The 288,358-nt window shown below is 41.6% G+C and overlaps 3 protein-coding genes, 2 long non-coding RNA genes and 2 other non-coding genes across 19 annotated transcripts; 4 read left to right on the top strand and 3 right to left on the bottom strand.

Annotated features, from left to right (window-relative positions):
• Positions 1-40,052: 40,052 nt before the first annotated feature.
• Positions 40,053-45,028, bottom strand: LOC140616420 (uncharacterized). Its single transcript, XR_012016911.1, has 3 exons — positions 43,473-45,028; positions 40,909-41,060; positions 40,053-40,489 (listed from the first exon to the last, which is right to left on the bottom strand). It is a non-coding gene; the product is annotated as an uncharacterized lncRNA (long non-coding RNA).
• A 14,803-nt stretch (positions 45,029-59,831) lies between these two features.
• Positions 59,832-205,760, bottom strand: USP12 (ubiquitin specific peptidase 12). 8 transcript variants are annotated; one of them, XM_072795684.1, is made up of 9 exons: positions 205,437-205,760; positions 100,296-100,376; positions 90,511-90,724; positions 81,883-82,112; positions 78,235-78,311; positions 78,044-78,127; positions 67,963-68,160; positions 64,298-64,376; positions 59,832-63,017 (listed from the first exon to the last, which is right to left on the bottom strand). In XM_072795684.1, the coding sequence occupies exons 1-9, from the start codon at positions 205,719-205,721 to the stop codon at positions 62,916-62,918; spliced, it is 1,350 nt and encodes a 449-aa protein (XP_072651785.1). In that variant the 5' UTR covers positions 205,722-205,760; the 3' UTR covers positions 59,832-62,915. The 8 variants fall into 8 exon arrangements, with proteins under 8 accessions (XP_072651785.1, XP_072651786.1, XP_072651790.1 ...); XM_072795685.1 differs by lacking the exon at positions 205,437-205,760 and adding an exon at positions 147,904-148,076; XM_072795689.1 differs by lacking the exon at positions 205,437-205,760 and adding an exon at positions 147,034-147,152.
• LOC140615789 (uncharacterized) lies at positions 194,073-200,424 on the bottom strand. The gene is made up of 2 exons (XR_012016265.1): positions 200,233-200,424; positions 194,073-198,494 (listed from the first exon to the last, which is right to left on the bottom strand). It is a non-coding gene; the product is annotated as an uncharacterized lncRNA (long non-coding RNA).
• Positions 205,487-210,112, top strand: RPL21 (ribosomal protein L21). Of its 6 annotated transcripts, none has more exons than XM_072795693.1 (6): positions 205,487-205,817; positions 207,665-207,743; positions 208,011-208,072; positions 208,660-208,772; positions 209,660-209,810; positions 210,003-210,112. In XM_072795693.1, the coding sequence occupies exons 2-6, from the start codon at positions 207,677-207,679 to the stop codon at positions 210,090-210,092; spliced, it is 483 nt and encodes a 160-aa protein (XP_072651794.1). In that variant the 5' UTR covers positions 205,487-205,817; positions 207,665-207,676; the 3' UTR covers positions 210,093-210,112. The 6 variants fall into 6 exon arrangements, with proteins under 6 accessions (XP_072651794.1, XP_072651797.1, XP_072651798.1 ...); XM_072795696.1 differs by having other exon boundaries at positions 205,542-205,875; XM_072795697.1 differs by having other exon boundaries at positions 205,809-206,150.
• LOC140616693 (small nucleolar RNA SNORD102) lies at positions 208,477-208,547 on the top strand. The gene has a single exon (XR_012017093.1). It is a non-coding gene; the product is annotated as a small nucleolar RNA SNORD102 (small nucleolar RNA).
• Positions 208,821-208,947, top strand: LOC140616698 (small nucleolar RNA SNORA27). Its single transcript, XR_012017098.1, has one exon. It is a non-coding gene; the product is annotated as a small nucleolar RNA SNORA27 (small nucleolar RNA).
• An 8,356-nt stretch (positions 210,113-218,468) lies between the features above and the next one.
• Positions 218,469-221,180, top strand: RASL11A (RAS like family 11 member A). The gene is made up of 4 exons (XM_072795682.1): positions 218,469-218,689; positions 219,055-219,111; positions 219,217-219,296; positions 220,464-221,180. Exons 1-4 carry the CDS (start codon positions 218,566-218,568, stop codon positions 220,929-220,931), a joined length of 729 nt encoding a protein of 242 aa, XP_072651783.1. The 5' UTR covers positions 218,469-218,565; the 3' UTR covers positions 220,932-221,180.
• The last annotated feature ends 67,178 nt before the right edge of the window (positions 221,181-288,358 follow it).

Raw genomic sequence — 288,358 nt, 5'->3', positions numbered from 1 at the left:
GAAATTCCAAGTGAATTAAGCCTAAGTGACAGAGCAATGTTTGCCAAGCATGCTCCAACTGTGTTCAGGACCTCGCTCCAGGTGCAAATTGACTGGGAAAGTGCTCACCTCCCTGCCACAGGGCTGGGCACAAGGAGGACTGCAGAGTGATCCAGGACATGGGCCAGCAGACAAGTTTCTCCCATCTGCTGCTCAGTCACTAGACAAGGAAAATACCATCATAATGTTTTAGTAAGAACTCAAAATCAGGGTCAGGCTCAAAGTCCTTGTGTGTCCTTGTCACCTGCTCTACTTAAGTCTTTTTTTTTTAAGATGTATTTATTTATTTATTCATGATAGACAGAGAGAGAGGCAGAGACACAGGAGGAGGGAGAAGCAGGCTCCATGCCGGGAGCCTGACGTGGGACTCGATCCCGGGACCCCAGGATCACGCCCTGGACCAAAGGCAGGCGCCAAGCAGCCAAGCCACCCAGGGATCCCCCTCTACTTAAGTCTTTATCTGTGTGAAATAATGTGCAGTTCCTCCTCTGGGAAATGCATCTTCTGATTCTGACATAAAAGGACATGTCTGGTGCCTTGCTTAGTTTCAGAGGTGAAGCCAATAAACATGGATGATGCATGCATCATGTACAGAAATAATGCTCCCCAAAGCCTCTTTGTCCTAATTGCTGGCTGTTAAACTTTGTACTATAGTCTGAAAAAAGGTGAACAGAATTTCTCTGTTAAATTGATGAAAAACTAAGTATGAGGTAATTGATAGATTATATAATATTTTAATACAAGGTAATTAAATCATTAAAAAAAAAGAAACTTCAAATTGCAGGTTTACTCTCCACAAAGATTCCAGCTGATGGAAGCTGATGTACTTGTTTACCTTGAATGTGGTAGGATTCATCATTCCCTGGGAATGTAACACTGGGTCTTCTTCCCAGCAAAGCCCTTACTCAGAGAAAATGCTGGAAAACAGAGCAGGGTAGAGTTCATTCAGAAAATCAGTCTTGAAACTGGAGCTTCATGTTATTCCAAATTTGTGAGGAAAAAGCTATTTACAGACTACAGTAACCTCTATTTTTAAAGAAAATTTATTTTATTTTATTTTTTTAGAAGAAAATTTAGTTTAGAGAGAGAAAGTGGGAGGGGCAGAGAAGAGGGAAAGAGAATCTTAAGCAGACTTCCCTTTCATGCTTAGTGAGGAGCCCATCTCACAACTCCAAGACCGTGACCTGAGCCAAAATCAAGAGTCCAATGATCAACTGAGCCACCCAGGTGCCCTCTATACTTTCCGTTAGATATCTCCAAATATAATTCTAATGTTTCAGATATATTGATAAATCAATATGCTTAAAGTTATAATTTCTTATTTACCAAACAGAAAAAAACAATGTTTATAACTCATCCAGAAATTTTGAGGACATGTGAGGACTGTGGGTTTACCACAAAATGTGGAGGCTAAAATTTACTAAATTGTTAGGAAAACACACAGACACATAGATACATGTGCGCACGTGCACACACATGCACACACACACACACACATACACACACACATACACAGCCCCCACGCCATACCACGACACCACTTAAAAGATACTTAATCTGTATTCTTAGCTATACTACAGTTTCACATACCGGTCATGGTTCTGAATAACGGTGAAATAACTCCTCTAATCTTTGGAAGCTCTAGAGAATTCTGCAAAGTGGTAGGATTTTTAACTCCAACAGGCAGACAGCCCTGGTTCTGTTCTGTTGCTACTTATGTAGCAGCTTCCACCCAAAGAACTCCACATACGATTCACCATCACACCAGCGCGTGTGGATAGTGAACATGGTCTCCATGGCCAGGAAAAGCAACAAGCAGCAGACTATGAGCCAATCTGGGCACCTCTACCCTGACCATTCAGCCCTTGGAAAGATGACCAGTCACCTTTCTGTACAAGACAAGACTTCCTGTACCTTGGTTCTTTTTCTCAGGCCCTAAGTGTCTAAGTCTGAGACCCTCCTGTATAAAAAGAACCAGAGAGGAGCATAGAAACTGATGTAAAATGGTGGCCAAGAAATGTTTTAAAAGTGAAAAAGCAATTTGCAGACCATCATACAGTGGGGGTTCCTTTCTGCACGTTGCTTGTGTGCTGTTAATGTATGTATGCATATGTGCATATTTAGAGTAAACTCTGGAAGAATATTCCCATGATTACAATACAAGGATTATTGCTTTGAAGCAAAATTTTGGAATACTTTAAATTCTGTTACTTTGATATTTAATTTTTTATAATAAGCACGTATTAGTTCTGAAATCAGAAAAAATTGGTTTGTTTTTTTTGTTTTTTTTTTTAATTTTAAAGGACAAATGTGTAAAATAAGTTCAAGTCTATCATTTCTACATACAATCAGATATTGTTTTATTAATGGTAGAATGAGAGACTAAAAATAAGATTATCTTAGCCCAGAGAAGTACCATCAAGGCCCTTTTTATTTCCTCATGTCCCCGTTTTTTATGCCCCAAAGAATACAGGATAGTTAATAGGATCCAAATAATTTTTTTACTTTGACAGGAAGACACTGAGCAAATGAATCAGATTTGTTGAAAAAATTCAGTGTGGAAAATCACAAACTTGACTCGAGTTTTTATCAGGGTTTCCAGTTACTGTGAGGGTCAACGCTGTACTCTACCTCATTTTCCTCTTCTTTTTTCAAATAATATTGCATAAACAGTTATATACTATTATGTCATTCAGTGACAAATAATAAGCATTTCCCTACATTATTAAAAATCCTTCAGCAACAACAGGTATTGGTGAGGATGTGGAGGAAAAAAAACCCTCGTGTACTGTTTCCGGGAATGCAAACTGGTGCAGGCACTGTGGCAAACAGTGTGGAGGTTCCCCAAAAAGTTAAAAATAGAACTACCATATGATCCAGTGACTCTACCACTGGGTATTTATCCAAAGAATATGATGATACTGCTTTGAAAACATGCATCGCTATGTTTATTGCAGCATCATTTACAATAACCAAGATAGGGAAGCAATCCAAGTGTCCATCTATAGATGAATGGATAAAGATGTGGTATGAATATACAATGGAATGTTATTCAGCCACAGAAAAGAATGAAATCTTGCCATCTGCAACAACATGGATGGACCTACAGAGTATTATGCTAGGTAAAATAAGCCAGTCAGAAAAAGACAAATACCACATGATTTCACTCCTACATGCAACTTAAGAAACAAAACAAACAAAGAAAAAAAGAGACAAAAAACCCTTAAATATAGAGGACAAACTGATGGTTACTGGGGTGGGGGGGGGTAGAAAAAAGCCTTCAGAAACACACTTTAATAGCCATGCAATAAATAACTATAAAAGCTATGTAATAAACAGCTATGTCTTGGTTGATTTGGCCATTTACCTTTTATTGGCCTTTTAGGTCTTTCATTAGCTATTAGAGATAATCATTATTTATCAATTCATTAGTTTCCTAATATAATGAATTCTTTTTGGTCACTTGCTAAGCACCAGTCACTGTGCAAAGCACTGGAGGATGCAGCAGCCAACAAAGTAGACACAGTCTCCCCAGCCATAGAGTTTATGGTCTGGTCGCAAGATCATTTGCAAGAATTTGGAAATAAGGTCATTGCAGATGAGGTCATTTGGGTTGGGCCCTAATACAATATGACTAGTGTGCTTATTAAAAGGGGAAATTCAAACACCGAGACATACACAGGGAGAACACCATGTGAACATGAAGACAATCATTTATTAACCAAAGAGAGAGCCAAAGCAGATTCTCCCTCATAGTCTTCAGATGGAACCAATTCTGCTGGTACCTTGACTGCAGACTTCTGGCCTCTAAAACTTAAGACAACACATTTCTTAAGTTTTACAGGCTGTTTAAGCCACCCTGTCTGTGGCATTTGGTTATGGCAGCCCTAGAGGGAGGTTTCTCTGAAAAAGTGACGTGAAGCTGGGACCTGGCAGATGGAGATAGAGGAAAAGAGAATGTACTGTAATTAAGATGAGGAGCCCTAAAGGCATCAAATGTTGGGGTTTGTTTTCTGGTCAGTGAGCAGGGAAATGATATGATCAGGGTGGTCCTTTTATATTCTGAGGTCCACAGGAGATCACAGAAACAGTCTCACTGTTTTGAGAAGAAGGGAATCTAACACAGGGAGTTACTTGCTTGCAGATTATTGGAAGGGCTGGAGGGGCAGGCTGTGGACTAGGTGTTGAGGAGGGGTTCTAGAACATCACCACAGACCTCATCTGCCAGAGAAGCTATTACCTCTATTGCAGTCAGGAAGCAGAGAAATTAGGAAAGTGAGGCTGAACCTGCTGCCTCCACACCATGGAGGTAGCAATCCTGTGTCCACAAGCCACAACTTCAGCTGTGGCTTCAGAGTCACACTGCACCTGCTACTGCTACACCTGCGAGATCCACCTATGAAAGCCACACCTGGGAGACCCACACCTGCAAAAATGATGCCTTTGGCATGCGTCTCTCTCCCTGCCTGTCTCCGCACTAACTCCCATGGTCCACCACCACATCAGACTTAAGCTGAATCTAAGCTACTTCTGGAAGGCAAGATGCATGAAGTCTGGGAAATAGGGTCTTCAGTTGTTCAGCTTCTGCAGGACAGAAAGGTACAGTGGGAGGAGGTTGGGACAGACTTCGAATATGCCAAAGTACTGCATCCTCTTTAAAATAGCACTTTGGCTCTTAGGTGGAAAACAGATCGGTGGAGGCAAAGGTGGAGGAGGAAGACCAAGAAGAAGGCAAACTCAGCAGTCAGGTGAGAGGTGATGGTTGGTCAGGTTACAAGGGCAGAGGTGGAATGGAGGCAAGAGGTTTAAGCTTCCTGATGATAACATCCACAGTCCTTACTCTGGTCTACTAGGTCCTACCTTCTCTGGCCTCATCTCTCTCTTGCCCTTGATCTCTCTGCTCTTTTAGTTCCCTGAGCAGCATAAGCTCATCCCTACTGTAAGGCCTTTGTTCAAGCTGTTTCCCCCAGTTGGGTTGCATCACCTTGAGACTTTCAAGGTGATGACTCTTTCTTATCAAATACAGATTAAATCCTATACCTTCAGAGGGGCCTCCTCTGACCACCCATTCCCCAGCCAGTCTACACATCACATTTCCTGGGTGTTTTGTTTTGTTTTTTAAGAGCATTGATAGCTAAGTAATATTTTCTTATATGTTCATTCTCTGAGCAGAGGTCCCATATGTCCCCTCTTCTCTGTGTTTTGTGCCCACAACAGTGCCTTATTCACAGGTAACATTCACAGATGGCAACAGCATGTGGGAGATGAGAGGGAAGAGCCAGGGTTGACACTCAGGTTGCTGGGCTGGACAACTGTGAGATGATGATGGCACACAGATTTCAGGCGAAACAGAGTCAGTGTGTTGGGAGAAAAAGAGGAACACAGAATTGAAGTTTCTGACATTTTAAGTTGAAATGCCTGTGTGGTAGACAGAACAATGCCTTCTCAGTGGTGTCCACACCATAGTCACCAATCTGTACCTGTGACCTTATATGGCAAAGAGACTTTGCAGGTGTGATTAAATTAACGGTCTAGAGATGGGGACATCACCCAGGTGGGCTGGGCTCACTGTAACCCAAGGGTTCTTACAAGAGAGAGGGAGGACACTCAGAGATAAAGAAGGAAATGTGGCCATAGAGGCAGAAGTCAGAGTAACAAGTGGAAGTGGGAGGAGCCAAGGAACACAGGCAGCTTCTAGAAGCTGGAAAGGCAAGGAAACAGATCCTCCCCAGGAGCCACCAGAAGAAACACAGCTCTGCCAACACCTTGATTTTAGACTTCTGACCTCCAGAACTAAGATAATAAAGTTGTATTATTTTAAGCCACTAAGTTTGTGATAATTTGTTACAGCAGCAATAGAAAATTAAAATAGCCCATAAAACATTCTACGTGGAGCTGTCAGGTAGACAGCTAACAAATCTTTGTTTCAATCTCTGATGATTTTCAACAGTAGACTAGCGAATCAAAGAGGAAGAACTTTTATATCCTCATATATATCATTAAACTCCTTTACAGACACATCGTGCCAATTAGCTCTCTCATCAGGTATGGACAAGGGAGCCATCCCACCAAACGTACATCGTTATGTTCTCAAATTTGATAATCAAGTAATAATAACGTCATTCTGGTGTGCATTTCCTTTAACTGTTAGGGAGGCAAAACATTATTCATATCTTTATTAGCTGATTGTAATTTCCTCCTCTGAAAATGATCTACTTCATCTTTGATTAGTTAGGATGACTTCACCCAAGTAACAGAACATTTAACCTAAAAGCGGCTGAACAACATTTAGTTATTTAAAAATCTCACATTTGTCAGAGCCTTGGTTCAGAACACCAGTGATTTCAGGGCTGTGGTCAAATTTTCTGTGGTTTTCTTTGGGATACCCTCGTGGTCAAGACCTGCTATGACCCTCCAAGCAGCAGACGAACCCCCGATACGAGCCCTCTTCACAGGCAGAAAGGAGAGAGGTAGGGATTTCCCCTTGTACCACTCTCTCCTGTACTTTCCCCAAAGCCTGAGTCCATGTCATGTCTTATTAGTCAGAGCTGGACACGCACCCATATCACACCTGCAAGGCAAGCTGGACATGTGGCTTCTTGGCATTTCTCTGTCTCTGCCTCAGGAGTGGGCTTCCCTAGCAGGATAAAGGTGTCCCCACGCATCCTGTGCACATAGCCCTGTTGCAGTCTTGTTATTTTTCTTAGTATTTGCATGAGCTTTATAGAGCAAGGACGTTAACCCTTCATCTGTCATCGTGTGGCCAGTATTGTTCCATACTTTGCCTTTCATTTTGTTTATGGTAACTTCTGTCTTTCTGTTTTTCAGGTACTAAGCGAACTCAGTGATTTCTTAGGGGAATGAACAGAGTTAGTGTGCCTCCCTTCTCCTCTCAGAAGGCAGCAAACAAAATCCATTTCAACTAACCAAGGCACAGGTGCCTGTGATGTACTGTGCGGTACTGCATGGTACTCTACTGTGCTCTGCAGGTGCATGCGCTTATAGTAACCGTAACGACTGCTCAGGCTCTCAGGGACCCAGGCCTATCGGAGGCAAGAGACCTAACCAGCAGGTTGAAAATGGCTCAGTTAGTCTCTGAAAAGGACATGAGAGTAATAAAGATGTTGTGCTCTGCTTTGAATTCCATCATTTTCCATAGCCTCCTCTGGACCATCTGTGGGAATCTGCCCTCACTTCAGATTGCTTTGGCCTTTACAGCTACAGAACAGATCCTTCACACTCGTATTTATTATACCTTGGAAATGTCTGAAGGTTCTTCACATAGGGCTGGTCATATCCACTAGCCTCACCGAATGTTTCAGAGGCTTTTCCACTGTGACACCTTTTGTTATTGCGATAAAATTACATTAGCACTTCCTTCCCCCCACAACACATGCTAACACACACGTCTTTCAATCTGTCAAGTCTATGTGAAGCTCCCTCCAAGGTATCAGGGCCTAGAGGTAGGTCCCCAGGTTCCCACATCACACCTGGTCCCAATACCAGGGCTGGAAGATTCCTACATTCCTTTGGGAGCTGGTGTAGAACAGGAACCCAGCTGTGAGTGTCCGTCGCTGCTCCTTCATCCCCAACCAGCACACAGATGTTTCTCCTCTTCATCAGTCATTTTTGCCCTACCTGACCTTTGAGTGTTTGTGATTCCAGAACGTTGGATGCCTGCCCAATCAACCTCAGATTACAAATCAGAATTCTCTGCCTCATTGCAGTTGTTCCACTGCTACACATAAGCTTTCCCAGGTCCTTTGACATGGTGGTGGCAGTTTTTTAAGGGATGGCAGATAAAGAGCATCTTTGAGTTCTTTACGTAGAACTGTAGTAGTTCCCTAACAAAAACATATCAAAAAAAAATATATCAAAAAAAAACATATCAAAAATATTTCTTTGTCATGTGGTTATTAGCAGTTCTGAGGATCAGTATGTGATGATATATAAAGCCCCTTCGATTAGATTTTCTGTTAAATTTTTGTGAGAAATGTTTAACAATAACCAATTACAAAAGATAGAGGAGTTTAACACTGTTATTTGAAAAGGAAAGCCTCAGACATAATTTGAATCTTCTGGTTTAATCTGCTCCCCCGAGTTCTGAATCCAGAAGCCCAGTAGTCTTGGCTCCCACCAACTGGATGTTCAAGGCGGTGGACTCAGCGGTTCCAATCCTGGTAAGGAGCCACCACTGATGAATTTCTCTGTCAACACTCACGTCCTCCCTTTCTTTCCACCTCCTCACCAAACCAGTCACCAAGCTTTGGCCATTGTGTTCTCTTCCATGGCTCCCACATCTGTCCTCTCCACTCCATTCTACCAACATGGCCCCAGTTAAAACTCCCTTCTTGGGATTACTACACAGTGTCCTCATTTCTCTCTCTTTCTCCCCTGATCATTCTCATGACTGCTGAGGTAGGGATTGTGACATAGCACAGTCTGTCTCCCAACCTCAATGCCACCCTCTGCACCTCTGGGTTCAAGTCTGACTTCTCAGCATGGCTACGGCCTCCGTTCACTGATCAGAGCAGGTGGATAGGGGGCCTGGAGTGTGGGAACCAATAAAAGAGGTAGTGGCCTGTGGGTTCTGGATTGCTGGTTTGCATATGAATGACAAGCTCCCTGGCCAGTCTTCTGCTTTCTCTGGGAATCAGCTAACCCTGGGAGGGTGGGTCCCTCTCTGGTCAGCAAGGCTCTGGATGTCAAAACATCCAGTACAGAAACTAGAAAATGTGGTAAATACAGCCCGGAAGGCCCTTCCTTTCATCCCTGGCATCACTGATGCGTGTCACAGCATAAGGCTCCGGAGGTTCCCTTGTGGCCTCAAGCAGGCCACGGAGCCTCCCGGAGTCATGGTTCCCCATCTGTGGAGTCACGGGACAAGATGTGGGTGACATGGGTGATGTGGCCAGGACTGTGCCGGCTACGTAATCGGCTCCGAGTGGACATCAGTTTCCTCCTGTCCAGCCTTGTCTTTTCAAGAAACAGCTCCATGTTCCTTCCTCAGGACATTCTCTGACCCCTCGGCCTGGGTTACTGGCTCCCCTCAAGCCCTCTGGTCACCTGTATCTCGGCACTTATCCCACCAGGTTGGATGTGTCTGTCTGTCTGTCGGTCTGCCTGTCTCCCCCGCTGGACGGATTCCGCTTTCAGGGCAGGAACATGTCTTCCAGACCTGAATCCGGGTGACCCACCAGAGACCCTGGCTCCTGGTCACAAGGGCTTGCTCAACAAGCATCTAGAAAGTCAGTGAATTCATCACGGCTTTGCCACGTCCCCTGCCCCCTCAAGGAATGTCCCTCTGGGGTCAGACGCTCATGCTTCCTCCTCCCGAGGCCTCTCTGCTTTCCGCTGGGGAGGTCAGGCCAGGCCATTAGCACGTCGCACGTCAGGCCAGGCCTGCAGCAGCTGGAGGGGCGCAGCTCAGCTCCGGAGCTGGTTTCCCACGCACACCCCGCCGGGGAGGAAGGGGCGCCAGCGCCGCCGGCGGGGAGATGAGCCGCACACCTGCCCTCGGCCTTGCCACGAGGGGCCCTGGGCTCCAGCCCGGACTCGGCCCCCCCCGCCCCCCAGCCTGCCCCCAGCCAAGGCCCCGTGCTCATCCCGGCTTTTACTCAAAGCCTCGGCACAGAAAAATGGATGCACTACAGCTAGCAACGGGAGAAATACCACATTTTTAATCATTTCTTAATAAGAAAGTGCCATTAAACGCACTTAGGCTCTCCCGGCGTAACTAGCAGAATGCCGCCACGGCCGGCCTCGTTAAGTTTTATGACCACTCCGCTCCGCTTCTAGAAGGACAGCCAGAGCCTGAGCAGCTCGGTGGCATTCACAGGCTCCGGTCCAGGGAGCAGCCAGGAGAAGCACGTCCAGCTCCAGGAACTCATATTTGTGGGGGCTTCCTTTGGCTCAGCTGTCACTGGGTTGCCTCGTGACATTTGTTCCTGGGAAAGAGAGCAGCTGCCTCTGATGTGTGCAGTCCCTGGAGGGCGAGGGGGCAGGAGGGGAAGGAGGGGGAGGATAGCTGCTGGGCCAGCAGGCCCCCTAATTCTCTAATCCTGCCTGGGCTGCCTGCCCTGGCAGCGCCTCGGATGCCTGGAGCCCTTGTGGAGCAGGACATGGCAGCAAGCAGCAGGTCAGCAAATCACACTTCATTCAGGCTTCCAGAAACACTCATCCAGCTGTGAGGATGTGCCAGACAGTAGATAGGAAGATATTTACAAAGAGTCAAGAAAGATTTTCCTCAAGGTGCTCGGATCCTAACTGAAGAGTCAAATAAGTAGCGATGCAAAGAAAACATGACACTGTACCTGCGATCAGAAGTGCTCCTGATTCAACCTGCAAGGGGTCAGTGGGCTTACTGGTGGAGGTGATGCCTTGGCTGAGTCTTGAAGGACATATGTTAGCACATGAATAAGTGGAAGGGAGAGAGAGACGGGACCGATCAAAGGAACAAGCAAAAGAGAAGGGGCATCACATGGCCAGAAAACCACATTAGCCAAACAGTCACAAAATTTCGTCTGTAGATCCAAATGAGGTCACATCAATTTTGTTAGGGCTCAGATGTGAGAAAAATAACACCCAGCTAAAAGTCACTCTAACCAGGGTTTTCCAGACTTTAGTGTGCACACAAATCACCAGGGAGCTTGTTAAAATGGAGACACTGATTGAGAAGATCTGGGGTGAGGCCAAGCTCATTAGAAACGCAGAAAGTCATTGATAACATTGTCAATATGAGCTGTGGATCACACTTGGTAACAAGAATTAAACCTCAAGGGGAAATCTTATCACATCCAGCAAGATACCGGGATCAGGTGGTTCCATGATGGGTTTGGTTGCTCAAAAATGTCACCAAAGGCTCAGGCTTTTCTTTCTTTCCTATTGTCCTCTCTCCTCATCTTATGTTCTTATAATCAAAAGATGGCTGTTACAGCTCTAGACATCCCATCCTCCCACAACTGAATCAAAGACAACAACAAGGGTATTTCTCCTCACAGTGCTCTTTCTTTTCACCAGTGAGAAAAGTCTCTCCCAGAATATTTATTATATTAATTATATTATCTTCTCTCAGAATATATGTATTTATATGTATGTATAGATAGGTAGATATACATATTTACCTCTCTACCTATCTAGAGAGAGAGAGATTATAAGGAATTGACTCAGATAGTCACAGAGGCTGAAAGTGTCAACATCTGTAGGATGAGTCAGAAGCTGGAGACCCCGGAGAGCCAATGGTGTCGTTTCAGTTCAAGTCCATAGGACTGAACCAGAAAAGTCAATGGTGTAAGTTTTGGGTTGAAGGCAAGTAGGCTTTCAAATCCAGGAAGAGCCAATGTTCTGGTTCAAGACTGAAAGAAAGAAAAAGACAATGTTCCAGTCTGAAGGCTGTGAGTCAGCTTTTTGTTTCTATTCTGGCCCTCAGTTGATGGGATGAGGTTCACCCACATTAGGGAATACAATCTGCTTTACTTAGTCTACTGATTTAAATGTTAGTCTCATTAAAAAAAAAGAAAAAAACAAAAAACCCCCACCATTTTAGAAACACCCAGAATAATGTTTGGCCCAATTTGCGGGCACTCATGGTCCAGGCAAGTTGGCACATAAAATTAACCATCACACCCCCTGGCAGTCCCTCTCTTGGTTTCATTGTCCAGAATAGAGTCACGTGGCCACTCATGAACCAGTTTATGAACCATGAACCACAGGAAAATTGGGTGCCTTGATGCCTCAAGCAATCATGACTAATCTCCTGGGTTGAACCCAACTTCTATGTATATACTCCTCCTTCCATGCTCCCATTCATTTCTGGGAGTCCCAAAGTAGTGTCTGTTGCTTCCTCCTATGCAGTCTAGTGTGCTGCTCACAATCTATACTCTCCTTGAGCCCAGCTTTGCTGGATAGCCTCCACTGTTCCACACCGTAGATCTCTGTTGATAGACCTTGGACTTCATGTGACTCAACATCTATGCAGACCCTGAGAATCGATAATGAGAATGGCTTTCTATCAGGTTTGCTTGGCTGGAAAGTGCTGAGGTTCAGGAGTTCTTCTACAGGTTAGTATCCATGGTCTTTTCCTCCTCAGAGTTCATACCTCATCATTAGAGCTGGTTCTATGTGCCAGCATCAGGCTGTTCCTAAACACACTACCTGCCCCCCTCCCCATCTGTTCTGTACAGATCTACTGATGAATTTTCTCAAATGCTTCAGAGCCCTTCCTTGCACTGTGACTCCCTTCCACCAGCATGTGCTCCATGCCCTGGTCTCAGACTCATGACAGTATTCCTGAATTGTGTGGTGCTCTGTTTCAGATATATTTTGAGTGTTTTTCACAAGGATCTTCTCTGTCCTCATTTAAATCAGTAGTCATAGATATTTGGGGTGGGTGGGGAGAGATATCACTCATTCTGTGCACCAGACATACCAAATCTCAGCTGTCTCAAGATGATGTGTTCAGTTATATGTGACTAGGTAGTAATTTTTAGTGTAGTTAAAAGTGGAGTGGGAGCTACATTAAGAAATGAAGTTGAGTGATATGCAGGGGTTAGATATAGTGTATTTATATATATAAGTATATCAATAATTCAACAAACATTTACTGAGCACTAACTATATGCCAGGTGCTTTATTGGATACCGAATACAATGAGACAACCATGTTGCCTATCCTTATGCAGTTTACAATACAGATCATAGAGTTATCCTAGATACATTCTGAAGAATTCAAAGCCATCCAAAAAGTCACAGGAAGCCAAGTGATATAGGATTTAATCACATAAAGGTATCATTAATTAATGGCATTATATGACTTGCATTTGTAATGGTTCCCTCTGGAACCCATGTGGAGGATGAACTAGAGGAAACTATAACTAAAAGCAAGATGATCATGGTCCATGTAGTAACTTAGGTGAAAAATGATCAAGGTCTGACCCAAAGCAGTGGTCACAGGGTTTGGGAGAAGGAGATAAGTATAACATTAAGAAGGGTGAGTTTATAGGATTTCTGATCAAGGTCTGACCCAAAGCAATGGTCACAGGGTTTGGGAGAAGGAGATAAGTATAACATTAAGAAGGGTGAGTTTATAGGATTTCATGGCTCACAAAAGACATGAGATGGGAGTGGTGACAGAGTGGGAAGAGTCCATGGAGATCCCTCCAAATAGAAATGGCAGGATGGATACCAGTTTCAGGGAACTATTTGTTATTTTGGTTTTGATCATATTGAATTTGGATTATCGGTGGGACATTAGCCACTCTCATTATTATTAGATTACAGTCTTAGATTCAAGAAAGAAATTTAGTCTGCACAAATTCCAGAATCAGGAATCATCATCATGTACTTTATGTTATTTATATGGATGAGATTATGAGAAAAAGAAAACAGATGTAGTTTGAGAACAGAAATAATTCAGGGCATGTAGAGAGGAAGGAGTCTGAGAAGGACCCTGAGAAGGAGTAAAAAAATCAAGACAACAGAGACTTTCCAGAAGGAAATAGGCAACTCATTTGGGACATTTTTATTGAATATCTCCTATGTAACAGGCACTATTCTAGGGCCCAGAAGTGAGGAACAAGGCTAACCTTCATGAACCCAACAGTCTACAAGAGAAGACAGGCATGAACCAAGAAAGTAGGGGTCCTGACAAGATGGTGAACCAGTGTAGGCTGCTAATCCCTTCACCAAGTGCAACTCTGGAGATGCCAAAGATCGACAAGAAAAATGTATAAATTTGAAGAATAAAGTAAAGACAGTGACTAGTTCTTAGCGAAGAGAGAGGGGATGTTCTTCTGGTATGGAGTGGCCTGGGGAGAGGTGGGCATAGTACCACCACTGGCGAAGTGGCTAACTTGTGTTCCTTTCCCCTCCATAAGACCTGGATTCTTGATGCCTGCCATATAGCCCCTGTGATGAGGAAACACCATAGTAAATTTGTGGCAACAATAGCAGACAGTGGGATGAATGGTGAACAGAAAACAATCAAGGAAAACTGATTAGCCCCTGAGATTTCCCTCCCCCCTTGGCCCTGAACCCCCACACTTCAAAGACTGGGTAACTATAACAAGGAAGATAGTTGCTCAGAAGGCCAAGAGAGAGTACAGTGAAGATCCCTCTGAGAAAGAGCATCTTGTGAGGGACACTAAATGAATATTCTCAGGAACTAAGCATGGTATCATGTGGTCTCTGTCCTAAGGCACACATTACCATTGTAAGCCAGGAGGTTTATCACCAGAAGCATATGAACTGGGAACAGTTACTAAAACAACATCAACAACCATCATATTATCTACAATGCTTAGCTTTCAATAAAAAAAATGTTCGTAATTACATGCAAAAACCAGGAAATCCCAGCCTGTACTCAAGGAAAAAAATACAGTCAACAGAAGCTGACTCTGAGCAGAATCAGATGTTGGATTTAATAAACAAAATTTTCAAAGTGGCAAATATGAGTATGTTCAAAGAAATAAACTATGATTGTCAAATAATTGACAGGAAATATTGTGTCAATGACTATTATGGGCTGAATGTTTGTGTCTCCCCCAAAATGCCTATGTTGAAGCTCTAACCCTCAATATGACTGTATTTGGACATAGTGATAGTGAGGAGTCATGTCATCAAAATTAAACGAGATCATAAGGTTGGGCTGGTGCCCTTAGAAGAAGAGAAAAAGATACTTGTTCTTTCTCTACACCAATGTGAGGACACAGCAAGAAAGAAGCATTTTACAAGCCAGGAAGCGAGTCCTCACCAGAAATCAATCTTTCAGGACCTCGATCTGGAACATCTAGACTTCAAACTGAGAAGAAAAATGTTTGTTGTTTAAGCCACCTACTCTGTGGTATTCTGTTCTGGCAGCCTGAAGAGATAAATATAATGACTTCACAAAATCTAATAGAGAAGTAGAAACTATTAAAAAGATTCAAATGGAAATTTTATAGTTAAAAATACAATAACTGAAATTTAAAATTCACTACATAGGTTCAGTGGAAGATTAGAGATGGCAGAAGAATCAGTGACATTGAAGACTGATCAATAGAAATGATCTAATCTGAAGAACAGAAAGAAACAAAGGATTGAAGAAAAATGAACAGAGACTCAGAGACACATTGGGTATGCCAACATAAATGCAGTGGGACTCTAAGAAAAACAGGAGAGAAAGACTAGAGAAATTATTTGAAAAAGTAATGGCCAAAGTCTTTGCAACTATGATGAAAAAGCCATCAGGGAGATCTAACAGTGAAAAGTGTTTGCACATGACAACAGAGTCCCAAAATACAAAAAGTAAAAATTGACAGGACTGAAAGGAAATATAGGTAATTCAACAACTATAGCCAGATAATTCAATACTCCTTTCTCAGAAATTGTTAGAATAGACAGAAAATTAATAAGGATATAAAGACTTGAACAACATTCCTCCTCAAAACAGCAGAATTACACATTCAAGTACACATTAGACGTTCTCCAGAATAAGCAGTATGCTAGACTTTTAAACATGTCTCAGTGAATGTAAGAAGAATTAAATAATAGTACATATGTTTTCTTTTTTTTTTTTTTTTTTGTACATATGTTTTCTAACCACCACAGAATTAATCAGATGTCAAAGATGGAAAGAAAATTGGGAAATGACCAACAATTTGGAAGTTAAACAATACACTTCTAAATAATCCCTGGGTCAAAGCAGAAATCACAAGAGAAATTTAAAAATATCTTGAGGTGAAGATGCCTAGATGGCTCAGTAAGTTAAGCAGCTGACTCTTGATTTCCACTCAGGTCATGATCTCAGGGTCTTAGGATGAAGCTCCATGTGGGGCTCTCTGCTCAGCTGTGAGTCTGCCTGAAGATTCTCCCTCTCTCTCCCTCTACCCCTGCCCAACTCATGCACTTGTTCTCTCACTCTCTAAAATAAAAATTAAATCTTAAAAATATCTTGAACTGGGTGAAAGTGAAAACATAATGTAAAATTTATGAAATGCAGAGAAAGCAATACCTAGAGAAAAAATTATAGCTTTAAATAAATACTTACATTAGAAAAATTACATATCTAAAACCAATAATTTAAGTTTCTGCCTAAAGAAACTAGTAAAAGAAAAGCAAATCATGCCCAAAGTAGGTATAAGGAAATAATAAATATCAGAGAACAAATCAGTGAAATAGAAAACAGAAACACAAAAGAGTAAATCAAGAGACCAAAGCTGATTCTTTAAAAATGTCAACAAAATTGATAAACCTTTTGTCAGACTAACCAAGAAAAAAGGAAAGGAGACAGAATTACAAGTCATGAATGAAAAAGGAAGCATTACTACAGAGTCTACAGAAATTAAAAGGTGATAAGAGAAAATCATGAATAACTTTATGCCAACTCTAGTATACGTTTTCTCCCCTCATGCCACCAAGCAATTCTCTACCACCAGCTGAGGAGCTCACAAATTCAACTCAATTCTGACACTACCCACCTGAATATAGCATCAGATCCCACAGGTTAAGGCTCCAGTCTTTTAGGCCTTGCTTAGTTTCAGAACTTCACACACCAATTCCAAGTCCAAGTGGTTAACTGCACTTCAGAATGACTGACTATAAATCAGAGGTTCCCAGGCCCCATTTCAGGTTTGATTAATTTGCAAGAGTGGCTTCCAGAATTCAGAGAAACATGTTACTTATTTGATCACTGATTTATTATAAAATGCTATAATTCAGGAACAGCCAGATGTAAAAGATATAGAGGGTTAAGTGTCATGAGCACTCTATGAAGGCACACACATGAATTGTGTCTTTCTACAATGTCAGCTTTATTCAATCATAAAGCAAAGTTAAATCACAAATAAAAAGCAGGTTCAGGATGCTAAACTCAATGACATTTCACATGATTAAAGTTTGCTTCTTACACAGCACACAAAGCAGGACAGAAGACAAATCACACAACAAACAAAGATAATAGAAGGGTGTAGGAAGTTAGTGAACCAAACACAAGGTCAGTCTGTGGGCACACAGTTGAGATAAGGCCTCAGTCTGATCCAGGTCTGGTCTCGGCACTTACTGCTTCTTATGTTCAAGCAGTGAAGGATCTCAGTTCTGTTCGGAGATCAACTGGGCAGTCTTCAACAGCAGTTGCCTTTTTTAAGTGGTCAGACATGGAGGGGTCAGGTCTGAAGTCTGAGAGTTTGCTGCCAAAATCTTCCCCTTTTTAAAGGGATTTAATCAGTTTCAGGTTTCTGTAGACCTCCTCTGTTTCTGCTCATTATCAGTTCTGAGGTATCAGTTGACATTGGTCCAGTAATATCTCCTAGCTGCAGTACCTTAACTGCTTGGCAGCTTGACACAGGTCCTTGCTTGACAAAGGCTCCTGATTGACATGAGAGACTCCATTTTGCTCTCTACAGTAAGGTATGGGTAAGATGCAGAGCTTCCTTGGCCTCTCTGAGCTCCACTCTCCCATGCCACTCTCCAATTGTTCATTCCTTTGGGTTTTATGGAGGCTTCTTGCACATAAACACTGTTGATTGGCCTTTGGTTGAAATCAATCTCCAGCTCCTTTTCCCTTGCCTGAGGTGGGTGAGGGGCGGGACTAAAATTTCTAATCCTTTAATCATATGGTTGGTTCCCTTGGCAACCAGTCCCATCATTAGGTTGTCTAGGGGCTTTCCACAAATCACCCTATCAACATAACAAAAGATATCTTTATCACTCTCATCACTTAGAAAATCCCAAGGGTTTTAGGAATTCTGTGCCAGGCCAAAGACCAAATAGAGATTTCTTATTATACACCAAAATATGACACCAACATATGATGCAACTGAGATAAAATGGAAAAATACCTAGGAAGACACAAGTTACCACGACTGACTCAAGAACAAATAGAAATTCCTGAAAGACCTGTAAAAAGTAAAGAAATTGAATTGATAACTTAAAATATCACCACAAAGAAAACCACAGTCCAAAGGTGGTCAATTCTGGTAGTAAATTTGATAATTTCTATAAAATATTTAAGGAAAAAGTAATACATGTTTATACAAACTCTCCCAGAAAATCGAAAAAAAGAAAACATTTCCTATCTCATTCTATGAGGTCAGCGTTATCTAATACTAAAACCAAAAAAATTATAAGAGAAGAAAGGTGCAAACCAGTATATGGAATTTTAAACAAAATATTAACAAATAGAATCCAACAATATAGCAAATGGATAATGCATCATAGCCTAGTGAGAGTATGCCAGGGGTGCAAAGTTGGTTTACCATGAGAAAATTAAGCAGTGTAATTCACCATATTGGTGAAATAGAGGACAAAAACCACACGATCATCCCAACAGATGCAGCAAATTTTTCAACAAAGTTCAACATCCATTTCTCATTGAAAAAAAACGAAAAAAAGAAAAATCAATCAGGAACAGAAGGGAACTTCCTCAACCTGATAATAGGCATCTACAAAAATCTCTAAACTACTATCATAATTAAAAGTGAAAAGTGAGATACCTTTCCTTAAGATCAGGAACAAGACAAAAGATGTCCTCTTTTACCACTTCTGTCCAACACTGAACTGAAAGGTCTAGCCAGAGCATTAAGACAAGAGAAATAAATTAAAGGCATGCTGATTTGAAGGGACAAAATAACATTTTTATTTCTCACATTATTCTATACGTAGATCCTATACAGGAAATTTTTTTTTTCTATTATCCTATATGTAGAAAATCCTAAGAAATCTATAAAAAACTACTAGAACAAATAAATATAGCAGGGCTGCAGAATCCAAGATCAACATATAAAAATCTATTTATTTCCATATTCTAGCTAATGAAATTAAGAAAACAAGTTCATAGACATCTTTAGCTGTTATGAAATACGAAATAGGGATAAATCTGACAAAAGATTTTTCAAGGCCTGTGGATTAGTTTTGCTAGTGCTGTGCTGCAAACTATCATAACCTTAGCAGCTTAGAAATACACTCAGTTTTTGTGGGTCAGAAATCTGGGCACAGCATATCTGAATCCTCTGCTCAGGTCAATCAAGCCATGAGCAAGGTGTCAGCTGGGGTTGTGGTCTACTCTGATGCTTTGGGGACCTCCTAGAACTCAATCAGCTTGCAGGCAGAATTCAGTTCACTGTGGCTCTCATGGAAGCTTTTTTTCTTGAGGCCAACAGGAGTCTCTCCAGGGCTTCATGTCCTTCATCCTCTTTTAAGAATTCCCCTAATAAAGTCAGACCCATGTAAGATTATAGCCTTTTTTATTAACTCAAAAACCAACCATTTGTAACCTCATTACAGGCATGAAATCTCATTATGCACAATACTCCTGGGTTGGGCCCACACTCAAGGCGAAGAGATTACACACGGTGCCTAACCCAGGAGGCAGGAATCTTGGGGGCATCTTTGAACTCCACCAATCACAACCTGCACTCTGAAGACTACAAAACATGGCTGGGAGGACTTATAGAAGACCCAAGTGAACGAAGAGGTATACCATGTTCATGAGTTGGAAGACTCAATATTTGTGAGATATGAATTCTTTCCAAATTGATTTATAGATTCAGTGCAATCAAAATTAAAATCCCAACAGGCTTTTTTGTAGATATTGACCAACTGGTTCTAAAAACTATACGGACATGTGAAGAATAGCCAAAGAAACTGGACTAGCCAAAACTACTTTTAAAAAGAAGATCAGGGCAGCCTGGGTGGCTCATCGGTTTAGCGCTGTCTTCAGCCCAGGGCCTGATCCTGGGGAACAGGGATCGAGTCTCATGTCGGGCTCCCTGAATGGAGCCTGCTTCTCCCTCTGCCTGTGTCTCTGCCTCTGTCTCTCTCTCTCTGTGTCTCTCATGAATAAATAAATAAAATCTTAAAATAAATAAATAAAAAGATGATCAAAGTCGGAGTATTAATACTACTCAATTTCAAGACTTACCATAAGGCTATACAAGCGAATGCACAGATCAGTGAAACAGAATAGAGATTCAAGAAACAGAGTCACACACATACATGGACAACTGATTTTTTTTTTTTTTTTTTTGACAACTGATTTTTTACAAAGATCTTGACCCTGGGGCACCTGGGTGGCTTAGCGGTTGAGCATCTGCTTCGGCTCAGGTCGTGATCCCAGGGTCCTGGGATCAAGTCCTACATTGGGCTCCCGCAGGGAACCTGCTTCTCCATCTGCCCATGTCTCTGCCTCTCTCTGTGTGTCTCATGAATAAATAAATGAAATCTTTTTTAAAAAATAAAAATGAAAAATAAACACGTTTAACAAGAATACTTCTGAGATGACACAAGGACTTCATATTGCTTCATGGCAGCAGGTACAGAGGGTCAAGTTGTTCCTCTATTACTGATGCTAAGTGTTGATGACTTGGTAAGGTGGTGACTGCCAGATCTTTCCATTATAAAGTGCGCGTTTCCTTTTGCAATTAATGAATGATTTATAGAATGATACGTTAGCACCATGCAAACACCTTCTTCCTCAATTCCCTTCCTACAAATATTTGCGGCATGAGTCAGCCAAGTGTTTCTGTCAAGTTCCAGATACTAAATAATTAAGGCTTTGTGGACCACATTGTCTCTCTCTCAATTACACGAATCTACCACTGTAGCGCAAATGCAGGCGTTGGCAACACGTAGATGAATGAGCATGGCTGTGTCCAATAAAACCTTTCTTATGAACTCTGAAATTTCAACTGATATAAATTTCATATGTCTAGAAATACTGTTCTCCTTTGGATTTTGTCAAATATCTAAATTATGAAAAAACATTCTCAACTCACAGTATATACATCAGTGAGATGGTAGACTGGATTTGGCTGGTGGATGGTAGTTCCCTGACCCTTGGTTAATAGAATGCATTTATTGCCCAAGCCAATTATTTCATTAGCATTCACAAAATGATAATTTTCTAATTCAATTATTTTTCTACCTATATCAACTCACTCTTCTGTAAAGAACTGCTTTTCATCAATGAGGAATGCAACACACTTTTTCCTCAAAAGGCAGGGTAAGTGTTTAATTCTTCCCTTTAATTACAAATATTCAGAGAAAGAAATTAGTATAACCATCATAACCCGTGGTGGTAAATGATTTCTCTCTCTTTCTTTGTCTATAAAACTATGGTGCCATGGATTTTTATTATTCAACCATTAATAAAACATTTAATTATTTATAATAGTCTTGGTCCTTTTTCCTCCTGATGCTCAGATTGTCAAATTGTTCCAAACTTGGGTATTAGGAGACCCCTAATGGACTATAGGGTCCATATATTTTTGGTACAATTCCATTAACCTTTGACACTTCCTTACTTTTTGGCACATGATACATCAAGGTCATCTTATCCTTCTTCTGCCTAGATCTGGAATCAGCCATTTCTCCAGAACCCCTCATTCCTTTAGTGAAGGTCAGTGTTACACTTAACTAATACTATCCTAATCTATACAGGCAATTTCCCAGATTTCAGCCTAATACTAAGAAACTGGAGTCTGGCCCCAAATGTGCTCATTGCTGCTATGTGTCATAGTTTCAATGCCTTTCAGTGGACAAAGGTAGGAAATACTTTTTAGTTTTAATTGTGAATTCACACCAATATTATCAGTTCAAAATTAACACAAAAATGTTCTTTTGTAACTTTAATTTTGTATTTGTATGTCTTTCTTCTGGCCATGAAAATCTGGACTCATTTCATCAATATATTTACCTGTTTTATCCTACAATATACATGAGTTTCAAAATTACCATGCCAACATTTCTACAGACAATAAAACTGAATGCAATTTAAAATTTCTCTGCTATTCCTTTTGACCCAAGAATATATCTCACAGTCACAGATATGCCACATTTCTAGAGAATCAATCATGTCACAAGGTCTTAATAGTAAAAACATGGTAGTCATGACATGGGACACACAGTAACTTCGCAGAAGGTCCACGTATGTAAGTTTGTAAACAAAGACATCTTTCATTGTCTTGGTGTTTCACTGGAGGCCCCATAGCTGAGAATAACAGATGACAAGTACTTATATATTCTAGAGATGTTGGACCATCTATGTTGGTGTTGCTCAGTTATGCCCCCAGACACACTGTCCATCTGAGAGAGCAGTTGGGGTAGGAAGGTGTTGAAAGGAGAATGGATGAAGGTGGCTAGTGGAAAGGAAGGATTTCCTGGCTGAGAGAGTTGTCGGGGTAGTGCTGTTACCCCTCACCCTCATGGAAGAAGAGAGGTGGTGCATCCCCCTTATACTTCCAGACAAGTGAAGGGACTCCAGACCTCAAGCCCAGAGCAGGAAGCAATACCAGAGGTTGAAGTGGGCCCCTGAGGAAAGTGAGGAAGATTTGACAGAGTAGCTGAGAAGGAATTGCTCTGTCTGCTTCTACACAATCCCCAGCGGCTGAACAACGGAATGAGCAATGTGAGAGACCTGAGCAGAGCTTTCCTGGCTCAGATCCCTTCCTGGCCCCTCAGTCACTACTGTGGGATAAGCCTAGGCAGGGAGGTCGGTCATCAACATCCCACCCCATTCCCACCCACCTTCTGCCCTTCCTGCCTTGCACACGGTCTCTCCTATTCTTAAAATTGAGTATGTAGTGAAGCAAGGAGGACCATGAGGTGAGTGATGCTCCCTCTGCTCCCTTCAGGGATGGATTGGGTGGCCTTTCCTGGGGCCGTTCTCACAAATGCTGATGCATTCCCTCTGGCTGCATAGACCAAGGAGAGCAGCTGTATGGTTCCAAACTGCTTATTGACTGAGACCTTGAAGCCATGAGGGCATCATCCACTGAGCCAAAGACTGGGTGGCGGGAGCCCAGAGGAGTCACTGGTCTTGTACAGATGTGGTACCTGGTCACCTCCTTCTCGCACCCCGGACTTCAAATGTATTGTTTCTCTAGCTTAGAATCCCCACCTCCCTCCGCTCCCCCCACACCCCTGCAGCCCCCACCCCCGTGTCTCCAGAACACCCTCCCCACCAGCCCACACTTTGAGCTCACAGTTCTGACCCCGCTGTGCTTATGGAGAGTCTGCCCAGATCACAGACCACTCTCAGGTGTTTTCTCTATCTTCGGTAGGTGTCATAGGGGGTACATCCCATGTCCCTAGCTGTGCTGCTTTGGCAGTGCTTGCTCTGGTGTCTTTTTCTAACTCTGCCAGTTCCAGGATCTTTTACAGTAAAAGCTCCAGATCGATATTTTTCAACATTTAAAAAAGAGGTACCTTTGTGTATGTTTAGATAACCATATAATAAAATGTAAATAAATGTGAGGTCCTCAGAATACTAACACTGGCTCCGACTCCCCCGCCCCTCATGAGTCACTCACGGCCATGTGGCAAGATCACTAAGTCTAATTAAGTAATGCAACTGACAAGCCACTTCCAAATACAGTCCGTTGTGCTTTCGTGTGACGTGTATGTTCCTAAAAATCACCAGACGACTCAAAATCACTCAGTAAACAGCACAGGACTAACAAGAGTAAATGTGGTTGCGGAACAGCTTTAAATGTCATCAGTGACCTGTTCCAAGAAAGAAGATAGGACCCGAATAAAAACAGGAGCAGTTTGAACATGTGAAGTGGTTAATAAATACAAAAATATTAGAGCAAATATGGCACATTTCCTTGAAAATGACCTGAGGGGTGCTAGTGGAGGGGGCTGGGGAGGGGTGGGGCTCATGTGTGTGATCCTGAACGGTGGAAAGAGCATTATCTGAAATTGAACAGAAGGTGGTAGCACCCATGTTGGTGGGTGGGGTTTATTGTCCTAGTTTTCCCTTGGCACCAAGTATCAGAGTGTAAGCAATCTCTTAGGACCTTAAATCCTGAGGCAGGTTTTTCTCCCTTTGAGATATAGATCCTTTGTGGCATGTGTTTATTATAAATACCTGTTTCATCAAAATTGAAAATCTAATCCAACATTATAGACTTCTTTTGCAATTCTGTATCACTGCTGGAAATTTGTTTTCAACTTTCTAATTTTTCTCATCTGAACTCAGCACTTCGGAAATTGTAGCAATGCTTGAAACCACGAAACCAGGCATTACTGGCATTAGATGGAGTCACTTCTGCAGAACTTAGCAATTTCCATTAAGAGCTTCGTATATAAATAATGCTTTCCTCATCCCACATACTCTTTGGGGTTTGGAGCCAGTGAGCTTAGACATGTTTGGGATGTTGGATGAATGTTTGTTTGTGTCAATATAGAGAAGCTCACATGTGCAAGAACATAGCAAAGCACAACCTTTTGGGATAATGCATGCAGTGAACTGAAGTAGCTCATAGATGCGGTGTGTGTGAGGGTGTGCATGCATGTGTGCATGCGTTTTGTTTTTTCATACCCAGCTCAGTTCAGTTGAGTGTAGTTCAGTGTTCATAGGCAAACGCAGAATGTATGTTATGTTCCAATTGTTCCCTAATCTATCAATTGCTTTGGAACGAAATCACAAGAGTTAATAGCAGAAGTAACTGTTAAGTGAAAACGACTGTTTCCACAGAGGTAGGCGTTCTACTGAACACCACTGTGTCTCTCTGCACTAGGGTATTTATTGATTTTCGTCTACTTTATTTCATAAGCACATATAATACTCCTGAATACCAAATTTCATTAACTAGAAAAAATAGATATTAAAAAAACTTTAAAAAATAGGGGCACCTGGCTGGCTCAGTTGGTAGAGCATGAGATTCTTTTTTTGTTTCTTGTTTTTTGGGTTTGTTTGTTTGTTCGTTTGTTTGTTTTGAGAGAGAGAGAATACTGGCAGGTGAGGGGCAGAGGGGGAAGGAGAGAGAATCCTCAAGCTGACTATCCGCTGAGCATGGAGCCCAATGTAAGGCTTGATCCCAGGACCCTGAGATCATGACCTGAGAGAAAAATCTAGAGTTGGATGCTTAACCCACTGAGCCACTGACATGTTCCATAGAGCATGCGATTCTTGATCTTGGGGTCATGAGTTGAAGCCCCATGTCTAGCATAGACCTTACTGAAAAAAAAAAAAAACTTTAGAAAATAGAAAATAGGGGCACCTTGGTGGCTCAGTGGTTAAGCGTCTGCCTTTGGCTCAGGTCATGACCCTGGGATCCTGGGATTGAGCTCTGCCTCGGGCTCCCCACAAGGAGCCTGCTTCCCCCTCTGCCTGTGTCTCTGCCTCTCTCTGTGTGTCTCTCATGAATAAATAAATAAATCCTTTTTAAAAAAAAATTGAAAAGAGCACAAGAAGAGGAGGAGGAGGAGGAAAAGGAGGAGAAACAGCAAGAGGAGGGGCTGCATCTTCTTCTGGAAGCTGGTACATGTTTGAGGATATGTGCGTTTATACTTATGTACTTTTCTTAACATACGTAGGCATATTTCCAGGGAGTTGATAGGAGTTTGAAAAATATTCTTCATATCGATAGGACACACATAAAATGTATTAAAGGCTGCATTAGTGGTGTCTGGATCACATTCTTTTATATCACTCTAAGAATTCTTTTAAAGTCATATTTGATTTCAGCCTTCAATTTACCAACTCAATGATGTAGGGAGTCAAGACAGAATCTAAATGGCTCCAGATAAAAACCACGCACCCAGAACAGACTACAGCACTTCAGAAACACTGGCTTACTCATACGGAGGGCACACGTGGGAACCCATGGCCCAGAACCACATGACCCACCCACACGCCCGCCTTCTAGTTGCCAAGCACACAGATGTGGCCGCGCTCAGTGACTCTCTTCTTGGGGCACTTTCTATCTCAGAGAACAACACCAGCTGCTCTCAGAGTGGAAGAGGGTGCCAGGCTGTGCACGTCTAGATGAGCATTTCCATTAGATGCCTCCCCTCTGCTGTCTCAGTTTTCAGAACCAGCTCCTCTCATAAACTGCTTCCATGTTGTCATTCTAAGTAGGCCAGTTCAACACTCAGCCCGCTCATTGAGGATGGAGGGAAAGAAATGCAGCAGGCTCAGTTGGTGGAGTTTGCGACTCTTGATCTCAAGGTGGTGGGTTCGGGTACCACACTGGGTGTAGAGATTATTTAAAAATAAAATCTTAAAAGAAAAATGCGCTCAGATGAATTGGTTTTCAGAAACCCCACAGCAGTCCCAACAGCAAGGGACAGAGAGAGGGACTGGGCATGAAGGAAAAAGGGTAGCACTGGCATAATGAGAGAATCAGAGACAGTGTAGGAGGTAGACACGTGGTGGAGAGCCACAGAGAGGGAGAGCAGACAGCTACTGAGTGCCTACCGCATGTCCACGCATAATGTCAAGCAGTGGGGATCCAATAGAGAGCCCCCTAGACTCAGTCCCCGTCAGGACACCCAGCACTGGCCAAGGCTGGCCCTGGGAAAACACAGGTGAGGAGGCATTGGGTGCAGCGAGGCAGATTCCCGTAGGAATCAGGTCAAGGGGGCTAAGTGGGAATTGAGTGAGAATCCCCCTCTTGGTTGAGGCCACCTGCCCAGCAAGACTGCCTAGAAAAGGCCTGCCATGGAGAAATGAGGGTGGGCCTTCCTTCCCCATCTGTGCAACTCTGCCTTTCAATTCCCAGAATTCACAGACTGTCTGCCTCTTGTCAGGTCACTGGGGAGCATCCTGTCGGTCACCACAGAACTTCTGGATGGTGAGGCAGCCTGAGAGCCACCAGGATGGGCTGGGGAGAACCAGGGAGAGCCCGGCAGGTGAAGAGTCTTGGGGTGGGGGCAGATGGGAGGCTCTCAACAGTGAAGGATGGCTAACAGTCCCACATGGCAAGCCCCATGTTTCCATATTGTGCAATGGTTTAAAAAAAGATGCTCTGAGAGTTTTTATAGTGGGGAAAAACTTTATGATATGATATTAAGACTTAGATCAAGAAATAAAAATTGTATTATAGTCACACAAGTTTACACATAAAGCGTTATATTAAGGCTACTTATTACTGTGAATTATTTTCTTTTCTTTACATTTGAGCCATTCGTTCATTCATTCATTCATTCATTCATTATTGTGTATCTATTAGGTACGAAGTTCTGGGGACAAAAGAACCCCCCCTCCCAGGCCCTCAAGGAGCTCCCATCTTTCTGGGAAAGATAGGAAAGATGACAGGTGATTATAATAAAGTCGGTCCGCCACTGACAGGTGTAAGAGGAGGATGCGTTCTTTAATTTTAGATTTATAAAAAAACCCAGGTGCTTCCTTTTGCCAAACTCCATTTCCTACTTTGCACTTGAGGGTGCTCCTCCCAGTTCTGACATCCGACGGCGGTCACCTTGGGCCGGGTGGGCCGAAGGTTTGGGCATCCAGAGGCTAAGAGGAAGGCCCCATCATCGCTGCCAACAGCACACGTGGCGGTGAATCAAGAGCCTTCTCCCCAGAGCCCTGCGTGGGCCGCGGGGCCGTGCACACGAGCGGCGAGCGGCAGCCAGAGACCCGGCTGCCGAGGAGCCCACAGGTGCAGAGTGACGAGCAGATGCTCCAAAGTCGGGTCCTGTTCCCACTCACTGTCCCGCTTACGTTGTGCCGAACTGAGCTCAGCTGCGCGGGGCAGGACAGTCCAGGGGCAGGGCCACCCACAGACACGTGTCCTGTTTCTCCTCCCGCAGGGACAGCTTCTGTGTTTTGCCCAACCCCCTGCGTTGACAGGACTAACTATACAAATGTTGCTTTCAAAGGGCTTATTATTCCTGGTAATTATGCTAATAATAGTGACAGCCATCGAGTTTGGAGCACACCCTATGTGTTAGGGTCAGAGATACAGGTTTTCTGCTCAGGATCACTTTTATTTAAACCACAATCCCAAGAGCCAAGGATACTATTATCCCAATTCAACAGATGAGCAAACTCAGATTAATTCACTTGCCCAAAGACACAGAGTTAATAGGTGGTACAGCTGGGTTTTGAACTTGAGTCTGATGCCATAACTAGTGGGTTTAACTCACCTTCTATGTCAAAGCCAGACTAAGTCCTTTATGAGCTAAATAGTCCACCAAGGACACCTCCACTCCTTGCTGTTCCCTCTGCCCTCTGCCGGTATCCACAGAACTCCCTCCAGCTTTCTGTCTGGAATGGCATCTCTTCCTCCATCTTTCCTTATCCCTTCCTCTGCTTGCTTGCTTGCTTGATTTTGGAGCATTCTTTTATTGAGATATAACTGGCATATAACACTGTATTAGTTTCAGGTGTACACATAATGATGTGATACCCGTATATATTGCAAAATGGTCAGAGCAGAAAGTCTGCTTAACATCCGTCACCAGACATAGTTACAAATTCTTTTTCTTGTGATGAGAAATTTTAAGATCTACTCTCTTAGCAACTTTCCAATATCCAATGTTTTGATAACTATAGTCACCAGGCTGAACATTCCCCACGACTTCTCTATTTTATAACTAAAAGTTTGTGCCTTTTGACCACCTTCGCACATTTCTGCTTTATTTTTGTCCATGAACTTACCTTTCCTGACATCATATCATATGTCTCTTATTTGTGTATTATCAATCTCCCTATTAGACTAAGAAGTCCTCAGGGGTGGGGACTTTGTTTTGTTTACTGCTGAATCTCTGACACCTAGAAGAGAGTCTGGTCCAAAGAAGATATTCCAAAAAGATTTGTTGAATGATTGAATAGATTTCATGCTAATTAAGATTATGCAAAATTGAAAGGGTACCATGTAACATATTAATAAACACTCACTTTGTGGGGGTGGCCTGGAAGGCTCAGTTCGTTAAGCATCTCCTTCAGCTCAGGACATAATCTCAGCGTCCTGGGATCCTGGGATTGAACCCCAAGTCTGGCTCCCTGCTCAGTGGAGAGTCTGCTTCTCCCTCTGCTTCTCTCTCTCTCTTTCTCAAATAAATAAGTAAAATCTTAAAAAAAAAATAAATAAAGACTCACTTTGTTGGCAAAATTTGAAGTGATTCAAATGTTTCCGAATTTTAAGAATTCATCAAGAGTCACTGGACTTCAAAGCTGGCAGGGCAGGGACATGATAAGCCCTGTTTCTGCTGTTAACTTTGGTTAAAAGAAAAACCTCTGTTTCTGTACTCCTAACACTCTGACACTAAATGTATGTGTTTTTCCACACCAAGTAATTTTCCAATTCTTAGAGGACACTGACCGGGTGTCTTACAATCTAACTCAATTCTGGCTCTAACTGCCCAGTGAGTCCAGACCCCACAGGCTGAGGGCTCGATCCTACAAGACTGCCTCCCAACTTCAGCCACCCATCACAAGTAAGGTGTCCCCAGATTCCACAACTTCTGTCCAACTTGGCTGCAAATCAAAGGCTCCCATAACAACCCCCTGCGGCCCCCTCAGGTTCACTCATTTGTTAGAACAGCTCACAGAACCCAGACAAACAGTTTAATTGCTATTACTAATTTATTATAAAGGATTCAGCTTGGGAGTGGCCAGATGGAAGAGATGCATCAGGCAAGGTGTGTGGGAGTGGGCGCGGAGCTTCCACATGCTCTCCAGGTGTGCCACCCTCCCGGCACCACCCCCCTGTCACCTACCTGGAAGCTCTCCAACCCGTTCAGTTAGAGTCTTTGTGAAGGCTTCATTACACAGATCGCATTGCAGCCACTGGTGATTGAAGTCAATCTCCAGCCTCTCTTCTCTCCCCAGAAATCGAAGGGTGAGGCTGAAAGTTCCAACCCTTTAATCATTCATAGTTGGTTCTTTGCAACCAGCCCCCCTCCTCCTGGAGTCTTGACAGGAACAGAAACCCAGGTGTGGTTGTGAGGGGCTTGGTTATAAATAACAAAAGAAGCTCCTCTTGCTCCTATCTTTCGGGAAATTCCAAGGGCCCAAGAAACTCTGTGCCAAGAACCTGAGAGGAAAAATTATATTCATTTATTGTATTCTGTTAGGAGCTCTGTGCCAGGGACAAGGACAAAGATCCAATATACATTTTTTATAATGTACAGTGTCACAACAGTGGCACCATTTTACCTGCAAACTGGGTTTGGGTTTGGTATCTCCTGAGCCAGGCTGATCTTAGACACTGCAAATCCTGTGAGTGATTTTGATGACTAGAGTGCTCTTATTTTATCATTTGCTAACATTATAATTTAAAGTATTTTTGGTGCCTATAAAAATGTCATCCAAGTATTCACTATGTGCAGGTGGTGAAAAATTTGCCTGAAATTCATTAACTTCGGAGCAGAAGTTAAATGTGACAAAACATGCTGTAGATAAGTCCAAACTACACCGTCAATTCCCCATCCTGTTAATTTAGGAGAGAGAACATTGCAAAATATTAAAAAGCCAACAATTGAGAAGATTTAAAGCAACTCTCAGCCAAAAAAAAATAAATAAATAAACGATAATAGTTAAAAACGTGCTTTAAGAAGTCGCTGGTTTCCTGCTTTGTATGTATTTCTGTGGCCACACAGATCTTAAATTATTCGAGTCAAAAGTCACTTTCTGCTTGACCCTTAGCCACCCCTTACTACAAGGTCCTAAGTCTTGCCTTGTCTGCAGCTCTCCACCTAGAGTTACTCGGAGCCTCACCTCTCCACCCAGGGGAGGGGGTTTGCTGCAGGGGCGCAGAGCCCACAGAGACCGGTCTGTCCAGCCAGGAGGGTGCTCCATCCCCTGTGGGCGGACCCCAAACGGCCATGGGCAGTCCTTTAGCTTGACTCCTCACCTTGATTGCAGGAGCTTGCATCAGGTCCCCAGACTGACAGGCTTCTCAAGCCGAGGCCTTTGCCTTGGCAAATAAATGACTGCCCTATGCAAGGAAACCAGCCATGGGGCCCGACTAATGAGTGAGCAGACCAACAAAGGAAGAAATTCCTTTGTTCTGAAACTGCCTTTCACCAACTCATGGTAACTTTAGCTTCTTCTCTCAAACTCAGAAGAGTCAACTAAGATGTAACAGAAGCTACGGGGTGCTAACTCCTCACACCACCTGGGGCCTCGGCACAGCTCTGCTTTGAAGAGACCGGAGTCCTGTTTGCAGCCTGGAGGTGGATCAGTCCCACCCGGCCCCCTAGATCTCACTTGACCCTCCCCATAGTGCCTGGGCTTCTGTCCCCTGACCTAAGCTCCCCCAGCTCCTGCTCATCTCAGGCCTGTGTATTTATCTATTTATCGTGCCTCTGAACTGTCCTTTCCTTCTTGTTTTTTTAGGATTTTATTTATTTATTTATTCATGAGAAACACAGAGGGAGAGGCAGAGGCACAGGCAGAGGGAGAAGCAGGCTCCATGCAGAAAGCCCAATGTGGGACTCGATCCCAGGGTCCCGGGATCACGCCCTGAACCGAAGGCAGATGCTAAACTGCTGAGCCACCCAGGCATCCAGGCATCGCTAGATCTCTCCTTTCATTGTAAAGTCCCCTACATCCTCAATCTCATCAAGGAAAGCTACATTTACTTCCTGACCCCTGAGCCCATTGTTCCTCCCCTATAAGTCCCGCTGTGACCAGGCAAGTCTCATCCACCCCCGGCTGGTGCATCCAGCAGGCTGGTCCCAGAGCTCCCTCCCTCCCCTGCTCCCCTGCATCTCAGCCACTGGCTTCTCTCCATATACCTAGGAGCTTGTACCTGCATCATCCCAAACTTTGAACTCTGCTTAGTTAGCAATTTTTGGAAGCTTTAAACACTTCTTCCAGCAAAAGGCACCACACTTGCTCTTTGACAGCATCAAGCTAGCCAGTCTTTCTGTCCATCTGTGCTCTTCTCAGTGACCCTTCCTTCCTGGGTGAGCCAGACTTGCACCAGTACTGCCAATGCCATGCTCCCCGTCCTTGCAAACCTCCCCAGCCAAAGACATGGTGAGCTCTCTGTGCCATATTCTCCTAATCTCTCTCTCTCTCTCTCTCTCTCTCTCACACACACACACACACACACACACACAGACACACACACACAGAGGCTGCTTAAACTATCAGAGAATGTTCTCCAGGCAGGAGTTTGGTGCCACTACAAATCTATGGCCCACAGCCCCAAACAATCTCAAGTGCTGCTGGCAGTTCTTCTCTGGGTCGCCAACCACTTTTTGAATTCTCTCAGAAGTTATTTCTCACCTTCTCTAATCTCCCTGTGAGCACCTTCCTACCACCTGCCCCCACTCTTCACCTCTGATTCCTTTTCTGCACTTGCCTGGATCCCAGCACCCCACTTCTTCCTCCTCCAACATGGTAGGATCCCTGCTGCCGCCCACCTCAATACCCCCACTTGCACTTCTGATCCCTCCCCCCTCATTCTTAAAATGCTGGGGTGGCTGAATAATGGCCCCCAAAGATAGCAAGTCCTGATCCCTGGAAATTGTAAGCATGACCTAGCTGGAAGAAGATCTTTGCAGAAGTGATTACGGTTAAGGATTCTGAGAGGAGGAGATTACTCTGGAGTACCTGGTGGACAGTAAATGTCATCATGTGTCCTTAAGAGACAGGCCAACAGGAGCTCACAGAAGAGGAGGCCATGTGACCGGGGTGGTGGAGTTTGGAGATACCTGACCCCAAGCCAAGGGACACCTGGAGTTTCCAGGAACTAGAAGAGGCAAAAACCAGATTCTCCTCTAGAGCCTTCAGAGGGAGCATGGCCCCACCAACATCTTGATTCAGACTTCTAGCTTCCAGACCTGGGAGAGAATACACTTTTTTGTGGTTTTAAAGCCTCCCGTTTGTGGTAATTTGCCCCAACAGCCAGAGTGCAGGGTGCTGGAGAAGGCCAGGTACGTGGCTGGAGTGGGAAATCAGGACACTGGGACATGGGGGCAAGGGCCAGCAGGACACGTGGGACGCGAGGAAGGAGGGAGGCTCTGTCTGCACCGAGCATGTACCATGTTCCAGTTGGGGTCCAGCCCTGGAGTCCAAACATGAACAAGACCCAGGCATGCTGACCAGCACCCCCACAGCCTGGGGCACGATCCCTGTGCGTGGAAGCAAACAGGGAGGGATCACAGGTGCCTAATAGGGATCTCTAAGGACAAAGACATTTGACAGGCATTTGGGCTTTCCGGGACTGCCAGAAGTGTCCCTCTCGGCAAGCAAGAGCCTCTTCTCCATAGCTTCTTTGGAAAGCAGGAAAAAGAACAGAATGAAAACAGAGGCATAGGCAGAGAGAGAAGCAGGCTCCCTGCGGGAAGCCCGATGCAGGACCCAATCCCAGGACCCCGGGATCACAACCTGAGCCAAATGCAGATGCTCAACCACTGAGCCACCCAGGCATCCCGGCATTTTTGCCTTTATCCTGAGAGTTCCTTTCAAAATTAAGGAAGAATTTCAGCTTTATACAAACTCCAGGGAGTTGAGTCAGTCTGATCAACATCAGTATGCACCAGCCACTTTCAATGAACGTTTAACTGTAGGCAGTGCCCTTAATGATGTGTCATAAACATGTTGGGGGAGAGGAGCATAACTTCACACACTATATTTAGGAAGCTGATGGATGCTGGAGGTAGTGCTCCTAACATCTATTCAAAGAAGGAGTTGCCGCAGCCCCATCTAAGATTATACCACAGGCTGACCATCCTGGAAGCAAGTGCTGGAACCTCCTATCTGTCATTTCATGCCCCACCTTGGGTCCCAGGTGTGACACATGACCTGTGGAGAAGAAACTAGTTCTGTGTGCTGGGAAAAACACAGAAGGAACACGATGGAATGTTCTACTTAATTGCCCTATGAACCCTCACAACCTGTTTTTCTGCCCTTTTCTGTTTTATAGGCTTCTGTCAAAACTCTCTCCTGCTGTCACCACCCACAGCCCTCAGGCCCAGACATGCCTTCTAACATTTACACCACCCTGTTTGTACAGGTCCTGGCACACTGGTCTTGGCTCATCCAAAACAAAAGCCAAAGCAGGTTCTTGTTGTTCTATGTCAGCCTGAGGAGTTTAGGTACTTCATCTATGAATTCAAGACAGAGAATAAAGCCTAGGGCTAGCTGTTAACCTGCCAAATAATTTCTAACTATAGAAAAAAGGAATGTAGACTTTCTCTTCTCCAGTAACTCCACCCTGGAAATATGATTGACAGCAAGAGGAGAGGTGGAGAGAGAAAGTGACATAGTGAGAGGGAATCTAGGGCCTTGGGTAGAGGTGAGATCTTGAAATCGTGTCTGAGGAATCAGAAAGATAATATACATTTACTCTTTTGTTTCCCAAAGATCATTTACTGAACTGATATGAACTCCTGACCATGAAGACCAAAGTACATAAGACCTGACTGAAGTAGTGCATTTGGGGGGTTTTTGGCTCTAAATTAGATTTAAGGTGTATAACAATTACTTACCCTAGACTGTGATCCCCACTGTCAACATGAGGATCATGTGAACTTTAAATGAGCCTCACCCATGCTTATACACATTGTGGTTAGTTCTTTGTGCATCCAAGTTTATAGCTCGTTCATTCATTCAACAAACATTTCTGAGCACTTAATATGGATTAGGTAGATGAATAAGATGCAGTCAGTGTCCTTAAGGAGCTTATAAGGCTATGATAATGTGAAACCAATTCTATTATTACAGATGTAATGTTATGTGGGCAAGGAGTGAAGTGTTCAGGGGCTCCAGCTCTTTGGTCACAGTGCTCCAGAGAAATGGAACCGATAAGAGATTCTATGTATCATGGTAGCAATGGGTAGATAGAGATGTAGATAGAGATAGAGAGATAGGTTGGTTATAAGGCATCGGCTCACGTGTGATTATGGAGGCTGAGAGTTACCCGGATCTACAGTGGACAAGGTGGAGAGCAGACAGTATAGTTTCCAGTCTGAGTCTGAGTCCAAAGGCAGAAGAAGACCAATGACCCATCTCTAAGACAGGCAGAGAGACCAAATTCTCCCTCTCTCAGCCTCTTTGTCTATTTAGGCCTTTGATGGATGGGATGAGGACTATCACCCTGAGGAGGGCAATGCACTTTATTCAACCCTCTGATTCGCATGTTAATCTCATCCTCAAAGTCCCTCAGTAATGCTCAGAATGATGTTTAACCTAATATCTGGGCATCCCATGGCCCAGTCAAGTTGACATATCAAATTAACCATCTCGCAGATGGGCAGAAAGCCTAGAGCCTATAAAGCCAACAGAGGGGCAGCTAGAGGAACAGGAAGAAATGAATAGAAGGCGGTAGGGGGGAAGCTACAGGGAGCGAGCACTTCAACAAGGAAGGAATGGTCAACAGGGATGGAGTCTTCAAGAAGGCAAGACGTAGGGACAGAGATGGACACTGGGTTGGTGTAAGGTTATTGGCGGAGAGGCGATAGGGAATGGGGTGGAATGCAGGTTACAGCAGGTTGAGGAGGAAAAAGAAAGGAAATGGACACAGAGAACCCAGACGAAGTCTTCTAGAGGCTTAGCGGTAAGAGAAGAAAAAGGAGGTGGAGGGGAGTGGGCTCTAAGAAGAGGATTTAGTTTCTGGTTCTTTTTCTTTTTAATTTTTATTTATTTATGATAGTCACAGAGAGAGAGAGAGAGGCAGAGACACAGGCAGAGGGAGAAGCAGGCTCCATGCACCGGGAGCCCGACGTGGGATTCGATCCCGGGTCTCCAGGATCGCGCTCTGGGCCAAAGGCAGGCGCCAAACCACTGCGCCACCCAGGGATCCCCATCTGGTTCTTTTTCATGAGAGACTTGTGCATATTTCCTTGTGATGGGAAGGACCTTTGGGGAGGGAGAGGCTGAAGACAGCGGCGGGAGGACAGTCTCTTGGACAGGTAAGCCCTATGCAGGCAGAGCTGCCTCTTTCTCACTAGTCAGAAAGGGGGAAGCCTAGGGAGAAGCAGAGGGGAAGTTGTGAGGTTTGATGGTGGGAGCCCAAGGACCCTCCCACGTGACCCACTGCCATTGCCCTCATGTTCTGTGTGCCATGGAGGCTGTGGTCTAACTGGTGGCACTTCCAACAGGCCAGCGACATAGCCTCTCTCTGCCTGATTCCCCATCTGAACCACGGGATAATGATACCAGCCTCAGAGGGTTGCCGTGAGGTTTCATTAAAACCCTGCATTTAAGCACGTTCAGTAAATGTTTGCTACTGTGCCTAGCAATTATTACCATTAGCACTATTATTAGCATAGCTATCTTTAGTTGTAAGAATCAATTATCAAGTCTATTCTCTTGGTCTCCCTGAGTTTTCTTTTTTAGTTTTTAGAAACAAAAAAGGCAGGTCAAATCTTTCCGTGGTGCCATCCCCGAGCCTAGAGGATCGGTCGGCAGCGCTACCCTCTCCCGCCGGGAGCAGCACGCTGGATCGCACGTGTGCAGGACTTACAGAAGACAGGACACTTGCTGGCTATGTGGACAGCTGAGCACATCTGGAAGGTTTTCACTCATGAAGCGCACACACCCATGTGGTCTGCCGACACTCGCACACAGAAGGGAGCTGAGACACGCCAGATGGGCCCCATCCCAGCCCCACGGGTAAATCCAGATTCTAGAGGTCATCCCCACCTCCTCTGCCCGGGAGCCTGAGAGGGCTCGGTTCCCGCCCACAGGCTGGGCCCCTCCGAGGCCCACTCACATCCCAAATGCCATCCCGTCCCAAGCCGTCCAGAACAGAGGCACAGCCAATGAGGCCTGAGTCACTGCACTGTCATAAGGGCCTTCTCATCTTCAAATATCCTCTTCTAACAATACGGCCAATAACTGCATCACAGCGTGGAGACAAGAGACGGGAGCCTAGGAAGTTGAATCCCGAAGCCTGGCACTTTCCCTAAATCATATCTCAGCCGAACATCTACAAAGCCCAAACAGTTTTGACCTTCTAGGAAAGTGTCAGTGTGGAGTGGAGGCCTATGTTCCCAACCCAGTGACAAGAACTTCCTCCCTCTGGCCAGCGTATCTTCAAAGATTCCCTAAGATTCCAGCTTTGATGCAGTTTCCGCACAGGAGCCCTGCAGGCATCTTTTCAGTATCCTTCATTGCCTTTGAGGTCCCTCAGGGTGGCTTTCTTTCTTTTTTCTTTTAAAGATTTTATTTATTTATTCATGAGAGACACAGAGAGAGACACGGACAGAGGGAGAAGCAGGCTCCCTGCAGGGAGCCTGATGTGGGACTCGATCCCAGGACCCCGGGATCATGCCCTGAGCTGAAGGCAGATGTTCAATCGCTGAGCTACCCAGATGCCCGTCAGGGTGGCTTTCTAAAATGACCCAACCCAGCAGCATTTGGGGATGTTCTCCTGCCGTTGTGTTCTGGCAAAAGGGAAGCAGACCTGTCTAGGAAGGATTTCTTTTGGTTAGGATGAGTTCTGAGTCACATTCTGAGGAGGCAGAGGGGGAACAAAATTTCTTCATTGCAGATCGTTTCTGAGAGACCATTCTAGAGAGAGTGACCATGCCTCTCAGTTGATCCAAGACAGTCCCGAGTTTATGGCTGTTGTTCCAGTGCGCATATTAACAGAACTCCTTATCATTCTCAAAAGTGTCCTGCTCTGGCAACAACTTTAGAGAGTTCTCCTCAGGCCAGGTGATGGCTGTGACACCTTTGGGCTTCTCGAGCCCCCGGAGCAATTGGCAGTTGGTTTATTCTTGAGTTTTCCTCTCTGGTTGAAGCCTAATGAAGATCTTGTCAGTTTGAGGAGAAAGAATAAGGAACATCTGGCAGCACACTCCTCACCTCATGTCACCCTGAGAGCCCCCAGCTAGTTTCGAGCGGCTTCTCCTGGTCATCAGCCTTCTGGTTCTTAGGAGCAGAGAACTGCCCCAGAGCAAGAAATGTCCGTGTCAGGGGTTTCCAGCTTTTGAGGAGAGAGAGAAGGGTCGGAGGGAATGGAAGACTTAGTCTCCTGCTCTCCCTGGCTAACTGGCCAAAGGCTTCCTGGCCACCACAGGACCCCAGAGAGCGGCTCAGGCCTTTCGAAGGATGAGAGAGATTTTGTCTTGGGTCCATTGAGCAGTGACCAGGAAACTCAAAGAGAAGAGCCAGAGTGGGCCCAGTGCCTGCCTACAGTAGGTACTTAATAAGTATTTGTTGACTGGAGTGAGGAGGTGGCTCTTACCCATGGTGTGTGTTTGTGTGTGTGTGTGAGTGTGTAGGGTGACTGGGCTTGTTGTTGGACTTTCCACTCCCTCCCCACCCCAACCCCAACCCTAGCTGCTGCTGCAGTGGCCACTCCACTTCTCTGCTTCTCAGGAGGAAGCCGTAGGGAATGAACGATGAGGGTGACAGGACACCCAGGGGGAGAGCAGTGGAACCGAGCTTTCAACCCACAGGTGACGAACGGGCTCACCATAATGCACCAGAATGAAAGCCTAGGGACCGCAAAGGCAGCCTTCACAGTGTGCAGGCCTCGGTCCCAGCACCCCAAGCAAAGGAGGCATCCCGGCCCGAATCCTAGACAAGGCCACCGAGCGCATCCAGTGTATACGAAGGAAAAACCACACACACCAGCAAGACATTGATGACCTCAAGCAGCAGACGGCACCTCTGGAGCAGCAAGCCCCGGCCCTGGAGAAGGTGAGGCAGAGGGGCAGGCCAACTGCCCCTCCTCAGACAGCAGCCCCCATGCCAAGGGCAGCACCATCTCTGTCGTTGGCAGAGGCTGGGAGCCTGAAAAGTCCCAATGCAGGAAGAAGCTCGGGGTGCAGACCAGCTAAGCTCCGTGGGGCCAGTCAGCAGCACCAACTGTGCATCTCCTCCATCGTCTCATCTGCCTTTCAGTTCATCCCTAGAGCCCTCGCAGACATTTAAGAGACTATTTTTCCTTTCCTCTTTTTTCTTTTTTTTAATTTTCTTTTTTTTATTTTTAATTTTTTTTATTTATGATAGTCACACACACACACACACACACACAGAGGCAGAGACACAGGCAGAGGGAGAAGCAGGCTCCATGCACCGGGAGCCCGACGTGGGATTCAATCCCGGGTCTCCAGGATCGTGCCCTGGGCCAAAGGCAGGCGCCAAACCGCTGCGCCACCCAGGGATCCCTTTTTCTTTTTTTAAATTTTATTTTTACGGAGAATCTCTTGGACAACAGCTCGCATTCTCCTTCCCCATTTCCACAATTTTTTAAGCCAGTTCCCTTCAGGGATTCCCTGTCCCCACCAGCAATGTTTAAAACAAAACACCTCAACTTGGCAGCTTTTTCTGCAGAGGGCAGACTGCCCACCGGCCCTCCGAGCACATGCTGTACTGACCAGCCACCAGCGTCTCCAGCCCTGCTGGACACAGGCCCGGAGGACTCCGCTTCCCAGGCCCTGCCCCCAGGGCCACCCTCACCTCCGTTACATTGACTTTATGAATCTATGGATTGCTCCACATTAAGAAGATGACTGGTTTGGAGTCAGAATTAATCCCCCTTCTTTTTGAGGTTTTTTTGTTTTTTTTTTTCTAAAAGGCTATTTGCCATTCCATTAGAAAAACCAGATCCTTTAAGAAGTCTGTGGTATAAAAACAAGAGGGGACAGATTTGCAGCCCAGAGTCTTTGGCCTGTTTCATGCCTGCCTCTCTCAGCCAGCGTTAGGAAGGGCTGTGTGACACTTGTGCGGTACTTGTGGGAGACTGTGCAGCAGTGAAGTGGTAGCTGCCCAGGGGTGGTAGGGGTGGGACAAGGAGGGAGGATCAGGTCGGGGAGAGGTTTTGTACTGGGGGCCAGTGATGACGATGTTTTGATACTATTTCCTGCTACTGAAATTTGAACCTGAGTGAAATGTCCTCATTTCTGATGATATCAGTATTGCAGAGCAACAGATTCAGAAAGTAATGATCAAATCTTCCTTTCTTTTCCATGTACATTTCTAAGAAATAGAGCCAACTAATTTCGTATATAAATACTAAGAGCAATTTACCCAGTACTAAACCCACACCCCAGTGTAGACCCTTCCCCACCCTCGCCCCACTCCTGTTCCAACTGCCTTGGACCTCATTCCCATTGTGTGATCCAGCCCTGGTGCTGGCTACAGTCAGCAGATCACAGGGAAGGGCTTTTTGTGTTTAGGCCGTATTTCTTTGTCTTTTTCCTACTCCATTCCTGGCATCTGCTGATTCTAGTGTGTACTCTCTAGTCTCGGTCTGTGTTTGATTCCATTCCATGGAAATAAAAAGTATGTTGTCCACACTGGCCAGGATTTGTCTTGCAAGTTGAGGTTTTCCCCTTCACTCTAAGACTATAAATAAAAACTTATTTTATCCTTAAAAAAGAGTATTTATTGACTGGATAAGTACATACATGATGAAGAGAATGACAAATTCACAAATATCTGGAGTTCTATCCTGAGCTGGCAGGAAGTACATCCTCACACATACCTGAGATATGATAATACCTGAGAGTATTATCTCACCCACTGGCCACAAATCCCCCTGGAGCTGTGGGGTGAGCATGTGGAGACGCCACATATGCACACAGCTGAGTTTCCCATGCTCTGATCTGCAGTCTAGCAGGGGTTCTGATGGGAAGTGGCTGTCCTTAAAGCTCTGCGTCTTCTCCTCTGCCTCATTCCAGTCCTCCCGAGGCAGTGAACTGAAGATCCCTCAATGTCCCTGAGCACAGAGGGGCTGGGGGTTCACTGGGGAGCAGCCTTATTTTTCTCTCTCCAGCCCTCTTCAGTTTTCTTGTAGCAACTTCACTTTGTCTTGGGCTCTCTTCTTCCCAAGATCCTGGAGGCAACAAGGTTAGAAGCACAAAATAGACTTTAATGCAAAAAAGCATTAGCAGAGGTAATTAGGGTCATTTCCTAGTGATAAAAGAACATTTGGACAATTTCCCATTTGGGGCTATTGTTCAGTGTAGCTGGCAATGCATAATGTTCTTATAAATGTTCTTGAACCTCCAAATTGTTTTGAATATGATCAATTCTTGAGAAGATATAACAATTTTACATACCTAATAACATATAGCTTCAAACATAGAAAGCAAAAGAACCCCAACAGAACTCAAATGATAAATAGACAAATCCACAAACATAGTGGGAGGTTTTGACATGCTTCTCTCAGGAATTAACAAACAGATAAAACTTAACAAGGCTATAGACTTGGAACAACCCAATTCATCTTTCTGGAAAACAGTTTGGTATTACCTTTAAGATCCTGGATATGTGAACCCAGAATTTCCAACTCTAGGTACACATGCAGAGAAAGCCGGGCACATGTGCACCATGACTCACAGCCAAAGATATTCATCACAGCGTGGTCCATTGCCAACAGCCCTGTACAACAGCCAATTTCCCATCTACAGTCAAATGGATAAATAATCATGGCATAGTCATATGAGAGAATCATATACCTCAGTGAAAATCAATGAACAAACATAACGGTATAGATGAGGCTCAAAGGACAATGTTGAGGGAAAAGGGGCAAGATAAAAGAACATATCAAGTTTGATTTTATTCCCATGCCATTTAAAAACAACTGAAGCTAGAATTTATTCTTTAAGATACACACATCAGTGATCACACTATAGAGGAAAGTAAAGAGATGTTACCAGGAGGTAGGACGATCGTTCCTCTGGGTAGAGTGGTAGGGGTTACCCAGGGGGATCTCAGGTGCAGGCTCTGTCCTACTTCTTGACTAAGCAGTGATTACCCAGGTGTTCTCTTTAGAATTCTTCATTAAACCATACCTATGCCTTTATGCAAGTATATGTATGTTGGTTGTATTCATTCACCAATAGAAGTAATGTTTCAAAAACTTAAGAAAGGCACCCCCTCGGATCTCTCCTGGCCAGAGAAAAGTTCTGCTCTCTTTCTCTGCCCCCTTCACTCTTTGCTCTTCCTCCCACCTTCAGCCTCCTCCCACATGAGTCCTCCTCCCTTCCCCCAGGGGGCCTAGGTACAGCAGGCTACAGGTCTGGCTGGGAAGGCCTCTGGCTCTGGCTTCTTCCCAGCATGTTGGCCTTTGCTGGGATGCCTCCCCGGAAGATTTAGGTGTGGGCCTGGAGGGAGTGTCCACTCGGCTTGTTTTGATTCTGGGCCCTAGGCTGCCTCCAGCCCTCCACAGGGCCAACACTAGCTTATTAGGGGCCACATTAGGCTCGCTGTCACAAAGAGCCCATATTTGTCTTCACCTCCCTGTGTTGGGCCTGTCAAAAGGAGGAATTGGGGTGTTGGGGTGGAATTCCTAGATGCAAGATCTTCAGTCCCTTCCCTCATCTGTTTCCAAAGGCCAGTACCTAGGGGTGGAGGCAAAAATGGCAAAAAATTAAGGCCAGGCCTGTAGGGTAAAATCTCTGAACCAGGCTCTTTCCATTCCTCTGCCAGAGAGAGCTAATCCTCAACAGTGACCTGATGCCTGGACATTTCCAGTCCATACTGGGGTCCCAGCCAGGTCCCAAGGCTGCCAGGAACCTCTTTCTCTCCCATCAGATTGCTGACACCTATATATAAAGTAGATTCCCATAAACAGACATTTTTCAAAAGCTTTAAAACCACAGACAGTCTACCTAAAGCCTGAGAAATGTAAGCCTTGCGCTTATTTTTCCTCTGACATGGGAACCCTGCCGAGTAGCATTCCCCAACAGCGACTGCCAAAAATGGGCAAGATCAGCCCCCACGGGCACCGGGCCATCTCCCTGATACTCTGCAGGCCCTACCACAGGCCCCTAAAGCCACCCCCCCACACACACCCGCCCATCAAGTCTGCTGCAAAGACAAACAAAAAGCAGACTCTGGGCTTCCTGACTGGGCCCTCCCCACTAAAGGGAGAAGACAACCGGAAGAGCAGAAGACAATGAGGAAACAGCTCCTAAAGGCAGGCCAACTGCTTCAGATGGTGAAGGCGGTCAAGTTCTGTCATCCCACAGCCAGAAACCAAGCTGTCTCTCTGCTAACTCACAGGAAGCTCCATCCGGCGTGGAGGACTCTGGGAGGCCTGCGGGGCCACCTCCCGGCTCCTTCCCGCCAGCCTACTACCTGCACCTCTGCTCGCACAGGTCTTCCTTCCCCAGCTCTTGTCTCTCCGGCCCTTTCCCTTCAAGCCACTCCAAAGGGCTCAGGCTCGCAGCGCTGCTTGCTGTGCGTCTTCTGGTCTCCCTTCCTCCCAGGCTTCTCCCCACCGGCCCCCCAGGCCTCCAGAGCACCTTCCAGCCCCTCTGAGGCTTGCACCCTTCCGCAGCTTGGCTTCTGGGAGCACCTCTCCCTGGGCCCCTCCCACATGGCTGACGCTTCCTTGCCTGTCCCCTGTGTGGCTTTTAGCTTCCACTCTTGCCCCTCATTCTCACTCCATTCTCTTCATTCAGCAGCGGGGTGACCTTTTAAACATAGAAATCAGACCCGGCCAGTCTCCTTCTCTTTCTCAGAAATAACCCAGTGGCTGCTTCTCGTTTGCAGGATCAGATCCAAAGTCTTTTCCGGGGCCCCCATGCCCTGGATGACCCCAGGGTTCACCTTAGCCTTTGTCTCCAGGCAGGTTGGCCTTCTTTCTCTTCCTTAAGTACCAGCTCAGGCCCAGCTCGGGGTGTCAGCCTCATCGGACCCTCTGTCCCAAAGAGTCTCCCCTAGATATCCCCATGGCTGCCCCCGGAGCAGCCACTCTGCTTCCTCACTGGCAAGGCCTGTCCTATGACTGCCTGTCCCCCGCCCCACCCCCCATCACGAGTCTGCTTACGCTGAGTTCATACATGTGCATGGTGGTATACATTACGTACAGCGTATTATATGCCGTTCTCCACCGTCACCTTCACCAGAATGTTCATCTGAGGGCAGGGATGTTGTTGGCCTTATTCATTTCTGCATTCCCAGAATCGAGAATTCTGACACACAGTAGGCGCTCAATAAATCTATGTTACATGATGAACCAAGGATAAAAATACATATTATATACTTTAAACATTTAACTTAAAAAACATATATCATTTATTTATCAATATTTTAAAATATATACATATATTTCTTTAAAGTAAACTCTATGCCCACATGGGGCTCCAACTCAACCCCAAGATCAAGAGTCACAGGTTCTACTGACTGCCAGCTAGGCACCCCTATTTGCCAATATTTGGACATAGGGCCAAAGCCCTTTCTTTGAGCCTGGTGCTCTCACTGGGGATCCTTGCTGTCTCTGTTTTGCATAACTCACACCTATACTGTGTTATCCACAATTTTAAATCTCAACTTCTTTAAAGTGACATGAAATCTTAGTCTTGAAAAGGACTTTTGCTATAGAATTCTTCTATATTCTTATTTACCCCAATCTCTACACACTTAAAGCAAATCTTTAAGTCAATTTGCTTTCACTGAGTCTTTCCAAATAATTTCACTTAGTTCTCAAGGAAATAACGCTTTCTTTTCATACTCATTGTATTGGCTTACATAATATTAAGTTGGGATGACATAGTAGGTAATTAAATCACTTAATTACTATAACACGTATTGCGAGTATAACTGGTTTAGGAGTAGACACCACTCAATTCAAAGGGGGTGCGGGTCAGCTGGAGGGTGGTGATGTTCACTGGGCCTGGAGAGGCCGCTATGAGGAGGGTGGAAAATAGAACCTATTCTGCAATATAAAAATCCTGGCAAAAGCACATGGCCACTGGGATGGAAACCAGCATGGACCCCACCCAAGAGAATGGGCAAAGCAAAATTAGGTCAGCCAGATGCAACAAGGATCCAAACAGAACCCAGGCAAGAAATTTCCTTCGGCCCCTCCCGGCTAAGGAAATAGCCAACATGCAAAGTTAGTCCACAGCCACGATGAAAGCTGGGTTTTGATAAATGTAATTATCCCATATCATCAATTAATAAACTGAACATAGTTCTCACTCTCTGGTAAGAATGACTGAACAGTGATTCTCCATCCTGAGTAAATTATTCCCTTCAGGTATTTTGAGTGCTGAACCCAGAGTGACACTAACTTCTGACTCTTGCTTTCTTCACCTGGTAACATTTTATGCCAAACCCAGACGTCTCAACCACCTTGTTGCTGTGCCCATTTGTGACCATGTGCTCTTGGGGATGTTGGCCTTGGCTATGGACCTCATCCCAACCACATTCACCATCCTGTCATTCACCGGGGCCCTCTGCCTAGTGGCGAGGGAACTGTGAGCTCAGTAATGGGCTCTGAAACCAGTGTCAGGGACACCTGGGTGGCTCAGCAGTTAGCATCTGCCTTTGGCTTAGGTCATGGTCCCAGGATCCAGGGTCAAGTCCTGCATGAGGCTCCCTGCAGGTAGCCTACTTTTCCCTCTGCCTATATCTCTGCCTCTCTCTGTCTCTCATGAATAAATTTAAAAAATTAAAAAAATAAAAACAGTGTCAGATGTTTATGACCCTGCAGGCATTTTAGCCACAGCTTTCAAACCCTCCCGTGGAATGAGAAGGATGAAGGTCAAAGCCAAAATATTTTCCTTTGGGGCGCTTCCACATATATTTATGACCCTTGCTTTCATCAGACCATAGGTGAACTTCACACCCTGCCCTTTCTGGTGCATTGGAAAGTCGGTTTGTTATATGCAGATGTGAGCTAGTTCTACTGCTCTGACTCACATTATGGGGCCCACTTCAGAATGACCTGATGGTGGTGGCATGCAGGGGAGACCCCAAAGCACACAGAAAGGGCTGTTTCAGCTGCAAACCCTGGACGTGCCCCTTAAGCCCATTCTCAGATGAGAAGGGGCCAGGTGGGAAGATAGCGCTTCCAGTGTGCCTGAAGGGCACATGCCTTCGATGAGCCGTCAAACCAGATGCCAGGCAACATTAAACGGTGTGACCACTTCCTCTGCTCTGAGTCATTTCTTCATCACTTGGCTGCCTTTGGAGTTTGCTTAAAGGGAGAATACGCTGTTCAGGCCAATGCACGTACTTGGTCTCTTTGGCGGGTATATTTTTAATTATAAATTAATAGCCTCTCCATTTCCTGTTCAGCCTGTGGTCTGAGACCAATCACCTTGAAGGTCTAACAAGACGGTTTCTGAACTTGTAAGGCTTAAGGCCAGACCCCAGATAAACATCTCTGCAAGGCTTCCTGGCATGCGGTCAGCCAGTCCTACTTGATGAGAATGAGGGTAGGGTCCTCAGCCCTGGCACAGCAGTGTATCCAGACACACAGCCTCAGCTCAAATCAATTACAAGCAGAACCTTTGGAGGCAAGACCAGAACAGTGGCCTGTTTTAGAAGCTCCCCAGGAGATGCTGAGCTGCCAGAGTTGAGAACCACTGGCTAAGTGTATCTAAGATGAGCCCTCAGGTTCTGGAACCAATGTAATCCTTTGATCTGTATTCTACTAAGCACTTGTAGTATTATTAGCTACCATATACCGAAGTCCCAATATGTGCCAAGTACTATGTCATGTACTTTCATATACAGTATCCGAAACCTAAAAACAATCCTGTAAAGTAGATATTGTTATTCCCATTTTTAAGTGTTTTTTTTTTTTTTAACTTTTTAGCTAAGAAGACAGACTCAGAATGGGTAAATTGAACAAAACTCGCACAGCTGGCTCAGTAAAAAGCCAGTATCTCCATCCAGATTTATCTGATTCTGAAGTCCAAACTTTCCCTATTAGGGACATGTTGTCTCTTAGCTTTAGTGACTATAAGAACTATGGTTTGAATGCTCAGATTCAAAGTGCTTTTTTCCCAAACCCCAAGTTCCATCCATAGAAAATCTGGGCCGGAAAAAAAAAAGAAAATCTGGGCCGGGAAGATTGTTCCTCCGGAGGCTATTGACATGAGAATAACTGTCTGTTCAAGAGGCTTAACACATTTGTTATTGTAATCTATTTTTGAACAGCAAACTAGAGGATAATTTTGAGATAAATTACATTTGTGTTTTTTGACTCAAGGGGCCAATGTTATTGTTTATGTAACAACCCATCCTCTTTGCTTATTTTAATCCTTGAGGAAACAGTTACCTTCCACACTAACTCACTCTGGCCCTGATTTTGGAGACTTATTGCAATGCCTGGATTTGACCACTTTATGCACGGGACAGTGGAATTAGGTGCATAAAACGTTGAAACGGAGGAGAGCCCTTCTAATTGCACAAGTAACTCCTGAGGGATAGAGCATCCCTGATATTACCCGAAGTGAACTTATGGGGACGAGGCCTCCCTTCACTCTCCACACCCCCAGATTGACAGCTGTGTTTGGCGTCATCACAGGGTTGGCTGCACCAGCTCTGGGTTCTATCACAACCGTGACAAAACCAAGGAGCTGAGCTGAGCTATCCAAACATGAGCACACATGGAACTTTGAAAGCACACGTTGCTTATGAAGGTAACATCCCCCTGTAAACTGGGCAAGGAGGCTTCCACAGTCAAGGCCAACGAGGAGTGCAGTGTTGAGGGTATAATCCACGGTGTGGGTGCAAGAGGAATTCTCATAGCAACACGGACGTTTTACTCAGCTTTATAAGTTTGTAATGATCTCTCAGTTGGGGCGCTGCTGGGGTACTCCCAGCCTGAACTCTGAGATACTACTCCATGGAAACAACTGATAAATACAATGGTGAGCACAGTGCCTCAGGTTTCATGGGAGGTCCATAAACATTTGTGGAGTCAGTGAGCAAGCTGGGGACGGAGATGGCATGTCCCTCAGGACTTTTTGTATTTATTGCATTACTGCGTTATATAAATCTCACAATGATTCCCAAGTGAGGAAATGGAGCTCCAGGGAGCACATAGCTAATAGGCGGTGGAACCAATCTCCAAACCAGCTCTGACTGCCTCTGGGCCTCACGCTCCTCTCTGCACCACCTACTAAGAGTACGGCAAGAGAGGGCTTGGCGTCTGTCGGGGATGATGGGCTCCGACACGTGCCCAGCTGCCCTCCCCATATAAGGTCCTGGAGTGGCCCCTTGAGAGTCAGCTCGCACCCGGCCGTCTGCAGGGCCCTGCGGCGCTGCGGCCCGGGCGCCGGGGGCTGGAGATCGGGAGCCGGTGGCCCAAGGCCAAGCGGCCAAGCGCAGCCGGTCAGCGGAGACGGAAGGAAGCAACCACGTCCCGCTGAGCAATCGCTGAGGCTTCCTGAAGGGCTGCTGTTCCAGAGGGGCCTCCGAGAGAAACGGAGGCGGAGGCGGAGGCGGAGGCCGTGGCAGCTCAAAGCCCCCAGAGCCAGAGCGGCGAGCTTAGGCGAGCTTAGGGCCGGGACGGCCGCCGCGCGTCTGTGGCTTCCAAGCCTGGTCCCCGCAGTCCTGGCCTCAGCCTCCCCGGCATCGGCAGTGGCCCCGCCCGCGCCCGCTCACCTCCCACAGCCTCATCCCCTGGGCTGCGCTGCGACGTGAGAAGCAACGCCTCGTCGTGGCTGCCACGCGGCCCTCCGCACCCCTGGGAACAAGCTGCCGTGCCCCCGGGGCAGGGCCACCCAGATTCTCGCACACGGAAGCGCTCCGCGAACACCGGCCCTGGGTCTTAGTGTCTGGGGTGCACCGAGCCGTCCGACAGGACAGCAGGCAGGGCACGGGCGGAGGAGTCTTCATCCAGAGACCTGGCACCATTCGGTACCTGTGAGACGTCCCTCGGCCTCGCGGGCCCTTCCCAGGGAAACAGAGGAGGCAACGGCCACGGCACAGGGGAGAGGTGAGGGTAAAGGCCATATGCCCAAAAGCAGGCTGGACAACGCCTGCCACGTGTAAACGTTATGGGACCCGGCCGCTTCCGGAGCCCACTCCAGGCCTCCTAGCCCTTTCGGAGGCAAGATGGTACAAGTGGGGTAGTTCTCCAACTGAAGCCTAGAGAGTACATGCGTTCCGGGGGATGCTGCTAGTGTCTGATGAGGACACGTCAAAAGATCTTTTCTGAACTGTATTGTAACAGCCCTACAAGAAAAACGTTAAGCACTGCTATAGGGCTGTCCGTGCTAGTTTTCAGTAAGGTGCAGCGGAGACAGAGGAGCTCGGCAATTCCATCAGTGCAGGCCTGGGCTCAGGAACAGACAGGCAGATGGAGGAAACTGAGGAAACCCAAAGAGCTACAAGCTCTTTCAGTACACGACACAGATGGCGTTTTATCAACTCAATGGGGAAAAGACATTTTACTTGGTGAATGGCACTGAAAAAACTAGCTAGCTGTTGGATTTCCTCCTTCATTCCATACTTTCAGATTCTATGATATGGGGGCACCTGGATGGCTCAGTCCTTTGGCTCAGATCATGATCCTGGGGTTCTGTGATCGAGCCCCTCATCAGGCCTCTGCTCAGTGGGGAGCCTGCTTCTCCCACTCCCTCTGCCTCCTGCTCATGCACTCTCTCTGCCAAATAAATGAATAAAAATCTTTAAAAAAATTCTATGATGTGCACAGAAAAGGGATGTTAATTTTTTTTAAAGATTTTATTTATTTATTCATGAGAGAGACAGAGAGAGAGAGAGAGGCAGAAACACAGGCAGACGGAGAAGCAGGCTCCACGCAGGGAGCTTGACACGGGACTCGATCCCAGGTCTCCAGGATCAGGCCCTGGGCTGAAGGCGGTGCTAAACCGCTGAGCCACCCGGGCTGCCCCAGATGTTAATAATTTTTTAAGTCATTTTTAAAACCCCTACCTAATGACTCTTCAAACTTTCACACTCGCAAAAACTTGCTGTTTAAACACAGCAGTAAAGCCATGTGTGTTCAGGACTCCCCGTGAATCAGCCACAAGACCTCATTCTGCACTGGGAGCTTGTTCCTATTGCAGGGCTTATGTGTTTGCTATTCATCCTAGGGGCCGGAATGCTCTCCACCCAGCACTTCCCACAGCTGGCTCTCCCCCTTCCAGTTCAGCTCAAATGTCACCTCTTCAGAGAGGCCCTCCTGTTACCCCATATGGATGGCAGGCCTCTCCGGTTCAGTCACCACAGCACATGCCCTGCTCATTCCCTTCCTACACATCACGGTATCTCATGCTGTGTTGTTTGCCCCCGTTAGGGGATACATTCCTTGGAGGCAGCCAATCTCATTTGCTTCTTCATTGCCTGGAATAGTGCTGAGCACAAATTACCTGCTTAACACATATTTCTTGAATGGAGCAATGAATGAATGACCCCTTCAGTTTAAGTATCAGTCTAGTGTCTGATTAACACTCATTTTCAAGGAAGCTGACTTGTTTTTTTCTCTTAACCATAATAGAACCTTGTTTTCAACCTTCTGTTTTATTATTTTAATTTTTTAAAGATTTTGTTAGAGAGAGAGCAGAGGCCAAGGGAGAAGCAGGCTCCCCACTGATCCAGGGCTGGATCCTAGGACCCTGGGATCGTGACCTGAGCCGAAGGTAGAAGCTCAACCAACTGAGACACCAAGACGTCCCATCTTGTTTTATTCTTTTTTTTGTTTGTTTTTTTAAGATTTTATTTTATTTATTTATTCCCAAGGGACACACACACACACACACACACACACACACACACACACAGGCAGAGACACAGGCAGAGAGAGAAGCAGGCTCCATGCAGGGAGCCTGATGCGGGACTCGATCCTGGAGCTCCAGGATCACACCCTGGGCTGAAGGCAGATGCTTAACCGCTGAGCCATCCAGGCATCCCCCATCTTGTTTTATTCTTAAATGCCTACCCACCTGTGCTTGGTCTGTATCTTATATATCTTGAGTTTGAGACCTTATTTAATACTTTGACACCAAAAAATGACAGATATTGCCTCCAAACCACAGCTTCTTTGTTGACTTTCTGATGCACACTTAACCTACCAGTCCCACGCTCAGGAGTTTATGGTGGACTGTCAAAGGGCATAGGGGCTCCAGCAGTCAGTGTTCTGTCTACACAGACTGCAGAAGGGAAGCACCTGTGTGGGCTGCTCTCTCTGTACAAGACAACACGCCCTCTCCCTGCTTCTAGCTCATGTGCTCATAGCAGACCCAGAGACTTAGCCGTGGGAAGACTAATCCCAGTGGCTGTGACCTCCCCTTGCACAATGTGACCTGCTCCCAACATCTTTCCCTATTGGCATCTCCAGGCCCTGAATTCCTTCCTGTTCTTTCCATCTTTCCTCTGCACCCTGCACTCCTAATGAGGGGCATCGCCAAAATGCTTTTACCCAATAAATACGCTCTCTAGATGGCAGATCTCTTCAACGAAGTCAAACAGAGAAGAAACAGGAGGTTAACTGTGGCAGGCCGTATTTCCCAAAGACAGGCCCAGGATCTCCCTCCCACCTGTTCTTCATCACTGGCACCAGGTGGTATTTGAAGCTGTGGGAGTAGATGAGGAGGCTGCCCAGAAGTGTGAAGAGAAGGGAGTAAATGGCCTAGAAAAGAACCCTGGAGAACACAAACCCCCGAGGGCCAAGCGGAAGCCATCCCCCCCCTAACTTCCACAGCTAATCCTTCCGTCACATCCTTTAGATTCTACCTCAGTATTTTGTGTCCCCCCACCCCACCCCACCTTCCATTCCTGCTGCTGTCACCCTGTCCAGGTTCTCGTGCCTTCTCCATCGGATTACTACAGGATTCTCATTGGTCTTCCCCCTCCAGTTGGGAGGGATTGACGTTCACACTGCAACTAAACTGATCTTCCCCAAATGTCATTCTGATAGTCATCTACTTGAAATCCTTCACAAGTGCCCTACGTCCATTTTCATAAAACCCAAACTTACTAGCTTAATAAATCAGGCCTCTTGGATTTAGAACTTTCTTCATATTGCCAAATGCACTCTACCCAAATATGCAATGCTCTTCTGTGCCAGGTGCCTTCCCGATTCCTTTTTCTTTTCTTTTTTTTTTTTTTTTTTCGATTCCTGTTTCTTTATACGTGGGCTGCCTCCCCCTCTCTCCCTTCCTGGATCCACATAAGGATCCACTTCTTGAAAGCTCAGTTCAAGTAGCATTTCCTCTGGGAGGCCTTCTCTGCCCAGCAATCTGATTTAGATGCTCTTCCTCTGTGTTCCCACATTATCTTATTTATGTTCCCATTATGGCTCTCAACACTCTGTATCATTGCAATTAATTATTGATTTCTGGTTCTTTCGCTGAACTGAATATACAAAGTCTCGTTGAACTTTGTGTCCTCAGCAACTGGCATACAGTAGACAGTAAATATGTACTGAATAAACACACCATTGCTAACATTCATTGAGCACTTTAAAAGTTATCCTCACTCCCTGAATCCTCGTCCACACTATGCGTGAAGTAGACACCACCAAATTTCTCTATTTTACAGACGAGGGCTGACGCACAGGAGTTTACTCAAACGAACACAAGGACTGGTGGGGTTGGGCTGTGAAGGTAGTCTGCCTCTAGAACATGTGCTCTTAACCACACTACACTATCTCTAAATAACTCCTTCAGAACATTTTTTTAAAAAGACTATTTATTCCTGAGAGATACAGAGACATAGGCAGTGGGAGAAGCAGGCTCCCTGGGGAGAGCCTGATGTGGGACTCCAGGATCATGCCCTAGGCCGAAGGCGGTGCTAAACCGCTGAGCCACCCAGGGAATCCCCTTTTTTCTAAATGAACTTATGTTCTACACTGTAAGCTCCATGAGAACAGAAATTGTGTCTTAGACATCTTTATGTCCTTTGCAGCAACACATACGATGCTTTTCCCATAAGGACTCCTTCCCATAATTCATTAAGTATCTAAGAAATTAGTGTGGGGTTTCAGCCCAAGTTTCTAGACAACACTATCTGAGCAAATACTGCCCTGAAGTGTACTAAAGTATCTCAACTCCATTTCACAACATTCCTACATGACAGTAGTACTTCTGCCATTTTATGAATGAGGGATATGGGCTCAGGGGGTTACATAACTTGCTTGAGGTCCAGAGTCTGGAAGGGTCAGCTCGCTGTCTATTCCAGTGCATGTGAGGATGTGACACGCAAGGAAGGCAGTAAATGTTATGGTCACCACCAAGTGATCAACAGTTCAGGTCCAGCCTGGTGCTGGGAAAGACACCAGGAGACCTTTGCCAGAGCCACTTGGCAGAGATTCTTCTGGAGAGACACACCAGGTGAGATTGAAGAGGGTTTGGAGCCTCCCACCTCTGATGGGACTGCCCCACCTGCACCCCACAGAAGGCAGTAATTGCGGGCAGGTTCTTCAGATCTCTCTAGACTGGGCTTTCATCTATCCAGCATTATATTTGTTTTGCAAAACTTCTTTCCACAAGTTTCCAAGTTGCCTGTCAACTGCATTTTTTTCCCCTTATCCTGAGGCGTCTCAGGGTCCTTAAAATTTATCAGCTTTCCATAAAAGGGAGTTTTTGTTTTTTTAATGCCAGAGCAAATGATACAGACATAATTACTTCCAATAAAAGCTTTTAAAAGGCCCCCAACAGGGGATCCCTGGGTGGCACAGCGGTTTAGCGCCTGCCTTTGGCCCAGGGCGCGATCCTGGAGACCCGGAATCGAATCCCACGTCAGGCTCCCAGTGCATGGAGCCTGCTTCTCCCTCTGCCTGTGTCTCTGCCTCTCTGTGTGTGCGACTATCATTAAAAAAAAAAAAAAGGCACCCAACGTTCTTCAACATGAGGCTGCAAATTTTATGTCTGTCCTGTTATTAAATGTCTCAAAATCACTGCAGACTTTATTGAGACATTCAATGAGTTCAGTAATTACCTCAGAAGTGCAATAGTCATTTCAGCTTTTTACCAAATCTTAAATTCTAAAGTCAAAGCTTTGTACATGTGGCATACAGGGGTACATCCTGAGCATATGAATTCCTAGTGGTGTACATGCCACCATGGCCAGGCCTGCCCAAACTGCCAGGCAATTGTCGGTATTAAAATCAAGTGCTTAGAAACAAATTGTGGTACTTCTGTACCATGCGGCACCCCCATGATCTGACCCCCAAGCCTGGTCCTCTCTGTGGGCTCCTAGCAAAAGGCTTCTCTCCTCCCAGTTGTGTGAGCCAGAAGTCCTCCCAGATATGCCTCTTCCCTCGCCCCCCTCCAGCTAGCCTAATGACCAGTCCTGTCCCACCTGAGGCCTCATCACATCCACTCTGGCTCCTTCCACACCCCTCTTCACACCACAGCCAGGAGTTATCTTCTCAGAGTACAAATCTCCCCACCCCTTCCTGCTTTGGTGTAAGATCATAAACCTTATCCCAGTTTGTAACTTTGCTTTCAGTAAATTAATGTAATTTCAAAGCAGTTCCAATCCATAGCTGTATATGGAGTGTATACAGCATATATGATGTACAGAAATCAGACACTACAATGCCCCTGCTGTGTTCATGACAGGGATTTAAAAATATATCTGATCTTTTGAACAGAGTGCAACAACTGCTAAGAGTTTTAGAATGTTAAATATATGGAACACTGGGGCAAAAGGGGGGCTTACCTGTAGTTGTATTTTCTGAGGTTTCCATCATTACATCTAATAATCTAATCCACTGACATGCAATTTTGCATTTACCTTCCTCATCATTCTATCATCCTTGCTTTTTTCCTGAAAATCCATGCAAAACTGGCAGGTTAAACAAAACTAGCCAGTAGAAGTCCAGCCAAGAAAATGTCATTTCCGCAGCCTAAAATAAATACCATTTGGAAAATGGTTTCGACTGAGGGGAAAAGGTACCAGCAAACCAAAGTTTCAGTTAAAAACAACACAACTGGGTAGCACGGGTGGCTCAGCAGTTTAGCGCCGCCGTTAGCCCAGGGGGTGATCCTGGAGACCCAGGATCGAGTCCCACACTGGGCTTCCTGCGTGGTGCCTGCTTCTCCCTCTGCCTGTGTCTCTGCCTCTCTCTCTGTGTGTGTCTCATGAATAAATAAATAAAATCTTTAAGAACAAAACAACACATCCAATCATTGCATTTATCATCCCAAACTGTGAGCAGATAGCATGATTTCACTCTCTTGTTTCTGGGCCTTGCAGTAGTCCGAGACTGTAATGACATGGTTGAGTATAGTAAAATCAAGATTCTACTTTATCCTTCTGCAATTTTACTTAGAAAGGACTCAACAAATGATTTCCCAGACTTGTTGAGTGAGGTGTCCTTCATTTAAGGTAAGCAGGTCGTTTTGAGTATGTCTTGAGTCAGCCACAATTCAAAAGTCCCTAAATCCAAAGGACCCAAAGGTTCTTCAAAAGAAAGCATTTGCAGAGACGGTGGTGGGAAGTCACCCAAGGCCATCCTGCCTCCTCAAACTGAAGGCAAAATGAATTCAACATTGCTGGGGATGGGCTGCAGGCATCTGAACATCTGTACAACACTCCGGTGATTCTGCTCATCACTCAGATTTGGGAATGACTCATCAAACCCGTAAAGTGGGACTGTTTTCCTTCATCTTAAAACAGAATTTTGCTTATTTGAAAACAATTGGGAGGCAGGAAGTTTTAATTAGTAAGTCTTACTGTCAGGATTTAATTATAGGTCAGATCATTGACAACAGGTGAGGAAATTCAAGAAAGGAACCAATTATTAAGGTGAACTATAGTAAGCAACATACGATGCAGAATAGCATAAAGCTGGTTTCCTCAGAAATCAGGTCCATAGTGGGCACCAGGGTGAATTCCTGAGAGTAAGTTAGAGCCTTGGCTTAAAGGAACAAGGGTGGGGGGGGAAATAGTATTTGAAGCAGGCTTAGAAATTCTATTACTGAAGAGTATTAGGAGTTAATATTCTTAAATTCTCATTATACTTAGTATCTCCAAGCCCTTTGACGGTTTTTGACTTCCAGATTTCTCTGTGGGTCTAGCAATCTGACTGCATCTCTGTGAAAGCAATGATACTTTTTTTTTTTTAAGATTTTATTTATTTACATATGAGAGACCAGAGAGAGAGAGAGAGAGAGAGAGGGAGGCAGAGACACAGGCAGAGGGAGAAGCAGGCTCCATGCAGAGAGCCCGACATGGGACTTGATCCCGGGTCTCCAGGATCACACCTGGGTGGAAGGTGGCACTAAACCACTGAGCCACCTGGGCTGCCCAGCAATGATACCTTTCTATTCCATTTTTCTCCACCTGTTTTGTACAGCTGTGTAGAAGTTCAAGCATTCAGTTGACTTTCCTAGCAAGCTGTTTCCTTGGACTCCTTCTTAGGTGGTAGATTCCTCAAGGGCAAAGACTATACCTTCAACTTTCTTAATAGTGACCTACAGTGAACATGGAAGTATTGGTTATTTGTAAAAATCTTTTGATGCTCTCCTACTCTTCCAAAAAGCTGAAAAGCAGGGAATACTTCCAAACTTAATTCTGTGAGTCCAGCATTACCTTCATAGCCAAGTCAAAGACAATTTAAAAAATTACATACCAGTACCCCTTATTAAATACATGCAAAAATCATGTACAAAGTACTGACAAATTAAATTCAGCAGCATATTAAAGAGACTGTACTACCAAAACCAGATGGGATTTACTCCCAAAACGCAAGAGTTGTTCAACATACGAAAATCACTGTAACGCATTAACAAAACAAAGCAAAAAAACCCGCACAAGATCATCTCAATGATACAGAAAAGGCATTTCACAAAATTCAATGCCCATTTCTTGACACAAACACTCAAACTAGAGATGAAACTTCCTCAAAGTGGAGGCCATATATGAAAAACGCACAGCTAACATCACACTCAGTGGTGGAAGGTTGAAAGCTGCTTCTCAAAGATGAGAAACAAGGCAAGGATGCCTGTGTTCAGCACTTTAATTCAATGCAGTATTGAAAGTTGTGGCCAGAGGGATAAGGCAACAAACAGAAGTAAAAGGCATGCAAATTTGAAAAAGATGAAGTATAATTATCTGTTTGCAGATGACATGATCTTATAAGTAGAAAATCAAGATTTACCCCAAAACAGTTAGAATAAACAAATTCAGCAAACTTGCACGATATAAAATCAACATACAAAAATCAGTTGCATTTTTATACACTAACAATGAACAATCCAAAGAGGAAAGTTAAGAGAACAAATCCATTTACAGTACCATCAGAACAGTAAGATACTTAGGAATAAACTTAACCAAGAAGGTAAAAGGATTGTTACATTGAAAACTATAAAAAACAAACAAACAAACAAACAAACAAACAAAAAACTACGAATGTTGCTAAAAGAAATTAAAGGCAACACAAATAAATGGCATTGTGTGTTCGTGGAAGACAGATTCAATGCAATCCCTATCAAAATCTCAGCAGCAACTTTTACATAAATTTTTTTAAAAATCTGAAAATTCATATAAAATTTCTAGGACCCTGAACAGCCAAAACAGTCTTGAAAAAGAACAAAGTTGGAAGCCTCATGTCTCGATTTCAAAACTTGCTATGGTAATAAAAACAGTAGCGAGTGGCATAAGAACAGACATACTGACCAGTGGAATAAAACGGAGCCCAGAGACAAACCCTCACATATATGGCCAATGGATTTTTGACCAAAGTGCCAAGATCATTCAAGGGCAGAAAGAACAGTCTTTTCAAGAAATGGTGCTGGGAAAACTGGATCTCCACATGCAAGACAATGCAGTTGGACCCTTACCTAACAACATATTTAAAAATTAACTCAAAATAGATCAAAGACCTAAACATAAGAACTAAAAGACCCTGAAACTTTTACTAGAAAACAGAGAAAAAATTTCCTGACATTGGATATAGTAGTAGTGATTTCTTAGGACACCACGGCATAGGCAACAAAAGAAAAAAATCGCTAAGTTGAACTACATCAAAATTAAAAACTTCTGTGCATCAAAGGATACTATCCATAAGAGTGAAAAGAAATGGGAGAAAATATTCAGAACTTATTATAAAGAACCCCTACAAATAACCCAATTTTTAAAATAACCCAATTAAAAAAATAGACAAAGAACTTGAATAGACATTTCTCCAAAGAAGTTATACAAATGGCTAATAAGCACATGAAATGATGCTTAACAGCCACTCATCATTGAGGAAATGCAAATCAAAACCACAGTGACATCAACTCCCACCAGTTAGGGTGGCCACTACCAAAAACACTCAGGAAAAATAAGTGTTAGCAGGGATACAACAGAAACTGGAGTGTTGGTGTATCACTGTTGGGGAAAGTCAAGGGGTACAGAGAGCAGCAGGGAAAGTTCCTTAAAAAGTTAAAACAGAGGCGCCTGGGTGGCTAGGTTGGTTAATTATCTGCCTTCAGCTCAGGCCATTGTCCTGGGGTCCTGAGATAGAGCCCCGCATCGCATCGGGCTCCCTGCTCAGCTGGGAGCCTGCTTCTCCTTCTAACAACCTCTGCTGCTCCCCCTGCTCATGCTCTCTCAAATAAAATCTTAAAATAAAAAATTAAAAAAACAATTACCACATGATCCGGCGATTTCCTGTATATACCTAAAAGAACTGAAGTCAGGGACTCAAACAGGTATTTGTGCATCCACGTTCGTAGTGGCATTACTCACAAGAGCTCAAAAGTGGAAACCACCCAAATGTCCATCAAGAGATGGATAAAAATGTGGAATATTACCAAGTCGTAACAAAAGAGATGCTGACACTTGCCCCAACAAGAACAAAGCTTGAAGACATTATGTAAGCGCGGTAAGCCAGATGCAAGAGTACAAATACTGTAGGAGTCCACTTACATGAACTACCTAGGGCCATCAAATTCATAGACAGAAAGCAGGAAAGAAGTTACTAGGGCTGAGGGGGAGGGGAAGTTATTATTTAATGGGTATGGATTTACTGTTTGGGGAGATGAAAAATCCTAGAAATGGATGGTGTTCAGAGTTGTGCAACACTGTCAGTGTGCTTAATGTCACTTAGTGGCCCACTTAAAAATGGTTAAAATGGCAAACTGTATGCTGTGTTTTCCACAACAGAAGAAAACACCTTGGTAACAACAGCCACAGTGAAGGGCTTGGCAATGAAGTTCTACCTACTTGAAACCTGCATCTGCTACGTTCCAGCTGAGTGACTCTGGGAAAATGACTCAATCTCTGGAGTTTTAGTTTCTTCTTTTGTAAAATGAGGTATCATGAATGCACTCAGAGGTCATCGTCAAGATGAGCATTAAGAAGGAAAAGGTAAAATGCCAAGTATAGGGCCTTATCATGCCATCAGCTAACAAATGATGGCTGATTTTAGCAGCTCTAGAAAGAAAGGTAGTATATTATCATAGAAAACATAAATGAACAAAGTTAAAAAAAAAAAGCTTCAAAAGAACACAAACAGGTCTTGGGGAATAAGGCAACTTGAAGAAAGGGAGGGGCAGTCTTGGCTTTGCAACAGTTTGTGAAAAACACTCTTGAATACTGAGAATTTCACTTATTAAAATTTCAATATGAAGTGTGTGATACAGATGTTTGAGAGACTGCGGTCTCAGGTCCCCACTGGTGGTCTAGTTCACCTGTTACTGTGCTTTTTGTAAGACCACTCCAGAGAGAGGAGTAAACAAGTGTTTCCAGGACAGTCTCCCGAGAGTGAGGAAGGCAGATGACGTAATAAAAGCAATGTTAGTAACTGAGTCACTCACTCAACAGTGGAGCAGAGTATACAGGGTGAATACTCAAAAGTTACAGATTTTACAAGAGCAATCACTACACTGGAAGGGATGAGGAGCACTAAAAAGACTGCCTTTTACTGTATTTGCCCCTTTAAGACTCTGTGATCCTAAATTTACATTTTTAAACTTGGGATTTTTGGAAAGACAACACTATAAAACACATAAAAACAAATGCCAGGTACACGATGATTCCATGTGCTGTTTTACACACACGGAATGCTGTTCTGGGAAAATCTCTTTGGGTAACATAAATAGTTCACAGCAAGAGCAGTAGGGCAGGTCCCCAAGTGTATGTATCCAGTTGAACTTTAACAACCCCGGGGTGAGGGGCACCGTGTCTTTGCAGTGGAAGAAACCTCATCTTACTTCTGACTCCCCCAAAAAGGAAATATGAATAGCCCCCTATTGTCCAGAAGCCCTACTGATAACGTAAACAGATCATTAACACACATTTTGTGTATATTTTATAGCTGATGTTCTTACAATAAAGCTACAGAAAAATGTTAAGAAAATCCTAGAAGAAAATATGCTCACAGTACTATACTGTATTTATCAGAAAAAAAAAAATCTGCTTACAAGTGGACCCACACAGCTCAAACCCGTGTTGTTCATGGGTCAACTCTTCTTCTAATTCACAAAGACATTTGAGGCAAAAGGAAAAAAACACACTTAAAAACCCACAAGCACAAATAAACCAACTTTAATAGATATTATTTCATATTTATATAGCGCCTTCAAGAACCTTAGATGCTTTACAGACATTATATCTAATTAATCCCCACAACAACCCTGTGAGGTAGGTATTACTCCCATTTTACAAGATAGGGAGACTGAAGCACAGAGAGGTTAAGTGACTTGCCCAAGGTCACACAGTTAAATTCACTGAAGAGCCAGGACCGGAACGCCTTAGCCTCCCAGCTCCCAGTTAAATACCTCATGAGAGAAATCTTTAATGAAAAGTATCCTTAAAGAAAGTATCAAGAGTAGTATGTTATGAAAGTGAGGCCTTTCTACTGCCATCACAGAAAAAGAAAAAACCCGATACTGATGGTTAAGAGGCAACAAGACCCATATATTACACATTTCCTTTCTCCCCTTCTCCTGAAGTCTCATGGCCCCTGTCTTAAGCAATCTTCTAAAGGTAAAGTTTCCAAGACAGAAACCATACGACTTAGCAGTGAGACTTAATTTAGAATATTTACTTTCAGTTACGATAATTTATAGAAATTTTTATTCCAATATACAAAATATGGGACAGCCATCCCAACAAACATGTACATAGTTAGAGAGCAATCAGCCACCATTTACAACTTAACCCCGCCCTTCATTTCCGTCACAGTCAACCAACACACAACCTCACAATGCTTTCTAGATGGGTCACTTTTCTTACTAAATACCTGCACTTTTTTCCCCCAACCCTAACCCTATGTTTTTAAAGTATACTGAGTTTCTGATAAGCTTCAAAACATTTTATGTAGATGCAGCTGAACGAACAGTAAAAAGGAAATTGAGAACTATCACCCCACAGTCCCTCCCCTGACAAATCATACTATCAAACACCGTGTGGATGTGAACAGTGTGTGACTACCAAGGAACTCAATAAAAATGCTAGAGCTTGCTTTAATATGAAATGTAACCTTGCCTTTTACTGTGTTTTTTAAAATGCAAAATGTAGAAACATGGCGCCGTATTCCAATGCTGGACCTCTATGCAAATGACTTCATCTATCTTTCTTATCCATGCTGTGGCCTGGCTCAAGCACAAATGGACTCAGCCTCACTTTACGTCTTTCTCTGTGCCAAAGGCTGTGGAAACACAGCCTTGAGTGCCAAGACAATTTGGTTTAAGCCCTCAAAATAAAAAATGTATCCACTTCCACGTCTGTGACCTTCCCCACATTCTCCGTCGTGATTCTCTGTGCAATGTTGCCATCAGGCAGGCTCCATAATTTGTATAAACCCCCTCCAGCCAGCATAAGGCTTTAGCAACTCTAATCTTAAAAAGTAACTTGTCAAAATACATCATAATTTTCTCCCAGCACATCTTGTTTCAACAGCCCAATTAGCCAAGTGACCCTGTTAAAAGATCAGTTCATGGAACGAATAGGTGAAGTCATTTCCTGAGCTAAAAGATACAGATAATAAATGTTAATAAATAGCAGCAGACAAAAAAGTTTTTCGTTTTTTTTTTTTTCATATTCAACAGTGTTAGTAAAATAAGTTTAGAAAATTACAGCAATTAAAAAAAAGTTACTGCCTAAAAGGACTTAAAGGACATCCAAGGCCTGATCACTCTTCTGAATATGTATATTCAACTATTTCCTGCACGGTACAATGGGCCACCGTCTGACAACTTACTGATGATGCGTGGGAAAGTGTCAACCGCAATGGTTCACGTACATTTTACATCACATATATTACTTCTTAAAACTCCCAACAGAAGGAAGTCTTAACAAATGCCAGGTTTAATTTCTGAACACTCTTCCAGTAAGATCTGTAAAGATGAAGGGGTGGGGGGAGAGAAAAGGACTTGCTCTGTGTGCTCCTGGTCTGCGTCACCAACACTTGATCCTGGGCGGGTTCGTGGCAGCCACACAGGCTGCTCGGGTTCTGACAGATCACTTCTTTCCAGGGTAGAGAATGACATTTGAAAAGAACGTAACTGCTATGACACGAGGTTTCCAAACATGGCCTCAACCTGAAACGTTAGAGTACTTAAGAATTCTAAAGACTGGTGCACCACTGAGCCAGAACTTCTTTTATTGTTCCAACTGTGACAGGGAATTTTTGATAGCTTTTTATTATACTGAAATTAAAGCTGAATATTGATTTATAAACTATAACAAAAAGGACAAATGTTTAGCCAGAGATATCAGTTCCTCCTGAAAAAGAATATTTACCTCCTCTTGTTGCAATTTTTCTTAAGGTATCCTACGATTTAAAATAGAGTTTAAAATTCACCTTAAAAATAGAAACAAACAGAAGGACTAGTTAAACTGACAAAAACTAATAAAAATATGCTCAAATTTACTGACAGAATCGTGGGCACTTCACACAATACTTAGACTCTACCAGTTTTAAGTAAAATAAATAAGAAAAAAATTATAATTACAAAGCCAGTCTTTCCCCTTGGGGAAACAAAAAGCCACTTCTGACCAATTGTTCCCTACATATACATATACTGTATATTATTATAAGCTTCTTCAGAGAAGCAAAACATATTTGTCTTCCTGACACTGGATTCTAGTTATCTATTAATTTTTACATCAGGAAGGCAACTCCAAGTGTTGGGCCCAAATGTAGTTCTGGTTTACGCTTGAAAAGACCACCAAATACTCCTTCTGTGTATCTGCAACACGGGCAAAGTTACACAGCGTGTGCAATCCTCTCCTTAAGTGATTAATACAACCTAGCACGGATTCCTAGTCTTTCTACTGCACCCCCAAGGAGTTCAAATCGTTATTGGTGCAATTAACAAAGAGAAATGCATGTCAATTACTGGAAGGCTGTTTTACAAGAGGAGCTGCTATCTCTGATCTCACTTCCTTGTTGTGTGGAACTGCAGACAGCATGATACCTGAGCAAATAAATCAACTACCATGATAGGAAGAGCGTGTTAATCCACAGTCTTTGCTTTATTGTGTGCAAAGTGTGCTACTGCCCCCTGAGCTTCCTGCATTTCTCTTTTCTTGAAAAATCAGTGCTTGATCCTTTCCAAAATAACCAGAGAAGAAATGAGGCAGAAAGTATCTCTTCATCACGGTCCCTCTCAGTCCCGAGACTGATAGAAAAGGATGTAACCAGACTCAGAGTTCTTTGAGATATCTGATGTCAACCCGTAGAATTCTTCAATAGCTTGTGCATCTATTTTCTGTGAGGTAAAATGGAAACGTTAGTACAGAAATGAGCTCCTGGAACTGCTTTAGTTCAGTAAAATCTTCCACATTTCTTAGAATTGTGCTTTTTCCTTATCTTTTTTCTTGGTAATTACACACACACATATTTAATTTGCCAACATACAGTGTAACACCCAGTGCTCATCTCATGTGCCCTCCTTAGTGCCCGTCACCCAATTACCCAATCCCCTTATCCATCTCCCCTTCTGCGACCCTTCATTTGTTTATAAAACAGCTCTGCACAATAAGAAAGGCTTAAATTAAAAAGACTGATCATGTCCATACACATTCTCACCAATGTTGAAGCAAACAGGGCTCTCATATACTGCTGGCAGAAACGGAGAATGGGACAGAGACGCTGGGGAAATGTTTAGCATTATCTTTTAAAGCTGAACATACAGCTACCCTTTCATCTAACAATTCTATTCCTCAGTAATAGAATTACCTGAACTATATGAAACCATCAATTCCCAACCATTTGTGACCTACAAAAATGGCTAAATGGCAATTTCGTATGGTCCTACCTAACGTACACCCAATAAAAATGAGTGTGTGTGTGTCCAACAAAAGACTTAGATCTGAGTGATCGAGGCAGTTTTATCGGTAATAGCAAGGGACAAAAAGGCACATTTCTACCTTGTTATATCCTTACAAGGCAACCAAAATGGACAGCTAGATACAAAAGAAGTCATACTGGAGAAGTCCATTTATATTCAGAGGTAAAATTAATCATAATGATCAAAAACAAAATACTGGGTTCAGGGAATGGTGGACAGAGGGGAGGAAAGCCATGAGAATTGACCAGGAAGAGGATGGGGGTGGTGGGGCTCAATAAAGAGTGTTGAAAATGTACTCAGTCTTCATCTGGAGAGAGATTACTCTGTGTGTGTGTGTGTGTGTGTGTGTGTGTGTGTGTGTGTGTTCGTGCATTCACATACAAAAAATTCAAGTGTTGCTTAAGATTTGTGTACTTTCTGTATATTATGGCTCAATAATTTTTTTTAAACAATGAAAGATTGTTTTAAACTAGCTCTCTTGTTGAGGGCTTTTGTTTTATTCTAAGCATTTTTAAGGTCACCTGACCATTCAAGCATGAGGATTGGTTGTTGGGGACAGTAGGAATCTGACTGCAATCTGAAGACCTCGACATTTGTCCCATACTCGTAACCTGTCATATGAATGAGAAGCTGGGAGAAAGAAGAGTAAAATACACACATAACTTTGAAGAAAGATAAGAAATTCAGGAACTACTTACTTCTACAATGTCGTCATCAAACAACAACCAAAACTCATGACTCTTAACTATTGCAATATAATGACCTCGATTGGGACCACTAAAACAAAGAGAAAGAGAAGTTAATTTTATACAATGTTTATTAATACCATTCTTCTATGCCCTCAACTTCATGTTCTATAAAGTAGGATAATAACTGAAACTGACAAAAAATACTCCTTTATCTATTCTTCCCCAAAATATCAAGCTACATTGCTGTGAACTGGCATTCAATTTTAAAATCAAGTAATTATTACTCTACTTTGAGATATAACTAGCATTCTATTTATATAAAGCTATGCTATTCAAATTATTTGTTGTATCTGTAATAATTATTTTTAAAATAGTTTTCAAATTTGTTTCTATGAAAAATTTAAATATATCTATTTTTTAGCATTTTGAGGGAATGACAGGGGGCCACAGCCCCCCAAGCTAAACTATAGAATAACGCATGTAGAATTTTTTTTTCTGTCTTATTCCCTTGGCCATAGTTTTTCTCTTGAGGAAAGAACATGCGATGCCTAAAAAAGCAGATATCAAATCTATAGTTCTAAAATCAAGCTTGACCTTCATAAACTTCTTTAAAAATAAATGACATTGTATAAGGATTATCAGTGCTATTTTTAAGTACCTCGATCTTAGCAACATTATTTGAATTGTCTCTGCATCTCATTTTAAACAATTCTGCGATAAAGAAATCTAGAAATGCATAAAAATGCAAGTAGGATTATTTCTAAAAAATGCTTTATAAAGGACATGGCAAAGATTTTAATCTCTCCCAGTTTATGTATGACTTATTATAAAAGCTTCTATATAATTCTTTATTAAGTTATATTTCTGTTGTAATTATTATAGAATTTGAGGTAATTTTTGATACAAATTGTGGTTTATGGTGAATATTATCTTAAAAGTAGCAACATCAGATAATAGAATAAGCAGCATCCTGTGTCTGTCTAGGCTCCTCTGATCCTGCTAGGTGAGACGAGTACCTTAGGTGACAAAATGACAAAAACAAGAGTACAGAGGAAAATGCCTCAAAACTTTCTTTTAATGCTTTAAGGCTTTTAATGCTAAAACAAATCTTAAAAAAATAAGCTATAAATATGTATTTATATTTTCCCTGTTTCTATAGGGTTCCTCTAAGAATTTTTTTTTTTTTTTTTTTTAATTTGTAAGTTGGTGAACATGAAGAAAAATCCCAGAAAGGCTGAGGAACAGCACCTGAGGGAGAGGGAGACAAGTGGGCTGAGGGCTGGTAGGTATGAGACTGCAAAGGGTAGGAAGCATTCTCCTTTGGCAAAGAGGTAGTTTGAACAACAAACAAAAGTTAATTACAGAAACTATAATAAGATGAGGGAGGGCTGAAGCTAATAAATTTATACCTAAGAAAGCTGTGAATTAGGGATTTGCATCCTGAACAGAAAAAACACTCGGTTCAGTACATATGAATGCCTCCTGTATTGGTTGCTGTGGGGATTAGAAAGATACCAACAATGCCCGGCCCTGAAAACACTGTGACTACAGCAGAGAACCCTCCAAAAACACAATACAGGGCCAAATAGGATATAAGAGTAGAGCTGCAAGGGTCGTGCAACCGACATATCTCATCCAGCAAGAGAGGAGGTGGGAAGGAGAGGGCTGAGGAGTCAAGGGGACCTGAGATGGGCTGCAAGGATCATACTTAATGATTCTGCAAGCACCTGCTAGAAATCTACTATGCCCTAGACGTTAAGGAGAGAGAACATGTAAGCTGGACTGGCACAGACTTAATAATGATGAGCATCCTCCAGAGTTGAAGGATGTGGCCAAAGCACACCCTTTATCCTTGCAAATGAAATATAACTATGAATAAATCTTATAAATAAAAAATAAGAAAGATCTGAAAATGTTATTTATCTTTTGTTAATGGACAAATTATTTCCTGTCTTAAGAAGTGTCTGTTCTCATAACGGAAAAAGACCTACAGAATGATAAATACAATAGAGTCCCAAAGCAGTAAGTAATGGCTAGCAGTGCGCAGCCAGCAGTTCTGTGAACACAGAGGCTTGGCACAAAATGGAGCCGGGCTGGACAGGACAGAAGACCACCCAGGATATCCTCCATAGAGGTTTAAAGGGCTGGGGAAGGGGAAAAGGCAGGGGGAATAACAGTGAGAGAAGAAGGAGTGCGGCAGGGGGCTCTGGTTGTGATCAGGAATCTCAGAGTTCGTGGCCTCGTGAGTAGAGCAATTCCAAAACTCTATCATAATCTAAGCAGACCGAAACTACTCACTGTTCCCGAATTTGAACAGGCTAAAGAACAGTAAGGGAGGACCTGAAAGGGCAACATGATGATGTTGTTATTGTTATGCAAACGTAGCAGCAACTAAGTGATGTGCATTCCCCCTTTAAACCTACACCACAGCAAGGTCGTTAATTAATATTGTTTCCTTTTTAAACAAGTGAAAGCCGGCACTCAGGGAATTCTGTATGAAGTCATACCAGCCATAAATGGCAGGATCAGAACTGAAAGCCAGGTTTCTTGGACTCTAAAACCTCTGGGTTCAATCACTGCACCAAGGCTGTTTCCTCCATTCAGATGTCTCTACCCTTCCTTTAGAAAGAGAATGTTCCAAACATGGAAAAGGAAGATTACTGCTGAGGATGGGAGACTGGGAGGTAGGCCTGACAGGGACAGTGGAATTACAGCAAGGTGACCACCCTCCTGTGTCCTTACAGGTTCTGAACAGAAAGCTGGGAGGGACAGCTCAAGGTGAGAACGTCAGGGACTTTTTTTTTTTTCATTGGCTGTAACATGCTGTTGGTACAAGCTTCCCCAAGCCATGGGGAAAAGAATGAGTGTCTCTTTTAAAATTATTACAGGAAGGCAGCCTGGGTGGCTCAGCAGTTTAGCGCCACCTTCAGCCCAGGGTGTGATCCTGGAGACCCGGGATCGAGTCCCATGTTGGGCTGCCTGCATGGAGCCTGCTTCTCCCTCTGCCTGTCTCTGCCTCTCTCTCTCTCTGTCTCTCATGAATAAAATCTTTAAAAAAAAAAAGTATTACAGGAAATTCTAAACAATCAATGAAGACTGCATGTTCCAAATATAAATTTTGATTGTGTGATGCTCCTGTAGTTTTGAGAATTTTTTGAGCTATTTTATAAATCCACATACACAGAATGACATATCATACTAAACTATCAGGAAATAAATATACTGACTGACAAAATTAAAAAAAAAAACGTGTCTTTAAAGATGATTTCCAAAGCCATCTTAAATGTTTTCATAACCATGAACAATTAATCTCAGAAATAATTTATTTCGCAAAATCTATTTAGGCAGCATCATTTTTACCAACAAGAGGGAAAGAAAGAAGAAAAAAAGAAAAGAAAAAGAATAACAAAGAGGTCTTCAAGTTCCTTTATAGTACTATTTATAGAACAATAAAAATAAAATTTGGGCAATAATGTTTCAATATATAAAAGCTTAAGGAGGAAATAAGTACACTGTATCTGAAACACCCCATTTTGCAATCAAGTTACCCTGATACTGAAGCCCTGAAGGATAAGGAGACCCCGAAGGTCCGCCCTGGAAGCACCCGGGACGATCCCGAACACCTGCCCCAACGGCCAGAGAGCCTCGCAGGCTCATCCCATGGATGCAGTTACCTTCCACAGTGAACCACCACAGCAACAAGGTCGTACATTCTGTCAGGATTGGTTGCATCGCCAGAGGTGTTAAACAGACGAAGTTCTAAAGGAAAAACTACCCGGTAAGACAGTTTTGTGTATCGATGAAGTTGATCCATGTATTTAAACCTCTTCAGGTGCAGAGCTAGAATCATGGGCAGTTTTTTAACTTTCATCCTATTCAAATAAACATGGAAACAAAATTTCATGAAAGGCATTCATACCACGTCCTTAAAAGAACTATCAAACTTTATGACTCTAGTAACAAACAGTTTTAACGGTTGCTTTTAATAGCCCAGCACTGCCCACTTTTGCATAGTTCTACCAATTATTTTTCTATTGGCGAAGCAACATTCTAAACATCTTAAGACTACCCACTCTGCCCATCACCACCAAACGACATAATCTGACTTTGCACTCCATATGGCTTCAAAATAGACAGACTGGCATCAGTTTTTTGTTAAGAAATCCTTATTCTGGAATACAGATCCCTAAGGATAAGACTAACTGCATACGATACCAATGATGAGTGGAGGAAAACCAATTCCTTGCAGCTGCTTAACTTCTTTGGATGTGAGACTGAAAGCCATTTGTTCTATCAGTCTATATAATTCATAATGGCTGGAGAATGGGGCACAATGAGAAAAGCATTAAAGACCATTCCACAAACGGTGTTTGGCAGAGATAAGAAATAACTCCATATTCAGAATAATGACTACATGTATTCTAGAAAGAGAGTTAAATAATTTGCAAATTTAGGAGATAAGTCTTTAACTATAAAACAACTGGTTATCCTCCACATTCTAAATAATCTTTATTGTACCCTTAAATGCCATTTCTCCCTGACATGACTTCTCTGCTCCTACTTTCCTAAAGAGTTTATTCTTCTGAAGGTTCAGCTCAAATGTTGTAATCCCTGGCATAAATAACTTCCCCATCAGCACTTCACAGAATCGCTGTATGTGTGTGTGTGTGTGTATACACAGTTTATGACACCATAAAATATTTAGATTATGAGTCTTTCTCTTCTAGGATCTGAGATCTTGGCAGGTAGAAACCTTTTTTTTTTTTTTTTTTTTTTTGTCACTTTATTTCTCTATCAAGCAACATGCCTGGCACATGACAGATACTTGACAAATGTTGTGGAACCGAATTCTCTATGTGTTCAATGAAGCAAAACACTTTTCATAATTAAAAGATGAAATTTATTAAGCCATTGCCTCTAATGAAGTGAAAACAAGAACCATTCTATAGCACTACACTAAATCTGCATCCCATAAATCTTAAATGTGGTGGGCAGCTTATTTTTCCAGAAACATTTACTATTCTACCCTGGCCTTTGAAAAACATTAGCAAGAATAAGCATAAGCAGATAATCATTCCTATTAAGAAATCTAGCAGTAAGGATTCTTTATGGCCTTTGCCTCAGTAATTCCACTTCCAGAACTGAAATATATCATCTCAAATGCAAGATTTCTGGAAAAAAAAAATCACATCTAGAGTTATTTTATATTGTGAAAAACTGGGAAAATCCTAGATATAGGCATATCAAAGATATTGTGGGTTCAGTTCCAGACCACTACAGTAAATATCACAATAAGGCCAGTGAAATGAAATTTTTGGTTTTCCAGGACATACAAAAGTTAGATTACGCTATACTGTAACTAATAAATGTGCAAAAGCATTATGTCTAGAAAAACAATGCAGATACCTTAATTTAAAACTATCTCATTGCTAAAGAAAAAGTAAACCACCATCTAATCCTTTAACAAGTCATAATCTTTTTGCTGAAGAAGAGGATCTTGGTTCACTGTTGATGACTGTTGACTCATCAGGGTGGTAGCTGCTAAAGGCTGGGGTGGCTGCAGCAATTTCTTAAAAGACAACAATCAAGCTTGCCATCTTGACCCTCTCTTCCTTTCATGAACAATTTCTTTGTAGCATGGGATGCTGTTCAAGAGCATTTCACCCACAGAACTTCTTTCAACCTGAGAGTCCATCTTTCAAACCCTGCCGCTGTTTTATCAGCTAGGTTGATGTAATATCCTAAATCCTTTGTTGTCACTGCAACAATCTTCACAGCATCCTCACCAAGAGTAGATTCCATTTCAAGAAACCACTCTTTGTTCATCCATAAGCAGCAGCTCCTCATCCGTTTGAGTTTGATCATGAGATGGCAGCAATGTGGTCCCATCTTCAGGCCCCACTTCTAATTCCAGTTTTCTTGCTGTATCTAGCACATGTAGTTACTGCCTCCACTGACGTCCTGAACACCTCCCCTCCAAGTCCTCTGTAAGGGTGGGAACCAACTTCTTCCAAACTCCAAACAATGTTATTTTGACCTCTTCCCATTTTTCTTAATGGCATTCCATTTCTAGAAAGTTTTCCATTGACTGCCCAGATCCATCAGAGGAATCACTTTCTATGGCAGCTAGACTTACGAAATATATTTCTTGAAAGACTGGAAAATCAAAATAACTCCTTGATTCCTAGGCTGTGGAATAGATACTGTGTCACAGGCAGGAAAACATTCATCTTGTTGTTCATCTTCATCAGAGCTCTTGGGTGACCAGGTGTATTATCAATGAAGAAACAATATTTGAATCTTTTTTTTTTTTTTTTCCTGAGCAGCAGGTCTTTACAGTGGGCTTCAAATACTCAGTAAACCATGTTGTAAACAGATGTGCTGTCATCCAGGCTTTGTGGTCCCACTCATGGAGGACAGAATAGATTTTGCATCATTCTGAAAGGCCCTAGGATTTTTGGAATGGTCAATGTACACTGGCTTCAACTGAAGTCATCAGCTGCATTAGCTCCTAACCAGAGAGTCAGCCTGTCCTTTGAAGACTTTTCTAGCTATGAAAGTCTTGATGGCATCATCTTCCAACAGAGTTGTTTTGTCTACATTGAAAATCTATTTTTTAGATTAGCCACCTTCATGAATTACCTTAGCTAGACCTTCTGGGTACCTCACTGCAGCTTCTACACCAGCATTTGTTGCTTCACCCTGTACTTTGTTCTGGAGCTGGTTTCTTTCCTTAAACCTCAGGAACCAACCTCTGTTAGCTTCAAACTTTTCTTCTACAGCATCCTCACTTCTCTCAGCCCTCATAGAATGACAGAGTTAAGGCCTTACTCTAGATTGGGCATTGGTTTAAAGGAACACTATGGCTGGTTTCCTCTTCTGTTCAGACCACTCGAACTTTCTCTGTATCAGCAAATAAAACTATTTTGCCTTCTTATCTATCATTCATGTGTTCACTGGAATAGCACTTATAATGCCCTTCAAGAACTTTTGCCTTTGCACTCACAACTTGGCTGACGTTTGGCACAAAAGACCCAGCTTTTACTCTGTCTCAGCTTTCAACAGGTCTTTCTAAGCTTAATCATTTCTAGCTTTTGATTCAAATGTAAGAGACGTGACTTTTCCTTTCACTTCAGCACTTGGAGGCCACTGTAGGGTTACCAACTGGCCTAATTTCCATATTGTTGTGTCTTGGAGAACAGAGGCCAGAGGAAAGGAAAAGATGTGGAAGGATGGCCGGTGGACGGAGCAGTCAAATCACACATTTATCAAAGAAGCTCATCATCATATTACGGGCACTGTTTGTGGTACCCCCAAACAGCAAGAGATATGTAGCTGGATTCAGTTTGCTAATGTGTTGATTTTCACATCTTTGAAATATAACAAGAGGGGTATTACTGGTCTGTAATTTTCTTGTAATACCTTTGTCAGGTTTTGGTATCAGGTTTATGCTGGTCTTAAAAATGTGTTGGTGATCATTCCCTCTTGTATGAAGGAGTTTGTATAAGATTTATTGTGCTTTGCTTTATTGCACTTCACAGATTACTGCCTGTTTTTTTACAAGTTGAAGGTTTATGGCATCCCTGAGTCAAGCAAGTCTATTGATGCCCGTTTTCCAACATACAAACCTCACCTGGTGATGATATAACAGTTCTACTAAATAGAATGATGATTTTTTTCCTCATGTTTTTTCTAAAGACTAATAACTGTAAAAATGGGAAGATTCCTTTATATTTTAGCAAAGTAATAATAAATATGTAACAAGTATCTTAAAATATGGGATCCCTGGGTGGCGCAGCGGTTTGGCGCCTGCCTTTGGCCCAGGGCGCGATCCTGGAGACCCAGGATCGAATCCCACGTCGGGCTCCCGGTACATGGAGCCTGCTTCTCCCTCTGCCTGTGTCTCTGCCTCTCTCTCTCTCTCTCTCTGTGACTATCATAAATAAATAAAAATTAAAAAAAAAAAAAAAAGAGGACAAGCCTTATAAAAAAAAAAAAAAAAAGTATCTTAAAATATTAGCATAGTATATTTCTCCACCTGAAGATTTTGGATTGCTAGCCTCCAGAATTAGCAAAGTAATAATAAATATGTAAGAAGCATCTTAAAATATTAGCATAGCATATTTCTCCTGAAGATTTTGGACTGCTAGCCTCCAGAATCCTAATACATTTCTGCTGTTTATAATCCACCCAGTCTACAGTGTTGTGTTCCAGCAGTCTCAAAGGACTGAGGCAGGGTATGTGTGCCAGGGGTGGTTGGGGATGTTGACTACAATGTGGCGACAAAATACTCACTGCTGACATGACACTAACCATGAGTAGGACCTGCACATGGAAGAGTAAGATATGAATCTAGTTATGAAAATGGAGCAAATGGGAAGAACTTGCCCTCAGAAATAAGAATCTCAATTACTACATCAGGGCAGCAGAGACAGTGGCCACGATAACTTGATGCTGAGTGGCCTAGGCACTGCACAAGTCTTCCCCAATGCCTCATACAGACAGCACTGGGCCTGGAAGTGGGTTAGGCTAAAGATGGCATCAAGGGAGCAGGGAGTGAAGAGAGGAAGGATGTGTATCAGAAAATCAGGTTGGCTCAACTCCCTGTCCAGCCACTCATGATCAGATCCCCATCTAAGGCAGAGAGGAGGGACAGAGGAGCACCACTCCAGCACCAATCCCACCCCAATGCCCAGATGACAGGAAAACACCACCTGAAACAAAGCCATCAAATCCTCTCATTTCAGTTCCCCAGGGACATTACTTTGCTTTTACTCATATGCTTTATCCACCCATTGGCTAACAGCTTATGGTTGTTTCACCTACATTTACCAAGCTGGTATTTTTCCTGCACTGTGCTATATATAGTTCAACAGGTGTGCTATATAAAAAGGAGTCTAGTCTATGTGCAGGTAAATTCTGTATAAAGCTAGATAAAAAGATAAATTTATATATCTATTATCTATTTATCTATCTATTATTTATCTATTCTGAGGGTCTCCTCAGAGTCTATAATATGAAGCATGAATAAATAATGAAGAGGAAACTTTATTATATAGCAAATTCAATTGATCATGGAATATTTATTTTATGGTAACATTTCCAGAAATCGTTCTTTGGTATTCCAGGACTGAAACCTTTGGTTTTGAAGACATTGTCTTTACCTTAATATAAACAGGTATATTCTGAATGAAGACCAAACCATATGCATTTTTCTGTGGTTAAAACACACAAAACATAAACTTTACCATCTTAACCCTTTCTAGATGTATACTATAGTAGTGTTCCCGATAAAGCACACTGTTGCACAACAGATCTCTAGAAATTTTTCATCTTGCAAAATGAAACTCTACACCCACTGAACAACTCCTCTTTTCCCCTTCCCCTTAGATCCTGGCAACCATCATTTCACTTGGTTACTAAAAATGTCACTAAAGATTCCCCATGTAACTGGAATCACACAGAATTTGCCTTTTTGTGATTAGCTTATTTCACTTATCATAATATGCTCAAGACTCATCCATGTTGCAGTATGACAGCTTTTCCTTCTCCTTTAAGGCTGAATAATACCCCACTAGATGTTCATCCTACATTTTATCCTTTCATCTGTTGATGGACATTTAAGTTGTTTCCACCTCTTGGTTATTGTAAACAATGTAGCAATAAACAGGACTGCATATAATCTCTTTAATCTAATTCTTTTGGATATATATGTAGAAGTAGGAATGCTGGGTCATGTGGTAAATTGTTTTTAATATTTTGAGGAACCTCCATATTGTTTTCCAAAGCAGCTACACCACTTTACATTCCCACCAACAGGGTACAAGGTTCCAATTTCTCCACATCTTTACCAACACATTATTTTCTCTTTTTCTGACGTGGTCATCCTAATAGTGTCACGTGATACCTCACTGTAATTCTAACTGGCAGTTCCCTGATGATTAGTGGCATTATCTTTTCATATGCTTGTTGGCCATTTGTTTATCTTCTTTGGAGAAATGTTTATTCGAGTTTTTTGCCCATTTTTAAATTGGGTGGTTGGTTTATGGTGTTGAGTTGTAAGAGTTCTTTATATATTTTGGATATTAATTTCTTATCACATATTGGTTCTCAAATATTTTCTCCCATTCATGCCTTTTCACTGTTAATTTTTTTTGTCATGCATAAATTTTTAAGTTTGATATCGTCCCATCTGTCTATTTTTGCCTTTGTTACTTGTGCTTTTGGTGTCATATTTTAAAAATGACTGTCGAATTCAATGGCAGGAAGATTTTCCCCCATGTTTTTTTTCTAGGAGTTTTATAGTTCAGGTCTTATGTTTAGATCTTTAATCCATTTTGAATTAAGTTTTGTGTATGGTGTAAGGGTCCAATTTCATTCTTTTGCATATGAATATCAGTGTTTCCAAAACATTTGTTGAAGAAACTATACTTTTCCCTGTCATGTAGCCTTGGCATACTTGTAGATCATCTGACCATGTAAGTGAGGATTTATTTCTGGGCTCTCTATTCTGTTCCATTGGTCTACATGTTTGTCTTTATCCATAGTACCACACTGTTTTAACTACTGTAGCTCTGTAACATGTTTTCAAGTTAGAAAGTAGGCAGCCTCCAGCTTTGTTTTTCTTTCGGTATTGTTTTGGCTTTAAAAATCCTTTCTAAGATTTCCCATGTGAATTTGGATTTTTTTTTCCCTATTTCATCAAAAAATGCCATTGAGATTTTGGTAGAGATTAAACTGAATCTATGGTCTGCTTTGGGAAGTATGACCATTTTAACAATATTAAGTCTTCCAATCCATAAACATAGGATCCCTTTTCCATTATTTGTATGTATCTTTTTTAATTTCTTTCAGCAATATTTTATAGTTTTCTGTGTACAAGTCTTTAGCCTTCTGGATTAAATCAACTTCTAAGTATTTTATTCTTTTTTGGTGCTATTGTAAGTGGGATTATTTTGTTTAACTTTCTTTTTTAGATTGTTCACTGTTAGTGTACAGAAATGCAACAGACTTTCACATGTCCACTGTATCTGCACCTCTGCTGAACTTATTCTAATTTTTTGTTGCTGTTGTTTAATCTTTAGGGTTTTCTGTATATAAGACTATCATCTGTGAACAGAGATAATCTGACTTCTTCCTTTCTCATCTGGATGCCTTTTATTTCTTGTTCTTGCCTAACTGCTCTGCTCAGGACTTCCAATACTATGCTGAATAAAAGTGGCAACACTAGGTACATCCTTGTCTTGTTTCTGATCCTGAGGGAAAAAAAGCTCTTCAGTTTTTCACCACTGGGGATAATGTTAGCTATGGGCTTGTCACAGATGGCCCTCTTTATGTTAAGGTATGTTCCTTCTAGTCCTAGTTTGTTGAGTGTTTTTTAATCATGGACAGGTGCTGAATTTTGTCAAATGTTTTTCTCTATCCACTGAGATGATCGTGTGGCTTCTGTCCTTCAGACCAAAACCATCCATCCATCCCTCCATCCTAAATAGAGAGAGACCATGCCAGAACAGGAGAGGGGGATAGGGGCGAAGGGAGAGGGAGAGAAGAATTCTAAGCAGGCTCCACAAGGCAGGGCTGGTCTCATGACCCTAAGATCATGACCTGAGTCCAAATCAAGAGTTGGACACTTAACCGAATGAGCCACTCAGGGGCCCCCAAACTAAAAACTTTTAAAGTCGAACTGATTTTTGTTTCTTTAATAAGAACTACAATCTACATATCCAACACAATCTTATTCTGTTATTCTGAGACTAGAAACTATAGACTTTTACAGCTGGTAGGGATCTTAGATGTCAACTAATCCAAGTGAGACCCAGAAAGATTAAATGGCTTGCCCAATATCTCAACGGAAGTTACCAGAAAGGCTAACACTAGATCCTAGTAGAAAATAGATAATTTTCTGTATTGCTCTCTTTCCAAACAACTTATCCTACATAAATACTCTAAAACCTGTGTGAAAATGTAGAAGGAAATGTAGGAAATGTAGAAGGAAATTACCAACATTAAAAAGGAGAAAACTAGGGATCCCTGGGTGGCTCAGTGGTTTACTGCCTGCCTTCGGCCCAGGGCGTGATTCTGGAGTCCCCGGATTGAGTCCCACATGAGACTCCCTGCATGGAGCCTGCTTCTCCCTCTGCCTATGTCTCTGTCTCTGTCTCTCTCTCTCTCTCTCATGAATAAATAAATAAAATCTTAAAAAAAAAAAAAAAAAAGAAAAGAAAACTAGAAATGATACCTATGCTGTCGGCTGAAACTGGGGATTTAATTTTGACTTCATGGTTTTTCAATATCGATAGATCAGTAGGCAAGATAAACAGGTATGGATGTAAGCATATGTATAGTACATATATATGTACACACACCATCCAGCTCTGTCCACTAAGGGGGCTCAGGAACATAGATATCTCAGTATCAGTGAGTACATCTATACCAAAGTCCTGCTTTCTAAACCTCATTCTCCTCCTAAAAGAAACCAGGCCTCCTTGGATAAATGGCTGGTACCAGAGTGGGGGCAAGGAAGTACCAAATGAACCTGGACTTTTTCATGCCAGAAAGTAAAGAAGCACTCGAGAATGATGGGGCATGTCAAAAAGACACAGGTGCCAGCTTGAAGGGGCTCCCACTGGCCAAAGCTGGGATAATTCGCACATGAAAATAAGAATGGAAATGGATCATAATCCATAATCCACTGAAGAAAAAAATCCTTGACTCCATGCTGAGAGTTACAAAATTTAAAAAAAAAAAAAAAAAAAAAAAAAAATATATATATATATATATATATATATATATATATATATATATATATATATATATATATGAGTCCGATGAGGAATGGGTATATTTACAATCTCAAAACAGCTCCACACAAAATACTTATGAATTCTATAAATGGGCAAACTAGCTTAACAGTGAAGAACTCTGGGAGACATCACCTTAATCAAATGTTCAAAGGATAAATACACCGGTAACAGGATGTGCAGATTTTTAAAGTCAAGAAAAGACTGTTTCAAATGTAAAAACACTAAAGAGACATGAAAACTAAATGTAATGTGTGTTTCTGGCCTGGATACATTTTTTCTATAAAAGACATTACTGGGGCATCTGTGCTAATAAAATAAGCACTACAAGAACAGTAACATATTGATGTTACTTTCCCCATGTGGATGAATATGGCAAGAGGAAATAGCTTGTTGGTAGGAAATAGCCACTCAACTGTCCAGGATCACAGGACATCATATCAGGACCGTACTTTCAAATGCTTTTGGGTAAAAAAGCATTCTTGGTACTATACATACAATTTTTCTTTGATCTTGAGATTGTTTCAAAACAAAAAGTAAAATAACAAGAACAATGATGATGATTCCATTCTGTGATACCAAAGAAGAGAAGATACAAGATCCTTTGTAGGAACAGCAGAAGCTAGGGTAGGGGGTGAGGAAAGTATTTTTCCCCTTATCTCACCTTACCAAGAAAAAAGTTTACATAAGCAGGCAAGCTTCAAAGTTAAGTATTTTAACTATATTGGTTTATGATTCTTAAGCAACTTTTATTAAGTGTAGAAAATCACCTGAGGATGCAGAGTTGAATACTGTTTGTCTAGCAATAGTAACTTAGTGGGTCTTAATTATTTAATGATAAAGTTAAGAATTTTTACTCAATGTAAATTTTCATATATCACTTTTAGCTAGAAAGGCCCATCTACAACACCTACTGTCAGAGAATCACTAAAAAAATTTAAAAACACTAAATTACCGTTTGTGTGCTTCCTGTTTGCTGCGACATTCTTCACAGTAATATTTGTATTCACTGCACAGAGTTTCTGTGTTGCTAAAACCCCTGTGTAAAATTCAAAATAAACTGTATCAGAAAACCATGTATCCATTTAAAAATACTTTAAGCCAAAGATATTTATTAAATTTCAAAATAAGTAACTCTACCATTACCTTAAGCAGTGAGTGATCGATGTGTTTTGTTCCACGTCAACAGAAAGGTCTAAAAAATCTTCATCTTTGCTGCTTATCTGTAAAAATAGGGAATTACCTTTGATTTCTTTAAATATCAGTAAATCACTGCTCTGAAATGACAGAATTAAATGCATTCTATTCTTAGTTGTAAGCACATTAGAATTCTTTTTCCCCAAGTTCCAAAGAAATCTACTTGGTTGGGATTATCCAAAAGGACACTGAATGAATGACTCTCGTCATATGTACAGGTTAAACAGCAAAGTACATCTGTGACTGATTTCCCTTATTGGCAAAGGCTATGATGTGAAATCCCACTACTTTCCAAAACCTTGGTATTATTGTAAAGCATGAAACAAACTGCCCATATATACTAATTCTTTAAAAAAAAAATAGGCTAAGACTGAATGGGGATGCCTGGCAAAGGGCATGACACCTGTGTTATCATTCAAGGAAATAATTTAGCCTATAATGCCAAATTACATTCCTCATTGGTGGCCTTCTTTAATCTTTCTCAAAAAAAATAAAAATCTAACATAAAGTTCTGTTTGAATTATGGGTTAATCATCTGATAAAAAAAAACTTCATGTCATTACTTATTCATTAGAATTGGATTAGGACAGAACTTCAGGCATCAAATTTCCTTCAATGCTTAAGGTGACATGCAACAGATCTCTGACTGTGCCTCTCACCCATAATGGCTATACACCTAGCATAGTAAATGTGTTCCTACTTCAATAGTGCATCAGTTTTATAAGCTCAGTATCATTAATTTGTGACAGATTACATGGCTGAATGTATTATGTACTTCCGTAAATAAGAGTTGCTAGGAGTACCATGTGCACAAGGTCTAGTGATACCACAAGGTAAGTGATCTGGGTCTCAAAAGATTCGGTGAAGTGAGACCAGAAGAAAGCATTATACAACAGAAGAACACAAGAAAAGGGTGCTATTACAGCAACCCAGCCTCCTACCAACTGGGATATTAACAACTACAATACTAAAATCTGCCATATAAACACTGTTTTCTCCAAGAAGCCCACTCTGAACCTTCACAATTCCTTCCTACTCTCACCTGGATAGGTCAGCTCTACTATCCTCTGACTCCCACGGACTCTTGTGCTTACCTGAACCATAACATATTGTACTGGAACTGCCTATCTTGTTGACTAGCCTGCACTACCCTATGAGCATCCTGAGATCAGAATCTATGTCCTGTTCATCTTCTGCCAACCTCTATTCATCTTCTACCTGGCCTAATTAGTATATAAATACCTAAACAAAACTAAATGAAATATAATTAAGTGATACAAAGAAATGAGCTACAAAGCTACAAAAAGACATGGAAGTACTTTAAATACACATGTGAAAGAAGACCATCTGAAAAGGCCTCATATTCTATGATTCTAACTATATGACATTCTGGAAAAGTCAAAGCTATCAAGGCATTAGTGGTTGCCAGGAATTTGGGGAGGAAGGAGGGATGACTTTGTGAAACAAAGAGGATTAGAGGATTTTTAGGTAAATCAAATTACTCTGTAAGATACTATAACCATAGATACATGTCATTATACATTTGTCAAAACAAACGGAACCACAGAACAGACAACCCAAGAGTGACTTCAATATGAATTACAGGGACGCCTGGGTGGTTCAGTGGTTGAGCCCCTGCCTTCGGCCCAGGGCATGACCCTGGAGACCTGGGATCAAGTCCCACATTGGGCTCCCTGCATGGAGCCTGCTTCTCTCTCTCTCTCTCCCTCTCTCATAAAATCTTAAAAAAATATATGAATTACAGATTTTAGTTAATAATGTATCATGATTGGCCCATCAACTGCAATTAATGTACCTCATTAAGAAATTATAAGGGAAAGTGGAAGACAGGAGATATTTGGGAACTTTCTGTACTTCCCACTCAATTTTTCTTACGTCTATTACTTAAAAAAAGAATACAGTTTATTAGTCTCCACTAGTGAATTATTTATCTGATTCAAACAAGTAATTATGTCAAACAAGTAATTATGTTATTCTTCCAAACATCCATAAAATATGTCTTACTTTTCTTGCTTGTGGACTCTCTTTCCCAATGGGCAATGTTATTCACCTATGCTATTAAGAACTAGTCATAAAACCATCATCATAGTAATGACTGGATTAGGCAAAAATCCTCAGTGGATGCTAAATCCCAGGGGAGATTCTGATGAACAAGATATTTGTGTCTCCCCACTGACTGGCTACTAGTTACCAGGACAAAAGAACCAGTCATTATCAACTAGAGACACCGAACAACACCTTGAATGGGAGATCAAAATTAATTTCACCAATGAGAGGCAGATGGATAGTGTGCCAGGTGTGAAACCCTGAGAAAGATACAACAGTAACTGAATCACTGCAGCCAAGAATGCATACCTGGATCTAAGCAGAAGGAAACATTAGACAAACTCAGTATGCGAAATGTTAATTTTTTTTAAAAAGGACATATTCTTAAAAATGTAGATATCACAGAAGACAAAAACAAAAAACAAAAAACTATGTTCCAGATTAAAGGAGGCTAAAGAAAACATAACTAGATGCAATGCAAACTACTAAACTCTAAACTGGATTCTGTATGAAGGGGAAGAAATGCTATAAAGGGCACTGTTGGCTCCACTGGCAAAATTGAAAAACAGATGCCTGATCTTTCATTCCTCAAATGAGAAATGAGGTAACCAGGTAATGATAAAAAAAAAAAGGATCGGGTTATCTGATCCCACATAAAATCCATTTTCAAGCTTCTTCCCTACTGCTCATCCTTACAGAGTACCCCAACAAGTAGGTGCTTTCCCTTAGTTGAGTGTACACAGTATGCTTTAGTTTTTATTCCAGCAATAAACATAATTGTAGAGAAAGGGAAAATAAATTCATGTACCTCCCTGACCTGTAAATTTCTTATGAGCTTAACAAAGACAAAGACATATAATTTCCAGAACATATAATTTCTGGAACATAATTTCCAGAACTGAAACAAAATAAAATACAATTGACTCTTGAACAATGCAGGGGTTAGGGGTGCCAAAACCTCCTACCCTCTTCCCTGCGGTCAGAAATCCGTATATTAAGACTGACTCTTCAAAAAGCTAACTACTAATAGCCTCTGTTGGCCAGAAGCCTTACCAATAACATAAATACTCAATTAATACACATTCTGTATATGTATCATAGTATATATCACAATAAAGTCAGCTAGAGAAAATATTAAGAAAATCATAAAGAAAATACATTTATAGTAATATGTATTACTATACATACTATATATATAGTATATATATATATATATACACTATATATACTATATATAAATCTCTATATATAAATCTAAAACTAAGTGGACCCACACAGTTCGAACCCCTGTTGTTCAAAGGCCAACTTGTGGTCCAAACTGCAGTATTTTTCTGTCACCTCAGGTATTCACTGCTAATAAGTGGCATTAAAAAAGATATACAGAGAGTCCTTTCAACTGACAAGTTCATCTTTAATAATCCATTTATACTACACCTAAGAAATTACAACCTTCTCTCATACTCATCCTCAAAAAGCTTTTAATAAAAATGAGTTAAGTCTGCTCTACACAAAATTTTATGACATACTTACAGTTTCACAAGTAAGACATCGGGTTTCATTTGTCAATGTTCCCTGAAAAATCTCATGAACCCACGTTGGGTCTGGTGTGCTGTTGTTGTTCTCACTGTCAATATTACCGTTAGGTAAACGGCCATTTTGTTTTTCTTGCTTTCTCTCTTCTTGTAAAATATCGGCAATTGTATTTAGAAGGTAATTTAAGAATTCATGGGCATCTTGTTGCATGTAGTTGTCAAAAAGTTCTAAAAATAAAAATATATTAGAGATTTACCTTAGAATTAGTAACTTCATTAAAACTAAACTTAAATATCTAGTATTCTATCAGAACTAAGTTCAACCGATTGGTATTGTTGGTCATATACAAGAAATAGATTACCTTTCACATAAAAGTATGACTAAACTGGGAGAAAATACAGATAAGATGAATGTGAATCCTCATTTTAAAGCAACAATACTAAGTAATCCACAAGAAAAGGGCAAAACAAATCCTATCCTAATACATATAATGGAATGAGGATATTATGGAAGAGATCAGAAACAATTGCTTTTTATTAGCTCATCTTATTATTCCACAAAGATTATAATATGGCAAGTTTATTTTTTTATGTATATATTTATTTGACACAGCAAGTTTTAAAACAGAAGCTAGACAACCTTTTGCAAATGCAAAGCCAATTTTGTAAGAGCTACACAGAAAGTCTGTTGAAATGATAATGACTGGGTCATGCCTTCTAGGGATTCAAAGGTGAGGCCTATAATCTAGGACTTTTCAAAGTGTCTCCAGGTGACCTTGATCTGCAGTAGGAATCAAAAAGGTATCACAAATTATCTATTCAAGCCAAATAATCTCTAAAATGTGAGATTTTACAACTCTATGAAATGTTCCCCTGTTAACTATACAAAATCAATGAATATACTGGAAAAACAGTCACTAACATGAAGGGCTTTATACCCTGCACCTGACATGACACAACCTAAAACTGAAAGGTAAAGATTTCATAGGCAGTATCCTCTTTGATCTTTTTAACACTCTGCGACACTGTTATTATCTTCCAAATGAGGGAACGGGATCAGAGAGGGAAAGTCATATTGCCAGGAAGTGGCAGGCCCAGGACACAAACCCGGCAGTCTGACTCCACAAGCTGCATACAGAAGAGCATCCCAGGGTGACCCACCCACACAAGGGCATCTGTGGCTTAGTCATCAAACCCATGGAGAAAATTACCTAGTCAGAAAATGTTTATCTTTAGATCCTCGATGCACATTTAATAAATTCCAGAAAGATTACAGTTAACATTTTTTTGAGTAAAATAATACAACTAGGAATAAAACTTATAGAAAGACTAATATTAAAAAAATTACATTTTAAAAGAGTTACAGTTATGACTGCATAAAATTAAGTTCTGTGCATTAGAAATCAATGAAAAAGTTTTTTAAAAAACTATTAAGGGCAGCCCCGGTGGCCCAGCGGTTTACTGCCACCTTCAGCACAGGGCATGATCCTGGAGACCTGGGATCGAGTCCCACGTCGGGCTCTCTGCGTGGAGCCTGCTCCTCCCTCTGCCTGTCTCTGCCTCTCTCTCTCTCTGTATCTCATGAGTAAATAAATAAAATCTTAAAAAAAAAAAACTATTAACATTGTTAATACATAAAGAGCTTATATAAAAAGAAAATACAAAGTATGGAAGGGATGTGAAATCAACAATTTATAGAAGAAAAATTCAAAAGGTTAAGAAACATGGGAAAATGTTCAACCTCATGGTAATCAAAAAGGCCTTGATTTTCCAGCCTGTAAAATGGAATACCATCTTTCTTTGCAAACTTATTCTACAAACAGAATGGGAAAAAGTGAAGATGTGGATTTGGGCGGTGTATTCATAGAAAATAAAGAAATGATTTTAATCTTGGTGACAAAAAGACCTTTAAAAAGCATCAGATTTGGGATCCCTGGTGGCGCAGCAGTTTGGCTCCTGCTTTTGGCCCATGGCGCGATCCTGGAGACCCGGGATCGAGTCCCACGTTGGGCTCCCGGTGCATGGAGCCTGCTTCTCCCTCTGCCTGTGTCTCTGCCCCTCTCTTTCTCTCTCTCTCTCTCTGTGACTATCATAAGTAAATAAAAATTAAAAAAAAAAAAGCATCAGATTAAGGTGCAGCTACTAGAGTAAGGCTGTCTGGATACCTATGATGGTTCTATTTTTAATTACCTACATGTCGCAGGCAATTTACTTAACCTCTTTCTTGGATTTGAAGTCAAATCCAGTAATATTAATGCAGTTAGAGCCACACTTCATTTCTCTGCTGTAAGCTTGTCCTGAGGGATGTGATTAGCCTTCAACAAACTCCTTATGTTACTTTTTAGAACAATAAAAGTCCTGAGTCCTAAGAGATACTGCATTAGCCTATGTGGACTTAACATATCTGATCTGTAATTTGGTCTTCTATGTGTCCAGTGCTTTTTGCCCATAAGGGATAGATCCAAGTATTGTAACACCATTCCCCATACCCCACACCCAGCAGAAGTACATGTGTCACTCCCAACACTGTGACACAGCCCACCCTTCCTGGCAGTCTACTCCATCTCCCTGAGACCAAGCCAAGTCATGCTCATAGCTCTTAGATGGTTCCACCCCACACAAGACCAGTCTAGGCCAATGCTGGGATAATTTAAGTCAATTCCCTCTCACCTTGCCTCTCAATGCAATAATCCTTCATCCCTGAAAATACTGATCCACTTCCCAAAACCACTCTCCCATCCTCTACGATTTTCATCCGTTTCTTGTTTCTCATTTCCTTCCTTATCCTTGGGTTTTTCTTCTTTCTCAACCCTTTCTGTTGTTTCCTCCAGAAACCACTTTCTTTTCTAAACTCCCCATCTCTTCAACTTTTGGCATTTTCTAGCTGGCTTCTGCCACTTCTAAATCAATTATACTTTCATTTGCATATGAAAATCCACCCTCAGTCAAAAAAGCTACCCTGAACCTCCTTCCTTCTGTGGTCATCTGCCAACTTCCCCTCACCTGCTGATTCATGGTCTCTTTGTCCATTCTGACTCCCTCACTAACCACACTTTAAAAGTGTCCAGGCAGCTTCTATAAATGCACATGACATCCTTAGAAGTCCCCTTTTCATCTCTCATGTATTCATCCATCCCCAGGCCACAAAATCTACAACCACCCAGGTCCACTAAAAACTAGAAGGAAATTATGCTCGAGTTGTTCAGGGGGCTCAAGGAAAGTACAAACAAATTGGAAAGTCAGGGAGAAATCTAAAAGGAAGGATAATGGGAGAGGACTGGTAAAAACAATTTATAAACACTCTAAGGGCCTAGCTTAAAGTGAGATGCAAACAATTCACTGCGATGGATCTCTATATGCTGGTTCAATGCCACAAACTAAGTAGGCTCTTTTCCACTGAAGTGTTTTATAACCGAAGTTTTCAAAGAATATATTTTTGCCATAAATATTGAAAATAAACTACAAAATTAAAATACCTAAGTAAAAAATTTTCTGGCTAATAAAAAGTCCCATTTTTCCTGTTGAATTATTTTAGCATCTATGCGTGTCTTTCAAAATAATTACTTTTTGTAAAGCAAAAATGTGCAAAAAAATTTTTTTTTAAACTTGAAACACTTTTTTTGGGATATTCTTCTAACACAGAACAATGACTTCACATTCACAGAGATACCTCAAATGACTTGAATGCTCTGGAAATGAGATGTAAAATAAACCAGAAAATACTCTTTAAGCATTTTGTTCAAAAATTTAAAATAATTTATAGTCCATTTTGCATAAATACAGTATGCTGAATGTGCCAGAATCTTGCTGTGCCTATGAGTAGCCAATATAGATTTTAAAAATTCAACCAGGACCACATAAACATCAAAACAACATCAACTGAGTGGCTGCAGACAATCTCTGTAAACTATTACATTTAATTTCTAAAATCTTGGTTTCCTTCTGGTTTGCTTTCTTCTTTGCTAAGTAGCACAATGGGAAAGGTGTTCTTCAAAGTTGCTTTGGTAAATTAAACAAAATCACTCATTCATTCACTCATTCATCAAGTATTTAGGAAGCACCTACTATGTGCCAGGAACTGGATTATGTGCTGGGAATACAATGGTGAGCAAAAACAAATGGGTTCCCTCCATCATGGAACTGACAGTCTAGTGGGAGAGACAGATAATTTCATTAATAAATGTATATATCAAAGGTATAAATTATTAAACTCCTAATATAGCTGTAACATTAATGCAAAAAAAAAACAAACCCTAAATCAATGCTTTAAAATGTTATGTGTTCTTCACAACTCAGAAATAGCCTAGGTTTTATTACACAAAAAAATCTTTCATGCTCTTTTGGAGAAAAAGGATTAATGAATATGGGGAATTATTTACTCAAATCTACCTAAGAGGGGTTATTTGTGATTATTTCCTCACTTAAGGAAGACTAATACTTAAATATATACTTATATATTTATATTACTATCTCTTGATATCACCTGAAACATCACTGTGTACATACAGGTTTCTTGAGAATAAAGATCTTTTCTATCTCATTCACTGCTGTATCCCCAGCACTGAGAACAGTGCCTGCCACATATTTAGATGTGCTTGACATTTTATGAATGAATGAACAAGGTAATGAACGAATGAATGAACAAACAACCTACCAAATGAACGACGGGGCTGAAATAGCTACGATGATATGAGAAGAATAAATCTGTCCCAAAACAACAGCATGAACCAAGTATGCTGCTAAGATTCAGTGAGTCAGAGTGCACACCTCCAAGTGCCAGCTAATGCATCTTTGAAGCCCACCTTAAATGACCCCAAGTTGAGTCAATGCTAGCACAGAATTAGATCATCGATCTATGTTTTCATTCTTCTAAAATAACAGAGTGCCTATAGGAAGTTAGTGTGAAAATAGAGGGCTTCATTTCTTACCTAGATTAGTGCAATAGCTTCCTGGCTGGTCTACCTGCTTGTACTCATGCTCCCCATGCCCACTCATTCCCACTGCCATGCCACTCAGCAGCCAGAGTGATCCCTTCCTAAAGCAGATCGAAACCTATCACCCACCTGGCTCAGCACCCTCCCATGGCTTGCCATGGCTTTCAAAATAACACCCAAGCTCCAGGCCTTGCCTTTTCTATCTTCATCGTACTCCATTCCAGCCACATTAATTTCCTTGTTGTCCTTCAAGCACTCAGGGCAGCTGCAATTTTAATTCTACCCAAGAATGATTTTGCCTCAGACATTCCAATGGCTTCTCACTTCAACTCTCTAACATATCAACTCCCTTTCCATGCCTTAACTTTTTTCATGGCGATAATACATTGTATTACATGACTGTTCATCTTACCCACTAGTTTCTGGCACTCAGCAGAAGCTAAATATATTATAGTTAATAAATTCAAACATTCAGCTGGTTTCCCATCATCAAAGATAACACACTTATGGAGCAAGTGTTATCACACTGTAAAAGTATACTATGCTACAGTTCTGATATGCTATGATTAGGTAACATGAATTAAAATTTTGAAAACAAAAATCCATTAATAAAATGAAAATAGATTCTTCCCAAGTAATATCAAAATGATTAGTTATATAAAGTAATAGTAGTTAACACAATTTGGAGCTAATATCTACTGAAAATATAAAACATGAATTTTACAGCATACCATGGATGAAAACTGATTTAAGAACAACAGTCCAACAGTGAAAGTTGGTGGAAATTCTGAAATGGGCAACATCCATTTGTTCCAGAAATAAAAAAATAAAATAAAAATAAAAAATAAATTAAAAAAAAAAAACAACCAGCAAACATAATCTCAGAAGGAGAGTTTAAAGCAATGGATAGCCCATTAAATCCTCTTTAATTTGTATGCTCTCATCTACAAGTAAAAAATCAAAAAGTAAAACTATATTTCAAAACATACAAAAGTCAGCAATATCAAATATTAATCATGCTTTTCCATTAAATACTGTTTCCGAGATACAGAAAAATGAAATAAAACTATGAGAAGATAATTTGGAGTATTTATCCTGGAATCAGTTTCATTGAACAAAAGTTTTAAGAAGTCCATTGTGCATCAATTTACTGTCTAAACATAAAAATTTTCAGAAAATATTGATTAAAAAATAATAAACAGTGTAAAGACATCCCAGGTTTGACAAGCAAACATATAAAGCCACATATACATAGCTTTCAAAACACAGTAACTTGAGCTCAGTGTTCAGCATAACTTAATTTAAATTTAAAAAATCACTGCACACTTATAAGAAGAGATAGGACAGAGCTTGCTTCTTTCTCTTTCCCATGTGGGGACACAGCAAGAAGGCAGCCATCTGCAAACCAGGAAAAGAGCCTGTATCAGACACTGAAGCTGCCAGCACTTTACTCTTGGATTTCTCAGCCTCCAGAACTGTAAGAAACACAAGTCTATTGTTTAGGCCTCCCAATCTATAGTAGTTTTGTTACAGCAGCCCAAACTAAGAGCATATACAATATATTGAAGAATAAGGTCAAGGGGTGCCTGGGTGGCTCAACTGGTTAAGCGTTCAACTCTTCTGGCTCAGGTCATGATGGCAGAGTCGTGAGACCAGGCACTGCATTTGGGCCCTGCACCCAGCTCCACACTCAGCAGGGAGTCTACTTGAAATTCTCTCCTTTCTCTCCCTGTGCCCCTCCCACATGTATGCTTATGCGTGCTCTCTCTAAAATAAAGAAATCCTAAAAAAAAAAAAAAAAAAAGAATAAGGGTCAAGAAAAATGTACTATTAACTGAAAAAGAAAATAATGTGGCGGATGCCTTGGTGGCTCAGCGGTTGAGCATCTGCCTTTGGCTCAGGGCCTGATCCCGGAGTCCCGGGATAGAGTCCCACATCAGGCTCCCTGCATGGAGCCTGCTTCTTCCTCTGCCTGTGTCTCTGCCTCTCTCTCTGTGTCTCTTATGAATAAATAAATATTTTTTAAAAAGAATATGTATTTTGTGTTTCATGTTTTTGATGCTGAACATTGCTAAAATACAAAAAAAAAAAAAAATCACCAAGAAAGGATGGCATGTTCAATTACCACATACGTGAATTTTCTTCTAGGACAAAATTCTTGAAGTTTCATACCAATACACACAAAAAGACTGAGAGGACTTGGATCACTCAGCTACATTCTAGCAGAGCTGTATTTGGCATTCTTAAAAGTAGAAGATACTACACAGATCAATAATTTAAGAAAGTAAAGATGTTTAGCCTTTATAGGGAAAACACAAAAAGATGTATTTTTGTGAGCGAATGATTAACTGCTTTTTATCTGAATATGGTGGAAACGAACAAAATCTCTAACACGTGAATCAGATTCAAGAACAACAGCTTATCGCCATATTTTCTCAGTGTCTTCTTACATTTTGGGAAACTAGATATGATCCAGGTTTATCTCAATTCATGGGATAATGAACAATGCCAACTGAGTTAGGAAAGGATTATTTAATGGTGTGTTTAATAACCAGTCTCAAAGACCTATCAAATCTTATTTCTGGGGGCATCTTTTGATAACAAATCAAACTAAAAACACCACTCAATTTTATTTCTACAATGATAAAAATGCCTAAATCAAACAAAACCCAGCATTCTACATGCTCCTTAAATCCCACTTAAATTTCTTGAGGTAACATACCACACTAGACAGAATATAGGATCTGGATGTCAGGAAGATGGGACAAGCCATTTTAAGTACTCTGAGCATTCACTATCTCATGTAAAGTGAGGTAATAACATGACTTCAGGGTTTGCTATGCGCATTAGACGAAAAACATTTAGGGGAGAAAAAAGAAGTGAGGCTTAATCAGTAACTATTTTAAAAAGGAGGTGAGTGGAGTTAAAACCACCTACCCTAAGCCAAAAAGTTTTATTATTCTGGCTTTTCTCCTGAAGTATGACCCCTGGCAAGCTTTTTGGCTTCCACTCCTTGTATGGCTAAAATGGGGGAAATAACCTGCTCCCTAATTCAGGATAGTATATAAGGATCAAATAGGTTAATATACATAAAAGCATTACAAAAACTACAAATAACACGACGGGGGTGGGGGGGAACCCAACTTCACTCTGGATAGGAAAGCCAAGCAGGCACCAACAAAAAAAAAAAAAAAAAAAGGAAGAAAGAAGAAGAAAAAAGAAAAGAAGAAGAAGGAGGAGGAGGAGGAGGAGAAAGAGAAAGAGGAGGAGAAAGAGAAAGAGAAAGAGAAAGAGAAGAAAAGAAAAAAGAAAAGAAAAGAAAAGAAAAGAAAAGAAAAGAAGAAAAGAAAAGAAAAGAAAAGAAAAGAAAAGAAAAGAAAAGAAAAGAAAAGAAAAGAAAAAAGAAAGAAAAGAAAAGAAAACAAGTTATCATTTCTCATTTCCTGGCATACAGAATTTGGTCTTTGCAGAACATACTTCCAACATTAATCACACCTCCTATTAAATTACTGTGTGACTATCTCCTCACTAAACTGGTAGTACTTCCTTAAAGACAAGAACATCAACTTTGGTTTTCCAATGGCTAACATCCTTCAGGCTTGGAAGACGCTTGGTCAGTGCTTGATGAAATCTAATATGCTGTATTTACCCTTCCTGTTATGTGAAAATACATTCAGAAGTAGAAGAATTACCATTTTCCTTCCGTAATCTTGTTATGAACTTCTTAGGAGGAATCACCCCAACCTTCTTCTTCTGAGTCGCTATACTATGGAAGAGGTCTGCTAGGCAGGTAAGAAGGTTCTCCTTCTTCCTAGGTTGGCTCTTGTATGCTAGAACTTTTTCCCGAAATGGACGACAAAAATAAAGTGCTTGAAGAACTGAATTACAGTAGCAGGTATTCCCAAACTAGAATAGAAAAAAAAAAAAAATCTTGTTAAATTTGGGGCAACACATTTTCAAGAGAAAGAATTTCCATGTGTATAGTTAAGAAAACAGAAGGAAGGCAGTGAACTTATGATCCTCATAAATTAAAAGTCATCTGAGAGTAGAAATAATTACTCCGACTGCAAATTTGCCATCTTAACATTAAATGGATGCTCTAGGCATTGGCTTCAGGTTAAAACTGAAGGAAAAAATATGTAATAAATTTGGTTGTTATGAAAACTGACTTAAACTATACAGTTTAAACAGTGAGAATAGTTAAGGCTTAGAATTCTGTATAATTTCTTCTTCAATTTCCATTTGCTGCATTTTGGACCCTAAACATTTCATATATTATACATTTTAAAATAGAACTCTCAAAAATTATTTAAAAACCCCCACAAAAGTGAGGTATTCTATCAGATTAAGTGCCATTCAAATATAAAAACAAGGGACCCCTGGGTGACTCAGTCAGTTGAGGGTCTGCCTTCAGCTCAGGTCAAGATCCCAGGGTCCTGGGATGGAGCCCGAATGGGACTTTCCTGCTCAGCAGAATTTGCTCTTCCCTCTACCTCTGATCCTCTTCCCCTGCTCATGCTCTCGAGCTCTCTGTCGAATAAAAAACCTTTTATTAACAGTAACAAACACCAAAAATTAAAAAGTGAAGTAAAATGAGATCCTCTGAACTGTTAAAAATTTTCAATGTGCCAGCATGACCACCACTGAAATGCTGTGATGCCCAGTCACATCACTTGTGATCTATTACAAACAGACTTCAGGTGCATTCAATCCTCAACTACTAACCAACTTCCTACTGGCCATGTGATCTGGAGTGTGTAACTACAGCTTCCTGAACTTCAACTTCCTCCTCTTTAATAATGGGGAAAAATAATCTCGCCTTATGAGAAAATGACACACATTTTGGCAACATTTATTGTCTTCCTTTTCCCTTCCCATTAATAGATACTGGCTCCCAAAGCCGGCTGATAAAACATCCAAGAGTTGATCGATGAAGACTTGGGGAGACTTTGAAAGTATAAAAAAAGGAAAGAGGGCAATTTTCACAGCACTACCTGCAATGATGTCACATACTACCTAAAAAGTTAGGCAGAAAAGACTGTTTTAAGAATGGGCAATATAGGGGCACCTGGGTGGCCCTGCTGGTTATGCGCCAGATTCTTAGTTTCTGCTTGGTGGTGATCTCATCGTCATCTTGGGCCATGGATCAAGCCCCAACTCAGGCTCTGCACTCAGCGCATAAGAGATTCTCTCTCTCTCCCTCTCCCTCTGTCTCTCCACTACCACCTTCCCACTCATACACACACTCTCTAAAAATGAATAAATAAATCTTTTTAAAAAGGGGCAATGTCAAACACATATCCACAGACATGTCCGTGTTTGCTTATATTTAAAAACTAATAAAAATGGTTATTTATGGAGAAAGTGGAGAGGAATCAAGGTACATTTTTAAAAGCATTTGCTTTGCACTGGTTTTTTTTTTTTTTTAAAGTAAGTTAAATCGAAAAGATCTCAGAGGAAAAAAAGAAATTCCTAAAGCTGAAAGGAAACAGAGATCAGCGAAACCTAAATGTTTATCTAGTCCACTGGAGAATTACACAAAAAATTAGTTTGAGCAACTTTAAAACACAGAATTTTTACTATACATGCCTACTGAAACAGTCTGAGAATAAAAAAAGAAATCTTAAATGCATTCAGTAATCACACTGTTAGAACTAATTAATTGACACTGTTATTTTGAAATTACTATATATTTTTGTAGGACAAAGCAAGCAAAGAATTACGTTAATATCCTTAGGAACCCAAACTGTTAATGCAAAAGAAAAAAGACACAATAATTAAGGTAAGAGTAAAAGCCCTATAAACTTAAATTGGAATCTGAAGTATCAGTATAAGCTCATGTCTTTTTATAAGTGTGTGTGTGTTTTCAACTTCTATCCACCAAAAAGACCTAGCAAGCAGCCCCAAATTTCCTGGCACACTGACTGTAATCTCAAAAAACCATTTTCCCACAAAAAGGAACTAGGATGCCTTGCAGATATGGCTACACTAGGTCTGGGACAGGAAATATACAAATGCAGATTAGCCAAAAATACCTCTTTATGTGGATTCAAGAGCCAACTTTCATCAAAAAGAAATACTGTGATTGATAAAAAGCACATCAACTACATAAAAATTTATGAATAATGACTTTTTAAAAACCCTTCATTAGTCTTCACGGAAATTATAAACTAATATATAAAGGGAAAGCGTCAAAGTTTTGTCTTCCTTTTTTTTTTGGAGAGCGAGAGAGAGCATGAGCATGGGGTGGGATGGGATGGGTAGGGGCAGAGTGAGAGAATCCCAAGCAGGCCCATATCCAGCGTGGAGCCAGACTTGGGGCTTAATCCCATGATCCTGAAACCATGATCTGAGCCAAAATCAAGAGTCGAATGCTTAACCAACTGAGCTACCCACACGTCCCTTATCTTGTCTTTCTTATAAGAATAGTATTTCAGAGGGAACTAAATAGTTGATGAAGAAGTACTAGCTTATAGCATAATTCCAGCTAATAAATTCAGAAGAAATGACTGTAAACAATGGATTAGGCAATAATTAATTATCAATGAACACCAAAGCATTAAAGCCTGATCGGGAACTTTTAAAATGACCTGAATACCAGGTGCATTCCAACATCATTAAAAATAAACCACCACACTGTATGTCTCTTGTAGAAATATGTAGCAATTCTTATGAAGTATTCTTGTTTTAAAAAACAAAACTACTAAATTTTAATCAAGTGTCTGGACATATCTACCAATTTACAAGATATTCAAGGAACAGAGAAATGAGTTAAACAATACTATAAAAAGGAATAGAACATGAGGCCCAGCGAGGATACCTGATTTTTACATTCATATTGCTGGCCAGAGCCAAGAAGTGGTTCATAAAAACAGATGCTTTAAAGACTTTCCAGAGAAATGCTAAAAAAAAAAAGCAGATGATAAGCAGATGATCCACTGATACTATAGATAAATATAACTATGGATACTTTAATAAAGCCTATCCAGGGGCTAAGGTACACCTGCAGTAGAACCTACAATATTACAAAAATTAATCTATCAATTACTCAATATTAGTCTAAAAAATACTAGTATTTGTATCACAGTCTAATGACGCTAATGACTGACTATGCCTCTGTCAATTAAAGAGAAGACTCAATCTCCATAATTTGGACATTTTTTTTTGGAGAATAAGCAATAGGGACTCTAATGACTTACACAGAGTAGGTAAAAACTAAAGATAGCATCTCACAGGACATTAGAAAAATTTATAATAAAGCTTGACCAACTTATAAAAAAAGAAACAAGTGGGATAAGCTAAGGAAACAGGGAGTCTATTACATTGTACAGAATGCTGGAAGGTAGCCTCTCACTCATCTTCTGAATATAAAACAACAGGTAAAATTGTAATTAATTCTTTGAGGTCTTCTCTGATCCTGCACTTATCTTCATCAATCCCATTAAAGAAAAATTAAAGATTGAAACTACTACAACTTCTCCAGAATAAGCAATCACTTTCAATCTTATTCATAACTCTGAAACTTTTCTCTTCAGCTTCTCTGATAGTAATTTACTTTCAAATTCCTAAAACCTAAAAATATATCTTTCTTGTGTGTCGCTTTCATGCAAAAGATTATCTGGAATGATTTCCCCCACATTCTTGTTTACAAATGTTCAATTTCTAAAAAAGACATTGCTTTAGGGTTGAAGTCTACCCTGTATCTTCTCAGCTTTTCTGAAGATCAAAGGTATAACCAGGTTTAAAATCAGGAGAAATAAATTTTAAAAAGCTGCTACCCTCAAGGTCTGACCATTGATTTTTCAGTTGCCTATTGAACACAATGACCTGTGCTGCTTTCTGTAACACCATTTTTTCCTAGTTTTAAAATAAATGCCTCCTCCACAAATATTTATTATATCCTCATCACTAAGATCATTTTTGAGCACACATCCCTAATGTGCTACATTACATAAAGTATACTTTTATAAAATGTAAAATTTATATACATAAAAATATACACTAGATCCAGTTAGCCTTTAAACAATGTGGGAGTTGGGGGAGCTGACTCCTCACAAAGTCAAAAGTCAGCATGTAACTTTCAATTTCCCAAAAACTTTACTAAGACTACTGTTGACCAGAAGCCTTATTAATAACAATCAACACATATTTTGTATCTTATATGTATTATATACTGTATTCTTATAATAAAGTAGGCTAAAGAAAATGCTATTAAATCATGAGAAAAAATATATATAATACTATACTGTATTTATAACCCTACCCAAAATGCATATAGATAGACCTGGGCAGCTCAAACCCATGTTGTTCAACAGTCAACTGTAAAACAAATGTCATGAAGACAAAGTAAATACTTAAAATTTTTATCTTACTTAGATTGATTTTATTTTTACTAAAAATTATTCATATTTGAGAGCAATGAAGATGAGTAGGCCTTCTGGTAAACTGGGGTTATAGATTTTTAATACTCGGATTGATAGTCTGAGAAGCAACTAGAGTACCAGAGAAACTAAGTGCACAGGCTCTGAAACCGACTGTCTAGGTTCAAGTCTGGTTCCGTATCCGGGCTTGAGAAATTACTAAACCACTCTGTTCATTCATCTGCTTCCTCATCTGTAAATGGGGTTTATAATACAGTGCCCACCTTCTAAAATTTTGTAAAGAATTAAATAATCCATATGAAGCACTAACAACAGTTCCCAGGACTTTATCACTGCATTATTATTTTTGAAACCATCTTTTTAAGTCATCTGTCCATTTAGAAAAGTTAGATGAACTGAAATTAAATCATATAATTTATAAATCTACATTGAAATGATAATAGTTTGCAACCGCATAAATGAGTAAGAGCTGGTTATACTGTCAACTCTCTGGTGCTACAGAACTTGAAGTACCATAAGACCACTTCACACAGAGTATGGATACCAGTATCACACATTTATTAAGAATTAGGAAGGCTGGGGCATCTGGATGGCTCAGTGGGTTGAGCGTCTGACTCTTGATTTTGACTCTGATCATAATCTCCGGATGGAGATCCCAGGGGATGGATAGGGCCGTACACTCAGCAGGGAGTCTGCTTGAGATTCCCTCCGTCTCCCTCTGTCCCCCCAACCCACTGCTCGTGCTTTCTCTCTATAAAATGAGTAAATAAATCTTTTTAAAAAAGAATTTCTAAGGCTTATCTCTCATTTTTAGTTAAAAATAAACAATAACAACTCTGTATTTCTCCCCATACTCTAATTTGTTCATCCTACATACATCATTTGGAGACTACAAGTGTTTACCAACATTATGTTAACAGTATTGCCTTCAAAAGATGTTGTAAAATGTTTAAACGCTCCACTGTCTGCTATGCTGATAATGATGATGCCTGTCCTGTGGACATTCCCTTCTAAGGGAAGACCCTCTTCTTCCCCTACCACAGTATGTTTAGTGGCCCTGTTTTTTAACACTATACCCCACATTCCCCTACCCACCATCCTCACTACAACCAAGTGGACCTAATCTAAAAGTGCCCTTCCATATACTTCATATACTCCACAGTCCCATCATTCCTTATAGAAAGTGAGTTCTCTACATAAATTCTATAGGCTTGTCAATCACAGAACCTTTTATAGACCCTGCCACAAGGTCGGAGCACTTGATCCAACCTCAGCAGAGTACTTGGGACAGACTTCTTTTGTAAGGTCTAATATGAACATTCTCTGGGATCGCTGATAATACAACCCTCAAGCAGCCTATGGCCATCAGGTGGAGAGAAACTAAATGAGAATGAATCAACACAAATGAAAACAGAACCAAGAGACATATAATCAACTTTATAACCCACAAATGGAGAGAAAGTTTTGTTTTTATTTGTCTCTCTCTCCTTCATAATAGCTCCTATTCCCTGAATCCAGAATTCTACCCAATGAGACTACTAGCAATTCAGGTTTAAAAGCCTTTTGAAAGATGGTCTAGAAACACAACTGTTATTTTATAACAGATTTTAGGAAAAAGCACATTCCACAGTGTAGCCTCAAAAATAGATTTATTGAGGCCACATATCTGTTGGCACCTACTATATTAGAAAACTATACAGAACCATATAATAAAACAAAGGGGAAAGGCCATTAAAAAAATGCAGGCTGCACAAAAGGTAGGAAAGAGATACTAACTGAAATCACTCCTTTTCTCTCAACTTTACTAAAATAAGTACTCACTAGCTACAAGATATAAGGGGAAAAGGGCAACCTGGTTCATCAGATTAAACCAATTCATTTTCAAAGAATTTAGCTGACCCTATAAAGAGCTGACATTTAAGTAGGATATTCTGCTGCAAGAGAAAGCTTCCAAAAGGCTCCCTTACCTACTTGAGACAGCTGTTGAACCCCAAACCACACTAGTATTTCTCCTCTTTGCTTTTCAATAACATTAGAAATATTAAAGCATTCACAAGAGTTAAACCAATAGAAAACTTGCATTCTGTATTACTCAAAGTACAGTGACAGACATGAGAACCATTGAGAGTGAACGGCCATAAAAACTATCATTTGTGAAAATATTCTAAGAAAAAGATAGCTACAACTAAAAATAATGGAAAATAGCTTGTATTAACAATGTTGAGAGTAACCTCTATGCTGAATTTTCTGCTTGTTAATCAAACTGTGGTCTTCTTCTGTCCATTTAAAAAAAAAAAAAAAAAAAAGGCTGATTTTCTAACTGCCCAAATACATGTATTATTTCCCAAAGGCAAGTGATAGTGAATGACTATGCCACATTCCAGTCACAAAAAGGGTCCAGACAGGCAGGTCTAATAGGAACTCTCCTAAGTGTAAGCTTTTTGTTAAAAGCAATTAAAATGAACTTTGGAAATGCACACTTAGCTAAGAACAGACTGATAAGAAGAAAATACATCTGTGCCTCACTTAACAAAATCCAATGCTGGAAAAGGTAAACCATAGAGCTTCTTAAGCAGTTACATTCCAGTGTTGTTTCAATAATCATTACCTGACAGGTACAGAGAGGGGGAAAAAATGTTAAAATGTTCATCTCTGAATTGAGGGTACTTAGTACCCTCAAAGCTCCACCCTTCACTTTTTAAGAGACTCCTATAAATAGTGTGATAACTCCATAAATTTTTTTAAAAAGGAAGAAAGGTGAAGGGAAACAAAGAGAGAGAGTGATGATATTTTAAGAGCTGAAAAATAAGACCTATAGAAAAAGGTTAACAGTACAGAAACCAGCTACAAGGTAGCCTGAAAGTCTAAATCACAGAAAAAGTTAATCACTATACTATGCTCAGCTGCATGTACACTCTGACCACCAATTAATTTCTCAATATAATTCAGTTGTTCATCAATCTATCATATCTGGAGCCCTGGCTACCTTAGAGATCTCAATTCTTCATCATAATAACTAGGCACAGAGATCAGAAACTACATTTCTACCTACCAAATGAGTCTCTGGAAGGGATAAAGACAAAGCTTCCTCTAATGGTCTCTTATTAACTTCACTCCCTCCCGCTTCTCTTGGGTTTTACTAAATCTCAGTCAGCTTCAGGGAGAAGCACAAATACTACCCTATTAATTTGGATTGATCCATGGGGAGTAATAAAAATAAAACCTTCTTAGAAATCTTTTTTTTTTTTTAACACAATTGGCACTGGTATCCTGAAAGTGATATATCAGAGGAAAAAAAATAACGTAACAGCAGGAAAAAATAGACTTTTAGAACTCATTTTATAATAAGATTTTCTCTAGCATGTTGTTTTAGTTGTTCTGAAGGTCAAACAACAACCTTCAATATATAAAATACTCCAGTGCTGAAGAAAATGGACTCTTCTGAGACACTATCAACGAGCACACCCTTCCTACAATTCAAGACACACATTAGCTTTAGAGCATGAACCAAAGTAAGGGTGGGAGTCACAGGGAAGTAGTTTATGAGAGTGAAGCAGCTGGGGTTTGGCCACTGCCAGAAGTTACACAAGGCTTCTGATCACTAGACAACTGGGTACGTAAGTATAAACATTTTAAATATCTGAGGTAGAGGTCAGATCGTGTTAAGCAAGGGAAATTAAAGATATTCAATTAACTCCCCTTCTCCCCACAAAACACCAATGATAGTGAAAGAATAAATTAAGCAAAAATTAAAAGGCAAAAAAAATGGGGGGTAGGGGTAGAGGAGTACACCTAAAAAACACAGGTATGGCTGTCAAGCCTTTAAAAGGGTCATTTAGACACCTAGATATGTAACCTTTCTTTCAACCGCAGGTTTAGTTTCCCAGAAGCTGCACCTGCAAGGGAGAGTGTGATTCAAGAGCCCTTGAGGACAGCATCAAGGCATGGAACAGAGAACAGAGGGCTCAACAAAACTCTGAACCAAGCCACCCCAAGACTGAAACTGAAGAAGCCTACCCTCTTCCCCCACTTCTGGCACCAAGTAACAGTCCCAGAGGAGATGCTCCCGCCACTGCTTTTGGAGGGTGGTGGGGGAGGAGGTGAAACTATTACTAAAGCCTGCTGCCAAGGACATGGAAAAATAAAGCAATGGTTAATTCCATACCAGGAGAATGGGCAGGGATGGTGGTAGGAGAGAGTTTCTTACCTACCATAACAGGAAGTTAGGAGACTGTTTTTAATAGCAGCATAGCCACTTTATTTAGAATGTAGGGGTAGATTCCAGGAAAAATAGCCAGCAGAGGAATGCAGCCTCCTCTGAGGAGGGGCACTGTGGATTCTGTTACAAGCTTCATACTCCCAAGCTGACTTCCAGGGCAAGGGGAAACACCCATATCACTTAAACCACTTTCCTCAAATCGCACAAGAAATCCATCTCATACGTCACAATCTCATACGTCGCAAGTAACACACTGGTGTGTTCAATGGAACTTAGTCACCTGTATTATCACCTCTCTATATGTGGTTTAAAACCCTCACCATGGATCTACCTAACAGCACAGTACAACATAGATCTATGGTGTGCACCAATGATTCAGAAAAGAGTTAAAAATTCTAAAGAAAGTTCTTTCAAAGTTTAAATGATGTATAATTACTAGAACTACCTCCACAAGGACTGGGGATGTATCTTTTTCCTAAATTTTGCACTCATATATCTATACTAGTTGAACAATGCCAGAAGTGGATAAATACAGACACATAAAGGCATTTATAAAAGTTTATTTATTATACTTGTACATTCGGATCACTTACATTTAGACATTTACAGAATTCTCAAAGATTTAGGAGATCATTTGGTACAAGCCATACAAAATTTTGGCTATGAAAAATTCTAACACAAAATAGGAAAAATCAGGCTGTCAGGTCAGAAACTGTTCTAAAGCTCTTAAGACCTCAGGCAACTTTGTTTCCCTTCCATTGAAAAGAGAATTTCAAAACAAGTTTCTTGACATTAAGTCTACTGATACAAATACACAATACTCTTAAAAACTCTTTCCAGTGATACTGGTGAAGGCTAAATACCAATTGATACTTACATTGACTAATCCAAAATAGTGCTCATTGACTGGAAACTGTTCTGGACCAATCTCTTTCTCTAATGCCGAGGCATTGGCGCCCTATAAAATAAAATAAAAAATAAAAAAAAAACAAATTTTAGTATTTGTAGTGTTTCCATAAAATTTTCAGTTACATAGGCATTATAGAGACATCCTTTAAAAAACCGTTTCCTCTAACTCCCTAACATTACTGAAAGAAAAAAAAAAAAGGATGACAGTGAAGAACAAAGGATTTTTTTTTTAAGATTTTATTTATTCATGAGAGAGAGAGAGAGACAGACAGACAGACACACAGGCAGAGGGAGAAGCAGGCTCCATGCAGGGAGCCTGACATGGGACTCGATCCCGATCCAGGTCTCCAGGATCACACCCCGGGGCTGAAGGCGGCGCTAAACCACTGGGCCACTTGGGCTGCCCAAGAACAAAGGATTTTAATAATATGACTAAAAACTAGTTCACAAGAATTTCCTCAGGAAACCAAAGCATGGATGGAGAAATTATATCTATAATGTGTTACTTTTTTCCTAGGTAATGGATTAAAACTGCTGCTGCATCATGTACTGTAACAGGAGAGCTGAAACCAAGAATGTAGATATTCAGTGACCAAACAATTCTCTGGAGGTATATGCCTGAAAAATCCCCATATGGAACCCAACGTGCCAAGAATGTTGTGTGAGGTAGCACTGACGACTGCATGGCTGACAACCATCTAGAGAGTCTGTGTTTTATACACAACAACATACTATGCAGAGTCAGCATAATGGAATTAAATTTACATACAAAAGCATGACTACTTCTCAAAAACATGTTAAAAAAAAAAGAAAAAAATGAGATTAACCACATATGTTAAAAAAAAAAGCACACGGCAAATGGGCTGAAGAATGTACATTAAGCGTACTTGAGTGCATGCTGAAAGAGGCCTGGGACATGAAACTGCGAGTGAAGGACAAAAAAGGAAAAAACTAAAATGAAGCCGAACGAAAGAAGGGCCTTGCCCAGAAAACAAATCGTGTGTCCTGGTCTCGGGAATACAATTGACTCAACTCTCTGCACTGAGGTTTGAAAATAAAGTGAAGGCTGGGGGCAGGCGTGAGGGTGGGGTGCCCCCATGCACTGGCACATGACACTAAATGGTCTCTAAACACAGCTAGAAAGGAAAATGACACAACTCTGAAAACATGAGAATTCTAGATGTGTTTACTTGAAAATTCCCAAGAAAACATATCACCAGATACATAAAACTGATATGGTATTACTCACAACATACCTCAAAACCACTCTGCAGAGTTATACACAAGACAACACGCACACTATGCCTCTCCAAGTCACCGACATGAGGTTCACACCACCTCCGTGCTCAGCCCACTCCTGTTGTTTCCTGACTGAGCTCCACTCCTGGACTTGGGAAGCCCAACCTTTGTTAGACAACATATCCTCAATTTCCTGATTATAAGTACTGATTAAAGGGACCTGGTGGATTGGTGGCCCAATTCTACCAAAACAAGATATTTCCTCTAATGTCCTCCAGCCATCCAGCATGTGTATATAAACATGATACTGCCTTTATTTTTAATTTCAGACTTATTTTAGGTTTTTTACAAAACCTTGATATAACTGCTAATATTTATACCTAATTTGGCCTTCCGCCGTTTTATACCAACATCAAATTCAATTATTATAGTGACTTCAAGATCTACTGGAGAAATCTGTCTTGGTGGGAACATGGCAAGCCCCACTTCCCATCCCTGCCACCTCAAGTTATCATGTCACAAAATTTTCTCCCATACATTGAAAGGTATCAATGAACTCCAATGTTTACCACCTACTATAAGGATTCAAACAGATATTAGTTTATTCAAATAAGTATTACCCCTTCCCCACAACAGGGAAGAGGATGAGGGAGGGAATGGGGGAGGAGGAAGAGAAAGAAAATACAACCTTATTACATCTATTTATGTGGAACAGTAAGATTCCAATACACATAACTCAGGAAAGTATTTCTGGCTTTTAGGATGAACAGAGTAACATGTGAATATTCTCTCTCTAGTATAATACCAAACATACCACAGACCATGTATTCTGTCCATCCCAGAGGACCCAATTAGCCCCCTATACATCATATACTTTCATGCACTGCTTAGATCCTCTAGCTGCCCTGCATCCTCAAGGTAATTTGACTATGGATCAAATTATTAGCTTCTCTGCACCTCAGTTTCCTAACTGTAAAAGGAAAATATCACCAAATACTCCATAGGATAGGTACAAATGAATGGAATGAATGGAATTTAAACCTCTGTAAAAGCATCTGGCACTGCCTGTTACATAAGCTAAACAGGTGTCCCATGAATGTTGGTTCCCTTCTCAAAAGTCTGAAGGAGAAATGAGATAGCCATCACCAAAAAAACTGATCTCCTCACTCTGGGCAATTCCACCAAGCGGCCCAGTACAGTCAAGTCACTGTACTCCCCAAAAGGCTAACAATAAAGCGAAACCACAATCCAATCAGAGGTGTGGGAAGACTTCACTCTGAAGTGTGATAAAATGGAAACTGCCACAAACCCTATTCATTTAACCCTTCTGATTTAAGAAGCTTCATTTGCAAAATAAAAGGGTCAATCTCCTCACTGATTTTCAAAAACCCAAGCTCCAAGTTTATGTGTTGGGTTTTCAAGTAATCCTTTGCCTAAATTAAGGTTTTCACAGTTACGTATGTTTAGAAAATTAAGACTCGGTAATTTTTGAAGTCTCTTCTAATTCAACATTTTAACATTACCAATCACTTTCACCAATATTTCTGAGGACATTTACTATATAACACAAAACTCCATGGAAGTCCAAATCAAACAATTAATGCCCAAAACACAATTCAACAGGGAGAGATTATAGCAATAGATGGAGTAAGGATAGCAGCTCCAAACAGAAAGTACAAAGAGAGAATGGAATTTACTTTAGGACCATTCTAAATTAAAGTACAGCATAGTAACATATACCTTACCATGATAATGATGCTGTATAGCAGACTCTGTGAATGTGCAGGAGGATATTTCCTATGGCATGAATTCAAGATTTTCAGCAGAAACAATCGAAGTGCATCTCTACTTCTGGCTGAATGCGAACTACAAAGGCAAAGAGCAACTACGGAATTCAGTTTCTGATGACTGGTTTTCAACGCTAGAGTTAGATATAGCTGGGGAAAAACAGCCATCAAGCCAAAAGTTGGCTGTATAATTTTTAGTATCTTTACAAGAGTTCTCAATGTCATCCCTTGAAGATTTGGTTGAAGGCTGACAAACTCTATCATGTCAAATAAGGGACAACCAAGCACTCTTCAAATTTAAATTGACCCCAATATCCGATAGTAATGGCTCTGAACAATTCTCCATCTCTACACTTGAGAAATATGATCCTACTACAATTAACAGGGGTTATTAAATCAGTGATTTTTTTACCAGGATAAAGGAAAGAAATGGTGGCATGCTCAGGTAAGAATTTCTGCTCCAAAGCTTTGATAGGTATCAGAATTCAACTGTGTTGTAGGAGTATGTGACACAGGGAGAAGGAAGAAGACACTCTTTTTTAATTGTTCTGTCTCTATTTTTATAACTTACACAAAAGATTATTTAGACTCAGTATCTATTACTAGAGAATTCATCTTAAAGAAGCAATTAGGTATTCATGACTCTCTTGATGAAAACAAGATGGATGAATTTTAATATTAAAAAAATAGTAATTGATGGAGCTAGTGAGAAAATGAGGAATCTGCAGAAAACAAAAACCAAAATGATGGGAGCACACTGGGAGATATGGCAATGCCAAAGAGGTTTCATTTCACACTGAGGGTATTTGTCAACATGAGTGACCTTTACACTCTTTTCTGGCAGCTGAATGAAATGGAGTGCAGGGAACGAAAACAAGACGAAAGGAAGGCCAACAGAAGACCTGAGCTTGAAAAAAGACCTGGATCTTCATGTCAGGGTGAGCAAGAAATAATCCTGTACCACAGAGGAGGCAGCAAGGAAACATGCCTGACATGTCCTTGGCACTGAGGATGGAGGATAGCTTCCAAAAATTCATAACCCCAAGTTGACCCTCATGAAAAACTATAACCCAAATCCACGCAAGCTGTATCATCCTAAACAAAACCGCCCAAGCAGATAATGTAATTCAAAGAGACCCTGAGTTGATGGTGCCCTCTTTACCCCACAACTAGCAGAATTACAAACTAGCTCTGGAAGTTGAAATTAATCCACCCCACCAAAAATTCCCACAAATAAAACTCCAACAGATTTGAGTTCACAATCAAAACTCATATACACACACACACAAAACAATAGGAAAATAAAGCACTATGAATAAAAGCCAGCAGAAGACGACAGTAGAATTGGACTCTCAAGATATTAAATATCAGAATTATTTAAGACACAATATAAAACAAATGTGCTGGAATCCCTGGATGGCTCAGCGGTTTAGCACCTGCCTTCGGCCCAGGGTGTGATCCTGGAGTCCCGGGATCGAGTCCCACATCGGGCTCCCTACATGGAGCCTGCTTCTCCCTCTGCCTGTGTCTTTGCCTCTCTCTCTCTGCGTCTCTCATGAATAAATAAATAAAATCTTTTAACAACAACAACAAAAAACAAATGTGCCAAGAAACAACAATTGCTTGATCATAAGAACAAAGAGAAGACTCTAAAGCCTAAGCAGATTTTTAAAAAGAACCAAATCAAACTTCTAAATATAAACATTATAATAATTGAAACTAAAAACTCAATGATAACTATGGAAGGCAGTAACAAAAATTAGAAGCTGGGAAGAAGTAGGGATGAAAGAGCAAAGCACAGAGGATTTTTAGGGCAGTGACAATATTCTCTAAAATACTAAAATGATTGTTCAGAATGTATACCGACAGTAAACAATAACACAAACTATGGACTTTAGGTGATCATGATGTTTCAAGGTAGTTCATCAGTTACGACAAATATACCAGTCTGGTGGGGGATGCTGATAATAAGGGAAGCTATTTATGCACACGTAGGGGCAGGGCTATACAGGAAATCGCTGCACTACCTCTCAAAAAGAGTCTTAGTAAGATAAATTAATTGAGTCAGAAAAAAGAAAAAACTCAATGGCTGTGCCTAAGAAACAAGATTCATAGTGGGTAATACTTAATAAGTATATACAACCCTGAGATCAAGACCTGAGCTCAGATCAAGAGTTGGACGCTTAACTGACTGAGCCACCCAGGCACCCCTAGGTAGTATTTTTTAGTCAATATAATGCTAGTAATTCAAACTGACATTTTATTAAAAATAGGAAATGTTTTACGGAAAATATTTCATGGAAGAATGAGTCAGTTGTGGAGCTGCTGTAGTGAGACCACGGTACACTATTATGGCACTGACCTAGCAAAGCTACAGACGTAAGTCTGGTCCTGGCCTTGCCACTAACTAGGTGTAACAACTTGAGGCAAAATGCATCTCTCTCTGGACCTCGGTTATCTCGGATGTAAGACCTCAAAATCTATAGTACTTCCCATCCCCACATGTCTAGTAATGTGTGAATCTATTGGTTCTTGTGATCTCATTAAGACATTAAGGAAAAACAGGTGGATAATCTATTAAAGGTCAAACATTAAATTCTGAATAAAAGGACATATTATCACATCCTCAGAAACACTCATCCAATCCAAGAATTTGCAAGCCATGAAGTGCCTCCTTAAACCTACCTACTATGAATTCTTAGAAAGTACAGCAACTTTCTTTTTCATGACAAAAAAATAACCATCCAAGTGAAAGAAGAGTAACCTGAAACTATAAGGATGCCTTTGATCTATCATTTTGAAGATACCATCTGCAAACAGGAAAAAAAGAAAATAACCCAGGGGAAGGCTGCTTCTGATTAAATCATTTTATATGGTCAATCATGGAAGCCATGCCTGACAGCCCTCCATTCTGCCTTTATGAGGAAGACAGACAACGCAATACATTTGAGCAAGAATAAAACATGGTAAATTGTAAAAGGATGAATATCTACTACCTAGAAAATATACTTATCAAGAATGTCTTTTTATACTAGACAACTGTAGTGAACTATTAGTTCCCAGACTTGTTTAAAACAAATATGATAAAATACATTTTTCCCCACTCTCATATTTCAAATCATATCTACAATCCAGTGTTTACCATTCCAAGTGTAACACTGAAGGGTCACACCAGGTCAGTACCCAAAGGAGAACTGCCAAAACAGGCAGGAAAGGCTTCCCGAAAAGGAGACAATCAAGTGACCTTGGGAAACTAAGAAAGTTCTGGAGGAACAGGAAGAGCCCATGTGAGGATATGAACACAAGAGAGACGAAGGGTATCTGAGCAGTGAAAGGATGAATTCAAAGTACAGAAAATACAAGAAGCATGAATCTTAAACAAGAGAATGAAGAACAGGAAGGCTGGAAGCCCACACCTGCTCTCCTGGCAGACAGCATGTCCCTGAAACTGCATCAGAGACAACAAAAATGTGTATAAAAAATCATTCCTACAGGCATCATAAAAATCATCTCAAAGCAGTAGTCCTTTATAAAAGGTGAAATTCACCAACATTCTGAATACCTACCTTCTACCTAACCCTGCACAAAAAGTTATAGAACATGACTGCCAAATTGTAATACCCACTTAGTGGATAGTGAGATTAATGTGGTGGATTTAACCATTTGCTTTTTAAGTAAAACAGAAAAGATCATGGTATGTCTCCTTACAAGTAAACAACAGTTTGCAAAACTTTCGTTCCAATAATTAAGTATGTGTGTATTAGGTCTAACTGCAAAATCTATTTTCATTGTAAGTTTAAATCAAAAAAGTTTTGATATATACAATGCTACCAAAGATTTAAAGGGGTAAGACAAAATTGCAAAGTCATAATCCAATTGGGAAGTAAAAATTGGTTTTTCATGATGACATACACGTAGAAAACTATTATAAATAAATTGAAAGTTACAGAGGAGAAAGTAAATGTCAAACTATGCTAGTATATTGCACATACTATAGGATATTAGGACAGGAACAACTATGAGAGCTGAGGAATTTGGGAAAGCCTTCATAAACAGATGCAACTAAAAAAGCAGTCTTGAATTTTTCTTCAGAGCTATTTCATTATAGCTTTACATGCTGGTAAAATGAGAGCCCTTAACCACTCCAACTGTGGGCTACACAGTGGACAGAGTAATGGACTGTAATTAGGAAGCCTGTGTTCCTGTTCTGGTTCTAATAGGAGTTAACCACAGTGTCATCTTCCAAAATCACTCCACCTTGCTTTTCTCATCAGCACTGTAAGAGAGACCAGACTTATCTGGTCTATCCCAAATTTAAAACACTGTAATTCTAAGATAGCAACAACATAGAGTCACAATCAAAGTGTGAACTTAGAACAAAATATTTCACCCCTTCATGCTCCAATTTCCAAATCTGCAAAATAAGGCAGGCAATATCCTTATGGCCTGTTTCTAAAAACTGTATAGAAGATTTAGAACAATGTCTGGCAGAGTAGGCACTAAACAAATAGTTCTTTTACCCCTTCTTACTCCCACCTTCAGATCAACACCCCCAAAAGACTGAAATTGTCAAAGTAACTAAGAAAGTATTTGGAGGTTCCGCACTGATATACAGTCATTCTAAGAATCTTGGTCTAGGACTGCTAAGTAACCTCTGGTTTTAATTCGGCCATCAAAGTTAAAATGTGCTCCACATAAAGTACAAAGGATTCTTATGGTTGAACCAGACTTAATAGTAGCACAGCACCATCAAAGCATATTACAAAGGGCTGCAAGTGCTGTCTGAGAATCCGAGATCAGCACAAAGCAAAGCCACCCTTGGTAAGACAGCATATGGTACAAATAATATAAAGAAGGAGGTACGGTCTCCAACATGAATGGAGAACTCAAAACGCCTTCCTATCTCTGAACTACTATATAACCAATTATCAACCTCTGGAAATCAATCACATTCCTGAAAGGCCCTGGCCTCTGTTACCATCACAGGGCTTCTGATAGCCATTTGTGTAAGTTCCACGGAGATAGAGAAACCATATAAACTTATTTTCCAATGGTGTATGTGTACATGTTCATATGTACATCCCATCTCCCCTCCATCCTCCATACCACCGCAAAAATCTTCAACCCAATAGGGAAGGCTTCTGGCAAGTTTTCAAAGTTTTCGAGAACATAATTCTTTTCAGAAGAAATTAAAGTAGCTTACTTTCTTCTTCAGCTACTACCATAGAAGCACATATGTAAAATGTTACACACGTAAAATTCCCCATGTAAGCAATTAGGGAAAATTCAATTCTACGATTAATCACTGGCCAAATAATTGCAAATTTAAATTTACTCAGAACTACACTTAATTAATCCTTTTCATCTAACAGTATTACATACACAAACATATCATGTAAGAAACAGAAACTAACCAAGTTACATATCTCAATCATTATTACAATTCAATGATAAATGACCAAACCAAAAACATTAGACATATAATTTTAACCTCCAGTTTACATACCTGTTAGAACCTCAATGTTCCTGTTAGACATGTTAAAAGGTATGATCTTTGTATGATTTAATCTAATACCTTCAGTGAAAAGTTTAGTTATATAATTCACAGCCAAATGTGTTATTTGTAGAGAATATTTACATGCAGAGAATAAAAGATTCAGATTCACTTTCAAATCTTTTAATCAGTCAAGGAATGAGAAAGTAAGAACACTAACTTGGTGCCAACAACAACAAAAAACCCCCACGTTTTTAATCTGTAAATGTTCACGAGACAATGAGTTACTGAAAACTCTCATTAATTCAACTCTGTCAAAAAGTAATAGTGTTGATACTAGGCTTAGAAAGAATTACTCTGCCAAGCCTTCACATTTAGTTTAACAATAACATCAAAAAGAAAATTCTGAAATATAACCAAACGTAGCATGATGACATACTTAATTTGAGTGAGTCCACGGAATTTGACAAATCCCACCCATATCAATACCAAAAAATTTACTAAGAAATTTATAAAACACTCTCATGGACAGTTACACATTTAAAACATAACTATTTTGGAACTCCCTTACTAGCACCTTACCTACAAACAAAAAAAGCTTCAGATTTGGTTTTTGCAGCATCTCTGCAGAGATTCACCTACTCTGGTGAACAAATAACAAGAAATGTGTCATTGTCTTAAGCTCCTTCTACTATATACTATAGAGTCTCTCCCATTCCTGTGAAGAAAATCACTATATAGATACAAGGTATTATTAAGTTGAAGCGAAATCAAAAGTACTTTCTAAGTTACTCTATTACTACAACAACAGAGTTCATACTCTCCAGATTCCAAAGGCAAACTGTATTCCTGTTCACCCTAATAAAAAGTAAGAATATGAAACTGAAATAGTTTTGTCAAACACAAAAAGGAACTGACTGCAGCTGGCACCATGTGCAGTCATGTCCAAAACATAACCATGGGTGGGGTGATGTCGCAGAAAACTGAGCTAGGGGTCAGTGCCTCCAATGAAACCATTAAGCTGGAAAAACCATCAGAATCAACTATTTCAGAAAACTTAGACCAACCACGGGAGGGCTGACGAAGACAGAGGCTGCCCAACCCAGGTAAGAGAGCAAAGTGCCCAATCCAGCTACCAGCTCCTGTCCCTTTACCCCACAGCACAGGTAGGCACAAGGCCCATGTGCCTGGAGCACTGGCTGGTGTCAGGGTAGGCCATGGAGACCTTGCCCTCCTAACATTGGGGTTGTATATGTTGTCACACTGGGGGTAGCCTGGGGAAACAGCACAGACACCTGCATTTGTTTCCACCCTCTAGGGGTACATGAACTTCCCTTTCTGGGTTTTTTGGGTGGTAGCAGGGGAGACCTAGACATTTAAGTAAATCTCTGTCAGCTCACAAGCTGACCACAGATAACGTAAAAGAAACAGCAGTAACCACACACAACAAAGAATACACAGTTTGCAAAGTTATTTTGGAAAAGTCACCACACAAACAGATGACTGCAATCCTCAACAGCAATCACTGAGAAAAGGAAAATCTGATTCCCAGAGTCACCACACTGTAATATTCAAATGGTCCAGTTCTCAACAGTAAGTTACAAAACATACAAAGAAACAGAAAACCACAGCATTCTGGGGGGAGAAAAAGAACTTGACAAAAACTATCCCTGAAGAATGCTAGACATCAGAATTACTAAGGCGTTAAATCAATAGTCTTAAATATGTTCAAAGAACTAAAGGATACCGAGAATGCTGTATGAATAAATAGGCAATGCCAATAAAGAGATTATAATAAAAATGAAACCAAATAGAACATCTGGAATTAAGTATAACAGCTGATGAAAGAAATTCACTAGAGGGATCCAATGGCAGATTTGAGCAGGAGGACAAGTAATCAGCAAACTTGAATATAAGGAAACTAAAATTATCCAGGCTGAAGAGCACAATGAAAAAACAGAAAAATGAACTGAGGGACCAATGGAACACCATCAAACATACAAAATATGTATCAGGAGAATTCCCAAAGGAGGAGGATAAAAGGAGCAAGCAGGGGAACAAAATCTTAAGAAATAATGGCCTCAAACTTCCCAAATTTGATGAAAGACTTGAATCTACATATCCAAGGAATTCAACAAATTTCAAGCTGGAAAATCTCAAAAAAGATCCACACAATATAATCAAACTGGCAAGGGACAAAGAAAAATCTTGAAATCAGCAAGACAGAAATAACTCATCACAGGAATCCACAGTAAAGATTAAGAGCTTCTTTGCCATCAGAAATCATAGATGCCAGAAGAGAGAGGGACGATAGGTTTAAAGTGCTGAAAAAGAAAAAGTGTCGAACAATTCTGTAACTGCAGACTGTCTTTAAGGAATGAAGAATTAGGACATTCCATGACAGGCTTTGTGGGATTCATTCATTACTAGTAGCCTGACCTCTAATACTAAAAGGAATCCTTCAGGCTAAGATGAAAAAAATACTAGGCAATCACTCCAAGCCATGTAAAGAAATAAAGAACAGGTAAATACAATAGCCAGTATTACTGTACTTTTGCTTTTTAACTCCCTTTTTCTTCTGAAAACACAAACACATTAAATAAATATAGATCTGTATTAATAGGTACACAACGTATAGGTGGAGGGAGGGACGACTGGGTGGCTCAGTGGTTGAATGTCTTCTCTCAGCTTGGGTTGTGATCCAGGGAACCTGAGATCAAGTCCCGCATCGGGCTCCCCACAAGGAGCCAGCTTCTCCCTCTGCCTATGTCTCTGCCTTTCTCTCTGTGTCTCTCATGAATAAATAAATATGATCTTTTTAAAAAATAAATAAAAATAAAGGTGGAGGGATAGGAAGGTACAGGCACAGAATGTTTGTGTGCTATGGAAACTGAGTTCGTATTCCAACTAGGTTGTTATAAATTTAAGATGCTAATTGTAATATTCAAAAAAACTTAAAGAAAATAAGGGAATCAAAATGGTACATTAGAAGCAAGTAAATACCAAAAAGGCACTAATGGAGGAATTAAACAACAAAACAAAACAAACACACAGAAAACAAATACCTAAATGCAGAAGTCCTTCCTTATCAATAATTACTTTTCAATGTAAATGGCTTTAGCTCTCTTATCTAGTAGAGATGGCAGAACAGATAAAAATATGATCTAACTATAGGATGTCTACAACAGATTCATTTTAGATAAGCAGACACGAAGAGACTGAAAGTAAAAGAATGTAAAAATATATTCTAAGCAAATAGTAACTAAAAGAGGGCTGGGGGAAGGAAGCTATCATTATCAAACAAGATAGATTTTTAAGTCAAAAAAAGTTATGTGGGGGGGGGGCGTCTGGAAGGTTCAGTTGTTTGGGTGTCTGTCTTCGGCTCAGGTCATGAACCTGGGGTCCTGGGGTCAAGTGCCACTCCGGGTTCCCTGCTTGTCGGGGAGTCTGCTTCTCCCTTTCCCTGTGCCCCCCCCTCCTGCTTGTACCTGCACTGTCTCTCAAATAAATAGGCAAAATCTGTTTTTAAAAATTTAAAAATAAGCTACATGTACATCTAAAATTTAAAAATAAGCTACATGTACATTGTGAAATATACCCCAAAAAAAAAACTTACAAAAGTACTATATTATATACTTGAAAGATCTAATTAAGTAGAGCTTAAATGTTATCACCACAAACACACAAACACAGAAATTATGTGAGGAGATGGAGGTGTTAACCTTCAGGTGATAATCATTTTGCAATACATACGTGTATCAAATCACCACCTTAAACTTGCATATGTCATATATCAATCTCAGTAAAGCTGGAGGAGGGGAAGATATGAGACAAAGAACATTATATACTAATAGAAGATTTAATCCATCAGGACAATGTAACAATTACAAACATAATATGCACCAATCAACAACTGACAAAATTGAGGCAGTTGAAGATGACTGCACAGGAGAATCCCGAACTCACCTCCTTCCATGGACAAGACAACTCTACAGCTAAAATATCCAACAATTCCAAGGGGTGTGGGAGAGTGCTGAAAACTAGCTGAACATTTCCTCCGTAACAAAGGATAGAAAGGCCACATCAACAAGGAAAGAAAGGCAGAGACACTATCTTACCAAAACCCCTACTCCTGATGCAATGACCAATAATCAGAAGTTGAGAGGGATCTCACAAATATGGAGCGATCCTTCAAGCACTTGAACCCTTGGAACTTGCACCAGAGAGACAAACCTCAGGACATCTGGCTTGGAAAACCAATAGGGCTTACATCCAGGAGACACAAAGGGCTGTAGGAAACAAAGATTCTGCTCTTAGAGACAGGACTTGTGTGCAGACTCATTCACTCTAGGACACAGGGCAAAAGAATCAGACTGAAAAACACCTAAACCATATAAGGGAGATTTATTTGTAGGCCAGAAGGGAGTGGCATTATATACTCAAAGTGCTAAAAGGAAAAAACTTCCAGCTAAGAACTCTATCCAGTAAGGTTATCATCATTCAGAACTCAAGAAGAGAAAAGAGTTTTTCAAACAAGCAATAGCTAAGGGAATTTATCACTACTAAATTAACCTTACAAGAAATATTAAAGGGACTTCTTCAAGATGGGGGGGTGAGGAGGAAGGCACTAAAGAGTAACAAGAAAACATAGGAAAGTAAAAATCTTACTGTTAAAAGTAAATACACAGTAAAAGTAATACTATAAGCACTTACAAAGACAGTATAAGGTTAAAAGACAAAAGTAGTAAAATTAAATAAAATTTCAATAATTAAATGATACACAAAATAAAAAGATGTAAAATGTGACATTAAAAACATAAAACATAGGGGAGAAGGAGTAAAACTGCAGAGTTTTAGAATTAACTTCCCATTACCTTTAAAACAGACTATTTTATATATGGGCCATTACAAGTGAGCCTCATGTAAAAAAGTAAAATAAAAACCTACATTAGATACACAAAAGGTAATAGGAAAGTAATCTAAGCATAACACTATAGAAGGTCATCAAAACAAGGGAAGACAACAAGAAAAGTAGAAGGAAAGAGAGGAAGTACAAAGCACCCAAAAAAATTTACAAAATGGCAGTAAGTCCATACCTATCAGTAATTACTTTAAATGTAGGTGACCTAAATTCTCAATCAAGATAGTGACTGAAAGAACTAATAAAAAAAACACAAAAAACAAGACCTATGTATATGCAGCCCAAAGAAAGTCACTTTAGATGTTAAGACACATACAATGAAAGTGAAGGGATGAAAACAGATATACCATACAAATGAAAACCAAAAGATACGTGGAGTACAGACAAAAATAGACTTTAATATGAAGACTGTAATAAAAGACAAAGATGGACATTAGATAATAATAAAGAAATTAATTCAACAAGAAGATACATTTGTAAATATTTATGCACCCCACACAGGAGTATCTAAATATATAAAGCAAATATTAACAGATCTAAAGGGAGAAAATGACAGTAATACAATAGTAAAGGACTTTAATATCCCACTTACATCAATAGAAAGATAACCTAGACCAAAAAAAAGATAAATAAAGAAATAATAGCCTTAAACAACACTTTAGATTAGATGAACTCAGTAAACGTATACAGAACATTCCATTCGAAAGCACAATAGACATTTTTCTCAAGTATTCATGGAACACTCTCCAAAACAGATGTTAGCCCACAAGTCTTAATAATTAATATAAGAAAACGGAAAACATATCTTTTTTTCCAACCAAAACAGTATGTCTAGAAAGCAATTTTAAGAAAACAAAACTAAATATCACAAATACGTGGAGACCAACAATACGTTCCTGAACAACCAACAGGTTAATGAAGAAATCAAAGGAGAAATCAAAAAATATCTTGAAACAAATTAAAATGGCAATACATCACACCAAAATATATGGGATGGAGCAAAAGCATTTCTAAGAGGGAAGATTACAACAATACAGGTCTAGTTCAAGAAATAAGAAAAACCTCAAATAAGCAATCTAACTTTACGCCTAAAGTAACTATAAAAGGAAGAACTAAGGCCAAAGTTAGTAGAAAGAAGGAAATACAGATCACAGCAGAAATAAAATAGAGACAAAAAACAGAAAGATGAAACAAAGAGTCTTTTCTCCTTGAAAAGATAAGAGAAATTGACAATGCTTTAGCTAGACTCATTAAGAACAACAGAGACAGGGCTCAAATGAACAAAATTCGAAATGAAAGAGAAGTTACAAATGATACCAAACAAATACAAAAGATCTAAGTGACTGTTATGAACAATTACATGCCAACAAATTGGATAATCTAGAAGAAATGGATAAATTCCCAGAAACATGCAATCTTCTAAGATAGAACCTGAAGAAATAGAAAGTCTGAAGAGATGATTACTGGTAAGGAGATTGAATAACCAAAATCCTCCCAACAAGCAAAAGTCCAGGATCAGATGGACTTCACTGGTGAATTCTACCAAACAAGAAAATATCAATCCTTTTCAAATTCTTCCCAAACTTCCAAACCCACTTCACAAAGCCAGCATTACCATGATATCAAAACCAAGTAAGAACAACACAAAAACATTACAGGTCAACATCTCTGATGAACATGGATGCAAAAATCCTCAGCAAAGAATTCGTGAATGGAATTCAAAACATACTGAACTGATTGTACACTATGATCAAATGACATTCACTCCAGAGGCGCAAGAATGGCTCAATATCCAGAAATCAATCAACATAATAATCCACATTAACAAAATGAAGAATAAACATCGTATCTCCACAGATGCAGAAAAGGCATCTGACAAAATTCAACATCCATGTATGATAGAAACTCTCATCAAAGTGGGTATAGGGCAGCCCCAGTGGCGTTCCTGGAGACCCAGAATCGAGTCCCATATCAGGCTTCCTGCAGGGAGCCTGCTTCTCCCTCTGCCTGTGTCTCTGCCTCTCTCTTCGCTCTCTCTGAATGAATGAATGAATAAATAAATCTTTTAAAAAAAGAAAAGTGGGTATAGATGGAATGTACCTCAACATCATCATATATAGTACAGAGGATCTTTAAAAAAATTAAAAATAGAACTGCCATATGATTCAGTAATTCTACTTCTGGGTATATATCCAAAGAAAATGGAAACATCTTTTCATAATTTGAAAAGATGTGTGTACCTCAATGTTCATGGTGGCATTATTTATAATAGCACAGATATGGAAACAATCTAAATGTCCACTGATGGATAAAGATGTGACACACACACACACACACACACACGAATACTACTCAGCCATAAAAAAAGAATGAAATCTTGTCATTTGCAACACCATGGATGGACCTTGGGATTATTATGCCATGCAAAATAAATCAAACAGAGAAAGGCAATACCATATGATTTCACTTTTGTGCAGAACCCCCCAAAAAACAAAACAAAGAAACAAAACTCATAGACACAGATAATAGACTGGTGACTGCCAGAGGGAAGAGGGGGAATGAGTAAAATGGGTGAAGAGGATCAAAAGGTACAAATTTCCAATTATAAAGTAAGTCATGAGGGTGTATAAATCATGATGACTATAATTTAAAATATTCCATTGCATATTTAAAAGCTGCTGAAAAAATAAATAAATAAATAAATAAATAAATAAATAAATAAATAAATAAATAAAAGCTGCTGAGAACAGAACTTGAAAGTTCTTACCACACTCAAAATTTTTTTTGCAATTCTTTATTAAAGCAGATAGTAACTAGACTTATTGTGATGACAGCTTCACAATGAATATCATTATACTATACACCTATATGTTATAGGCCAATCATACTTCAATTAAAAAAAGAAATTTTAAAAACTGACAAAATCTAAGGGAAAGCGATCAATTGTACAATAGTTGGATAATTAAATACCATCTTTCAATAACAGGTAAAACAACCAGACAGAAGTTCAACAAGGAAACAGGACTTATTAATCAACAAAACCAAAAGCTGATTGTTAAGATCATCACATTTGACAAACCTTTAGCTAGACTAATGAAGAAAAAAGAGAAAAGATTTAATAAAATTAGAAAAGAGATTACTACCAATTTGACAGAAATACAAAAGATTATAAAAGAATATTATAAACACCTATATGCCAACAAATTGGAAAATCCAGATGAAACAAATTACTAAAAACAAATTACCAACTGACTTAAGAAAAAAGTTGAAAATCTGAAGATTGAAAACAAGTAAGGAGATTGAGTCAGGAACTAAAAACCTCTCAACAAAGGAAAGTCCAGTTCCAGATGTCTCTACTGATGAATTCTTACCAAACACTTAAAGAATTGACACAAATCTTTCTTAAACTCTTCCAAAAAACTGAAGAGGAGAAAACACATCCTAACTCATTTTATGAGGCCAGCATTACCCTACCACTGAAGCCAGACTAAGACACTATAAGAAAACTACAGACCAATATTCCTTATGAATAGAGATACAAAAATACTCCCCACAAAACACTAGCAAGCCAAATTCAGCAATATATTAAAAGGTTTCTTGACCATGACCAAGTGGGATTAATGCCCAGAATATATAAAGAACTTCCACAGCTCAAGGAAAAAAAAAAAAAAAGACAACCAGGGGTGCCTAGGTGGCTCAGTTGGTTAAGCATCCAACTCTTGATTTCAGCTCAAGTCATGATCTCGGGGTCATGATATGGAGCTCCGCATTGGGCTTGCACCAGGTATGGAGTCTGCTTAAAATTCTCTTTCTCTCCCCCCTGCCCCTGCCTCTTGCTCGTGTTCACACATGCACTCTCTTTCTCTCTCTAAAATGTATAAATCTTTAAAAAAAAAAAAAAAAGATTTTCTCTCCTTTTGTCCCACCCCCCCCCCTTTTTTTTTTTAAAGATTTTATTTATTTATTCATGAGAGACACACAGAGAGAGAGAGAGAGAGAGAGAGAGAGAGAGAGAGAGAGGCAGAGACTCAGGCAGAGGGAGAAGCAGGCTCCATGCAGGGAGCCTGATGTGGGACTTGATCCTGGGTCTCTAGGATCAGGCCCTGGACTGAAGGTGGCACTTAAACCACTGAGCCACTGGGGCTGCCCCCTCCCCCTCTCTCTTAAAAAAAAAAAAAGCAAAAAACAGAAAGACAACCCAGCTAGCAGGTAAGTACATGAAAAGATGCTTAATATCATTATTCTTTAGGCAAACCCAAATCAAAATCACGAGGTACCACTTCAACACCCATTAGGATGGCTAGAATCAAGACAGTAAAAATAAAAATTAAAAAATTAAAAAATAACATCCTCACGATGAGAATGTAGAGATATGGTGGTTCCTCAAAAAGTTAAATATGGGATAACCATACGGCTCAATAGTTTCAGTCCTAGGTATATATCCAAAAGATCTGAAACCAGGAAGTCAGACAGACATATATGTCAATGTTCACAGCAGCACTATTCATAATAGCCAGAAGGTGGAAACAACTCCAAATGCCCATCAAGGGATAAATAAATAAATAAATAAGACATAGAATAATACAATGGAATATTATTCAGCCATTTAAAAACATGAAGTACTGATTCATGCAATAAATAATGAATCATAAAAACATGCTAAGTGAAAGAAGCCAGACACAAAACGATAAATATTTTATGTTTCCACTTATATGAAATACCTACAGTAGGTAAATTCATAGAATACAGAAAGTAGAGTACAGGATAGCAAGATTTGGACAGAGGGAGGAATGGTGGGGTTTCTGTTTGGGGTAATGAAAAAGATTTGGAATTAGACAATGATAATGATTACACAATGTGGTAAATGTAACAAATGTCACTGAAGTGTACCCTTAAAATTAGGTAAAATGACAAATTTTACATTATATATATTTTACCACAATTTTTTAAAATACGTGATTGAGAACACCTGGGTGGCTCAGTGGTTGAGCATCTGTCTTTGGCTCAGGTCGTGACCCCAGGGTCCTGGGATTGAGTCCTGTGCATCAGGATTCCCCCCAGGCTCCCTCAGGGAGTCTGATTTTCCCTCTGCCTATGTCTCCACTCTCTCTGTGTGTGTCTCTCATGAATTAAATAAAAATTTAAAAACAAACAAAACATATGACTGAGTCACAAGAGTATTACACTGGGCTCCCGTGACAAGAGCTAAATACATTTCCCCATTGTTCTTTTTCTGGAGAGTACATCATTCATTGAAATCAAAATTTCTTAGGTGAAAAACACAACTATAGGGTTCAGACAAGGCCAAGTGTTGCTTATTTAATATTGCAAGCCCAAAAAGGTAAGTTAATTCTTGAGGTAAACAATACTTAAATTCCACTGCTTTGATTTGTCAAACCACAACAGTGCCAAACAAGGATATGAGAAAAATCTGGAAGGGATCTATGTCTCTGAGAAAAGATCAGGTTGGCAGGGTATGAAATAAGAGTTGTCCAGCTGCTGAAATAATAAAAGGTTGAATGATACCCAATGTTTACACGTGGTACTTCTCAAAAACTGCAGTAAAATTTATCTTTTAAAATAAACACAGATTTATATATTTTAAACACAACTAGAATACAGATTCCAGAATGCAGTAAGAAATCAACATCATTAATGTCAGAACTTGAGATTGGGTCATGTCATAAAGAAGAAAGATGGGAACTGGTAAGAGAGACACTTCAGGTGTCACAGGACAAGAGCCGAGCAAGAGTAAAACTGTTACAGAAGTAGTGAAATGAACAGTGAATCAAGAGTCTGAGAGCAGGTTCTGTCATCATTTTACAAACCCTATGACCTTAGCAAGTCACTTTGTCCATCTTAGTTTCCTCGCTTCATGATACAGGAAAACATCTACTCTCCGTCCCTCGTGGGGCTGTGGTAGAAATCAACGAATGAGAAACTTCTCTGTAGCATTAAAGTACTATGTAAAGGTATGATTAAAGCATTAGTCACTGGGGTTTCTCTAAGCGGTCGTTTTACCAAACCTGAGCAACATGATGGAAAATTCCAGTACAGGACAGAACTTTCTGTAAGTGCACTGTTTCAGATAGTTACTGTGTAGGTGGAAGGCGAATATGCCAATCTTCAATCTACTCAAAAATCTGGATTTAGCTCCCTATGGGCAGTTGTTAAAAATATTAGAATAAGTATCAAATCCCTTCTGTATGCCTTATTTAAGGCTTTAAATAAATATTGCATGTTCACAATCTGAAAGCAATGCAAATGATAAAGGGGGGCGTAAAATAAAAACATATTTAAGTATTATTTACCACTCCTTCCTTTACATTCCTTTCCCCAGGGACAACCACTGATAACAGTTGGGTTTTAGCTTTTATGATGATTATTAGCACTTAATATATGCATCAGTCAAAAGCTTTTAAATCTAATATGCAAAGGGCACGTGGGTGGCTCAGGGGTTGAGCGTCTGCCTTCTTCGGCTCAGGTTGTGATCCTGGGGTCCTGCTTCTCCCTCTGCCTGTGTCTCTGCCTCTCTCTGTGTCTCTCATGAATAAATTAACAAAATCTTTTTTAAAAATAAGCAAGATGAGAAACTTGTGCACACACTCACACACACCCTCCAAACTTCCATTCCCCAGGTCACCTCTTAATTTTTATTGTGTATTATTGGATATAATATTGCTCTAGGGCTTCTAGTAATTCTCCATTTAAATCTCTAGCTGGATTTACCAATTTCATTAGTACTTAAGAAATTCCTGCCGTGAAGCAAAAGAAAATTAGCACATTTACCTTTCCTTCTACCTTTCATTTCTTCCACCTCTTAATTAATTCGTTATGTACTCAGGGATTGTAACACTTGCATTCATTTCTATAACTAGATCTGCCATGATTTATTCAAAAAACACTAACTAGAAAGAGATTACTCAAAGAGTAGCTAAGGCATGCTAAGCAGCTTGCTTTGGAAAGTATAGAGGGGAAGATAGAGACACTGAATAACTTAAGACAAAGATTTTTACTTACATATGCGAGACATTTTATAGGAAACTGGCCAAAAAAAAAAAAGATGCCATCACTCCAACAAAAGCAGTACAAGAAAGAAAAAAGAAAAGAAAAGAAAGAAAAGAAAAGAAAAGAAAAGAAAAGAAAAGAAAGAAAAGAAAAGAAAAGAAAAGAAAAGAAAAGAAAAGAAAAGAAAAGAGAAAAGAAAAGAAAAGAAAAGAAAAGAAAAGAAAAGAAAAGAAAAGAAAAGAAAAGAAAAGAAAAGAAAATAGAAAAAGGTGGGTAGGAAGAAAGGGAGGGAGGCAAGGAGGGAACGAAGGAATTGGGAGAAAAGAGAAGAGAAGAGAAGAGAAGCCCTACTCTTTACACTACTGTCACCCAAATGAGAATCTTTCAAGCTTCTTGTTCTCTTTCAAGCTCTCAGGTTTCCTCAAGAATCTGGAAATCCCTGGGTAGTCGTTCAGATTTGTGAATGAAAGATGATTAGCAGAAGTACCTGGCACGGGGTTCCCCTGCACTTGTCCAGAGAGCACCCGCTGCAAGCTCTAGAGAGGCAGCTCTGTGTGAGCAGCAGGCCGGCAAGCAAACAAAGCGGGAGACACTCGGAGGGCGGAGGGCGGAGGGCGGAGGGCGGACGGAGGGACTGCACCGTTCCCGGCTCCGGTGGTAAAACCAAACTACCATAGGCCCTCTCAGTGCTCTCTAGTCTCGAGGCCTAGGACCGATCAGCTCTCCTCAGATAAGAGGTCACTCACCTCCCACAAAGACCATGTCTCTGGCTTTACCTTAAAGGTGAAAACCCAGCATGCCAGCTACTCTGAACAGAAGACAGAAGGCTCGGCTGAACCAGTTCCTGCAAACCAACTTCTTTTATGGATTACCATGGCGACCGCCTCACAGCCACACTCCAACAGAAGCTACGGATTCCGACAGGCACCTTCCACAAGGCTCTCCTGAGAAGGCTACAGTCCGTTGTTCTCTATTGCTTATTGTTTTTCCTGCTCTAACTCTTCCCACTTGCTGCTGTCTCCTGCATTCTTCCTACTATTTTTCACTCCACTGAGAACTCAAAAACGTCTGGTCCACTGGTAGCACCATTTATGCTCTAGCTCTGTTACAGTTTATTAAACTGAACAACAACACACCACACGCACATCCTTCCAACATTTCCACAGAAATTTGACAAGTGAAAGGGTAGGAGGTCAGACTGGCCTCTGGTTCCTTCTAAGATATTACTTAGAAAGTAAGAGTTTTTAGTTTAACAAGTATAATAGTACTCCAAAGTAGTCAACTCTCCCCAGAATACAAATACTGTGTAAATCATATAAAAATAAACATTTTTCTTTGCTAATAAACATTTTAATAGAAGGGATATATGTGATGCTAAATCAACTTCATTAGAAACTCTCAGCCCACATCAAAGCCGTTTCATTCAGACCATTATTCCAAGCACAAATCTCCAATGTTTTCCTAAACATCAAATAGAAATATCAAAGAAATTTATAGATCAATGATCAATTTCAGAAAAAAATTTATTTTTATTCTGATTTATTTAAAAATGATGTTATTAGTCATACCTTATGACATGTGTCCCCACACTATACATGAAAAGGACTCAAGCAGCTCTTTTTACAGGGTCACTGAAGATCCACAAGCTAAAACTTGGAGAGAGGTAACACACAGCTGAAGTATTTCCATCAAAAGCCATTCAATTTCTACAATTTCTGTCACATTTGGTTTGCCATCTAGGCTTGCCTCCTCCTATATTCTGAAAACTGGCACAGAAGAAGGAGGGAATAGGTGTCCCCTATTCAATCAGGGCAGCTGAGGAATAAGTGGTCAATGATTCAGAGGTGAGATTAAATGTGTCCACATGCCCAAATATACAAGGTACTTTCTCCCAAACCTCTCAGAACAGAGGGAGTTACTTTTATTATCCAGGTCCCCTAGGTGTCTATCATATCCAAAAAAACAAAACAAAACAAAACCTCTCACAATTATGTCCTTTTGAATAACAAAGGATTGTGGACCTGACACAAACTTGCTAAATGACAGTTCTAAATGCCTTTACTTTAGAGAAGTAAAGAGCTTAAACACATTTATTAATTATGCCTAGATACGATCTCATCATTGTACAAGATGGATATTGGAATAAATAAGACTCGAAAAATTACTTTTATAAAGGAGAGAATAAGTCAGCTATCAGTGATATATTATCATGGGAATATTAGCAAATACACAAACAAAAAAATCAATTGTCAATATTATGAAAATAGAAATGCTATCATCCTAAGCCACGGTATCCACTAATGCCATCAAAAATTAATTTAAAAGTGCTGTACGTAAGGATACACCTAAATGCAAGTAAAGACAACATGCTCTGACAAACTATGCTCAGATCACAAAAATAACTAGAGGTGAACTCAACATTAATGTTAAAGATACTTATGAGCAATTTGAATGTAAATAAAAATATAAAATGAAAACACCGTCTCAAATCTCTGTGTAACAAAATTTATAAATTAAATATAAGTAATCGTTTCCTACACTATCTGAATCTCTAAACATTTATATTCTACTCACTTAAATGTTAAATGTTATGATAACTGCTGCTTTATATATAGGCAAATAACTATATAGAAACATCTACTGACAGAAGCAAGCTGGTGGAAGAGGGGAGTGCAAAGGAAAATTTGCTCTTCTTCACTAGCCAGACTGGGTAAAATAGCCCACCCTAAAATATATAAACTGTTTTCATAGGGCTCAGTCCGTCTAGACTTCAGGAAGCAGCAGTGCCCTTCACCACCATCCTTTTTACTGGAGGCCTCAGCTGTTCCTGAGCTAGGACTGTTTCCCCAGAACAGGCAAACAGTGAGAAAGCAGTCAAGAAGAGGGGTCCTATCCCCAGTCCCCATGGCTTGCAAGACTCTCAGATGATTTCTGCTGAGATAAAAGGGTGACTTTAAGCAGAACCTGATTTTCTGTCACACTGCTGAGGGTGGCAGAGTTGGGGTCACATCGCCCCAGACAAGGGAACAAAATTAAAAATGAACTACTGAGACTTCATCAAGAGAAAAAGCTTCTACGCAGTGAAGAAAACAAGAAAACTAAAAGGCAGCCTACAGAATAGAACAAGATATTTGCAATGATATATATAATACAGGGTTACTATCCAAAGTTTATAAAGAACTTATCCAACTCAACACCCAAAAAAACAATCATCCAGTTAAGAAATGGACAGAAGACATCAATAGACACTTTTCCAAAGACATCCAGATGGCTTAAAAGACACATGAAAAGATGCTCAACATCACTCATCATCAGAGAAATGCAAATCAAAACCACCTCACACCTGTCAGGATAGCTAAAATTAACAACGTAGGAACAACAGGTGTTTGCAAGGATGTGGAAAAGGGCTACTGGTGGGAATGCAAACTGGTGCAGCCACTCTGGAAAACAATATGAAGATTCCTCAAAAAGTCAGAAATAGAACAACTCTATGATTTAGTAATCACACTACTATTTATAAAAGAATACAAAAACACTAATTTGAAAGGATATATGCACCTCTATTTTTACTGCAGCATTATTTATGATGGCCAAATTATGGAGAGAGCCCAAGTGTTCAAAATACACACACACACACTAGAATATTACTCAGTCATCTAAAAGAATGAAGTCTTGTCATTTGCAGCAATGTGAATGGAGCTAGAGTGTATTATGCTAAGTGAAATAAACCAGAGAAAGACAAATACTATATGATTCCACTCATAAGTGGAATTTAAGAAACAAAACAAACATAGAGGGAGGGGAAATAAAGGAGAGAGGGAAACAAATCATAAGAGACTTTAACGATAGAGAACAAATTGAGGGTTCTCTACAGCTTTCTGTAGCTATTCCAATTAAAACTGCAGAAACTGGGACCCCTGGGTGGCTCCGTAGTGGAGCATCTGCCTTCAGCTCAGGTCGTGATCCTGGGGTCCTGGAATTGAATCCCACATCAGGCTCCCTGCAGGGGAGGGATCTCCCTCTGCCTATGTCTCCACCTCTCTGTGTCTCTAATGAACAAATAAATAAAATCTTAAAGAATAATAATAAAACTGTAGAATTAAAATTCAAAGAAAAAAAGCACTCTAATGTTAAATTTGACTTGAAAATACCAATGTGAACTAATTTGAGAAAACTTTCCTTACTATAAGGTCCACTAAAAGAACCTCAAGGGAAACCTGCGTGGCACAGTGGTTGAGCATCTACCTTTGGCTCAGGGCGTGATCCCAGGGTTCTGAGATCGAGACCCGCATCGGGCTCCTTGCATGGAGCCTGCTTCTCCCTCTACCTGTATCTCTGCCTCTGTCTCTCAAGAATAAATAAAATTAAAAAAAAAAAAAAAAAAAAAAACAACTCAAAACCATGACATCCCATAGCAATGAGCACACCTAGAATCCATATCTTGGTTTCTAAATGCCATTCTCCACTAAAAGGAACCAAGATACTTTAGAGAAATGGTTGTTTGCAGGGCTAGGGAAAGTATGAGATGGCCTTAGAATATTTTATGCCAGGAAATTAAGAAGCGTTCAAAGAATGATAAAGATATGACAAGGGGAAGGGGAGACAGCTTAACATCCAGGCCAGGTTAGGGATAATTTATGCATCAAAATTAATAAAAAATTATAATGTATTGAACAAAACAGAAGTCCAGACTGCTATAAATAAACACATGAATACATAAAAGGGAGGGAACCTCTTTGTGGCAGAATGCCAACTCATAGCTATAGAAAAAAATGACTATCCTAAAACCAGTAAGTGAAATGTGATGAGGAGCGGCATATTTACTTAATAAAGTATCTCCCCCAAAATTAAATACAAAGTAAATACAGTAATTTGAAGACGAAGAAACCTGCAGGAAAACCACAACCAAAAGATTAAAGCTACTATCACCAATATTCGCACAATCAGCATCATGTTTCCTGAATAGGACACATCTTCTGTAGTATTCCTGTTAAAAAATGTATAACCTGGGTGGCTCAGGTCATGGTCCCTGTCCTGAGTCCTACGTCCTGAGTTCCACATCAGGCTCCTTGCTCTGTAGGGAGCCTGCTTCTCTCTGTCCCTCTGCCTGCCACTCCCCCTGCTTGTGTGCTGTGTCAAATAAACAAAATTTAAAAAAACAAAAAAAACAAAAAAAAACAGCATAACCTGAATCTAATCATAAAGATTTACCAGCCAAACCCAAAGTGAGTAACAGTATACAAACTATCTGGTTGATACTCCCCCAAAATGTCAAGGTCAATAAAGACAAAAAAAGGGGGGGGGGCTGAGAAACAGTTATTAAAGGACATTTTTTTAAAAGCTAAGTAAATAAAAAAATAAAAATAAAAATAAAAAAAATAAAATAAAAGCTAAGTAAATACCTAGGATAGTCTTTAATTTGATTCGACCATTCCTGGGACAATTGGCTAAATTTAAAAATGCACTAAAGATTTGGTAACTACTGATTTTCTAAATTACGCTTTATGAAAGAGAACATCCTTGTTCTTGGGAAATGCATACTGAAGAACTTAAGAATAAAGTGACACAATTCTCCAATTTATCCTTAAAAACTCCAGGTAAAATCATGAGTGTATGTATGCCAAGCAAATTTAGCAAAATATAAATAACTGATGAACTTGAGTAAAGGCTATTTGAGAATTCCTTGTACTACTCTTGCAACTCTTCTATGTATCAACAAGTCATGGCAGCACCCATGACTGGCAACAACCAGAATAATTTAAGCATCAAAAAGAATAACTAAATATTAAACCAACTATAACTGATTATAAAGCATTCAAAAACCCATTCTGATACTCAAAAGAGAGTAAAAGAATGAGAAAGAGGGAAAACTCATTCACAGCACTGGTGGGGAATATCATACTGATTCCTTATTCTAAAAGCTGAAAAAAAAAATAAAAGCTGAAAAAATTTTTAAATATAAATAAATAAATAAATGCTGAAACACTTATTCTGCCTTTATAGGAAGAGGTATACTTCTTCCTATAAAAACGAAAACAAATTCTCTGCAGATGAATGCCTGCTAATAACCATGGAAGGAATGACAGAAAAACATTATTTTGCAATCCAAAGAGATCTTTGAAACTGCCCTAATCATCAGTGGGTGCACAGGGGAATTAAGATATCAGCAAAGTGCCAAATATCTCAGATTACTTGGCAACTGCAAAGTAAAATATTTCACTCAGATTTCAATGAAGAGATCTAATGGTTTCTACTTTAATCACAGAATCAAATTCAGCATCACTAATAGATACAACTACCATCATGTTCCACATTACATGCTGCAATATGAAATACATAACATTACTCGTGAAGTATCATTATCAAAGAATGTTTAACCTCAGTCTAATCAAGCCTTGTGACCGAGTTTCTACTTTATAGGAGATATAAGAGATAGAGAAACAAGAGATAAAAGAAGTGTTCAGACATATTTGGACAGGGTCATTCGATGAGACCACCTGTCCTGTCTGTTCAAAAAGTCAGCGTCATTGAGAAAAAAAGAAATTAAGGAACTGTTCTACATTTAAAAGGACTACAGAGACAAAAGCAGAGCATCAACCTTGATTGGACTGTTGTTCTAGAAAAAAAAAAAAAAAAACCCACAGAAGACCACAGAAGACATTTTTAAAACAACTGAGGTGATGAGAATATGGTCTAAGTATTAGACAATATTGGAAAATAGCCATTACTTTTCTTGGGTGAGAAAATGGGACTGATTAGGTAGAAATATGCCATTATTTTTAGATGATCCATTAGGGTCTACCTACTTAACCATCCCTCAGAGTTCAATCCCTTCATCAAAAAGGTCTATAATTTTTAATCTAAAGGTTAATTTTATTCATCAGAGCCTATACAAGGAAAAGAGAAGTTTAATTCAAAACTACTAAGAATTAGGCTCTCTCAATCCCCAGGGAAGAGAGGTGCTCTGCTGTTCAAGGACTCCAAGTCACTGATTAGCCCTGACATCAAGTCACACTACTACTGTGCTGACAGGACTTTCCCCAGTGTTTTCCCTTCCCTTTCCCCTCACCCTGAAACTGCCCTCAACTGTGACTGGGGATTTTCACCTGCAATAAGAGGATGATGTGTAGACAAGTCAAGAGAGGTACATTATTAAAACTTGCTTTTGCTAATATAGGGAATTCATAATTTGCAATTATAAGCAGAACTGCCATGAAAATGCAGGGTTCCTAGCACATATCTCAAGGGTTGAGGCGAACTAACACTTACTGGACACCTGATATACACGATCTTATTTACTCCTCCCAATAGCAGAGTTGTGGGACAAGCAGTTGAATATGATCATTACAAACAAAGACCCTGGATCCAGACTTCGGGGATAGGATCCCCAGCTCCACCGGCTCAATTACATCAGGGCAATTCCTTAAGCTATTTTGTGCCTCAGTTTTCTTATCTATAAAAGCCATGCACCAACCTCAAACTTGCTGTGGGGACTGAATGAGCCAATATGCGTAGAAGTCTTAGAATAATAATGTAAAGCTTCCAGTAAGGTAACTAATTGTCACACATATTATTTTTTACCCATTTCTAGATGAACTCAGGAGTTTAAGGTCAGGTGCCCATGGCTGTAACTAACCAATGGGAGAGGGGAAGCCTGAACACAAGTCTGTGTCAAATGCAGAGAGCCCACTCATTATATCTACTTCCCTTCCTTCCCAATTGTCAGGTTCTCTTCAAATAACTATAAAAGTGAAAGGTGTTTTTCCATGAGTATCCTTCTTGCAGAATCACAGGCAGCAAAAGACACAAAACTCTGAGCCATACTTTTCTGTGTGAAACAGTAGCTAGCTAGCCCCTATGAATGAACTCTAGGCCATAATGTTGTGAACTCCAGGAATTACTGGTACTCACACACACCTTGTCCATGTGGCTAAGGAGCTGAATGGAAACATTGTTTCTATGAGAAAATGAATAATCAGCTCCAATCAACTGACTTGGGAAACCAATCTATTAGTTCAAGACTTCCTGCTTTTTCCCTAGTGTTTGTTATTCCGGTTTGGTAGCTTTTCAGAAGGAAGGGCAAATTAATAGTAATGTAAACTAGCTCACACATAGCTTCAGTCTAAATTACCACGTTGAAGGAGTTCATTTAGAATCTGGTCATCACTGTGAATATAATGATCCCAAATTTAGTTCTCCTGTAGTACCTCTCAACATAAATGGCCAGTTGTCCTAAGGTCCCTTTTAACTCTAAAAGTTTATAAAACCAAATTGTTGTGGTCAGTAGAGAAAATGAGAAACAATGAAAATAAGTATATATCCTGGGCTCCAAGAGGTTACAGAGGAAAAGACAGAAGCAATAAATTTTAAAATGTCTAATTTGAGAACACTAGCATTAATAATTAATCCAATTATCCATAGCCCAACTAAAAGGCTATGCAATCATACAAAAAAATTTTTTAAATATTTGCTATGTATGGAGAAGACCAGGAGAACATACAAAACCACATTATTAATTACCAGAATTGGGTAACTAATTGGGTTAGCACCTAAAAGGGTTATAGGTACTTTTAGTGTCTTCTTTACACATTCCTGTTCATCACAAACATATATTCTTTTTGTAATAAGTAAAACAACAGAATTTACTAAGTATCCATGTAATTAATGAAGCTATTGCATAGCTATGAAATGCTCAGGGATGGAAAGTAGGGGACTGAGCAGTTACAAAGGGGGAGAGGGGAAATCGAGCAACTGGTTAACCACTTCCAGAAGATGTCAGCCCTAATGGGATTAATGCAAAAACAGGTAAGTGTTCCACCACTGGCTTGTAAGTAAAGTTAGAGGCACTTAAAGGATTCAGTTTAAAGGATACCTAAACTAAGCAATGCTATTCCCCTTCAAAAAGTACAGTTCTTTCAGTCCCTACCTGGTTTCTGAAAGGACTTCAAATGGCAATACCCCTTCAGCCCATCTGTTATGGGTGGAACTGTGTTCCCCAACAAGGCATTAAAGTCTGACCTCCCAATAGCTCAGGCTGTGACCTAATTTAGAGAGTCTTTATAGAAGTAATCAAGTTAAAATGAGGTTATTAAGGTAAGCTCTAATCCAGTTTGACTGGTGTCCTTTCAAAAGGGGGAAATTTGGACATAGACACACATAAAGGGAAAACAATTTGAAGAGACACAGTGAAGAGAACCATCTAAGGAACACCTGAAGCTGTCAGAAGCTAGGAGAGAGACCTGTAACAGATGCTTCTCTAGCACCTTCAGAGGGGGAATAACCCTGCTGACACCCTGATCCCACTTCTGGCCCCCAAAGCTATAAAACAATACATTTTCCTTGTTCTAAGCACTGTCTGTGGTCCTTGTCACAAAGCCCTACAACACTAATACCTCATCTTATAAATTCCATGCAGCTAGACACCCTCGTATCCACTGCCTTTTTAAAGAGCTAGCATGGAACAAATTTATTTGCAGGATACAGTGAAACTAACCTACAAGCATGACGATATGTAACTACTCATAATAATAATTCATATTATTATTTCATTTTAGTTTCCACTGAATTTTCTTATAAATGCCTTCTGTGAGAATGTTTGTAATATTTAACTATAATAATATACTCGCAGCTGAGACAAAACAATTCTGAATTAATCTAATCATTCTGAGTTACAAAGTTGATATACCATAACTGAGATGTCAAAAAAAAAAAAAAAAAAAGGCAATACTGCCAATTAAAAGGTAGAGACAGGGTAGCCCTGGTGACTCAGTGGTTTAGCGCCACCTTCAGCCCAGGGCCTGATCCTGGAGACCCGAGATTGAGTCCCATGTCAGGCTCCCTGCATGGAGCCTGCTTCTACCTCTGCCTGTGTCTCTGCCTCTCTCTCTCTCTCTCTGTGTCTCATGAATAGATAAATAAAATCTTTTAAAAAATAAAATAAAATAAAAGGCAGAGACATTTAACATAAACCACAATTTAAGATATATAGGTCATAAACACAAAGAAACCCACAAACAGAAGCAGAGACTCAAAGGAGAAAATCTTGAAAGCAGCAAGAGAAAAAGGAGTCCTCACTTACAATGGAATACCAATAGGATTAACTGCTGACTTCTCAGCAGAAACAATGGCAAGGAGAAGGCAATGGGATAACATTTAAAGTGCTCAAAGAAAAAAAAAAACTATCAACCAGGAATATTAAACCTCGCAAACTATGAAATAAAAACTTTCTCACCATAGCGAGGGAGGGAGAAAACTTGACAATTTTTTGCTAGCAGCCACATCTTACAAGAAATACTAAAGGAGGTTATTCAGGCTGAAAGTAAGTGACCTAAAAGAATATTTCAATCCCACAGGAGGGAACGAAAAAGGACCTGTAATGGTAACTGTTTCACTACAAAGACCACTATAAACACATTGTTTTCTTCCTTTCCTCTTTTAACTGATTTAAAAAGCAATTATACAAAATAACATGTATATAAAGTATTGCTGGGACTATAATATATATACATAAATGTAATATACCTGTAATATATGTATCAATAACAACAAGAGAGCTGGGTAGAGCAAAGCTAGAATAGGCAATGGGCTTAGGAAAAAATGGTAAGATATGAATTATAACCACATATTGATGCGTTTCTAACATTAACAGATGTAATATGTGCAAAAATAATGCCACAAAAAAGGGAGAAAGAAAATAGGACCACCACGATGTAATTCCTCTATTCCAGTGACTTAGAGGATTCTGGATCAAGTCTCTAGATCTACCAGTTTACAGAAATGCACATGACAGAGGGATATTCTAAATACCACTAAAAGGATACAATCAGCAAAATGCAGAGTATGAGAAAAGCTATGGGACAATCGAATTTCTTCAACAGATAAACTTATTTATAAAAGAGATGAAAGATCCAAACTTAAGAGAACATCCAAATGCAATGTATGGATGCAGCTATGTAAAACCATTTGAGATAATCAGGCAGTTTCAACAACTGGATTGAGGGTATTAAGAAATTGGGAGATGGGGGGCTGGACAGTAAATTATACTGTGGTTGTATTGAGGAAGAGGGGAACTCCACACTTAAATTACTAGCAGTACGGTCTGGTGGCAAAAGCACTAGATGGAATTTGGAGAGATCCCAGACAGAATCCTTCCCAAACCACAGTCTGAAGTAAGCTAGTCATCCATACCCTCATTTGTGAAACAGAATACTATTACCTATTGGGCCAGTTCAGAGATTTACGGTTGCTGTTCAGAAAAAAGAGGTAATAATAAAGGGGTCTAAAAATGAAAATAATAATCTTGGTTAAAAAAATTATTTTAAAAAATGATCATGGTGAGGCCTCTTCACAGCAGGTATCTGCCATGAAAGTATACTCTGCATACTTTTACTAATGACTGACCCATAATAACCAGGTCTGTCACTTTAAGACAATATTTCTATGAAACCACTTCCTCTGGTCCCTTTTTTACTTTAGTTTTACATATAAGAAACTAAAAAAGCAGGCAGAGTGTCATTAGTTGAAAAGGACCAAAGGTTTTTAGACTTCTCTTTCTCTGTCACCACTTTCAGGGAGGAAAGGAGTGAGTGTTCTATTTATGATGTCTTCCACTCTAATCCTTTACCCACTGGATCAAAAGTACTTATTCTTAACTCACTGTAGCAAAAATGAGTACCGTAGGCTACTGATGTGATTATTAACCACATACACACGGCTTTTGTTAAACTATCAATCTTCACAGAAGGCTTTTGCCTAAACCAATAAAACAGAATCAATTTAACAAATCTGAGGACAAAAATTACTAAAGTATTAAACTACTTATGCATTTCTAATCCCCAAACTCTTGTTAGCTGTTTCATTCACTCATACATTCTAACCTCCTATCCAAAGCCCTTGTCCCACCCTCATCGCCCTTCCTATTACCTTTCGAATCCCATCAAGCTCCCCTCCACCACTCCCCAAAGCCCCGAGCTGGTCCAGGTTTCATTTGCTTCAAACACCAGCCTGTCTTCCATTCAAACAACAAATCTGAAGTCTGTATCACCACTTAGATTGCCACGTGTGAGTCCAGTCTTCCCAACCAACTGCAAGTCCTTTGAGGACAAAGACTGGTAAAGAGGTCAAGAGCTCTGCATCCTGGGTGTCTATGACACACCCCAACTTCATGACCATTCACAGATGCCAACTGCAGAAATGGGCCTGACTGCTCCACTGCTCTTATAGAGTGAATGCGACCCCCGATTAAGGCACCTGAAGTGCTAACCCCCAGGACCTGAGAATGTGACCTTATCTGAATAGAGGGTCTTTACAGAGGTCACCAAATTAGAGGTCATTAGAATGGGCCCTAATCCAATGGCTGGTGTCTTTATGTAAAGGGGAAGCCTGGGGCAGCCCAGGTGGCTCAGCAGTTCAGCACTGCCTTCAGCCCAGGGCCTGATTTTGTGGAGTCCTGGGTTCGAGAGTCCCACGTCAGGCTCCCTGCATGGAGCCTGCTTCTCCCTCTGCCTGTGTCTTTGCGCCTCTCTCTCGCTCTGTCTCTCCTGAACAAATAAATAATTTTTTAAAAAAAGAAAAGGGGAAGCCCGGACAAAGAAACAGACATGCGCAGAGGACAGTGATAGGAGAGACAGAGACACCAGGAACAGTGCCAAGTGAAGATGAACGCAGAGATTGGAGGGATGCGTCTACATACCAAAGACTACCAGCAAACACCAGAAGCTTCATGAAAGGCAAAGAGGACTTTCTTGACAGCCCTCCAAAAGAACCAACCCTGCTGACTCTTGATTTTAGACTTTGGCCTCCAGAACTGTGGGACAATACACTTTTGTTATTTTAAGCCACACAGGTTTTGGCGCTTTGTATGGGCAGCTCTAAGAAACTAATATAATTGAGGTTCAAGAAAATGAACATGTGCAACAGCACTGCATAACCAAACCTTTCTAATATGATGGACACTGAAAATAATGGAGAATAAAATGAGCACAGTTTTGACCTAGAAGGAAGCAACCAAATGACAAAGAAAAATAGCCATGATACATTAAGTAAAGAGAGCAAGCTACAAATCAACCCACAGATTTTGTTGGGGGGGGGGGGGGGAGACACACATACACACATGTTTGTACATGCATAGGTAACATCTAACTACACAAACACACAGACTCTTAACAAGCAATTAACTTTTGGGAAGGACTGCTTCTCTCCTCTTTGCAGGAGATGAATTTTTTTTTTTTTTTTTTTTTTTACTTCACACAGTTTCTTACTTTTTAAAATAGTGAATGATACATTTTTTTAACGTTTTAGAAACATAGAATTAAACTATTGTTTCCAAGGTAATCAGATGTATATTATTTAACAATACACACAGTTAAACCTGATTTATTTAACTTTTAAATTACTTATTTTGATAGTTCAAAAGAATGCATTAGTTACTAAGCTACAAGGCATATTTACCACTCCATTTCTAACAGTGACCTCATCGTCATATTTCAGAGTCAGTATTAAATATAGTGTGTTTGCAAAAATAACAGAAGGGAAATAAGGCAACATTTACCAACCGCTCCATGTCTACCAGCATATAATCCTGGAGGTTTTACAAATGTTCTATCATTAAATTTCACTTCTCAACTGGTACCTACCCAGTCCAGCCTTTGCCCTGTTACAACCAAGCAACATTTAAAGAGAGCCTTGTTGGGCAGCCCCAGGGGCACAGCGGTTTAGCGCCGCCTGCAGCCCGGGGTTTGATCCTGGAGACCCGGGATCGAGTCCCATGTCAGGCTCCCTGCATGGAGCCCGCTTCTCCCTCTGCCTGTGTCTCTGCCTGTGTATGTGTGTGTGTGTGTGTGTGTCTATGAATAAATAAAATCTTAAATAAAGAGAGAGAAAGGGGGCCTGTTAACTTTGTTGTCAAACAAAAAACATACCTAAATATCCTTTCTTGAATAATCCATTCTAGGTTTATCATCTCTAAGTTTGCCTAAATCCAAACCCTTTTTTCACCTTTATGTATAAGATCTCAATTGGTGAGGTACCTAGCAACATTACCACAAAGTGGCCACTCAATAAGTGTTAGAAATCTATATCAAAGTTCCTTGGGAAGACTGAAAATTACAAATCACATTCAACTTCCCAAAGTCTAAGGTGATCTAAGTCATCACTAACAGAAAACGGCAAGAACATCACAACAAAGCCACATTGTCAGGGCTGAAATGGGCTAGTTGCAGAAGTGAGAGAGACAGGGGAGAATTAAAGCAAGCAGGCTGGCACAGCAGGGCCACAGGGTGCCCGGAGAGCCACTGACCTCAGCAAAGTTGGCCATGTGGTCTTCAAGGGACAAAAACAATAAAATTATAGAGAACAGGTGAGATTTTACTTGTTAATTTATTTTTTTAAATATTTTATTAATTTATTCATGAGAGACACACAGAGAGAGACAGAGACATAGGCAGAGGGAGAAGCAGGCTCCATGCAGGGAGCCCATGTGGGACCTGATCCTGGAACTCTGGGATCACGCCCTGAGCCAAAGGCAGACATTCAACTGCTGAGCCACCCAGGCATCCCTACTTGTTAGTTTAAAAGGGCAATCCAGTGGTCTTCAAACAAGACCACAATGTTGCCAATACCCAAATGTGGTTACTAGGATAAGGCTTGATATTCACTGGGGGGATTGGGTGGGGGGGTGGGGGGATGGGGATTTTTTTCATTCAACTTTTGCCTTTGAAAAGTTGACAAAGTCAAGGCATCTGCTTTACCCGGCATGGGAACATGTCAGATCTTTGCTGAAATGGATTCTCTGTAAAGGATATGCAAACCTCCTCAAATATTAAAAATGTGGTAAAAACAAATGAAACTAATTAGTAAGCTAAAGAAACTAGTTAAAAAAAAAAAAAAAGAGTGAACAGTCTTTTAAAGATACATATGCAAATAACGAAAACAAAAATAATAAATTTGCCTAGCAGAATCAAAGCACAGCATTTCTGGTTTTGTTTTTGATCAATTATATCTAGTTTTGAGCCTCTGACCTTTCAAAATTGTTCCATTTGTTCACCTTTTTTTTTTTTATTTGTTCACCTTTAAAGCAATAACCCTACCAACCATCAGTCTGAGAATATCATTAATGTTCTCCCCTAAGTCCATCAAATGATGAATGAGGAAATATTTCATTTCTATTCCTCACCTGTTCCCAGATGAACCAAAGCATCATTCAAGGCTGGAAGTTAGAAACCTTCTAAATATTATTTTTTATTTTGAAGAAATAAGAACACCCTTCTTCTCCACTATTTCAAAACATTTTCCTCATGCAAACTTCAAAGTACCAATTGCTACCCCCAAGGTACCACTGTAATCAGCCTGCATGTGAATATCTTCATAAAGTAAATTAAACACCAGGGAATCTTTCCAACATCAGCGAAAACAAAACAAAAACAAAACTGCAGAACATTCTAGAAAAAAAGATAGTAACTTCGGTTATAATGTTTCTGTCTACAGAATCTCCTATTACAAACATATTTACCATTCCAAAGAACAGAAGGCTTTTATTTTATTCTCTCCTTGTCCCTAGTACTTCCTTTACTGCTTACTTTATTTGTGCCAACATGGGCTCTTTATAAGATCCTAATTTAAAAGAATTACAGGGACGCCTGGGTGGCTCAGCGGTTGAGCATCTGCCTTTGGCTCAGGGTGTGATCCCGGGGTTCCCGGGATTGAGTCCCACTCCTACATCAGGCTTCCCACAGGGAGCCTGCTTCTCCCTCTGCCTACGTCTGCCTCTCTCTCTGGGTCTCTCATGAATAAATAAAATCTTCAAAAAAATAAAAATAAAAATAAAAGAATTACGTAAGTTCACTTGTCAATTATCCCTGAAAAACCCAGGTAGACCAAAACTGGAGAAATTAACAAAATTTACTCTCCATAATTTTAGACCTTTAAAAAAATGTTACTTGGGAAAAAAAAAAATGTTACTTGGGGACACCTGGGTGGCTCAGCAGTTTAGCACCTGCCTTTGGCTCAGGGTGTGATCCTGGGGTCCTGGGATCGAGTTCCACATTGGGCTCCCAGCGAGGAACCTGCTTCTCCCTCTGCCTATATCTCTGACTCACTCTCTGGGTCTTTCATGAATAAATAAATCTTTAAAATAAATAATTTTAAAATGTTACTTGAAGGTAATTATAGAACGTTCACTGACATAAGGTAACTGCTCCATCCCAACACAATTTGGCAAACAACTGTATTATTTAATAGGAGAGCCAAACCCACTTGATAGCTTATGGGGAGGGGGGGACCACTCTATGAACTATTAAAAATATCTTTAAAGAAAAAAAAAAAGAACCTAAAACTTTGCTTCATTAATCATCTGAGCCTCCTAACACTAGGATCCTCAAAAATATTCAAGCTTTAACATAACTACACTTTGGCAAAGCCAATTTGTAAGCCCCGTTGTAACTCCGTGTATATGGCACCTTAATGTGCCTTCCATCCTTTCCTTAGGAGAACAAGGAGTCCTATCAATAATGGTCATATGATTTTAGGTTCTATTTATAGCACAAAGGACTTCTACATGAATCATCTCACATGCATCCTCTCACGTGACCTAATGGGAATTATATTCCACTTTACAGTTGAAATCCAAGTACAAATAATTAATGAAGTGGGACTCAAAGCTACACACACACACACACACACACACACACACACACACACACAAAGCCTGGAAGTTAGGGACTTCCCAAACTCTTGTTTAAAAAGGAAGGAAAAATAATTTTGTCCCAACCATGAAAGCTCTAACATACTGGCTTGTAGATACTGTTACAGATTTGGGAGTCAAGAAACCTAGACCTCATCCCCAGTGGATGTGGGGATGACCTGAAGCCTATTTCTCTATCTGTGAAAAAGGGGTATTACTTGAGCTTTCCTAGCCCTTAATGGATCTTCAAGACACCAGTTATGGGAAAAAGGACTAGGCAACTTTGAAATGATTTTGAAGTATCTCAAAAATCAATCTACACAATTGGTTTTCTTATGTATAACAACAGTATTGTGTTAGTATATATGCTTTTTGTTTTAGGCAGGTTTCTTTTTTTTTTTTTTTTTTTTAAAACACTCTTTTTCTTTTTTTTTTTTTTTTTTAATTTATTTATTATTTATGATAGTCACACACATAGAGAGAGAGGCAGAGACACAGGCAGAGGGAGAAGCAGGCTCCATGCACCGGGAGCCCGACGTGGGATTCGATCCCGGGTCTCCAGGATCGCGCCCTGGGCCAAAGGCAGGCGCCAAACCGCTGCGCCACCCAGGGATCCCTTTAGGCAGGTTTCTTGTTTAACAGTACTTTGGTTTTTATCCTATTTGGTAGTCCCTTCATTAGAATACAGATTAATGAATCTAAATGGATTAAGTGTATGTAATAAAGCTTATTCCACTTTATTTTGGTTTTCTGTTGATCATTTTTTTTTCCTCCAAATTTTGCATCTTGCTTTTCCATTTTCCTACCCTGAAAGTCTGAGTGATAGCTGGTTTGTGGTTGCGTATATATCCTTCATTTTTAACAGGTATATATAACTTTAACATTTCTAATATGGGGGCTTTTGGGGGACCAAACCTTTATCAAGTTTTCACTACCCAATGAACAGCCTTCTCTCTACCCCATCTTGTTACTGTCATCTTAACACACACACACACACACAAGCAACTTTAATCAATCAATGTAATTAGATTTACTGGCATTCTTCTTTTTAAGATTTTATTTATTTATTCATGAGAGACCCAGAAAGAGAGAGGCAGAGACACAGGCAGAGGGAGAAGCAGGCTCCATGCAGAGAGCCCGACATGGGACTCGATCCAGGGTCTCCAGGATCACACCCTGGGCCAAAGGCAGGCGCTAAACCGCTGAGCGACCCGGGCGTCCCTTTACTGGCATTTTTTTTTTTACCAATTCCACTATTTGATTATCCCCACAACTTTCCTCTGAATTTACATTCGCCCAGGCTAAATACATATATTAATGATATCTTAATGAGAGTCGATAGTTGGCACACTCTCTTGGTACTTCTGTCCCTTCCTCCCCTCCAGCCTTACTTCTCCCAGGACTCCTTCCATGCCAAACTAGCTACAGATTGTAAAAGTAGCACTTTATCCCATGACTCTAGACCTTTGCTCGCATCTAGAATCCCACCCTTTCTTGTCTACACGATAAATGACTTCATTTCACAAAGTTCAAACCTCTTCTGTGAAGCTTTTTCCCTGAAGTCCTCTTCTCTCTCAGAGAAAGAGAACCACTTCCTCTTTAACATGTATCAATACTTATAGAAAAACCATCTCCTTGAGCTCAGTTGTTCTGTATGCCTACTGTCCTTCCAAACCTTTTCCTCATCAGGGCACACCTAGACAGTAACTGTAGAGTCCACAAAACTATACAGGGAAGACTGCTCTCACCTGGATGTGACTTGGTCAAATCCAAATACCTCCTGGCTGCCTAGAGGCCACAAGGATTACTTTCTCAGCACAACTAGAACCCATTCAGAACAAAATAAATGGGAAGCTCTGTAACACCAGGGCTTATAATTGTCATCTCTGTGTTCTCAGTACCCTCAAACACTCTGATATAATGCAGTTCTCCGTTAATACTTCCTAAAAGTACTTACTGGAAAAAAAGCACTCTGTACCAAAAAAAAAAAAAACAATCAAAAAAAGCATGTCACTAATAGTTTATAAAAAATCCTCCCCATCCTGCCATGAAAAACACTATCAGACAGAAGACTTATTAGGTCACTAAAACACTAAAATAAAATCAAAGGCAACAGTACCAGAACTCAGCTAAAAGATACTGTAATTTAAAGCAGTATTCACAAGTAGGAAATGCATGGATGACTCCTGCACCTATGAAGCATTTCAATAAGAACATCTGTCAGCTATCACTGAAATAAACATCCACTTCTTGTTTTAAGTTGGAAATAAAATTTTTACTGGCATTCAGCCTTAGACATGTGGATTCCTCCAGATGGGGAGTCTAGGCAAGCTTATACACTCTGTAGGCACTACACGATTTTTAGAAAAAGCGAATTGTCTTTCTTACAAAGAAGCAACAGGAAAGCATAAGCCAGTGAACACAGAGGACTATGAAAAGCTGCAGTACCTCACATGCTATGTACCATATTAAATATCTTGTGTTTGACACTGTCACAAAATTCTTCTTAACTGAGTACTTTTGTGAAAGCAAAGATAATACTTTTTCTTCCAAAACAAATTGGGTCTATAAACTGTCTCCCTCACCTCATTCTAATACAAATTCCAAGAATAAGATTTTAAATGATCAAACTTTAGTTTTAGGTATTTTCAACAACACTGTGTCTCTGGTTGGGAGTTTTCAACCCAGCAACCCACAAGTTACTGTTCAAAATATCTAGCACTGGGGATCCCTGGGTGGCTCAGCGGTTTAGTGCCTGCCTTCAGCTCAGGGTATGACCCAGTCCCAGGATCGACTCCTGCATGGAGCCAGCTTCTCCAGCTCTGCCTGTGTCTCTGCCCCTCTCTCTCTCTCTCTCTCTCTCTCTCTCTCGCTCTCGCTCTCTCGCTGTCACTCATGAATAACTAAATCTTTTTTTAAATATCTAGCATTTACGCTTTTCTTACAACACCTTACAACACTACAGATATCTAAATAACACTCTTCCAGCCTATCAGACAAGGAGAGAATAGGTTTTAGACAAGATCTAAAAGTAGACTGAGTAACTGCATGGTAGGCCAACAAGAGATGTTATTCTAGGAAAGGACTGAGGCAGGAACAATAGGAAAATACAAAAGGAAATAAGGCCTGAAGCTGACTTTAATACAGTTCGTCCAATGATGACAAAAAGTTGAGGTATTTTTTTTCTAGTACAAAAAATAAGGCAAGATTTTTCTTTTAAAAGTAATATTCCCAACTTATCTAAACTTCTAAAACATGTTTGAGGGTGTCCCAAATTAGACTTTTATTTCCAAACAAAAGGAGTAAAATCTTTCTACAACCTAAAAGAGAAAGACAAATGCTCCATTCTTGGTTTATATCTAATCCACTTCAAAATAAATCTGTGCTTCCAGAGGCATATACTACTAATGGGCTGTTTCTTGTAATGAAAATGAACTGCAATATTTGCATTTCATAAAATAAATTTCAGTTTTACTTACTAATATTTGTTGAGCTAACATTAATTAGTAGTGCCAAAGAGTTCTTTCCACACTGAGGGGAGCAAATCAGTGTAGAGGAGTAATAAAGAACCACCACCACGGTTATAGAGTGATTACTATGAACCAGGTATCATTTTACACCCATTTTACAGATGAGGAAACCATGGCACAGAAATTAAATTGTCCAAGGTCACACTCACACCTAAGGAAACAAATACAGAATCTCAAAAAAGGGCACCAATTCAAAATTATTTTAGATGGTATTAGAAAAGAAAAAATTTTCAAATATAAGTAGTTACATAGATTAGCCTATTAATAAATAAAATGGCAGTATCACTAACCTCCACTAAATGCTTTTACAGGAAGAAATATATTTTTACTTCTGACTGTAATTGTCCATGAACAAAACTGTGAAATAGGCATAACTCATATTTATATATAATTCCACACTCTTTATATTACCTAAAACATGAATGGATGCAACCTACTAAATGGGGAAAATATCTGCAAATCATTATCTGGTAAAGGACTAATATCCAAGATACAAAGAACCCATTCATACAGCTCACTACCAAAAAAAAAAAAAAATCTGATTTTGTAAATGGGCGAAAGATCTGAACAAGCATTTTTCCAAAGACACACAGCCAATAGATATATGAAAAGATGCTCATCATTAATCTTCAAAGAAATGCAAATCAAAACCACAATAAGGTACAACCTCATACCTGTTAGAATGTATTAGCAAAAATATAAGAAATAAGTAAAAGGGAACCTTTGTGCAATATTGGTGGAAATGTAAATTGGTACCACTATGGTAAACAGTATGAAGTTTTATCAAAAAAATTAAACCTAGAACTACTATATGATCCTACAATTCCACTTCTGGGTGTTTACCTGAAGACAATGAAAACACTAACTCAAAAAGATATACGCACCTCTGTGTTCACTGCAGCAGTGTTTACAATAGCCAAGACACAGAAGCGACCTAAGTATCAACCAATGGATGAATGGCTAATAAAAAAAATTATGGTACGTACATAAAACAGAATATTACTCAGCCAGAAAAAAGAATGCAATCTTGCCATACACAACACCATGGATGGACCTAGAGGGTATTATGTTATGTGAAGTAAATCAGACAGAGAAAGACAAATACTGTATGATCTCTCATACATGGACTCTTAAAAAAACAAAAACAAAAAACATCAAACTCATAGATACAGAGAACAGATTGGCAGCTGTAGGGCTACAGGTGGGGGCGGAGGGGTGGTCAAAAAGGAAGAAGAAAAAAATTAATAGATAAAACATGATTAGAGCTTCCAAAATAATGATGACATCAATAATAACTGATACACTCTTAGGAATCAAAGTATTCAGTTTTAGATCTTGAAGGAAACAAACACACAAGAAATATTTATTAAACTGTCTAATCTAATCCCTTTATTTCACAGATGAGAAAAATCAACTAAGAAAATTTTAAGACATTTTCCCATATATATACAGAGCTAAATGTCAAAATGCGAATTTATCTTCTGGTCCAACTGTTCTTTTTAATGTATCATGCTGTAAGATACATAGTAAAATATTCAATATTGGGATGCCTGGGTGGCTCAGTGGTTTAGCGCTTGCCTTCGCTTGCCCAGGGCATAAGCCTGGAGTCCCGGGATTGAGTCCCATATCGGGCTCCCTGCATGGAGCCTGCTTCTCCCTCTGCTTGTGTCCCTGGCGCACTCTCTCTCTCTCTCTGTCTCTCATGAATACATAAAAATAAAATCTTAAAAAAAAAAAATTAAAAATTAAGTTTCTGGAATTAAGTTACTAACAAAATCTAAATTAGATTTTTGGTTAGACTAAATCTGGAAAAATGAAGGTTTCTGGAAAAAAATTAATGCTACTAAGTAAACAAGTGCTTAAATCAGCTTTTCTGAGACAGTAAAAGTTTCAGAACTAGAATAAAAATGATTTCAAAGGCAGGAAGAAAGAAACTTGCAAGTAACAAAATGGAGGTTTTCCATCTTTGGGGGCCTAGTCAAAAGCCTGGAATCAAATAAGACAACAAGACATGTTATGAATAAGTCTGACTGAACTAGCCACATGGATCATGGTAGGGTAAATAATTAACCTGCTCTGAGATCTATTATAAAAAGATTAGTCAGAAATAGAAGGTAAGCAAAACCACATGATACAAAATAAAACCAGTCTTTATAGACATTCCACACATTTGCATATGATACTTAAAACTATACTTTTCAAGCATATTAAAAGTTTCAAATCCCAATGGTCTTACCTTTGTGAAAACTAATAAGTGCCTAAGATTAGAATAAACCCATTATCTTTTACAAAATTCCATTTCTACTAACTATATGACTTTATCCTCTAATGATCAATAAAATAACCTGTCAACAACCTAGTAGCCTATCACTATACCTCTCTCTGAGTTAACAATCTTGCCTTATTATCATTTTAATCATTTAACTACCCATGCTTATCCTACAATTGTACAAATTTAAAAACTAGCAAGATAATCATTCATAGGGAAAACTGAAACATAAAATTTTATCTAGGGTATAAGCTCAATTAAGTTTTTTTAAAAAGACAAAATGTGCTCCAGGAGGTATTTTCTTTTTTGCTTAAGAGTTTTCAAATGCTTTTTACAGAATATTTTCCAAATTGCCTATGAAAATGTATCATTTTTAATAACCAAAATGTATTTCAGCCAAAATCAGATTAGCAGGCTTAAATAAAACTTTTATAACACTTACTTTAAATGTTCTCTCCACTAAGCCTCCTCAAACACATGCTCAAACATTCCTTATCAGTATTTAACCATTTACATTAAAAAAAAATACTCCTTTTTGAACTTTTCCTGCCTAAAATTAACATTTATGGTAAAAACAGCAAAAATTAGTAGAACAGTAACAACTCACTTTGAATGTTCCTATCAAAGCAGCACAATTTTACTAATAAAATAGTAATAAAAACTTAACTATTTTACTAATAAAAGAATTACATCCATCCTATTTCCTGAGAAGGAACAAAGCATTTTATTATTAAATACAATATTCAGGCTGCATGAAAGGAGACCAGAGTGCACACACACCCATATCCACACCCACCACCCACCCCTGGGAGCAATCAACAGGGCACAGGCTTTGAGGGTTCTTCCTCTCTTTCCTTTTTTTCTGGAGTGATGATAAATTACACTGACATTACACACATGTTAACTCTCACTGAGTGACCCCAATGAGACTCAAAACTAAAGATAAACAGCCAGCTTCACCTGTGACTTTCCTCCAGTAAGTAGTTTAAGAGCTACTATGTATAGGGTGCTGTGTGTTAGATATAGGCTTTTAAGAAGTAAATCTGTCAGACCCACGGAGAGCTGACTTGTGGCCTTGACCTCTCCATGTTCTAATGGCTCTACTTCCCCTGCTGTGACTGGGAGTGGGCAAGCAGCCAGACCAGGGCCACCCCAGGATCTACCACTCCTAGTAGAACAATTTCTCCTTTATCCAATCCCCTTTCTCAACAATCTCTTCCCAGCCATGACTTCTACAACCCAAACAGGAAGGGATGTAATGGTGCCAGTTGGCATTAACAATCATTAGGCAGCCCCTACCACTGTGCTAAGAGCACCTGCTTCCAAGTAACAGCCATGACCCACATTATAACTTTCTAGTTAGGCCACCCAAACTGCTCTCCAATTCCCACGGCAATTTCCAAACCTAGGCCCCTCTGTATGTATCCAGCCACTTTTCCCATCATTTCACAATTATTAAGTACACTATTTAATATTAGGTAACTACTATGTGATATCTGAAGCTACCTCAAAGGCAAAACAGATACCGTGTGATACTGAAAATATATTATTTCATGGACAAATAAGGAGACATTTCTAGAGGTTTCTTTGCAAACTTAATCCCTATAAATCTAAACAGAATCATTCAGGTCAGGCTATAACACTAACTTAAGAAAAACAGATTTTCACATGTTAGCAGAACAATAGTGACCTAGAATAAGATGTTCCTGAAAAGATTTGTTTTTAACAGTTACTTAATCCAATGAAGGTATTGCCAATTTGCCCAGATACCTTATGTTGACAAATGAAAAAGTTAAGTAAACTTCACTATTTCCTAGAATAAAACTCCAATTCATCATTAAATATTTTCACAGATGCTGATTCTCTGAGAAGCAGAATCATTCTCTTTAGGACCAGCCCCTCCTCCCTGCCACTCCCAGCCTCATCCATGCTGAACAGGCTTCCGCAGACGGGTAGGCGAAATAAAGGGCTCTGGGAAATTGTTCTAGCATTTGCAGAAGTTAGTGATCCACCAAACTGCAGAAATAAGCACTAGTCCTTCCCTTTAAGGCCTTCACAGTCTAATAAGAGAAAAATTTACAACACAGCAAGTATGATAAATGCTACTGAGATTACAAAAACTGTGTGAAATCATATGCGGGGGATGGAGGGTAGAGATGGACAGGGGTAGGATTATTCAGGTAAGGCTACCAGCTTAAGAGACAGGTAGGCACTCACCAGACAAGAAGCGAAGGAGGAGTGTTCAAGCCTACCAAAATAGCATCTACAAAGGCATAAAGGTAAATACCTTTACTTTTCTTGACTGTCAATTTTGTAACTCTTAGGATGGGATGCAGTCTTTTTTTTTTTTTTTTTATTTATTTTATTTTATTTATTTTTTTTTTTTTATGATAGTCACACAGAGAGAGAAAGAGAGAGGCAGAGACACAGGCAGAGGGAGAAGCAGGCTCCATGCACCGGGAGCCCAACGTGGGATTCGATCCCGGGTCTCCAGGATCGCGCCCTGGGCCAAAGGCAGGCGCTAAACCGCTGCGCCACCCAGGTCCCTGCAGTCTTCTTTAAAGAATAAGATTACAGATTACTTTGAAATACACAGCATTATTTTGGGAGCGCATCAGAATTTATTCAAATACGAATATAGATACATCCGATTCTAACACTGGTTTTGGAACAATCTTATTGGACCAGGCACTGATGTTTCCTTACTCACCAACAATATACACACACCACATGCAATTAATGCACTTCAGTGGAAGCCCTAGAAAGAGCTTTGAAGTCTGACATTCTTCAGGTTAGAATCCCTTACTCAGCGTTTGACTTGGCAAATCTCTTCCTCGTTTTCCTAATCTAATTAGAGCATTTATATTTATTAATATGTTTACCTGAATACTGTTTGTGTCCCTCAACGAGATCATCAACACCATGAAAGCAGGGACCGCCTTGATCACTATTATTTCCCCAGCATCAGCCAGTCTCTTGCCCTTAGCAAGGGCTAAGTATGCACCTTATATACTTGAATGAATGAACGGTCAGTAAAGTGTAAAACACATCACTCCTGAAGCAATAGACTTTGACAATGAACTATGACCAGACAATCTGTATAGCTCAGCAATCTGGAAACATTATCACTTTCAAAGAATTAATTATCACATTCCTTCTGAAACAGACTAAGATAGTAATTGGCATATCTAAAAATAATTCATCCAAATGATCCCAGGGAATCGTTTATTAATACAGTCCTTTAATATCAATGCTTTCCTAAAACGTACATTGCAAGAAAGAACAAACATCCTTTTGGGGAAATGGATTCTTCAGTGACTCACTCCTGAACGTGATTTCTTTAAGACTGTAGATTTTAATCCCACCTGACTTCAGCCATTTTTTTGTACTGTTCCTCAGAGTGCAGTATAGAATCTGCTTCTAAAGCATCCTTCCTTCCACTCTGATTCACCACTCCTTAAAGAAAGGCACATAAAACGTACCACCCTACCCTCAAATCGAATAGGGCTTGGGGAATCTCCTTAGGCAACGGAGCGCACAAAAAGGGGCAGAAGAGCAGAAGGAAAGGTTTCAGACATTCTAATAACAATCTGTAGGCCCATACTGCAAAGAATAACTTTTCTCTGTGAGGGCTCAGAATTATGATCCCTAGACGTAAGCACCTAAGGAGCTAATGAAACGAATGTGCCCCATCGTGCGGAGAAACTGTGGCCCTCCTGGGCGCCCACCCCACGCCACCCCACCCCCAATCACGAAAACACCAAGACTAAACGCACTCACGTTCGGCTTTAATTAATTCGGGACTTTGCAACAGGCATTAGCACTTCTCCCCGAAAGTGTATTTAAAAGCCCCAACGAAACCAAACAGCCACGCTTGCAGTCAGTCCCCGTAGAGGAGCCCTTCCAGCTACACGCAGATGCGCCTGGCGGATTAAAGTAAACAATCGACCGGGGAAGCTTAAGCTGTTTCCAAGATTAACGTGGATTTGCAAAGACAAGACCGCCACCTGGACACGCGGGAGGAAAGCGGAGAGCTCGCCGCTCCGGGAGCGTAAGAAAATGGGGAAAAAATTCAACAGCACTTATTTAAAGTTTCCACCTTCACACACACCCCCTTCCCCCAGGCAGCGGGCGGGAGCCTCGGCCTCGCAGAGGCGCGCGGAGGAAATCTGCACTTGACTTCCGTCCTCTCCCGGCAGGAATGAGACCCTGCCTTCCCGCCCGGACCCCCGCCGCCCCCGGCCCCGGCCCCGGCCCCGGCCCCGGCCCCGCCGCCCCCCCGCTCCGCGCACCGGGAGGCGCTGCTCGGCGTCCCCCACTCCAAGCCCAGCCCGGGCCCGGGCCCGCGCCGCGCGCCGCCCGCCGCCCGCCAGCCCACAGCTCGGGGTGCGCCTCGCGGCTCCGGCCCGGCGCGGGGGAGGGGGAGACTCGGGCAGCGGAGGCCGGGGGCGCCGACCGCCGCCTCCCCGCTCCCCGGGAACAGCCGAGCCCCCGCGCCCGCCGCCGTCCAACCGCCCCCGCCCGGGCCCGAGCCGCCGGCCCCGCGCTAGGCCCCGCGGGCCGCCCGGGCGAGGGGCGAGAGGCGAGGGGCGAGGGGCGGGGACGAGGGCCGCGTCCCGGCCGCCCGCGCTGCCCTCCCGCCGCACCTACCATGGTACAGATGGAGGCGAATTTGGAGACTGTCATTAGGATTTCCATCCGCCCAACGCCATCTTCCACCCAATCACAGCGGCGGCGGCGGCGGCGGCGGGCGGGGGAGGAGAGGAGCCGGGCCGCCCGCTCGCACCGCAGCCCGCGGGCGGACCCCGAGCCGCCGCGGACCCACGCACCGAGCCTGCTCTGCCGCCGCTGCCCTCGTCGCCGCCGGCGCTCCGGCACTCCCCGCCTCGGGCCCCAGTCCCCGCCTGCCGCCCGCTCGCCCGCCCGCCCCCGGCTCCTCCCCGGCGCAGGGCGCAGCCGCTGCCTCGGGGCCCGCGCCTGCCCGCGAAGCCGCCCGCCACGACACCCCGCCCTGCGCGCGGCGAGCGGGCTCCGCCGAGGCCCTAAAGCCCGGCCTGCCCGGCAGCTGCGCGGCCCAGCGGCGCGCCCCGCCCACCCGCCGCGCGCCCCGCCCGCCCCGCCGACCGCCCGCGCGGCCCCGCCCACCCGCCGCGCGCCCCGCCCGCCCCGCCCACCCCGCCGACCGCCCGCGCGGCCCCGCCCACCCGCCGCGCGCCCCGCCCACTCCGCCGCGCACGACTCCGACCCCGGGGCGCGCGAGCTGGGGGACTCCGGCGCGGCCCCACCCCGCGCTCGGCCAGACCCCGCCTCCCGCCCGCGTCCCTCGCGGTCCTAGAGCCCGGGCCCCGGCAGAGCCCAGGCTGCTCGAGCGGCGCGGGAGCCCCGAGGGCAGCGGGGGCGGCGGCGGCGACCTGGCTGAGCCCGGAGAAGGACTGAGCCCCAGCCTCTGCTAAGGGCGAGGGGACAGCTGGTCCCCACTGCTCAAACATGAAACGGAGGTGATCTGGATAATTCTGGGTGGGGTGGGAGGAAACCTGCCTCTGTTACGGTTAAAATAACCGGGTAACCCGACATCCCCAGCGCTTAACAAAATACCAGGTGGTCTGTGGGGTCTTTGACCTGTAGTGGGTGAATCACCTGGGTCAAAGCACCATAACTTAGCGAAAGACAAAAAAGAAACTATATACTTAGCTCCCTCAATTAGGAAGAAAGATAAGTGATGGGGAGCGGGGGCCAAGCTGCCTTCCCGCCTCCCTGTTGGCCGTAAATTTAGAATATGTTTATAAATATAGCACCTAAATATATTTGTTCTGAAAGTTGAGTTGCAAAACAGAGAAGATCTCAACCCAACAGTGATGATGATGTTGCCATAGACAAGAAGTCTCCCGAGTGAGAAAAATGTCCTGTGAGAAACCCTTAAGCAGGGTCAGCTAGGGGTACAGTTCCTCTTTTCTACTTTTATAAAATACATCATTGCATCCTGTTCATGTCAGGAAGCTTAGCTTTATTTCTTCCTATTTGAGAAAGTAGTTCAAGTTAGCAGAATAACTTTATTATATTAGAAAGCTTGTAATATTTCGCAATTGTGATGCGAGCTGCAGCGATGGGGTATTTTTTTTTTCAGGTTCCCCGTTTCAGTGTGGCTGAGGGCCTGAATTCAGATAAAGCTCCAAAATCAGATATGCCTTACCTAATAGGTTCAAAGCATTCAAAACACAAAGCAAACAAAATTTAGGTGCAAAACAATTTCTGGTACATGAATGCCGTTTCCATAGTGATTTCCATTATAAGCTTGCTTGGGGAAAAAAATTGCAAATAGAATATAGCCAAGTCCCATAGTAGCTGGCTTGGTTCTCCAAACACCTACCACCGTGTAAGCTGGGGCCCTCCCTATTTGCCCTGATACCCAAGCCAGTGCTTTGGACCCGGCTTTTCACCACCACACACTCAGGTACTCGGAGTGCTTGTCTCCCGGTCTCCCTTCCTACACTTGGAAGTATCATGCACCTGAATTCTTTCTATGTTCTATTCTGCTTAGACCCCCAGGGCCTACCAGTGTCACCACACTGGCAGACCCTGTCTTGCCTATTTAGATAAATGCCTGTTGTAATCCTGCTCTCCCCCATTTACTCTTCTGTTCCAGGAAACAGGTCTAATGTACAAGAATTTGAGCCCTGCCCTCCATCTACACTGCCCATGCCACTTTGTCCGTGAATCCTAAAATGTCACAGGAACAGAGGCCACCAGCTTTACATAAGAACAGGCCTTTTTAAAATGGATTCCTTATAGAATTACCAAGAGTTGTGTCTAGGGGATATCATAACCTTAAAATCCATAAGGGATGTCATAGATCCTAATTGCAGAATTTCACAATGCCTTGTCTCCCCAGCTTAAAGTTTACTGGGGAGGCACAGTACAAAAAGAGATTCTTCTATATGCTAGGTACCGTAATTGGGTACTTTTTAACAATATGTAATATAGTTAGGATTTGACTAAAGGGGCACCTGGGTGACTGTGGTTGAGCATCTGCCTTTGGCTCAGGTCCTGACCCCAGAGTCCTGGGATCAAGTCCTGCATCCAGCTCCCTACTCAGCAGGGAATCTGTTTCTCTCTCTCTCCTTCACTCTGCCTCTCTCTCTCCCTCTGCCTGCTACTCCACCTGCTCATGCTCACTTACTCTCTCTCAAATAAAAAATAAAATCTTAAAAAAAAGGAAATATCTTAAAAAAAAAAAAAAAAAAGATTTGACTGAAACACAGCCCTTTGGTACCCAGAGCTTAGGAGGGGTCATCTGGGCTTAGAACCCAGTTTTTACCTGCAGCTATATCAGCTTTACAGAGACCTTCACTGCACCTCGAGAGAGATGGGTGTGTACAACAAATGGACTTCTTTTGGGACTTTCTGAGTGTGTAAACTATAAAATATACCCAAATAACTTCAAAGACCAAGCAAGTAAACAAACTAGGGCCAAGCTTAGCCTAGTTGGTCCCACAGTATTTTAAAATTTTTTTCATTTGAATAGTTTTACACAATCCTGTAATGTCCTTGCAAGCCACTTTATTTTTTCTACTCCCATCTTATCTCCAGTTGACCACATGTCACCTCATACAGGCAAACCATGGAGATATTGTGGGTTCAGTTCCAGACCATCATAATAAAGCAAATATTGCAATAAAGCAAGTCAAATTAATGTTGGGGTTTCCCAGTACATAAAATAGTTATGTTTACACTATAATGTAGTCTTCTAAGTGCAATAGCATTACGTCTAAAAGCAATGTGTGTTACCTCAACTTAAAAAATACTTTATTACTACAAAATGTGAACTGTCGTCCAAACCTTCAGTGAGTCCTAATCCATTTGCTGGTGGAGGGTCTTGCCTCAGTGTTGATCTGCTGACTCATCAGGTTGGTGGCTGCAGCAATTTCTTAAAAGAAGATAATAAAGTTTGCCACATTGACCCACTCTTCCTTTCATGAATGATTTCTGGGTAACACGTGATGCTATTTGATAGCATTTTACCCACAGTGGAACTTTTTTTCAAAACAGTCAGACCTCTCAAACTCTGCTGCTGCTTTATCGGCTAAATTGATGCATTATTCTAAAGCCTCTGTGGTCAACCCAACAATCTTTACAGCATCTTCACCAGGAATAGACTTGATCTCAAGAAAACATTTTCTTTGCTCATCCATGAAAAGTAGCCCCTCATCCGTTCAAGTTTGATCATGAGATGGCAGCAATGTGGTCCCATCTTCAGACCCCACTTCTAATTCCAGTTCTCTTGCTGTTTCTAGCACATCTGTAGTTACTGCCTCCACTGACGTCCTGAACCCCTCCCCTCCAAGTCCTCTGTGAGGTTGGGAACCAACTTCTTCCAAACTCCTGTGGATGTGGATAGTTTGCCCTCTACCATGAATGTTTTCAAAGCATGTAGAATGGCAAATCCTTTCCAGAAAGGTTTTATTTGCTTCACCCAGATTTATCACAGGGATCACTCTCTGTGCCTATAACCTTACCACATGTATTTACTAAAATATAAGACCTTCAGGGTTTCAGACATAGCAGAGCAGCTCTCTCACTGCAATCTATTAAAAGTCAGTCCTCAACCCAAGACAAAAATACTAAAAATAATAACAATAATAAAATGAAGAATAAGACCTGAGGGTCTAAATGAGTCATTGATCTGTGGGCTGTAGAATGGATATTGTGTCAGCAGGCATGAAGACCACATTCATCTCATTGCACATCTCCATTAGAGCTCCTGGGTGACCAGGTGCATTGTCAATGAGAAGTAATATTTTTAAAAGAATCATTTTTCTCAGCAGTGGAGCTCATCAGTGGGCTTCAAATATTCAGTAAACTGTGTTATGAACACATGTGTTATCATTCAGACTTTGTTGTGTCATGTAATAAAGCACAGGGAGAGTACATTTAGCATCATTCGAAGGGTCCTAGGATTTTCAGGATGGTCAGCAAACACTGACTTCACGTCACCAGCTGCATTAGCTGCTGACAAGAAGCTTTGAAGCCAAGCACTGACTTCTCCTCTAGCTCTGAAAATCCTCGATGGCATCTTCTTCCAATAGAAGGCTATTTTGTCTATATTGAAAACCTGTTGTTGAGTGTAGCCACCTTCATTACTACCTTAGTTAGATAATTATGGATGATTTGCTGCAGCTTCTACACCAGCCCTTGCTGCTTCACCTCATACTTTATATTCTGGAGTTGGCTTCGTTCCTTAAACCCCATGAAGCAACCTCAGCCAGCTTCAGACTTTTCCTCTGCAGCTTCCTCACTGCTCTCAGCCCTCATAGAATGACAGAGAGTTAGGGCCTTGCTCTGGATTAGGTTTTGGCTTAAGGGAAGGTTGTGGCTGGTTTGATCTTCTACCCAGACCCCTCAAACTTTCTCCATATCAACAGTGAAACTGTTTCACTTACATATCATTCGTAACATAGCACTTTTAATTTCCTTCAAGATTGTTTCCTCTGCATTCCCAACTTGGCTAAACGTTTGATGCAAGAGGCCTAGCTTTTGGCCTATCTCAGCTTTCAACATGCCTTCCTCACTAAGCTTAATCATTTCTAGCTTTGATTTAAAGTGAGAGACATGTGACTTATTCTTTCACTTGAGCACTTAGAGGCCACGGTAGGGTTACCAATTGGCCTAATTTCAATATTGTTTCTCAGGGAACAGAGAGGTCTGAGGAAAGGGAAAGAGAATGGAGAACAACCTAAGCAGCTGGAACACATACATTTATGGGTGCAGTCTTTGGCACCCCAAAACAATTACAAAGTGATTGCAAAATCACTGGTCACACAGGGTACCTGGGTGGCTCAGTCGGTTAAGCGTCTGCCTTTGGTTCAGGTCATGATCCCAGGGTCCTGGGATGGAGCCCTGCATCAGGCTCCCTGCTCAGCAGGGAACCTGCTCCTCCCTCTCCCTCTGCCCCCCTTGCGCTATTTTTCTGTTCTCAAGATGAATACAGTCTTTAAAAAAAAAAAAGAAAAGAATGAGGATAAAAATATAATAAGTAAATAAGATCAGAAAGCACCGTAAGAGATATAATAATGAAAACCTCTGAGATATTGCAAGAACTAGCAAAATGTGACACACAGACATGTAGTAAGCACAGGATGTTGGAAGAATGGCTGGACACACGATTGCCACAAGCCTTCAAAATAAAAACCCACAATGTCTGTGAACCACAACAAAGGTGAAGAGCAATGGAATGAGGCATGCTTGTGTACTGCTTGTTATTTCTCTTCTCCCTGAAGGCATTTGGGTTTGTACCAGCTAGCATAAATAAACAAAATTTTGCCTGTGGTGGCGTGGGGAAGGAAGTAAGGAGAAGGAGGTAAGATGGGGGGTAAGACAACATGATGGTAATGTTTCCTGAGGACTTTTTTATGCACGAAACAACTTATCAAATCCTCACAACAATCCAGCGAGGTAAGTGCTATTATTATCTCCATTATCTAGGTTGGGAAACTGAGGCACAGAGCTAGCTTTCCTAGATTTGCACGGAAATTTGCAGCTAGTAAGCAACGGAACCAGGATTTGAACCTGGCTGCCAAGGCCACATTTGCATCCACTCTGCTATACCAGCTCAGGTAAAAGTGCCTCATTTTGATTCTGGTATAATAAGGTAGGATGAGAGGCACTGATTCCTTTGAGACCCACATGTAGGCTTTAGTTATGAAATATATTCAAATAGAGATTTCTTTTCCTCAGTTTCTCCATCTGGAAAATAAAGGTAATAGTTATGTCTACCTCAGAGGGGTGCAGCAAAGATAAAACGTGGAGACATGTTGAGAACAGTGCCTGGCACTTGATGCAAACTGGAGAGCTTTGAATGACCACTCGAAGTCAGTATTTTAAAAATCAGAGTGGGCGCATACAGCGCTCAGCCTAGCCTGCCAGTTTACTCTCTCCAAATTAGCGAGCCTCTGCTATGTGCCAAGTACCCAATTAGCACTTTAGATACATTTTCTAATGTAACCCTCCCAGTGCCCTTGGAGCTCAATCATTTTGTGCTCATTTAACCACACTGGCCATGGCCTTGCCCAGCCAGTGCAGAGCCAGGAGCCACCCCACACAACTGTGGCTTGCAAACCCCATGATCTCTCCCCTTCTTTACCCTGCCCATTGCCAGTCAAATGACTCAATTTCTTAGTGGCATTAACATTGTCCTGTTATTCATAGGTAGATGTTAATGAAAACAGTAATGTTCTCTGTCGGTTTGAATCAACAAATCAGTGACTTACTTTTCAAGGCTGACTTCTAATGCTGATGAGTAAAGCTGAGTCATCTACACAAAGGATGCACGACTTTGATTTGTTGGGCAGGATGGCATATAGCTAATAGATCTAAGACTTTGTCATTTAAATCTAGGTTTTAAAAAGGTACAGTCCTGTGATACTCCATTGAAATCTGAAATGTGAGTTCATTTGTTCATTAAAACAAATATCAAAAAAACAAAAAACAAAAAACAAATATCTATTGGTCACCTACTGATGAATAAGAGAATTCTGCACCCTTGGGAAGCACCCAGGCCATTGGAGTAGACAGATGACTGCATTTCTGGAAAAGCACTGAGTAAATGAAGAAGTGCTGGCAGCTCCCAGAGGGGGTGAGAAGAGCTCTGCTCACAGTGGGCACAAGCTGAGGACAGCATTGCAATCCAGAAGAACAGGATGAATAGCGGTAGAGACGGGAGGGCAGTGGCCTCCAGGCAGAGGGAGAGTCTCATGCACCGGCCCTGCGAGAGCAGCACATGTCTAAGGCTTCAGCACGAGGTGCAGGTGCGTTGCAGGGAGTCTGTGAAGATGAGTGAGGAATGCCAAGGGGGACAATCGGACCCACAGAGACGTCAGCAAAGGTTGTAGCCTCTGAGATCTCTACCGTCAAATCCATCAATACTGAGAGGTAGAATCAGTGAACCTTAAAAGGCTCTTTGTTCCTATTCATCATAATATCAATTTGGATTCCCAGTCCAGCAATTTGTTGAAACCAAACATGGCAGAGAATTTCAAGGAGACATCAAGCTTACAGGTTCACAACTGGGGAGAAAACCTTGAGGTCTAGAATATTTTCTTCGTATATTTAGCTCTTCATTAAGCAGGGCCTGACTACCCAGATGCTGAGAAGGAAGACACAATTATCTCAGCTGTTTGGAAAAACTCAAAAGTTGTTGAACTTACCTTGAGAAGAGGATACGCTTCCAAATGCTCTCATGAGCCCCATCCCTTTCTTCTATGCAAATTGCAGAACAGAGAGAAATAGAGCCATAAAGTGTAGAGCACACTGACAACCTCGGATATGAACACTGTCTGCCTGGCCACACAATTATTCAACAGTGTGTATCTGAATTGCACTTTTGTATGTCAGTACCTATCCTTGAATACCTGCTATTTGTGAAGGCTTGTGGCAGAGCTCAGGGAATGACAGTCCTGCCTTCAAAGAGTCTGTTACCTCACTGAGAGACAAGACATGTATACAAACAACTTTAAAGGTGACAAGTGCCAATTGTGTGATTTACAGTATTACAAGGGTTCAGAGAAGAGAAAGATTGTTTCTTTCTCAAGGTTCTCAAAAAAAAAAAAAATGCTCCTAGAGAGTCAGGTCATCTGATCCAAAAGGAAAAGTTGGAAAAATCTCAAAGAGTAACATAATTTCATCTTGTAACTAATTGTTAAAGAAAAACCTCTTTCTCTGTAAAATGGGTATAACAATATACCCATCTGACATCTTTTGAGAATTAATACTTGTATAGTACTTAAAACAGCACCTGGCACTTAAGAAGCAGATACTTCAGTTATGCACCCCTCCTCCTCTTCCTCCTCCTCTTCCTCCTTCTTCTCCTTTCTATCTTCCAGTTTCATCTCATACCCCTCTCCCTCATTCACTGTGTTCGTATCACATGTGCCTCCATTTTGTTCCTCAAACACCAGCAAGCTCCAGGCCACCTATAAGGGTTCGCCCTGGGTGTTCCTCGTCTCCGGAACTCTCTCCCTCCCTCACACAGTCACCCCCCTGCTGTCACTGGATCCCCTCCTCTCAGTGAGCTCCATTAGAACTGGAACCTCATCTATCTGTTTGGAGAGCTCTTCCCCCAAGGCCTGCCAAAGAATAGTAAGTGCTGAGTAAAGACTTGTTACTCTGTGAACCCAAACGGATACACACCTACGCTTGACAGGAGGTCCAAATCCGGAGCAATTAAGAATAAAATAATTCTGATCCATTGAGGTGTTTATCTTCTCTAATCAACACAATCCCCCAACACAAGGCTCCCAAAGCACTCACTGATGCTCTGCTGCTTCTCTGACTCTCGTCGGCTGGGAAATTCCCATGGTCACCTCAGCTTTTGCTCCATTCTCATGAGAAAGTTCATCAAAAGAAAAGAAAAAAAAGAAAATATAACACCCTCTGGGTCTAAAAACTCTCAAGTTTTACTTCAACATCGTACTTCCCCAATCAGAACTCTGATTTTCTTTTTTATGTCTTTAGGGTTTTTTTTCCCATGGAGAGAGCTGCTTCTTTCATCATGCTCTCTCCCTCACAAACTCCTCAGGGTGTCTTTCCTATACATTTTACCGGACTTTAACTGTGTGTTTGGACTTTGTATAGTAAAAATGTAGCCCTAACTTGTGATTTTTACTGCCAAATTTGTATCTTAGCACCCACTAAACCTCCTTGCCACTTGACCTTGATCAGCCTAGCCAGGGCACCTAGTTGAGAGGTAGTGACCACCTGGGAGTTTCCTGAAATGTTCAAGCTTTGTCATCAGTTGAGAGAAAAAGGCGTGGCTTCCACTTCTTCTTTCTAAAAAATACTCTATTAAAATAGCCCAGCATGGCAATGCTGAACAGAAGCAAAAATTCCAAAATATATTTAGTATAAAGAAACTCCTGTGAGATACACAAGAAACAGATCATAATGCCAGGATTGAGGAAGTGGGAATGTGTGAGTTGGGGGGGGGGGGGCAAGATGGAAGTGGGAATGTTTACTGTATTCTTTTTTACACTTTTTGGGTTTTGAATCACACACGTGTGTAACTATTTCAAAAAGTAAATAGATTGAATGTTTTTAAAGCTTAAGCGACATATTTCTATGACAATATTTTCATAAAAGATTTTTTTTCCATAAAAGATTTTATACATTTATTTATTTGAGAGAAAGAGAGAGAGAGCACAAGTGAGGGAGGTGAGGGGGTAGCAGAGAGAGAGTGACAAGCAGACTCTGTGCTGAGCACAGAGCCTGACATGGGGCTCGATCTCATCACCCTGAGATCATGAACAGAGCCGAAATCAAGAGCTGGAAACTCAACCTGCTGAGCCACCCAAGTGCCCCAAGTTAAGAATTAGGGCATCCAGGGCACCTGGCTGACACAATAGAGTATGAAACCCTTGATCTCGGGGTTTTGAGTTCGAGCCCCACATAGATTACTTTAAAAAGAAAAAAAAAAAAGAATGAGAGAGCATCAGAACACTCAGTTGAATCCCCTCTTCCCCACCCCCCACCAAGGATGTCCAGTTCATTTGTGATGCTGAAAAAGCTCTTAACCCTCTAAGCTCCAGTGTCCTCGTTATACAAAGGAAAAGTTCCCTATGTCATCATGTTGTTGGGGAGTTAAATGAGAAACTGTGCATAAGTCCCCAGAAACACAGCGGGCCCATGGGATGAATGAGACCAAAGGAACATGCCATTATTCACCTGGAATCTTTCCTCTCCTCTTCCCAATAAGACCATTTGGCCAGAATAGTGTGTGATTGCTTAATTTGAAAAGTAATGTAGAAATAACCCACGTGGCCATTGAGGGATGAATGGATAAGCAAAACTGGTCTACCCCTACAGTGGAGTATTATTCAGCCTGAAAGAGGACGGAAATCCTGTTACATGCTACAAACACAGATGAATACTGAAGACTTGTAAGTGAAATCAGCCAGTCACGAAAAGACAAATACTGTTCGATTCCATTTATATGAGGTACCTAGGGAAGTCAAATTCATAGGGGCAGAAAGTAGAATGGTGGTCACCAGGAGCTGGGAGGAGCTAGGAATAGTTAACTATTTAAGTAGGACAGAATTTCTGTTGAGGATGATGAAAAAGTTTTGGGTATAGATACTGGTGATGGTTGTACAACGATGTAGATGTACTTAGTGTCACTGAACTGGATGCCTAAAAATGCTTTAAGTAAAAGCATTTAAAGTAAAAAGTAAAAGTAAAGTAAAGTAAAAAGTAAAAAGCATTTAAAGTAAAAAAAATGTAATAAATTTATGTAATTAATTTATGTGTATTTTACCATAATAAAAAACAATAATTTTAAAAAATCACCTTGTAGACAAAACAGAATGCCAATTTGTTCATTTATGCTGAGTTCCTTCCTCTTCTGGGCACCAAAATCACTGATCACTTTTTTTTAATTTAAATTCAATTAATTAACATATAATGTATTATTAGTTTCAGAGGTAGGAGTCAGTGATTAATCAGTCTCATATAATACCCTGTGCTCACTACATCACATGCCCCCCTTAACGTCTATCACCCAGTTCTATTATGTTGACTTGCCTACAGATTCACCTTTCCTGCCACCCAGTCTACTTCTCCAACCAAAGGGGATGTGTCTTATCTGTTCTTTGATGGATCTGCCCTTGGGTACCTGCCTCCCTGCCCACCTGCTCAATACTTCTCCTTCGTGGGCTTACCTGGCCCCAAGAGGCACCTTGACTCCTTCTTTCCCTTCTGGGCTGACCCCTTAGGACACAATGACTCAGCTTTTGGACTGGCCTCTTGGCTTGGCACTTGGCCCCTACAAGATTCAGCTTCCTGTATCTGCTCCCTGTCATCTCAGTCTGCCAAGCAGCTGAGCTCATTTTCTGCTTGTCACCACCCCTGAGAAAGGACAACAGAAGCCGCTAGCCACCCAGTCTGGAAACTTTAGCATCATCCATTTCTTCTGTTCCTCACCTCCTGACCCTCTGTGCAATGTCCACTCTCCCTCAGCATTATCTCAAGGAACCATTTCCTTCTGAGCCTACCCTCCCATGCTGCCTGAGACCAGGGACCATTCATCCCCTGATGAGCCTCAGCACCAGCCTCCCATCTGGTGGCTCTCTTCTCTAGTCTGTGCCCCTCCAGGTCTTTTTCTACATGCCTGCCAGAGCTATTGTCAGATGCAAATCTGGTCGGGTGGTCTCCTGCTGAAAAAGCTCCACAGGCCCCAGATGCTGGCAGACCAAGTCAAAGTTCTTTGGTTGGCAGGATAGGTCCATCACGCTGCCACCCTCACGCCCCACTCCACCTGCAGCCCCTCTTCTCACTGTGCCTCACTCTACTCCAACACACTGGAGTGCCTTTCCCTGGGCACCTCCACCATCCACCTCCTTCTCCCACGTTGCTCCTTCTTCCAAGACTGATCTTCTTCGTTTTCCCAGAACAGTCTCTGTTTACACCTGTAATTCGGAGTAATTATTAATAGCCTCCCTTTCACTCTCCAAATGTCTCAGTTTGGTCGACAGACTATGGTCACACTACACTTGCCCTAATTCTTCACCTGGAAAATCTCTGCTCATGTTCTAAGATCCACTCCAAGTGCTGGAAGAAGTGCTGGGAAGCCTTGCCTGAGTCCTCTGGAGGAAGTTGGTTCCTCCTTCCATGCTCCTTCAGCCTTTTATGCATATAATTCATGTAGTGTTTACCATGGTGTATTGTTAGAGAATTATTTATACACATCTGTCTTCCTTACTTGACTTCTTGAGTCTCGTGTATTTTTGCATCCCCAACACTCAGAAGAGTCCCCGACATGTAACAGGCATTCATTTAAAACTTGCTGAAGAGGAATGGAGAAATGAATTCATGAGATGTTTATTAAGAGCTATGTGCCAGGCACTGTTCCAGGTTCAGCAAGACAGGTGAACATCGACATTCTCATAGAGTTTACATTTAAGTGGAGGAAACAGACATAAGTTAATTTCTGAACAAATCACTGGTGATGGTGTAAGTTGGGGATTCACTTTGACTAAGCAGGTTCATGCCTGGAACTGGGTCTGGGAGTCAGCTTCCCTTGAGGCACAGGGTGTCTGAGGGATGGGAGCCACCCTGGACAATACAGGCATTCCAGCAGAAGAGAAGATGCAAAGAATGGATGCCAGCTACACCATGTCCATTTGGGATAGGATTGGAGAAATAATTGATGTCCAGGCCACAGCTGCCTCTGGTTAATGTCTTCTTTCAATCCTGTCAGGGTATCTCTGGGATAGTATGTTTAACCTCAATGAATATAATTCAGAATGTTAGGGTGCCTGGGTGACTCAGTGGTTGAGCGTCTGCATGGACTCAGGTCATGATCCTGGGGTCCTGGGATCAAGTCCCACATCAGGCTCCTTGCAGGGAGCCTGCTTCTCCCTCTGCCTGTGTCTCTGCCTCTCTCTCTCTCTCTCTCTCTCTCTCTCTCCCTCATGAATAAATAAATAAAATCTTTTTTAAAAAACAGTTCAGAATGTTACTGAAAGGCTTGGATGAATGGCTCCCCGGGTATGCATGACCCAAGAGTCTGTCATTCATATTTGTTCATGGTCAAGATCGGTCAACCTTGTCATTAAAACTTTCTCTGACTGGCGCTACTCTCTAACTTTTGCATCAATAGTATTTTTAGTCATCATAACATCAAAGCTGTAAAAAAAGCATACCCCCAGAAATTGCCACCATTCCAATATTAAAATAAAAATAGACCTACAAACATGAGAATGATAATATGGTCTGTTCCACAGACATAGTTCTGCTAGAAGCAAGGCACCCAGGGACACTAATCTCTAAGAGAAATCTCTTAGGATTAGGTCTCCACCTGGAAAGCCCTAAATACTTTTCCTCCTGGGTCCATAATTATGGTCTAAGAAAATCTCAATCCTACCAAAAGCACATCAAAGAAAATTTCTTCAAATCTTTTTTTCCTTATGCTATGATGGAATAACAAGTTTATGGATGAAAATATCATTTTGATGTTGATAATGAAGTTGGTTGGAGAAAATGGGAATTGAATCATTAAATATTGGACGAATCCTTCTGTGCTTTTCCCTTTTAATGCCTGCGTCAAAGCCGGACATCCCGTTTTCTGCAATACTGCACTAGTGTCCAATGAAGTGGAACCTTCCTCAATCCAAGTGATCCGTTGTCTGTTTTAACCTGAAAGACATCACGATTCCATGCCACCACTTCAATGTAAGTAAGTTTCCTGCTCCCAATATGGCAGTAAATGTCTTTCTCTCTCTTTTTTGTTTTTCCCTTTTCTTTCCTTTTACTTTTTATTATGAAATGTTCAAATTTATTTATTTTATTTTTAAATATTTTATTTATTCATGAGAGACACAGAAAGAGAGAGGCAGAGACACAGGCAGAGGGAGAAGCAGGCTCCCTGCAGGAAGCCTGATGTGGGACTCGATCCTGGAACTCCAGGATGACACCCTGAGCCAAAGGCAGATCCTCAACCACTAAGCCACCCAGATGTCCTACCCAGTTTTTCCACATAAGACATACATACAGTAAAATGCATAAACTTTAAGTGTACAATGTGTTTTGACAAATGTCCATACCTGTTTAACTGCCATCCCCAATCAACATATAGAACATTTCCATCACCCTAGAGAGTTCCTTTACCATCTCTCTGTTTTAATAGTTATCAATACATGATGATGCTTGTTTTCATCTGTACCCCTACCCCACAACTCCCAGGATGACTTTGAAGCAAATTTAGACATCAGATTATTTTATCTGTAAATACTTCCTTATGTTTCTCTAAAAGATAATCAAAATATTACTACCACACTTAAATGAACAATAATTTCTTTATCAAATTACCCTTTATCAAACATTATCAAATACCCAGCTGGGTCCACATCTCCCCAATTCTCTTTTTATAATTGGTTTCTTTACCTTTGATCTATCCTGTTGATTTTAAAAAGACACCCCGGATGAATATTTCCAACCCATTGTCACAATTATCTGCTGAGTACTCTTAGCCTAGCAGAACCTGGATTCAATATATAACTTCCAATTTCCATTTCCAATTTTCCTCTTCATGCAGCTTATCCTTCAGCAAAAGTAAACTGGTTTTTGTATGAATAAACCTCGTTTCCATGACACTGAAAATTTGATTCTGTGTCTCTTCTCTTCACCCTGCATGCAAATGGTCATTAAATAAATCTTTGTTGAATACCTACTAGGTATCAGGGCCTCCTTGGTAGCTAGAGAATCCAGTAGTAAACAAGATAACCACAAATCCCACCCTCACAGGGAGATTATGGCATCCTCCTATCTCTACTTGCCAGAATCCATGTACTTAAAGGTAATGTCCAAATACCACCTCTTCTGTGAAGCCTGCCCTGATCTCTTTGGTCAGAAATATTGTCTCACTCTTCTAAAACTCCTGCTTTGCTCCATTTAAACTGCTCCTAGAGTGGTTTAAATGAACAGAAGAGGGATCCCTGGGTGGCGCAGCGGTTTAGCGCCTGCCTTTGGCCCAGGGCGCGATCTTGGAGGCCCGGGATCGAATCCCACGTCGGGCTCCCGGTGCATGGAGCCTGCTTCTCCCTCTGCCTCTCTCTCTCTGTGACTATCATAAATAAATAAATAATACCTTAAAAAAAAAGGAGTTGTTTAATAAATAAATAAATAAATAAATAAATAAATAAATAAACAGAAGACATGTAGAGATAATTACTTCATCTCTGTAAGATCTTCAACATCTCATGGGAACCTAAAGAGTAAATGGATATGTTGAGAACAGTTACAAAACATACACACAAACACAAACTCTCAGCCTGCCCGCTTAGCACAGCTGACAGGGTGTCCGTCTCATCATGGAACAGTCCTGAGTTCAATCCTCAGGGAGGACAGCTCTCTCCCAACCTCTTTTAGCAGTTGATCTGGCCTAATATTATGTTGGCAACAAGAAAGGGTGTATCAGGAGCACTTAGGAAAAAAAAAACAAAGGAATACAAAAAAAAAATCATCCACTGACTGCTAAATCTGGACCATTTTAAGAAAAAGTATATTTGAGACATTCTCAACTCAGTATAAGTGACTGCAGTGCTTTGAGGACCCTTGTGGGAAAAGCCCATGTATAAAGCAATCGAGAATTGAATGGCCTGGAGATTAAGAGGATATACCTCAAAGTCTTTTCCATCTTTTATTTATCTTGTTCCATTAGGGTATGTTTCTGAACTTGGCACACAGAATTAAAAAGCTGATCTCCTGCAATCAGAAATCCTTAAAAATACTTCTCTACCCTAAGCATTTGAAAACATAGAAAGGGGGTACCTGGGTGACTCAGTCAGTTAAGCATCTGCTTTCAGCTCAGGTCATGATCCCAGGGCCCTGGGATAGAGAAGGTGTCAGGCTCCCTGCTCAGTGGGGAGTTTGCTTCTCCCTTTCCCCACTCTCCTACCCTGCTCGTGTTCTCTCTCTTGCTCTCTCTCTCTCTCTCTGAAATAACTAAATAAAATCTTAAAAAAAGAAAAGAAAACATAAAAAGGCATAAAGAAGAAAATTAGAATCACTCAGAATCTACCAGTCAGACGAAAATCAGTCTTAACATCTTGGTTTGTTCCTTTCCAGTCTTTTTTCTCTGAGAGTAGAAAAACATTGCTCTGGAGTTCTAGGCTTCACATTGGTGCTGAGGATAGGAGGACTTATATGAGAACATTTTGTTTTCCATGTTAAAGCAATGGGGTCTTTGTTCTGACTTGCCTCACTGATGACTCTTTTTTTCCCACCTTTTGTTCACACCCTTTTTCCACTGAACCCGGAATTCTGATCCTGTGATGCTAATTGGAATCTTTACTCCAATCTCTGGTCCCAAACTCATGTTCCTGATCAGGATCTCAGAGCCCTATCACTTTGTATATGTTAGCCTTACTACCTTGACTCAAAACCAAGTTCTTAGGCCACATCTGATCTTTACTATAATTTATATATATATATTTATCAGCATTTTCCCATGACATTAAAAAGCCTTTGTAAATTAAAATGGAATAGTTGCAGGGGATCCCTGGGTAGCGCAGCGGTTTGGTGCCTGCCTTTGGCCCAGGGCGCGATCCTGGAGACCCGGGATCGAATCCCACGTCGGGCTCCCGGTGCATGGAGCCTGCTTCTCCCTCTGACTATGTCTCTGCCTCTCTCTCTCTCTCTCTGTGACTATCATAAATAAATAAAAATTAAAAAAAAAAAAAGGAATAGTTGCAAATTATTTTTATTATCTCAACCATTCTCCTGATATTGACCTTATGTTAATTTCAATTTGTCAGTATTCTGAATAACTTTGTAATGAATATCTTTATAAACAATCTTTAACCATGTCAGATCACTTTCTTAAATCAGATATGTGGAAGTAAAAATATTGACATAAAATATGGCCTAAAAACATTTGATACATATTGCTAACTTGATTTCTAGAAAGTGTGGGACCTGTTTAACACTCCTGTAGCAGAGTAGAGTGTGTCTGTCTTTTCGACTGTTGCCAACATGGCACATTATTGTTAAAATAGAGAACAAAAAAGGAATTAAGGAATAGAAAAAAGCTCTCAATGTAATCAGAGTGTCTGTGAAAAATGTACAGCTAGCTTCATACTTAACAATGACAGACCAAATGCTTTCCCCACAAGATCAGGAACAAAGCAAGGATGTGCACTCCCACCACTTTTATTCAACAGTGTATTATTTTTAATATTTACTAACGGGAGATATTTAAAACTTCTGTACTTTTAAATTTGCATTTCTTTGCAAGAGTAACTTGTTTATTAGCAATTTGCATTTTCTCTTTTGTGAATTATGTATCTGTAGTCTTTGCCTGTTGGTATCCTAGGGCTTTTTAAGTTATTTCTGTAAGCTGCCTGAATTTTTGTCTTAAATAGTTATTTCTACAAATTTCATTGTTTGCTTTATTTTGAATGCCGTATTTTTGCTGTAGAGAAGTTCAGTTCATTTTATTTTATTTTTTGTGAGCGAAACTATTGAGTCTCTTTTTTTTTTAAGATTTTTATTTTTTTTATTTATTCATGAGTGAGAGAGAGAGGCAAAGGGAGAAGCAGGCTCCACGCAGTGAGCCTGATGCGGGACTCGATCCCCATCACGCCTTGGGCTGAAGGCAGGCGTTAAACCGCTGAGCCACCCGGGCTGCCCACTATTGAGTCTCTTTTTAAATTGTGTTTATGCTTAACCATTTCTTCTTTTTGTTGTTGTTGTTACATAAACGGACACATTTATTACAGGCTAGCCAGGTTTCAAACAGTGAAGCTTCTACTGGTCTTTCAATTCCTTCAATATTTTATTTTTTTTAAGTAGGCTCCACACCCAACATGGGGCTTAAACTCATGGCCCTGGGATTAAGAATCACATGCTACCACCTGAGCCAGCCAGGCACTCCTCAATTCCTTTAGTCTTCTGCTGGCTGATTTCACAGTGGCAGGAGAAGTGGTGTTGAGGGTCCAGGCACTACCAACTACCATTCTCATGTGGGAACCATGGTGCCACAACCCCACAGTTCTTCCAACTTCACAGAATGAGTAAGTATACTTGGCATGCTGGCTTCCTTCAATTTTTTTCACCATTTTTCTGAGGGAGGCATCATAATGGGGTGAGCGGGATCCCATATTTATCAATGATGCCTACCTTCTTGGTGTGTTTTACCAAGTCATTGCAAACTAGATCCCAGCCCAGAGAATACCTTTTTTAAAAAAATAGTATTGCATGGTACTATAGAAACTATATCGCTTCTGTATTCAAGGATTAGTTGGCTAGTACACAGCCCTTTGATTTCAATAACCACTTTTCCTATGGATAGTAGGAAAATTGCAGCTGGCACTATTTGTGTCATTATGGTGCATCAACAAGAAAAAAAATGGCTCAGAGAATCCAATTTGCAATACTGGTTCAAAATTATAATGTGTAGGATTCATGCTCAGTTTTGGGCCATGTTTTCATCTATAAAACTCAATTAAAAGGATGATAAGGCTGATATTCAAGAATCAGATAGTAGCTAAAGAGTGTCATCTCTTCTTGTCTGAATCAGTAAAGTAGAGCCAAAATATTTTTAAAAACTTCTATAGGGACATAACATTTTATGATAGAACTTCACAGGGAAAAATAGTTTAATTTAGATCAAAATTTCACCAAACTGTTCAAATGGAAATAGAGGAGTGTTTTCCTCTTGTTCAAGAATAGCTTCAGAGTAAGGAGAACAAATGAGAAGTTATTCTTTTTCTTTTTTTTTAAGTTATTTTCTTTTTTAAGATTTTATTTATTTACTCATGAGAGACACACAGAGAGAGGCAGAGACACAGGCAGAGGGAGAAGCAGGCTCCATGCAGGGAGCCTGATGCAGGACTCGAACGGGATCCCGGAATCATGCTCTGGGCCAAAGGCAGATGCTCAACCACTGAGCCACCCAGGTGCCCCAAGAAGTTATTTTCATGTATCCTCAATCAATAGAATTTCCTAAGCATACTGAGTATTGCATTTTTTAAAGATTGTTACTCTAAAAGGGGATAATTTTTAAAATTTTAGTCTGTTTGTAAAAGTGATGCTAAAGCATCTTTTATTTTACTTTATTTGGAGCTTAATTCATATAGAATATCTCCAAGTTAATAGCTGTTATATTACTGTGTTTTTACTCTACCTCATATTCTCTTGTCTTGATAATGAGCTGGATATTAATCAATAAGACAAAAAAGTTTGGATATTAGTCAATAAGACAAAGTTACCTCAGAGTAACTTTTTTCCTGGATTATTATAAGCATATGATGAATAAGATTTTCATGATCACCAGATTTTCAACATAAAACAAAGGGGAAGTCCAGGTGAAGCAATTTAAAAAAGTAATTTAGACAAAAGTACAAAAAAAAAAGAGTCCTGGATTACTGAACTTCAAAAAGAACTCATCAATCACAATGTCAAAGCACATCATCAGAAGGAGAAAATTGCACTAAACAGCACAGCCGAAAGGTGATCTGAACATGTAAAGGACCCTGGCTGCTTGGCTGACTCTGCCTCCCCCATGTTCAGTTCAGTTCAGGCTTTCTAGAATTTGCTTCCTGTACCAGCACAGTGCCTGCGTATAGTGGAAACTCAGTGAACAGTAGCTATTATGAATACCTGTTGGTAGGTCCTTGGGGAACAGAACCCATATTAAAAAGGTATACCAAGTGGATGGGCTCTGGGGCCAGGCTGTCCAGATGCAAATCCCAGATCTGCTATTTAGCAACTATGTGACTTTGAACATGCTTATCTAACTTCTAAGTGTCCATTTCCTCTCATTGAAAATGAAAATAATCATAGTATCATAGCTTTGTGTCAGGATTAAATGAGACAAAGCATAAAAAATAACTGGTATGTAGTAAGCGTTTGGTATACTTGGACTATTCATACACAGAGGAAAGAAAATCATAACCTGCTAGATATTTCCTATCTGTATCAGCCTATGCAAGTAAAACAAAGCAAAACAAAGTATATATATAAACACATTCTCAAGGCTATTGAATCCATCAGGATTAGGTTTAGCTGCATGACGTAAATAAATATCCATTCCCCACACACATACATTCAAACCAGCAGTTTAGAAAAAGAGAAATTAATTTCTCTCATGCATAAAATAAACTAGGAGTTAGGCAGTCCAGAGCTGCTCTAATGGATTCACCATTATCTCAATCCAAGTTCCTTTTCTGGAACTGCTTCTCCTTCCTTAGTGAGCTGCCTCATGGTTCTGGAAAGTAGCTTGACCACCTGATCTCCTTGTCCAAGCAGGGGAAAGGAGAAGGCGGGTAGGAGGATGGGCCTGCCCCAGCCCTTTGAAAATATTTGCCAGTAGCAGCATCCAACATTTCCATGAACATTCCATTGGCCAGAGCTTGATCTCAGAGTCCCATCCAGCTCCAAGGCTAGGAAGTAGTCTTTACTCTGACAGGTCCTGGGCCCAGCAGTAATTGGGGGCTCTAGTAGCAAAGAATGGATATTAGGGAGTAAAATGCGGTTTCTTACCACAGCCTAGTAGATAACAAACTGGCTCTGAGAGAGAAACGTATTGATAATATTCAAGAGAAATGAAGACAAACATAAGACTTATGTATTTGCTTATCTGTTAGGGCACGATTGTCAACGGTTTGCTTTATTGCCTCTTATGCTTGGATCCTAAAAATCATAAAAAGGATTATGTTCTCAGTCCTCCCAGAAATGCTCACCAGAGTATCCTTCCCATTCTGCCCTCCTTGGCTTAAAAGAAAAAGGAAAGCTCTTGGGAGGATTTCAAAGAAAAGCCACCAAAATGACTAACAGCTCAAAACAATAAGACCTAGGATGGACTTTCAGGAATGGGAATGAGTCAGCCAGAGAAAGGAATGGCTAGAAGGTGACTATATAGTGATGTTCCGCTACACAAAGGATGCTGACGCAGAGGGAGAGGGGGAGAGGGAGGAGGACAGGGGGGTGGCCAGCTGTTCACCTCCACTGAAGACTAAGGAGGGAAAAGGGAGCAGAAGTGACTTCAGGTGACATGTAAGGAGAAACGTGCTGACAGGGACTGGCTATTAAAATACTGCATGTGGAGATTATATAGTGAACTCTCTGAACGCTGAGATTTTTGTGTATGCTCCTCCGGAGGGCAGGGATTGGGGACTGGAGGGGCAGGCACATGCAGAGGGCAGGTGGGCGACTTGAACATCTGCGGTTTGCTTTCCTGTTCCTCAGTTTCCCTCACAGAATACTACATTTTGGAGTTCAGAAGACAAATGGCTACGTTGACTTGAAAGTTAAGTTCTGGGGGCACCTGGGTGGCTCGGTCGGTTAAGTGTCTGCCTTGGGCTCAGGTCATGATCTCAGGGTCCTGGGATCGAGCCCCATGTGGGGCTCCCTGCTCAGGGCGGAACCTGCTTCTCCCTCTCCCTCTGCCCCTACCCCACTGCTCACGCTTGCTCTCTCTGCCTCCCTCTCTCCAATAAATAAATAACATCTTAAAAAAGAAAAGAAAGCTAAGTTCTGGTTTGCATGTGTACAGAAGGATAATAACTGCACAGGATCAGTATACTGCAAAATGGATCCTACGAAGAGAGATGAATGAATTCTCTGGTTTCATATACCACTTTTTTTTTTTTAATTATAAGAGTAACACAATGGCTTTCCAGTCAAGATGGTACAAGAAGATGCATTTCATCCACTACAAACACTAAGGATGCCAAATGAAATACACCAAGAGTCAAGAAAGAAAATAGAGGCACTGCTGAGAAACAAGCTAATGACTTAGGAGGGCCAGAAACAGAAGAGAAACAGTAAGAGCCCAGGGAGGTGGAAACTGGGCCCTGGTCTCAACACAGGCAGTGGTAGCCGAGAACCTGGCTCCTCTCCCGTGCTCTACCTGGGCCTGCAGACGGAGGCCACACTCAGCTGAAGCCTGGAGGCTGAGGCACAAAACCCCCTTCCTCCTCTTTTTCCTTTCTCTTCTCCAAACCCCGCTCCCCAGGGGGTGACTACTTTCCCTTTTGAGCTCTCCTGGTGGCCCGCCACCCACCCAGGACATGAGGCCACCCAGGCACCTGTGGGCCCTACTGCCTCTCCTCCCCTCCCCATCTCTCTCTTCAAGTCTGCCAGTGTTCTCACATTTTCATTCTCTCCTACACCTCGATGAAGTCCTTTGTGCTCTGGATCAGGTGCATTGCAAAACCCAGTAATGTGACTGACCCCACGGAAAAGGAAATATACCCTATGTCATTGAACCTGTGTCATGATTAAATAGAAAACTTTTCAGAACTCTATACATGGCTCAGAATCATGTTGTGTTTTAGTTTCTTATTTGGATCATGACTTTCTTACAGAGTGTTTGTTTTCCCCACAGGATGTTTCTCATCTCCTTCTCTGTGTGTATGTGTATGTGCGTGTTTATATGCGGTTACTGAAATGTTTTTGCTTTATCGTTAGGAACTTTCAGGTTCCTCAATATTCAGTGCGTGTAATGAGATCTATTTTGTTCTTAAAGTTGCTCTTCCTGGAGCCTTTTCACTTCCTGCTTTAATTTGAACTGACAGCTTTCCAGGCCTTTTGCACAAATGACCCCCTGCGGTTTCTTTTCAATGATTTCCTGAGCTAGTTCCCTTGGTTCTCAGATTCTCGACTCCCTCTTCTTGGATTCCTCCTCGGCTTGAGAGGAATACATCCTCAATGAATTTTTTTTTTCAGGAAGGCTATATATAGAGATAACCTTTGTGGGTGCTTACCATTTTTATTTTATCCTCACCTTATTTGTTTGACAGGATATAGAATTCTTGGTTGAAATCCTTTTATCTTATAAACTCTGAGTCATTGCTTCACTGTCTTTCAGCAGGCAACGTTCCTTCAGATAGATCTGGGGCCAGTGTATTCCTCATTTCCACCTGAGAAACTTATTTTCTTTCCTTTCTATAAAATGTTAGTTTTTTTTCCCCCCAGAACATGTCTCAACATTGATACAGACCGCCCTCCAACCTTACCCACAGAATGGGAGTGAACAAGAACTTTCTTTGAATCTGAACACTTGAGGTTTTTCTTCAGTTCAGGGGAATTACGTGCTATTTCTTTAAATACTGGCTCTTCATCCACTAGTCTCTCTGCCTGGAGCTCCTCACAGATAGATGTTGGAATCACATTTCTGAACCTTCCCTCCTGGTTGCTTCCATATTTTGGAACCTTTCTCTGTCCATCTCTTCTGATCACTATTTGACAGTTGACTTCATTCAGTTCTTTTATTCGGAGTTTTCATTTTAGTAATCGTGCTTTTAATTTTTGAGAGTTTTTCACTTTCTGAGTGTTCTTTTCTCATGGCCATCTGTTTCTATTCTTTTCTTCAATAGATAGTATGTCTTTTGGAGCTTAGATTAGAAAGTGTTTTCAAGTTCTATTTCTTGCCATTATCTGTCTCCCACTCTCTGAAACGATGTGTTCTGTTTGTGCAAATTGGGCTTTCACAGCATGAATTTCTTCTAAATGCCTCATGATTTTGATTGACATGGATGATAGATGATGGGATATATTGACTTTTCCCGTTGACTCACCTGAGCTTCCTTTGCAGATGGGCAGGCCTATTTACCCAAAAGGCTTCTCCTTCACCCCACCCCCATACTCCACCCCCATCAGCACAAGAGTTAAGCAGGAGGACTCTGGGTAAATGGGCGTGTCTTCCCCACAGCCAGGATTCTCAGAATTGCCAGAATAAGGAAGAATCTTCTCTGAGAGTGGGGTCTCCTCCTTGTGGCTTTTTGTGAGGGCCCTGGGTCTCTCAGCACCTGTTCTGCCTCAATCCACAGCTTCCCCCGCCCAAGGCCCTCCCCCTACCCACCCCATTCCTTCACCTTCATAGCTTGTACTTTGTTGGAGGAGGGGTGCACAGGGCTGTACCTGGGCAAATGGTGCTGCATGGAGGGGAGGGACTGACTGAGCCATTCATTCTATAGATGGTTCATCACCTCTTCTCTCCCAACCTGACTCCAGGTCTTGGAATTTCTTCCGAGTTCTGCCAGGAAAAACAGCCACCATTTCCATGGTGGCCTGGGGTAACTATTTTATTCTGTTACGATCCCATCTACTTTCTATCCTCTATAAACTTTTCAAAATGTCTTGTCCAGGGATGGTGCTTTCTTGTTTTCAAGGCCCCATGTCATTCTACTGTTTTTCTATATCCTTTCTCATTTCAGTGGGATCTGCTCAGCTCTGGAGTTACACCCAGGAAGAAGACACAGTCCCTTCTCACATGGAGTTTATGTTCTTGAGTAATTACAGTTAAACAGACGGCTCTGGCATTAGCACAATAAGTGTTGCAGGAAGGATTCCCTAACCAGATTTACGGGTAACAAGGGCCTCCAGAGGAAAGGTTGAGATCTGAAGCATGAACAGGTATATATTATGGCAAGGGAATCAACATTGATAACTTCTGCTGGAGATGCTTAGGTACATTATCTCCCTGACTCTCTCAGTAATCTGGTGAGATAAGCATTCTCAATACCAATTTATAAGTAAGGAAATTGAGCATCTGAGAGGTTAAGTAACTTGCCCAAATCACACAGCTAGTAAGTGGTAATGCTGGGATTTTAATCAATTGGGGCATCTCGGGGGCATCCCGGGGTGCTCAGCAGTTTAGCGCCTGCCTTCAGCCCAGAGCATGATCCTGGAGACCTGGGATCGAGTCCCACATCGGGTTCCCTGCATGGAGCCTGTTTCTCCCTCTGCCTGTGTCTCTGTCCCTCTCTCTCTGTGTGTCTCTCATGAATAAATAAATAAAATCTTTAAAATAAAATAAAATAAAATAAAAACAAATCAGGGCAGCTCTAAAGCCTACATGCTTTTCTACATTAGGTGCCACTTCCTTTTTTTTTTCCAACTTTTAAAAATTGTGATAAAGTATACATGACACGAAATTCATTTTAACCATTCTTAAGTGTACAGTTCAGTGGCATTAAGAACATTCACACTCTGGTGTGGCTACTATCGCCATCCATCTGCAGAACTCTTCCCATCTTGCAAAACTGAAACTCTCTATCCATTAAACAACTCCCCCCACTGCCCTTCTTCAGTCCTGGCAACCACCATTCTAACTTCTGTCTTGACTACTCTAGGCACCTCATCATCGGAATTGTGCAGTATTTGCCTTTTTGTGACTAGTTTATTTCACTCAGTATAATTTCCTCAAGGTTCATCCACAGATGCCAATATCTTTTCAATACCCTGTACCTCCTAATAATCACTAAAAGGAAGAATGTGTCCCAGCCTGAGCTGCAAAAGGGAGGATTCAGTTGTGATAAAACTTGATATTATTAAGAAAACTGCTGAAACTATGATGAATCAGCAGAGGACCCTAGACTTTGCAGAACCTAAAATCCTTCACTAACTAGGTGTGTACAATCTCTGTTTCTATTGTTTGTAGATAGGGAGTACATCATGTCCTGGCAGCCTAACTTTAATCAATATGATCCAGAGAACTTCCAGCTCAATGACATAACTCCTAAATTCTATGTCTGAGAAAGGAACCCTCCCTTAACATTGGATCAGGGTCCATTTATTCATTTGCATACAAATGTTCCATTATGGTGGTCATGTTCCAGTGAACTGTACTATTTCATGTACCGTATGGTGGATGGCTGCATCTGCAACTCCAGACCCCATCTTTACCTTCTCCTCTCTGCCTTGTGTCCTACAGGCTGAGTCATAGGGTCGGCTTTCAGTTGGATTTGGCTAATTGGAGGCACTAGCAGGAGATTGGAGAGTGGTTGGCATATTTATTATCTTGGCTTTTTCTCAGCAGGGTTGCTGTGGGTTGGCTGCTCCAAAGGCAACACTTTCTGGCACCTGGTATGCAGCTAATGACCTAGAAACTGCTTTCACTACTCCCCTTCTCTATCAGCAAAAATAATTAAAAGTGGTGTGCCTTCCTGTGTCAGGGACAGCACTATATCCTAATGGTCTTGCCTCAGGGCTAAATCAAATCCTGCTGTCATAATATAATATGGAGAGACTTGTTTGTCTTGATATTCTACAAAACATCACACTGGTCCGTTACACTGATGGCATTATCTCAATTGGATCCAGGGAGCAAGAGGTGGCAAGTACCTTAAATACCCTGGTAAAACACATGCATGCCAAGGAGCCAGTTGATAACCCCCTGGAAGTCCAGGGGCTACTATATCGATGAGGTTTGTAGGGGTCCAGTGGTCTGGAGCATGTTTGAGATACCTCTTTCTATAAGTGAAGTACAGCTGTTGCACCTTGCCCCAAATACTACAGTGTTGCACATGCAACACTTCATGGATTTCTTTGGATTTTAGAGGCAACTTAAACCATAGTTGGGTGTGCTGCTCTGACCTAATTATTATGTAGCTTACAAGGCTACCAGTTTTGAGTGGGCTCAGGTCCTGTGCCCTGTGAAGAGGCCCTGAAAAAGAAGTCCAGCTGCATTACAAGCAGTCTGACTTGCAGACCCAATAAAGTGGAAGGATCTGTGGCAGAGATGCTATAAGGAGCCCCTGTCCAGAACCACTAAGACCCAAGTAGAGTCAACTGCTGACAACTATTTTCACTTGAAAAGCAGCTCCTGAACTGCCTAAGATTCCTAATAGAGACTGGGTCACGAATGACCACATGAGTTGAACTGCCTGTCGTGACCTGGGTGTGCTCAGCGGGATACATTGCAAAGTGTAAATGATAAATAAATATGAGACCAGTCTCTGACAGATCTGGAAACCGCCAGCTTCAGGATCAGGTGGCTTAGGCTCCTGTGATGCCTCTTTCTACTGCTCCACTGCCCCTCTCTCAACACACACTGATGGCTTGATGGGGGATTTCCCTATATCCACTTACAGAGGAAAGAGTGGAGGCCAAATTTATCAGTGGACATACGTGATATGGTGGAACCAGATAAAAGTGATATGCCACCCAACTATAGCTTGGGTGCCACTCGGGAACGGCTTATAGAAGAGAGTGAAGGTAATCCTCCCCAGTGGGCAGAGTTTCAGGTACTATGTCTGGTTTACTTTGTATGCAAGGGAAGGTGGTCTGAGGGATGACCGTCTGGTTCATGGGCAGTGGCTAACAGGTGCACCAGGTTGTTAGGGACTTGGAAAAAATAAATTGCATGTCTGGTGATATGGCTGGGGGAAGTTATGTGGAGGGACTTCCGGAATGGGCATGGAGCATAAAGAAACATATATCCTATGTAAATGCCCATCAGACCATCTACTGTGAAAGAGGCTCTCAATAATTGTATTAGTCATCTCAGGCTGCCATAATAAAATTCCACAGACTGGGTGGCTTAAACAACAGACATTTACTTTTTTACAGTTGTGAAAGTTGTAGGTCCAAGACCAAGTTGCCATCAGGGTTGGTTGCTGGTGAGACTTATCTTCCTGTAAAAGGCTGCCTTCTCTCTGTGTCCTCACGTGGCTTTTTCTTCTATGCATGTTAATAGAAAGAGCTCTCTGATGTTTCTTTTTTTCCCCATCATTCCCTTTCTTTCTTCCTTTCATTCTCTTTTTCTTTCTTTCTTTCTCTCTCTTTCTTTCTAACTCCACCCCCCCCCCAGCTTTATTAAGATATAATTGACATAGAATCTTCCTCTTCTTAAAAGGAGGGCAGTCCTACTGATTCAGGGCCCCACTCTTATGGCCTCATTTAATCTTATTTCCTCCTTATGATCATATCTCCAAGTACAGAAACATTGAGGGTTAGAGTTTCAACGTATGAAAAAATTACAAGACAATGGGGAAATGTGATCAGTAACTGAGTGTTGATGGTGTTAAGGGGTGTTGTTAATGTTTTAAAGTGTTATAATGGTAATTTAGGTTATGTCCTTTAGAGATGCACATTGAAATGTTTATAGATGAATGAGCTAATGATTGGATTTGCTTCAGAATAATTTAGAAGAGGAGGACGTGAGTGCTGGCATGGATGAAATAAGATTAGCCATGAATTGATGATTATTGATGCTGGGTCGGTAGTACATGATGATTTATTATACTAGATTATTTTATGTATGTTTGAAGTTTTCTATAATAACATTTTTTTCTGAATCTTCAAAAATCAGTATAAAAATATAAAGCATTGAGGCTTAAAGTGAAATTCAAAGAAAAGTCATCCTGGGATGAGGGTGAGGATGTTAAGGCAGTTGGACAGGATGATTGTTACTTCGCACTTTTGCTCAAGGTTAGATTGGAGGTAGAATATAGATTATTTCTTTATTATTTAAAAGTGAGATATAGGGGTGCGTGGGTGGCTCAGTCACTTACGTGTCCAACTCTTGATTTTGGCTTGCGTCATGATATCAAGATCATAAGATTGAGCCCTGCATTGAGCTCTGTGCTAAGCGTGGGGTCTGCTTGAGATTTTCTCTTTCCCTCTGCCCCTCCCCCTGCTTCAGCTTGTTCTCTCTCTCAAATAAATATTAAAAAAAAATAAAAAGTGTGATATAATTGACATATAACATTATATAAGTCAGGTTTACAACATAAGGATTTGATATAGGTATATATTGCAAAATGATTGCCACAAGAAATCTAGTTAATGCTATCACCACATGTAGTTACAAATGTTTTTCTTGTGATGGAAAATTTTGAGATTTGCTCTCTTCGGAACTTCAAATACAGAATATAGTACTGTTAACTACAGTTACCGTACTGTATGTTAAATCTCGAGGACTTATGTACTTTATAACTGGAAGTTTATACCTTTTGACCCCCTACACCCACTTATCCCACCCCTTACCCACTTCCTCTGGCAACCACCAATCTGTTCTTAGTGAGTTTAGTTTTGTTTTTTAGATTCTACATATAAGTGAGGTCATATACTATTTATCTTTCTCTGTCTGGCTTATTTCACTTAGCATAATGCCCTAAGATCCATCTATGTTGTCACAAAGGGTAGGATTTTCTTGTGTTTTGGCTGAACTTTATATATTTTTTTCCTTTATCCATTCATCCATCAATGGACACTTAGGTTGTTTCCCTGTCTTGGCTATTGTAAATAATGTTGCAGTGATCATAGGGTGCACATATTTTTCAAGTTAGTGTTTCATTTCCTTCAAGTAAATACCCAGAAGTGAAATTATTGCATCATGTGGTAGTTCTTTTTGTGTGTGTGTTTGTTTTTTTGAGGAACTTCCATACTGTTTTCCCCAGTAGCTACACCAATTTACATCTCCACCAACAGTGCATGAGGGTTCCCTTTTCTCCACATCCTTGCTAATACTTGCTATTTCTTGTCTTTTTGATATTGGCCATTCTAACTGGTGTAACGTGATATTTCATTGCAATTTTGATTGCATTTCTCTGATAAGTGATGTTGAACATTTTTAATGTACCTGTTTATTCTATTATTTATGATCAGATTTATCAAAATGGTGATTTGAGCCACTTCCAGATTAAAGTAGGAATAAGAATCTTAAAAAGAAACAACTTTCCCCAATCTCCTGATCAAAGAAATGGCAAAATGGCATGCAGGAAGGAAAGCGATTTGGACTACCCAGAGCTTCTCAAACTTTGTTACACACCACCTGGGGGGGGACTTGGTTAAACTGTAGACTCTGATTCAATAGGTCTGGGTCAGGGCCAATATTCTAAATTCTAACAATATCCCAGGTGATGTTGACTTTGGCCCTCACTTGGAGCACAGGCCATGACTCTCTGGTTCACAAAGCTGTTATAGTTTAGAATTACCCGAGGGCTTTTAAGAAATAAATAATGGTGAAGTCCTTTGACAGATTCTAATTCAATTTATCTAGAGCTCCAGTATTTTTAAGATTTTATTATTTATTCATGAGAGAGACAGAGAGAGAAGCAGAGACATAGAGGGAGAAGCAGGCTCCCTGTGAGAAGCCTGATGTAGGACTTGATCTCAGGATCCTGGAATCATGACCTGAGCCAAAGGCAGACACTCAACCACTGAGCCACCCAGGTGCCCCTCAGGTATTATTTTTTAAAAGTCTCCCATATTCTTAGTGATTCCTTAGGGGAATATTTTTAGGACCAAGTGACACAGTCTATTATTTCCAATTCACTAATGATGCATTTTGAATCAACCGTTCATTCAATCATCCATTCATTTATTCAATTTCCAACTCTAATGATTGAATGTTCTATTTTACAGAAATTATGTCTATGAATTATTCAATTTTTTTGAAAAGATTTTTATTTATTTATTCATCACACACACACACACACACACACACACACACACACACAGAGGCAGAGACACAGGCAGAGGGAGAAGCAGGCTTCCTGCAAGAAGCGCGATGCGGGACTCAATCCCGGATCCCAGGATCACACCCTGAAGCCGAAGGCAGACGCTCAACCACTGAGCTACCCAGGCGTCCCTCTTCACCTTTTGAATAGTTTTTAGCATCTTTTGGAAATATCTACATTTTTTTCTGTTGGATTTTCACTGGATTCCTACATAATAAAGTTTAACTCTGAATAGCATCCTTCCTACAAATTTCACACTAACTGCTGCTTTTGGAACTAGACAATAGCACAGGAGAACAAAATTAAATAGTCTAGACAAGGAAGAAGAAACATCTATTTTCAGTTTCTATTTTATTGGAGGTGACTTGCCAGTCAGATGATATTTAAAATTATCCAGAATAAAAAAAGAATGGGGAGCTGTAGGAACATCATCTTAGTTTGTTCTTAAGCATTGCCCCAAGGTATTAAGCAGAACAAACCTTCTAGGTGACTTCAGTATTGAGGCAGAGATGCAGACCTCTGCATCTATCCAATGCTTTCAGAAAGGAAAGTAGAAATTTGAAGTTTGGGTGCCTGAGTGGCTCAGTAGTTGAACATCTGCCTCTGGCTCAGGGTGTGATCCTGGGGTCCTGGGATTGAGTTCCATATCGGGCTCCCTGCAGGGAGCCTGCTTCTCCCTCTGCCTGTGTCTCTGCTTCTCTCTCTGTGTGTGTCTCTCATGAATAAATAAATAAAATATTAAAAAAAAAAGAAATTAGAAGTTTTACTCTTCCCATGAATGTCCTTATGGATGTCTCCCTATGCACACGTGCAAAAGTCATGGTATATATACTGATGGAATTGCTGGGTCATAGGATAATAGAATGTTCAACTACCAAGATATTACCAAGTTGTGTCCAAAGTGGGTGTGTATATTTATCATCCCACCAGCAGTGTGTAAAAGTTTCTATTCATCTTTGAGACTTGTGATTATACGACTTCTTAACTTTAGCTATTTTAGTGGGTTTTATATGCTAAATTCATTATAGTCTGGGTTTGCATTTCCTTCATTACTAAAGAAGCTGAGCAATTTTTCATGTTTATTTACCTTTTGTATTTCTTCTTCCTGTGAAATCTCTTTTGGGATGGTTTTTCCATTGGTTTGTTGTCTTTTTCTGTTTGTTTTATAAGATTGATCTGAATGCTACCTTCTCCATTTGCTCCAGGCATTGCAAATATCTTCTCCTCATTCATAGATTGTTTTTGCCCTTCTTTGTTGGTATCTTTCATTGAACAGAAGTTCTTTATTTTAAAAAGGTCAGATGTGTCCATCTTTCTGATTAGAGCTTTTTGTGTCTTGAGTACTTTTTCCTTACACAAATATTTTTTAAAAAGATAGTCTTCTATTTCTAAATGTTTAAAGGTCTCACCTTTATACATTTAAATGTTTAATCCTTCTCGAATTAAGTATGAAAAGCCCACTCTTAAGGGCTGGTTCAGAGGTGGAAAAGATATCTACAAATTCCTCCCAGGAAAATTTGCCTGCTGTCTGCTCGTGGCTTACCAGATCCTCCCCTTATATATATTTTGAACCTGACTCTCTTGCAGGCCAGAACACTAACCAACATGGGGACCCTTCCAGTCCTAGTTACTTCAGCTTGATCTGGTAGATTGAATTAGTTTCTCAGTTCCCAATCCCAATAGATCTGATGAGGGCAATAAAATACTTCTGAACATAAAAGGAAATTATGACCCTAAGAGCTGAACAAAATCCCCCCCAAAGTGTACTTTTAGGCCTTCATATTATGCAACTAGTTTTGATAACTGTTAAAAGGACTTTCATAGAAAGTCCTTTTCTATGAAAATAACTCTAGTTACTCTTATATAATTATGTCAGGTAACACTAAAACCACCAATTAATGATCACGAATTCAAAAACAACAATTACAAGCCAACTCTGCTGTCAAATCCACATCTTAGTGGCATGACCTCAACCAAAGGAGGGATGCAGGAAGCCAACACTGACACATTACACTATTTCCAACAAAACTCAGCACTTCATAGATGGCAATTGGGAAAAAAAATAAAGCGCTTTGCATTCTGAGATAAAAATAATAGAGCCGCTCTAACTGGCTCAGGTCTCCAAGCTATTAAGATGTTGGATATCCTATAAACCTGGTTTCCAAACAAAAGCAATTCTACTCCTGACTTTGCTATGTTGATATCTGGGAATATATCTTGGTTTTCATGATTATAGTCATGTAAGGAAGTTGTCTACTGTCAGCATTAACACACTAATATAAACTTGTAACCTTGACAACTTTGTGGTTTATTTGATCAAATACTTACGTGGTCCTCTATTTGGGAGTGAATCCTTCTGAAGTCTGAGTTCCTTGTTTTCTTTACAAGTACATTCCCTTTTAAAATCTTCTCTTTCTGAGCCCTCCTTTGCCTTGTTCAGTTGGATGCTTCATTTGCTTATTGGTCATCTTTCTTGCTTGGCACTTCAAGCTTTCAATGTGATGACGTTTTCTTTGTTCACAGCTCACCCACACACCTCATGTTTTGACTGGGAGTATTTTCATTGGCATTTTACACAGATTCATCCTGGATACTGTCCACAAAGGAGCCCATAGTTTCTTCCTAAAGCAGCAATTCATGGATATGTCCTCTCAGAAACATGTAAAAATAAAACCACAAAACCACAATTATAATGCCCTTTGGTTTGTACTGTCTCAACCTAAGCAAAACCTAGCAGTTAGAATTAAGCCAGTCATTGAAGACTTATTTTAGCAGTGTTTTTTTTTTGTTGTTTTGTTTTGTTTTTATCCTAGAGTTTCCTTATCAGGAGGGGGGAAAAAAAACCCACGAGCATTCTCAACCTTATCAACACCTGTAATAATGAAAGATCTGGGGCCTATAGGAGTCAGCAGTTTCCTCCCACTTGGTTTTTATTTTGGACAGAGTTTATATGTTTTCTTAGGGTGAGTGTGGCCAAACTGCAGTATTTGTGGCTCCCTTGGGACAGATCTTCACATTCTCACCCTTGCCTGGGGTCCTAGGACACAAGGTTGAAAAAAGGCCCTGAGGCAGACACATTTTTGAATCTGTAGAGATGGAAACCATCAGAGGCATCACAAAATGAGTTGGGTTTTAGGTCAAACCAGGAAGAGGTCCATATTCTAGAAGTTTAGGTTCATGTGGAGAATGGTCCTGGGTTCAGATAACACAACTTCATATCCTCCTCTGAGGCTCACAACTTGGAATCTAAGCTCTGAAGACATAGGGGAATGTTCCTTGACAATGTGCAGACTCTAAGCAAACACCTGTATCCCATTTCTACCTTTCCCCCGTTTCTATCTTCCAATAGTTGTAGCCAGAAGCAAAGTGGAGAAGCCAAGGACAAAAGCCCAGGGAGGAATGTCTCAGGATTCTATCAGACTTCATCTGACACACCCACATCTGACACCCCACGTCTCAGGGAACGTGAGACAGTTAGTGATGGTTAGTGGATCCGAATCCGTATTCACATAGAATTTGAGCATATAGCATTAAATGCTCTCCACAGGCATGAGTACCCTAGTCCCAGAAGTCACCAGCCTCCCAAGGGCCATGTTGATCTGGATCTTCTGTATCTGAGAAATGTCGAGACACTGGGGAGAACAAATAGCCTATCCTGGTTCTTTCTCACCAAATGCTATAGGCAGGTGAAGCATAAGATGTTTGCAAGACATCAAGCAGAGGTCTTCAAAATAGTTCAGGTAAAAGGAAGAGAGAGATTATTTTCTGAGTTTTCTGTTACGGTCACATTAGAAGTTTGCCATCCTAAGGCCCATGTTCAGTGCTGTACTCTGGAGTCCAACTTTCTGAAAAGGTTCACCAAGTATCCTGCTGCCAGGTTTTCCTGGATTTACTTGTTCCAGGATAACTGAAAGCACTTTGTGTGTGAAAAGCCTTTGTCAGTCTATATCACCAAGGAGTCAAGGCAGCTTAGACAGAAGCTGTGTGCATACATTATAGGATAAGTTTCCTCAAAGTAGACCCCACAAAAGGGGCATGCTTGCTCTCCAGAGTTCAGCCAAGATTTTCCATCTTCTCAGGCATCCAACTCTGAAGACTCCAAGAGAAGTCTGAAGGGATCTGCACTGGATGCTACCCTTTTGTTGGAATCAGTAACATCATACCCATATCACTCACTCTCTCCATTGGACAGATATCTGTGAAAATAGCAGAGTAGAGAACCCTGAACCTTCATCCCTCCATAAAAGCAATGAACAAGCTGGCAAAAATTGTTACAGTAAACCTCCTCAGAATCCTAGAATCTAATTCAAAAAAACAAAAAAACAAAATTCCCAGCAACCAGGGGAAAACTTAATGACCTATAAAAAAGCTGAATTTTAGTAAGAGAGCTCTGTGGCATTTTAGCTTACTTCATTACCATCCCCCACTTCCCAACTGAGCTATAGACTGCACTGTTTTCCTGGTGCAGGTGATTAGTCACAGAGGAATCAACACCAATCTTATTCTTAAAGAACCGTGGATCTACATTTTGACCTAAAGTAGTTCCCTGAAGCTCCCCCAAAGTTCTCTGAAGGTTCTGCTCAAGGACCTGCCTTTGTTTCACATGCCTCAGCTCTAATGTGGCTTCCTGGGTGACATTTGCCAAAAACATTTAAAAGCAAATGTATAAGCGGCAGGGCAAGTAACAGGAAAGCCAAAATATTGGGAAGAAAGAGGCTGGAGAAGGGCACATTTCAGGGATTATGGGCTTTTAAATGCTCCCATTTAATAGAGAGAATCTAGAAGGCCACATGTGTGCCTGGGCTGCATACATGCTCAGAAAGGACTTGAGAAGATTCAAAGACCTCATCATTGGCTGACCTTCAAGCTCCATGCAAGCAGGAAGTAAATGGCCTGGCCAAATATTAAAGGAGCAGCACAACATGGAGACCATCTAAAAAGACTTAAGAGTTTTTTTTAGTGTTTGTTGTTGTTGTTGTTGTTGTTTGGCTCCAGGCATTAAAGAAAATCTTAGCTACTAGCCAACTGGTAAGCTAATGGAACAGAAACTTAAGTGGCCACACATGAGAAAAATACATATTTTAAAAATTAGTTCAGAAAAGTCATTTTAAAAATAGGCAACAACAGCCGAAACAAACAGTAACAGCACATCATAGAGTGGGGGAAAGTGATTTCCAAAGTTGCCACATTATAACCTTCAAAATATCAAATTTTTAATGAAAGGTTATAAAATTACATACAAAAGAAAGAACTAGTCACAGGAAGAAAGAAATTAATAGTTTTTGAAGAAGTCCAGATACTGGACTTAACATGCAAAATTTTAAATCAACTGTCTTAAATATACTCAAATGGCTAAAGAAACCATTGGGGGGGAGGAGGAACAAGGGGCATGATGTCTCACCAAATGGAGAATATTAATAAAGATATAGAAATTACCAAAAAAATCAAATAAAAATTCTAGAATTGAAAAGTGTAATCACTGAAATGAAAAACTGATTAGTTTCCAAAGCAAATCTGAGTAAGCAGAAGAAAGAACCAGTGAATATGAGATTGTCCAATCTGAGGAGCAGAAGGAAAAAAAGTATGAAAAAGATGAACAGGGGAATCCCTGGGTGGCTCAGTGGTTTAGCGCCGCCTTCAGCCCAGGGCGTGATCCTGGAGTCCCGAGATTGAGTCCTGCGTCGGGCTCCCTGCATGGAGCCTGCTTCTCCCTCTGCCTGTGTCTCTGCCTCTCTGTGTCTTTCATGAATAAATAAATAAAATCTTTTAAAAAAAAAAAAGGAAAGAAAAAGATGAACAAAGTTTAAGATACCTGTGGAATGTTCCACAAACATACCAATATACACAGAATAGGAGCCCCAGAAGGAAAGAAGGAAGAGAAAGGAACAGAAAGAACATTTGGAGAAATAATGGCCAAGACTTCCCAATTTGATGAGAGACATGAGACTTTTACCCAAGAAGCTCAATGAACTCCAAGTAATATAAAATCTAAGAGATACACACTAAGACATATTATAATCATGTTGTCAAAAGCTCAGGACAGAGAGAATCCTGAAAGAGATAACTTCTCTCTTGTAAAACTTCTCTCTATGTAAAAGAGACTAGCAATAAAGTTAACAGCCAAGTTCTCATGAGCAACTATGGAAGCCAGAGGCAGTGGATGACAAATTCAAAGTACTGAAAGAAAAACTTTCAACCAGGAATTCTATATTTGACAAAAACCATTCTTCAAAAATGAAATAGAAATTAAGACATTCTCAGATCAACAAAAACTGAGGAAATCTGTCATAGTAGACCAGCCCTACAAGAAGTGAGTCCTTTAGGCTGAAGTAAAAGGACAATACACAGTAACCTGTGGCCTTATAAAGATGTAAAGAACACAGTAAAGGTAATTACATATGTAATACAAAACCCAGCATTATTATATTTTTGGTTTGTAACTTCTTGGGGTTTTTTTCACATACAATTAAAGACACATGTATAATCAATAATTGTAAATCTATGTTAACATGTAGAAAGATATCATTTTGACAACAGCAACATAAAATTGGGCTATAACATATACAGAGTTACATAGAAGCAAAGTTCTTTTAAATATTTATTTACTTATTTTACAGAGAGAGAGAGAGGTTGAGAGAGAGCATGAGTGGGAAGGACAGAGAGTGAGGGAAAGAGAGTCTCAAGCAGACTCCATGTGAAGCCTGACACAGGGCTCGATCTCATGACCCTGAGACCACAAGCTGAGCTGAAACCAGGAGTCTGATGCTTAACCAACTGTGCCACCTAGCCACCCCAGGAGCAAAGTTATTGCAACTAATTTAGCAAATATTCAAACCAGATTCTTATAGATAACAGTGTTGTTAACAATTAACCCCCAGAGCAATCACTAAGAAAATAACTAAAACATATATAGGTGAAGAAATGAGAAAAGAAACAAAACAGTGCAACAGGAAAAAGTTAAACATGAAAGAAGGCATGAATGAGGCACTGAGAAGCAAAATGGTATAAAACATATAGAAAGCAAATAGCAAAATGGCCAGAGTAAGTACTTTCTTATCAATAATCACATTAAATGAAATGTATTAAACTCTCTAATGAGAAGATAGACATTAACATAATTAAACTGATTACATTAGTTACATTTAAAAATTATCCAACTCTATTGTCTCTACAAGACTCTCATTTGTGTTTTTCTTTTCTTATTTAAATTCAATTAATTAACACAGACTGTATTATTGATTTCAGAGGTAGAGGTCAGTGATGCATCAGTCTTTTATAATACGCAGTGCTCATTACATCCTGTGACAATAGGTTGAAAACAAAAAGATGGAAAAAGATTCCATGTAAATAGTAATCAAAAGAAGGTTAGGTAGCTTTACTACTCTCAGATAAAGTAGGCCATAAGAAAAAAAAATTGTTACAAGAGAAAAATAAAGACATATATTGATAAAAGCATCAATCCATCAAGAAGATATGTCAACTAAATCTAATAAAAGATTCCCAAATAAAAAAGCTCCAAAATATACAGGGACCTCCAGGTATAAAACCTAAGAATATAGCTCCAAAATATATGACCTAATAAAAATGCATAATAAAAGAGCCTCAAAATTCACAAAGCAAAAACAGACTAAATTAAATGGAGAAGTAGGCAATGCTATGATAATAGTTGGAGATCTCAATATACCACTTCAATAATGGATAGAACAACTAGACGAGAGATCATCAAGGAAATAGAAGACTTGAATAATGCTATAAGCCAGAACTAACTGACGTATACAGAACACTCCATCCAAAAACAGAAGAATACAGATTCTTCTCAAGTGTGTATGAAACATTCTCCAGAGTAGACTGGAGAATATATTAAGCCACAAAAGAAGTCTTAATAAATTTTAAAATATCAAAATCAAACAAAGTATCTTATCTGATCATAATGGAATAAAACTTAAAATCAGTAACAGAAGAGAACCTGGAAATTTTAAAAATACATGAAAACTAAATATATTCTTAAACAACAATTGGATCGGCAAACAAATCACAAGACAACTTAGAAATTACTTTGAAACAAATGAAAATGTCAACACAACAACATATCCCAAATTTACAGAATGCAGTTAACCAGTGCCAGGAGGGAAATTTATAGCTGGGAATCCCTATGTTAAAAAAGAAAAAAAAAAAAAAAAGCAAATCAATAACCTACCTGTACATCAAGAAACTAGATAAATAAAAGCAAACTAAATCCAAAGATAGAAGGAGAAAGGAAATAATAATTACTAGAGTGGAGATAAACCAAATAGAGAATAGAAAAACAACAGTAACAATCAAGAAAACCAAGAGCTGGGCAGCCCGGGTGGCTCAGGCTCAGCAGTTTGGCACCTGCCTTTGGCCTGGGGCGTGATCCCGGAGATCCGGAATCGAGTCCCACGTCGGGCTCCCTGCATGGAGCCTGTTTGTCCCTCTGCCTATGTCTCTGTCTCTCTCTCTCTGTCAAATAAGTAAATACAATCTTTAAAAAAAAAAAAGAAAAGAAAAAGACAACCAAGAGCTAATTCTCTGAAAACAGCTCAACAAAATTGACAAATTTTTAAATTAAAAGATCAAGAGAAAAAGAGTAGGCTGATTACTCAAGTCAGAAATGAAAGTTGGGACATAACTACTGACACTACAGAAATAATAAGGATTATAAAATACTATGAATGGCCACTTTGGAAAACAATATGGTGGTTCCTCAAAAAGTTAAAAATAGAGCTACCCTATAACTCATCATTACACTGCGTGGTATTTATCCAAAGCATATGAAAATAGTGATTCAAAGGGGCACATTCACCCCAATGTTTAAAGCAGCAATGTCCACAATAGCCAAAATATGGAAAGAACCTAGATATCCATCAACAAATGGATGGATGGATGAAGATGTGGTGTGTATATATGTGTGTGTAGGTGTGTGTGTGTGAATATTACTCAACCATCAAAAAGAATGAAATCTTGCCGTTTGCAACAATGTGGATAGAACGAGAGGATATTATGTTAAGCAAAATAAGTCAGAGAAAGACAAATACCATATGATTTCACTTATATGTGGAATTTAAGAAACAAAACAAATGAACATAGGGGAAGGAGAGGAAAAAGAAGATGAAAATTGAGAGGGAGGCAAACCATAAGAGACACTGAACTCTAGGAAGCGAACTGAGGGTTGCTGGGCGGGGAGGTGGGTAGGGAGAAGGGATCATTGGGTGGTGGGCATTAAGAAGAGCACTTGATCTAATGAGCACTGGATATTTTTTTTTTTTATTTATGATAGTCACAGAGAGAGAGAGAGAGAGAGAGGCAGAGACACAGGCAGAGGGAGAAGCAGGCTCCATGCACCGGGAGCCCAACGTGGGATTCGATCCCGGGTCTCCAGGATCACGTCCTGGGCCAAAGGCAGGCGCCAAACCATTGCGCCACCCAGGGATCCCGAGCACTGGATATTATATGCAACTGATGAATCACTAAATTCTACCTCTGAAACTAATTTAAAAAAAAAATAAAATAAATAAAAAAAAAATACTGTGAACAGACTCCAGCAAAGGAGAGAACCTAGGTGAAACTACTATAACTGACTTAAGAAGAAACAGAAAATCTTAACAAATCTATAACAAGTGAAGAGATTTGATCAGTATTTAAGAGGCTTCTCAAAAAGGAACAGATGGTTTGCTTCACTGGTAAATTCTACCAAATATTTAAAGAAGAATTGACATCAATACTTCTCAAAATATTCTAAAAAATAATATAGAAGGGAACACTTGCTAATCCTTTTTATCAGTATGACTGATTACCAGTAATACCAATACTTTACCAGTATTACTCTAATACCAAAGCCATATAAGGATATCACAAGAAAAAGAAACTATAGACCAGTACCCCTTATGAATATAGATACAAAAATCCTCAACAAACTACTAGCAAACAGAATCTAAACAGAGTCCTGGATTTCATCCATCCCAGGATTACAAGAGTGGTTCAACATTTGAAAATCAATCAATAAAATACAGCATGTAAATAGAACAAAGGGCGGGGGGGAATCTCATGATTATTTCAATTGACAAAGAAAAAGTATTTAACACAATTCAACGTACTTCCATGATATAAAAGCAATCATGAAAGTAGGAATAGAAGACAACTTCCTCAATATGATAAAGGGCATTTTTGAAAACACTCAGCTAACATTATACACAATTGTGAAAGTTTTAAAAGTTTCCGCCAATGACCAGGAGCAAGACAAAATTGCTCATCTTCACCATCTTCTATTCAACATTGCACTGGAAGGCTTAGCCAAAGAAATGTGGCAAGAAAATATAGGAAAGAGGAACAGAGCAAGTAAAACCACTTATAGATAACATGCTCTTTTATATAGTATCTCATAAAGAATCCACACAAAAAAGTTTAGAGCTAATAAATGACTTTAGCAAAGTTACAGAATTCCATATCAACATACAAAAAAACGGATGTATTTCTATGTACAGCAATGAACAATCCTAAAAACAAAGTAAGGGAACAATTTCATTTATAAAAATATCAAAAAGAATCAAATACTTAGAAATAAACATAAGGAGGTTCAAGACTTGCACATTACAAAACTACAAAACATTCTTGAAAGAAATAAAAGCAAACCTAAATAAATGGAAAGACATTTTGTGCTCATGGATTGGAAGATTTGATATTGTTAATATGGCAATAATTCCCAAAGTGATCTATAAGTTCAGTGTAATTCTTATCAAAACTCCCTGCCTTTTTCTCCAGAAAAAGCCAAGTTGATCCTAAAATCCTTAGGAAATTTCAAGGGACTCTACGTAGCCAAAGCAACAAGGACTCAGGTTTTCCTACTTCAAAACTTACTGCAAAGCCACAGTGATCAAAACAGTGCGGTATTGGTGTAAAGATAAACATATAGATCGGTGGAATAGAATAGGGCGGCCAAAAATAAACCCATACATCTTTGTCAACTGACTTTTGACATAAATGCCAAGATCATGTGGTAGGAAAAATTCTCGCTTCAACAAATGGTGCTTGGACAATTAGACATGTAAAAAAAAATTATCTCAAAATGTATCGAAATCCTTAATGTAAGAGCTAAAACTATACAACTCTCAGAAAACATAAAGGCAAATCTTTGTGACCTTGGATTTGGCAATGGTTTCCTAGATACAAAACAGAAAGCACAAGAAACAAAAGAAAAAAATAGATAAATTGGACTGCATCAAAATGAAAACTTTTGTGCATCTAAAAATACTATTAAGAAAGTGAAAAGACAAGTGGTGTTTGGTGACATTGAACATGCCCGTGCTGTCACCACCCACGAGGTACTGGCAGGTCGGCAGAGTAAGTGGCATGGGGAGCTTGTGCCGCCCGCACAGGGTGGCGGGAAGTTATTGTAGATGATAAGAAAGAGATGTTTCCTCATCTCTAAGATTTACCAGAAACTCTGATGTCAAGGCCATAAATGGATTTTGCCCCAAACCACAAGAAAGTCCCAAAGCTTACACTTACAGCCACAGAGTGCCATTACGCAAACCTACGCATTGGAAGAGGAAGATCCTGACACGGTCAGGTGGGTTCAAAAAGGAAGATGAGGGACGCCTGGGTGGCTCAGTGGTTGAGCATCTGCCTTTGGCTCAGGTCATGATCCCAGGGGCCTGGGATCGAGTCCCGCATCGGGCTCCCCACAGGGAGCCTGCTTCTCCCTCTGCCTATGTCTCTGCCTCTCTCTGTGTCTCTCATGAATAAATAAATAGAATCTTAAGAAAAAAAAAAAAAAGGAAGATGAAATCCCAGAGACTGTCTTGTACGAGGTGCTTGACGGTGCAAAGAACAAGATCTGGGGGAAGATCAGCTATGTAATGATTGCCCTGACAGTGGCAGATGCGTCTTGATGGTTACTGAAGGCAAGAGGGCTATCAAAAGAAACGAGTCTTTAACAAGCCTGAACTTAGAAAAGAAAGCTGCCTGAGACAGGAAGCAGCTCTGAAGGCCAAAACAGAGGAGCAGAGGTATCCATGTTGGCTGGATATTAAAAATGCAGGAATAATGTTGCAGCAGTTAGCCAGTATTAAAAAGAATATGGTATAAGGATCCATTTCAGGAAAGTATGGTTTGCACAAACTGATAATTTCCCCATTTCTGCTGTAGTAGGACATACAAGTTTCCTTAAAGGAAAAAAAAAAAAAAAAGAACCCATAGATATAATGGGAGAAAATATTTGCAAATCATATATATGATGAGGATCTAGCCCCAGAGTATATGAACACTTACCACACAACAACAAAATGACTAACAACCCAAATTAAAAATATGCAAAGGACTTGGATAGGTATTTCTCCAACTAAGATATATCAATGGCCAATAAGCACATGGAAAGATACTCCACATCATCAGTCATTAGGGAAATGCAAACCAAAAACCCACGAGATACCATTTTATACCTTTAGTATGGATATAATAAGAAAAAAAGGAAAATAATTGATGGCAAGGCTATAAAGATACATTGCTGGTGAGAGTGTAAAATGATGCAGCTGCTTTGGAAAACAGTTTGGTGGTTTTCCAAAAAGTTAAACAAAGAATTAACAAATGTCCCAGCAATCCCAATCCTATGTGGAATTCCAAGAGAACTAAAAATAGGAATTTGAACAGATCTTTGTATGTCAACGTGCATTGCTGCAATATTCACAATAGCCAAAAGGTGGGAGCAACCCATGTGTCCATCTACTGATGAATGGATAAACAAAAATGGGGACGCCTGGGTGGCTCAGCAGTTGAGCATCTGCCTTTGGCCCAGGGCATGATCCTGGAGTCCCTGGATCGAGTCCCACATCAGGCTCCCTGCATGGAGCCTGCTTCTCCCTCTGCCTATGTCTCTGCCTCTCTATCTCCGTTTCTCTTACAAATAAATAAAATCTTTAAAAAACAATAAAAAAAAAACCCACAAAAAAATCCCCCAAAATGGTATAACCATACAATGGAATATTACTCAGCCATAAAAAGAATCGAAATTCTTACATATGTTGCCACATGCATAGACCTTGAAAACATCAAGCTAAGTGAAATAAGCCAGACACAAAAGAACAAGTGTTGTATGATCCTATTTGTACCAGATACCTGGAGTAGTCAATTTCATAGAGCCTGGGAGTAGAATGGTGGCTGCCAGGGGATGCACCATTGGGCAGGGGAGGGAGGAAACGGAGAGTTATTGCTCAATGGGTGCAGAGTTTCAGTTATGCAGGACAACAAAGTTCTGGAGACTGACAGTGGGGATGGCTGCACAACCACATAAATGTAAATGTGCATGTCCAGAGTAGCTAAATCCATACAGACAAAAAGCATAGAAGTAGTTTCCAGGGGCCACTTAATGTGAGTACAGGGTTTCCTTTTGGGATGATGCAGTGCTCTGGAAGTAGACAGTGGTGATGGTTGTGCAACACTGTGAATGCACTCAAAGTCGCCAAATTGTACAATTAAAATGATTCCTATAGTGAATTTTACATTAATTGAATTTTATCTCAATTAAAAAGGGAAAAATGAGATCAGCTAAGCCAGCTTTTTCATTTTACAAACAGAACTAAGTCTCACAGAATTTTGGTGATTTACCCCAACACATATTTTAGGGACAGAACCAGAAGCAAAGTCTAAAAAACTGGATTGTTGGATATCGTAAAGACCCCTTCAGTTCTATTGTCTGTAAGTATAGGATAGCTCCACATATTGACTAATCTTTCCCTCATGAGCCGCTTGCTTCTTTTTTGAGATCCACTTTGGAATTTGTCTTTTTTCTTTTTCTTAAGAAAAAATTTCAAGCATACAGAAGGACTAGAATAATGAATGCCTATATACTCATTGCCTAGTTTTAATATTAACATCTTGCCATTTGTTTCATCTGTTTGTTTTTTACCGAAGTATTTGAAAGTAAATGAGAGGCATAACATTTGTCAGCATTTTGGTGATGTCCCAGTGTATCTTAGATAAAGTTTTTCATGATTCCTTACTTTCTCAGGGAAATTTGACCTTCTTTTTTCCCTTGACCTCACATAAAATATTCCAAAATGAGTTTCTCATTCATCATTTACTCCTATTCCCTCACACTTTTTTTTTTCCAGTACTACTAGAGTAGATGCATATTGTTTACTCAGGATTATCTCCTTCTTTAAGAACACTTCCCCTTCGTTCCATCCAGATTGTTCTCTCAGGAGCTACAGTTATAACTTTACACATGCATATCTCCACCTCCCATCAGAGTTGGGAGTCTTGTGGCCTAAGGAGCACTTTCCTTGGACTTTTCTTGGACTTATGGCCCAGAGAGTTGACGTAGTTTTTCTGCAGGTGGCCAATGTGGCTGCCTGAAGAACTCAGGAGCTCTCAGTCAAGTTTCTGTGTTAAAAGATAGTTTGCAATGAGAGAGAACAAGGAGGCTGATGCTCAGAGCAAGTGGAGCAAACATCCTCCATTGTTATGAAATTGACTTTTTTGTCTAAGCTAATTTAAATTGGGATTTTGGTGCTTGCAGCCAAAAGGGTGTGACTTGGCCTAGGGGACACCTATAGGGAGAATCAGGCAAAACTCTCAGGCTACTCCCAGGTAAAAGTTTAGAGACCACTCTAAACAATCCACCCAACTCCAAACTCAAAAGACTTGAAGAGAAGCTGTATTTCTGTGGATGTTCTCAAGGTCCCTCTACAATATAAATACATCAATCTATAAGACTTTTTTAAAAAAAGAAAAGAAGGCAGGGAGTTTACTGACCAATGTGGGACTTAAACGATTTCAGATTGTTACTTTTGTAGATTACACATTCATTCAAAAATCAAACAAAATTTTATTTTATATCTACTTTTTGTAGAAAGTGCCTAAGGACTGGGGAGCCCAGGTGGCTCAATCAGCTAAGTGTCCAACTCTTGATTTCAGCTCAGGCCATGATCTCAGGGTCCTAAAATGGAGTCCTGAGTCAGGTTCTACACTGGCGGGGAATCTGGCTTGAGATTCTTTCTCTTCCTCTACCCCTCCCCCCATGCTCTCTCACTTTCTCTCTTAAGTAAAATAAATAAATCTTAAAAAAAAAAAAAGTGCCTAAGGAAGTATAGTGTGCTTGATGTTGAACAGGAAAATATATTTCCTTTAATTTGTGGTTCTGTACTTCACATACACACAAGAAATAGAAATATGTACACGTTTTGCAAATTGTTAAACATACCAACACACAATACAAAACAACTAATATGCTGGAAAAATATTATTAAGCTGAAAAATCTAACATTTATTATTTATATAGCAAATTCTTCTTAAATAGCCACCATAGAAATTTGCAGGTCCTTTTCCTTTTTCCTGGTCCATATATTACTGAATCAAAATACTTTATTTAGTTCTGTAGCGTCCAATAAAGTATACACTTCTCAAGGGTATGGACATAATCATATAAATCAGGTAATAATTCAAACTGTGTTGGGTAGAGATTGATGCCACATACTCTAACAAGTCTTTTCTGATCTCCCAGATAAGGATCATACTATTGATGTTTTCATAGTCTCAGCTGGTTCTTCATGCCACATAGTATTAAATGATCTCCTAATCACTAGTTTAATATGTTTCCCTGGAGAATATGTAATTTCCCTAAGACACAGACTTCGCTCCCCCTCTCAAGAATGGGTCCCAGTATAATGAAATTCTTGGTTAAAGATCAATGAATAAATGTCAAACCACAGAAAACTTTATAAAGAAAGGACTCAAAAAAAAAATAAAGGACTCCATAATTTTTGTAAGTTGTCTTATTATGGAGAAGAGGATGCATACTACTGAGGAAGGGATGAGTGAATTTCATGCAATCATAGTAATTTCTCATTTTGGTGTCCTGTGTTTCAAAATCTTTTTAAACTATGTATAGTGACAGATGTTAACCAGAATTTTTGTGATCATTTCACAGTATATACAAATATCGAATCATTATGTTGTACATCTGAAGTTAACATAATGTTACAAGCCAATTATAACTCAGTATTTTTTAAAAAGAATTTAAGCTACAAGTCTCTCATTGCTTTCACTTTATCTTCTATTTTGTTAATTTCATTTTCATTCATTTCGAAGTATTTTCCAATTTCTATTATGATTTCTTCTTTGACCATTGGTAACTAATAGCGTGTCATTTAATTTCCACATGATTATAATTTCCAGAATTTTCCTTGTGTTACCCTGTGGACTGAGAACATACTTTGTATGATTTCAATTATTTTAAATTTTTTGAGACTTGTTTTATGGCCTAGTATATGGTCTATTCTGAATAACATTCTATGTGCACCTGAGATGTCTATTTTGCTATTATTGTGTGAATGTTCTATAGATGTCAGTTAGGTCTAGTTGATTGACAGTATTAAGTGTCAAATCTAGTTGTTTTACCCATTATTGAGACGAGGTAATGAAGTCTGCAACTATTATTTTTTGAATTCCAATTGCCTTCTGTTCAATCAAACACCCCTACCCAAGGTTCCTTAAACACATCTGACACTCTTTGTCCACAGATCTTTGCACTTGCTCTTTGCTTGACATGCTCTCCTCTCAGATACCTGCATGATTCCCTTGTTTTCTTCAGATCTTTGCTCAAATATCCTTCTCAGTGAGGTCTTCTCTAATCACTCTATTAGAAATTGTGACATCTCATTTCCTCTTTCCTGCCTGATTTTTTTTCTCCATAGCACCTGTCTCCATTTGTCATCATGTATATATTGTAAGATAATACTATAAACAGTGTACTACCCATTATCTTTCCCCCATTAGAATGTACACTTCAAGAGCATAGGGATTTTTGTATATTTTATTCCCCTGTATTTCCAGCCCTAGATCGATGCCTGCCACATAGTAGGCGCTCAATGAATGTATGTTCCATGAATGAATGAACAAATGCCCTGAGAGCGGCTTGAGGAAACCAGTCAACTGGGCAGCAGACTAAGTTGGAGTCATTGTCAATCTCAAGTGGATCCTAAATATCAAATCATTCTGTTACAAGACTCTGCAACTATAAACAGTCATTTTCTTAAAATTTCATTCATGTTATTAAAATTAAAATTACCCATATTAGCACTGACTCAGTTGGGTCAGCTTGTTGCTCCCTTCTATTATTATTATTAGCACACAGTAGTATGCTAAGCACTGGGTATGAAGTGGTAAGCCTAGAATGACAAAAATCCTTACCTTTATGAAGCTTACATTATAGTTTTCTGAAATTCACTGTGCAGAAGTCAGCACACCACTCTCACTAGTTTCAAGTATCTTCTAGATCAACTGAAATTAGGTAGAATTCTAGCAAATGGTTTAAATTGAACCCCATCCATTTCATGCACATAAATCAGCTTTCAAATACCACAGAAACCTATCTTTAAGCACTACAGATAACCTGAAAACTAGTTTGAATAGGTGGCAGTGGAATTGCATCTATAACATTTGAAAGCTGAGTGCAAATTAGCAGCATCAAACTGCTGTCTGACAAAGGCGCTTCACGTTATGTTTCAGCTACAAATTCTCAGTGCTAAAACCTTTAAAAGCATTTGTATCAATTATTTTGCAGAAATATTTTGATGTCATTGTGGTTCATTATAATGGTTTAAGTTATTGCCAGTTTTCCCCCCAAAAATGCCTATTTCAATAATTCCTGGCACATATGAAACCATAGCTAGAGTAATTTTTCTAATGGCTAAAAACGTTTTTAGTCTTTTGTCAGCAAGTACAGTAGTTAAAATATTCAACTGCAGATTCTTTTTATTCCATCAGAGTATAGCCAAGTACCTGAGTAATAGCTCAGAGGTTGAGACAGGACACTATGCCAGTCAGCAGAAAATCCTGAACCTATCATACGACAAGAGTCTAATTGCTCACCTTTTTCATTTGACAACCAGAAAGACTATTTTGAGAAAACTTTTGTGGGTTTCTTTTTAAAGTGTTTCCAAGATTAATTTTAACAAGCACAACCAAGTGCTAGTTCCCTATTTGATTTTCCCACAAAATTTGACCTGCTTGACTAATAAGCAGTTGCACTGGAAATCTAAGGAATGACAGAATAACAGTGAAGCAAAATCAGTTTAATTATAGGATAAATTAAAAATTGAAGACTGTCAGCTCAAGGCAAGTCAGCAAAATTGTACCATGGCTTGTTCAGAATTCACAAAGCAAAATGGAAATGATGCCATGTGTCCCATGTTCCTGAAGAACTTTGCAGAAGTACGATTATTATGGGAACATGCATGTTTTAACCTGGGGCTCACCCTGGTAGTATAAGAGTCAAAGTAGGCTACAAATGGAGATTACTTCCAGAACTTACAGTGACATTCCTGGCTCCCCTCAGGGGGTCAAGGCACACACAGCAATTGCAGAAGGTGAGGATTAGGACCATGCTCTTAAATTTTTTGTCGCAGAACCGCCATACTTCAAAAAAATTAATGGGGGCCACTTGGAACTTTTTGTTTATGTGAATTTTTATCTGTTGATAGTTACTATATTAGAAATTAAAATGAGTAAGTTCTAGGAATACTCATTAATTTAAAAAAATAATAGAAACCTCATACATGGTAACACAACGTCTTTTTATGACAAATAACCATATTTTCTAAAGTAAATTTTTCTCATTGCATTTCTTTTTCACTGCACCATTTGGGGACAAGTGTGACATTGTTTTACCTTTTTTTTGATATCCTTCAGATCTAGTTCAGTCGACTTTAGGATCATGACCTGAGCTGAAAGGAAACGCTTAACCACCTAGGTACCCCTGGTCTAGTTCAACCGAAAACAGCTAGACACTCCTGTCTGCTTCTGCATTGCATCTATTGTCATATGCTATTTTGTTGAAGTATAGGAAGAACACACAGGTGTGCTATAAAAGGGAGGGGTATTTTAATAACATTTTCAGGTAATTGTGACTAGTTTAGTACTAACCAACACTCAGCAAATGGCAGATTTTTTTAAAGAGTGGTTGCAATGTAAAATCTGAAATGCTAATCAGAGACATTTTCATACTGATACATTAAAACCCATTAGTTTACCTTACATTTCCAATGATCTTTTCGCATTCCTTGCTTTGTAATATTATGTGTTTGGTCATCTGAAAATAGGGCTCCCTCAGGCCTATCCAAATGTTGACACATTTAATTGTATAAAACAATACAATCTGATCTGGTGATCTGTTCACAGCATCAATGATCGAATCAGAAAAGTAAGTTGTAGGAAGCTGTCAGGCTCACAGCAATGGATACAAGTTTTCTAAAATTATAATTTTTACTTAAAACTTCAAATTTTCATTGGCAACATTGTCAGTTGTTTCCCTTGAAGTAGCAGTAGTCTGGTGAAGTTATCAGAAAATGTCAGCCAGGGGTGCCTCAATGGCTCAGTTGGTTAAGTGTCTGCCTTCAGCTCAGGCCATGATCCCAGGGTCCTGGGATCAAGCCCCACATTGGGCTTACTGCTGATCAGGAAACCTGCTTCTCCCTCCCTCTCTCTGCCTGCCGCTCCCCGTTTGTGTTCTTTGTGTCAAAAAGATAAATAAAAATCTTTTTTTAAAACGTCAACCAAATACTCAACTCTGAATAGCCATAGTTTGTCTGTTGTTCTTTCCAGGAAGAATAGTGTTCAATGGGAAAAAGTGGTGGTTAGTTCAGCTTTCAACTCAAACAACAGAACAGGTGCTTTTCCTCCAATTATTATACTGTATATACACAAGTATGTTATGCATAGTTCCCATTTTATGACACGCAATTTATTAAAAAGATGTGTATTCAGGGATGGAGATTAAATAAAGCTAATGATTCTAACTGCCCTTATTAAGCATATTATTAAATGAACAAGCTTTTCTTTTTTTTTTTTGTCCTAAGAGTACATGGTAGTGAAAAGTACAATAATGACCAGTGCCACAGTCCTGATTCATGGTAAAGCTCTAGGCTGTTTTTTCCATTATTGCTTTTGCATCATTAGAGAAACGTCAATGCAATATAAATGACAAACAATGTCTCGACACTACTCTGAAAATAATTTTCAGGACCTCACACATCCCTTGCAAAGGTCTCAGGGACGCCTGGGTGGCTCAGTGGTTGAGCACCTGCCTTCGGCTCAGGTTGTGATCTCATGTCCTGGGACCGAGTCCCACATTGGGCTCCCTGTATGGAGCCTGCTTCTCCCTCTGCCTCTGCCTCTGTGTCTCTCATGAACAAATAAATAAAAATCTTAAAAAAAAAAAAAGAGTCCATAGATTAGACTCTAAGAGCATGTGGAATATGAGAAGAGAAGCTATAAAGCAGAGCAAGGGAGATGAGATGCTTTGTACCTACTAGGTGCCAATCCTGTACAAAATGGAAAGAATGGGGATCCCTGGGTGGCGCAGCGGTTTGGCGCTTGCCTTTGGCCCAGGGCGCGATCCTGGAGACCCGGGATCGAATCCCGCGTCGGGCTCCCGGTGCATGGAGCCTGCTTCTCCCTCTGCCTGTGTCTCTGCCTCTCTCTCTCACTGCATGCCTATCATAAATAAATAAAAAAAAAATTTAAAAAAAAAAATGGAAAGAATGTTCTACACTCATTTTCTCATGTGGAATTATAAATACAAGCTCCTCTTAAGGAAGTATCCGTGCTTCCACTTTAAGGACAAAGAAACAGACTTTAGGAAATGATAGAACATAGAACCTAGTCTGTCTGAATCCAAACCTCATGTTTTTTCCCCATGGGAGAAAAATGTATCTTCTTTCTAGCTTTGATTTAGGGACTCTCTTGCAAAGTACCTGCCCCCTCACTCCTGCTATGATAAGCCATGCCCCTACAGTATCTTTTAGCTTGTTTCTATGTCTGGGCAGGCCTTTGACTCTACCAGTGAAACTACTTCTCTTACTACCAGTTATCTAAGCCAGAGGTGACAAGAATGGGAGGTCTTTCCCCCGCACCTGATAAGTCCCTATTGAACATTAATAATCTTTACTTTTAAAAAAATAATCTTTACTTTTCCATAAGCCTAGAATTAGCCTCAGAAACATCTCAAGTCAGGTCCAGGTAGCCATAAACAATCAAACAAATTGATCAGAGCTAACAAACAAAATTTGTCAGCTCTCATCTCTAAATCATTACAAAGCACATGTATGGGAACAGAACGTGAACCTCTTCCTGCCTTATAAATACAAAATATAAGTTTGCCAGGAAGAGATGTGGACAGCTCTAAATGATGGTTACCCAGAAAAAAATAACATAATCATTAAGAGTAAGGATTGTTGACCCCAACTGATCAATCTGTCTCCCTGAATTTATTACAAGTTCAAGAGTCCACAAGATGTGTCCTACCTACTGCAAAATGCTACATCGTATCTGTTTCCACTTTTCCAAATTGTGCTTTACTGTCTAAACATAACTGGGCTTCCGTAAATCACTGCAACATGTTCCCATCTGAACGCTTTTGGTATTTGACTAGGTTCTTCCTCATGTTGCACTGGCCTTAACATCTAAGATAGTTCAAGATATTTTAGAAGCTGGAGCAAAAAACAGGATTTGGTAACAAAAATCTGGATGCGATGAGGACATGGTTTAGAGGGCTGAGATTCAATTTGAATGTCTAATCGCATGGTCACAAGCCTGCTTATGCTTCACTATTTTTAGGTAGAAAATCAAATTCTGAAAGGGTGTAATCTTTGCTTCCTTGATTAAAAAGTGGATCTTATCTTGTTCATCCCCCTCGCCAACCTGGCTTCTCAGGATCTCAAATGAAAATTTTTATGGATAAAAGATTATTTTACATAATTATTCTTCACTATGTTTTTCAATTATTCATAGTATTTCAGTCCCCATTACTTTAGTCACCATTACAATGACATTTCCCTGGAGACAAGAATCCTCATTATATACTTTCTATACTAGGAATCCCTAATCAGTTCTCATTTGAAATTGTTCTCCTGTCAGTCTACCAAGACAAAGGGCAAATCAAAAGGAGTTGACTGATACTACATATGGAGTTCCCAACTAGAGCCTCACACATAGAGGGTGGATCCATGTGTCCTCTTAGCTCGGAAAATTTCTCTCATTTTACTAAGTCACATTTCTATTCATTTGTTGACCTTATTTTCTAAAGCTATTGGATGACTTTGAGTTTTTAAAGTTGTTATTCACCTCTGTGCCTTCACAGAAGTTAAAATACCTTCTGCCTAAAATATTTCTGCCTAAAATACTCCTACTACTTATTTTATGGTCAAAGTGTTACTCTCTCATCAAGTCCAACCTCCTTTGTGAAGCTTCCTTTTTGTACAGGGGTTAGTCATTCATCCACTCCCTTCCTCTAATGTAGATAGATGCATGGCATCATCCATGGAATGCCCATACTCTTCACGTTCAGTGTCCTCTATTATATCACTTAGAATATTGGAATGCACTAATTTTTTTCTCCCACCAAACTCTTTGTGGAGTCCTTGAGGGCGAGGGTCATGTTTTATTCATGTTTATAGTCTCATCACTCAGTACAATACCTGATTTAATCTAGATGCTAATAAATATTGAATGAATTTTGAGTTTTCTTTCTTTCTACATTTACTTCGCATTTTTTTTAAGTTTCAATGCTTTTCTTATTCTTCTTGCATTAATGATTTCAAGGTAGAGACAAATTGACCATTAGAGCATCAGGAAACCACTCTGGTTTTCAGATGTGTATGATAGAGCTAGGGACACAAACCTATCTTAAAAGCCTGTAGTAAAAATAAACGCCTTACTCTCTTTAGAGGAAAACACTAAATAAATGGAGGTTCACTTTGAAAATCCATTTGGCAATCTTTTATGAAGTTAGACCCACACCTACCTATAGTCAAGCAATGTTAAATCTGGGTATTTTCCCAAGAGAAATTAAAACACACAAAATGTTTGATAGTTTTATGCATAGCATCAAAAATTTGCAAACAACCCAATTTCCATCAAGAGAAGAATGTATAAATAATTTGTAGTATATTCACACAGTGGAATACTACTTAGTATTAGAAAAGGAATTGAACTAGGATGCCTGTGTGGCTCAGTGGTTGAGCATCTGCCTTTAGCTCAGGTCGTGATACAGAGTCCTGAGATCGAGTCCCATATCGGGCTCCCTGCAGGGAACCTACTTCTCCCCTTGCCTATGTTTCTGCCTCTCTCTATCTCTCACAAATAAATTAATAAAATCTTAAAAAAAAAAAAAAAGGAATTGAAGTATTGGTACATATGACATGATGGAAATCTCGAAAACAAGCCAAACAAAAAGAGCAAACAAGAGTACACACTGTATAACACCATTTATGTGAAATTTAAGAATAGGCAAAACTAATCCATAATTACAGAAATCAGAATATTGAATGGCTCTGGTGGGGGAGGACTGGCTGGAAAGGAACATCAGGGAATTTTCCACAGGGACGGCAATACCCTACATCTTTGTTGGGAATATCGGTTATAAGGTTTTAAAAGTTAGTCAAGGGGATCCCTGAGTGGCTCAGTGGTTTAGCGCCTGCCTTTGGCCCAGGGCATGATCCTGGAGTCCCGGGATCGAGTCCCTCATCAGGCTCCTGGCATGAAGCCTGCTTCTTCCTCCTGTGTCTCTGCCTCTCTCTCTCTTTCTCTCTGTCTATCATAAATAAATAAATCTTTAAAAAAAATAAAAAATAGTCAAAAATCATCTACTTGTATACCTAGGATCTGCCCATTTTAGTGTTTACATTTAAAAAATCTAATTCAGTCTCTCACTCTCTCATGTATACACACACATACATATATCATGATGCTGTTCAATGATTTATTATTCAATTAAGTCACGAACAATGTACAAAGTCTAAAATGGTGGGCCACAGCAAGAACACATTTAATTTTGGATTTTTTGTACTAATGTTTTTATGTTCTTATTTATTATTTTCTTAGGCTAACAGTAATACAATTTTGGTTACACTTAGCCTGGACCAACTCATGAGAGGCGTAAATAACAGAATATACTAAAAAACAGTACTGACTTAGAATTAAATTTTTCCTATGACAAAGATTTTTTTAAGTCACCTAAAATAGAATTGCAAATACTTTGGTCAGAGACATTTGGATTTGCTTTATAACTTAAACATCTTTCTAAATTCCTAACTACATAGATAATAAAGCTATGATAGGTTAATGTTTAGGAAACAAAAAGATGAGAAAGAATGAGCCATCTGAAAGGCAAAGGCAAAAGGGTGCACAAAGGCCCTGAGGCTAGAAAGACCTGGCTTGGGTTAGGGAACTACAGAGGGCAGTGAGAACTCCAATGAACTGGGGCAGGAACCAAGTGAACCTGGAAAGTTAACCAAGAACTGCTTTATGCAACCTTGTAAACCAAGGTAATGAGTTTAAATTTTATTCTAAGAGTAATAGAAAGCCGTTGGAGGACTTTGAGCAAAGCCATGATATAATCAGGCTCACATTTCTACAAGACCATTTTTGACTACTATGTAGAAAATGTCAGCCAGGGGCGCCTGGGTGGCTCAGTTGGTTAAGTGTCTGCCTTGGCTCAGGTCATGATCTTGGGGTCCTGGGATTGAGCAGAGTCCGGACTCTCTGCTCAGTGGGGAACCTGCTCTCTCTCTTCCTCTGCCCCTCCCTATACTTGTGTTCACGGTCTCTCAAAATAAATAAATCTTAAAAAAAAAAAAAAAATGATGGAGCAGAAGCAAGAGAGAAAGAAGTGACCTTGACGGGTCCATTGCTAGTTCAGGCAAGAGATTCCAGTGGTGGTAGTAGAGATGGAAAAAAGTAGGCCATCTGTAGATATATTTTACAGGTGGAACCGGACAAAATTTGCTGATGGATATGGTAGGGCAAAGGAAAACTTAAAAATGAAACCAAGGTTTCTGGTTTATGTTATTTACTCACATTGAAAATACTGGACTGAAAACAGGTTTGGAGGTGGAAAACCTAAGTTTTATTTTGGACCCATTAACTTTGAGATACTGAAAAGTATCCAAGAATAGATGTTACCCTGAATAGTTTTGAGAAGAGTCTTGAATGTAAAAAAGTTAATCTGGTAGTAAGCAGGATAGAGATGAAATTTAAAATTATAGGTATTCATGGAATTCCCTAAGAAGAGATAGAAAGAGAAGAGCAGGGGAACTAGTCCAAGTTCTGAGGAAGTCTTTTATTTATAGGATAGGACAGGAAGAATAAAGAAACCCAGTAAAACAGGATGTGGAGTGGTCAGAAAGGGTAGTGTTTCATGGAGGGAATGGCCAAAGTTTCTGAGAGATGAAGGAAGACATAAACAGAGAATATCTTTTGGTTTTGGGAACATAGATGCAATTTTAACGGCATAACTGGGGTAGAAGTCAGATGAAACTGAAAACAGAATGGGAGATGAGAGATCATAATGTTCAGCAATGACATTGCTGAAATCTGACAGTTTTTAATGTACAAAAACAGTAATTTCAAGGATTCCTTTTTTTAAAAGTTTTATGGAAGAAAACATGGAGCAGTATAGAAGGGAAAATGAGTCAAGTAGGGCCAGGAAGGTGGAAGGAAAGGGTTGTGGGTTTTAGATGGAAAGACCAAAGCATGCTTGTACATCAATAAAAACGAAGCAATTATCAGCTGAAAAAAGGTGAAGAAAAGTGATGGAAGACTTGGTTATCGAAGAAAAAATGTGAAATAACCTTTACAAAGTGTAGATACGTAAACTAACTCTAGAACTGCAGTGGGACTATTAGGCACCACTTAAGAATTGTTGATCACGAGTGTACGATCAAATGCCTACAGAGATAAGACAAGTAAACAACTGAAGCAGGCTCAGTGGACATGAAACTCAAGAATATATATCCAATCTAAATGGGGTGGCCACTGGATTGCTGCCACCAAAACTGTCAATCCTATGTCGCCACATCCTCTGATTTTTCAAGAGGAGCCAGAAATCTTGTGATGTATCTTAATTTTAAAAACTCTTTATATTGATTGAAACAGAGGTTGCATTTACCCAAGGCTGTCCATTTGTTAGAGGAGAGTGATCTGGAAAACTGACTTGAGTTAGTTGAGATGGAGTGACTGTGATGATGAACTATTAAATTAAGCTAGGTGAAGAATATAGAAGCTAAAGGGAGTTAATGGTTAACAGCGAAGGTGGAGGAGTCAAGGTATTAAAGGAATTGATGAAGACTGGCTCCTGATACCTCAAGTTCTTGAGCAACTGAGCTCAAGGCTAGAGACTAAAGCCACAGAATGTATACAATCAAGATGTTGGGGCCTATGTTGTTTTTAGAAGTTACACATTCCAGATACATCAGGGGAGTACAACAAATAAATGCAGAAAGATCAATAGGATAGCATTATTTAAATTCAAACATGTTAAGATCTTTGTTGCTTCGCTGACTTTTAGAAAATACATCATAAAACTATAATGAGAAAACCATCAAATTCCAGTATTGGGACATTCTACGAATACCTGACCAGTACTCCTCAAATGTCAAGCTCATCAAAAACAAGGAAGTCTGAGAAAGTGCCACGGCATAAGGAGACATCGTAATTACATGTAACGCGGTGCCCTGGATGGAATCCTAATATCAAAAGCATATTAGGTAAAATCGGGGAAATCTGAATAAACAGGGGATTTTAGTTAATAATGCACAAAATTGGTCCACTAATTGTAACAAATGTACCATACTAATGTAAAATGTTAGTAGGGGAAACTGGGTACCAGGTACACAGAAATTCTTTGTACGATTTTCTCAAAAAAAAGTTTTTAAATGTATCAAACACTGCTCTAAAAAACACACTTTATTAAAAAATACATATCAGAAAACCGTAATGAATAAAACAACCGCTACCTACAAATTCCATACTCAGTTTGCTTAATAATGGTCAAAACAGTAAAAGCCTCTTTTACTACTTCATGATTCCTTCCCTACCGGACATGAAATTTCTAAATTCGATTTTTACTCCCTTTTATTTCTTGACTCCTTCCACTCATCTGCATATATACCTAAGCAACACATGGTACTGTTTTACATGTTTTAAGATTCTATGTATATAAGTTGTCACACTATGTACGTCCTACATCTTGCTCTTTTTTTGCTTCGTATTTCTGGGTCCAGTATTGATGGACTGGCACAGTTCCGTTAAAGTATTTGTTCTCTTCCGTGGATCTTGCTAATTTCTTGCTTCTACTGACAGTGCTGGCTTACATGCCAAAGTTTCTACAAGCTACACACTCAGGAGCAGAACACTAGGGTAGACTATTTGAAATTTTGCCAAATCGTTTTCAAAATGGACGTAACATTTACGCACACACCGGCAAGAGCGTGGTGTATCTTGACTCATAAAGGAAAAAAAAAATCGAAAGACATACAAACTGGAATAATACGTTTGCCTCATTTACAATCTGTCTCTCGTGTCCACGTAATCATTTCCGCAAACAAACACAGAGCAGCTCCTAGCCCCGCAAAGGCGCAAAGGCGCCATCACACCAACCTCTCCCGGGCCCCCGGAGACGCCAACGCCGACGCCGACGCCGACGCCGACGCACGCGCGCTTCCGGCGTAAGCTCAGCGCAAAGGCGAACGTCGGCACGCTCGGGACGTCGGCGTCGTGTTGGACGCCCTGGAAGGCCCCTTTCCGGGCTGTCTGGAAAGCTCCAAATGTCAGCTTGTGTTGGTCTATTGCCTCTTTTCCACAGGAAAGAAAAATATTCTGACAGGCCCTCCTTGTTCTCTGAGCAGGACCCCCTTCCCCAGAGAAGCTGCGTCCGCCTCTCATTTCATTCAGGCAGTGCTGCGGGCAGCCCGTCGGCCCTTGTAAGGAGCGCGCTGCCGCCCCGCCTCCTTCCTTTCGGCCGGAACCGCCATCTTCCAGGTAGGGCCTGCGCGTGGCTCCCGGCGCCGCGTGTCCCGTAGACTGGGGTTCTGAGCCTGTAAGCGGTGCTCCCGGCACTGAGGTCCTAGGGAGACGGTGTAGCCTGCCCGGGGCCCACGGGCCGGTGGAGGCGTGGGTGGGGGTGGGGCTGTGCTCATCCAGACTGGGTCTCCAGGGCCGGGGGCTGAGCGCCAGGCCGCGCCCTGCGCGGGGAGAGACTCGACGGGAGCGGAGCCCAGGCGCTGGGCCGAGGCAGCTCGGTCGTTCTGGGAAGGGACTTGTTTTCCCCGTGTCCCCACGGCTTCAGCTTCGGCCTTCTGGGCCTCGGACCAGGTTGTGCGGGGCCGCGGGGCCCAGTCCTTTGCGGCCTCTTCAGTGTGGGGTTCTGGCCTCTGCCGGGAAGCCTGGACTTGTGATGCTCGTGGTTAGGGGCTTCGGGAGCGGGGGCCGGCTGAGGGGCTGTACCCTCCGCGAGGCCTGGTTGTGTGAGGAAACCTGGGCGCGCGGCCCGAAACCGAATGCTTGCCTTGCACGGTGAGAGCCCCAGACCAGCGCGGCGTCGGCGCGTGACAGCCTCCGGCGGTTTTAATGTGGGCCTCAAGTCGCCTCGGACAAACGGAAAGTGCTTTCAGGTTGCCGCGAGCGTTCTGTTAACGTCGGGGCAGCATGTGGATAGCTGTGTGTCCCGTTTGGAACTTTGGGGGAAAGTCCGTTGCTGTTTATCCTTAGTTTTGTTTTGCTTTGTTTTCCTTTTCTTTCTTTCATCTCGTTTATAAATGTTCCCTACCAGAGGTGAGCAAACTGCAGGTTGCATTTTATAGTGGATCCTGTTTGGTACTATTGCAGAATCTAAAAGCATCACTGTTTCCTACGTTTATTATTGTGTTGGTTCGCGGTGGGGCAGATTTTTTTCTTTACTGGGGAAAATGGGTCTGGTGGAAGGAGAATGAACTCTGCAGTCAGGAATTCCTTCGCATTTCTGAATCTGCCACTTAGTGACTCCATGAAGCGATTTTGACCTGCAGAGTCTCTCTCCCTGTTTATGAACTTGATACTTCTGGTATGAGTTGATGCAAATGTAGAGAATCTGAGAATTAAAGCAGGATATGGGGCTCTTAATAGATGCTTAGTTGCTTTTTTAAAAAGTAATGGATGCGTCTGTTGTAACAATGATTCGGCCTCGGTGGGTTAGGGGAAACCTTGTGTCTCCTTACCTTCCATGCTAAAGGAGTAAGGTACTTTGGAGTCCTTTGAAATGATGTCAGTAAGAGACTGATTTATATTACAGTGCCTTCAGGTTAAGCCTGACTTTAACGTAGATTTGCCTTGTAGTAGGAATAATTCTCAATAGTGGTAGTTCTGCCCTCAAATGACCTAAAGGAATAAAATGTCTATAAGGGAAGGGGTTTAATCCACCATGTGAAAGTGAAGGGCTGAGTTGTCTTAACTCCAACAATAAATTAACCAACTAGTTAGTGATTCCAGTGCCTTTAGCATTCTGGGCTGGGTTCTACCACGAATAGCATGGTTTCAGAAGTTTGGATGTGTTTTTTTATATTCTAATAGGGAAAGTACTGGTGTGGGTTCTAAATTCCAGTTCTGCTATCTAGTAGCTTTACTGTTAATATAAATTCGGCAGTTTTGCCAGAAATCTTATGTGCCAAAATGATGGGGTTTTACCATTTATAAGAAATACTGATTGGTGAGTCAGCTTGCTACATTTCTTAATTCTGTTGCTCCTATAGTGCAAGCATTAGACGTTTATAGGATTGTTTTTTGTTTGTTTGTTCGAAAAGACAAATGTCAATTTTGCGTTTGCATTTCACTTTTATGCTTTCTATTTTCAGTAATTCGCCAAAATGACCAACACAAAGGGAAAGAGGAGAGGTACCCGCTATATGTTCTCTAGGCCTTTTAGAAAACATGGTAAGTAGATTTATCCTCTTAGAGAGCAAACATAGCGTACAGTCATACAATGCATTCTTACTAAATGACATTAATTAATGGCACCTTCCTAACTTATTTTTGTAATAAATGAAAAGCATGAATTTCATATAGTAATTTCTTACCAGCAAGATTTAAAAATACAACTGTCAAAGATAAGTATGTTGAAAGCTAGTAAGCTTATGTGTTTCTTTTATACTCTACACTTTTTAATCTTGATACTAACTATACTGATTTTTTTGGGTGCAGGAGTTGTTCCTTTGGCCACATACATGCGAATCTATAAGAAAGGTGATATTGTGGACATCAAGGTAAATTCTAAAGTTGGGTAGATAGCCTACAGAATAGTATTAGAAGGTAGAAAAGTTTAGTCTGGTATTGGAATTCAAATACTGATGTATGTTGAATCTGTTGGCCTTTTTTCCTAAATTGGGAAAATCTTCAGTCCAAATAAGAGCTCATAAATGTAGAATGGCTAACTTAACTTTCAGAAACCAGGGTTATTTAAAGTGCTGTTCTTGAATCTAAGAACTTTTGTCGTTACTTGTTAACAGGTTGTGGAAAAACCAAGAGTTTGTTGACGTGGAAAGGGGTAATAGCTTAGTGCAAAATTCAATTGTTAATGGAGATGGAGGGTTTTTTGTTTGTTTGTTTTGTTTTTTAAACAAATTCTGATCTTTTGTGACCAGTATTCAAATGTGTCCTGATACTCTGGAGCTTAATGATGATTGTCTTTTTGATTGCTTGAAGCAATGTGAAAAACACATTTCACCGGCTCTGAAAGCTCTTGAGTTGCCTTTAAAAGAAAATTTTAGAATATCTTAGTTACTTTAATAAGAGTCCAGATATAAAGGGAAGGGGACATTGCTGGCATAACTTTCATCTCCTTTCTTAACAGGGAATGGGCACTGTTCAAAAAGGAATGCCCCACAAATGTTACCATGGCAAAACTGGAAGGGTCTACAATGTTACTCAGCATGCTGTTGGCATTGTTGTAAACAAACAAGTTAAGTAAGTAATACCAGGATTCTTTCTCGCTGATCAGTATCCCCTCATACCTACCCCCTTTTCACTTTGCCAATTGGACTTATGTCTTTATTGGTCATTCAAGTGGGGCAAATGAAATATCCTTTTAAAACTCAAGCAAACTGGGTGTTTGCCTTGTATCCTGTCAGAGGAAACAAATTGAACTAGACTTAAGTAAGGGAAAGTTTGATTAGCGTTTGGTGATAAGCAGTTCGAGTTTTCGGAATATAAAAGTATAATTAGTAAGTTTAGATCTGGTTTTGGTTAAATAATATATCAAGGTCTGTCACCTCATCAAAGGAAAGCTTAAAAGTTGGGGATTTTGAGGGCATATATGTGACACAATCGGTTAAGTGTCTGACAGTTGGTTTTGCCTCAGGTTGTGGGATCCAGCCCCGAGTCAGGCTCCATGCTTAGCATGGAGTCTGCTTAAGACTCTTCCTTTGGTCCCTACCCCCAGTAAATAAATAAATCTTTTGTTTATTTATTTTTAGAGAGAACGTGAGCAGCGGGGAGGGGCAGAGGGAGAGGAGAGAGAAAATCTCCAGCAGACACCTCATTCAGTGCAAAGCCCAACCTGGGGCTCGATCTCATGACCCTGGGATCATGACCTGAGCCAAAACCAAGAGTCAGACACTCAACCAACTGAGTCACCCAGGCACTCCTGTAAATAAATCTTTTTTAAAAAGTGGAGATGTTTGCTTCAAGGCCTCTTCCAGTACGATTAATGGTTATAAATTATCCATCACCTTGCTGAGTAATCCTATCTCTTGGTAAAAGGTTCGTGGTTTATTTAATAAATGAAACTACCAAATAAAATTGGACTGTTATATTTTTGCCAAAGCAGTTACAGGAATGTTTATTCTCCCCAGGGGCAAGATTCTTGCCAAGAGAATTAATGTCCGCATTGAGCATATTAAACACTCAAAGAGCCGAGATAGCTTCCTGAAGCGTGTGAAGGAAAATGATCAGAAAAAGAAGGAAGCCAAAGAGAAAGGTACTTGGGTCCAACTGAAGCGCCAGGTGAGTGCTTGACACAGATGGTTTCTTGGTATTGACCTTGGGAATTTTAAAACTTGCTCCAGTGATAGTTTTCTTTTATATGAAAGTTAATGAAAAAAAGTTGATGAATTGAGTATGTTACTTGTTTCTGAGAGCACTTTGAAATTGATTACTGTGCTTGATATAATTGTTCTTTGCATTTTTTTTTAATAGCCTGCCCCACCCAGAGAAGCACACTTTGTGAGAACCAATGGAAAGGAGCCTGAACTGCTGGAACCCATTCCCTATGAATTCATGGCATGATAACTGTAAAAAAAATAAAAGACCTCACGATTGTAAAAGTGTTTCTCTTAATTGAGTAGGAGTGTGGTTGGTGTCCTTTCACTTAAAAAAATATTTAAAGCAAACTCTTGTTCTAATTCATTGGGTGATATTTTTATTCAAGGTGGGAGGTGGTTTATTGTACAACAGAGTATGCTTAATTGGTTAGAAAACTGCCAGGTATTACTTTGAAAATATTTATAGTAGTTGGGAAATAGTCCCTTTAAATCCCTAAGGGAAAAAAAAATTAAATACATGAAAGGTTACCTATCACACTCATTACATTTAAGTTCAGGGATAGCTACGAGTACTTGTAATTGTATCCTGTCATACATAGCTGTGTTTTGAGGATAAAGAACTTGCCTTTGAAGTCAACTACTTATAAATAGATTGTTTAAAGCACTGGTCTGGTTCCTACCAAATTGTTTTCCCTGTCATTTCCTGTCACAATTTTCCTGTATGGTGCTTTAGCTCTTAGGAAAACTTTGTTTTCTTGGAGGTGTTCTTTCTTACCCCAATTCTTTTGCACTTTCCTTTGCCTGAAATACTTACACTTTAAGTTGCTGAATTTTCTCATTTCATCTTGAGTGTCATAGGTGAAACTTCCCTGATAAGAGTATCTTAAGGAGAGGAATGAAAGTGCTTGGAATCAGGAGAAAAATTATTTCTGATTTGGGATAGTAGAATAAAGTCCTTACACCTGTTCCCACTACAGATGTGTTTGCTTTTTTTATGATGTTTATAATTTTTAACATGTTCTCCATTAAATCTGATGTTAGAGACTTAGTAAACTTTGCCCTCCTAGGTACTGGCACATAATAGGCATTGCATAAATGTTCTTTGAATTGAGGTTTTTTGTTTTTTAATGAGCAGATGTTTTCTATTTCTGTGTTTAACCTTGTTTTCCTGTGGATTTTATCAAACTAGAATGTTTTGGATTTTAGAGGGCTCCTAACCATTTTGTAATTGGGATTACTAAGTCTCCCACATGATGTGGAAAGATCAGGAAACCTCAAACTTTATTTTCCAGCAGTTTGTGATAACCTCACTTTCTGTTGGCCCATGTAAAATGAGGGTGTTACCTATGTGTATATAGGGATTGAACCAAATGATTCCCAGATGTCCTTTGTGCACTTAGTGTCTATGACTGTTCCCCTGATCACCAGATGACATAATTGTGACAAAAGATATGGCAGAGGATAAAATCCTCAGTTCAGGAGGGCTGGTGAAGGTGAAAATATTGAGCAAAAGAAAGTCTGTAAATAGAACTGGCTTAGGGAAGTTCTTAGGGCAGATCATCAGAAAATTGAACTCTTCCATCTGCTGTACAGTGTGCCAATTTTCTAATGCGCTGTTAATGGCAATAATGGAACTGTGATCTACATAAAACATTTTTGGTAATGGGGTTTCCTGGGTGGCTCAGTCCGGCTTTATGAGAGACAGATAGGTGGAGGGAGAAGCAAGCTCCCTGCAGAGAACCTGATGCAGGATTAGATCCCTGGACCTAAACTTGAGCCACACACCCTTTCTAAAATAAAATCTTTTAAAAACCTTTGGTATTGGATTAGGCTTTTAAAATAGTTATTCTCACAATAGAGTTAAAGACATTTTCCTGAGTCTCGATTAGTTTTAAGTTGCTTTCCTGTTTTTTTTTTACAATTTTTTTTTTTTTAAGATTTTATTCACAAGAGACAGAGAGCGGAAGAGACATAGGCAGAAGCAGCTCCATGCAGGGAGCCTGATGTGGGATTCGATCCTGGATCCCAGGATCACGCCCTGAGCAAAAGGCAGACGCTCAACCTCTGAGCCACTCAGGCATCCCTTAAGTTGCTTTCCTAAAGGGTTATAGCAGTTGGTACTCTGAATTAGTGAAAGAAAGTGCTTGTCTGCACTCTTATCAGCTCTGGTTATTATAATTCAGTCTTTGGTAATTCTGTGGAAGGAAATACTGCATTTTTTTAAAGTTGGCTTCAGCTTCTGGTTTTTTTTTTTTTTTTCTTTTATTTATTCACGAGATACCAGCAGAAGGAGAAGCAGGTTTCATGGCAGGGAGCTTGACCTGGGACTCGATCCCAGGTCTCCAGGATCTCGCCCCGGGCTGAAGGTGGCGCTAAACCGCTGAGCCACCTGGGCTGCCCCTGGTTTCCTTTTCTGCAATCTGCTGGATCTTATTTCTCTGACCTCCAGATTCTGAAGTGCGTTATATTCAAGCCCTGCATCATATGGTCAGTGCCCACCTTTCTGACCTATTTCCAGCTCTAAAGTCCTGTTCACTTATGCTAGCTTTGCAATGCCTCAAATAGGCCAACTATACACTTGCTTCAGCTTTTGTAGGCTTAAGCTTAAATAGGATTCCCATTGTCCTCTATTTTCAGTCTCCAGTTTTTCCAAGACTGTCACAACACTAAACTGCTTCCTCTTGCTCTATCCTTTTTTTCTTTAAAGTACTTAACCAGTGCCGGTAAGTTTCATTTTGTTGGGGAGTCTTTTTAATCAACATTCTTGAGGTAGGGAATACTTAACTATTACCTACTCTATTAGGAAAGGGGGGCCAGCCCAGTTGGCTCAGCGGTCTAGCACTGCCTTCAGCCTGGGGTGTGATCCTGGGGATCGGGGATCAAGTCCCACATCAGGCTCCCTATGTGGAGCCTGCTTCTCCCTCTGCCTGTTTCTCTGCCTCTCTCTTTCATGAATAAATAAAATCTTTAAAAAAAAAAAAAAAGACAAACTGAAGGAGGTTACTACTTAGGAGCAGTAAGACACTAAGCTATATAAAACAAGGTAAGGACATCATAGGATGTAAAAGGACAGCAGAAGGGAGAGAATTCATGTTGACATGGTTCATGCTTCTGCTCTTATGTCACTGGTTATTCTTAGTCTCATGTATCCTTGACCCTTTGACTTGGTGCTTCCTTGACTTCAGTCTACAGACTTGTGAAAAACAGCAAATTAAGTTAAGCTGCTCTTGTGCCTGCCTTGTCCCTTTCATAACTTAATTTCCTGATCTCCAAATCTGGCTTCTGTCCCCACCACTCCTATGAAACTATTCTCATAGGTTACTAACTAGTAATATGACTTTGATTTTTTTATCTCCTTGATATTTGACAGTGCCAACAAATTATTTTCTGTTCCAGAGGCTTCTGCTGTCATACTTCAACCAGGTTCTATTTATCTCATCCATCCACTTTTTTCTGGTCCCTCTCCTTGATGCCCCACATCTGTCTCTGTTCTCTACTTTCAGAGTGATCTAAGCCAATGGTTCTCAAGTATGATTCCCCACCTGGCATCAACATTTTGGGGGAACTTGTTAAAAATGTGTGCCACTACATAAAATTCTAGGTGAGCCCAGAACTTCACAGTCTTTGTGGGTGACTTGAGTTCCTTGTTCAAGTTAGAATCACTGACCTGTCCTTACCATTAATACACTTGAGACTCATTTTGGAGCTCACTTTCTCTGAAACTATTTCCAACTCCCTTTTGGACAGCTCCATCTGGGTATCCTGCAAATACACAGATTAGTTTGAAGGGGTTGAAGTTTAGTTTGAAGAAACAAATTGCATCGAATTCCCTTAGCTTTGAGTAATGTATGTACACTGATGAATTGTGCCTGCATTGAAATGCAGGTCCTTTTAAATAACAAGTAATTGTTAGAAATTGTGAAATTATAAATGAATCTCTTACTATACAATTCCCTTTTCTACACTTGATGAGAAAGAAGAAAAATGTTTTAACTATAAAACTTCCTGCCCTAGGTCTTAAGTTAGAGCCATAACCATAAACGAAGGTGCATGGCTTCTTGAATCTTGATTCTCTTCTGATTGAACCAAGTATCTTTTAAGGACCTCTGTTTTTGTTCAGTTGACCGCAGTCCCAAGGGTTGAGTAAAATATGTCACACTCAGTGTTGTGGCAGAAAAAATTACAGTTTCGTATCTCTTAGTGTTCTCACTAGTGTCCATGTTTTCCCCTGTGCTGTGGTGGGGGGAGAAAGTGGAAAAAAGCAATTTTGCTAAAATGTAGCAGTAAAAGTTGCTAAAATATAAACAAAGGTCTGTCTTGTTTTTTGAGCACAAGAGAAAACAATTGGATTTGGAATACAAGTGTGTATCCCACCTGCACTTAACATTAAGGAAAACAGGGATCCCTGGGTGGCTTAGCGGTTTAGCGCCTGCCTTTGGCCCAGGGCACGAGTCCTGGAGTCCCGGGATGGAGTCCCACATCGGGCTCCCGGCATGGAGCCTGCTTCTCCCTCCTCCTGTGTCTCTGCCCCTTCTCTCTATGTCTATCATAAATAAATAAATATTTTAAAAAATTAAGGAAAACAATTGGTGGTGTTCATACAAAAGCTTTCCGAAAATCTGTTAGACAAGTTACTTAGTTGTGAATAGCTGTGAGGCAGCATCTGCAGATAGTATTGCTGAGGCAGAAAGTGTGTACAGAGGAGTGAATAAGCAGCCCAGGATTTCTGTATTGTGATTTCTTTTCAAGCTGCAAATGTGTGTGGTGAGGAGTAACTGACAGGCTAGCTCATAAAGTCTCAAATGGAAAAGGCATAGAAAAATATTCACACTCTTAACTTTCCTAGCAAGATTGGAATTTATGAAAATCATTTGATGTGGAAAAGAAACGCAGTGAGGTACTCTATTGTCTCTGAAATGAGGTTTTGCTTAGCTCAAGTGAGGATGTGATTGAACTTTTTGCTCCTGAGCAAGAAGGAGGTTCAGAATAATTGCTTATGGAAGATAAGGAAGTAAGCAGTTCTAAGATCCGAGAGCATAGATGATACTCTGTTCTTCATATGCTCCTAGCACTGACCCTGTTATATATAGTCAGGATTACCCTCCTCAGGAAGAGTTCAGTGGCTTTACATAGCCTCCAGATAAAGTCCTGAGCATGGCATTCATTGCCATCCACAGTCTGATCTGCAACTTTTTGGGTCATCCACTGCATCCTTCTAACGTTTGTGACTACTCCTAGCTCCCCAGACTTGCATTACACTTCCTATTTTCATGATTTTACGCATGCTGTTCCTTCAACTTGACATACCATCTCCCACCCTCTGTGTTTCCACCTACCAAATATTACTCATGCTCAGAGACTGGGCCATTTCTTCCTGTAACTTTCCATGATTGCTGCCACCCCCCTTCCCCATTCAGATTTAATTCTCCCCATTGCAGCTCTATTGGAGTTGGCACCCTGACCTGCTTTGTCATTCCTTTTACAAGACCGGAATGTTTTCATTCTGCGCTCTACATTGATGGAAAATGCCAAGACTTGAAATCAGAGGGATTGAGGTGTCTTCTGAGTGGCTCTATGACTGGCTAAGTCATTAAACTTGTCTGAAGCTCAATTTAGGACATATTTAACCCATTTTACAAGCTTAAGATAAAAGAAGAAATCTATAAGGATTTTTTAGTAAACTCACAAATTTATGAGGGATAATTTCACTATGGGGATGTCTATGAAAGCAAGCAGGAATGTCTTATACTTTGTCATCCCCTCAGTAAATGATTGGTAATTGAAAATTTGCTTTTCTTCAGTCTGTACCAGCACTTAATAGAGCCTTGCAGCAAGTAGATTTTCAATAATTTTGACTGTTTATGAAATAAAGTAGGGATCTGGTAGAGAAGCACAGTTTTTATTCTAGTGAAATTATCTAAAGATAGTCTGTGAGTCTCCAATAAGCTCAGTGTTCAAGGATTTATCATACACAGGAAAGAGTTGATATTAGGAGGTGATGGATGGTGGAGGGAGATGTTCTTGAACTAGAGAAGGACCCTTGGCCGTTTTGCCTCAGGGCTAGAAATCAAGCTTACTTGGCTGGTAAATGGTTAATAACTTCCCAAGACTGATATTTGCGAATTGCCAAATTCTGCCCTTCACACTCATTCTAAACACCCACAAGATTTGTGTATCCATATCTGTGCCTACGCATTTCCATTATCATTTTAAAACCACTTCAGTATGCCTGTGTTGTATTGGTTGCAGTACAATTTTACATAACTCTGGACACAAAGAAATCCAAAATGAAACAGAGCACAAGCAGCAACATTTAGGCAAGGCTATTTATAATGTTCAGTAACAGTTTGGTAACATATTGTTTGTATTAAAAGGTCATGGATTATCTTGTCTATTTGCAAATGCAAAGAGCTTTCCAAGGAGAATTGAATAACATTTTGAGCTCTGAGCAAAGGTACAATGTGAATGCAAAGTGGAACATAATGATCAGTGGGCAGAGTCTTAGGAATCTTACTTATTGGGTGACCTTAAACTAAAATGATCTTATTCCTGACAAGGAATGTAAGATGGGGAATGAGGTGTAAAGATAAGTCCAAGAAAGTGCTCTTTTCCCTTGAGAGTTTTGCAATTTAATCCCAGGAAAATGAAAGGTGTTTGTGGCAGATTCCATTGATTCCTACTCAGCAGTGATCCCATCTTCTATCTCTTGATTTTTAATGGGGGAGCAAGGTATCTACTAGCTCCTGGAGAGGAATGAGGGTTGTTCTAAGATCCCAGTCTTCTTTGCTGGATACTTGGATAAACTTTTTCTTAGCTTCTCAGTTCTAGAGATTGAGAGGTAACAAGTCTGCTGAGTATTGAGAATTATTTTATCTCATAATAAAAAGAAACGAAAGAATAGAGTCCCACACTTCCTTCTTGCTTTGGTAAGGACTTGCTGTTTGGTGAAGCAGGGCCATTTTGTGTTCAAGGAGAACCACGAGCATCTGGGACACAAGCACTTGGACCCCTATCACTGAACAGCTGAAGGATCCCTGGGACCTACTAGTTTCAAGGTTGTTCTGTAAATAGTAACTGTCTTTATGGTGCCTTCTCTCCTGTCAAGGAAGGAGATGCCCTGCTTCAAGTCTTTCCAGTTAAACAGAAGTTTAACAGAAGGGGATTGCCTTCTAAGCTGCCAAAAGTCAGTTGCTATTGAAATACAGCAGCTCAACTCAGGACATTTCCTGGAATGCTCTCTCTTGAGAGTAGGTTTCTCTCAAAACAAAGGTATTAAGATAATGGCTACACATATGACTTCTGTCTTTTCCGGTTCAAACAGTGAAGCCATTCATTTATTCATTCAGGAAGTTGGTCTGTGAACAAAGGACCTAGTAAGTTCCAGGTACCACTATGTGCTGGTGCTAAAGACACAAGCTAGAGTCTCTGCCCTCCTGGGGACAGTCATGAAACAAATTCTACAGAAAGTGACAGTTGAGATCAGTGTTGCCACATCCTAAGAATGAGGAACCAGGAGAGAGGGGTCCGAGTGGCAGCACTGATCAAAGAAAGCTTCCAAGAGAGGAGTAAATAAGTCACTGTTTATTCCTAGTCTACTGCAGAGTCCTGAAGAATTCCACTGAGAAGTGAAGAGAGCAGCAGGGATGGAGTAGGGGAGACACCAAGGAGTATAGGCACTAGAAATGGTGGAACTTGGACATGAGAGTGGAGTCAAGGATGACTCACAGGTTGCTGGTTTGGACTTCTGAGTAGATGGGAGGAACACGAATTAGTGTGGTTGGTTGCAAAAATTGGACAGTATTAGCGATGGAGAATTGGTCAGAGCTCCTAGGGGATGGAATGTGTATGGAGCATTGACTAATGAGCGGACTCAACCAAGGCCAGCGGCAGGGTCCCGGCTTGGAGGCGGAGCTGCACACCATCACTGCCACCAAGGGGCCTTCACCTATCTGGAGCCAGATCACCATGACTGCAGATAGATCCCTTATACTGCTGCTAATCAGGGCTTTACCCTCCAGCTTTTTCCTTATTAATGTCATCTCTCAGAACCTTCTGAAAATAAAAAGGGCAGGGATGCCTGGGTGGCTCAGCGGTTGAGCGTCTGCCTTTGGCTCAGGGTGTGATCCCCGGGGCCTGGGATCAATCCCCGCACCGCACCGGGCTTCCCTGCCTGCTTCTCCCTCTGCCTATGTCTCTGCCCCCCCTCTCTGTGTCTCTCATGAATAAATACATGAGCTCTTTAAAAAGGGGGGGGGGTGGGATGGACAAGATACTCAACAGGAGTTTATCCCTCCCGTTGTTGCAGAAACAAACATCCTACTGATTGCACTTTCTCCTCTCTTTCCTCCAGCTCCTAACTGACCTCGGGTCCACCCCACTGCGGGGTGGCGGGGGCCCCAGGGCTACGCGGGCCCAGCCTGAGGAGAGGCATGGCACGCTCGGGGACCGCGGCGGTCCTTCGGGGGCCGGCGGGGAGCGAGTCAGGCGGCGAAGGGGTGCGCACGCCTCCCGCAGCCGGGTGGGTCCCCGCGGGGAGGGGCGGGGGGCGGAGCCCGAGGCGGTGGCCGCGCCCCCACCGCGCGCGCCCAGCGCTTTAAGAGCGCTCGCCGGGGCAGCTCGCTCGCCGCCGCGGTCTCCGCGCACCCGAGCGTCGGCGCCCGCTGCTCGCGAGCCGGTCCGGGGCGGCCGGCGCGGGGCCCTGCAGGCTTGCGCTCTCCATGCGGCCGCCCACCATGTCTGGGCACTGTCTGCTCGCGCCCATCCCCGAGTCTTCCTCCGACTACCTCCTGCCCAAGGACGTCAAGCTGGCCGTGCTGGGCGCCGGCCGCGTGGGCAAGAGCGGTGAGCGCCGGGGACCGCGCGGGGATGACGGGGCCTCGTGGGCGCGGGGGGCAGGAGGAGCGCCGGGGCGAGCCTGCCAGTGTCTGCGCCGGCCCCGGCTCTCTGTCCCCCGCCACCGCTTTCCCCGCTGCTCCCCCGGGCGCCCTCCTCCTGCTCCCGCCTGGCTCGGCCCCCGCGGCAGGTGGACACCTGCAGCCGCAGCCGCCGCGCCCCCGCGGGACAGCGTGGCGCCCGCACCTTTGGCTTCGCCGAGCCTCCGGACCTGGGTCAGACCCGCTGTTCCGAGGCCCAGAGCCCGCTTTGACGGTTCTGTCCCGGTCCTTTAACTGATTTTCCTGTTTTTTTTTTTTTTTTCTCCTTTTCAGCAATGATCGTGCGCTTCCTGACCAAGAGATTCATTGGCGATTATGAACCCAATACAGGTTAGAATAATTTCGTGCTCTCTGCTCGTGTGGCTGCATGCTCCGACGTTCTTTTTTCTAATATAAGTGTGGGAATTGAAAAGCAAACTCTCCTTGGTTCCACAGGCAAGTTGTACTCACGGCTTGTCTACGTGGAGGGAGACCAGCTATCCTTGCAGATCCAGGACACGCCGGGTGGCATCCAGGTAAGGACAGCAGGAAGCCAACAACAGCTCAGCACCTTACACACACCCTGGGGGCTCCGCAGCAGGAGCGAGATGCAAGATGTGGCCACACACCTGTTTTGCGCTTGATGAAGGCGTGGATTGTCCCTCGGTGGGCTGTTAGAAACCCTCCTGGTGGGGACCGGGTGAGTGAACGCTTAGAGAGGCAGCTTCTTCCTGCCTGCCGCCTGGAAAGGGGAGAGAGATAGTTAACCTGGCAGAGGCACCGCTACTTGCAGGGAGGGGCTCACCGCCTCTCTCAGAGCTGGGCCATGGAACCATTAACAAAACGGTTGTGGTGGGGGGCAGCCCGGGTGGCTCAGCGGTTTAGCGCCGCGCGCAGGGCCTGATCTTGGAGACCTGGGATCGAGTCCCACGTCGGGCTCCCTGCATGGAGCCTGCTTCTCCCTCTGCCTGTGTCTCTGCCTCTCTTTCTCTCTCTCTCTCTCTCTCTCTCTCTCTCTCTCTCTCTCTGTGTGTGACTATCATAAATAAATTTAAAAAAATTAAAAATTAAAAAAAAAAAACTGTTGCGGTGGGATTCTAGGGAGGGTCTTCTCCCCTAGCAAGGGCTGCAGGAGTGCTTCTGTTTCTAACCCATCCCCCAAGTCAGTTAATTGCAACCAGATAACCCCCTGGCAAGCAGTCAGGAATTTAACTTGATTAACAAGTTATTAATTGCTCTCCCTCCCAGGGAGGAAAGGTCTTGTGGAAGAGCAGAAAGAAGGAATTTGTTTCTGTAACGTTCTCCAAAAGGACATGCTAAAAATATTTTTATGGGCTTGGGAAAAGATATTTATCTTGGCTTATTTTCAAAGTTTTGTTTATCCTCAGCTCCCTAAAGATTGCGCCATTCCTCCTTGAAAGTTCTCACTGAAGTCTTTCTTCAGTCAGCTGGGGCTCACCAAAGAATACCTGCCAAGCAGAGGGTTTAAAGATAATGCATTGGTGACAGCCAATAAAATAACCCATGCAGGGACCTTGCTTGTCCTGCATCTAAAGCCTCCTTCTGCAGAAGCTAAGTAGAATCTGAACACTGTCTTTTTGATTTCTTTTTTGAACGTTTTCTCCAAGGGTTACTTTGATGTTATTTTGAATCCGCTCCCACTGAGGGCTTCCTTCATCCAGACTTGTTTTGATCTTTCTCAGGTCCAAGACAACCTCACCCAGGTAGTTGATTCCCTGTCCAAATGCGTGCAGTGGGCCGAGGGCTTTCTGCTGGTCTACTCTATCACAGACTATGACAGCTACCAGTCCATCCGCCCCCTTTATCAGCATATCCGCAAGGTCCACCCTGACTCCAGGGCCCCTGTGATCATCGTGGGCAACAAGGGGGACCTTCTGCATGCCCGGCAGGTGCAAACACACGATGGCATTCAACTAGCCAACGAGCTGGGCAGCCTGTTCCTTGAAATTTCCACCAGCGAAAACTATGAGGACGTGTGTGATGTGTTTCAACATCTCTGTAAGGAAGTGAGCAAGCTACACAGCATCAGTGGGGAGAGGAGGAGAGCCTCCATCATTCCCCGGCCACGCTCTCCCAACATGCAAGACCTCAAGAGGCGCTTCAAGCAGGCTCTATCTTCCAAAGTCAAGGCCCCCTCTGCAGTGGGGTAAACCCTTCTCACATAGACTCGGCTCCTTTTCATTGTGCATTTGTGCAGCTGAAAAGACTGGGGATCTCCCTTTTTAATTGCACATTCAAAGTTTATTTTTATACAAACTATTGGTTTTCAAGTGTATGTGTATTTCTGAAAATTCAGTGATTGCCTAGATGTTGGATAGAGGGTTTTTTTTTTTAATAAAATAATTTTTTTTATTGTAACTGCTAGCCACTTTTCCATTAAAGGCAAAATGGCAACATTGCTCCTTGTTTTTTAAATATCTCTTTATAGAAATCATACTTGCACCAGAGCCCAGAACAGCTCCATGTTTGCCCTTAGTCTGAACTCCTATTGGTGTCTTGCATTGCAGTAAGGGGGCTGATATAGAGGGAATGAATCTGTTGTGGGAGAAAGGAAAGAATGTGGGGGAGGAAAGATTTGAGCAACTGCAGGATGTCTTTGATTGGGGCACTTTGCCACAGGCATGAAATTGATACCATGTAGTTTTCAAGGGAAGGGGTTCATTGTATGCTGGTGCTAACAAATTGCAAACATGAATAACAGTTTTATTTATTGGTTCAAATAGAAGTCTACACTCTCTACCCATACTAAAAAAAACAAAAATTCCTCATGTCAATAAGTACACCTTACCTGGAGTTCCTTAAAAATTCTCCTTCCTGGGGCACCTGGTTAGCTCAGTCGGTTAAGCATCCTACTCTAGATTTCGGCTCAGGCCATGATCTCAGGGTCATGGGATTGAGCCCCAAATTGGGCTCCATGCTGGGCAAGGAGCCTGCTTAAGATTCTCCCTCTCCCTCTGCTCCTCCCCCCCACCCCCCACCACTTAAAAAAAAAAATCTCCTTCCTGTTCTGTCTCCCAGACTCCCATCCAACAGGCCACCTCATCTGTCTGTTCTCTCTCCCATTTTTCTCTGAAGCATCACTTTGCCATAATCCAGGCTCATAGAAGCAAGTGTAGGTGAGACCAGTTCCTCGGCTTCTGGACTGACAGCCATCTAATTCTTTCTTTACATCAGAACAACCTGACTTAAACCAACCCTAATCACTTTATCTTAATGGTTGAAAATCCTCAGCTGTGTTCCCCTTACCTACTGGATAAAATATAAATGAGGCTTGGGATCAAGATTATTTACCACCTCTCCAGCCTTGCCATCCCTTCCTGCAAACACACACACACACACACACACACACACACACACACACACAATGGGATTAAAGCCCATTCAACTGAATGGTCTGCCATTCTCCATATATACCAGTCTTTTTCATGCCTCCCTGCCTTAGCAGGAGCTATTCCCTGTGCCTTGAATATTTTTCCTCTTCTCCCCTAAAAGATCACTAACTCATTATTCAAGACCCAAGTCACATTCTATATTCAGTTCCTGGGCTGCCCACTCTGAGTCTTCCTCTACACCTGCAGCATCTGTGCTACACCCAGCCATGTCATGTAGCTATTTGTCACCCCCAATGGCCTGAAAGATTACAAAAATTAGACAATTCATGTCAAAGGAGTGCCCAACTTAAGGAAAAATAGAATTTTGGATGCCATTATCTTTGAAAAAGTGCCTAATTCTTCTGGCTTGTTTGCATACCCTCAGAACAAAAGCAGTTCTATCGGCCATTCCTGCTTCTGCTGTACATCTTAACTTTGTAGGGGAGGACATGAAAATAACAGGTTGACCCAATCATTGCCATGCCCTCAGTCTTCCCAGATTGCCGCCCAGTGCCAGGGGTCCTCTGCCTCCAAGGAGCTGAGATCAAACATCTCTTGGGAAGAAGGCATCAAATATCCCATGGGAAAAGTCACGAGAAGCTAAAGAACCATACGAGTGGTGTTCCAAGGCAGCCTATGATGAAGTTCCAAGTAAGCGAATGGTAAGGACAGAAAGTACCCTTGAACTCTCCAGGGGGGAGCTCAGTGTGGACAGAGGGGTCAAAAGATGAGTCAGAGGGCCGTTCCAAAGGGAGAAACAGCCTCTAGGGGCTCAGGCAGGCAAGCACTCCACGTGGTATTTTTCCTGTCCTCAGTGTCACAAATAACTGACCGCCAGGGCCTCAAAGCTTTTATTTCTGGTCCCCAGAGCCAACGAGCATATGACTTAGATCTCTGGTCTCAGAGGGACCTCAATGCCTGTTCTCCAGGCCTCCTGCTGTTGGGGGTGATGTGCATAGGGCACATCTGCAAGGCCCCAGGGATAGTAGCCCTGGAGACGGAAAAGGGGAGCATGAAGTTATCAGGGAGCAGTTAGGGTGAGAAATTGTTGATTTGTGTGTAGGAATGAGGATCTGAGGACTTGGGCTTGACTAGGTGCTGAGGAGGCCCTGAACGTGGAAGCTAAACTCTGAGCCAGCTTCCCTTTCCCTCAGGAGTGGGGAGGGCAGAGCAATCAGAGTGCTGGGTGTCCCTATACTGCCAATGGGGCACACCTCTTGGGGCATTGAGCAGAATATTGGAAGGTGGGCAGGTGGGTAGGAGTATCTTTATCAGTTTTGCCTTATCCATGAGGTGTCATCCTCAGTGTCATCACTCATCCTCAAGGCCCCTCCTCACTCCATTCCTCCTCCTCTGCCCCCACTTCTGTTTCTGAGATCCCAGGTCTCCACTGCCACCACTCCTCTTTCTTCTGGTTAAGGCTTGCTCTGAAACCGTGGCATGATTTAATTAATGCACCTATCAGTGTGGTCCCGGGAGAAATGGATGAAATCCAAATGGCTCAATTGCACATCCTCCAAACATTCTGTGCACACATGCCACTCTTGAAAAGCAAACTCGAATAATGGGAAAATAACCCTATTATAACATAAGAAAATAAATTTGTTTTGCTTGTGTTGAGGTGAAGGGCACACGGAAGTTCTAAAGTTTATTAATATCTCTTTGGAGGAATGGATTAAAATAAATAGCTGTGGAAGGCGGCAGCGAACAATAGAGCAAATGGAAAAGACAAGCTGACTGTTTAGTCATGAAGTTGGGGCTCGAATAGCTTTTTTGTTCTATGTGTGTATTGTAATTTCAACTTCTCACTGTGCAAAGCTACCAATCCAAATTTACAATGGGATGATATTTTGTATGGTTAATAATTTATTCTTACCATTAGATCTGTCTCCAAAAGCTGGAGTATTTTTAAGGGCTTTGTTAAAATTGATCTTAAGCTACTTTGACACTCAATAAGAACGGCATGAGATAGATAGATAGATAGATAGATAGATAGATAGATACCAAAAACAAAACCTCAAACACCATGAAGTTAGCTAGAAAAAATGACCCAACATAAGCATTGATTAGTTTGCAACAGCAAAACAGTTTTCAGTGCACCGATCAGAACTTTGCCTATCCTAGATAGCACAGCCAGCCCGCATGTGTGGATGTCCCCATGTACTTCTGTCCCAGCAGAGAATGAGCCCCATGAGGGCTGGACAGATCCTCATACACCTGCAGCTCCACAGCACCTGCCAGAGTGTCTGCTCTAACACAGGATTCCCAGAAACATTTGGAACCATTAGAAAAATTAAGGAGTCCCTCTGGTTGCTTTTGTATGGCTGGGAGCACGGTAGTGTGTGTCTACATTCTGGGTTCCCTCTGTGGAACTGTCAGAGTTGGCCCTTTTCATTCTCCACAGCAGGGCTGCTTGAACAAATAGGTATTATTGTTTTGGGGTTTGCTCGCAGCTTTATAAAGACTACCACAACAGTAATTCTCATGATTTCAAATCACATTTATTGAGAACCTACTCCATATAAAGCTCTGTGCTAAATGTGGTTATGGTCAAGATAGTACTCTGTTTCCAGAAACTCAGTCCCATGGGAGCTCTAGGGACTCGGCCTTGAGGGTAGGACTCTGTGGGATGAAAGGCAAAATATGATTCTGACCCAAATCTGAGGGTGTTGACAAAATCAGTGGAGGAGACAGATCACAGAGCTGAGTGGGAAGTAGAGGCAAATTTTCCATATAGGGCGAAAGCCCCCTTCCAAAGAAAATGACACTTCTCACTGTACAAACTGGAAAACATTGAGTTTTTTGAGTATCGTTTACTCAGATGAAGATGAATGTGTTAACATCGTAAAATACCACCATGTTTTTTTATTGCCATTCTTTATTTGAAGTAGAACAACATTGTTCACAGCAAGGCTTACTCACATAAACAGATTTTGCCTGGAAATACTGACATGTATTTATGACTGCAGAAAACCTGGGAAATTTCAGGAGCTGCTGCTCCGAGACAGTTACTAATCAGCTTTATGAAGGCCGCAGAGGGTGGGTCCCAGACTGAGATTGAGCTCAAACCCCACTTTACTGGGCAAAGTGCAGGATGCTTTCTGTCTCTGAAAATGGACATGATGATGCGTATGAGACAGAACTGCTAGCAGAGCCGACACATGGAGGGTGTTCAGTAAGTCGTGATTGTTTCCAGGGTCCTTTGGTGGGGGATCCCCGGGTGGCTCAGTGGTTGAGCACTGCCTTCAGCCCAGGGCCTGATCCTGGAGACTTGAGGTCGAGTCCCACGCCGGGCTCCCTGCATGGAACCTGCTTCTCCCTCTTCCTGTATCTCTGCCTTTTGCTCCCTGTGTCTTTCACGAGTAAATAAATAATCTTTTTTTTTTTTTAAAGTGCATTGGTGCATCATGAAGCTGTTTTTGGAATAAGAGTGCTTTTCGAGCTTGTTTGTATACTCTAAAAACTATTGTATTGGCTTTGCAAGATGTGGCTTTCTCCGTTTCACACGTGGGAAAAAGAAAGTTTGCCAGGGAACAGTTATCCCCTCACAATTATTGATCCTTTCCTTTGTGCCAGGCACTTTTGTTTTCTCAATAATACCTTTGAGGTAGAGCTAGTATCACTCTCCTCTTTCAGACATGGAAACTGAGGCTCAGAGAGGTCATGCAGTGGCCCCAAATCACAGAAGCCAGGAAGGCAGGATATCTGGCTACAGGAAGGGGAAGAAGCTCCTTGCAGCTCAGGGCCGTCTCCCCTGGCCAGACAGGTGCATGCCAAATTCTTTCTTGGAGAACTTGCTAAAATGGAAGGCTCTGGGGCACAGTCCCATGGGGCCATGTTGCTCTGCATTCAAGCTGTGAAGGAGGAATTGTACACTTAAAAAAGCTCCCTGAGTGGTACTGAGGCCGGATGTCTCCTGTTTGGAGCTTTCAGCAAGATCACTGTCTGGGCTCCCCCTTACTTCCTGTTTGTCCAGAGGAATGTGAGATCTGGAGGGGGGAAGGTGGGAAGGCCACACCAGAGGGGTGGAAGCCCATGGGTCTGGCCCAGGGGCCGGGTTGGGGTGGGCTCCTCTTGCTGTGCTGCATCAAGGTGTCTTTAGTACCACCTGGTGAAGTGCAGTCTTTTTTGGGAGGGTTGTCTCTCCCTGAGTCATCACTTTGAAAGCCATCTGGGGTGGCATTGGGCACTAAGTCAGTGGGTCAGGGGCCCTCTCCACCTGGCCATGGTCTCTGCTCAGACTCTCCTCTGATCACCCCGGAGAAGCAGCCTTCACAGGGACCCCCAGAGATTCAGGCATTTTCTTTTCTCCTGGAGCACCTGGTGGAGGAGGAGGGGAATGGCTGAGTGTCAGTGTCCCCAGGGGCTGTGGGAGCCAGTGGTGTCCTACAGGGAGGGAAGGTACCAGAAGCAGAGGTTGCCAACGCACATCTGGAAGCTAAAGGTGTCTCCCCACTCCAGCTCAGTGTGGTCCAAGGCACCTCCAGGAATTACATGCTGTGTGTGTGTCGGGGGTGGGGGGAGGTGTGGTGGTAAGACAGAGGGGACAGGTTCAGGGTTTAAAATGAAAGAGCAATGAATTTCTCCAGATGGGAAAAGTATGAGGATGCTGCCACAGTGTTTGAGGGGCTTCTCCCAGGGTCTGTGTGCGGGCTTCATCATTCATAGCGTAATAATAAAACTAACACAACTACCAAGATTACTGAATATGCACTAGTCCCATGTATTAGTCAGGGTTCTCCTGGGAGACAGAATCAACAGAAAAAATATAAATAAAGAGATTTATTTATTTTTTATTTATTTTTTAATTTTTATTTATTTATGATAGTCACAGAGAGAGAGAGAGGCAGAGACACAGGCAGAGGGAGAAGCAGGCTCCACGCACCGGAAGCCCGACGTGGGACTCGATCCCGGGTCTCCAGGATCATGCCCTGGGCCAAAGGCAGGCGCCAAACCGCTGCGCCACCCAGGGATCTCAATAAAGAGATTTATTATAAGGAATTGGCTCACATGATTATGGAGGCTGAGAAGTCCCAAGATCTGTAGTGAGCAAGCTGGAGTGGACCTAGGAAGTGCAGACAGTGTAGACAGCGTACTTCCAGTCTGAAAGCTGGCAGGCTCAAGGTTCAAGAAGAGCCAGTGCTACAGTTTGACTCCAAAGGCAGAAGAAGATGATCATCCCAGCTCAAGGCAGTGAGGCTGGGGGAGCTCCATCGAACTTGATGGAGGGTCAGCCTTTCTGTCCTATGCAGGACTCCCACAGATTGGATGGGGCCCCTCCACATCAGAGAGGGCAGTCTGCTCTACTCAGTTTACCAGTTCTAATGTTGATCTCACATAGGAACCCCATCACAGACACATCCAGAATAACATTTTACCAAATATCTGGGTATCCCACGGTCCATCCAAGTTGACGCATCAAGATAACTGTCACCTACAGTGAGAGTCTCAAGCGTATTATCTTATTTTATCTTCTCAAACAGTTCCCAGGGCCTTATTGCTACCATCACTGTTTGACAGACCAGGAAAACAAGGCTCTGAGAGGTCCATTAACTGCCTCTTAATCTCTCTACTAGTAAGGGGCACAGTGGCACATGTCTCTGATTGGAAAGCCACCATAGTGTATTGCTTCCCATGCCAATGGTCAGAGGTCATCTGGAAGCTCTTACCATTCTCCTTATCAACCATGTTGGCCTTGGAAATTACACGGTGTGTTGGTCAAGGCTATCATTTGCAAGCAATAGGAAAGACTCTGACTGGATAATAAGAAGGGATTTTATTCAAAGGCTATTGAGCTGCTTACACATCACCAGGTGAACAGGAGAACCATACCTGGGCTGTGCAGCTACAAGGGAGGCTGCAAAACTATCTGGCATTTGCAATCTCTCCTGTACTGGATAGTCCCTGGCTCCCACCTAGACCCATGGGATGTAGGCTCTCCCCAGACACTAGAAAGGGGTTTGGAGACTGAGCAGACAGAGAAGGTGGCAAAGACTGCTACATACATCTAATGATGATTGGATGGCTCCAAAGGATGCCTGTCCTCCACTGTAGACGTGACACTGCAAAGGCCAGACCCAAGGCCTGTCCTGGGAACTTCCTAAATACCAGACCCTGCGAAGGCATATAAATCTGACATTGGTTCTCAGACATTAAGTGAACACCCAAATTCTCTTAGCAAAGAGAGTTGGTCCTATGGGTTGAATTATGGTCCTCCAAAACCACATTATGGTGGACTCCTAGTACCTCAGAATGTGACCTTATTTGGAAATAGAGTCTTTACAGAGATAATCACATTAAAATGAGGTCTTTAGGATGAACCTTAAATCAATATGACTGGTGTCCTTATAAAGAGGGGAAATTTGGGGACGTCTGGGTGGTTCAGTGGTTGAACATCTGCCTTTGGCTCAGGTCGTGATCTCGGGGTCCTGGGATCCAGTTCTGAATCAGGCTTCTCACAGGGAGCCTGCTTCTCCCTCTGCCTATGTCTCTGCCTCTCTCTATCTCTCCTGAATAAATAAATACATCTTAAAAAAAAAAAAAAAGAGGGAGTGGAAATTTGGTGCTTGGCCGGCTCCATCAGTAGAGCGTGTGACTCTTGATCTCAGGGTCATGAATTCAACCCCCACAGTGGGCAGAGAGTTTACTTAAAAAAAACAAAAACAAATTAATAGTTAAAAGGAAAGGGGAATATTTGGGACACAGAGACAGATGTGTACAGAGGGAAGTGATGAGAAGAGACACAGAGAGAAGGCCATGTGAAGATGAAGTCAGACATTGGGGCGATGCACCCATACACCAAGGGACTACCAGAAGCCGGAGAGAGACCTGGAAGAGATCCTTCCTTAGAATCAGACGGGCGTGGTCCTGCTGACAACCCCACCTGCTACTTCTCCCCTCCAGAAGAGGGAGACGGTCCATTTCTGCAGTTGAAGCCACTTGCCTGGGGCCCTCGCTCACGGCAGACGGGAGCTGACTACTCCAGTTAACAAATAGCTGGGCCTGTATTTGAGTCTGAGCCTAAAGCCAGTGCTCTACCCAGCCAGGCACGGCAGCCCAGCCCAGAAGGAAATGTGACTCTGTCTGTACTCCATTCTCGAACTCTCTATTGGGATGCAGGCTTAGTGGATGTGAAATATTTTTTTTTTTTTTTTTTTTTTTTTTAGCGGATGTGAAATCTAAATGGCCTAACGAAAGATCATTTGTTCTGCCCACATGTGCAGTTCCAGCTGGGTGTGTGGCTCTGCTCAGAGGTTCCGGCAGGGGCCCAGGCTCCACCTCTCTCTCACTCTGCCTTTTCTGGTGTCACCTTTGTTCCAAAATCTAGGATGGCTCTCAGCCAGTCCCCAGCCAGAGAGCATAAAGGGGCTAGGAGGTGCAAGACAAAAGGAGGCTCCTTTCCCTTAAGATAGAGACCTAAGGGACACCTGGGAGGCTCAGTTGGTTAAGTGTTAGCCTTTGGCTCAGGTCATGATCTCAGGGTCCTGGGATTAAGTTCCACATTGGACTCCCTGCTCTATGGGGAGTCTGCTTCTCCTTCTCCCTCTGTTCCTGCCCCTGTTTGTGCTCTCTCTCAAATAAATAAAATATTTTTTAAAAATCTGAAAAAAAAAAAAAAAAAGATGGAGACCCAAAAGCTGACTCTTCGCCTCTGCTCACCTTCCATCCTGTGATTGAGCGATGCCATCTTCTGCTCGGCCGTCTGTTCCCTGCTAACAATTCTACTGCCATTTACTATTAAGGGACAAGAGAATGGGTCTTGGTGACAACTCATGGTCACTGCCACAAAATCCATCTCAAGACAGATTCATTGTCTGGGTTTTCATAGGTTAGTAGAGGACAAGGAAGAAAACAGGTTCCTTCATATCTGTCTGGAGGAGGACAGGGAAGTTTGTCCCTGAATGGCTCTGTCCAGTGTCCTCTCAATGGCTTGTCTGCTCCTAGTACCCGGACAGCCTGGACACTCTGGGGGTCCACTTCAGCTTCTCCCAGGCCACCCACACAAATCACAGGAAGGTCCTGTGCCTCAGAGGGAAGGTGACAGAGGTGTTATGGGTACCCCAGCCTTTTTAACATGGGGCAACTGGAGAAAAACTGTTCTTCTATCTGATGGTCAAAGACATTTTTATTTATGGTCTTGAGGAGCTTGGCATAGAGGAAATTAAGTAAATGGTGATTCATGGGCTTTGGTTCTGCAGCTGCAGAAGGAAAAGGAGTTGCGTGTAGCAGCCAAAGCTGGACTTCCCAGCTGGTTCTGCGGCCTCTGGTGCTTTTGGGACTGCCCACGAGGTAAAAGCTGCCCCTGGGTGGGGAATGCATATGAAAACCAACAAAGCTTGGTCTGCTTGGACTTGTTAAAGCCCCGGAATGATGAAAGATAGACTAGACAGTGGCTTGTGCAGTTCCTTGCGGAACCTGGGTGAGTCATTGCCCCTCCTGGGCCTTCAAACTCCTTGATTCTAAATCAAGAGGTCTGGGTTTCCTTTTTTTTTTTTTTTAATTTACTTATTTACTCATGAGAGACACATAGAGGCAGAGACACAGGCAGAGGGAGAAGCAGGCCCCTCGCAGGGAGCCTGATGTGGACTCTATCCGAGGACCCCAGGATCACGCCCTGAGCCGAAAGGCAGACACACTCAACCACTGAGCCACCTAGGAGCCCCAAGATCTGGATTTCCTTATGGTCCTCAAGTTCCAGCCTGCGGTGAACTCACCCAGGGGTGTGTGCTGAAACTGCAGTCTCCTGGGACCACTCCCAAGCACCCGGTTACAAGAGGGTGTACACACGGTATATATGTTACAGTGATTCCAGGTGGAAATTGCCTAAGAAAAATACCTAAAACCTATTGAGTGGTTGGTGTGTGGCGGACACTGTTCTAAAGAGCTTTTCATGCATTGACTAATTTTATCTCTCAACAGTCCTGTGACATGTACTATTTTACTAGTACATCAGTACTAGTTAGTATCATTAGTATCCCCTGTCACAGATGTGCAGAGGCACGCCGTAGCTGAGAGGATTTTCCCGGTCACGCAGCTGGGAGAAGCAGAGCTGTGATGCAGACCCAGCTGACCTTGGCTGTGGGTCCAGGGCTCTCAGCTATGGCTTTCCCAAGAGGCTGTCATCAGCCATGACCCACCCATTCTGCTGGCTGCTTAAATAAACAGTCTCCCTGAAGGGATTTGCACTTTAGATAAGATAGACACGCAGCCCCCAGCATGCAGGGCAAACTCAGGCCGAAGTGACTGGAAGGGGATGAGCCATGTGCTCTAGGAGCAGGGCAGATGGTCAGTGAAGGGGTTCCTGTCTTTCTGATGGGAGGGATTCAAAAAAGCATCAGAGAGAAGGAGGCATTTGGAGTAGAAGCTTATTCATATGTAGAATCTAAAACATAAAGAGAAAAACCCCAACTTAACAAACAAAGAACAGAATCAGACCCATAAATACTGAGAACAAACTGGTGGTTGCCAGAGGGGAGGAGGAATGGGCAAAACGGGTGAAGAGGAGTGGGAGGAACAGGCTTCCAGTTATATGCAGTAAGTCATGGGGATGAATGGCACAGCACAGGGAGTAGAGTCTGTGTATGGTGTATAGTGGCAGTTGGGAGCTCCACTTGAGGGGAGCACGGCGCAATGCAGAGTTGTAGCATCACTATGCTGTACGCCTGAAACTAGCGTCACATTGTATGTCAACTATGCTCAAATAAATAAATGAATTAATGAATAAATGAATAAATAAATAAATGGGAAAGTAGGAGTTTGTCAAGGGTGAAGGGAGGCGAGCACCCCCAGCCTGAGGGAGGGGCCTCAGCACGGAGTTCCAGGTGCCAATATGACCTGCCTTCTCTAGGAAGCGGGCCCTTTGGTTTGGCTGGTGTGTGGGGCCTGAGCAAGAGGGGACCAGGGGAGGTGAGGCGAGCCTGTGGGTGGGACCATGAAGAGCTTTATGGCCTGGGAGGTCAGGAAGGTGGAGGCTTCATACTACAGGCTGGATGGAGCTGAGTGGACCCAGGAAACCAGGAGGCTGCACCATCTCCATGGTTCCTAATCAAGGGGCAGTGGTAGGGGGAATGGGCAGGAGGTGGTGGGCACAGGGTAGGGGGCTGCTCCAAAGCATCCCCCAAAGATCCCCCAAAGCAGAGTCCACAGAAAAGAGGTGGCCTGGGGGTTTAGAGTGGAGGAGACATAGGTATCATGGGTGACCCAACCTTTTTAGCATGGGGCAACTGGAGAAAAAGAAACATTGTTTACCAACAAGGGCATCCCAAGAGGGCTGGGTAGAGTAGAAAGTTGAATTGAAGAATATGAAGATGCCCTCAATTCAGAAGATAACTCGGGACCAGGGAGAGGCGTCACCTTGGGAGGCACGCATCCATGCGGAGCAGGCAACACTGAGTGGGGGCTCTTGCCATGAAGAGTGTCATGTTCTTTAGCTTAGAATTCAATGTTAATTTGTTTCCTGTAAAGTCTCTTAACTTTGTGATAATCTATTAAAACTTCCAGGAAGGGGAAACTAGGTTGCTAAGACTCTATGTTTCTCAATGTAAGGAATAAGTGCCCAAAAAAGTGTTTTTGAAAAAATCTATAAGCAATATCTGCGTTTACTGAGTGCCCCTCCTGGGCGGCTGGCACAGTGCCCTTGTTTTCCATAACACATATTTACAGAGCATGTGGTAGACGCTTAGCACATTCTCTACTTTGTTACTGTTCAATCCCTATGACTTTGGATAGTTGCTTAATTTCTGTCTTGCATGGGACTCACAGGTCACTGCTTCTGGTGACTCGCCTCTTCTTTAAAACTGTTGTTTAAAATCAGTTGTTTGGTTTCCTTCTGGGCAATGCCTTCGGGAAATGGTTGGTATTCTTCCTCTTTGGTTTTTCTGTCATGGCTCCTTGTGAGGAGATGAGGTGGGATTGGGAGCAAGAAGACAGGATGGCCTGCCACATCGGGAATGTGTACAAGTGGCCTCGCCTGCTGGTTTTTAGCACATCTTAGCCTCTAAGAAAAAAACTTAAAAAAATTTTTTTTTAGATTTACAGAAGTATTCCAAAGATAGTATAGAGACTTCCTGCGTGTCCTTCAGCTGGCTTCTCCTCTTGCTATTATGTTACATGACCGCCATGGTACATTTAGCGAACAATGCTGGTGTATGAGCTTCCTGTGGCTGCTGTAACAAGTCACCCAAACTTGGTGCTTTTAAACAATGAGATGCATTCTGGTATAGTTCTGGAGGTCAGAACTGTGGCCTGATAGCTTCTTAATCCTCACACTGGGCTCAGATCTAGGTGTTGGCAAGCCTGTGTTCTTGTTGGAGGCTTTGGGGAGAATCCATTTTTCTTTTTCAGCTTCTAGAGATTGCCTGGGTTCCTTGGCTTGGGGTCTCCTTACTTTTTTTTTTTTTTTCAAGATTTTATTTATTTATTTGACAGACAGAGAGAGACATCAAGTGAGCACAAGTTGGGGGATGGACAGAGAGAGAGGGAAGCAGACTCCTCACTGAGCAGGGACCCCAATGCACAGGCCAGATCCTGGGATCATGACCTGAGCCAAACGCAGATGCTTAACCAACTGAGCCACCCAGGTGTCCCATCCTACCATTAAAAAAAAAAATAGACTTAGTTTCTAAAGAAGTTTTCGGTTCATCATAAAATGGATTAGAAAGTACAGATATCTCCCATAAGTCTCTTATCCCCACATATGTCCAGCCTCTCCCTCTATCAACATCAGCACCACAGTGGCACAATTATTATAAATGAAAAACCTGCATGGGTATATCATTCAAAGTCTATAGTTTAGGGATCCTTGGGTGGCTCAGCAGTTTGGCGCCTGCCTTCGGCCCAGGGCCTGATCCTGGAGACCTGGGATCTAGTCCCACGTTGGACTTCCTGCATGGAGCCTGCTTCTCCCTCTGCCTGTCTCTCTGCCTCTCTCTCTGTGTCTCTCATGAATAAATAAAATCTTTATAAAAAATAAAAAATAATTGGATATTAAAAAAAAAGTCTATAGTTTATGCTGGGGGTCACTCTTGGTGTTGTACAGTCCATAGGGTTTGACAAATGTTTAGTGATGTGTATCCATTAATGCAAAATCATAACAGAATAGTTTCACTGCCCTAAAAATTTTTTTGTACTTCTCCTACTCACCCTTCCCTCCCTGTTAATCCCTGGCAATCTCTAATCTTTTTACTGTCTCTGGAAATTTTCTTATTCCAAAATGTCATAGGGTTGGAATCCTATAGTACGTAGCTTTTTTAGATTGGTTTCCTTCACTCGGTAATATGCATTTAAGGTTCCTCTGTGTCTTTTCATGGGCTGATAGCTCATTTCTTTTTACTGCTGCCTGGATGTGCCACATTTTATTTTTGTGTCTGTCATTTAATGGATGTTTGGGTTGTTTCTACTTGGGGGCTGTTATGAATATGCTGCCACAAACATGCATGTACATGTTTTTGTCTGGACATATGTTTTCATTCCTCCAGTATATTCGTAAGAGTGCACATTTCTGAGTCACGTGGTACCTCTGTTTAACCTTTTGAGGACCTGCCAGACTGTTCTCCTGAGCAGGTGCACCATTTTACATTCCCACCAGCAATGTGTGAGGCTTCCATTTTCTCCGCATCCTTGGCAACACATGTGATTGTCTTTGGTTAGAGCTCTCCTAGTGGTTGTGAAGTGGTTTCTCACTGTGATTTTGATAAGGGTTTGGTATCCAGTAATGTTTTCATGGCATTTTGTTTCTCTCTAGCAGAAGACCCAGTCACATAATGTATTCAATTATCATGTCTTAGCCTCCCTTACTCTATCTCTAATATTCTTAGATTCTTTTCTCCCCAAACCCAACATTTACCAACAAAGGCATTTTTTTTTTTCAGAAAAAAATGTACTTCAAGAAGCATTTAAAATTTTTAACACAACCTATCTGAGCAGCATCACTGGATCTTTCCAACATGGCAGTGTCTCACTTTAGCACAAAGCAGGCCACTCCTTTTTGTTTTATTTATCATGCTCCAGAAGGGAAACAAAAACATTGTACAAGTTTCCCTTTACTGTTTCTTGGGTGCACAGAAAACTCTGAATCCCACCAACAAGCAAGAAGGAGCTGCCTGATTGATAGTTTTGGACAGGAAGCCCTTGCTTACTTGAACAACCCACCTGCACTGAACAGTTAGGGTGGGCTGTCCTGGAGCCCCAGTGGTCCTCTCACGCTCCCCATGGGAGAGACCGTTCTGCAGGTTACAGGTTCCTCTCTTCATTGTCCCACACCCCAGCATACTTCAGGAAGCCAACATGTTCATCTGTGATTCTGTCTTAGGGGTACTTGGGACAAGGCTGTCTTGTGAGAGGAACTTAAGTCCCATCTAAGAGGCCAATCTGAGTGTAAGCTTCTCTTGGCTTCCACCCACCTGTGCTTTGTATCTGCATGAACATATATACCATCCTGTGAATGGTACACAGACAAAATCATTCAACTGGTGAGAGATTTAGATGCTCAAAAATAGGCAGTCAAGTCACCTTTCCCATACTTCCATGCAGATTTGAAGGCCCACTAGAATGGTCGGAATCCAGGTGCCGTACATTCCAACTGGCAGAAAACTGGGCTGTTTATAGTCAGAGCAGCTTGTATTGACACCATTTCCTTCCTCTCTCCACCCTTTCCCGGAAGCAAGAAGGACCTGCCTGCCTCCCATTCTCCCCACCTTCCCCTTGATCTCTGCAGGTTGACTTCCAGTCTGTGGGAAGTAAAGAGCAGATGGTGAGGTGGAGTACCCTCTCTCAAGCACAATCAGATCTTATCTACCCATCTAGGCTGGCAGCCCATGCTTCCCTGACACAATCCTCCCTCGGTTCCTACAAGGCCTTATCTACTCATTGACCCTAAATATGGCTTGTCTTTCCCACTTGTCGGCATGTGTGCATATGGTCCTTCCACCTGGAATCCCTTCTGTTCATCCAGATCTTAGCCTGTCTACAAGGGCAAACTCAAATCTCGCTTCCTCCATGGACTCTCCTCAGACCTCTTTACCCCTCCACCCTGAGCACCAAGCACGTACTAGATGCTTGATCAATAAGTGTTGAGTGAGTAAGTGAAGGAAAGAACAAAATGTTCATTGCCTGTGTTGCTTGGAGACACTGATTAGAGTGACAGAAAATTAGAGCACAAGTGGTCTTGGGGGACAGCTTGTCCATAGGATGATGACGGTTGTCAGAGGTTGGACTTAATTAATTTTACATATTCTTATTCTATTTATGCCAGGAAGCTGAAGATAGATAGCTGTACAAGGCTGCTTGGCCCTGGGTCTTCTGTTTTATGCAAACAAGGATGTGGTCTTGCTGACCCTGAGTTTGTTCAGGAATCAGAAGCCTGATGTTTATAAATATTCCTTTGAATGGAAGCATCAAATGTAGAGACTGTTTATATAAATTCTTCCTGAAGAGTGTTGAGAGCCTAAAGATCATGTGACTGTGGCAGAGAACAAAACCAAACTTCTCAGACCCACTAAGACCCTACCTTGCAGGTCAATGTCACTAGCCCACCTTCTGATCCCACTCCCAGTCCCCAAGGGCATATGTCTAGGTGGCTCAGTCGGTTATGCAGTTGCCTTTGGCTCAGGTCATGATTCCAGAGTCCTGGGATCAAGCCCTGTGTAGGGCTCTCTGCTCAGCGGGGAGTCTGCTTCTCCCTCTCTCTCTCCTCCTCCCCCTGCTCATGCTCTCTTTCTCTCTCTCTCTCAAATGAATAAATAAAATCTTTAAAAAAGAAAAGAAAGGAAAAGAAAAAAAGAAAAGAAAAGAAAAAAGAAAAGAAAAGAAAAGGAAATATGCCTTCTGTTATGGACTGAATTGTGTCCCCTCCAGATTCTTATGTTGAAGTTCTAACCCTCAGCACCTCAGAATATGAGTATTTAAAGGTAGGGTCTTTAAAAAGATAATTAAGTTAAGAGGTCATGTGAGTGGTTCTAATCCAATCTGACTGGTTTCCTTGTAAGAAGAGGAAATTTGGACAGAAACATACACAGAGGAAGGGCCATGTGAGGACATACATGGTCCTTCCTCTGACCATCTACAAGCCAAAGGGAGAGGTCTCAGAAGACACTAACCCAGCCAACACCTTGATCTCAGACTTGCAGCCTCCCAAACTATGAGAAAATTTCTGTTATCTTTTTTATCTTTTATTTTTTAAAGATTTTATTTATTCATTTGACAGAAAGAGAGAGAGATTGAGCATAAGCCAGGGAGGAGCAGAGGGAGAGAGAGAAGTCAACTCCCCACTGAGCAGGGAGTCCGACAGAGAGCTGGATCCCAGGACCCTGAGATTATGACCTGAGCCGAAGGCAGATGCTCAACCAACTAAGCCACCCAGGCGCCCCTAAATTTCTGTTATTTAAGCACCCCCTCCAGTTCATGGTGCCTTGTTATGATAGTCCAAGCAAACTGATCCCCCATCTAATAGGCGTATGATGGAGAGTCACATACATGCTGATCCTTTCAATAAGACAACATGCAGCCATTCCATCATCCTCTGCCTGAATATCATAATGGGGCAGACCTCACGTGTGTGAAAACATCCTGGCTATGAAGGGTTATACAAACTCGGTTTCTACACCCATGGAGATCAGGAAATAATACCCTTCTTTGTAATACCCTTGCTTGTCCTAGAGGGTGAGGCTCACTGTGGGTGCATAGGTGCTGGGTAAATTCTAGTTGGCCAACTGAAGAGTGCTAACAGTGGGGAGAATGTTCACCATGAATGTTCTGCATGGCCTTGGGTGCTTTGGGGGGTGGCCAACTGACACAGTTCTTAGCTAGAGTCCTAGACTGGAGACAGTCTCCAGAGTAGCTATGTGGAAAATTCCACCTTTGTTCCCATCATAGCTCCAGCAGAGAGTGAGGAGGATGAGCACTGCCACTCCATCCCTACATTTCTGTGGACAAAGCACTCAGCCTGCCTAAACTGTTTCCTCAACCACAAAATGAGGATGTTGGATTAGATGGCTTCTAAAATTTCTTCCAGCTCTAGCATTTATGATTCTCTCCTTGTATTAATTAGCATGCATTTGGCTAGAAACTCCATTCCAGCTGCCTTTGGCAATAGAAACACTCATAATCTCACGTAATAGCAAGCTCAGAGGGTCCTGCCACTTCTTCATTCTCTCCTCAGTATCAATTTCATTCCAGAGCTGGTTCTCTTCTTGGTGGCAAGATTATGGCAGCCCAAGGCCATTGGGGCTTCATGTCAATCAAGAAAGAGTGAACACTTTTCCTACACCATGGAATATATTTTTTATCGATCTGACTAGGCCAGTTGAGGACTCATACCAATTCCTGAGCCATGTGAAATGTCAAGGGTGCCTGTCCTGATAGACTTGACCATGTGGGTCCTTGTGAGGAGTTTCAGGTCAGTAATTATCCTTTGCAATGGGGTAGCTTTCTAGGATTTCCAAATATTTTTCATGGATACCACCTCATTTAGTCATCAAAGGAGCTCTGTAAATTAGGCAGAGTAAAGCTATTATTCTCAGTTTTAGGAAGAAACTCAGCAAGATTATGTGCTTTTTTTTTTTTTTTTTTGAAGATTTTATTTATTTATTCATGAGAAACACACAGAGAGAGGCAGAGACACAGGCAGAGACAGAAGCAGGCTCCATGTAGGAAGCCCGATGTGGTACTCGATCCCGGGACTCCTGAATCACAGCCTGGGCTGAAGGCAGGCGCTCAACCACTGAGCCACCCAGGCGTCCCAAGATTATGTGCTTTGCCCAGGCTTGCATAAGGAGGATGTGGTAGCACAGGGACCAGAGTATCCTTTTAATTACCACTCCTCTGCTCTGTCTACACCACCATGCTGCCTTGTGCAAACACCAATAACTTTGTGCCATTAGCTATTTTGTCAACAGTGTTAAATTGGCTTACTGGTGACGTAATATGATAATTATATATGGTTTACACATATGTTGTATAGAACTAGGCACTCTTTGAAGAAACGTTTTACATGGATTCACACCCCACACCTTATGAGCTAAGTTCTGCTATTATCACCCCATTTTACATATGAGAAAACTGAGGTAAAGAGAAGTTAAATAACTTGCCCGAGGTTGCATGGTAAGAGGCAGACTCAGAATTCAAACCTAGGCTGTCCAACTCCAGACTATTCCTTTAGCTGCCAAACAATACCACCTCTTATCATTAGCCTTTGTCTGTGGTCAGGGACTTGGGCAGACCAGGATGGTCACTACTTACCATCCCTCTCTACTTGTCGGAGGGGGAGAGAACATAGCAGGGCACTGGGGAAGGAACAAGAGCTTCCTGCCTAGAATCAGACTCCTGCGCTGCTGTCCCTTCTGCTAGGATTGTGGCTTAGTGTCCCCAACAGTAGCCAGATGGTCAGCAGAAGTGAGAGAGAGTGCCCTGAGTTTTCTGCTTCCTCTTGCTCTGTGAGCAATCTGGTTCAGTGCTGAGAACAGAATCTTCCAGATGCTTCTGAGAGGCTCAGTTGACAAGGATGGTGATTCAGACTGATTTCCTTGAGGTTTAGAACAGGCTGAGTGCATCCTAATAGTTCAGCCTGCTCCTTTTTGTGTGTCAGAGATAGCTGATCTGTTGAAGAGGTTTTATCAAGCTCGCAGAAACTGTTGCGGTAGTTCTCTGGTTGTTCTCAGCAGATTTGCACTCACCAGAGGGGACAGGACTCTTAAGAGGAGAGTAGGAGCGGGAGTTATGCCAGGAAGGCTTTTGTTAAGCAACTGGTTGTAGGTGGAAGGGATAGCAGAGAGAAGGGGCTCAGATGTTGAGGTAACAGGCACGTTTCAAGCCCTTGGTCCTTACCAGCTTTATTGACCCTCATCAAGAGTAATAACAATAGCATTTATGGGCCACTTATTACATGTCAAGCCCTATGCCAAGCATTTTACATGCATTATTTCATTCAATCCTCACAGCAATCCCGAGTGGCTGCTTTGTTTTACAGATAAGAACAGAGAGGCTTAGAGTCCGGGAAGCTGACTCATTTGCCCAAGGTCATAAGTTTAGTAAATAGCTGGGTTTTGAATCAACATAGTTTCTCTGTTCTCTCTTTCCTGGGCTTCATACCACCCCCATTTCCTTCTTTTTCTTTCTCCCAACAAATGCGGATAGCATCTGGTAGGTGTTGAGTGCCTTGGAAGCTTCTGGAGATGCATTGTTCAACACAGACTCCTGCCTTATTCTTCCAAGTCATTTAAGCCTGTCTCAGCAGGACCCCACATGGAGAGCTTCTTCTGTGAGCCTCCCAAAAGTCTTCTCTTAGTTTTTAGATGCATTTGGAGGTAGGCATGTTGAGACTATGAAGCCTGCAGGGTACGTGGGCTGAGATATTGGGGCCCTTGGTTACACCTTTTGAAGCTTCGGAAGAGATTTGGGAGTGAGTGTCTTTGTCTAGAGTGAAGTGTACAAGGGAAGGACAACCAAGGATGGACTCAGGGTTGGTGGCAGAGCTGTGGAAATTAATGGACAGGCAAAGAGAAGCCCATGACAAGGTCAAGGGGGAACATCTAAGAGGTAGTGGGAGAGCCAGAGGAATGCACTGTCCTGGAAGTTAAGGAAGGCTGGAGTGCCAAGTCATAAGTTGTGGTCAATGGTGTCAGCTATCTATGGTGGTTCAGCGATTCTTCAGCAGCATTTCTTTTTGGTTGTTTCTTGTTGCTTGCTAATTGTTCCTCCTATTTCTTTCAAAATCATTTTGTTTTTGGGATCCCTGGGTGGCGCAGCGGTTTGGCGCCTGCCTTTGGCCCAGGGCGCGGTCCTGGAGACCTGGGATCGAATCCCACGTCGGGCTCCCGGTGCATGGAGCCTGCTTCTCCCTCTGCCTGTGTCTCTGCCTCTCTCTCTCTCACTGTGTGCCTATCATAAATAAATAAAAGTTTAAAAAAAATCATTTTGTTTTTGATACAAAATGAAAGGTAAATCTCCCTCTGAACTCTGACTCTCTAGCCACCAGGACCCACTTACCTAACATAAACCCCTTTTTACTAGTTCCTTGTATATCCTTCCAGAGATGTTCTCTCTAGTTAATTTCTTTTTTTCCAGTTAATTACTTTGATTAGAAAAATTATTAACTTATGTACCAATTCACCTGCCTGATGTGATTGTGTTCAAGTCCCATTAATATCGACATACTTTCAATTCTAATTTTTGTGATTTTTGCACCTTTCTTCATGTACTATTTTAAATATTGTAAGTTTTGTACTATTTTCAACCTAGAATAGGGTTAGTGGTTTGAAACAGTGTGTTGCTTAATTGCTTGTACTAGTCTCCAGTTATTTCACATGTATTGCACTCAGATCGTGCTTGATTCAAGTCTTTTTTTTTTTCCTCCTGAAATATGGATTCTTTTGGCAACGTCACATAGTTTAGTGACAAGAAAGCACCTGTTGGGCTAAATTTGACTTCAAATTCAAACCAAAGATCTTCTTTGTAAACCCCGTGAGTAGTATTTTTTGTATCATTACAGAACTAGGTTCTTTTTTTTTTTTTACCTTGTTGGGAAAGCAGTTCCCAAATGCTCAAGTGTTTACAATGTTCAAACCACCTTTTGAACAAATTAAATTCACCCAGGGAATAGTCATACCTCTTGAATCAGTACCTTGAGGACTTTGACCCAATAAATAATCTTCCCATTGGATTACAAGTTGTTTTTTGCCAAAGGGCATTTCACAGTGCAAGTAAGGATTCAATAAAGGGCAGAATGAAATATTGTGTGTGAGTTCTCTGGTGCTTTGAGTCAAGGTGTCACTGACTCAAAACCCAAGTCACAGGGCACACAGTGATATTAAGGCTTGTGGGCAAAATACCTTCCCCAGCCCCAGATCAATGCCTGTGGCAGGAACCCCTCAAGTAATTTAATTTTGGTAATATAGTTTGATATAGGAGGTTTGACTCTTGAGTTATTGGCTTTTCTTTTTTTAACACTTCAGGACTCCTACATTTGAATGCATTTTGGTCTTTAAAAGTAGTTCTCAAAAAGTAATACATTTTTCCCCAAAGATGCTTGAATTCTCTTAAGGGTTTTAAAAAGTTGTAAAGTTTTATAGTTGCTCTCTGAACCAGTTTACAAAGTGTATGATAAAAATCAATCTTATATTTATGCCAGATTTACAAATCAAAATGGCATTTCCCTATCTGGGGATAAAATAAAATTCTATCTTTAGTCATATCTTACACCAAAATAAAAATAAATGGGTAAAAAACATTGAATGTTAAAAAAAAAAAAAAGAAGCCATGAAAAGGGTGAAAAGAAGTGATGGAACATTTTTTAAAAGTTTTATTTTATTTAAATTCAATTAACATATAGTGTATTATTAGTTTTAGAGGTTGAGTTCAGCGGACAGAAAATTGTTTTAATAATCTCAGAATGGGGAAGATCTTTCTAAGTATGACATAAAACATGTTCTCTAGAGAAACACAACCAGTAGAAGATACATACACATGTACATATTATATATACACATACATACATTATAGCTATTGTATATATGGACTTAATAAACTATATATATATAATGTGTGTCTGTGTGTGTATGAAAGAGAGAGAGAGAGAGGGAGAGAGAGAGAGAGGAGAGAGAGAGGAGAGAGAGAGAATGAGATTGATTTAAAGGAATTGCCTTGTGTGATTGTGGGGACCTGTAAGCCCCAGTCCAAAATCCACTGGGCAAGCCAGCAGTCTAGAGATTCAGGTAAGAGTTGGTATTGTAGCCTTGAGTCAGAAGGCTGGGAATTCAGGGAGAGTTTCCATATTGCAGTCTTGAGAACAATTTTTTCTTCTTTGGGGGTCTGCCCTTTTGCTCTTAAGATCTTCAAATGATTGGATGAGGCCCACTCACCTGATGGAGGGTAATCTGCTCTACTCAAAGTCTACTGATTTAAATACTAGCCAAACCTAAAAATACACTTTCATTTTTATTCACACAGATTATTCAAAACAAAAACAAAATAAAAACACTTGTAAAAAAACAAAACCAAAAACAACACTTGCACAATATCTAGACTAGTGTTTGAGCAAACAACGAGGTACCATGGCCCAGCCAAGCTGAGACATAACATTTGCCATCACAACAGAGAAGATGTAAAAGAAAGGACTAACAAATGTGACCAAAGACACAGAAGTGACAGCAGTCCTGGGTCATGACTTGCAATTCTTTTTTTTTTTTTTTTAGATTTTACTTATTTATTCATGAGAGACACACAGAGAAAGGCAGAGATACAGACAGAGGGAGAGGCAGGCTCCCTACAGAGAGCCCAATCCTGGACTCATCCTAGGACCCCAGGATCACGACCTGAGCCGAAGGCAGATGCTCAACTGCTGAGCCACCCAGGTGTCCCCGGATATTTTTTTTTATTAAAAGAGGATTTTTTTCTTCTTTTTTAGTGATTCCATTTGATTGAACTTGAAAGATTTCAATGAGAAAAATTCCTGGTTTCTGTGGCTTTCCTTCGTAATGCTCAAGTACATGGGAATTTCTACTGGATATTTATTGCTATTTATGGTAAAAGGACTTAGAATAGCAAAACAATAGTGAATAGAACAAAAATCATCATTCTTGTTTCAAATCACAAAACTTCTGAAGGGTGGTTTGTAAAATTTTTCTTTACGAGGCTGATTTGCATAAATCTTCTCTGAGAAGTTTGAAGACTTATTATGGACCCAAAGATATGCACATCTCTTAAAATCCTCAACTTCTTCTGAAAGTAATCGAAGGGAGCAGGTGCTAGTTGACATGCAACAGATGGAGGAGAAGTGGGAACACCCAGCTGTCTCACTGAGGTCATGCAGAATGAATTGTCCTGGGCTTAACATTGAGGCACTGACACTCCACGCTGGCAATGTATTTTTTTTCTAGTTCTGAGTCGCTACCTTATTGACGGTGGAGTCTTCAAAAGAGCCTCCACTATAAAGCTGTTAAAGTATGAGTCTCTGGTGTGGGGCTGAGTGTGTGTGGGGAAAGTAACAGCAGTTTTATTTTTTTAATTAGGTGGGAAATGATTATAGTCTTTCTTCTAGAAAGGAACACCGAATGACTTAGTCCTATTTGTGAAGTGTGATGTCCCTGTTGGGCTACTGATGTTCACAAAAGAAGGATCACAATGGCACTAATCATGACTAAGAAAATAGCAGCAGAAACAGGTAAGATAAAATATGACACAAAGTGTGCTCCAGACATTGCAGAAAAGAAAAGTGGATTGTAATCAGTGCCAATGCCCCTTTCTTGGTAAGTATTGCCTGCAAGGTTGAAAATCTGCCACAACACGAACAGCTGGCAGATGCTGAGGCCAGCAGTACATCACAGAAACAGGAATTGGGGCGGGGGGCATGCGCGGGCATGTTCATGCTCTCCCTCCTGCCTCATTTCCCACCACCTCCCGCTGCAGAGACTGCAATGCTGCCCACAGACCCTCACCCCCACCCCCATTCCTCACCCTGTAGGAGAAATGAACCGACCTGAAAGGAGCAAGGCTAAAGTCTGTAGGGCAGAGCCAGCAGTCTAGAGATGCAAGTACAACCCTGATGTCCTTCAGCAGGTGAATGCATAAAATTAAGGAGAGCCTAAAATTAAACTGTGGCATATCCAGACAGTAGAATATTATTTAGCAATAAAAAGAAACGAGCTCTCAAGCCATAAAAAGACATGGAGGAAATGTGTATGTGTGTTGCTAAGAGAGAGGGGCCAATCTGGAAAGTCTGCTTGCTATGTGGTTCTAAGCATATGGCATTCTGGAAAAGGCAAAACTATGGAGGTAGTAAAAAGATTTGTGGTTGCCAGGGATTTCGGGGGAGGGAGAAAAGGAGGGATGAACAGGTGGAGTACTGGGCACTTTTAGGGCTGTGAAACTATTCTGTTTAATACTATACTGGTGGATACCTGTCATCATTGTCAAGACCTATGGCAGGTACTACATAGTGACCCTTATGTAAATGATGGACCTTAGTTAATAATAATGCTCAGTATTGATTCACTGTACTACATGAATGCAAAATGTTAAAAATAGGGGAAACTGTGTGTGTATGTTTTGGGGTTGGGGGCACAAGAAGGTATGTGGGAACTCTCTGGACTTCCCACTCACCTTTTCTAGTGCATGTTGCCCTTGTCCTCAAGGTGCCTTCGTGGTCCAGGATGGCTGCCAGAGCACCAGCCATGTAAGTTCCAGGCAGTGGGAAGCAGCATCTCAGGTGGCCTAGCTTTCATTAATTAATCTTTCTGGATGTCCAACCTAACACATACATTTCTATCTCATTAGTCACAGGGTCACACATAGCTGCAGAGAAAGCTGGGAAATGTAGTCTCTTCTCTGGGTGTGTATTGACACCCCTCCTGATATTGCAGTTCTGTCACTAAGGAAGAACGTGAGAACGGGTACCCGACAGCAGCTAGCTGTCTCTATCTAAGGAAGGCACCACCATTCTGGAGAGCTTTAGGGTATGGCCTTTAATTTTTTTTTAAAGATCTTATTTATTTATTCGTGAGAGAGAGACACACACAGAGAGAGAGGCAGAGACACAGGCAGAGGGAGAAGCAGGCTCCATGCAGGGAGCCCGACGCGGGACTCGATCCTGGGTCTCTAGGATCACGCCCTGGGCCCAAGGCAGGCATTAAACCACTGAGCCACACAGGGATTCCCCCCTGGGTATGGCCTTTTAAAGAAGCCCTGCAGCTTTTCAAGGACTCTGCTTGGGGGACACTGAGTCGCCCCCAACCCAGAGGGATTCCAGAAAGAATTCCTGACTGGTAAGGAGGACTGCTTTACTAGGAGGACCGAGGAGTCTTGCCTGCTCTTTATCCCTTCAAATGAAGACTCCCTGACGTCCCCACTCCTACACTCACATTAAGGGGCCCACCAAACAATGACTCCTGTGGTAACATTAATGTGGTGGTGAAGCACAGGCCGCCTACTCTCATGAAGGGAAACCCTTGCCTACATGCCAGGTGGGGCTCAGGAGTCGGGGCAGCAGGACACAACCACTTGTTCTCTGCTCAGTGGGGAGCACAAGCCTCTAAGGAACGATCACATGAACTCCTGGGTTGGTTGCCTTCCCTGCAAGAGGGTAAACCACAGGTCCCCCAGCAAAGGGTGGGGATGCACTGGCACAGCCGATGGGGTTTCCATCTGACTACACTCACTGTGGCCTTCTGGGTACATCAGATGCTCTGCTAATTGCTTTAAATGGTCACACAGCACCGGAGGGGCAGAGAAGCAGGCAAAGCCACAACATGGAAAGAGTGTGTGGAAGGCATGGAGACACCAGGTCAGAGTAAACCCATGACATGGGCATTACATCTTTCCTTCAGCCTTTTAATGGTACTATATAACCTTCTATAGCTACCCACTACCAGCTTGTTGATTTGGGAACCAGCAGGACCTCTGAAATACCAGCCACATGGCCCAGGGGGCATATTTGTTGACTTTCACACAGTTCAAGCAGAACTGTCCTGTAAATGGGATGCCTGCTTCTCTGCCTCAGCACCCTTTGCTGACCTGGCCATAGGAGCCAGAGCCCAGATAAATAAGGTCAGATATCTCTTTCTCTGTGTGTGTGGGGAAAGCATTTTGCTTTAAAACATTATACATTGGCTTAAATTTTAAGTTAATTAACAGGGAGCCTGATGTGGGGCTCGATTCCAAGACCTCGTGATCATAACCTGAGCCGAACCGACTGAGCCACCCAGGTTCCCCACAAGTTTGTATTTATTAGGAGATATTTTGTGCTTATATATCAGAGGAGAGAATGAAGTTTAAGGTAATTTGAAAGAAAAGTATCCATTGTGAAAAGTCACTTTTACAAGGTTTCCTTTTCTTCACTCATTTAAAACACACTTAATGAAGATCTCTCTGTAGCAGGCAGGCATCACGTTGTTTTGCAAGAGGGAAGGTACAAGGTAGTGGTGAGCAGGATTGTCTGATCACCAATGACAGATCCTGGCTGGTTATTGCTGAGCTGTCTTCATGGTGGACAGTGGGCCTGCCAGGTCCCTGCAGTCTCTGTGCCAGGCTAGGAATGCCATCTTCCTGAAGATTGTGCCTGTCTGGCATTGCCTTTCTGGGTCCAGCCACCTCCCCTGAGGCATGCAACACTACTTTCACTGTTCCCCACCCCCCCATCTCCTCCTGAGTCAGAGAGAGTCTTGTTCTAGGAATAAAGTCTAATTCCTACCATACCCCAGCTTCCCCAAAAGATATTTTGTAGTCCCCAACTCCTCTCCTCTTTATAAATATACAACCCTTATGCTTCTGAATATGGCATTATATCTATATACAGAATATTTTAGTAGTCTTTAAGGGCTTGGACTTCTGCAATACAAAGCCAAGAAATCTGTGGGGGCTGTCTCTGATTCTGTCCTGCTGCATCTCTCTTGGGGCAGATAATCTCAACTGGCTCACCACCAACCTCCTTCTTAAAGAGTTCATAGGGTTAGAAGGGCTCTGCTATAAAAGCCCAAATAGGAAGCCCCTAAACTGTTTTTAGGTACCTGTGGTATGATCGTATGTGCATTTCCAAACAGTCATTTTGGTTGCAGTGGGATCACCAGGTCAGGAAATTAGCAAGAGCTGGGGATAGGTTTTGGGCACATCCGCTCTAGTCATTCATCAGGGGAAAACCAGGTCTAGGCAAAGAAGACCTAGATAATAGTTGGAATTTACTATCAAATTATTTGTGAGAGTTTGGTTATAAGTATAGCTCTAAATCATAAATAACTTTTAAAGACATATCAAAAGTATCTCCACTTGGCAGGTTGACTACAGGATTATATAGTTTGTTTTAAAAAAGGAAATCCAAATAGGAAGGGTGCTTCTCTTGTCTCTCAGCTAACCAATTTACTGAGTCTTTGGAGGTCACTGAGAATGTGCAACAAGGTAGATACCATATACTGGGGTGGTAGTTACCATTTACTCAGAGGGCAAGCCTCAGGAAATGCCAGAGGAGTGAGTAGTAGACTCAAAACTCAAAAAATTTAAAAACGAACAAAACATAAAAAAATCCCCCAAACCTCAAATCTATGCTTCAGTGGCCAAAGTTAGGCCTTTTCTCTGCACTTCTTCCTCTGATAACTTCAGGCATGTGGGTGTTCCTCTTAGGAACTTACTGAGATGGGCTTTATCCCTGGATGATGTTTGTCTTTCTAGAGGCAGGGAAGACAGGTACAAATGACAATGGGGATGAAGTCTCAAGGTGGCACAAGTGCATTCCACTGGATTATTTAAGGAATTCTTTGTTGCTATTAGAACACTTGTAAACATCTTGCAGAGAGAGAGAAAAAAAGACAAAAGGGTAAGAAAGTTTGAAATGAATGAGAACTGAGTAGCAAGATCACATCGAAACAATTCTTGCTGTCAAATCAGCCATTCTGCCTCAGGTTTTCCTTAACAAAATTATTTCCCTTTTTAGCATTCCATAGTGTCATTTTTTATCATTCATCATTCATCTTAAGTACAGTCTGGGCCGGAGGTTCTGTCTTTTCCCATTTATCACTCACATCAAGTTGCATTTTATGGTGTGTCTTGGGAGGTTTGCATGAGGATAACACTAATTTAGGACGATTCTCCAAGCCAATATTTGGGTAAGGATACTGCCCATCTGGGATGATTTAAACAAATGAAATTTTACAGGTTCATCCACTTAAAAGAGTTTTTTGATTGACTTTATTTCTTAGAGCAGTTATAGATTCCCAGCAAAGGTGAGTAGAGAGTATAGAGAATTCCCATATATGTCTTGGCCCGCAACACACATACCCCTCCTACCCCACTATCAATGTCTTGTATAGAGAGATACATTTGTTACAACTGATGAACCTACATTACACATCATCATTATCAACCAAAGTCCAGTTTTACATAAGGGTTCATTCTTGGTGTTGTACACTCTATGGGTTTTAACAAATGTATAATGACATGTATCCACCATTATAGGATCATACAGCATAGTTTCACTGCCTTAAAAAAATCCCTGTGCTGGGCAGCCCTGGTGGCTCAGTGGTTTAAGTGTGCCTTTGGCCCAGGGTGTGATCCTGGAGTCCTGGGATCGAGTCCCATGTCGGGCTCCATGGAGCCTGCTTCTCCCTCTGCCTGTGTCTCTGCCTCTGTCTGTCTGTCTGTCTGTCTGTCTATCATGTATAAATAAATAAAATCTTAAAAAAAAATCCCTGTGCTCTGCCTGTTGATCCCTCCCTCCCTTCTAACTCCTGGCAACCAATTTTTTACTGTGTCTATAGATTTGCCTTTCCCAAAATATCATATAACTGGAATCATACAGCCCGTAGCCTCTAGATTGGCTTCTTTCACTTAGTAATATGCATTTAAGTTTCCCTCATGTCTTGTGATGGCTTAATAGCTCTTTTCTTTCCACTGCTGAATAATATTCCATTGTGGGGATATACCAGTTTGAAGGATATCTTGATTGCTTCCAAGTTTCAGCAATTGTGAATAAAACTGCTCTGAACATATGTGTGCAGGTTTTTGTGTAGATAAGTTTTCAACTCCCTTGGGTAAATACCAAGTAGCACAATTGGATCATATAGTACAGAATGTTTGGTTTTATAAGAAATCTCCAAACTGTCTTCCAAAGTGGCTGTACCATTTTGCATTCCCATGATTTTGCAATGAGAGTTCTGTTTGCTCCACGTGCTTGTCAGTATTTGGTATTGTCAGTAGTTTGGATTTTAGCCATTCTAATAATGTATGGTGATATCTCTCTTTTTTATTTGCAAGCTCCTTACTGACTTATGATGTTGATTATCTTTTAATGTTTATTTGTTATTATTATATCTGCTCAGATCTTTTGCCCACTTTTAAATTAAGATTTTTGTTTTCTTATTGTTGAGTTTTAAGAGTTCTTGTATATTTTGGAAATCAGTCATGATCAGATATGTATTTTGCAATTATTTTCTCCAAGTTTATGACTTACTTTCTCATTTTCATGATGTTCTTAATTTTAACAAAGGATTTAATTCATCAATTTTTTTCACAGATTACGCCTTTGTGTTCTATCTAAAATGAACAAAAAGTCATTGCCAAACCCACTAGATTCTCTCTTATGTTATATTTTAGGAGTTTTATAGTTTTGCATTTTACATTTAGGTGTGTGATCCATTTTGAATTAACTTTTGTGAAGGGTATAAGGTCTGTGTTTAAATTCTTTTTTTTTTCCTCCAGCAGAATTTATTGGAAAGACTATCCTTTCTATGTTGAATTGTCTTTGCTCCTTTTTTTTTTTTAAGATTCTTATTTATTTATTCATGAGAGACACACACACATACAGAGAGAGAGAGGCAGAGACACAGGCAGAGGGAGAAGCAGGCTCCATGCAGGGAGCCCGACGTGGGACTCGATCCCAAGACTCCAGGATCAGGCCCTGGGCTGAAGGCAGCGCTAAGCCGTTGAGCCACCCGGGCTGCCCCTCTTTGCTCCTTTTTCGAAGAACAATTGACTATATTTGTGTGAGTCTGTTTCTGGGCTCTCCATTCTTTACCATTTTTCTATTTGTCTATTCTTTCACCAAGACCACATGATTTTGATTACGAACTACAGTTAGTAGTTACTTATGGTGACTCCTGAAGCTGGTAGTGTCAGTCCTTCAAAATTGTTGTTCTCTTTAAATATTGTGTTGCCTATTCTAGGTCTTTTTCCTCTCCATATAAACTTTAGAATTAGTTTGTAATATCCACAAATAATCTTTTGGGATTTTGCCTGAGATTGCATTGAATGTAATCAGTATGCATTTATTTAAAGATTTTATTTATTTATTCATGAGAGACACACACACAGAGGCAAACACATAGGCTCCCTGTGGGGAGTCCCATGTGGGAACCGATCCCAGGACCCCGGGATCAAGACCTGAGCCAAAGGCAGATGCTCAACCACTAAGCCACCCAGGTGCCCCAGTATGCATTTTTGTTGAATCTCTACCTAACAGCATTGCTGGATTGTAGAGTAATTGTATGTTCAACCTTGATTGGATTTATGTTCAGTTTTCAAAAATTGTCTTACAAATTTATACCACTGCCAAAAGCATGTGGGAGTTGTAGCTCCTCTGAATCCTAGCAATAGAATTGTTTCCTTTTGAGTTCCTTTGGCAGATGTAAAATGACATCACATTATCATTTTAGTTTGTGTTTTCCTGGTGACTATTGAGTACTTTTTATACGTTTATTTGCCATTTAAGTATCTTTTGTCAAATTTCTGTTCAAGGCTTTTGTACATTTTTTCTATTGAATATTCTTTTTCTTATCACTTTGAAGGGATTGTTTTTCTATTGAAATGTCTTTTGTTGAGCATGTGCTGCATGCAAATATCTTCTTCCAATATACAGACTCACTTTTTACTGTTAATAGTATCTTTTGATGAATAGAATTCTTTATTGTCATGTAGTACATCTCATTTTTTCTTTTATAATTATTATTTTTGTGCCTTAAGAAATCTTTGCTTCAGGGGCTCCTGGGTGGCTCAGTGGTTGAGTGTGTCTGCCTTTGACTCAGGTCGTGATCCTAGGGCCCTAGGATCAAGGATAGATAGATAGATAGATAGATATCTGGCACAAGATGTCTAAGGTGTGATGATAGAGGAATTATTTGGTCTTCTGCTGTTTCTTGTGTATGCTTACATCTAAAATCTTTTTTTTTTATTATTTCTTTTTTTTTTAATTTTTATTTATTTATGATAGTCACAGAGAGAGAGAGAGAGGCAGAGACACAGGCAGAGGGAGAAGCAGGCTCCATGCACCGGGAGCCTGATGTGGGATTCGATCCTGGGTCTCCAGGATCGCGCCCTGGGCCAAAGGCAGGCGCCAAACCGCTGCGCCACCCAGGGATCCCGCTTACATCTAAAATCTTTTACCAAAAAAAAGAAAAAAAAAAATCTTTTACCAAATGTAACAAGGCACTGATAAAGATTATAAATGCTGCAAGTTGTGAGACATCTCTTGGGGCAGGCGACTTATTTCCTAAGATCATGTCATATATCATATTGATAGATAGGAGGGAGCTCAGAGGAGAGTGATCAGCCTACTAAGAGAACCCAGAAATCATAGTAAGTAAGAAATGACAAAAGAAAAAAAAAAACTGTGAATGCAGAAAAAGGAAGAGCTTGGGTTGAGGGCCATAGTACGAAAGGAGTTAGGACAGAGAGACCTGCTTATACCTTGCAGACATTTGAGAAGATGATGTGAAAAGGGTATATAGATTCCTGAGTGTCTCTCCAGAAGGCAGGATAACCATCCAAGGGTGGAAGGTACCGGGAATCAGTTTCAGCTCAAAAGAAGGAAGAATGGGATCCCTGGGTGGCTCAGCGGTTTAGCACCTGCCTTCGGCCCAGGGCATGATCCTGGAGTCCCGGGATAGAGTCCCACATCGGGCTCACTGCATGGAGCCTGCTTCTTCCCCTGCCTGTGTCTCTGCCATTCTCTCTCTCTCTCTCTCTCTCTCTGTGTGTGTCTCATGAATAAATAAATAAATAAAAATCTTTAAAAAAAAAAAAAAAAAGAAGGAAGAAATTCCAAGGTGAAAGCTACCGGTGGAATGGGTACGCTTATGAATACTTGTTGTGTTCCAGCAGATGAGTGTCCATCTGCCAGGGGTATCTCACTAGACTGGTGTCTGGTTACATGCTCCTTACAGTCTTCTTTTAAAGGTGATTGCCTAATGACTGATTAATCACAAAAGATTGCCCAAAGAAGTGTGACTTAGATTTAAATGAACTAAACCTTGGGGGTTTATTCTAGTGGAGAGAAGCCAGGTCAGATGCCAATTGGAGAATTGGGCTGGGCATGATGGAGAAGTTGTGTTGGAGCTCAATGGTTGGGAAAAGATCATACTGAGAGAGCAAAAATTGATGTTCAGAACAAAATTTGGTTGTCAAAAATGGGGGCAATGTGTGAGGGTAAGTTTCTTCACTTATCCATTCACTTTCTAAATATTTATTTTCTGGAATATTTATAAAATGGAATTATATACACTTGTTTAAAATAAATACACTAGGGCACCTGGGTGGCTCAGTGGTTAAGTGTCTGCCTTTGGCTCAGGTCATGATCCCAGAGTCCCGGGATCGAGTCCCACATCAGGCTTCCCATTGGGAGCCTGCTTCTCCCTCTGCCTATGTCTCTGCCTCTCTCTCTGCATCTCTCATGATAAATAAAAATAAAATCTTTAAAATAAAATATAAATAAATGCACTAGAGCTGCATGCATGAATATGGATGTATTTCAAAAGCTTAATGTTCAATGAAAAAAGCATGTCAGAAGAATAAAGGATATATGACTCCAGTAATACAAAGTAGAATAATATACAAAAATTTTTTTAAAAACCCACATTGTGTAGAAACATACAATAGTAGTAGTCCCTTCAACCCTTTGAGCAAAACAAGGGAATTATTGATTTAAAATTCAGGTGATATGTAGCTCATGTAAGGAAGAAAAGAGTGATCACAGAAAAGCACACATAGACTTCTAAGGAGGGCACCTGGGTGGCTCAGATGGTTAAGCATCCTTCTTTGGCTCAGGTCATGATCTCAGGGTCCTGGACTGAGTGCTGGATGGGGCTCCCCGCTCAGCAGGGTGTCTACTTCTCCTTATTCCTTTGCTGCTTCCTGCCACTTGTGTACTTGATCTCTCTCTCTCTCTCTCTCAAATAAATAAAATCTTAAAAACAACAACAACAGCAACAACAACAAGATACCTGTGAAGATCTAATTCTTAATTTGGTGGTGGATACACAGGTGCTTATTTCATTACTCATAGTCAGTCTATGCATTCTTTTGAATGTAAGACATAGTCACAGTAATAAAAAGAAAAGCTAAGAAAAAGCAAAGGTGAGCATTTAGATCGAAGGGACACACATGTCTAAAGCAGAATACATACAGAAAATCCACACATGGACATAGCAGAGAATGATGACAGAACCTCAAAAGCACAGAGAGAATCTTCAAAACCACTAGAAAGACTGAAAAGCACTGATACTTTGACGGACAGCACACTTATCAGCAATGATAGATGCCAGCCACTACCCAAACAGCGTCTTCAAACCACTGAGGAAAAGAACTGTACACCAGAATTTCTTACCCAAGATTATGGGTGGATTATGCCCAAGATTCAAGGTGCAATAGAAGCATTTTTAGACATACAGTCTGTGAGAGTTTTTGTCTCACACAAGAAAATTGGACCCAAAGGAATGAGTGGGAAACAAAGAGCTGGATGGGCAAAGTAGCTAGGCAATGTGTTGGGAAATCTAAATTACCATTAGCTGTAAAACACACAAAAAAGTGAATTTGGGAGATATTAATGACAAATTCGAATGATATTTAATGCACATGGTTAGCACGACTGATGGTGTTTGGCATTAAAGGATTCTGAGATTGTTATCTCACACTCTAGGAGGAGTAATAGACTCACTCCACACTTCAGTTACATGTGCTTAAAAGTTAAAGGTAACTTAAAGTCACAGAACTCGAGTGTGTATTTTTCAAACTAAAAGATGAAAATAAGAGAATAAAGGAAGTGTATCAACCTGATAATGGGGAAGAAATGAGAAGAAAAAAATATGAAAAATGCATGATAAATAGAAAACTAAAAATCATATGGTAGAAATAAGTCCACCTACATGAGCCATCACAACAAATGCAAATAAACCACATATTAAATCATATATGAATGAGCAGAACCCTTAAATTGAACTAGGAAATTAACAAAATCTGGTTCTCTGCTGTTTTAAAAAAGATCAAAGAGAGAGGACAGGAACAGGTGAGTGTACAGGCACAAACTAATCAAACTGAAGCAAGTGCAGAGGGTTTTGCCTAGAGGTGGAAATACCTGGGGTGATGGCCTTGGGAGCCAATGGGGCGGGTGTGGGGTAAGGGAGGCCTAACTGAAGAAGTGATGTGAGATTTGAGGCAGAAATGATAAGAATGAGCCATCTGGGTGCAGTTCTTCAGGCAGAACATCCCAAGGGTCCTAAGGGAGGAAGAAGCTTAGCATGTTTGAGGAACGGAAAGATTGGTGACCTCTTGACAGCGTGGTACAGGAAATAGATCATGAAGGGTCTCGAAGGATATTTGGTTGGGAAAAGATCATACTGAGAGCTCTTTTATTTTTAGTGCAGTGAGGAACCATTGGAGCATTTCTAGCAGATGAGTTACATGATCTTTCTTTAAAAAGATCCTTCTGGGGCAGCCTGGGTGGCTCAGCGGTTTAGTGCCACCTTCGGCCCAGGGCGTGATCCTGGAGACCAGGGATCGAGTCCCACATCAGGCTCCCCGCGTGAAGCCTGCTTCTCCCTCTGCCTGTGTATCTGCCTCTCTCTGTCTCTCATGAATAAATAAATAAAATCTTAAAAAAAAAAAGATCCTTCCAGCTACTGTGTGCAGAATGCATTATACAGAGTTATAGAGAAGCAAGAGGGAAAGGAGGAAAGATACTTGGCAGCCAGTACAATTGTTCAAGTGAGAAGAGAGTGTGGCTTGATCCAGAGGGGGTGTAGTGGACACACAGAAGCAGAGGTGGGTTGGAAATATGTTTTGGCAGTTGAGCCAATAGGACTTGTTGATTGATTGGAGACAGAGTCCAGGATGGAGAAGAATCAAAGCTGACTCTTGACTTAGGGGCTTGAGCAGCTGGGTGGATGTTGGTGCCATTCAATGAGATGGGGGAGGTTGAGGAGCAGCAGCTTGGGTGTGTGGGTAAGGGGTGCAAATCAACAATTCTGTTTAGGTTTGACATGATTGTCAGCTATAAAAATGGAATTATCAAGTAGGTAGTCCAATGTTTTAGAATAGAGATTAGTACAGATTTCCGAATTGGAGATGTAAATTTCAGAGTTATCAGGATAAAGATTGGACTGGAAAGACTCCTCCAAGTAGTGACTGTAGATGAGAAAAGGTAAGGGGCAGAACTTTTTTAAAAAAATATTTTATTTATTCATGAGAGACACCGAGAGAGAGAGAGGCAGAGACACAGGCAGAGGGAGAGGCAGGCTCCCACAGGGAGGCAGGAAGGGATCACGACCTGAGCCAAAGGCAGGCGCTCAACCACTGAGCCACCCAGGTGTCCCCAGGATGGAGACTTGACGTAAGAGTTACTAGATTTAGCAAATAAAAATAGAGGAGTCCTGATTGAATTTGAACTTCAGATAAACAATAAATATTTTTTAAGGATATGTTCCATGAAATATTGGCGATATACTTATGCTAAAAGAAGCTTTTATTGTTTATCTGAAATTTAATTGGACACCCTGCAACTTATTTAACAACCCTTCCTAAGGTACATCCATATTTAGATGATATGTAGAAAAGGATGAGAAGCAAAAAAATGTTCCATTTGGTGTGACTATGTAACGTATTTCCCCAAAATGTGATGTCATAAAACAATGACATATTATGCTCATGAACTGTATGGATCAGGGATTTGGACAGGGGATAGTAGGCATGGCTTATCTCTACTCCTTACTCTAATCCTGGGATTCTTGCCAACACAGTGTCTCCATTCCAAGGGTGAGAAAGAAAATGCATATTCATGCAAGCAAGAGAGAAAGAGAGGGAGATTCACAGAGAGAGAGAGTGAGAGAGAGAGAGAGAGAGAGAGAGAGAGACTTTATCACTCATGTTTCCTGATCCTAGGTAACTTTGATTCATTCTACAAGGAAACTTAAAAGGAGACGCTCCTCCATGCCTTGCCCTATGCTCTGGACCACAATAGGGATAGGAAGAAAGCCATTGCTCATTTTTCAAATTTTTATGGACCAGGCTCTGTGCAGGGCACTGGGAATACAAAGGGGCTTAGCCATGGTCCCTGCGTCCAAGCCCTTATCGAATGGATGGCTATGTGCAGACGGAGACAGACATGTTGGGAGAATCGGGGCTGGGCATCCCCATCAAACCTGATTCTGGCTTTTAAGAGAGAGGATGCAAAAATATAAGCTATTTAAATAACCTAGCAGCTGAAACAGACAACGAAAACAGGTGGAACCTGGGAGAGGCAGTGATTGCCATAAGGGGTTGGATTAGTTTGGAAAGATTTTGTACAAGAGAAGCAATTTGAGCTAGACCTTCCAGGAAGAGGAGAATTTGAATAGAGATCACTTCCCTTAGCAAAAGTAACGTAGACATCACCACATTAAACAACTCTGACCTTCCACATCCGGAACCCTGGTAACCACATTTAGTTGATATTGAAAAAGAACTTTCCTCTTACCTTCAACGTACTTATTACATATGTTTCCATTCAAGCGATAAAAGCTTCTTGACCTATGTTTTTCTATCCTCTCTTCTCTCATGGAGAAATTCCAGGAGTGAATGTATCTTTTCTTTTTAGTCTTGTTGAAATATTTATTCAAGCAATTAACAGAGCCATTTGTGTGTATTTTCCCCGGTAGCATTGTGGCAGGGAGAAGTGAAGGATGATGGGAGGAGCCCAAAGTCCTTTAGGTCACAGAGTAGGACACAAAAGTCTCACTGGGGATCTACTAGCATCCTTTCTCCTAAAGGAGAAGCAATGGAAAGGGCGACTCCCTGCCATAAAAGTTAATCTCATGAAAAGGCTAGAAGATTTTCTGAAGGCTGCCTCCAAACCGCAGGAGCCATCACCACTCACTCACACGGCTATCACTGTTTTCTATATTTTTATTATTAGATATTTCAGAAGTACAGAATTGTTAAAAGTCTAGCATACTAAATATCAATGAGTTCTTTCTATAGAATTAAACCATTGAAAACTTTTTGCTATATTTGCTTTCTCTTTCTACATGTTCATATATATCTTTTAGTGTAGAAATTAGGTTATGGACATCATGGCACTTCTGTCCTAAATAATTCAACAAGCATCTTCTAACAATAAGAACATTATCCTTAAAAAAAAAAAAAAAGAAGAACATTGTCCTATCATAAACCAGAAGAAAAAAAATCTCAATTTCTCAATGTGATTGGGACGCTTGGGTCGCTCAGCGGTTGAGTGTCTGTCTTTGGCTCAGGTAGTGATCTTGGGGTCCAGGGATGGAGTCCCGTAACAGGCTCCCTGCAAGGAGCCTGCTTCTCCCTCTTCCTGTGTCTCTGCCTCTCTCTCTCATGAATGCATAAAATCTTTTTAAAAATTCTCAATATGATCTAGCATCTAGTTTATGTTTTGATTCTCCTCATTATCCCCCAATTGTCCTTAGTTGTCCCTTTTTTTCAAGCCTGGATCTGACTGAGCTCCTCTTATTATATCTGGTTATAATGGCTCTTTAGACAATTTAAATATGGGCCAATGGCTTCACTTTTTTTTTTTTAAGATTTATTTATTTATTCATGACAGACACAGGCTGAGAGAGAGGCAGAGACACAGGCAGAAGGAGAAGCAGGCTCCATGCAGGGAGCCCAATGTGGGACTCTATCCCGGACCCCAGGATCACAATCTGAGCTGAAGGCAGGTGCTCAACCACTGAGCCACCCAGGCATACCTGGCTTCAGTTTTTGTGTGACACTGATAAATGGTTTTTATTTTAAGAATCAACTATATCCAAGTATAACTTCAGCATAATAAATTCAGTCATTATCAATGTTCTGTTCATTAATTTTGACAACTCTATACATCAGTGTAACCATTACCCCAATCAAAATGCAGATTTCTATCACCCCAGAAATCTTTGTGCCCCTCTGCAGTCATATCCCCTTTGTTCCTGGTTCCAGGCAAGCATTGATCTGCTTTCTATTATCATATTGATTTTCTGAAGAGACGAGGCCAGCTTGTCTTGTAAAACGTCCCACATGTCTAATTGTTTCCTTGTAGTGTCGTTACCTCCACATTCTAGCTATTGAATTTCCTGTGCACTAAAAGTTAGGTCTAAAGGCTTATTTAAGTGCAGGTTAAACATATCAGGAAGAAATACTGCATAGGTGATACCGGATACTTCCTGTTGCATCCTGTCAGTCAGGGAGCACACCGAGGAGTGCCATTGTTAGGGATGTTGAGTTTGTTCCCTTGGTTGAATTGTCAGCCACCTGTACGTGCCTTTGTGATAGTAAATTGTTCTCTTGAAATTGGCAAGTCACCTATAGGGTGATACCTTGGTAATGACCAAAGATCCTACTCCCCACAACCTTCTACCCCTTGCTTGTAGCATTCATTGATGGCTCTTACCTGAATCAGTTTTTTCATGGGGAGTTGCAAAATGATGACTTCCTAATTCTATCATTTCTTCTACCTTTGGAACCTGGCATTCTTTGGTGAAGAAAACTTATCTTTTATGAACTGGGGACTTGATCACCTAAACAGGCAGAGTAAAGACTGATTTCTTTACCCTTAATTACAATTAGGGTAATTAATTTGACCAAGAAAGAAAGAAAGAAAACCATAACTGAAAGTGAAATACTGAACAAATGCAACTCTTTCTGATTAATTTTATTTTTGAACATGTAATAAAAATATAAAAGGTTGTTTAATGGTTTAATGAAAAATGTTGTGAGTTTGTTGTCCTGTTTGACTCAGGACTTATCATGCCCTGAGTCAAAGGCAGACACTCAACCACTGAACCACTCAGGCATCCCAGTTGTGTGGTGTCTTTATTGAAGGAAGCATAATGTTGACTCTAAGAAGTTAAGGAGGCACCCCACGTGTGTGTTGCTGACCATAATGCTAACCTAACCCATCCTTGGGCACAGGGATTTCTCCTATCCTGGGACTCTGATGTGGATTTCAAATCAGCCTTTCCCAGGATTTCTGAAGCCAGGGAAGGAAAGCAATGGAGGGAGGGAGGGGGCAAGTGGGCTGGATTTCTATGGGGAGAATCAAGGGGAAAGGGAAGGCTTGTACTATCACAACTTCCATAAGCAATTACTATGAAAGAAACTATTTGGACCATGAATGAATGAAGCAGGAAATGCGTGCATCGTCGTGTGATATAGATCTGGGTTAGAGTTGACATTAATAAACACGACTGTGTGGCCAGGTGAGCAGACACCAGCTCAGCAGAGATGGGCTCTGAAATGTCATCCTAAAAAGAGACATGCCAAAAGGATCATAGTTTTTCCTCAATCTCAGTTTCTGTCTTTCTCTCTCTTTCTCTTTTGTTTCTGTCTTGATGGAAAGTTTGCGAATTTTATACTGTTACAGAGGAAATAATCTGACTCATAATGCCATAATTTACATAGCTGATTAATATTGTTTTCCTCTAAAATACCAGGATTTAACACAATGATTTATTCTATGTTTGGAATTATAAACTTCACAAAATATATGTGCCCCTAATGATGTAAAATGCGGATACTATTTCAAATAATTGTTTCCTGCTTTTTAAAATATATAGGATCATTGATTTTAGAGGTTCTGTAAGTAATAGGATTTCACAAAATCTGTTGTGAGGCTATGGCCTAATGGGATTTTTTTTAAAAAAGGCAATAACACCCTAAGAAATTTGAAATGGAATAGTGCCGCAGAGACCTCATGCCAATTAAAGAAAGATACAAAGCAGAGTGCTATGTAAATTATTCTTAAAAGTACCTCACTAATACATTACAGGGATATTTATAATATGATTATAATCCACTCATACACCAGATATTCTGCTCCTGAAATCTTGTCATCAAGAGATCGACAGCTAGGGAACTAATATAACCACATAAGCTGCTCAGAGGGCCGTAGCAAGCATGGGTAATTCCAGTGTACTGCCTAATGAAAATGGACCCTCTGCCCTCAGCATTAACACCTTTATAACAGGCCTGATAGGCCCAAGGATCAATAACATTTAGAGCTACAAAATTTTAGATGAAACCACTGGAACCTTCAACACCAGCTGTGCCGGGGGGAGAGGAAGGCTTTGGCACCACTTTCAAAGAAAAAAAACGAAATATGTCTGAAGAACTTCAGATTTCCAAAATTCCCTTTTCAGGAGGACTTGTCAATAAGTCCAAGAAACTTATCCCAAATAAGATTGGGAAATGTCTCAGGGATAATGTAATCAATTTTGGGACGCAGTCAGAAGGAGGGTGAGGGTTCCTTCCCAGGTGACCTTCCACTCAACGGTGACTTAGAAATTCATTTTCAATCTTCTTACTGACAGCAATGAAACTCACAGCTGGTTAAGGACTTTCACCTTGCTCTACTGGGTTATCGCCTGACCAAAGAACACCCTCCCCAAATTCTCAGACTCAGAGTATAGACCCAGCACAGGATTGTGTGTGTGTATAGATCTATGTGTGTTAGAAGATGCGTGTCCTGAAGGCATCAAAAGGGCATGATGCTGTCTGTTGTAGCTAATCAATCTGTGTGCATTGGTTCCAACATATTACTCAATTTGTGGTTATTAAGATCCTTTTTCTGCCTCTGAGAATACTGGAGAGTCCAGATCTCCTCACTATAGTAACATAAGTCACTAACTTAGGTGCTGTGAGGACAAAAAGAGAAACCAGAAATAGATGCTCCCCTTGAGGAGTTTACAGAGTAAAACTCGTTCTCAACTTTGGTCACACATTGAAATTGCCTGGGGAGCTTTTAAATAAGGCTGGAGCAGTTTCTCTTGAGAGATTCTGACTTCACTGGTCCAGGGTATGGCGTGGGCATTGAGATTTGGAAGCTCCCGATGATTCTAGTGTGCATCCAAGGTTGAGAATCATTGTAGTAAAGGAAAGACAAAGCTTTCTGAAGCCCACAAGCTAAAATATAGTAAGAATTGCCAGCCGGGGCACCTGGCTGGCTCAGTGGTTGAGCATCTGCCATTGGCTCAGGTCGTGATCCCAGGGTCCTGGGATGGAGACCTGCATGGGGCTCCTCACGGGGAGCCTGCTTCTCCCTCTGCTTATGTCTCTATCTCTCCCAGTGTCTCTCATGAATAAATAAATAAAGTCTTAAAAAAAAGAAGAATTATCAGTCTCCAGGAGTGATTATACTACTATAGGAATTTTGTGGAAGTGTAATAAAGTTTAGAGTTACCATTTTTTTAATATACATACATCCTGATGTGTGTCTGTGCACATATGTAGATTATACAATCAATGCATTCTTCTTGTAACAGATCCAGTGACATAGAAGTAATCAAAGTAAAACCTGCCTCACTCCACCCATCTTCCTTTCTCCAGCTTAAACAACAGAAATGTACTGTCTTACCATTTTTGGAAACCATTAGTCTGAGATCAAGGTGATGGCAGGATTGGTTCCTTCTGATTGCTGTAAAGGAGAATCTTGCACATCTCTCTCCTGGCTTCTGGTGGCCTCAGGTGTCCCTGGCTTGTAGATGGTTCTCTCTGTGCCTTCACCGGGTCCTTCCTCTGTGCTTGTATCTGTGTCCAGCTTCCTTCCTTTTTATTTCTTCTTGTTATTATTTTTTTTAACTCTAGTTGACACACAATGTTATGGTAGTTTCAACAAAGCGATTCAGTGAGTCTATACATTATGCCACGGTCACCACAAGCAGAGCTCCCATCTATCTCCCTACAACACTGTTACAGTATTGTTGACTTTGCCTTTTCCCCCAGGACTTATTCCTTCCAAAACTGGAAGCCTCTATCTCCCACTCCCCTTCACCCATGTTGTCCAACTCCCACCCTCTCCCCTGTGGAGGCGACCATCAGTTTATTCTCTGTCTACGGGTCTGTTTCTGGTTTTTTGTTTGTTTGTTCATTTGTTTTGATTTTCAATTCTACATATAAATGAAATCATATGATATTAGTCTTTCTCTGTCTGACTTACCTCACTTAACACTACACCCTGTAGGTCCCTCCATGTTGTTGTAAATGGCAAGATTTCATTTTTTTTAAAGACTGATACATACCACCTATAGGTACCCCTTCTCCTTTATCCATTCATCTGTCAGTGGACACTTAGGTTGCTCCCATGTCTTGGCTGTTGTGAATAATGCTGCCATAAGCACAGGGGGGTATACATTTTGATGTATGTATATATGTATGGGTAAATACCCCATAGTGCAACTACTGGATCAAATGATATTTTCATTTTTATTTTTTTGAGGAACCTGACTCCCCTTTATTCCCTGCCTCTACAATGGCTCCCTGTTACCACTGCCAATTGCTCCTGAGCAATTCCCCAGGCCCCCTTTCTATGCATTTTAAGCACATTTACTTAGCTATGACCTATATACCTACAACAGAGAGATCAGGTTACCTAATTTAATTTTTTTTTAAATGTAACAATTTTTTAAGCCACACTTTAAAAAATATTTATTTGTTTATTTATTTATTTATTTATTTATTTATTTATTTATTTAGAGCGTGAGTGGTGGGAGGTGCAGACAGAGAGGGAGGGAGAGGATCTCAGACAGACTCCAGGCAGAGTGTGAGTCTGATCTCACGACCCTGAGATCACGACCTGACCGAAATCAAAAGGCGATCGCTTTACCAACTGTGTCACGCAGGTGCCCCTGACGCCACACTTTCAAAGGACTTTTCAGTGCTACTGGCTGTTTGGTATGGATGTTTTCTGCTTGACTTACCCTCTCTCCTACATGGACTTAGCCGTTTCTCATTACTTTCATTCGAACTGATGTAAAAACTCTTAGAGTAGTAATAGTAATAAAACAGCATAAGTAGTTAAACAGGTAAAATTAAAAGTATGATTCAGAATCTCATTAAGATCTAGTGAAGAATTTAGCTTTGAATGTCCATGAAAACCAGAAACCTTTGTTTTTTTTTTTTTTTTTTGAAACCTTTGTTTTTAAAACTAGAACCACTTCTGACTCAATTAAATACTCAATCAAGCTTGGCAAAATATTGGAGGGAGGTTGTTCTGGAAAATGAGTATGGTTTCTATTGGAAACTATAAAAATAACGTAAGCATGAGCATTTTTGAGTGGGAGTAAGAAAATGACAAACAATTCATTAGACTAAAGGGAAAGGAAACCCGACGGGATGTGGCAGTGAGCAGATGTTATGGCAATACCCTTCAGATTCCCTCCCTTATTATATTTGGAGGCGAGAGAGATCACGCATATATAAATCTCTTGCAGTGACGAAGCTGAAGGTGGGGTGGGAGGGAACAATTGTCTCTCCACCGTCACTGGTGTTATGAGCCAGTGATGTTTAGGTGGGAATGAAATCAGGAGACGCAATTTCATGAAATGGTGCTGCTATTGTGGAAAGTGTCAGCTGCTCCTGGGAACGCCCACCCAGCGGTGACACAAGCAGGTAGATTTTTCAGGATAGGCTGCAGTTGTGTAAGATTTTTGTTCCCTCTGAAATAACAATCCTCCCGGTGCCCTGGCACGCACTCTACCAGCTGCCTCTAGCTCCGTGTAGGAGGGACTGGTTTAGAGCCCGATGAAGTGAAAATGCTGAGGTGACAGCAAACAAAACACGGCAGATGCTGTGATTCAAGAGGTTCAGGGAGAAATTCTCTGATGCTCGAGCCTGGTACTTTGCCTGACACTAGCTAGTCAGGGTATAATACTATAGTTTGTCAGGCTGATTATACTGGATGTGCTTAGATTTTTTTAAAAAAAGAATTCTTTTTCTTAAGAAACAGATAAAAGGAAGGAAAACAACCAGCTTTCCTAGTCTGGTAGCTTGATTCCCCCAGTATTTTTTTCCCCTTCCGGTGGGTAATTGTATCACAACATCTGGGGGGCTCTGTCTGGGAATACACCCAACATATAGCGCATGCTACTTCTTTTTTTTTTATTTTTTTTTATTTTTTTTTATTTTTATTTTTTTTAGCGCATGCTACTTCTAACCTGGTGGAAATTCCTGAAGCCCGTGCCTGGGCACCACTCCCACCTATACAGTGCCACATTCACTCAGAAGGCTACAGAGGAATTTGGCCAGAACAATATGGGTAATTAGCACTAAAAGATTATTCCAAACCCTCATTTTAGACGAGTTTTAACTTATTTTTTAAATATTTTATTTATTTCTTTATTTCAGAGACAGAGAGATAGAGAAAGAGAGTGCACAAGCATGAGCAGGAGGAGAGGCAGAGGGAGAAGCAGACTCTCCACTGAGCAGGGAGCCCAATGTGGGGCAAAAAATATGGAATGCTCCATGAATTTTCAGGTCATCCTGGTAAGTTTTAACTTTTATCTTTTTCTAAATGCTTAACAAAGGTGCTCAAAGAAAATAAAATCATCTCAGGGACAGAAGAGTCTGGTCTTTATTGACTGTAATCTGAGGACAGATACCAGGGGTACTGTGCCCACAGCTAGATCCTGCACTTAGCCCACTGTAGGTGCTCAGCAAATGCTTATTGAATGAATGAAGAGATTAGAGAAGGACAAGGAAAAATCTGGCCAGCATGATGAATAGGGACAACACCAAATATTCTCAGAGAAGAAATTCTATGATACGATGCTGCCCGAAATTTTCAACAAATCACCCTTCCAAGAGAAGGGTGAAAAGAATGCTTGTCCCGGGGAGATCTGGAGTGAAATCTTGGGGACAACATTTAGCAATATGCCCTGATAGTCTGGTTTAGGACATATAGCTGTCACCTGTTTGTCCCGAGGTCCTTCCCAAGGACACCTCTTGACCTAGCTCCTGGACCACCTCCAGAAGACAGAGACCTTTTGATAACTCTTGTGAGAGTCCTTTACATATGTTTAGAGCCTTCAAGGTCTACACCTGGGGGATTATGGCCCTGAGAGCCAGGATTTTCTCCCCTCTCCCCATGTCCTTCTTTCCTGCTGAAGATCTTGGGATTTTTTTTAAATTTATTTTTTATTGGTGTTTAATTTACTAACATACAGAATAACCCCCAGTGCCCATCACCCATTCACTCCCACCCCCCGCCCTCCTCCCCTTCTACCACCCCTAGCTCGTTTCCCAGAGAGCAGTCTTTACGTTCTGTCTCCCTTTCTGATATTTCCCACACATTTCTTCTCCCTTCCCTTATATTCCCTTTCACTATTATTTATATTCCCCAAATGAATGAGAACATATAATGTTTGTCCTTCTCCGACTGACTTACTTCACTCAGCAGATCTTGGGATTATCTCTTCCCTCCAGAGGACATGTTGACTTCCTGCCTTAGAGGCATGGCCTTTACCTGGGGCAGCAACAGAAAGGACGTCCTAACTCAGCACAGTGAGTCCAACAAGGGTATCAGGAATGCCCAAGAATGATAGAAGAAGTTGTTCAGGGATCCCTGGGTGGCGCAGTGGTTTAGTGCCTGCCTTTGGCCCGGGGCGCGATCCTGGAGACCGGGGATTGAATCCCACATCGGGCTCCCGGTGCATGGAGCCTGCTTCTCCCTCTGCCTGTGTCTCTGTCTCTCTCTCTCTCTCTGTCTGTGACTATCATAAATAAATAAAAATTAAAAAAAAAAAGAAGAGGTTGTTCAGAGGATGCAGTCTGTGGAAATTAAGACAACATAGGGAGGGATTTCTTATGCTGTTGACTATCAAAATAGACTAACAACAATGTGAATTGTGCTTGGAAGCACTGAAAATGAGAATAGCCACTCATCTGCTTGGACCATATAAGCAAGTGCTCATCTGCAAGTAGAGAATGAACCACATGCTCTTGTCAGGCTTCCGAGAGTACATGATTCTACAGTGCCATGTTTATACACCACCCTTCAAAATGTTATTGTGGCCCACTTTCAAAGAAGTCGTTAGATATTCTTATTTTGTAGCTGAGGAATGTAGGCCACAGCATGTTGGACCATTTGCCCAAAGTTAAGCTGAAAGCTAGCCTTTGTCAGCTCTCTGCTATCCTCTGAGGAGATTCCAAAATTGGTGATGTTCTGGTTTCGGGCTTATAATTAGCCTCCAGTAAATGATGACAGATCATCCTGCTATATTAAAGCCTATCTTTTTTTCTCTGGAACCTGACACAATGTCCCTATACCAGCAGCGATGACCCAGTTTATTTTTCTCATGTATGGAGCTCTGAGGCATGAGAAGAGCAGGCTATAGCTAACAGTGCCTGGAGCTCCTGCCCCTTGCTCCTTTCTAAAGAACACAGTTGCCTGTGGCAGGTGGGGAGATGCCCCCTCTGGCTGGACCCTCAGCTATTGGAGGTCACTGGCCCTAAGCTTGAAGCCCTGAATTCTGAGGGAGTTCAAATTCACTCTGGGTATGGTTACCAGCTACAAGTGTCTCAGAGAACCTGATGGATCAATTTAGGAGGTTCTGATGATTTCTTACTATGTCTTGGGTACTATACTTCATTTCAAAGTATTTAAGGCCATCTGAATGGCCCTGGATTTTCTGGGGGGACCCTTTGATTTAGAGTTACCTAAAGCCCCAAAGTAGTCAAGACCATTCACTACTCCCTTTGATTCCAATTCTGGCAATCCCTCCTTGCAATACATACACACACACCACCTCCACATTCTCAAATTTTTGAGATCTTTCCAAAACCAATGCAAAGCATTAGGTTCTCTCCAATGTTTCAAGTGCCACTCTTTGGCCAAAAGCAACAGAGGGGGGTGCCATTATTATTGGTGTCTTGGCTAGAGGAAGGGAGGGTCCATTTTGAAGACATAGTTTGATGTTTATCCTGGTTATTTAAAAAGCTATGTAACTTAAAAAAAAGCTACGTGATTTTAAAATACTGTGAATTATATTTTCAGGTACCCTTTTCTTGTCGTATTTATTTAATATTATATCAGGATACAGTAAAACACAGAGAAAAGAGCAAACCTGATTTGAATCCTGATTCTACCATTTACAAGTCAACTAACTTTGGATAAGTAACCAAACTTTCCTAGAGCCTCATTCCCCTCATCTGTAAAATTGGGAATAATTATATCTGTCTCAAAAGGTTATAGTGAAGGTAAGAACTAGCAAGTGTAGAGCACCTAGTTTTTTGTCCGGCCTGTGGTGGGCACTTAGTAGATGGTGGTGCGGAGATGGCAGTCAGGTTGTTTGATGAGTATCCTCTTCATGACTCCACCTCTCCCAATGGATGAAGCTGAACCCATTGTCAATTTTCTGTTGCATGGGGCTCCCAACTTCCTTAGGAGCTGGAAGACCTCCAAATCTGGCACCCAAGCTCACTCTGGCTGGCACTTGAGGGCCTGAGAAAGGCTGCTATCATGTTCCCTCTCATGGCATTGGAACCCAGCCCTATGGCTGAATCCACTCTTGGCCCCCTGCCCATCAGGCTTTTCTCTGAAGGATGCAGAGAGAACAGGGACCTATAAAGTCTTGCTCCCTCTTCTGCCTGTGATTCCAAAGTACCTCAACTGAGGTGTGACTGGACTTGCTGGTCTTCACCCATGGGGAATATGATGGAGTATTAGTAGGTGTGCATTAGTACTAGGAGTAGCAACTGATTACTTCTGAGTATATGTAAACTAGGATTGCATCTCTTCACTTAAAAGTGACCCGTAAAGTGAATTTTGGAGTGTCACACCTTATTTTTCCATTGACTTGCATCATTAAATAGGAATGTGTTTCTTTGGAAAAAATTGGATTTTAATAAAATTCCATGAAGGAACACAGCAAATACACATATTACTAAAATATTTACAAAATCCTAATAATGATACTGAAAATCAGTTATGAAATATAAACAAAAACCTTTGTGTGTTATTTTCATGTTTAACATGATTGCCTACTGCTCTACAAAAGGAACAACAATGAACATTGCAAAGAACATTCTGGAATAGAAAGTCAATTTTCTACATTCCTTTCTAAAACCACATGGCAGCATAAAGTGCTATTTTTTCCCTCTTTTGCTCAGATCTTAGAACTCTGAGAAGGCAATCTGTGGCATAATTACCTTTGATTTTCCTAAAGATTTCAGTGTGATTGAATCTGAAAGAAGAAACAAAACTACAGATATAATAACCAAGAGCATTCTATCAGTCAAGCCAGGCTAGGCTTTGCTGTGACAACAAACAGCTCCAAGAAAAGTTTATTTCTTGCTCTTACTACCTGCCCATTGCAAAATGACGGGGAATTCTGTTCATTGAAGCCACTCAGGAACCCAGGCTTAAGACCTTCTTTTGCCTTCCTTGTTCCCTGTTGCTAAAGAGGGAAAAAGAGATCTCTACAGGCTCACACTAGCAATGAAATGTTTATCACCAAGAAACAGAAAATTTCTACTTGTCACTAGAACTAATCACAGGGCCCCATTCACCCAAACAAAGTCAGATATACAATCTTTATCCTGTGCGTAGACTGGGAGAAAGTATTTGTACACGGAAGGCATTTGCTGATACATCCTCAACCATAAAAGAGGCCGTATGGAAGCAAATAGCTGGAATTCATCCCCAAGGAAGATCAGCAAATGAAGGAAGCCAGTCTCCAGGAAATGTATGTTGGATCAGTTCCCTAATTTGTGAGTGGGGAAAAAATCTTTTCCCAAACAAACAGAAACTGAAAAAAGCCATCACCAAAAGACTCTCAATGAAGAAAATTCAAAAGGTTGACTTTAAGGCAGAAGGAAAATTACCTCAGATGGAAGTTGTGAGGGCCCAGAGAAATTGTGAGTACTGGGCATATTGGTTTTCTGTTGCCACTGTAACAAAGTACTGCAAACGTGGTGGCTTAAAATTACAAAAATGTATTCTCTTACAGTTCTGGACTTCAGAAGTCCCAAATTAATTTTCTTGGGCTAAAGTCAAGGTGTCAGCAGCGCTGCTTCCTTCTGGAGGCTCTGAGAAGAGATCTGCTTCCTTGCCTTTCTCAGTGTTTAGTAATCACCTGTATCTTTTGGCTTGTGGCCCCTTCATCCATCTGCAAAGAGCCTCACTCCACTCTCTGCCTCCCTTCCTCATCACACTGCCTTCCCCTCTACTCCCTTTTCTTATTCTGACCATTGTGATGACATTGGGCCCACCCAGATAACTTATAATTGTCTCCCATCTCAAGATCCTTAGTGTACTCACATCTGCAAAAAGTCCCTTTTGCCATGAAAGGTATCATATTCACTGGTTCCAGGGATTAGGATGTGGATATCTATGCGGGTGGGGTGGACCTGCCACATCAAGTGCATATTTACCAAAATAAAGTTGGGGTGGCTATACCAGACCAAATAGACATTAGGGCAAAAAGCATTCCTAGGGATAAAGAGGTACTGATCACTGTTTTACCAATCACATATTTGTAAAATACTCAATGCAGTGGGAAGATATAACAATTTGTAACATGTATGACTCATAATGGTTTGTCAACATCTTCCAGCCAAAGACCACTAGGAACATACTTGTACTAAATAGTGTGTGCGACCAGGCAATTTCATTTAAAAGTCAAGTTTGTTCAGCCCCAAGAGAATGAGCCCCTCGTGTACAGTGGGCTCAGTCAGGACCAGAAGAATTGAACACTTTGTCAGTAAAGAGCATTTCCAGGCCATTGTTCTGCCTGGAAGGCCCTTCTCTGCTCTTTCTTTGAATGGCTAACACCTTGTGTAAGCTTTGGCCCCTCATTGACAGCTTCCGGGGCTCTGCATGTGGAGAGGTATGGCTGGACCTCATGGCCCTACTTCTTGTCCCTGGACTTTTACCTTCTGTTTCACCTATGGGGGACCAGAGTTGAATTCATTGAGGGCGCTGCCTATTTCCTTGTAGGCTCACCTTTTCTCTCTGACTTGTAATCGTTTAGTCAAATACAATTATAAACTGCTACACCTGGGAGCTTGCAGGGCTGGCACGGGCACAGGGAGAATTAGCAGGATGCTCTCTGAGCTGGCTATCAAACTCTTGTTGGAATCACTCTAGTCTAGTCTGTGCCACCCCCCACAGCCCACCCAAGACCCACTGGGGGCCTAATTCAGACAGGGATGCTAGACCCGGGTGGAGATTCTGTGCCACTTCACACAACCTCCTGCCGCAGCTGGGCATGCTTCTCGGGCCTCCAGGTTCTGTGACATGGACCAACCGAGGGATGGGTTTACAGCCAGTAAACCTCTCCAGGAGTGTTCTCTTAACAGGGAGATGTTCTCAACTAGAAAAAAAAATGTTTCCATGGTGGGGCAGTCAGATTTCTCTAGAAGTGCTTCTGTTCCTGCAGTCACCTCTCATCACTTTTCTGCCCATTGCTCCCACTTGGTTTCTGTTCCCTGTCCCTTTCTCAGCTGGGGCTGCTGGGGCCACTCTGGACTTCAGACAGGCCCTCTGGGGGTTTAGCCCAGGGGTCTGGTAACACCATTTCCTCACCCTGTCCCTCTGCTAGGAGTGGCCATGCCTTCTGCTTCAAGGACTTCCAGTTGCCTCCACTATCCCTGCTTGGTTCCTTAGCTCTCCCATTACTTGTATTAAATTCCTGCTCTGAATCATAGAGTGGAGAATTCTACTGCATGGTTGCATGCTAAATTGTACACCTAGAGATGTCCACCCATTTGGGTCTCCTGTGAAGACCAAGAATGGATCAAATAAGTAAATGAAAGAAATAAACTCAGAGGCAAATAGTTGTTTTTTTTTTTTTTTTTTTAAGATTGCATTTATTTATTCATGAGACACAGAGAGAGGCAGAGACATAGACAGAGGGAGAAGCAGGCTCCCTGTGGGAAGCCTGATATGGGACTCGATCCCAGGACCCTGGGATCATGACCTGAGCTGAAGGCAGATACTCAACCGCTGAGCCACCCAGGTGCCCCATGAGACAAATAGTTTTTAAGGAACAGTTCCCAGTGGAAGCTGGAGAACAGGAAAGAAAAATAAGACAAGAGGGAAAGAGGTTGTGCATATGCCTGGCCTTGGCCTGCTCCCACAGAGGGTTCTGGAGTGTAAGTCCCCTCAGAGTCATCTGGACTGAAGCAAAGGAGCAGGATTTGCACACTGCTGCAGTCACTCATTAGTTAACCAGAAGTGGGGAGGGGGCCACATTCCCTGGCATGTCTGGTTCTCTGAGCCTCTGGGCTAAGTGGCTCCAATGGCCTGAAAGCCAAAGTCTAGAAGAAGAGCAAAAGATTGGAATGACACCAAATCAGGGGAAGCACATAGAAACAGTAAAAAGAGATCTGAAGGATTTGTTTGGGAAGGTAGGATCACAGAGTGCTCAGAGGAGAAATCTCTGTGGTATGGCAGAGAAATAAAAATTCTAACTTCTACCAGGTTGTAAGGAGATCCCCTTGAGAGCAGGACAGTATCTGTAGGACCCTGCTCAGTGTGGGACTCAGAGGAGGGCTCAGAAAAATCCCTGTGACGCCCAGGTAGTTATTCCCCCCTCCCGTGACACCTCCTCAGCAGGTCAGATGGCCAAGCTGTCATAGACACCAGACCAATTTCCTCTTAGCTTGTTTGACTGCAGAACCTTAAAATGTTGTGTAAATACCTATTCATCAAGGAACACTTTTGGTGATACTGTTCAAATAGTAATGTAGGTTCTGCAGAACCTACATAAATTAAAGGTCTCTGGATCCAAGATCAATATAAAAGCAGTTACATTTTGATATAATAGCAACAAACAGAAGATGGCATAGGAACACAAAAAATTTAGGAAAAAAATATAGCTAAATTTTTACAGGATTTCTATAGACTTTATTGAGAAGCATGAAAGAAGACCCAGAGGAACAGACATGTTCGAACAGATGTGGATCAGAGACTCGATGTTATAAAGATGTCAATCTTCCCCTAACTGATCTAGAGAGTCAGTAAAATCTCAATTTAAAAGACCCAACTGGGGCACCTGGTTGGCTCAGTGGTTGAGCATCTGCCTTTGGCTCAGGTCCTGATCCCAGGGTCCTGGGATTGAGTCCTGCATCAGGCTCCCTGCAGGGAGCCTGCTTCTTCCTCTGCCTCTGTCTCTGCCTCTCTCTCTGTCTCTGTTCTCTCATGAATAAACAAATAAAATCTTAAAAAGAATGAAAAATAAATAAAAATAAAAAACCCAACTGGATTTGTTCTCTGGAACCCTAGATTCTGATTCTTGAGTGTGTATAGAAATGCAAAAGCACACTAAGAGACAAGATCATGGTTCCTTCTCAGGGAGAGAGAGGAGGCATCCAGAGAGGCCTGCATGGGTCACTCTAAGGGAAGGGCAGTGTTTTCTCTCTTAATCTGGGTGGTGATGACTCTGGCTGTCTGGGAAAGAGCTGGGCTGAAGAGGGGGATGAGTAAGGAGGCCATGGTATGATCCAGGCAAGAAGTGATGAAGGCTCGAACCCGGGCACTGGTGGAGGAGATGGAGAGGCAAGGGCATTGTGAAACCCCCAGGGGATAGATCTCAGGGCTTCAGCAACAGGTGTTGCACTGAATGAGCACAAGGGGATGAGCACAAGGGGATTGTCTAGAACCTCTAGTGACTTTGTGGTTTCCTCCTGGGAGACTAGATGGTCCATGCTGGAGAGGGTAGCCAGGGAATGGTTTGGAAGGGATGATATGTCCTGTTTAGAGCAAGTTGACTTTGGGGTACTTGTGGGAACATCCAAATAGGTTGTTCAGTAGTCAGATAAAAGGATTATAGCGCAGCAGAGCCAGTAGCCAGCTGCCGGTACAAGACGTATAACCCCTAAACATTGCTCCGAGTAGCTACATCCTCTTCTTACTTGACAAGAGAGGCCAGAAATCCTCCCCCGTCCGCCCCCCAGCAATCTTACAGATTGATCCCTGGAAGGCCCTCCTTTCATGGCTCATCTTCCTTTCCCCAATCACAGAGCTTAATAATTTTTAGGCTCTTTCTTCCTCAATTATGATGTGGAACTGCTCAGTCTGGTGTTTACAAAGCTCATTTCCCACATAAAACTTATTAGAAATCTAATTCCTTCACCGTGAATGGGGATGCGATGACTTCTGCTTCCCATGCTAAGTGGAGGAGAGAGGCCTGGGAGCTGCAAGGACACAGGGGAGGCAGAAGGCAACGGAAAAGCTAATGTTTCTTCCAGGCCCTGGGCCCTGGCTCTAGGCCGGAGGGGAGTTCCATCTGCTCTTTGGGCGCCTAGCTGGGACTCCCCAGCAATGTCTGCTAGCGCACCTGCCACGCTAGGGCGGACAGATCATGAGCTCTTTAAGAGAGAGGTGTCCTTACACCACCTCTCTAGCCCAGGGCCCTGTGGATGAAGAAACAGAGCCTAGCCAGTGAAGTGACTGCTAAGAGGACAAAGCTGGAGGAGGAGTCAGGGCTGGGGCTGGAAGCAGTGGTGGAGCAGAGGCATGTGACTTAAGGTGCCACTCAGCCTGCACTTGTGTGACCCCGACAGGGCTGTCTCTTTATATTTTGCCCCTTTGGGCACTTCTCCTGCCTCAATCTAGCCCTGGTGCCTCTGTCACAAACTCAGGGCAAAACCCCAGGCATCCTGAGGCAGCGTTCAGTGCTTGCTGTGCCGTAGCACACTCTGTGCGATCGTCCTTCACAACTCAGCTCGAAATTCAACCTCCATGAAGCCGCCCCCAGTTCACCCAGGTGCCCCTGGGAGCCTCTCCTCTCCCTGGCACTTCGCTCATACTGACCTTAAAGTAATGATCGTATTAGGGCTTACGTACCTGTCTCTGCTGCCCCATCTCTACAGCACAGAGCTTGATGTATAAATAAATTAAAGGTGTTAGTTCAATGGCAAATGAATGAATGAGTGACTGGAGGGATGGATGGCTACCTATCAGGGCAGATGTAGAAATGCAACCTGGGAATGGTGCATTGGGCGCAAAGATGGCTACAGGAGTCAAGCCACCTGATAGTTTGGCTCTAGTTGCTCTGCTTCCTACTCTCTACAGGCATACCTCCAGCATCTCTGGAATCTTCTCTGGGTTGGGCTCTGGAGGGGGGGCAGCCTTGCCTGACTGGGAGCACAGTACATTGGCCACTCTGGTCTCTCCTCTGCCCCAGGTCACTGTATCCTTTCCAACCTCTCACAACCCAGCAAAACTCGACCACCGCCTGCCTCTCAGGCTGTTTCCAACCCTGCAAGGGGAAGCTCCCCGAGTCTCTTTCAGGAGCACCCCAGGTGGTGTTGAGGGGCAGGTGCCAAGCAAGGAGGCCCATTCCTCCTAAGGTGCTCACCTAACTGGCGAGAGCAAGGATGTTATGGAGAAGTCCTGGTCCTAAGAGAGATGAGCACCTAATCCTCACTCCTGGGCTTCACAGCAGTCTCTTGAGTTAGAGACTTTTGTTGCTAATCACACTCTTTATGAATCACATGCCCAGTGACAACCAGTCTCAAGCTTTGTCAAAATAGCCCCAAAGAAGCCACGTTTAAGCAGAGATATATAACAAAAGTCCTCTAATTCTGCAGCCTGCCTTGGCAGACCCCTTTCTGGACCTCATTCTGTTTGGATGGTCCTCTCATCTTTTTAGGAACTGCCGTAGCCCCCCTCCATCCATCTGTCCGTCCATCCATCCATCCTTCCATCCATCCATCTATCCATGGAGGCCACCAAGTTTTTAACAATGCAACCATCCAGGGTTCCTTCTAGAGTCAATTAATCTAGGGGTGGGCAAACTGCAATATCTGAGCCATCTCTCTGCATCGGAGCTTACAAATGGGCCTGTTTGAAACATCAGTCTCTCTTTTTCCAGGTGGCTAAACTGTGATGTTGAAGTTGTTGGACACTTCTGTTTGCAGCTTGGGGTCTGAGGAACAGAAAAAGTGGGTCTGAAAGAGAGAAATGAAGCAAATTACAGAGGGAAGCAGAGACGAACACCAGAGGGGCGACAGTCCAGCTCCCCTGTGATTCCATCTTCCGGTTTGGTTCCTGGGCCCAGCATCAACTCTGTTCTTGGCTTCCATGGATGACCTAGAACCCATGGGCTTCCCTCGGTCATGGTGGGGTTCTGTTCCTTGCAGCTGGAAAAGTCCTGGTGAACTCCAGCCTCGGCACAAGGTCTTTCGATGGCCCCTCTGCCCTGACATTGGGGCCCAGTCCTACAGCAGGGATTGGGACCCTATTGTGGGGCAGGCCTGGGGTCCTAGAGGCTCTGAGCCAAAGCCTTGCCTTTTCTCACCCTAGACATATGGCTGAGTCTCACCTCTTCTGATTGGCTTCCCTGCAGTGCCCACTGGCCCTGGGCCTACCCTGCTGGATGCTTAGCCTGTAGGCTCTGCCTCCCCATGGGGACACCAGCTCTTCGACTGGACCTACTTCATCTACTTCTGTATCCTATGAACCTCAAACTGTATTGCCTCGAACCTACTTTCAGCATCTGGTTTTGGATCAGTTTCCCCAGGCCTTTCTTTCCTGAGATTCTCTCTGCTGTCTTGACAATGAAGTAAATCCTTGCCGAGTTCTGAGATAAACAATCTGCTTGTCTGTGTTTTATGTTTCTTTAAAATTAGAAGGAGGTTTGTCACTCCCTCTCTTGAAAAGGTAATAGAGGATCATGATTAGTACCAAAGGCCTTGCAATTAAAAAAAAAAAGGGTGGAAACACTGTGCTCACCCTACCTTGGACTCACAGCACAGCAAGGGGTGGGCAGCTCTCCTATGGCTCCGTCCAGTGCAGATGGAGCAGTACCTGCTAAGGAATCCAGGACAGTGCCTCACCTTCAGACAGAGGGCATGAGCAGCATAAATAAACCTGAACGCTTAGAAATGCACTGATGGGGGTAAAGGGAGAGGAGTCCTGGGCTCTGCTTTGGGGCGTCTGAAGTTCCCTCTCATTACAATCAAGAAAATTAGAGCTGGCCTGGCTCCGAGGAGGCAGGCATCCTAATTTTGACAAAACCTAACACATGAAGGTAAAGAAATGGCATTTGTGGGGCACCTGGGTGGCTCAGATGGTTAGGCATCTGCCTCTGTCTCAGGTGGTGATCTCAGGGTCCTGGGATCGAGCCCCATGTCCAGCTCCCTGCTCAGCTGGGAGCCTACTTCTTCCTCTGCCTCTCCCTTCTGCTTGTGCTCTCTTTCTCTCACTTAAATGAACAAATAAAATCTTAAAAAAAAAAAAGAAATGGTGTTTGTTTTAACTTTTTATTTGGATGTAATGTTGAATTCACAGAAAAACTGCAAAAATAAGAATAGTACAAAGAACATTTTATAAACCTTTTACCTAGATTCACCTGTTGTTAACATTTTAACCCATCCATTTTACTCTTTTATTTTCTTTGTCGCCTGGCCCCCTCTTTCTCTTTCTCTCAATTTTTTTTTTTTTTTTTTGCTAGACCATTTGGGAGTAAGTTGCATACACCAAGGACCTTTGCTTCTAAATACTCCCATGTATTTGCTAAGAACAAGGATATTCTTTTACATAAAACCAGTCATCAACCTCATGCATTGACATTGGTTCATACTTTAAACTTAATCCTACTCTTCATTTCCCAAATTTTGTCAGTTGCCTGATGAATGTGCTTTATGGCATGTCTCCAACTCCAGGACAGACTCCAGCCTATGGCCAGATATTATATTTAGTTGTTATATCTCTGTAGATTCCTTTAATCTGGAATATCTTCTCAGCCTTTACCTTTGATGGCAGCAACATTTTAAAAAAATATTTTATTTATTTATTCATGAGAGACAGAGAGAGAGAGACAGAGACACAGGCAGAGGGAGAAGCAGGCTCCATGCAGGGAACCGGACATGGGACTCGAACCCAGGGATCTGAGATCACGCCCTGAGCCAAAGGCAGGTGCTCAACCGCTGGGCCACTCAGGCATCCTGACAGCAACATTTTTAAAGAATTCAATTATTTATCATTGCCTCTCTCCCTACCTTTTAAATAGAATGCCACTCGTCTTGGGTTTGCTTGGCATTTCCTCATGATTAGATTGAGATTGTGCATTCCCCACTAGAGATGGTGCAAGTGACATTATGTCCTTCTCGACGTCTCCCAGCTGAAGGCACCCGGTGTCCATCTGCTCCTGTGTGGGGACAGTAATTCTGATCACTTGGACATGGTGCTGACTGAGTTATCTACTGCATAATGACTATCTTTAAACAAAATGCTTTTTTGAATGCTCATATATTTGTGGTGTAACAAGCGATTTTCTAAACTACACATACATGCAGCACAGCATACATTATTCCTTTTCCTCTCAAATTTCTTCTTTGCACACATGAGCTTTGTGGTTTTCAGATCCTGCATGGTCAGAGTTAACTTGCAGAGGACAGAATCCTCTCGAATGAGTTTCATCAGAAAGGGATCCAGTAAAGGAGATGAAATCTCTTCGAAAGCAGTGGATTATAAAGTGGGTCACACCCCAGGACTGGTCTTTCAAAAAGCGGGCAGCCTCTAGCTTCACAATGGTCTAGGTCACAATCAAAAAGGTGCCATGAGCTTAGGCTGGTTCTTGAATCATCCTGCCCCCGCCACATCACTGCCCAGTGTCCTTCCTCCCTGGACACCTGTGAGCTTCACGACAAGATGCTAGAGGTGTGGCAGCGTCTGCTGGCCCCGTGGCAGAAAAGCCCAGCGACTCCATGGCTGCGATTGTCACCAGGCGCCGTGGGCACCGCCAGTGTGACCCCCGCCTTACCTCCAAACAGTCTGCCCAGAGCAAAACCACATTGCCAACGTCGGCTGTCAGGAGCGTGTCTCGCTCCAGCCTCTACCGTCCTGGGGGGCACGTTGGCAGGAGGGCAGAGTGGGTGCTGGATGCTGGTCCATCACATGCACCTGCCTCCCTGGGCTTCTTAAGCTGCTTATGCAGCGACCCTCTAAGAATTCAGATACGCCTCAGCCCCACATGTTCGTCTCCTTGAGCAAATCAAAGCAAATCTCTTTTGTGGGGAGTTTCTAAATATCAGAGGGGAGCTGGCTTTGAGATTGTCCTCATGGCTCAGGCCTCGGGGAGAGCTTTGCTCTGGATGTTACCTGTGTAGCTTTTGGTCTTGCACTCCTCTCTAAACTTCTTGTTTGGGGAGGGTAAAGCTGACAGGAAAAGCCACCGCCAGAGAGGGTAGGTAAAAGCATCCCTGGAGATTATGCTGGCTGCTCCGTAGGCCCGCAGGCGAGGACTGGAGAGTTGCAATGTCAGTCCAAGGTAGAGCCAGGGAGGTTGGAGGGATTTGGCCTGGCATCAAAGGCTGGGTTTGCGTTGGGATTCATGGCTGCAGAGGCATTTCTGGGGCTCCGGATGGACTTTGCAATAGTGCAGAGGGGTAGGTGGGGGCCATCGGGCCTCACACAAGTGGGTACTGAGGCCATTGCTGACAGATTTCTCAGGGGCCAGAGCTGCCTTTTGGAATGCTCCAGACCAGCTTCTGTTCTCTCTCCTCCCACCGCATCTCTCTTCCATCTTTCACCGTCCGCACCACCATCTGCCTGTGGGTCCGTGAGAAAAGGATTCACCTTGGCCAGTTCACTCTGTGCCAGGAGCTGTCCAGAGTTCCGGGGTGGCACAGCTTTCGAGGCTCCCCTGTGTCCTGGACACTTCTCCGTGATAAGCAATACTTTTCCTTGAGTGACTTTGACTTTCACGCAGGCAGCCGATACGAAGGTTTGCGGGGCACAACACACTTAGCCCTTGCTGGTCTTCTCTTAAAAGTTGCTGTTCCACCAATTTAATTCCTGTCCCTCCTTTCCAGGGTGTGAGCAGGCACCCCATCTTCCAGCTCCATTGTACTTGAGGGTGACAAGGATAGGCTCACCCACACAACAGAAGAGAGTCGGCCTTGCCCTAGACTAGTTGTCCCACTCTCGGGTGGTGAACTAATGGACGTCAGTGAGACAGGACGGGTAGAGCTGAATCTTTCCAAGTTCATTTGACTGTATATATAGCGTTTGGTGTGGGTTCGCTGGGGTGCGGGTAATGCCCTGAGAAGGGACCATTGGTCCAGCTCCTTCCTTCCCTGAGGCGGCCGCTGCCAGAACTCTGAGCTCTAAGCTCAGGAAGCTGCTGGGGGGCACGGGTTTTAGTGCGGGTGATTCTGGTTTAGCTCTAGACGGGTTGAATTTGAGGTGACGTCACAGAGCAGTGCCCAGGAAGGGACTCTATCTACAAGTCTGCAGCTTGGGACAGGTCTGAGTTAAAGACAGTGACTGGCATTAAAAAGTCACTTTTTTTTTTTTTTAAATGAAGCGGATCATAACGTTACCATGACAACAGCAAGGAAGGCTCTAGTTTGGGGGGTTGGGTATGGGCGAGTCTGTGACTTCCATTTGATGGTCAATCAGGAGCTGCCTTCTAAGGAAGCAGGCTCCAACCCTGGGTGGGCCATTTGATCAAGCCATTTAACCTCACAATCTGTAAAAGCAGGTAAAACCAAACTTTAAAAGATAAACTGCAGATAGGAGCAATTATTGCTATTAGGATTGATTTTGAACTTTTTAATGGCTCCACTTAACACCAAATGCACTATAAGTGGGTGATAAATATTAAACAGAAAAACGGTCATGGCATGACAATATGCTTTTGGAAGAATATTGCTCAGTGCATCTGCTGCTGTTCTTCCCTTTGGGCTGGCATAGCTCTACCTCTCAGGAATGCTCCGTCAAAAATTCACGGACACTGACGAGTCTGGAAAAGAGAGCTGAGTCATTGCTGGCAGCTTCACTGTTTCAAGTTCTTATCTAGGGAAAAACGATTCATGCAGCCATTATGTTCAAGATGGGGAAGAGAAAGGAAATGAATAATTACGAGGAATTGAAGAGATGCAAATTTCCCTTTGCTCTGGAGCTGCTGGTGGATCAAGATGCCTCTTTACAGAGGATTTTGATCCTGTTTAATTTGCTTTACTTTCAAGTGAAGAAAGAAAAGGATGTTGGAGGACAGGAAAACATAAAGAGGCAAACAAAAGGAATAAGAGGAAGAGAAAAAAAAAACTTCTTGCTACAGAAAAGGCAAGTTACTGCTATTCCTTCAGCAGAATAAAACTGCAAGAAAGATTCATAATCCTTTATGGGAACTCCAGTAGCCACAAGGGAAGTGTGTCCTTGGGTCCCCTGCATGTGACTTCTCTCACTCCACCTTTGTGTCCACTCCCTAGCACCACCTCACCCAAGCCCATCTTAGGACTGTTTGGCAAATGACCATCAACTAATCATACAAGTCCCTTATCATTGGCTAAAAGCCCGTAAGTAAAAAAAAGTTCCCTTTTCTCTTTCACTGCCTTGCTCTGGGCCAGGCATCACGCTGGGCACTTTTGCATGTGTGCTTCAGGCATCCACTTCAAGCCTGTGCAGGGCCTCCCCAGGACAGAGAACAGTCTGACTTGCCTATGGGAGCCAAGGGGTGCCCGCAAGGAGACTGCTTAGGGGGGACCTCTGGGAAGTGTTCCCTAACCTCAAGGTGCCTGGTACCCTACGACAGAGCACCCTGCACTCCTTATGAGAACACTTACCATGCTGTCCCCCACCAGCCTGTGAGCTCCATGGGGCCAAGGACTGCCCTGATTTTCTTCACCATTGTATCCCCAGGGCAGAGCACAATGCCTGGTAAGTAGTAGGTACTGGGGCTGTAGTGGTTGGATTAAGTGAATGAATGGGTTAGAGTGGGAGAGGAAGAGTGTGTTCTAAGAACCACTGGGATCTATCACCTGTCATCTTCCTGCCCACCCTGAACGTAGCCTCAGTAAAAGAGAGTATAATGAAATAGCCAGTGGGCACAGAAAGAACTGCCCCTTACAATCCAGAGGATGGCCTCAACAGTGGGGCCAGCCACTTCAGCAGCCATGGGAGGTGGCACCCATGTTCTCGTCAACATTGGATCTTTGGGTTTCTTCTGGGGCTTCAGTTCTGTGCGTCCTTGAGGCTTTGGGGCAACAGTGGCCTTATCTTCCCATCTCCCCAAAGTAGGCCAAAGCAGAGGGGAAGGGATGGCCAACACCAAGCCATAACTGGGTGCTGTTCATGAGGACATGTGGGTCTCTGCTAGGGCATGACTAGAGTTAGCCAGAAAAGCACTTGTTGGGGAGGGAAGGTCCACATGATCATGCCAAGGGTTACTGTTTTGGGGGACACTGAAAATAAGGCTTAGCTGGCATGGCCTGGAGAAACCCAGACTTAACATAATTATTTCTAATTTGTCATCCACCTTTCAAGGTTGGTTCTCTTTATTAGTCTCACTTTGCTGGAGAGGAAATGGAGCCGAGAAGGCTAGGTTGTTCGTCCTGGGTCACAAGGCTGATGATGCCAGACTCAGGGTCTGGTCCCCCACTGGCTGCCTCTGTCTGTGATGCTGATTCTTTTGACCTCATGGCCCCCAAAGAAGACCTGGTGTGGGGGAGACATATGGGAAGCAGAAGAGCCCACCCAGGAGGCAACCACCCAGCTGAGGGATGTGTCCTGGAAAGATTATACCATCCTCGCCGAGTGTCTGAAAAGCAGATGCCGTTGGCTTGCCCTGGTGTTGTAGCCTCTGGGCAAAGTCTTGTCAGAAGAGAGTATTTTGCAACCAGGAAGGCGAGATAAGTCATGCATCTTGTGTGCCAAAGAAGATTTGTGCCAGCTCTTCCCTTGCACAGAAACGGGAAAGCAGAGGAATGATTTGAGTAATAAGTGCATGGCTTCAGGTATTACAAACAGAAGCAATAAAACGGATGCTTGGAGGAGTTATCAGGGCACAAAGAGGCAGAAATCCAATTTAGGAGATGATGTCAAATGGAATAAATCCAAAGTAATTGGCGTGCTGAGCATTAACCACCATAAAGGGAAACCATAACATATCTTGGTTAGAAAATATGCGGACGATAAACACAAGCTGACTTACCGGCTGGGGAAATAATTATTATTTTCCAGAGAGGGCTATAGTCAAGGCCTGTGCCTTCAGTGTAATGCATCTAATAAATATTTGCCGAGAGTCCTCTGGTTTTGCGTGTTCTCGATGCTTCGGCTGTGCCCGAGCTCCCAGGCGCCACTGGGCCGTTTGACACCCAGGCTCACGCTCATACTGTTCAGCTTGAGAAAGCAAATAGGGTCAATGGTGTTGAGGGGCAGGGGTGAACCAGACATCTCTCAGGGAGAGATGTGGATTCGGGAGGCGTGACTCCAGCCTTTCGAGGACGGTGTCACGGAGAGGTCGCCCCTGGTTGAACACTGGGTTGAACAGAGGAAAGCTGGAGTCATGGCAAGAGAATCCCAAACCCCAGTTTCCTGTTTGATAATAATCGAAAAGAAACCACCTTACAGATCTGCTTAAAACCTCATCGTGTTCCACTTAAGATGTTATGTTCTAGGTTGAAAGAGATTTTGTGATGCACGGTTCTTGTCAGCTGTGAGTGGGCGCCGTCCAGAACAGCCTCATCCCAGCTGTGGACCGAACATTTGGAGACAGGAGCTAGTGAGGAAGGTGCCCACGGGCGAGAGGAACAGCTCCCGTCTGGAGTGCTGTGAAGTGCTCTGCTAAGAGCTTTTTGCACACTGTCCCCGTGTGGGAGGTTATGATTACGTTAGTCTGACAGGTGGTGCTGAGGCTCAGAGAGGTTAGTAACTTGCTCAAGGTGGCACAGCCAACAGTTCATAGAGCTGGGATGAGACTGATCGCTCCACGCAGGGATTTCCTCTCCCAGGCGGGGAGGCTTCAAAGCTAGGTAACTAGGGAAACAGGTCTTGTGTGTGCTAGTTAAGACCACATCCAGTTCTGGAGTTTTCTTCTTTTTGGTGCTCTGCTTCTTCCCAGAGATGGAAATACCGCAGATGTTCCCTGTGATTTCCGGGACTCAACGAGCATCCATTGGACAAAGTGGGGGTTGGCCTAGGGGGAGGCCAGAGGGGCAGGAAGGGGGCACTTCAGTCCAGGAGGGCGGCGCAGACACGTCACTACAGCCGTGGGCTAATCCAATAATCCTCCTGACAACCCCCGGCTTCCAGTCTCGCCCCGGTGATGATCCTCCGAAGCCCACCACCGGATTGTTTCCCCAAGGCTGGTTTGCATCACGTCGCTCCCTGCTCCAGCCCTTCCATGGCTTAGGATGATTGGTGGCCAAGGCCCTCCGCCACCTGAGAGCCACGCACCACTGGGCCCATTACCTGACCCTCCTGCCTGGGTAACCTCTCCTTGAACCAACCAGGCTTCTGTGGGCTCAGCCCAGGTGGGACACTCAAAGCTTCAGAGGCCACAGCACTAAGGTGGGAGGTGGCAGAGGGGATGACAACAGCGGCCAATGCCAGCAGCTGCTCAAAGGCATTTCTGCCCGGGGAGGGGAGGCTGTTCCAGGGTTCGTCCTGTCCAGGTGGGGAGGGTCTCCCTCCCCACACGCTCTTCTCCCCTGATCCTTTCCCTCTTGCTTCTTCTGCACTCACCTCCCAGGGGGACTTCCTATAATACTCCAGGAAAAAACCTCCCCTTCTGCCATACGCAAAAACACATCTGCCCAAAGCCAGATTCGTCTTGCTTTTCCAAATCAATCCTCCCTTATAATTTCCTATCTCCAGGGACAGTCCTGCTATCCTTCCAGGCACCAAGATCTAAATCATACATTTCTCCCTGCCTTGCCTCCCCCTCAAACCTGATACTCACAGATCATCGAACCGCAGACTATCGCAGTTGGAAGGGACTTCGGATATCACTTGATCTACCCACCCGCCGACCCAGGAATCTCCTTTGTGACAGCTCTCACTGGTGGTCTTCCAGATTATTTTCCATTCTACTTGAACTGCTCAAGAATTCTCCTTTATATTGGTTAAACAGAAATCTGCCTTCCTGGACCCTTCCTGTTTCTCCCCATTTTAGCTACACACAAGGGGGCTTGTCCTTCTTTTAAGTGCACCCCTGTCATCTTCTTCAATTTCCTGCTTACACACCCCTTAAGTATTTTTTAGATGATGTTCCCATGACTATGACCGAGTTGGTTGCTCTTTTAACCTTTATGGGCCTTGCCAAAGCATAAACTTGAATTCAATTAAGTTCTGCTCAAAAAACATTCCTGAAGTCTTCTAAGAGAGTAGTATGGCGTGATAATGATAATGTGAGCATGGATCCTGAGTGAAGCTGCCTGTGGTCAAGTTCTGTCTCTACCACTTACTGGCTATGCGATGCTGGCCTTCTGTCTTCTCATCTGAGACCATAGATCCCAATAGTACTTACCATGTAGGGTTGTTATGAGGCTTGTATCAGGTAGCAGATGTAAAATTGCTGAGAACAGTGGTAATACCTAGTAACATTCAACAGATGTTTGCTTTTTTTTTTTTTTAAAGATGTATTTGTTTTGAGAGGGAGAGAGAGAGAGAGAGAGAATGAGCAGGGAAAGGGGCAGAGGAAGGAGAGAGAAAATCCTGGAGCAGATTCTGGGCTAAGCTTGGAGCCCAATGAGGAGCTCGATCCCAGGACTCTGAGATCGTGACCTGAGCCCAAATCAAGAGTCAATGGCTTTACTACCTCAGCCACTCAGGTGCCCCTGTTTGCTCTTTTTTTGTTAAAAAATATGTGATTTGAAAGGTGATGATTATTGAAACTGCAGCATTGATGAACCCTGAGGACATTAACTGATTGAAATGAGCCAGTCACAAAAAAAGCAAAGATTATATGATTCCACTTACAGAGACAGAAAGTTGGAGGGTGATCTGGGCTGCGGGGATGTTTAGGGGCAGGGGAATAGACAACTATTGTTTAATGGGGACAGAGTTTCAGGGTTTTTTAAAAAAAAGATTTTATTTATTTATTCATGAGAGACACAGAGAAAGAGAGAAAGATGCAAAGACTCAGGCAGTGGGAGAGGCAGGCTTCCTGCGGGGCACCTGATACAGGACTCAATCCCAGGAGGCTAGGATCACACCCTGAGCCGAAGGCAGATGCTCAACCACTGAGCCACCCCACCCAGGTGCCCCCAGAGTTTCAGTTTTGCAAGATGCAAAGAGTTGTGGATTATAGTGATAGTTGCACAACAATGTGGATGTACGTACTGCCCCTGGACTATGCTTAAGGCGGTAAGCTTTGTATTATGTGCCTTTTACCATAATTTTAAAAATTTAATTATTAATTAACAAATCTAACTAATACAATTAATTAATTAAATGGATACACCTAATGAATACCCGGGGATGCAAAAACAAGAGTTCCTGCCATTACTGAGCTCTCAGTAAAGAGGAGAAATACACATGTAAACCAAAAGTTTCAAGGAATGAGAGGTGGAAATGCACCCAAGCTATGGTGGTTCAGCAGACAATGTGGTTAACACGTGTGTGTGTGTGTGTGTGTGTGTGTGTGTGTGTGCACATGTGTCTGATGGGGCCAAATGCGTCTCTTGTTCTGGACATTACCCTGCCACCCAAGGAGTACATTAGCCAATTTATTAGCCTGCGTCCAGTTGTACTGTCTTAGAAAACCTGGTTTGTCCTTGTTTTCACATGACAGAGTCGATTTCCTGGGCTCTGGGGTCAGAGTGTCTGGGTTCAAATCAGTGACTTTGGACGACTCCCATCTGTGAGCCTCACATTCCTCCCCTATACTGGGGCCGCTCACAACACTTGACTTATAGAGTCATAAAGTTAAAAAGAGGTAATGTTTCCAAAGCGTTGGCAATGTGCTGGGCATGTTAATGGCTCAAATCAGGCCCGCTTCTTCTCCATCACCTAAATTACTCTTACGGATAATTCTTCCTCCGGCACCGAGTCTGTGCCCAATCCTCTCACCTCTTGAACCCCCACCTCCTAACATGTGTGCTCCTGCAAGGCTTTCATCGGGAGCTAGAAGGGCTGATTTCATTAATCTTCCCATTTTCCCACTCGCTCCCTCTCTTGAGGACACACTGGCTGACTGATCTCTGTGCTGGTGCGGAGGGGACCTCAGGACACAAAGTGATATGAAATGGGGGGATAATCAAGGATTCGTGTGCTTTGGAAAGAAATGGTAAAAGCAAGCCTGCGTTGATATTTGAGAGGGACAAGCTTCCCCAACTCTCCTTCCCTCTGGGGAGAGACTGTGGGTGGCTCCATTTCCGCAGGCTCCGTGCCCCACTTTTGTGAGTCTACAGCCCCGCCTGGTGGTGCCACACACACAGTCATGGATCTCGTCCTAGCCCAGACCATCCTTGTCCTCTCAATTACCAGAATCTGCCCACAATTTCAAAACTAGACACAATATCAATTTTTCTTTCCTTAGCACAAACTATTACCACTGAAAAACTATATTCAGTCCTGTCCTGATGAGATGTTCATCTTGAGGAAAGCATTCTTTTCTGAAAGGGAAATTCCACTTGAGCAACATAGATCTGATACATCTACTCTTCTGTATTGTGAATTGTGGGGAAGTGTCCATTTCTTTTTTATTAAAAAAAAAAAGATCACCTTTCAGGATGATATCCATACAGGCAGCCTTCTGCTTGCAGGTCATCTCCTGCCTCCTCTTCGTGCCTCACAGCAGACACACTGCAGGCGCGCTCTCCCTCAGCCTCCCACCTCAGGTCTGTGCACCTGCTGGCTCTCCTGGGAATGGTCTTCCCTGCCTGCCTGGCTCCTCAGGGTCATTCTGAGCTGCACTCAAATGCCACCAATCTAAGGGAGCCCTTTCAACGATAAAATTATCACAAAATATTAATCTCCCTTCTAACATCAGGAAGTATCTTTAAAAAAATATTTTATTTATTTATTCATGAGAGACACACAGAGAGAGGCAGAGACATAGGCAGAGGGAGAAGCAGGCTCCCTGTGGGGAGCCCGATACGGGACTCGATCCCAGGACCCCGGAGTCATGACCTGAACCGAAGGCAGATGCTCAACCACTGAGCCCCCCAGACGTCCCAGGAAGTATCCTTTCCTGCTTATTTACGTGTCTCTCTCCCAACTGCATGCAATGTGAGCATCATTTACATTCCCCATTTACATTGCTAGTCTTATTCTCAGCTTTACTGGCAACACAGAGTGCCAAGGAGTAGAGGTGCTCCACAACTACGCATTGAACGAATCAACTTAATCTTTTAAAGCTGGACTCCTCTGCTAGCTCAGCACTCTTCCTGCCCTGTGCTGGCCCAAGGACCAGGGCACAAGAGGAATGACAAAAAAAAAATGCATTTGATCTCCCTTAAACAGCTATTTTTCAGAGAGCTGTGAGAACACCGAGTATGTGGATTGGTAGATCTCTTAAAAGATCATGGAATTCACTATCAACTCACTGAGCAGATCATTCTGGATCAATGAGGCCAGGTCTTGGTTCTGCTGGGAGGAGATTCACATCCTTTTTCAATCACCTTTTCCAAGTGTACCAGCCACCCCTGGGCCTTTCTTGTCTCTAAAACAGAGGGGACACACGTGTGTGTGTGTGTGTGTGTGTGTGTGTATGTGTGTGTGTGTGTGTGGTGTGTGTGTGCCTAACAAAATATCCTTTCTCCCCTCCCCCTGCACAGAGGGTGTGGCATGACAGGGCACACACCCCAGCGCACACACGGACACATTTAATCTCTGAGAACTTGCTTCCAGTAACAGCGACTGCCAGCAGATGTCACCATTCCACAAGATTTGAAGTTCCAGGACCCGCCTGCAAACCTGGGGGTAGGGGTGGGGCTGGGGAGGATGCCTGGAAGAGGCAGGTCCTAAGGCAAAGGGCTGAGGGAGGCTCTCCTTAGGGTCATTCATTTCCTGGTGTTTACAGAAGGACAGC

The sequence above is a fragment of the Canis lupus genome, chromosome 24, assembly GCF_048164855.1.
Source record: "Canis lupus baileyi chromosome 24, mCanLup2.hap1, whole genome shotgun sequence".
NCBI classification, from domain to species: Eukaryota; Metazoa; Chordata; class Mammalia; order Carnivora; family Canidae; genus Canis; species Canis lupus.
The sequence above is the reverse complement of the archived record's forward strand: the minus strand, read 5'-3'. Positions and strand labels throughout refer to the sequence as shown.

Coding starts and splice junctions, on each gene's coding strand:
- USP12 (XM_072795683.1), bottom strand. CDS start 103,617: ATGATAGAGTTTGTCAGCCTTCAACCAAATCTTCAAGGGATGACATTG. Junction 90,725..100,295: donor ACTATTTTGGATTAGTCAAT/GTAAGTATCAAT, acceptor TTTCTATTCTAG/TTTGGGAATACCTGCTACTG. Junction 78,128..78,234: donor TCGATCACTCACTGCTTAAG/GTAATGGTAGAG, acceptor AATTTTACACAG/GGGTTTTAGCAACACAGAAA.
- RASL11A (XM_072795682.1), top strand. CDS start 218,566: ATGCGGCCGCCCACCATGTCTGGGCACTGTCTGCTCGCGCCCATCCCC. Junction 219,112..219,216: donor CGATTATGAACCCAATACAG/GTTAGAATAATT, acceptor TTGGTTCCACAG/GCAAGTTGTACTCACGGCTT. Junction 219,297..220,463: donor ACACGCCGGGTGGCATCCAG/GTAAGGACAGCA, acceptor GATCTTTCTCAG/GTCCAAGACAACCTCACCCA.
- RPL21 (XM_072795693.1), top strand. CDS start 207,677: ATGACCAACACAAAGGGAAAGAGGAGAGGTACCCGCTATATGTTCTCT. Junction 208,073..208,659: donor GTGATATTGTGGACATCAAG/GTAAATTCTAAA, acceptor CTTTCTTAACAG/GGAATGGGCACTGTTCAAAA. Junction 209,811..210,002: donor GGGTCCAACTGAAGCGCCAG/GTGAGTGCTTGA, acceptor TTTTTTTAATAG/CCTGCCCCACCCAGAGAAGC.